The following is a 288,358-nucleotide window of genomic DNA, read 5'->3' on the forward strand; positions in this document are numbered from 1 at the left end:
AGTTCTGAAAAGTTTTCAACCGGTATCAGGGTATTGCACGACAGTATCCTCATGGATGATGGAACTTTTCTGTATCCCTAGTGAACTGGTCTGATCATCAAGGTGTAGTTGCCTTGAAGTGGGTCGAGGGAGAGTTACACTGTCCAACTTGACATGGTTATACCATGCTGAGGATCTCTTGCTAAGGAATGTCCTGGAGTGGATGGAAGCTCTGAGGAATTAGGAAGAGCTGAAAACTCAGAAGGGTTTAACAGAGCAGGATTTCCACGATGACCTTGAATTGGTTGGCCAAAGTCTTTTATGTTCAGAAAACAGGCATCACCAAAATGTATCCCCACTTCTGGCTTGCACAATGGGCAAGACAGATTGGTGATGGGTACTTATATGTAAGGGCAAGGAACAGTAGAGGTTAAGTATATGGAACAAAAGGGAAAAAGGTACCAAAACAATAACGAAAATGACTAATGTATGCAGGTTAAGAAATATATAAAGCATAAAATCGAAGAGGCCTAGGGAAAGTCAACGTATGCACATGAAACAAGGCAAGTAATGTGGATATTAATGTGAGGCCTGGAAATTCTTCACCTGCAAAGACTACCATCCACCAAGGGTTGGGCCCCCAGCTTCAGGAGGCCTGTAGGACTTACGAGTTAGATGATTCAGAAAGAAGGGTAGCTTAGGAAATAGTCATAGTCAAAGCAGAAGACTAATGTGCAGAAATTTAAAACTCATAACTAGTCCAGGTGATGGAAGTATCTTCTGAAATCATGGTCACTGTCTGTTGTAATAGAGAGCTCATACGTAAAGTGCCATGTAGGTTCTGAAAAAGATGAGCCTGCAAAAATATTTAATACAGTAGAATATTTAAGAGCATAACCAAGAAGGTCTAAATTAATGACATCATTTGGACAAAAGAAAATTCTTATTGGAGAAGTTGGCGCTTCTTTTTCTTGCCAGAGGTCAGTTGTAGCAGAAGTACCAAACTGGAATGGAGGCGGTAGATCAGGCATGGGATTAGCAGTCTTCAGTCAACCTACAGGACTTAATAAATAGAGCTGATATACAAGTAATGCCTAGTAGTCAAATCTCAGCACAGGACCATTAGAAAGAAAAGTCAAAGAATGCCTTGTTAGTTCCTTGGGGCACCAGTAGGTGGAGCTTATTTTCAATATATAAAATCACAAGTTACAAGTAGAAAACAATTTTTTCTCTGTAGATAAGATTTTGCTGGCACAGGAAGTCAGCAGAGTCTGAGGAAACATTGTGGTCAGAGACTGCTCCAGGAAAATACAGCTTTTAATATGATATTTAGAGAGATAGAGAAAAGCCAATATCAGAAATGTAAAAACTATATATTTCTATGAGGCTTCCTCACGTGACCTTTACAAGGTTTAAATAGGTCAAATGAGAAGGACGATAACCTATAGTCCTCTGTAATAGTTCAGAGCCAATTTGGAAAATGAAAATTATATTAAATTCTAAACTGATCCGTCTCATGCTCGCATAATTCGGGCCCTGAATTATTGGAGCAATATTAGCATACAGAGGAAAAGCCAAAAATAAGCTTATATATCCCCAGAAATCTAATCATAATTTGGAGTATATTTTAAATATAGAGGAGGAGCCGCTTTATAAGCAGGAGACAAGTAGGAGCATTTCTTAAAACAGTATAGTAAAATTCAAAATTCAAGGATATAATAACAATTTTTATTAATGCAATAAATGCACAAATTGACCAGTAGGATATGTTCATATAGACCAGTATGATAAATGGAACAGCTTGTAAGCCTACATTGTAAATTGAATTCTAAACAAAGAGTAGCAAGGATAACACAGAATCATAGAAAAACCCATATAGTTATTAAAAATCTGAAACACGCAATGAATTCCTGTATCATATACTGAGTTCAAAGCTTTTGTAAAAATGAACTTTAGAGAAAATAAGAACTACAAGGGTTAATCTCTGTCTTTAGTTCCTGAGGAAATTACGAAATAACAGTGCTTCCTGTGCTTAATGTGAGTTTACTGCTCACTGCAAGCATTGGATATTATGGTGATTGAAAATAGGACTATACATCAAAATAAAAACTTAAGTTTAAGTTTTCGTATTAAAACTTCATGCTGGTGGAATTGGTCTTCATAGAATTAATACTTCAGGAGAGGAAAAGAAGGTTATTACTTTATCTGTTTCCAGAGGTACGGTTCGCAATAAAAAGGAAGTTGGCAATTGTAGCTAGTACTGCAGCTTCTGTAATGCAAAAAAAAGTCTTATCTGAACATTGCTCTGAAATAATAGCAACCTGAATTTCTTTAGTTCTGATTTACCAGTTAGTTATGTTATGCAAGGGTTAATCTCTAAACCCTATTGCATAGGTAATAAGGCAGGCACTGTAGTATTATGGAATCCGGAAATGAAATTTAACTGCGCCATTTGGGGTTTGAGAACCAAAAATGCTCGAATTCTATACAATAATATATCTTAAAACTATAAATCTTTAAGAGGCAGGGAAGGAAGTTTGAAAGTAGTAGATAAGACGTGAAAAGGAAAATTAAAACAGTTAATTCATTCTTACTGAGCACATCCCCAATAGAGAACCAGGAAGTGAACATCAGCACTAGTTAGTTTAAACAACGTCAGAAATAAACAGTGTTTTAGATGGCATATAATATAGAACCTTTCATAGTAAATATCTGGAATAATTATGCAATTTTCAAAGAACACATACACGGACGCACACCTATAAAATTAAAACTATACAGGGGCAGACTATGCTAGCAGAACACCGAGTGCAGCAGTGCTGGTGGTTACTGCTGAGAATACCGAAGGAATAGGAGTTGAATCACAGGAGAGCAAGACTGGCTCTGAGAAAGGAGCTCAGGAAGAGGTAACATTGAAATTATTTCCTAAAAAACCGGAGAAAATAACCCTAGAAAAAATTTGGGATGCTTTGGAATGTTTAGAAGATTCTTTAACGCAGAAACTATCTCCAATAGTTAAAGTTACTCAATCAAATTAAGCTAAAATAGCAGACTTGGAAAAACAGTTGGAACAATCTAAAACATTTGAACAAACAATTATACTTGAAACAAATCAAATTAAAGAGAGTCAAATAACTTTAATAAAAGAAAATGTATACTTACAGAGGAAAATAGAAACTTTAGAAAATTTACAAAGGATGAAAACATTGAGATTTATAAATTTTCCTAAAGTTCCAGCAGTGGCTCCTTTAATAACATTCAAAAGATATCTTTCTGAAGTATTAAAAATTACTGAACAATTGTTTCCACCTGTATCAAGGATTTATTATTTGGCTCCCTATGTTAAGAAACCAAGTGAGCGCATAATACCATCTATGGAAACCCCATTTGAGGAGCTAAATTTGAATTTATCACAAACAATTGAAGATGAACTATGTGGAGTACAACCTGCTACATTAATTATAGACTTTGTTCTACAGCCAGATTGGGACTGGATCTTGAAAACTTTCTTTAAACATAGACATGAAGTCTTTCTGAATTGCAAAGTCAAAGTATTTCCTGATATTGCTAGACAAACTCAGAAAAGACGTCAGTCTTTTTTGAAACTTCGTGATCGTGTATTGTCACAGGGGGGAATTTTCTGGCTTAATTTTCCTTGCAAATGTGTTGTTAAATTTCAATCAATTAAATATGTTTTCTTTGAGAGTGATCAGTTAGCAAAATTCCTGGACTCCAGACAAGAACCAGCCGTAAACTCTCTTGTGCTTCCTCCATTAGTATCTACTCCGTGATAAGGATAAGTGGGAACATGTTCTACTCATTTTTTCTTATGTTAACCAATTTTTGAATTGTGCCTTGCCTATAATTGTGGACTTTAGCAGTAATTATCATTTAATAGATTTTCTTTATAAAATATTTTCTTGTATGGTATGGTAATACTCCTTTTCTGTACAAGTGTATCTTGTAAAATTCATTAAAATTACAAATAAATTAAAAAAAAAAATTAAAACTATAAGTGGATCTCTTTAACTAAGAAGTCTGTCATATGATACCTGAATAAGAATGACAAGTATGTCCGGTATATCTGTCTTATCCAGATTTAGAATCCGGATGCGAGTACCGGAGCTAACAAAGATAAATTATCGAAAACCTTTAATCTATTTATAGCTACTAGAACTAAAAAGTGCTTGCATTTCTAGTGAAAGCAATTTACCGGAAGTAAATAACAACAATCTATTTAATATCATGTCACAAATTAAACAAACATTGCTTAAATGAAATAATACACAATCCTGGAAAAAAACACTCCTTTGAGATTTACTACCACTGCAGTTGATAGGCAATCTCGCGGGGTAACCTTAGAGCACTAATTTAAAACTAAAGAAATGATTCCTTAATAACTAGCTGGTTTAATTTATGCCATTTACCACAGGACACACAGGAACATACAGACATAAAATCAAAACAGTAACCTAATCCTGATAAGTAGAAAACTTAAAGCTTAGAAGAGGAAGCGAGATATTTCTAAATGTAGTTCAAAACCAATCATTGGAATTGTGCACGGTTAAGGAATTGTTTAGGGTTTCAAAACAAAAAACATAAAAATAAATATTCCAGTAGCCAATCACAAGTCACAGCACACAGACAGAAAAGGAAAACCACACTCATACACATACACAGTTATTGTCCCACATACAGAGGTGTCCCTGTGTATTGAGGACAAAATCGTAATCCTAAATTTGGTAAAATAAAACATTTAAAATTAGAGCTAATCTAACAGGCCATGAAGTATATAACGCAAGCTTAATAGTAACACAATGCAATAAATGAAAAAATATACTCACGATTCGTGCAATGTACTCTCCAGCGCAGAAAATCAATTGAGAAAGAGGGACAGTTGGCGGGAATGCCACTACGCCCTTCCAACTCTCGGTGGCGGAGGGGGATCAACCGCAAAAATAGAAAGGTCTGTTTCGGAAAGTCCTTAACCAGAGATCTGAATAGATTCAGATCACCAGTATCTGGTGTTGGGTGCGGAGAGGAATATGATATAATGGGGTAGTGAACAACATCACCCAATAGTATAATACGGGACCTAGTGAGCAAGTGTCTAACAAATAGAGCTTCAACCTGTAATCTGCTATAGAAAAATGAACTAGAGTAGTAATATATATATATTGACCAGACCTAGAACCTGGTACAAGGTCAGTGGTTCAAAAGGCAGCTTCAGAGATAACAGGGAGACCTAGAAATGATAATGTGCTAACAGTTTACAAAAACATGCAATGATTATCCTGATAGTAAAACATGCAGAGACATAACACAATCATACTCACGCATCTGCTAATGTGCTCCAACAAAGGGACCCAAAATAAAAATTACCAATTGGCGGAAAGCTCCACGCTTTGACCGCAGGTGACATTAACAGAGAAACAAAAAAGGTACAAAGTATTCAGTGTCAGCTAGTATATGTATCCTACTCTATCAATTCAATAAATACTACTCCGCAGAGTATGCTTCTAAAGACAGGAACGTGCACCTGTTTCTACTGTCTGCCAAGAGCCGTCCCGGTTACTATTGGCCATGGGCCCCAATGGTCCCATGATAGAGCCCCCAAAAAGGGACAGTGCCACTACTCCCAAAAGAACCCAAAAAACCAGCGAATAAGGTCTCATGAGTCGAAGAGCAGCGGCCCAATGGGTTTCCGCTGATTAGGAAGCCGCCTCGCTTACAACTAACCACCCCAATGGGCCTCCAGTGGTTAGGAAGTGTCTCCGCTTACAACAAACCACTCGAAAATTTATGGTTAGGAAGCCGACACGCATTACAACTAACCGTCCTAAAATATTGAAAGGCCCTAGTCAACTAGTCCAAAATGGCAACTTTAAGGCATTAGACGTCTCTGTATATCCCAGCGCGCATCTGTACTAGGTAACTCCTATGTGGGCAATAATCCAGAATAGTGGAAGCAGGCCATTCCGAAAATGGAATGGAATTTCTGCTCAAAATCTAGTAATTGAGATACCGTCATCCATCGAAGGGTCTCTGACCCTCAGATGGGTGTAAGCCCCAGGCATCGATATCAAAGCCAATGGTTATGGTGTGACACTGGTAGAAAAGAAAATAATAAAGGTATAGCATATCCCAGGGAAGAGCCCCTGAAACATACTTCAGAGGCGGTAAAATAAAAGAGGATAAAAAGGAAATAAATATTTTAAGCAAACAAACACATGTAAGCTCAGGGGGGAGGTACAACCATAAGGAGCCATTAGCAGAACAAAAAATGTGAAAAATTCCACGTTCATCATTCACTAGACAATATATTTTCCATTCAACAAACCACGAGAAGGAAACTCAAAAGCATTAGAATGGAACAGCTGACAGTAAGGAAGCTTGCAATGCAAGGGCAAACAACTACAAATAATTCATTCATGCACTTAACCTATAGTAAAAGAAGAAAACTTATGATAAAATAGGGAAGGGAAAAAAAAAAAGTTTGGCAGCTTGGCAAACACATCTAACTTCAAAGTGATTACTGCTATTCTAGCATTGAAGTCTCAAAGAGAAATGACCACTGTAAAAAGAGGAAGTGGGGCGGGATATAAAAGTAGGACAGACAACCATAGCGAACCATGAGTAAGCAGTTGTATAAGGCTAGCTAAACTTACGCTGGCAGATAGCTCAGAGAAATGGATTTAACATACCAATCAATAATAGTGTCCATGAGAGACACAAAAAATTTGAAGCCTATAACAGCATGGTGAGCAAGTCTTATTTAAGCTGGAATTAAGAGATAGCAAGGGAAAAGAAGTGTAAAACCACTAGAGTAAGCAGTTGTGAGACAGAGCAACCATCAAGGGAGGGAGGGGCAGTGCTGGAGGAGAGTAAGTAAGAGAAGAAAGTTTAATATAAGGACGGCTTATCAGGACTTATTTGAAGAGTCATTTTAGCTAGAGGCCCCTAGCGGAAAGAGAGAAGGAGCTTGAGGTAATCTCGTGACTGAAAACACTATAAAATATCCGGGGCGTCAGCCACCTGCTGAAAAAACTGGCTAAAACAGATCCACCAGCTAAGGGTTAAAATGTAGAACCATAAAGATACATACAGCAATGGCAGAGGCTCTACCCACATTGACAAATAGAATGTAAGGGGACGTAGTAGAAGCCCCAGGTAGAAACAAAATTGAAATCTCTAATCTTAAGAACACTTCAAGAGTTCAGGCTGACAGACTGCCAATAGATTCCAGTGAAACAGGAAACAAGTATGGAAACTGTTGCCAAGCAATAATGAGCAATCTTAGAAACAGTTTCTACAGGGAGTGCAACAAAAAAAGTTTAGAAAATTAGTTAGGCAACATAGGGCTGCAGAAAAGCTTCCCATACTAGCAGCAGTGACAGGCTCACTGAAAAGTCATGGAGATGCCTACTATATATGGGGAGGGAACCGCCCAACCACAGAAAAGGGGAGAGTGAAAAAATGTCGCAGCAACCAGCAAGTTTAATATACCCAAATAGTGTTTAGACAAAAAGGAAACATAACTGGCAGTACGGGAAAGTACAATAAATGAATGTTGGAGGCAGCTTTGTAAACAAAAACTTTAAAAGTAAAGTTAGTACTGAAAACAGAGAAACTTACAGTCTTCAACAGGAGGGGAGGGGGTATAGAGAGTGGAGGGAGAGAAAAATTCATATATGTAGCAACAGAGGAAGTGTTCTCAGGAAGTATCTAAAAAAAGGGACTACACAGGGGAAATAGAGATAAGATTTAGTATTGAGACAGTGGCGTAGCCAGAAGTCAATTTTTGGGTGGGCCAACAGGTTGGATGGGTGGGGCACTAGACGTGGGTGTGCTGGTAAATGTTTAAACAACAGGCTTCTCTCCACGGTCCACCTCTGCACCCCCCCGTCCACCTGTGCACCTCCCCTCAAAATTGCAGAGCTGGCTATAGCCGGGAGAAGAGCCTGGGGGGGGTGGGCAATGCATTACTTTCTCCAGGAAAAAAAAATTAATGATCCCAGGTTCCAATTTAATTCAGGTTTATATGGGATAAAATGCCATAATGAGTAAAATAAATAGAACTTTAATGCTGAGCACCTGATTCTCAAAGTGGACATATTCCAAACACTATAATGAAAATAAAAATGATTTTTGTCTACACTTTGTTGTCTGGTGACTGTTTTTATTCTGATCATGCATGGCCCAGTATCCGATTCTGCTGCTATCTGTCCTCTACTTAACTCCAGTTCCAGGGCTTCCTTTCCATTTTTCTTTACTTTCCTCCTTTCTTCTTCATTTCTTGCTCTATATCCATAAGTAAAAACTGGGTCCTCCGCAGACTTGACTGTGCCAGTGGATCCAGCTTCTGCCTATTTTCTTCATGTGCATTTTTCTCCTACTCTGCCTTTTCCCATCATCTCATCTCCTTCCTCCACTCTTCCATCCCTCCATCCATGTCCAGCATTTCTTCTCTCCTCCCTTCCCTCTCTTCCATCCATGTCCAGCAACCCCTCCTCTCCCCCTGTCCTTCCCTCCATCCATGTCCAGCACCCTCCTACTCCCCTGCCCTCCCCTTCAACACCCATGTCCACAACTCTCCTCTCCAGCCAACCATACGTAGCAATTCTTTTCTCTCCCCTGCCCCCCTCTATCTATCCATACCCAGCAATCTCTTCTCTCATCCCCTTGTCCCCATCCATCCATCCATCCCAGCAATCTCGCTCTTCCCTCCCCTGCCCCCCTCACTCATGCCATACCCAGCAATTTCTCCTCTCTGCTCTGCCCATCCAGCCACATAATACCCACCAATTCTGTTCTTGCCCCTGCCTCCCATCTATCCATCTATACCATACCCAGCATTCTCTTTTCCTCCTCTGTCCCCTCCCTCAGCCATCAGCGATTCTCCTCTCGCCCCTCACCGCTTCCCATACCATGTCCTGCGATTCACCTGCCACCCAGACCCTCTTCTCCCCCCCCCCCCCAAAAAGTTACAGTGCAGGCTGAGCTCCGTTCCCGAGCATCTGCCTCCCTCACTCTCACGGCAGCGCTTCCCAAAACGCTGCCCACACACCGCCACGACTCGCAGGATCTACCTCCCTCCGTCTCAGCACTCAGCAGCAGCGGTAGCAAATCATACCGCTGCCAGGCATCCTTCTAACCCGGAAGCGTCTCCTCTGCCGCTTCCGGTTGAAGGAGGCAGCGTGTATGATTCGCTACCAGCTGCTGCTGAAGTGCTGAGACGGAGGGAGGTAAATCCTGCGATCGTGGTGGCGGTGGGGCAGTGTTTGGGAGTGCTGCTTGTGAGAGTGAGGGAGGCAGATGCGGGAACGGAGTTCATCCTGCTCCCATCCGCTCCGCTGCCATCCACTGCTGTGTGGGGCCTGAACCACAACTGGGTGGGCCTGGGCCCACCCAGGCCCACCCGTGGCTACGGCCCCTGTATGAGAACTCTCTATTTAGTGAAAACAAGCAACTTTTAAAACTTATAACCACATTGTGGACACGATAAGATCTACCAGTCTGTCTCTTGCAGCATAAAAAAAAAAATCTGTCTCTGAGGTTAATGAAACCGGGCAACAGATTAGATTGCCAAAATATAGCATCTTAATTCTGAAAGTCCCAGAACAGTTTCAGAAAGAGACTAGAAAGCAAAAATAAAACAGCAGTTTATAAATTCAGCCAAAAATCATGTCAAGTAAGGGCAAACATTCAATGGAGATAAAACAACAACAGAATTTGAGTCAAAGATCTATAATCAACCCCCACTTTGACAAAAATTCTGGTTGCGTGTTTAAATCGAACGCTGGGTCACCATGTTCTAAATTAGGTTCAGAGACCCCCAAAAGGCTGAAGTGACCTTAAATCTGACTCCATCTCTAAATAGCACTAGTACTGGGGATAATCAAGGAGTTATGAAGTTCTAAAAGGAATTGCCACTAAGAGACGACGTTAGGCTAAGGGAAAGATACCAGCCTTATGACAAACCTGGATTTAGATTACAAGTTTATACAATGCAGCGAAAGATAGCCTGATACAGGCAAAAGCATTTATACTTACAGCCTTTCATCATTAAGTGAAGCCCACAGAATCATCATTTGGAATGAGAGTTTATTGCCAAGATACAAGTCAAATCAAGTGATTGACAACAGGCACGTACAATCAATTAGTTATAGGAATATAATAATCCCGCTGCAAACAAGTGTTAATTAGTTCCTAATCTTTTAGTAATTTCTTGTATCATTAAAGGTTTACAAGGGAAAACAATTAGTAATTTGTCAATTCCTGCGTGGACACATTGTTTCGCTTGGAGAGAGAGAGTGGCAACCCTTCTCTCTAACTTAAAACCAGGAAATACCCTGATTTTTATAGGTGCCCTCAGATATGGATAATATGAACAGGTAGATATACCTGATTGGATCTATGCTAATGTCAGGGTTGTCCTAGAATTGGGCTCAATGCTAATGAATGTATCTTCTCATCTTACTAACATGGTTTTGTCTCTAGCTCGCTTGACCACAAATCTTAAGCAAGACCCTGCATCCAGCTACCCTTTCCTTGTCTCACACCATGGTCTGACCACATCCTGCTCACAGGAAAGTCTCCCTTATTAGGCCTCATCCGGCTAGCAAACTAGGCCAGACTTTTCAGTAAGCTCCCAGTTATGTCAGCCATCAGATTTCTGACTCAGCCAAGGTCTGTAATGGCCTGAGCTCTATGACTGGGCCCGCCACCATTCCAGTGGGGGGGTCTCCTGCTGTACCATAATTAGGCAATACATAGACACATCACCACTTTATAACCGTTTTAATCCACATGCATACGGTCCTAGTTCGGTCACCTCTTGCTTTCCACCATTTTCTGCCATGATCCTTCCCTTTAGCCCTCTGAATGGCATCATTATCTTGCTTCCTATGTCAGTGCTCTCACATCCATCTAACTGTTATCCTTAAATATTGCTTTTAGTTCAAAACGTTACTCACAAGAGACTCTATCCTGTACACTTTCAGGCTCATTTTCAAAAGAAAAGGGCACCCAAAAAGCGACACAAAAGGCACATGGGCGTCCCCATGAAAGAAGGTCGCCCAAATCCAATAATCAAAACCTGGTCGTAAGGGTGTCCTCAGCGCGAGGACCATTTGTGGTCGTCCCCATAGGGGGCATGTTAGGGGCGGCATTACGTGATGGGCACCCCCAGCATATAACGGCTTGCGAAATGGTTTCGCATGGGTCGGAACATGGGTTTCCTTAGGTAGACCTGAAATAAAAGTGACCAGAGTAAGGGGGAAATCATCTTTAGACCCATTAGCGATTTTGTGGCAGTTGAGAGTGGCGAGAGCGTTGTTTGGAGAGAAAGCTGAGAGTTTGTTGAGTACCTGTTACCTTTGTCTGTGTGCCGTAGTCGGAAATGTTTCACACCCTCACCTGCCTCATTTGTGTTTTACCTTTTCAGCTTTCACTACCCCTTCTAGCCCCCAAACCCAGACAAACCACTACTTCCTTCCTCTATCTCCCCATTCTCTCTCCCTATCCCTCTCCATTTACTGTCCCCAAGTTCATATTTCATTCCCTTACCTGTTTGTAGTCTCTGTTTGTCTCTTTGTCCTGTGTACTGCTGCAGTACACAGGACAAAATGGGATCTGATAGTGAGTTGTTTGCTTGTATACAGGCTGAAGGGTAACTATATAATACTTTAAGTTTTATTTATAAAAGAATTAGGTGCACCAAACCAGCTTAGGGTTTGGAAAAAGGTACCACACCCTGTCAAAATTCTTTTTGGCATCAATAGATAAGGTTATAAAAGGTTCTGTTTCAGATTTAGCATAATAAAATGTTTGGTGGAAAAGTCTAGCATTATCAGTAATTATTCTATTAGGCACAAATCCTATTTGGTTGGGGTGTATAATGTTAGAAAGAATTTGATTAATCAGTTAGCTAAATCTTTAAGCATAAATTTTGTAATCAAGGTTAAGAGTGAGATGGGGCGATAATTGGTAACCTGAATAGGATTTTTATTGGATTTGGGAAGTATGGTGATGATTGCTTCATTAAATCTATTGGGAAAATTTGTATTAGCTTCTAACTCAATGAATAGAGTTTTTTGCGGTTTTTAAAAAATCTTTTTATTGAAAAATTTTCATAAACTTTACAACTTGCAATTTAACTATATAACAGAACAGAAAAGCATCCATGTATTAAATCATGTTTGAAAATGTGGAAGAAGTCACTGGTGAGTCCATTGGGACCTGGTGCTTTACCAGTAGGTAGTTGTTTAATAGCCGACAAAATTTCCCGGAAACTTAGTGGGGTGGTTACTATACTCCTTCCATCCTATCCATGTGCATTTCCCTCCTTTCCCTTCCATCATATGCAGCCTTTCCCCCTCTCCCTTTCATTCCATTCATGTTCAGGCTTTCCCCCTTCCTTCCCTTCACTTCCATGTGAATTGTCCTTCTTTCTCTTCCATTCATATGTAGCATTTCCCCTGCCCTCCTAAACAAGTGCAGTCTTCCCCCTCCCTTCTCTTCCATCCATGTACATTTCCTCCTCCCTTCCATTCATATGCAGTTCCCCCCCCCCCCCCTTCACTTCCCTCCTATCCAAGTTGTATAATTATAGTACAGCAAGAGGCCCTCACTGGATGCCCACCGGAAGGGTGGAAGGCCAGATTTTAGGACTCAGGCTGTAAAAATACCAGCTAGGTTTAAAAATCTATGACTGGCTGAGCAAGGACTTGCTTTTCCTGCAAGTTAATATGTGTTTCTAGCTTAAGACCTATCCACTGGAATAGTGGTGGGCCAAGCTACATAGCTTTAAACAGCTGAAAAGCACTGACTAGGCCTGATAACAAGATGATGGCCTTATAGCAGAGAGCCTGCAAGAGCAAGGACTGCTTGGTGAGTTCTAATGAAACCTGGTGCAACTTCCAAATTGAGTGTAACACACATGATGTAGAAATTAAAGACAGAAATGATAAGAAGTTTGGTTCATAACACGGAGTCTGTCTTTAATAAGTTGGCACCCAGATCACAAGATGTTATGAAATTGATATATCTATATTTAGATATCTTCATAAGAACAAAGTGTTTACAAAAAGGAAATTACACAATAGCCATGTTTGGATGTTTGGATGTCCGTATCTAGGGAGATGTTGACAAAAAGGGAAATTGCACAATAGCTTGCAATAGCTAAAACGGAAAGATGGGCACCTGACCGGGTATGATTCAGAGAGATTGAGCAAGATTAGGAAAAAAGTCCCTCTCAATAGACTTGTATGGGGACCAGATGGTATATAAGGACTGGTCACCCAAGCATATTTCGGAGGTTCTCCCCAGCGCATCTAGGACGCAGAGCTCCAGTCAGCTGAATCCAGAATTTGTCTGATGAATGTATCTGATTAAAGTCTGATTTGCAAATAAACTCTTCATTCCAAATGATGATTTGTGGGCTTCACTTAATGATGAAAGGCTGTAAGTATAAATGTTTTTGCTACATCAGGCTATCATTCACTGCATTGTATAACCTGTAGCCTAAATCCAGTTTGTCATAAGGCTGGTATCTTTTCCTTAGACCTAACGTCTCCCTTAGAGGCAATAACTCCTTGATTACCCCGGTACTAGTGTTATTTAGAGATGGAGTCAGATTAAGGTCACTCTAGCCTTCTTGGGGGGGCTCGGGACCCCCCAATTCTCAACAAAGTGCAGCAATTCCCCTCTCCATTCCCTTCCATTCACATGCAGCCTTTCCTACTTTCCCTTTCCTCCTATTTAAGTGCAGCCTTTCCCACTCTCCCTTCTTGCACCCAATGCAGCACCTCTCTCCTTTGGGCAGCAGTGATCCCTACTCACTGCTGCCCACACCTGCTCTGAGAATCAAAATGGCAGCTGCAAGCATTCACAGTAGTCTCGTGAGAGTTTGTGGCCACCATTTAGAGCCAGCATGGGGAACAGCAGTTAGGGGATCGCTGCTGCCTGACCAACACCAAAGTCCCCTCCATGAACTAGGGAAAGCCCCAAGTCCCTGGCCCTACTTGAACCATTTGGGTAGGTCTGCAGACTCGGGGCTTTCATGTGCGGCTTTTACTGGGGGTGCAGTAAAGATTTTTAGGGGTTCATTTGCACCCCCATAGCGACACATATGGCAGGAACAAGAAACAAACTGGAACAAGGTTGCAACACACACTAGACAATTCTAGGAGACCTGTTGCAAAGGCACTGGCTGGGAGAAAGGAATTTCCTAAAATACTACCAAACAGGAAATGTAGATATCAGCCAACACCTTCTTGCAGAGTTATAAAGGAAGTGCTGGGTTTCCAGGAAGTAAACAGATATGAAAGTTGCTTACCTTTAATGGTAGTTCTACGTAGACAGAAGATCATCTAGTCACACAAGTTGAAGTGATGTCCGACCGGGTCCCAATGCAAACTTTGAAAATTCTAGAATAGCCTGCTGCACACGTCCCTAACTTCCAGCACTGCTATCCTTACTAGATATAGGCGATGAACACTCTACCTCCTCAGTTCAATTCCAATAGCAGACAACAATGTTGGGAGGAAGGGAGGGTCTGTGTGGCTAGAAAATCTTCTGCACAAAGTAGAGGAACGCTCAATCCCTAAGTACATCAACAAGAGAGAATCCAAGGAGTAGGGTAGATTACTAACTGAAAATAAGGAAAAACAATAAATTTGTTTAGGACTCTTTTTCCTGTATGCTTATGTTTACCACATTATTTAAATGCAAAGTGTGTTCTTTGCTTTTTCCTATTTTCTGTATGTATGTTTCTTGAAAAAAGCTTGTGTTACTGTTATATATGTTTTTGCTCTCTTGTACAAATAGGACCAACTTTATTCGTTTAAGGTTTCATGTGATCTTGGATATATTGCCTACCTTTACACAACGAATACCGCAAGGTCAGAAACAATTTATTGTTTTTCCTTATTTTTAGTTAGTAATTTTTTTATATTATGCAAACACCATTTATTTTTTAAATCATTTTATATTGTTTTGCATATTCTGTTACATTATTTTTGTTGTAATTCTTTCTATTTCTTTTATTCCTTATTGTTTTTGAGTTTTGTATTTATGATTTATATGTTTACTAGTAAAAAAGCCCCGTTTCTGATGCAAATGAAACGGGGGCTAGCAATGTTTTCTTTTGTGTGCATGTGGGAGTGTATGTGTCCCTGCCCTCTGGCCTCTCTCCCCTCCCCCCTCTGAGTCCTTCACTGTTACAGAGCCAGCGATTTGATTTCGTGCTCTGCTGTTTTCCTTCACTGACTGTGTTACAGAGAGGGCGGGGCAGACAATCATAGGGAAACCGGATATCTCGCCCCCTTCACACTTCCGGCTGGAGGCTTCATAGAACGTTGGTGTTGCTTTTTATATAGAGAGATACCAGTATTATATATTTTTATAGACTCCTGAGACAGGCATTTTGATGCTGAAACACAGCAGCTGTGTCGAGTCACTTGAGTTGTTTCAAATAAAGATCACCTTTTTGAATGAGTCTCCCCCTTGGTTTCTTGGAAAAGCCAATCTACCCTACTTCTTAGATTCTCTCTAGAAAATCTTCTGTCCAAGGAGAACTACCATTACAGATAAACAACTTTCATTTCTCCATGAACTAGATCTTGTAGCCATAGAGTTGAAGACTCCCAAGCTATACACAAGAAACAGACCATAAAGAACATTATGTATAAATATATAAAATGTAATAAAAAGAAGTCTGATACCTGTGTCTGGAGGAGGAGGCCAGTTGCCGTCCTATAAACTAGAAGCAAGTACTGCCTATCCAAAACTGGAATCTGCAGCAGAAGCAGCATCTAGAAGTAGTGGTAATTGAAGGTGTGCACTGATGACCATGTTGCCGCTTGACAAATATCCATTTGTGAGGCTTTATGGAGATGGGCTGTAGAGGTGGTCATGGCTCTGAGCTTGTGAGCCGTGACATGTGGAATGTTCTCTATATCTTGAATGTATGGTTCTTGTAGCAAAAATGTATACAGTTTGCAATCCATTGCGATAAGGTACGTTTGGACACTGGTCAAGGCTGTCCAAGTTGAAGAGACAGAAACAACTGTGATGGCCTAGCTGAAGAAGCAGTGCATTGAAGATAAATTCTGATTGCTTGGGCACAATCAAGCGTATGCAGCTGTCTCTGGCTGGCAGTATGATGAGGTGGTAGAAAGAAGACTGGCAAAGTGATTGATTGATTGATTGATTGATTAGTTAAGATAAAAACATAAGAACATAAGCATTGCCATATTGGGACAGACCAAAGGTCCATCAAACCCAGCATCTTGTTTCCAACAGTGGCCAATCCAGGTTACAAGTACCTGGCAAGTTCCTAAAAAAGAAATAAGCAGTGGCTTTTCCCCAAGTCCATCATAATAATGATTTATAGACTTTTCTTTTAGAAAGTTAGCCAAACCTTTTATAAACCCTGCTAAGCTAACTGCAAAATGTAACATCGGTACATGCTAGGGAGGTGAAATTTCTTGATGAAATCAAGGACAGCTTCATGGAACAGCTGTCTTTCAACACCCTTTGCAAATGTCACTTAGCTGTGTTTGAATTGATTTGGTGATTTCTTTCTTGTGTTGGAGCTCAGCCGGAAATCCTGCAGAGGATAATTCACCGATCTCTTCTTCCTAAACCTCACTTATAAAGAAAATAAATGGAGGCAAAACCCTGAACTCCCTGTGCTAGTCCAGGCACTGACTCCTTTCTGGTGACATTTAATCAGTTCTCAATACTGTGGCCCCACTCTCTATTTGAAACAAAATAATTTACAGGAGTACTCACTTCACAGCCTATTTCTCACGGTTAATTCCCTATTCTAAACTGTTGCAGAAGGCTCTTGCACTCCATTCAGGGATCTTACACAGTAACACATTCCCTGTTCAGATAATAATACAACATTACATCCCACAAACCTCACATAAATACATAACTTTACCCTGCATAACTATCAGATCTATTTTGAAAATACAGCACACTCAAAAAGAAGTAGTGCTGTATATTCCTTAACCTGTAGCCTGATTCTAAACCCTGCACTGAACTCAGAACACTCACAAACAACACACCTTTCCCACAGACACGGCCTAAAAGTTTCTTTTTCCAAATATCAAATTCACCTTCAACCTCCCCTCTGTCACACTTAAATCCTTACACCCTTTTTCCTGACACCCTTATAGGCTTTCTCATTTAGTACAATTCCCACCACAAATCACAGCCTCTCTCACCCTAAAATGGTAAATCACTGTTTATCTCTTGAAATTCAGTGCTATTACTGGAACACCATTCACACTCACCTCAGCTCACTTTCAAACTGGCACACGTAAGCTTGGGTCTTAATTGCTTTTCCAATCACTTATTTCACTTTAAACCCATAAAATCTATACTTTTTCTCTTAAATTTCACACACTTTTCTCTCTATCTCCGTGCTCAGCCTGCTCTCTTCTCCAGCTCAGCAGTCTCCTTAGCAACTCACCATATCTGACATCCCTCAACCAATCACCTTGCTTGTCAGCTAAAGACTGTTTTTTCCCCTATTTGGTTTAGAATCTTGGCTGTCCTAACTGAATCTCCAGGTTGCTTCCCCTCCCTGTAGGAGTATTTGCTGTGATCTCACCCACCCGGTGTGCACATGAGAGCACCTTTACAGCCAACATGGACGCTGCAACCTTTCACATATATGTCTGACTACCAACTGTGCAGAAGTCAGCATTTCAGCTTGTAATAGATTTATTGAAGCCTGCACCACCTCCAAGGTCACTCTGTATCGGGGGAGAATGCATGTCCCTGAGAGAGAGAGAGCTTACGAGATAAGACGGACAATGGAAGCTTCATACAGATGCTGGGAGTACATGGTGGGATTATTTCTGATTGGCTCCCAGAAAACTGATGGGTCGGAGAGTTGGCGGGAAGAAGGAGAAGGAAAGAACAGAAGAAAAGAAGAGGAGAGGACTTGCATTTCTGCAAGCACCTGATTTACCTGAGAGACTTACTGATAATACCTGGCAAAGCTTTTCCCCAGGTTACAGCTGTCTACAGGATCTATACTGAGTCTGTATCATCTGTTGCTGAGCAAGACAAGTGCATCACCTAAGCTCGTGGACCTTGCTGAGACATTCAGCTGAGGTATCGGAAGGAACCTGATCTGGTGACCGGAACGGTGAGATCATAGCTTACTTCCTTCAAGCTGGGTTAGATAATTGGTCTGTGCTCGGACCCATCAGATGCGTGACGTCAGGATTTATGATCTCTACTCGCTGTTAGCCTAGTATAAGATTTGTGTGGTAATCATTAGGATCTCGGTATTGTGTTTATCTGTCATTACAGATTAGCCACTAGGATAATCATAGTTATTCTCTATATTTTTGGTATCATTGTGCATGCAATCAGGAATTGCTGATGCTATAAGCTGATAAGGATTTTTCTATATTTTTGTATATAACACTGTATAAATAAACTAATATATTCCATTGGTCTGTCCGTTATTTTCCATGTAGCGAATGTCGGGCGGAGGCCACACCCCCTAGACATAAGCGAGTACGTATGTAGGAATTGGCCTCTTACAAAATCTATATAACCACCTACAAATTGGGGGCGTTCGTCCGGGACGGTTGGTGCAGGAATAGCAGAAGTTAAGCCTTTTTCTGGGTCTTTTCAGAAGGCTGGTTTAATCTTCTGTTTCTCTTTGCACGAACTGCAGTTCCACCCTAGCTGACGGCAGACCTTTGTTTATACAGCTGTGTTTTATTGCTGTAATTGGTTGACAGATTTATTACTCTGAGCTCCAAAAGAGAAATAACGGTTTCTCTAACTCTCTGTCAGGAAGGAAAACAGGGTGTGTTTAGTCTTTAACATGGCGACCGGCACGGTTGGCACATTGCCTGAAATGCTCCTAAGTGAACAGGAGAAGGGCGTGCTGAAAATATTACTGCCACTCTCTCATAGTAAGACGAAACCAGCACCTCCTACAGTAGAGTCTGTACGTGCTTTATTTAGTAGCAGTTCACCAAATAGCTCAGAAGTATATGCTACGGTTTTAAATACAATTATAAAAGAGAAACAGCATTTGTCGCAATGGATGCTTTGTGAACTGGGCGTGTCTCTTTTGGCAGTTAAAGACTCTTTGATGAATGAGATAAGAGAGGTATCTGTACCTCTAACAGATCGCATAGCGGATTTGCAGTTAGATTTGTCCCAGACTAGGGAAACTGTCCAGGAGCGAGACAGCGAGTTAGCTGCATTACGAGTTGATTTAGAGACTGCCAAATCTGCTTTAGCAGGGACCAGTGTAAGCCCCGCCCCACCTCACTCCTCTGAAGAGATGTGTACGGAGTGCCAGACACTGCATGATAAGTGTAAAACTTTGCAGTGTGACCTATCTGATTGTGAAGCACGTAATTACACATTAAAGCAAGAAATTGCCCAGTACCTCGTGTCTTTTGATTCGTTGCAAGAGAATTTTCTCGTTTGACTGGTGCTTTACACAACCAGACTAGGGAAACAGATAAGTTGCAGACATTATATCGGGAGCTAAAACAGGTCTCAGAAGGTGTTCAGAGTGAGTTGCGCAGGGAGCTAGTGACCACTCAAGAAGAATCTGTGTCTGTGTTTCAAGATTGGCACGCGGCCAAGCTAGAGTTGGCGGAGTTAAAAGAGAAGCAGGAGACAGTCTCACTGCAATTACAAGGTACAGTGAAGGACAGAGATTCATTGTCTAAAGCATTAGATGAGTGCACTGTAAAGATTTCCACAATGCAGCAAGAGCTTACGCACATGGCGCAGGAAGAAGTACCGTATACCTTAGAGTTCCCCGACAGTTTTGCTGCGGGTCACCCAAGCCCGGCTCCCGAAATGAACCGTTACGTGAGCCGGGAGGGACCCGAGTTAAACACACCCATTGGGGGCATGGCTTCGGCTCTTTCCCGCCCCTCTGTACAATCCAGCCCCATAGTGGCTGGTGACCGAAGCAGCAGACCCGAGACAGTGACACACCCATTGGGGGCACGGGATCAGGGACGGCCTGCTGAAATCATCAGCTCACTTGGGTCAGGTGCCTAGCTCAGGGTTTCAGCCTTCGGCAGATCCACCCAGTTTTAGCAATACACCTGCCCCGAGGTTCTCTACACCTGGTAGTGATCAGCGGCATGTCAGGCCGGAACCCAAGAAAGGAATGTCTATGGAGAGGCAAGCATATATTATAAAGATGCTACGCACCGTAATAGCGCCTTTTAAAGAGTCTGCCTCGGTATCCATAGAAACCCATCTTAAGGCAGTGCATGAACTCCTGCAGACCATGCACGTCTCTTCTGAGGATGACATCAGAGCCCTCCTCAAATGGACCTTTAGCACCGAGTGCCATGAAGTTCTAGATTTGATCATGTCCGATAACCCCGATTTACGGTCAGTGGAGCAAGCCTTAGCGAAGCGCTACGGTCTCTTTGCCAACTCTCTTGAAGCTAAGCGTGCAGCGTATACTATTAGTTGTAATCCGGAGGACAGTCCGCGGGAGTGGGCCCATCGCTTGAAGCGTGCATTTTACCAAGGGGGGGTGCCGCCTGATTCTAAAGATCTTGAATTTGGTGATTTCAGGGAACTTTTATACAGGGTCTGCCTGATCCGATAAAGATTCCCTTGGCAGGAAAAAACGCAGAACCCTATTCCAGCCTTCTAAAGCAGGCTGAAGGAATTTTTGAAATCTGCCGCGCCAAGCCAATCGCAGAGACTCCGAAACCGGCATCCAAGAGTCGCAACAGGGTGATACCACCCGCCGTTTGTGCGGTCACTTCCACGCTTTCTCTGGAAAACAAAGCGCCGAGACCAACTACGCCGCCGGGCTCTCAGGCCCTGCCGCGGGATGCAGCGCCTCCTATTGCACAGGAGGGACAGCAACAACCTAAAAAGAGCGGTTTAATCAGAAGAAGTGGAATGCAGAGAAGATCCGTGCTATGCAAGCTCAGCTGGACCAATTGATGGTAAGATGTTCAATCGCGGAGTCTAGCAGTGTACCTAAGACACCTTCATCTCATAAAAAGGTCAAATTCCAGAAGCAGAAGGACCAGTCTTCTAGACCGCCGACCCCTCCGGGGCTGAGTGTTAAATCTGTTGAGGTGGAACAGCCATCCTCTTCGGAGGAAGAACAAGCATGACTAGACGTAGCCACAAAACCTGTTACCGCAAGCGTCCCCACTGTCCACGTGGATGCGTTGTCGTCCATCAGTGAGGAGTCTCCCGTGAACCATGCTGCGTCGCAGCCCTCGAACCCGGAAGGGCCTCTTTCAAAAGACTCATCCCAGGAAGTCAGGTATTTTCTAGGTAAGCTTATATCTAAAGGTTACAGATATACCGTGGAGTTGTTAATTCAACAAGTACTTTCCTGTGAAGGTCTCCTGGATACAGCATCAGAGGTGACTTTGGTCACCCAGGGCCTGTTTCAGAAACTCGAGGCATCTCTAGGGGGGGGGGGGTCAGGATGTGCTGCATGTCACACCGAGCGACTTGTCACTGGTGGCCTATGGCAATCAAAGTATTGGAACTGTGGGACAGGTTTGGCTATCTTTACAGCTTGGACAGATGACCGTCAGGCACCCTGCCATCATCACTACCAGTGAGGGTGAAGAATTTCTGATTGGAAATGACCTTTTGAAGAGATTTCGGCCTGTTTTGGATTATGACGAGGAAACGATCTGGTCTAAGGTCACTCGACCCCTTAAATATGTGCGAGGGAGATACTGGCGTACAGTCGGTGATGCCAACTCTGTGGAGCTACAGGACACTCCCCTGCGGACTGATCTCCGGTGTTCCGCGGATCCGCCCATGCGGGAGCCTCTGTTGACAGAGGCACCAGAAGGGGGTCAGAAGCATGAAGAGCCGGTGCAACAAGCGGACCATCTAGAGATTGTGTCACAGGACTCAGCATCACTTGACATCTCATCTCCTATCTCTGGTCCTGATTTTGCTCATCCTTGCAAGGTGACTGTCATCACCCAGAAAGGTGATGAATTCACCATACCAGTTCAGGTGGCTAACACCCAATTGCTTCAAGCTACTTTACTGTTCACTAGTGATCTCTCCTACATCAGTGACTCGTTGTACAGCCAAATTCGTAAGTCTGTACAACTTCCCTTCAGCAGATGTTCCTCTACTTCGGTACAGGTACCGGGACAAGGCTCCAAGCCGCTTGACGGAATATGTGGCCTTCCCTTGACTGTGGGAAAGAAGACATTCACTCACCACTTCTCTATTGTCCGGGGCGTGAGGGAACCCTTATGTTTGGGGTCAGATTGCCTTGCACGACTGGGAGTTTATGTGGACCTGGTGAATCTAGTCCTGTGGAGTAGAATGCAGAACAACCCAGTGGAACTTGAACCTACGGCTGTTTGTTTGAAGTCTGGACAGACCATTCCCCAGGTCTGTGAGGTAGTCTGTGACAAGGATGTAACCATTCCAGGTAGGGTACGGGATTTTTCCCTCAAGCTTCGCCTCGCTCAAGGACAACGTCTGCTGGATGATGTAGTGTTCTTTAACCCACATGCCCACTTTCGAGACCTTGGATTGGCAATTGGTGTTCTGCCATGTTTGGAGGTCACCGGGACCACCTTATACCTGTTGGTCACCAATCCACAGTCTGCTGAAGTTGAGCTATCTGCTGGAGATTCTTTTGGCTTTCTGGTTGGCCAGTCTTTCCATGATGTCGAGGTAAGTTTGCCTATCCTTGGCAGGCTGCCTTCTTCTTGGGACACCTGCCGGGGGGGGAGACGACTGACAGTTGGTTTACCTCTCCCAGGGGCCTCATATCTCTAGAGTTTGTTTGGCCCTATGATGCGACGTGTGCTCAGGTACAGGTGGAAGATGACTTCTTGTTTCTGTCCAGGGAAATGTCTGTACCTCAGAAGCCTCGAAGGGTGAATTCTGTGGAAACCTCAACCTTGCAGGAGGACATTGAAGAACAGGTGGAAATTTCATCCAACCAACCTTTCTCAGAGTTTGATGCTATGGTGAAAGAGCAAGTGGAACAGGCTGATGCTTGTACTACTCACACAGAGAAGAGGAAGTTGACTCAGTTGTTGTACAATTACAAGGACCTTTTTGCTGTAGATTCGTATGACTGTGGACTTACGAACCTACATGTCACCAGAGTGCCTACGGAACCTGGTGGCAAGCCTGTCTTTGTGCGTCAGTATAAGATTCCATTGGCTTCCTATGAGTCTGTACAAGAGATTCTCAACACTTTGGAGACCAGGGGTATCATCAGACAATGCAACAGCACGTACAACTCCCCTCTGTGGCCCATCTTGAAAAAGAATAACAGCTGGAGAATCGCTCTGGATTACCGTCAGTTGAATAAGCGAGTACCCTTGTCCCGGTGGCCTATGGCTCCACTGGATCAGAACCTTGCAACCATCAGGGGGGCTAAGTATTTCACCAGCCTGGATTTGGCATCAGGGTTTTGGACAGTACCAGTCCATCCCCACGATCAGCATAAACTGGCTTTTACGTTTGGGAAGAAGCAGTATACGTGGAACAGGACACCCTTTGGGTTTCTCAATTCACCTGCTGAATTCAACATTTTCCTACACAAAGCCCTACCAGATGCTGAAGCTCGAGGAACAGTGGTCTATGTGGATGACATTCTGATCAAGAGTCCTACCTTTCAGGAACACCTGGAGGAGATGGAGCATGTCTTCACGCAGTTGGCAGATGCTGGAGCTAAACTGACTCTTGCCAAAGGACAATGGTGCAGGAAATCACTGAATTACTTAGGGTATGAAATTTCTGCTGAGGGTCTGCGACCCCAGAAGAAGCGAGTGCAGTCTTTACAACAGTTGAAACAGCCCACCAATATCACTGAACTTCGTTCCTTTCTAGGAATTTGCAACTACTCCAGACAGTTCATAGATGAGTATGCGGAGATCACCCGACCGTTGGTCAAGTTGTTGAAGAAAGATACACCTTGGGTCTGGGGGCCAGAACAGAAATCTGCTATGCAGGAGCTGAAAGACAAGCTTAGCTGCTTCCCATGCCTCGCATACCCCGAGGGAGGTCGTGAGTTCTACGTGGACTTGGGATATTCCCAACACTCTATGAGTGCTGTCCTATATCAGAAGTATGACACGGATAAGAGGGTAGTGGCGTATGCCAGTAAAGGACTAACGGATGTGGAGAGGAAGTATTCCGACTGTGAGAAAGCACTCCTGTCTACCGTTTGGGCTTTGCAACACTTCAGAAGTTACATCCAAGGTGAGAAGCTAATTGTGGAGACTTGCCACCAGCCCATCAGTTTCTTAAGTAGTGACCGAATTAAGACCGGTCGAGTGTCAAACAGCAAAATAGTCTCCTGGACATTGGCTCTTCAAGGCTGGCCTCTGGAGGTAAGGTATGCTCAGAAACATCGTAACGCAGTAGCCCAAGGTATGGCTGACCTACATGATTGTGCAGAACAGGATTCCATTGCAGGTATTCCCGAAGCAGATGTTCCCCCGCTAGAGAAAGAACCTCATCGACACCATCTGTATGATGAACAGACTTGTGCTACCATGCCTAAGGTCTATGTAGATGGTTGTGCTTACCGTCGTGATACAGTCAAGGAATTGGTTGCAGGAGTAGGAGTGGTATGGGATCCAACCAATCTTGAAGAGACCCTGAAACACAGCTTGGGCTCGCGAACTAATCAGTACGCTGAGATTGTGGCAGCTCTGGTGGCGGTACAGTCTGCAATTCAGAAAGGAGTCCGACAGTTGGTCATATGTACGGATTCGGACTAGGTGAGACAGAATTTTGTGTCCCATTTGCCCATCTGGAAGCAGAAAAATATGTTAAATTCCAAAGGAAAACCAGTACATCATGGAAACTTGATCCGGATTTTGGATCAACTGGTAAAGGACCATGACATGACCATCTATTGGAAGAAGGTCAAGGGTCATGCAAAAGTTGACAGTCCCGACAAGCTGGGAAACGACTTGGCCGATCACCTGGCCAAGGAGGGTGCGCTTACAGGAGAATTATGGCGACCCCCAGATGTGGAGACTGCGGCTGTCCATGCGGTCACCCGACGACAGGCGAAGCAGTCCAACGACACGCCGGTGGTCCAGTGGTGCAGGGAAGTCCCATCCTTTGATCTTGTCATGGCACAGAAATCCGACCCGGTGATCGGTAGATTTATGAGTACATATGGAATCCGCAAGACTGTTCCCTGACGGAAGAACACAAGCAAGATGAGGAAATGAGGATACTCTACGCCTCCCGAGAGAAGTTCAAACTTCACAAGGACCTGCTTATTCGGACGAGCAAGCATGGCATTGAGCAATGGGTGGTGCCTAAAGAATATCGAGGCATTATGTTGCAGCATGCCCATGACGAACCATGTGCTGGACATCGAGGGGAGAATATCACCTATGAGACCCTAAAGCAAGTAGCTTATTGGCCTCACATGCGACAGGATGTACAGTTGTACACGCGAGGGTGTTTGACCTGTTGTCGTTTCCAGCCATCTTCACCATCTCACCGAGCACCACTTAGGAAGAAGGGTATCGCCATGCCCTGGTCGGATATCCAGATTGATTGGGTTGGTCCTGTAGTTCGATCCACTCGTGGTAACAAGTACTTGCTCACAGTCACCTGCTTGTTCACCAAGTGGTTGGAGTGTCTGCCTGCACCCAACTGCACGGCAGAAACCACGGCTACCTTACTACTGAATCATGTGTTCAGCCGGTGGGGTTTGCCTATGCGAGTGGATTCAGACCAAGGTTCTCAGTTCACGGCAGAGGTGATTCAACATATGTGGAAGATGCTTGGAGTAAAGAGTAAGTTGCACATAGCTTACCGACCTCAATCTTCGGGACAGGTGGAAAGAGCTAATCGCACCATCGTGACCATTCTGAAGAAGTATGTGTCATCCTCAGGTAAGAATTGGGACCTTGTCTTACCATTGGTCCTTATGGCGATTCGTTCCACACCCCACCGTTCCACCGGAGTGTCTCCTTTTGAGATGATGACAGGTAGGGAAATGACATTACCAATGCATTTGTTGTACAGGACTAATGATGTGAACTTGTCCAGTGCTACCTCCACTCATGAATATGTCACCCATTTGCGTAAGCATTTGCAAAGTGCCTTTGCCTTTGCTCAGAAAAATTTGGAAAGTAGCGCTAGAGGTAGAAAAGCCTATTATGATCAAGGGACTACCTCTAAAGAATACCAAATTGGCGACAAGGTATTCTACTTCAATTTGCCAGAAACAAGGTTAAAGAAAGGAAGTTTCTGCCTAGTTGGCGTGGTCCATTCCCAATAGTGGAAAAAGCTTCACCTGTGGCTTACCAAATTTGCCTCAAGAAAAATACTAAGGGTGAAGACACCCTTAAATGGGTCCACATCAATCAGTTGAGACCACGTCATCCCAGTCATTTGATTCCAGACGTATGTGTTGATGACACGAACTGTACTAACACCCCAACAGCATAGTCTGTTTTCTTTGTACCTTGCAGATGCAGAAAAGAACCCTGATGATCGTGTTCTGGATCTCCGTGCTGCTGGGATCGTGGTCCAAGATGATCGAACCTGGTCCCATGTCTGGAGTTGTTCTGCAAGATACCCCTGGCTTCCTGATTACCCAGTCCCAGATTGTTCCCCAGAAAGTAGTTGTGTCCCTTGACCCAATGCATGTACTACTGAAACATTTCAATATGAGTAACTTAACTCTGTCTGCTGTTACCCATTCCTGGTTTCTCAATTATATGCAAAATGCCCGTGCACAAGTGAAGAACATTTTGCATCAACTGGACAAAGTCATGGTACAACCTATGCAACCTTATAATTCCAGGTCCAGATCTAAGCGTTTTCTTGGTCTGGCCGGTGGTTTGATTTTTTCGGCCATTGGTTCACTTTTTGGTATTTCCATGTCTGTTGCCAACGTAGTTTCTGTCCAAAAGCTGCAGGCCAATATACAAGCCATCCAAGCAGACTTGAAAGCCATCGAGACCAAATTGGTAGTCCAACAGAGCCAACTTGTGGCCCAGGGTAAAACTATTGCTGATACGGTCACTCTTGTGAATTTACATACACATAAAATTAGTGCTCACACAGCTGATTTGTTGACAATTAAAGGTACCATGAATGAAGACCGTGTGTTTATACAACCTGTTAAGGACCTTATCCAGGATTTATTTAGGGAAGTAGATACTAGTGTTAGTAAGCTAATGCAGGGACAGATACCAACGTACCTGATACCATCTGATGTTGTTAAAGATGCCTTTGCCAAAGTTACCCGTTTGTCTATTGAACCTTTTCAAATTCAAATCGCATTTCATTTAGGTACTGCCCTTCCCCTTTATTTGGATATGGAGCGTATGGAAATTGCCTTCATCCTTAATTTGCCATTTATTATGCCTGAGAATGTATACCAGCTTAAACAAGTTGTAAATGTAGGTACGTGGCATGAGAATTTGTACCTTAATGTTGATACACCTAAGTATGTTGCTTACCAACAGGATGCTCCGCAACATTATTTGGTCCCTAACTTAGACCTTTGCCACAAAACTAAAGATGTTAATTGGCTATGCCCTGGTAAACCTTTCCTGAAAGACACAACAGAAGCTCTTTGTGGCTTGTCCACAGAGAATGTCCAAGAGAAGTGTAAGGTTACCGTGTCAAAATATGACGATTTTTCTGATACCACTGTAGCTGTACTGGATACGGTATGGTTAGTTAGCACACCTAGTACGGAACTTACTGTCACCTTCCAGAAGCATGATGTAATCAACCGTTACACTCTTCCTTGCAATGTTTGTGTGATCGCTGTACCCAAGTATGCTGTTGCCCATGTAGGAGGAGTTTCCCTGTTTTATCTTGACACAGACCCGGTTGTTTCTGAGTTGGAAGTGCTTGATGTATTTCGTGGACATCCTATTGACTTTGCTATGGACCTTATACCATTTTTACAGTCCAAAGACTCTCACACTGTTGAATTATCTGTTGACCATGAGACTCTCGAGGTTGCAGATTACAAACGTCGTTCATCTGATGTCACCCAGTTCCACCTGTCCACTCACGTTGTCATCCCACTTTTGACCATCTCGTGGTTCATCATGTTCCTGTGTGCTGTAGTGTTTTGGAGAGACCTTCGTCATTTACGCTATCGCGTAAACACTTTGTCACCTACGGCGATGAGATTGCAAGACTTTATGTAGTTACATCTGACCAGCGTTTTGCCAACAATTTATTCTGTTTTCACTTTTCTGTACTAATATGCTTTGCTTTGCATGATGTGATTATGGTTCATGATTTGTTTGATTAATTTTCATGTGTTAAGACTTTTAACTAACTACACATGCGGGTTCTATTATTCAGTATTTTGCTGTATTAGCATTTTTGATTTCCTTGTGAACATTATTTTGCTTAATAGAACTGTTGGAAGTGTGTTAGTTTGCATTAGTTGAGATTTACTTTGAAACTTTTTGTAGTTGACCATGAAGTTGTACCTGAATCCTGACTGAACTGTCTGGCTTATTTTTGTAGTTAGGTTGGAGAAGGCCTTTACTCCTTTGTAGTAATTTCCATCTCCAAGGGGGGGAATCTGTAGGAGTATTTGCTGTGATCTCACCCACCCGGTGTGCACATGAGAGCACCTTTACAGCCAACATGGACGCTGCAACCTTTCACATATATGTCTGACTACCAACTGTGCAGAAGTCAGCATTTCAGCTTGTAATAGATTTACTGAAGCCTGCACCACCTCCAAGGTCACTCTGTATCGGGGGAGAATGCATGTCCCTGAGAGAGAGAGAGCTTACGAGATAAGACGGACAATGGAAGCTTCATACAGATGCTGGGAGTACATGGTGGGATTATTTCTGATTGGCTCCCAGAAAACTGATGGGTCGGAGAGTTGGCGGGAAGAAGGAGAAGGAAAGAACAGAAGAAAAGAAGAGGAGAGGACTTGCATTTCTGCAAGCACCTGATTTACCTGAGAGACTTACTGATAATACCTGGCAAAGCTTTTCCCCAGGTTACAGCTGTCTACAGGATCTATACTGAGTCTGTATCATCTGTTGCTGAGCAAGACAAGTGCATCACCTAAGCTCGTGGGACCTTGCTGAGACATTCAGCTGAGGTATCGGAAGGAACCTGATCTGGTGACCGGAACGGTGAGATCATAGCTTACTTCCTTCAAGCTGGGTTAGATAATTGGTCTGTGCTCGGACCCATCAGATGCGTGACGTCAGGATTTATGATCTCTACTCGCTGTTAGCCTAGTATAAGATTTGTGTGGTAATCATTAGGATCTCGGTATTATGTTTATCTGTCATTACAGATTAGCCACTAGGATAATCATAGTTATTCTCTATATTTTTGGTATCATTGTGCATGCAATCAGGAATTGCTGATGCTATAAGCTGATAAGGATTTTTCTATATTTTTGTATATAACACTGTATAAATAAACTAATATATTCCATTGGTCTGTCCGTTATTTTCCATGTAGCGAATGTCGGGCGGAGGCCACACCCCCTAGACATAAGCGAGTACGTATGTAGGAATTGGCCTCTTACAAAATCTATATAACCACCTACATCCCCCCCATAGAAGTTAATGCAAAACTTACTATATATAGAATTTTAAAGTTAGGTTTAACCTAACCTGTACCCAAAACAGCAAGAAACATCCTATAGTACAATCCCCACCTAATCATGGGTTATTCTTTTATAACAAAAAAACCATATTTAAGAAACATCTCACACTTTCTTCACCTAACTCCATTAAAAATTCCCAAACTAAATTTAAACCTTTTCCAGCCAGCACCATCCACCAAAACCCTGGAACAGCCCCCCACAGAGCTCCAGGAAAAAAACATTTAATATATCTTACCATATACTGTATTACAGTATTGTGTCCAATGCTGGTCGCCGCATCTCAAAAAAGATATAAAGGAATTAGAAAAGGTGCAGAAAAGGGCGACGAAAATGATAAAGGGAATGGAACGAATTCCCTATGAGGAAAGGCTGAGAAGGTTAGGGCTCTTCAGCTTGGAGAAAAGGCGGCTGAGGGGGTGATATGATAGAAGTCTACAAGATAATGAGCGGACTAGAGCGGACAGATGTGAAGCATTTGTTTACACTTTCAAACAACAACAAAACCAGGGGACACAAGAAGAAGCTAGAATATGGTAGATTTAAAACAAATAGGAGAAAGATTTTCTTTACTGAGCGTGTAGTTAGACTTTGGAACTTGTTGCCGGAGAATGTAGTGACAGCAGCTGGCCTTACGGAATTTAAAGGGGGTTTGGACAGATTCCTGAGGGTAAAGTCCATTGAACATTATAAATTTTTTTTTTTGGGGGGCCTGGATTGGCCGCTGTCAGAGACAGGATGCTGGGCTTGATGGACCCTTGGTCTTTTCCCAGTATGGCGGTACTTATGTACTTATGCTTTTACCATAGTCTCTGGCAACGAATTCAAGAATTTAATTCCCACTTCAGGCACAGGCAGCTGCTTGTGACTCTGGGCAAGTCACTTAACTCTCCATTGCCCCATGTAAGCTGCATTGAGCCTGCCATGAGTGGGAAAGCGCGGGGTACAAATGTAACAAAACACAAACAAAAAAAACATTGAGTGAAGAAATATTTTCTCCAATTCCTTTTAAAACTACTACTTTGTAACTTCATTGTGTACCCCTAGTCCTAGTATTTTTGGAAAGAGCAAGCAATGCATGTCTACAAATTCCACTCCACTCATTATTTTATAGACCTCTATCGTATCCCCTCAGCTGTCTTTTCTCCAAGCTGAAGAGCCTTAGCCGTTTCAGCCTTTCCTCATAGGAACGTCATCTCATCCACGTTATCATTTTCGATGCCCTTCTCTGTTCCTTTTCTAATTCCACTGTATCTTTTTTGAGATGCGGTGACCAGAATTGCACCATGGAGCATTACAAAGGCATTATAAGATCCTCATTTTTGTTTTCCATTCCTTTCCTAATAATACCTAACATTCTATTTGCTTTCTTAGTTGTTGCTACACATTGAGCAGAGGGTTTCAATGTATCATCAACGATAACACCTAGATCCCTTTCATTGTTGGTGACTTCTAATGTGGAACCTTGCATCACAAAGCTATAGTTCGAGTTCCTCTTTCCCACATGCATCACTTTGCACTTACTCATCTGCCATATGGATGCCCAGTCTCTTAGTCTCATAAAATCCTCTTATAATTTTTTGCAATCTTCTTGCTTGTCAAGCCTCTTAAGACTTGTTAACTGTAAAGTCTCAATATCTTGAAGTATAACCTTGGCACATTAGATCTGCCTCACCCGTTTGGGCAGCAGCGGTATGGGCTTTCTACTAACCTGGAAGGGACTGCACATCCCATCTAAATACTTAATCACCCCAACCTGGTATCTGCTCATGACAGTTCTGCACAGACTAAGCTGTAGCTATGTCTGTATTAGAAAGGAACCCAATATGCAATAGATATAATAAGATAGTTTATTACAATCTTACCAATAGCAATACAAGCAAATCAGACAGTCACATGTGGAACAGCATTACATGACACGTCCTCTCTCTCTCTCTCTGGCCTTTTGGAGTCTTCTCTTGTAGCCTTCCTTCTCCCTTCTGATTTAATACCTTTCAGACTGCTGCTTATATACAATTTTGGCCCCATTCATTTCAATGGACCCCAGCTTTGTCATCAGGGCTCTTTATCAGTTGATCAAAATGATTTCACATATTCTCAAGCTCTAACTATAAACAAGATAAGTTCAGAGCGCATCTTGTGAGATGACTTCACAGGTCACTTTGCTCTCTTCAGCTCCCCCTCCCTCTACTTGCATTTAACCCTCTACTATCTTTCATTTTAATCAAAAACATCTTGGCTCATGACTTCTTGCAGGTGCCAGTCTCAGGATTGTGGACAAGAGCAAATGCCCCCTCCCTTGCCAGCTCAGCACTTGCTACAGCGAAATGTAACTGTGTCAAAGGTGATCTCTGATTTCCACAAGCTAGCTCTCTGGGAACTCATTTCAGCTTGTGCTGCATTGAAATATATTTTGTATCAGAGGTGATTTTTGGATTTCAAAAGGCCTAGCTCTTAGCCTGGGCCATTGGCCTGTATTTTACTGAAAGCAAGGGCTAGCATAACTCTTCACACACCAGAACACACCTGAAGTCTCTTTCTTTTCTGAAGTTTCCTTTATTGAATAAATACAGATAATTTACTCACAGTCAGATGTTCAGAAGTGTTGCCCCAGGGCACAGAGACTCCATAATTCTGAAAGCTATATCAGTGGTTGGAGGTAGAAATCTGAGGAGAGGCAGCTTTATTGCAGAGGTGAGCGAATAGTTGAACAGGCAGAAGTAGCTCAGAGCTGGGTGACTGGAGGGTGCAATATCTCATTAGGAAGATATAGTCAAGGTAAAAAACCAAGTTCGTACCAGGGAGTTTTAGCAGGACAAGTGCTGTCTGAAGCAAGATGGAGAAAGCCTCATGGAGAGAGAGAGGGAGGGGCCAAGAAGGGCTTACACAGGCCCAGGGAGGAGGAGGCAAAGACCAATGGGAACAGAGCCTGCCACCAGGTGGCAAGGATGGTCCCAGAGGACAGCCCTCGATTGGATAGAGACCTCTCAGGATAGAGATAGTAAGAATAACCAGGAAATGATAGCAGGTAGACAAAGGAGCCACAAAACCCACTCCCCATAATTGTACAACACTACCATAGCCCTTATGGGTGAAGGGGGGCACCTACATGTGGGTACAGTGGATTTTGGGTGGGTTTTGGAGGGCTCACCACAAGTGTAACAGGTGGGGGGATGGGCCTTGGTCCGCCTGCCTGAAGTGCACTGCAGTATCCACTAAAAACTGCTTCAGGGACCTGCATAGTGCTGTGATGGAGCTGGGTATGACATTTCAGGCTGGCACAAAAATGTTTATAATTTTTTTGGGGGGTGGGAGGGGGTTGGTGACCACTGGGGGAGTAAGGGGAGGTCATCCCCAATTCCCTCCGGTGGTCATCTGCCGAGTTGGGGCACTTTTTTCAGGCTTGGTCCTAAAAATAAATGGACCAAGTAAAGCCAGCCAAGTGCTCGTCAGAGCCGGCCTTCTTTTTTCCATTATCGGCCGAAGCCGGCCATCTGGTAAACACGCCCCCGTCCCGTCTTCGGTACACTGCCGACACCCCCCCTTGAACTTTCGCCGGATCTGCGACGGAAAGCAGTTGAAGCCGGCCAAAATCGGCTTTCGATTATACCAATTTGGCCGGGTTTATGAGATGGAGGCCATCTCCCGATTTGTGTCGGAAGATGGCCAGCCTTCTCGTTCAAAAATAAGCAGGATTATAAACTAGTGCAAGGCTGTCAGAGGACAGAACATTGTGATTTAACAACTTTGAATAACTTTGTGTTGTCAGCAAATTTGATTACCTCACTAGTTACTCCCATCTCTAGATCATTTAATAAATATGTTAAAAAGCAGCACAGACCCCTGTGGAATTCCACCATTTACCCTTCTCCATTAAGAATACTGACCATTTAACCCTACTCTATATTTTCTATCTTTTAACTAGTTTTTAAACCACAATAAAACACAACCTCTTATCCCATGACTCTTCAATTTCCTCTGGAGTCTTCCATGAGGTACTTTGTCATATGTCTTTTGAAAATCCAGATGCACAATATCAACTATTTCACCTTTATCCACATGTTTGTTTATCCCTTCAAATGTAGTAGATTGGTGAGGCAAGATTTCCCTTCACTAAATCCATGTTGGCTTTGTCTCATTAATCCATGTTTTTGAATATGCTCTGTAATTTTGTTCTTTATAACAGTCTCTACCATTTTTTCCAGCACCGATGTCAGGCTCACCGGTCTATAATTTCCCAGAACACCTCTGAAACCTTTATAAAAAAATCGGCATTACATTGGCCACCCTTCAATCTTCTGGAGAGTTCGCAGTCTTTTATTGAATCATATCTCAATGTGATCCTCTATAGTTTTGAGTAGGTATTGTTGGGGGGGGGGGTGGTTTTGGTTGAGGGAGGGAGGGAGGGAAGGACTTAGTTGGGGGTTGGGGGGATTTCAGAGGTTTTGGGAGAAAAAGGGGGGGTTGGGGTGGTACATAATTTAATATGTTTTCGGATGCACAATGTAAGTAGAAATGGTTCTCCCAGATTCTGTTAATTTATAGATCTTGGATTTTTGGTTATGTTTTGAGACATTTGCATTAAACAATGGTTATTTTTGTTTATGGTTTTATGGACTCATATGTCAATTTTTGCCTAAATTTAGTAATTCCCCTTTGTTCCTGTTTGGTGTGTATTGTGTATTTGTTCTACTACAAAAGCTGTATTTTCAATTAATGTTTGTATATGAGAGTGCTATGCTAATTTCTGTATTGTATTTTGAACATTTAATAAAACATTTTACACCTTAAAAAAATCAGCATTACATTGGCCACCCTCCAATCTTCTGGTACCATGCTTGATTTTAAATATAAATTACACAATACTAACAATAGTTCAGCAAATTCATTTTTCAACTCTATCAGTACTCTGATTTATTTATTTATTTATGCATTCTTGTATCCCACTGTTATCCAAAAACATGTTTCAGTTCAAAGTAGTTTACAATTTACATCCTAGTTGAGAGTTACATTAGTATTTAACCGTTATGACACGGGGAGGATATCGATAGTCTGTAGAATTTTTCTGAGGGGCAGTTTTGGATGAGGTAGGACAATAAGTTTTGTAGTTATCTGAGGGTTTTCATGAGGTAGGTTTGTAGAGGTGGGACGTTCATAGAGATAAGACGATAGTCTGGGTGGTTTTCTGAAGAGTTTTGATGAGGTAGATTTGTAGAGGTGGTGCATTGATAGCTTATATATTTAGCTATAGAATTTTTTGAAAAGGTACGTTTTCATTTCTTTTCTTAATTGAAAGTAGTTAGTGATGCTTCTTGAGGATTTTGGTATTGAGTTCCACCATTTGGAACACAGGTAGCTAAAACCTGCTATGTAGATGGTTTTGTAGGTTATGCTTCTGCAGTTAGGTAGGTGAAGGTAGGTAGCCTCTGCTTTCTGGATTTGCATTTCTTGGGGATAGATGAATCATGTATAGCATATATTCAGGTGCCATTCCAAATAGCATTTTGAAAATGAGAGTACTGGTTTTGAAGAGTAGTCTTGCCTTAATCGGTAGCCAGTGCAGTGTTTTGAGCAGTGGAGTTGCTCTTTCGTATTTCGACTTCTTGAATATTAGTCTTGCTGCAGTGTTTTGGATGGTTTGCAGCGATTTTAGTGTGGTTTCCTTGCACCCTACGTAATTCTGTCAGTACTCTCATGAAAAGGGGAGGCAATTTTTCATTGAAACTTGGATGTGAATGTAAAATCACTTTGTTGTGTAATATTTGTGTATATGGGGGATAATATACTAGAACCTGAATTTCCTCAACACGTCTGGCAGACACCGAGGAAGATTTGGGTGGGATAGCGGTGTCGGAAATGGTATTCGAAGCTGACAAATCGGAGAAACTTAATGAATTCTCTGTAAACCTGGAGGATGTAATGGGGCAGTTCTACAAACTGAAGAGTAGCAAATCTCCTGGATCGGATGGTATTTATCCCAGAGTACTGATAGAACTGTAAAATGAGCTTGCGGAGCTATTGTTAGAAATATGTAATTTATCCTTAAAATCGAGCGTGGTACCGTAAGATTGGAGGGTGGCAAATGTAACGCCGATTTTTAAAAAAGATTCCAGAGGAGATCCGGGAAATTATAGACCGATGAGTCTGACGTCGGTGCCGGGCAAAATGGTAGAGACTATTTTAAGAACAAAATTACAGAGCATATTCAAAAGCATGGATTAATGAGACAAAGTCAACATGGATTTAGTGAAGGGAAATCTTGCCTCACCAATCTACTACATTTCTTTGAAGGGGTGAACAAACATGTGGATAAAGGGGAGCCGGTTGATATTGTGTATCTGGATTTTCAGAAGGCGTTTGACAAAGTACAAAAGAGTGAAAAATAAAAAAGGAGGGAATACAAGCCAGGCTATCCAAAGATTGGAACCAAACTGTAGTTAAAATAATCAGTGTTTAATAGTTTTCAACCAAATGATAGTAAAACAATCACACATTAAAAGTGACTCGACACAATGTTGTGTTTCGGCCGAATAGGCCTAAATCAGGAGTCTATAAACGCAAAAACAATAAATAAACAAATTATGCATAAAAATAATATACAACAAATAATATACTAAAAAGAGGAACATATATAGAATATCAAAAAGATCAAAATAATCACCATGTTAATGCAACTAGTAAAATTCTATAAACACGAAACCAATAAATAATTATATAAACAAATTGTACATAAATATAATATACACCAAATAATATGCTAAAAAAAATACTTAAAAAAGGAACATGTATAGGATGTCAAAAAACGAAATAATAAAAAAAATGATAAAATATTCGTTTTATAAACAGTGTTGCCCTATAGCAACAATATATGAGCAAGAAAATGACTAAATCCATAAAAGACTCATGTATGGAGTATAAAGAAACAAAAAAAGGCAGATTTGAATATACATACATGGGTGTTAAGGACATGTAAAAAGGACTAACCTTGTGATCAAGGTGAACAATGAATTAAGAACATCAACTGATGTAATAAGGGAATATGCAAAGAAAAATAATTAAAAGGAATAAGAATAAAAATAAAAATAAAAACGTGTAAAGCAAGATCTCTTATGTCTGGCAGAGTAGAGGGGACTAAGAATTCTTTCAAGTTTCTATTTCTTGAATATGCTATTACTAATTCTTTATTACTGAAGCAGTCAAGACCCTCCAGTATGGACTTTGCAATGTGCTTAGACAAAAATGAATACTTGAGTGTGCACACGATATCTGGATTCTTTTTCTGCCGGTTGGGTTGAAGGAGCTCTTCACGGTTCTGAGCTAAAGCTTTGGTATATCCTGCTTCAATGTGTTTCTGGGGATAACCTCTAGCGGAAAATCTGTTGCCCATGGATGCAGCTTGCAGATTGAATTCCTCAAAATCTGTACATATCCGCCGAAGACAGAGAAATTGACATAGAGGGAGATTACTTTTCAATTTAGGGTTATGATAACTGGAGTAATGCAAAAATGTATTTAGGTCGGTAGGCTTCTTATAGATGGTTCTGTTGAATAAATAGTCATCCTTCTGAATAGTGAGGTCCAAAAAATTAATCTGGTGGTGGTTGTAGTCAGATTTGAATTTGAGGTTAGGGTCCTGAACATTAACCCATTCAAAAAAAGAATGTAGATTATCTTCATTACCCTGCCACAGGATGAAAATGTCGTCTATATATCGATGATAAATCTTGATGTGTTGTTTGAATGGATGTGATGTCAAATATTGATTCTCAAAATCTCCGACATAAAGATTTGCTATGTCAGGAGCCATACTTGAACACATGGCCGTGCCCTTTATTTGTTGGTAATAATTTCTTTCAAAACCAAAATAATTCTGTGTGAGTGCAATAATTGCACATGTCAAAATCAGGTGATTGGGAATCCGTCTATGTGTTGATCTGCCTTGTAATGTATTTTCAATAATCCTGAGAGCTTCCATCTGTGGAATATTAGTTTATAATGATTCTATATCCATTGTAACAAGTATAGTATCCACGAGTGGACCCCCATAGTCTTGCAGGATATTGATATTGTGAGTAGTATCTTGGATGAATGATGGGATTAACGGTACAAATGGTCTCAGGAAGAAATCTACAAATATGGACAAAGGTTCTAAAATTGAGCCGTTACCTGAGATAATTGGTCTCCCTGGAGGGTTAATGAGTGATTTATGTATTTTTGGCAATTCGTAGATGGTTGGAATAGTTGGGTGTGAGACCTGTAAAAAGTCCCTCTCTTTTTGTGTAATAAAACCCATCTTGGATGCAATGTCCACAAGTTCTTTAATGTCCTTCTGTATATCCTCCGTAGGATCCTTATCCAAGGGCACATAGAACTCATGATCATTCAGTTGCCTCTTGATTTTGTTGATGTAATCGGTCCTGTTGGTGACCACAATTCCTCCGCCCTTATCGGTGGACTTAATGACAATATCATGATTGTTTGCTAAGAGGCTTATTTTCGAAAGAGAAAAACGCCCAAATTCCGACCTAAATCGGGAGATGGACGTCTTTCTCTTGTGGGTGCCCAAATCGGTATAATCAAAAGCCGATTTTGGCCGTTTCCAACTGCACTCCGTCGCGGGAACGCATAAAGTTGACGGGGGCGTGTCGGAGGCGTGGTGAAGGCGGGACTGAGGCGTGGTTATCGGCTGAGCAGAGATGTGCGTGCTCGGCCGATAATGGAAAAAAGAAAGGCGTTTTCAGAGAGAATTTAGGTCACTTTTGTTGGACCCGTTTTTTTCACGAACAGGTCCCCAAAAAGTGCCCTAAATGACCAGATGACCACCGGAGGGAACCGGGGATGACCTGCCCTGACTCCCCCAGTGGTCACTAACCCCCTCCCACAAAAAAAAAAACGAATGTTAAACACTTTTTTCCCAACTTGTAAGCCAGCCTCAAATGTCATCCCCAGCTCCATGACAGCAGTATGCAGGTCCCCGAAGTAATTTTAGTTTAGTTAGTGCTGTGCGGGACCCATGCAGAGAGGAAAAATCGGAAGAAAAAAAAAAAAACAAGCAAGTGCAGTCAGGGACGTCTAAATTACCAGGATAGTAAAAGGGGGAATCGAACCAGCAACCTGATTACAAGCTCAGTGCTCTAGCCAGTGCACCACTGATTAGACGTCCTTCCCTTTCCATTAAGTCCCTCCAAGTTTCTGTCAGCCAATCACCGCTGTTTAGCTGACACAGATGTTAGTGGGGTTCCCCAGGGATCTGTGCTGGGACCGCTGCTTTTTAACACATTTATAAATGACCTACAGATGGGAGTAACTAGTGAGGTGATTAAATTTGCTGACGACACAAAGTTATTCAAAGTCGTTAAATCACGGGAGGATTGTGAAAAAATTACAAGAGGACCTTATGAGACTGGGAGACTGGGCGTCTAAATGGCAGATGACGTTTAATGTGAGCAAGTGCAAAGTGATGCATGTGGGAAAGAGGAACACAAATTATAGCTATATCATGCAAGGTTCCACGTTAGGAGTCACGGACCAAGAAAGGGATCTAGATGTCATCGTTGATGATACATTGAAACCTTCTGCTCAGTGTGCTGCTATGGCTAAGAAAGCAAATAGAATGTTAGGTATTATTAGGAAAGGAATGGAAAACAAAAATGAGGATGTTATAATGCCTTTGTATCGCTCCATGGTGCGACCGCACCTCGAATATTGTGTTCAATTCTAGTTGCCGCATCCATAGGTGCCGACTCCGTGGGTGCTGTGGGTGCTCGAGCACCCCCAATATTTCACCCACCGGAAGTTCCCTTCGCCAGCCCAGAATTTTAAAAGTCCCTCCCTCCCTTCGAGTTCCAGGTTCCCCCTCCCTCCGAATTTTAAAAGTCATCTTACCTCGTCGGGGTTACAGCGACAACAGCAGTGCAGGCTCAACACTTCAGCCCTTCCCTTCTCTCTCTCTCAGCTCTGGTCCTGCCCTCATTTCCTGTTTCCGCAAGGGTGGGACCAGAGTTGAGAGAGACAGAGAAGGGAAGGGCTGAAGCGTCAAGCCTGCACGCTGTTCACTGCTGCTGCTGCTGCTGCTGCTACCGTAACCCCGACAAGGTAAGATGACTTTTAAAATTCGGAGGGAGGGGGGACCCTGGAACTCGAAGGAAGGGAAGGAGGGAGAGAGGAGGGGGGCCTGAAATTCGAAGGGAGGGAGGGAGGAGGTACAGCCCTGGAACTCAGAGGGACCCTGGAACTGGGAGGGAGGGGGACCCTGGAACTGGGAGGGAGACCCTGGAACTGGGAGTGAGGGAGGGGGGCCTGGAACTGGGAGGGACTGGAACTGGGTGGGAGGGCCTGGAACTGGGAGGGAGGGTCTGGAACTCGGATGGAGGGCCTGGAACTCGAAGGAAGGGAGGGAGGGAGGGGGGCCTGGAACTGGGAGGGAGGGACTGGAACTTGGAGGGAGGGAGGAGGGGGCCTGGAACTTAGAGGGAGGGGGAGAGGGAGGGAGGATGGGGGAGAGGGAGGGGGGAATGCACCCCCTGTAAAAAAAAAATTTCAGCACCCCCAATCATTTTGAAAAGTTGGCTCCTATGGCCGCATCTCAAAAAAGATATAGTGGAATTAGAAAAGGTGCAGAGAAGGGCGACGAAAATGATAAAGGGGAAGGGACGACTTCCCTATGAGGAAAGGCTAAAGCGGCTACAGCTCTTCAGCTTGGAGAAAAGGTGGCTGAGGGGAGATATGATAGAGGTCTATAAAATAATGAGTGGAGTTGAACGGGTAGATGTGAAGCGTCTGTTTAAGCTTTCCAAAAATACTAGGACTAGGGGGCATGCGATGAAGCTACAATGTAGTAAATTTAAAACGAATCAGAGAAAATGTTTCTTCACTCAACGTGTAATTAAACTGGAATTCATTGCCAGAGAATGTGGTAAAGGCGGTTAGCTTAGCGCAGTTTAAAAAAGGTTTGGAAGGCTTCCTAAAGGAAAAGTCCATAGACCGTTATTAAATGAACTTGGGGAAAATCCACTATTTCTGGGATAAGCAGTATAAAATGTTTTGTACATTTTTGGATGGACCTTTGGTCTTTCCCAGTATGGTAATAGTTATGTACTTATGTAAGAAGAAAAGCAATCTTCTAAGTAGCAAATTTCAAATCTGTAGAGAGCATCAACTCAAAAGGCGGATTAAGGACCATATTGAGATCCCAAATGGTTTGTGGTACTTGCATTGGTGGTTGCAAATGGAATAGACCTTTCACAAATCATTTTGCTATGGGATGTTGAATTAGTGTGGAATCATCCAGAGGATCATGGAAGATGGAAAGAGCAGCTAAGTGTACCTTAACAGAAGAACAGGCCAACCCACTGTTCGAGAGATGCAGAAGACAATTGAGAACCGTTGAAATGGAGCACGAGATGGGATCCATATGCCTTGGCGTACACCAAGCAACAAATCTATGCCACTTATCTGCATAGGTAGAAACTTTCCTAGAGGCAAGTAGCACCTTCAATGAGAAAAATATGAAGGAGTCAGCTCGACAGTTGGAGAAACCAAGCTGCTCGACGGACTATATGAAGATCCAGATGCAACAGAGTGCCTTGATTCTGAGTAAGCCAATCTGGAATCTGTGGTAGAAATTCTTGAGGGAGAATGGCTAGGTTGTGAAGCACCGGGATCCAGGCCTGTTAGGGCCAAGACAGAGCTATGAGAAAAGGTAGCTTTGTCCTGTTATTGCCTTCTGCAATGTTCTTGCAATTAAGACTCATTCACCTTTCCCTTTTTCATTTTACCCTGTTCCTTCTATCCTATCTAATTTGATTGTAATTGCATAACCACTGGTCTGGCGTCAGCCTCATCAATACATTGTAAGCCACTTTGTGCCTGCATAAATGTGGGAAAAAGTGGGTTATAAATGTGCTAAATAAATAAAAATTAATTAATTAATTAATTAATGGAATTGGAGGGAATGCATAAAGAAGTTGTGTTGACCATTGGATTGAAAACACGTCTTCTGCTATTTGCCTCGGACTGGGCCACCTTGAACATAATTTGTGACATTTGCTGTTCTCTGGGGATGCAAATAGGTCTATTTCTGGAGTTCCTCACTTCGCAAACAGGTCTTGTGTAACAGTGATCTTGACAGACCACTTATGTGGATGCAGTTGTTTGCTTAAAGAGCCTGCTAACATATTGTTGGTGCCTGGGAGCTAAGTCACCTGTACGGTAGACTGCCGTGAAAGAACCAGATTCCAAAGTAGGAGAGCCTCGCAACAGAGAGCATGGGAACAAAGCCCTCCCTGATTGTTCACATAATACATTGTGACTTGGTTGTCAGTTTGCACCTGAATGATATGATGTTGGAGAGCTGACTGAAAAATCAAAATGGCTAATCTGATTGCCCGTAGCTCCAAAATATTGATATAACATCTTGGTTGGGATCGGCATGTGAAACAGACCTCCCTGGAGTAGATTGTCCTAATTGGACCACCAGTTAAGCAAATCCTTGATTTGTAGGGTAAGAAATATCTTGGCAGACAGTGGATGAAGAGACAGAATTGGACCACCAGTTAAGCAAATCCTTGATTTGTAGGGTAAGAAATATCTTGGCAGACAGTGGATGAAGAGACAGAATCCAATGCGTACTTAAATACCACTGTAGAGGATGCATATGAAGGTGTGCAAGTAGAATCATATTTACCGATGAGGCCATATAATCCAGAAGCATCAAGAGAGTTCTGGCTGGTATGTGACACACAAGATGAATTATCACTAAGGACTGTGGTAGTAGGAACTTTGCCAAGGGAATTGTGGATATCAGTTCTGCTCCTATGAACTCCATTCGCTATGTTGGGATCAAATGTGATTTCCTGTGGTTCACTAGAAAACCTAACTCTGTGAGAAGTTGAGTTGTGTGATTCAATGCTATGAGATTCTCTTGAGTGGAAGATGCAACAATTAATCAATCATCCAGGTAAGGGAAGAGAACTATGCCCCTCTGATGCAGATGGGCTACAACTAGTCTATTATAAAAAGTAGACCGATACACATATATAAAAACAAAGAAATAATTTATTCAAACCAAGATAAAAGCAGTACCCGATATGGCCACGTTTCGCCCTCAGGCTGTATATATATATATATATATATATATATATATATATATATATATATATATATATATATATATATATATATATATATATATAAATCTTCTCAAATATATAAAAAGTCATAATAGCAAATGATAAAATAAAGTACAATAAATGCATTACACATTCAAAAGTAAAATGGATGAGGAGATAAGACAAGCCACTTTCCAAACATATAAAAGGAATAGGAATTTGAAGGATTGTCTTGCACCATCAGCTCTACCTGTACTCATAAGAGATGACTCAGTGTGGGGACATTTTCCATGTTTGAATTGCTCATTTTGTAATGTTAATTTGAAAACTAAATGGTTTATTCACCCCATGACAGGAGAGAGATATGAATTGAAGCAATACTCCAACTGTAAGACTACACAGGTGGTCTATGCAGTGATTTGTCCATGTGGACTTGTGTATATTGGAAAAAACTATGAGAGCATTTAACAAATGCATTGCTGAGCATAAAAGTGCTATAAAGAGAAATATACAGGAGAAACCACTAGTTGAACATGTATATGGCATGAACCACTCTTTTGAAGAATTAAAGTTCCTTGTATTATTAAAAATTAAAACATTTTGGACAGGTGGAGATACAGACAGGCAACTATTACAAGCAGAGCAAAGAATGATTTTTAAATTCAACACAGTGAAACCCTTTGGACTGAATCAGGAGAATGATTACACAGTATTTTTATAGAATTTTTTTTATTATTTTATATTATTTATGGATCAAGGAAATGGTCCAATTCATCACATTTTTTGGATTAAAAGTGTTTCAGATACCAATTTGATATATAAGCTTTACCATGTTGGAAGCATAGTTTGTGGTCATTAATTGTGCTATTGTGAGAGTGAAGCTAAGCTACCCCAATCTATCCACCCTATCAGATTAACTGTTCACTCGTCCTCTAGATTGTTCACTTGTCCTTAGTTTGTTCTCTTGTCGTTTAGATTGTAAACTCTTTGAGCAGGGACTGTCCTTCTATGTTTGAATTGTACAGCGCTGCGTAACCCTAGTAGCGCTTTAGAAATGATTGTTGTTGTTGTTATTGTTGTTGAGTTAAAGGTGACAACCTATCATTATGATGTCATGATGTTATCAGTTTGGCAGTGATTAAAAGTTTGTTTATTAAGATTATTCTTTTTGTCACTATTTATGCAATAGGTATGTGTAGAGAATTGAATGATGTGAAGGTATTTTTGACATTTTTTTAGTAAGTAATGACCTTTGACTCAGATATGAGGTTTTAAAATAGCAACCCACAGCACAGATGGTAATGCTGTTGCACTTTGATCCAGAGCAGTGTCTACTGACAAGCACAGTAAGTAGCTAGCTTGAATCTATGTGATGTTTGTGAGATGGTAGCATGGAGTAAAGTAGATGTACAAGTATATCTAGTAAGAATGAGTTTGTTTGGTGATTGAGGGAGAAATAGAGTGTTTTCTCTTTTTAAAAAAAATGGGAAGCCACAGCACAGATGGTATTGCTGTTGCATTTTGATCCAGAGCAGTGTCTGCTGACAAGTAGTCAGCTTTAATCTATGTGACGTTATGGGAGACGGCAGCATGGAGTAAAGCAGATGTATAAGTATATTTACTATAGAATGAGTTATGGTCTTTTGAAAGTTAGTTTCATTTATGCAGCCATGTCTTTTGATGATGTTATAGACAAGGCTGATAAAGTTTTAGGATTCAAGGTGGTCTATTTGTAGAAGATTTATAACAGTGAGTAATTGAATGTTTTACACCATGAAATATAGTCAATTGTTGATATGATGAGAATTTTAATTGAGCTGACTGGTGAGATGTAGAGTTTGTGATACATGGGCTGATCAAGATGGGATTAATGTATATCATTTTAATTTTGTTTTAGGCTTTTTTTGAAGGGGGATGTTGATCACCACTGATTTTTAGGTATGTATTGATACATTATTGGATTTGATTAAATCCATTCAATGTTTTATACACTTTTATATGTTTGGAAAGTGGCTTGTCTTATCTCCTCCTCCATTTAACTTTTGAATGTGTAATGCATTTATTGTACTTTATTTTATCATTTGCTGTTATGACTGTTATGATGATGTTATCACTATTTTTATGTTTTTATTTGTAGTTTTACCCCTGACGCAGCCTGAGGGCGAGGTACTGCTTTTATCTTGGTTTGAATAAATTATTTCTTTGTTTTTATATATGTGTATCGGTCTACTTTTTATAATAGACTTTTATGTAGCAAGTAGACTGTTGCTTTTTTTGTTTTTCTTTTTAACTATTTGATGGGCTACAACTGCCATCACACATTTGGTGAATACTCTGGGGGCTCACGTAAGGCCAAATGGAAGGACCTTGTACTGATAATGCTGTGCATTGATCACAAATCGAAGGAAACTTCGAGAAGAAGGATGAATAGGAAGGTGTAAATACACATCCTGGAGCTCTAACAACGTCATCTATACATTTTTCTGGAGAAGAGGGAGGATTGTGGATAGAGTAGTCATTCAGAACTTCTCTTTCCATATTTATTTGTTTAAATGTCGGAGGTCTAAGATCTCTCGGGCACCTCCGTCCTTCTTTTGAATGAGAAAATAAGTGGAATAAAACCTCTTGTTTCTCTGTGAAAATGGGACTGGTTTGATGGCCTATGCCAAGAGCAATCTTTGAACCTCCTGTTGCAGCAGATGTTGTTGGGGCCTAATCTGGGAATGTGGCGGTGGTCTGAGCGGTGGCTGATAGGAAAAATGTGTAGCTTGTAACCCATCTGAATGATTTTTAAAATGGCAATGAAAGCACCATAGAGGAATGCTTAGCTGAGGTACTCTTTTTGCTGGAACTTGTAGTTGATGCTTCTGACAGAGATGTACGTAGATATTCCTTCACTTTCAACACCAGAATTTCTATTCTAAAGTCTTTTGAGATATACTGCAGCAGTCTCCACAAGCCGCTGTATCGTGTTGCACACCTAAGCAGCATAAACAGAGCTGATGCAAGTCCATAACAGAAAGTTTATGGGTGCACTTACAGCAGCATTTAAAACCAGCTTAATAAGTGACAAAAAGAGTAGCTGCCAAATCAAATTCCTGAATTGTGACAAAAGTCGTTATAAATGAAGGAACCGATAAATGTGACTCGGGTCGTTCCGCAACCACAGACAAAAAGAAACTGAGGAGAGGGGGCATGTTCACCTGTATCTAGTAAGGATAGCTGGGCAGGAAGTTAGGGACATGGTGCAGCAGGCTATTCTAGAATGTTCAAATCTTGCAGACATCACTTCAATTGTGTGGCTACAAGATCTTCTAGTCCTTGGAGAACCTTCTTGGTATGGAATGCTGCTGGAGACCACAGAGAACAGGAGGGGTGTGACAGGAATTAAAGAATTTACTACTACTACTATAAATCATTTCTATAGCGCTACCCAGTGGCGTTCCTAGGGGGGGCGGTGGGTGCGGTCCGCCCTGGGTGCACGCCGCTGGGGGGCGCAGAGAAGAAGCATGGAACGAACGGAGGACAGGCGTGCGCGGCACCCCACCAGCGGCATGCACCTGGGGGGTCTTTCGCGGGGGGGTGTCCTTTCGCCGGGGGGGGGGGGGGTGCGCTGCACCCGGGGGGCAGGGCGCATCGGCGATCCACCCCGAGTGTCAGCCCCCCTAGGAACGCCACTGGCGCTACCAGTCGTACACAGCGCTTCACAATTGAACATGAAGAAAAGACAGTCCCTGCTCAAAAGAGCTTACAATCTAAATCCTACTCTCCTCTGCTCTCTTTACTCCTTCTCTTACTCTCAGCCGGTGACATCAATCCCAATCCTGGCCCTCCTCACCAACTATTATCCCAACTCTACAGATCTCACCGCGACCTCTCTAACCTCATCTCTATTCCTCTACTCCCCTCCTCTTCTCTGCCCTTCTCTTGCGCCCTATGGAATGCCCGCTCTATCTGTAACAAACTCCCCTATATCCAGGACCTCTTTATCTCATATCACCTCCATCTGCTCGCCATAACAGAAATCTGGCTCTGCCCTGATGACTCTGCTTCAGTCGCAGCCCTCTGCCATGGCGGTTATCTTTTTTCACATACTCCTCGCCCTGCTGGTCACGGGGGCGGTGTTGGACTACTTCTCTCTCCCTCCTCCAGATTTCAACCCCTTCTTCCACCTCAATCTCACTGTTTTTCCTCCTTTGAAGTCCACTCTATCCGCCTTTTCTCTCCTCTGCCTCTTCGAATAGCGGTCATTTATCATCCCCCTGATAAGTCCTTTTCATCCTTTCTCAGTGACTTTGATGCCTGGCTTGTCTTCTTCCATGATCCTTCCTCCCCCTCTCTCATCCTTGGTGACTTTAATATTCCTGCTAATGATCCTTCCAACTCTTATATTTCCAAGTTACTCGCTTTAACATCCTCCTTTAATCTCCAACTATGCTCCACCTCCCCCACTCATCAAAATGGTCACTGTCTTGATCTCATCTTCTCCTCCAACTGTTCACCCTCTAGTTTCCTTGCCTCTGATCTTCCCCTCTTTGATCACCATCTTATAACTTTCACACTTAAATCTCCTCCCTCCTAGTCCCGTCCTATCTTATCTAATTTATCTAGGAATCTTCACGATATTGACCCTTCATCTCTATCCTCCCATGTTTCAAACCTCCTCTCTACTGTGGCACCATCCACGTCTGTCAACGAGGCTGTTTCTTCTTACAACAATACTCTATCCTCTGCCTTAGACACACACTTTTGATGACCCGCCCTATAAGGCGTACAGAACCCCAACCTTGTCTGACTTCTAATATCCGCTACCTATGTTCCTGTACCCGCTTCGCCGAACGCCTCTGGCGGAAATCTCGGGCCCTTGCTGATTTCTTACACTTTAAGTTCATGCTGACCTCCTTCCAATCTGCTCTTTTACGTGCCAAACAGGATTATTATATCCAACTGACCAACTCTCTTGGCTCTAACCCTCGACTTCTCTTCACCACATTGAACTTTCTCCTCAAGGTGCCCCCTCCCCCAACTCCCCCTTCATTATCTCCTCAGTCCCTTGCTGAATTCTTTCACGACAAGGTTCAAAAGATAAACCTTGAATTCTCTACCTCGCCACCTCTCCCTCCACTAGTCCGTTCCCCTTTCTCTCCTTCCCCCTCATTCCTTTTTCCTCCTTTTCCTGAAGTTACTATAGAGGAAACTACACTTCTCCTTTCTTCCTCAAAATGTACCACCTGTTCCTCTGATCCATTCCCACCCACTTTCTTAATGCCATCTCACCTGCTCTTATTCCTTTTATCTGTCACATTCTCAACCTCTCACTTTCCCACTGCAACTGTCCCTACTGCCTTTAAACATGCTGTGGTCACACCTCTCCTTAAGAAGCCTTCACTCGACCCTACTTGTCCCTCTAATTACCGACCCATCTCCCTCCTCCCTTTTCTCTCCAAATTACTTGAGCGTGCTGTTCACCACCGCTGCCTTGATTTTCTCTCCTCACATGCTATTCTTGACCCACTACAATCTGGTTTTCGCCTCTCCACTCAACTGAAATTGCGCTTACTAAAGTCTCCAGTGACCTATTACTGGCTAAATCCAGAGGTCAATATTCCATCCTCATTCTTCTTGATCTTTCCGCTGCTTTTGACACTGTCGATCACAGCATACTCCTCGATACCCTGTCCTCACTTGGATTCCAGGCTCTGACCTTTCTTGGTTCTCTTCCTACCTCTCCCTCCGCACCTTTAGTGTTCACTCTGGTGGATCCTCTTCTACTTCTATCCCTCTGTCTGTCGGCGTACCTCAGGGTTCTGTTGTTGGTCCCCTCCTCTTATCTATCTACACTTCTTCCCTTGGTTCATTAATCTCATCCCATGGCTTTTCCTACCATCTCTATGCTGATGACTCCCAAATCTACCTTTCTACCCCAAAGTTTCAGCGTGCTTGTCTGACATTGCTGTCTGGATGTCTGGATGTCTCAACGCCACCTGAAATTAAACATGACCAAAACCGAACTTCTCATTTTCCCCCCAAACCCATCTCCCCACTCCCCCCGTTTTCTATTTCTGTTGATGGCTCTCTCATTCTCCCTGTCTCCTCAGCTCGAAACCTTGGGGGTCATCTTTGACTCTTCACACTCCTTCTCTGCTCATATCCAGCAGATCGCCAAGACCTGTCATTTCTTTCTTTACAACATCCGTAAAATCCGCTCCTTTCTTTCCGAGCACTCTACCAAAACCCTCATCCACACCCTTGTCACCTCTCGTTTAGACTGCTGCAATCTGCTTCTTGCTGGCCTCCCACTTAGTCACCTCTCCCCTTTCCAATCGGTTCAAAACTCTGCTGCCCGTCTCGTCTTCCGCCAGGGTCACTTTACTCATACTACCCCTATCCTCAAGTCGCTTCACTGGCTCCCTATCCGTTTTCGCATCCTGTTCAAACTTCTTCTACTAACCTATAGATGTACTCACTCTGCTGCTCCCCAGCATCTCTCCACACTCGTCCTTCCCTACACCCCTTCCCGTGCACTCCGCTCCATGGATAAATCCTTCTTATCTGTTCCCTTCTCCACTACTGCTAACTCCAGACTTCGCTCCTTCTGTCTCGATGCACCCTACGCCTGGCATAAACTTCCTGAGCCCCTAGTCCTTGCCCCATCCTTGGCCCACCTTAAATCTAGACTGAAAGCCCACCTCTTTAACATTGCTTGACTCGTAACCACTTGTAACCACTCGCTCCACCTACCTCCTCTCCTCCTTCCTGTACACATTAATTGATTTGATTTGCTTACTTTATTTTTTTGTCTATTAGATTGTAAGCTCTTTGAGCAGGGACTGTCTTTCTTCTGTGTTTGTGCAATACTGCGTGCGCCTTGTAGCGCTATAGAAATGCTAAATAGTAGTAGTAGTAGTAGTACTAAATCAGGACAGACAGGACCAATAAGGGGTAAGGGTAGGACAGACAGAAGGAGACATAGGGAAAGGGACTATTGAAGAGAGAAAGACAAGATAAAGATTACGAGCAAGTGACAAGTTAGGAGTCAAAAGCAGCATCAAACAGGTAGGTCTTTAGCCCAGATTTGAAGGCGGCCAGGGATGGAGCTAGACATAACAGCTCAGGAAGCCTATTCCAGGCATAAGGTACAGCGAGATAAAAGGAATGGAGTCTGGAGTTAGCGATGGAGGAAAAGGGTGCAATTAGGAGAGATTTGCCTAGTGAACGGAGTTCCTGGGAAGGAGTGTAGGGAGACATGAGGGTGGAGAGGTAGTGAGGGGCTGCAGAGTGAATGCACTTATAGGTCAATAAGAGGAGCTTGAATTTTATATGGAAACGGATAGAGAGCCAGTGAAGTGACTTCAGGAGAGGGCTGATATGGGCATAACGACTTTGGCAAAATATTAGTCGTGCAGCAGAATTTTGAACAGATTGAAGAGGAGAGAGGTGGCTGATTGGACGACCTGTGAGAAGCAAGTTGCAGTAATCTAAGCGAGAGGTGATGAGAGTGTGGATGAGGGTTCTGATAGCGTGTTCAGAAAGGAAAGGGCGAATTTTGGCGATATTATAAAGGAAGAAACGACAGGTTTTAGCAATCTGTTGAATATGTGCAGAGAAGGAGAGGGAGGAGTCGAAGATGACCCCAAGGTTACGAGCAGATGAGACAGGAAGAATGAGCGTGTTGTGGACAGAAATAGAGAATGGGGGAAGGGGAGAGGCTGGTTTAGGTGGGAAGATAAGAAGCTCAGTTTTGGACATATTGAGCTTCAGGTGGCGGTGAGACATCCAGGTAGCAATGTCAAAGAGGCAGGCAGATACCTTGGACTGGATTTCTGCCGAGATTTCTGGTGTGAAGAGGTAGATCTGGAAGTCATCAGCATAAAGGTGATACTGAAAGCTGTGGGATGAGATCAAAGCACCAAGGGAGGAAGTATAGATGGAGAAAAAGAGAGGTCCTAGGACGGATCCTTGAGGTACACCCACTGACAGTGGGATAGAGGAAGAGGAGGATCCACCAGAGTATACACTAAAAGTACGCTGTGAGAGATAAGAAGAAAACCAGGAGAGAGCAGAATTCTGAAATCCAAGTGAGGACAGCGTGTCAAGGATTAGGCTGTGATCAACAGTATCAAAAGCAGCAGAAAGATCGAGAAGGAAGAGGATAGAATAGAGCCCTTTGGATTTAGCCACGAATAGATCATTGGAGATGTTAGTAAGTGCTGTTTCAGTTGAATGAAGGGGACGAAAGCCAGATTGGAGTGGATCAAGAATAGGTTGAGAAGAAAGAAAGTTGAGACAGCGACGATGAATAGCACGTTCTAGTATCTTGGATAAGAAAGGGAGGAGGGAGATGGGGCAATAGTTGGAAGGAGAGGTAGGATCCAAAGAAGGTTTTTTGAGGAGTGGGATGCCTACAGCATGTTTGAAGGCATCAGGGACAGTCGCAGCAATTTGCAATTTGTTTGTTTGCCTATGACATGTAACCTGTTCCGGGGCAGAGGGAGCTGCAGCGAAATTAGCGAAGTCAGCGAACTCAGCTGACAGGCGCGTGCAGCGGCACCCCCCAGCAGCGTGCACCCGGGGCGGACCGCCCCACCACCCCCTTGGTACGCCACTGTTGTTAACATATACCTATGAAAGAGTCTTGTATTGCTTGTAACAAGATTAAATTTGTGTAAAATTAAAATTATGTAAATAAAAAAAATAATTAAAAAAAATTACTTGAAAAATGAGTCTCTGAATATATCTATTTCAGACAAAGAGGAGGACAGTGAGGGGTTCTTATTACACCACACAAGTGAAAGTATCTGATATTTGAGGGTCCAAATAAATAACTCATATTGTGCTCTATACGAGTTAAATTCCATGGCCTATTGGAAGCAATAGCAAAAGACTACTGCGGGGACATAATTATGTCCATCTGAGGCTGAAATTTTTGAGGATTATGCAGTTGATATCCTTCTGTCTTGTGGTATAAAGAAGTCGCCTAGGTTGAGCCCTCCTGGTAGATGCAAAGCAGTGCTTCCAATCTCTGGTTGACCACTGCATTATGTTGATGTTGCTTAGGAGCCCAGCTCTTAAGCATCCATGCTGCTCTGTAGCATTACTTTCTTTGAAACTGCTTTATTTTAAGATTCCGGGAATAAGACTTCAGCAAAATATATGTTGACACATCAGAGCCTGAGGAGTTAATTTGTGGTAAACTTATTCCACTGTTTCCTCAATGTCAAAATGAGCCTGATGCACAGGAAACCTAAGCTGAAAAAGGGAAGCTTCACAGATCTAAGGAGCTAATCTGTCTGAAGCACTCACAGCTCCAGGACTGTTTTGATAACTCAGTGGTAATGCTCTAGTCATTAACAAGCAACAGGGTCAGTAACTGTATTTGGGGCTATGTAGAGGATAGTAAAGGAAAATCATACAAGAGACACTGAGAGAGAGAAAAATAAAATGAAATGGTCTTGGAAGGTTTCTCAGCTTTCAGCCCTGCTGACTTTCTCTATTACACTCCTGTTGGGTAAGTATTTCTGTATCTCTGCTATTATAAACCAATGATTCTAGGCATTTTTCAAACTGATTAATGAACTGTATTTTTAACTAATATCTATTGACTGGGTAGTAGCTTGGAATGCTTTTAAATACAAATGCTGTATCAGGTGCCTTGTCACAAAAGATTTAGGGCCCCCTTACAAAAGGTGTGCTAGCATTTTTAGCACGCACTAAAAATAAGCATGCACTAAATGCTAGAGACACCCATATATTCCTATGGGCGTTTATCGTGCGCTAGAAATGCTAGAGTGCCTTTGTAAAAGACACCCTTAATGAGGACTGGACTGTACATAAATTTTCTAGGAAAGTGAGTATCACTAGGTCTAAGATACAGTTATTGTTTTAGCATGGAGCATAAGGTTACACTTGTTATATCTTAGTTTCCAGAGACCTAGAGATAGTTTCTGGTTTTCCTCTACCTTCTTTATTCCTGGTTCAAATTTAATTTAAATGCTTTATGCGTTCACTGATGATTACAAATTGGGAAGAGAATAAAGGAACATACTTGAATGCTCTGCTCAATCATTTATCAATTTTTATGATTATGGTAAAGTACTTTTGAAAAATAGGTAAAATGTGATTTCTACCCTTTCAAACTTACGTTACAGAAGCAGGGGAAGGCCTCTGTAAAGAATATAGAGATCTGTGGTAATGGTATTAAGATTTACAAATTTTTAGAATATTGTATGAGGTTAATTTTATGAAAGGATGCCTAGAGTCTCAAGGTGCACAGATGCATATGTTGCTTCTATTTAATAAAAGTCAACATATTTATTTTATTTATTATGATTTATTTACTGCCTTTTAGAAAGGAATTCACTCAAGGCGGTGTAAGTCAAACACAGGCAAATAGACAATTACAGCAGTAAACTAACAATACAAGGTATGGCATAGTATGCTACATTATAATATCAATACAAATACAAGAGTTAGAAAATAAAGGCACTAATTTAAAGAAAGTTGCACATGAAGTCAGAAGGTGCTTGAATATTACCTTAGCTAGGGTAGGAGTGCACAAGCATGCCCTGTTACAGTATGTGCAGCCAGTGTCACTCCTTGTGTGTGTGTGACTAGCAGGGTAGTTACTACTTCCATTAAAGGCCTGGGTGAAGAGCCAGAGGTTCACCTGCTTCCTGAAGCATTCAGACTGTGGTGTCTACCATGGAGAAGGCTCATTGGTGGGTATCACATCATGTAATGTTCTTTGGAGAAGGTGTGGTTACGGATACCCTTGGGAGGACCTTAGTGACCTTGGAGATGTGTAGAGGGAGATCCTGTTCTTTAAGTACTCTGGTACAAAAGAGAGGGTTTCAAGTACACGAAGAAACAAGAGCAGAACAGAAAGCACAAGTGGATCTCCAGGAACAGGACAAAGAGAATGCTTTATTGAAAGAACCCAATAAAGCATTCTCTTTGTCCTGTTCCTGGAGGTCCACTTATGCTTCAAGTAGTCTGGGCCATTTCCTTTAAGGTCCCTGAAAATCAGACATAAGAGTTTTAAATTTAGCCCTATATTATACTGATAGCCAGTGAAGTTGCCAATCAGGCTTATTTTCAAAAATGATCACCGGGCAAAAAGTGACATAAACTGCACATGGCCGGTCCCGTGAAAGAAGGCTGGCTAAATCCAATAATCGAAGGCGGGACGTAAGGCCGGCATCACCGCGAAGCCGGCCATCTATGGCCGGGTCCTCAGGGGGTGTGTCAGGGGCGTGTCAGGGGCTGCGTAACAGAATGGCCGGCTCCAACATATAACGGCTAGTGTAATGGTTTCGTATGGCCGGAAACATGGCCGGCATTAATTAGTCCTGAAATAAAAGCGAACAGAGTAAGGAGGAAATTGTCTTTAGACCCGTTAGCGATTTTGTGGAGTTGGAGCGTGGCGAGAGCATTGTTGGGAGAGAAAGCTCAATTGTTATTTGAGAGTTTGTTGAGTACCTGTTACCTTTGTCTGTGTGCTGTGGTCGGAACGTTGTCAGTCTCACCTACCTCATTTGTGTTTAACATTTTCACCTTTTCCTACCTACCCCTTCTAGTCCGCAAACCCCACTACTCCTTCCTCTATCTCCCCCATCCCTCTTCATTCACTGTCCCCAATTTCATATTTCATTCCCTTACCTGTTTGCAGTCTCTGTTTGTCTCTTTGTCCATTGTGTACTGCTGCACCGTGTTTGTGAAGACTGCTTGGAGAGTGATTGGCTACAGGGTGTGGCAGGAGTGCTTGCAGTGTGGCTCTGCTGTGTGTGACTGCATTGTTTGTCGGTGGTGGGAGAGTGAGTGTCAGCTTCTGTTTGTTCCTGCTGTCTTTCACCAAGTTGGTAGGGAGAGGTGACCACTGGTGTATTGCACTTATAGTGTGGGGAAATGGAGGCACTAAATGCACAGGTGGCTTACATGTTGGAAGAAGAGGGGAGGCACCGCAGGAGGTACGCACATCCCAGAGTTTTCAGGTCCCGTAGCACTTTCCTAGATCTCACTGACCTGCAGTGTCTCACTAGGTACCAGTTTGATAGGACTGCCATTCAGCACCTTTGTGACCAATTCCAACCCCTCCTGCAGCCCGGGACCCGTAGGAACAACATCACTGCTTCTCTCTCTTTTCTGGCCACTGGGAGTTTCCAGTCTGTCCTAGCTGTCAACACTAGTTTCACCCAGCCTTCCATTTCTAACTGCCTCACCCAGTTCCTTGATGCCTTCCTTACCCACACCTCTGAGTACATCACCTCCCCCCCCCAGGCCCTGCAGAACAACATGGCTGAGTTCTATGCTGTAGCTCGCTTCCCCTCGGTCATAGGCACCATTGACTGCACACATGTCGCACTCAGACCCCCCCCGGGCACGAGAGACCACTTATAGGAACAGGAAAGCATTCCACTCCATGAATATGCAAGTTGTGTGTGACGCCCAGGGGAGATTCTAGATGTGTGTGTCCGATACCCAGGTTCCACCCATGACGCATATATATTGCAGCACTCAGGAATCTTCCGCAGGTTTGACCGAGGGGAGATCACTGGCGGATGGCTCCTAGGTAAGTGCAGCATGGATCTGCCAAACCTATACCTCCTGCAACAGCCAGCCCTCAGGACTGTCTCCATCCAGTTCACTCCACAACCCACTATTCCCCCCCCCCCCCCACCTCCACAAGGTACCTGCTCCAAACAATACACACTCATCATCTGTCTCATCCTGCTTCTCTCCAAAGGTGACAGATGCTACCCACAGCGGACTTGGCTCATGACCCCCATAGTGCACCCACAAAGCAGGGCAGAGGAGAACTACAACAGTAGACATCGGACCACCCGTGGCATCATAGAGCGCACTTTTGGATTACTGAAGAACAGGTTCCGATGTCTGGACCGTTCTGGAGGGGAGCTCCTGTACAGCCCCCAAAAGGTGTCAAAGATATTTCTGGCCTGCTGCATGCTACATAATTTGGCAAAGCACCATGGACAGGCCCTCCCAGACGAGCCACCACAGCAGCAGGCCCCAGAGGAAGAGGATGAGGAGCCCCCTCCACCTCCCGCCCACAAAGCAGAGCGCTCACTAGCTGGGGGTCAGAGCCAGGCAAAGACTCATCGAGACAAGTTTTCAGTGAAGTAAGTTAACATTTATTTATATCACACTGTATTTACACACCAACACCCCCCCCCCACCACCACCACCACCATCACCCGCTCTGTGCATATTCCCCTCCCTCCCTCCACCCCTCACCCCCCAGCATGTCCCATCACTTTCCCCGCCCCCTCCCCTGGCCCCGTCCCCTCCTACCCCTCCCACCACGTTCCTTTGCAGCTGGTGCAGCTCTTTGAGCAGGGACTCTTTCTTCTATGTTTGTGCAGCGCTGCCTACGCCTTGTAGCGCTATAGAAATGCTAAATAGTAGTAGTAGTAGTAGTAGTAACTCTGTTGAGAGTCCTCTGATGACCTCCCACTTTCCTCCTCTGTGTCCACAAGGCAGCCTGCTGCCTCAGCTGCTCTGTGGAAATCCGGCCACTTTGTGCTCTGTGCCTTGCCCTGCAAGCTGGCCACAGGACCCAGAATGGGAGCTGGTGTGGTGGCTGCTGGACCAGTGGCTGGGGGGCGTGAGGATCTTAAGCTCCACTTCTTAGCAGGTGGTTCAGGTGCAGAGGTGGAAGTGGACGCCAGTTGTTGCTGCTACACAGCTGGATTAGGTGCTCTCAGGTCACTGCGTAGGCCCTCGATGCTGTTCTCCAGCCATTGGAGCTGCTGTATCACATCACGTTGGGCCTGTACTGCTTCCCGGTGTGCCTGGAGCGCTTCCCACTGCACCTGTACTGCTTCCCGTTGGGCCTGCAGCGCCTCCCGCTGCACTTATACTGCTTCCCGTTGGGCCTGGAGCGCTTCCCGGTGCAGCTCCAATTTCTGCTGCTGGTAGTCTCCCATCTGAACATTGTGGCCCAGCAACTGTGTGGCTAGGCGCAGTAGCTGCCTCCTCTGGCTGGATGGCCTCTGGTGAGGAGGTGCCCCCCCCCTTCTGCATGTTCACCTTCTTCATTCCCACCATTAGCAAAGGCTGCAGATGGTGGAGGGATAGCCTGTGCTGCAGGTGGTGTGGAGGGATAGGCTGTGCTGCAGGTGGTAGAGGAACAGCCTGTGCTGCAGGTGGTGGAGGGAGAGCTGGCGCTACTGCTGCTGCTGGGTCCTGTGGTTCCACCCCATGATCCTGTGTGGTTTCTTGTGCAGGCCCACTGGTGTCCTGCTGTGTGTGCTGGGGCTGGTGGCCACTAGGGCCAGCTTTGTCCTCCGACTGGCTGTCATCACCTGCATAGCAAAAGGGGAGGAAGTATGTTGGTCAAAATAATCTGCTTTTGTTTTTCAGCATTCATATACAATAGCCCCACAGGCAAAGACCCAGTAAAGAGATGATGAGGAATGGGATTTGCAGGCAAGCCACAGATGTCATTGTACATGGTACAGAGCTGGAGACAAGGAGCTCAGTGTACTACAGAGACTGATGTGCAAGAGAGCCACACAGGCAGGTGGGTACACATAGAACTGTAGAAGGAGTGCAGAGGACACAGTGGCTACAGCACAGAGGTGTGGGAAGGAGATATGGCAGAGTTTGGTGATGGGGAAGGCCCCCAAAGGTGTGAAACAATGCTAATCTATACACAGTTTAGTTATTTTATTTAGATTATATATTTAAAATATATTATTTACATATATTATATACATTGCTGGAAACCCCAGCTGCTTTGCCGAGATAGCCGCCCTAATTTCGATTATACGTTGGGAACTATGAGCGGTCCCAGCTGCACTGTGTTTTTTGATTGAGGGTCATAATGATAAACATCCGCAGCTGCTCTGCCCATTTGGTAGCTTGTATTCCCTTTTTAAAATGGCTTTCTGTGTGCTTGCACTTTAGAGGTTTTTCTTTGGATTATGGCGTGGTATTTCAAAGCGTTTTAGCTCCAGTTACAGTAAACCTTGTTTTTGCCACTGTATGCTTTTGTACAAGTGTTTGTTTGTGGAGATTTTGGGGGGGGGTTTTGGGGGGGGGGGGGGGGGCATTTTTGCCAATTCTTGAAATATAACTGTTGTATGGGCTTTGTTTCAGCTGGTATCTTAGCATATACTCTGCATTTTCTACATGTGACCAACTCTCCATTTTTTACCCTCCAGGAGCTCCTGGCTGTGTGTGATGTGCTCCCTCACTGCCCCCTATCTCTCTCCTCTCTCCTTTGTTGAAGCAGGCAGCCTCTGGTCCCTTGGAGCCAAGAGTTCTTGTCCACAAGTTCATACCTCTCAGCCACCTCTTCCCTTTTCTGCTATGTAAGGTGGCTAACAAACACTTCTTGCATCTTGCAGGACAGCTGGTCAAGAGGATTGCAAGAGACAGCAGTGGACTGTAATACACTGGATTTGAGAGCCATGATTGTTTCTACCCAATTCATTGTACAGATGTCTTGTTCTCTATGGACACATTCGGTTGGTGGCTGCCTGTGGGGTGTGGGAAGGGAAGAGGCCCTGAGAATGGATGTGTGCATCCCTCATGGTCAAGGGGCTTCCCATTATGTCTCTGTTCTTGCATTCAAATCTTACCTCTATTTTCACCAGGTTCACGGGTATCCACAGCAGGTAGTTTTTCTCCCGCTTTCCACCTCATGTGTCTCCCTGCTAGGTTCCATCCTTCTTATGTGGTGAACCCCAGTCCCCTTTTATGACATGCCTACCCATTCTCAAGGTTGTTGGGGTGGGGAGGGGGGAAGCATATATGCACTGGAATGTCTTTTCCACATTATTCAACACAGTCCCTACAATCTCCATAGTTATGGAACAACAACATTTCTAAAATTTATTTTAGTTACATTTGTACCCCACACTTTCCCACTCATAGCATGCTCAATGCGGCTTACATGGGGCAATGGAGGGTTAAGTGACTTGCCAGAGTCACAAGGAGCTGCCTGTGCCTGAAGTGGGAATTGAACTCAGTTCCTCAGGACCAGAGTCCGCTACCCTAACCACTAGGCCACTCCTCCACTATCCTGCAAACTATTTTCAAGGTAGCCACAAGTGCGTGCCTACCACGGCCTTCAGCCCTTAAGTCATGGTGAGGAGAGATGGTTTTCTGGTTACAGTTCCTAATCCAAATTACCTGGCAGGTGGCGCTTAACCTGGTGGCTGGAGTGGTGTCGTGGTTAGAGCAGCAGTTTTGCAATCCAGAGGTTTGTGGGTCAAATCCCCCTGCTGCTTCTTGTGATCTTTGGCAAGTCACTTAACCCTCAGGTGCAAACTTAGAGCCCTCCTGGGAACCAGAAATATCCAGAGTACCTGAATGTAATTCACCCTGAGCTACTACTGAAAAAGCTGTGAGCAAAATAAATACAAGAACATATATTTATGTGCCCTTCTGTACCTGTTGTATTATATTGCAATTGTGATGAAGTAAACATCTATGTAATGGTTTTACCAGTTTTCCATTTTCTCCTCACCACTATATACCAGTGCTCAATGTGAAAAGATGACCCAGCTGTTTGTAGCTCCTTTGTGGCCCCCACCAATGTGGTTGGTTGTGGTAAGTGTGTCTGGTGATCAGAGAGCAAACATCATCTAGGCGCTACCTATGGTTATCTCCAAGTTTCTACTTGGCAAATCACTAGTGCTAGACAACATACCTATTATTTACACATCTCTGTGCTGTGGGGCTCTATGGTAAGGTGGGGAGAGCCTGGATGGGTATTTGTGTTCCTCAACAGAAAGCACCCATCCAGCCTCTCCCTTGCCATACAGCATGTAGTTTGGATGGAACAGGTGGCCTTCTGTATGGCCACACATCACACATATGTACCAAGTTTCTCTGTCACAGTTCACCTGTCATGCAATCCATATTGCTGCCTCCTCTCACATCAACACCCAGCATTTGATAGTATGTAGTGCAGAAGAAGAGAGACACACACCCTGTGTATAACAACAAATAGGAACTTGTATTACAATAATCCAAAGAAATAAACTATTTACAATGTCCCCCCCTCCCCCCCAATTGTCCTTCAATGCTGGCCACGTTCTCCTCTTGCAATGGCCCGTGTGTAGCAGGCTAATGAGCAGGACCAGGAGCAGCCTCACTGCCCTATGGTGCTGCTCATTATCTTGCCACATTGCCCCATCTCCTGCCTCATTGCTGACACCTCCTGCAGCAATGGTTTTGCCCATAACCAGTTTGCTGTGGGAGGCGCAGTGCTGGGGCAGGGGATGGGGTGGGGTGGGGATGGGGTGGAGAGTGGCGGGGGTGTGGGATGGGGGTGGGGGCGGGGGCGGGGTGGAGAGGGCCAGGGGGTGTGGGCCCCTCATCATCCCCCTCAAGGGGAGGCATGTTTGCCAGGCCTCCTCCTCCTCCTGAGCCTCCTGCTCTTCCTCCTCCTGGGTCTCCTGCTCCTGCTCCTCCTCCTGGGCCGCCGCCTCCTCCTCCTCCTGCTCTTCCTCCTCCCACCGCTGGTGCTCTGTGTATTTAACAGGAATGTCTTTGAGATCAGCACATCCAACATAGCTTACATATAGTGCAGGAGCTGGCTGGCCTGAGGCAGGGGACGGGGTGTGAGATGCATGAGATAACAGGGAACCTTGGATGCTGGTCTGACTCAGAGTACACAGGCAGACCACACTCATGCTCAGCAGCATGTTTGCATTATGATTTGTGACTATGGTTGGTGACTATTTGTTTTTGGGTTTTTTTGTTTTTTTGGAGGGGGGGAGAACATAACTTTAATATGAGGCAATGACATCCACTAACAGTAGGACCTCAGGCAGGAATACCTTGAAACAGTATCCACCCCAGAAAGGGGGATACAGAAGTGAGACATGCCATCTCATTCATCTCAGACGAGGTTAATTGGAAGTTGCAGCCACACCTCAGGCCTTGATCTGGGACAGAGGTGTTATGACTTACTAGTTGCCTATTAGTCACATGGAAACTGATATTGTACAGGACATTTGCATTATGAAATAAATTTACAAATGAGTACAGGTGCCCTGTTTATAATACTTACGTTGATCCCTGAGGCGCCATCTCACTGCCCTTATCATATTGGGCCTCTGGTGCCGTATTCGCTGGTACCTCCGATGGAGGGACTCTAGGTCCCTCCTGATGCCAAATCTTCTGCAAGATATGTTTGTACAGCAGCAGTCAGGAGATGGCCCTTCTTGCCTTCAGCACACAAGAGATTCAGAACACTGATGGGGGGGGGGGGGGGGGGAGGGACGGACGTGAGGACAGAGAGAACCATTTGTGTGCAGTATTGTAGGGATGTGGGAATGTTTTTCTTTTCTAGTACCTAGATTATATTAATGAATGTGCTTGTACACATATCACTGATTACCCTTGAATGCAGACAACAGTTTGTGCTTACACTGCTGAGGGAGCTCTTATATGTGTAGCTACAGGAGGGGGGGCCCTGATAGCCGGGGGGGGGGGGGGGGGGGATGAAACACTTACCTCTCTAACCTGTCCCTGATCTCACCCCAGGTTTGGATGCAGCGGTGGTAGGGGAACAGTATACGCCTGTGCTTCAAGGACAGGTGTACTAACATGAGACTCTCTGCCACCGAGAAGTTGGGCTCTCATCTCATAGACATGTTTATCAGTGAATAACCGCTGGAAAACGTGCATCGCCTTATATGGACGGCCATGCGTGATGGCCATCCTTACATGCAAGGCTCCATATATGGTTCGCCGTTCCATATATGGATAGGTCAGTACGTGCACATCTTGGCATGTATAATGGCTCCACACATGGCCTGCTATGACGCATAGCCGTCATGCGTGCGGGGCCTACGTGCGGAGTTTCCTTATATGGGAGCTTTTCATATATGGATTATTATCAAGTGTGCAAACTTCATACACAATAAAATATATTTCCCATAGCTGCATGTTCCACAAGTACAGTGCATGTTGTTGCGGACATCCAGATACAGGGTAAATATAAGGAACATTGAAAAGTATCAAGTACAGTAACGTGTTTCTGAAAAGTACTGTATTCTTTGTATACTTTAGCCGGGCCTGATTTGGCCACTTTGAACCGCGGATAATGGAATGTTAATGGCGGCCTTTTTCCTATGCTTTTGGCCGGCACTAATTTGGCCGCTTCTGACCACGATAATGGTATGTCTATGGCCGGCCATATTATTTTCGAATATATCTGCCTATTTTGGCTGCCTAGATGAGGCCGGCCAAATTCTGATTTCGCCGACTTTTCGATTATGCCCCTCCACGTGCCATTATAAAATAGCATGCCTGAAATTTCTTGCACAAAATTAACACTTGCTCTAAGACAAGTATATGCTTGTAAGAATCAATACATGTGCGTGTATTTTATGAAATACTTGCATAAGTGACAATACTATTGCTATCCTCCTCCTGACTATTCTCATTCCCCAGCAACATCTATGAATATAACTAGCAGGCACTATGTTTTCTGAGCGCCCAAGTGTGTACTCTACAAATTTGTAAGTATCTACCTGAGCACATAAACACTTTTGTACATGATCAAGTTGCTTATGAAATGTCCTTCATGCATATGGAACGTTTACTAGGTACAGAGAAATTGTAAATTATCCTACAATAAATATGGAGCTTTACCAGATTCTCCTTCTGTACCAATGTTATTGCATATGCTGGTAGACATCATGGTATCAGTCCAGGATTCTGTGAGGAATGTGTTTAGTGTAACAGGTTAAGTTACAGTATGCAGGACTTTCCTGGTGTTGCCATTTCGGTTTGGGTATGATTCTGTGTGGGCTGTTGGTGGGGGGACTCTGAATTTCTTTTACTTATTCTGCGAAATAGTGAAGGAGTAGTCTAGTGGTTAGTGCAGTGGACTTTGATCCTGTGGAACTGAGTTCAATTCCCACTACAGCTCCTTGTGACTCTGGGCAAGTCACTTAACCCTCCATTGCCCATGGTACAAAATAAGTACCTGCATATATGTAAACTGCTTTGAATGTAGTTGCAAAAACCTCAGAAAGGCAGTATATCAAGTCCCATTTCCCTTTCCCTTCCCTTTTCATTCTGAGAGCTGTATGAGAGCAGCTGAGGCTTTACCTGTAAAGGGACTGAGGTGTACATGGTTTGGATACTGATTGAGTGGAGAGCTTGGCATAGGGACAGGGCATGTATGATAGCACAGGGAAACCCATCTCCATGCAATGTATTGTGACAGTATCAAATGCAGCAGGCCTTCCCCAAGATGTGAGGCAATGAAGGGTATATTAATACCTGTCATGTATTTAAGCAAAAGTATCATATCTCCCCTGTCCCTCCTTTCCTGTGGGGTGTATACATATTCAGGTTTTCAAGTTTCTCCTCATATATCTTTTGATGCAAACCCCATACCATTTTTGTCAACTTCCACTTCCTCCAGTAGCATAGCTATGGGTGGGCCCACTCACTTTGGGTTCAGGCCCACCCTGCAATGGCTCACCTCATTGAAAAATTGAATGTGAAGAAGCGCAGTCCTGGGGTAACTGGGTGGACCCATGCATTCCTTTTCCACCCCACCCCTTTCCCACATTAAAATGAATACATTGGCTGGTATAATGGTTTCCTTTTCATTTTGCTTTTATATACTGAATATTGGTCCAGATCTACATAAAGGAATCATTAATGCCTCCCTCAAAATTCAGTCCCCTTCCCCCCCCAAAAAACGATGCCCCCCTCCTGAGAAAATTTGGTCCTTCTGGGCCTATCTTGATAGTCCCTTGTGGTGTAGTGTGGAAAGGGCAAGACTGATCTCAACTCACTCCTGCCCATGGTGGCTCCAAATTCAAAATGGATGCCACAACCTCTAGTGGCAGTCCTGTGGTGTTTATGGGAGAGGGTCATGTGACACACTGCACCGGAGACCTTGGGCACCAGAAACCAAATACTGGGGATCAGATAGGGATACTGTTGAGACATACACAGGAGGCTCTCCTACTCAGTTAAATCGCTTTAAAAATTGACCAGTACATTTTTGGCCACTTATCAACAAAAGGCAGATTCAATATGGGTTGATAATGACATAGTATATAACATAGTAAATGAGGGCAGATAAATACCTAACAAACCATTCAGTCTGCCCAACAAAGTAGCCAAAGCTGCATAACAATATTGCAAACTGACAACATTGTATTTGCTATCAACCAGTGGCGTAACCATGGGTAGGCCTGCCCACAGACTTTCGGCTCAGCCCCACCTAGCAGCAGTGCACCCTTGCTATGGCTGAGCAGAAAGCCCCAGCTGCAGACTTGCAGCATCTCTCTTCCCTTCCCCCTACTACTACTACTTATCATTTCTATAGCGCTACTAGACGTACGCAGCGCTGTACACTTGAACATGAAGAGACAGTCCCTGCTCGACAGAGCTTACAATCTAATTAGGACAGACAAACAGGACAAACAAGAGATAAAGTGAGGATGATAACATAAGGGTTCTGAACAAGTGAACAAAGGTTAGGAGTTAAAAGTAGCATCAAAAAGGTGGGCTTTTAGCTTAGATTTGAAGACGGTCAGAGGTGGGGCTTGACGTACCGGCTCAGGAAGTCTATTTCAGGGATATGGTGCAGCAAGATAAAAGGAACGGAGTCTGGAGTTAGCAGTGCAGGAGAAGGGTGCAGATAAGAGAGATTTACCCAGTGAACGGAGTTCCCGGGGAGGAATGTAGGGAGAGATGAGAGTGGAGAGGTACTGAGGAGCTGCAGGGTGAATACACTTATAGGTCAATAAGAGGAGTTTGAACTGTATGCGGAAACGGATAGGAAGTGACTTGAGGAGAGGGCTAATATGAGCATAATGACCCTGACGGAATATTAGCTGTGCAGCAGAATTTTGAACAGATTGAAGAGGAGAGAGATGGCTAAGTGGGAGACCTGTGAGAAGCAAGTTGCAATAGTCTAAGCGAGAGGTGACAAGAGTGTGTCTGGATTTAGTTTTAGTTTATGGAGATTTAGCCACTCTGCAGTAGTATGTAATTTTTGATTGAGGTTCTCAATTTTGTATAACATAAGATGGGTCCAAAGCTCATAAGAGCAGAATGTCCTCTGCATGTATGAAAGGAGCAATTTCTAATGTCTGTATTAATGTTGCTAAAGGAGATAAGGAAATATTGAATATTGTCAGTGTTAGGAGTGACCTTGTGGAAGTCCACATGTATACTAGATACCGAGTTATTTATGTGCTAAAGTTAACCGGGCACCAATCTGAATATTGGCCAGTGCCTGGTTAACTTCTGGGTGACCACTGCTATCCAGATATTCAATGCTGGCAACCGCGTATGACCTGACATTGAATATCAGGGGTCAGTTCAGCCCATGGCTGTAAGTGGCTCCGACATGTTATACTGCCGCAGGCTGAATATCAGGCCCCAATTTATTATCTATCCAAACTCCTAGATGTTTTACAATTTATTTTTCAGTAATACAAACCCCCTACAATATTGGTTTTACTAACAGATTATAAGATTGTGTGAGAACCACATATACACCCAGATTCTATATACTGCGCTGAAATTTCCATGTGCAAATCAAAGTGTATTTCTTAGCAATGTGCATAACTTAATCAGTTAACAAACCAATCAGCATTGATAATTGCCAATTAACAAGCAATTATTGACACTAATTTGCATTCATTAGAATTTATGTGTGGAACTGTCTAGGCATATTATATAACACTAGTAAAAAAGGCCCGTTTCTGTTAGAAATGAAACGAGCACTAGCAAGGTTTTCCTTGGAGTGTATGTTTCAGAAAGAGCGTGTGTGAGAGATGGAGCGTGTGTGTCAGAGAGAGAAAGAGTGTATGTGTTTGTGCGAGAGAGCGAGAGTGTGTGAGAGACAGTGTTTGTGTTTCTGTGTGACACTGTGTGAGAGAGAGGGACAAAGACAGTGAGTGTGTGAGTGAGAGTGTATATGGCAGACAGAGAATGAGTGACTGCGTGTGTGGTGTGAGGAACCCCCTCACCCCCTCCCTCTCCCCTGCCCCCTTGCAGCCAGGCATGTGCAGCGACCCTCCTCTCCCCGTGCTCCCCCTGCAGCCACCCATGTCCAGCATCCCCCTGCAGCCACCCATGCCCATCAACCCTCCTCTCCCCCTCCTGCGTCCTTCCTGTCTCCCCTGCTCCCCCTGCAGCCACCCATGTGGTCTCAGGCCCCACCCCCTCAGCATCCCTCCTGTCCCCCTGCAGGCACGCATGTGCAGTGTCCCTCCTCTCTCCCCTGTCCCCCCTGCAGCCAACCATGTCCAGCGACCCTTGTCCCCCTGCCCCCCCTGCAGCTACCCATATCCAGCGACCCTCCTCTCCTGTGCAGCCACCCATGTCTGAGGACACTCCTCTCCTTTTTCCCTGTTCCTCCCCTGTGGCCAGCTATGTCCATCGACCCACCTGTCCCCCCTGATGACCACCAACCCTTCTGTCCCACTGCCCGCCCTGCAGTGTCCGTCCTGTATCCCCTGTCCCCCTTGCAGTCACCCATGTGGTGTGTGGAGCCCCATCCCTATCTCCCTGTTCCCTGCCCCCCCCTGCAGCCACCATGTGCAGCGACCCTCCCCTCCCCCAGCTTCCTTCCAGCCACCCATGTCCAGCGAGACCCCCCCTTCCCCCCCAGCCGGCGCAGCACCCAAAGAAAGCCCTTGCTCCCCCTCCTTCGCGCATCACCTGACCCCCCACCGTAGCACATCACCAAGCCCCTCCCCCCTCATCAACCCCCTCGCCACCAGCAACCGCTAATACAAACTGTGTCCGGCGGCTGCTGCTTCTGCTATTCAGCAGCAGCAGCCCGTACATAAAGAAAACCAAAAAAAAAAATCCTTCTAAAACGCACCTCCGTTGAGAAGCATCTCACATTAGCTGAAGTCTCAGCATGCGCTCCTCCTCTCCCCTCTGATATCTCTGCGTTTCTCCGGGGTCTTCCGGCAGGGGCACTGACGTTGAGGGGAGAGGAGGAGCGGCTGCAGAGACGTCAGCCAATGTGAGATGGTTCTCCACGGAGGTGCGTTTTAGGAGGTTGTTTTTTGTTTGTTTGTTTTCTTTATGTACGGGCTGCTGCTGCTGAATAGAAGCAGCAGCAGCCACCGGACAGAGTTTGTATTAGCGGTCGCGGGTGGTGAGGCGGTCGATGTGGGGGGGGAGGGGCTTGGTGAAGCGGCGGGGGAGGGGTTGGGTGATGTGGCAAGGAGGGAAGGGGGGTAGGAGCTTTCTGATGCCCCGTTGCACGGGTTGTTGTAGCGATGCGGCGGAAGGGGGGCACTTAGAGGTGCACCGTCGAGGCTGTTTGTGTGTGTGTGTTTCTGTGTTTGTGTGTGTGTGTTTATGTTTGTGTGTGTTTGTTTGTGTGTGTGTGTTTGTTTGTGTGTATGTTTGTTTATGTGTATGTGTGTTTGTGTGTGTGTGTTTGTTTATGTGTGTGTGTGTTTGTGTGTGTTTCTGTTTCTGTGTGTTTGTTTGTGTTTGTGTTTCTGTGTGTGTTTGTGTGTATTTGTGTGTGTTTGTGTGTATTTGTGTGTGTGTTTGTGTGTTTGTGTTCTATGTGTGTGTGTGTGTTTGTGTGTGTGTGTTTATGTGTGTGTGTGTGTTTGTGTTTGTGTGTGTTTGTGTCTGTTTGTGTGTGTGTTTATGTGTGTGTGTTTGCGTGTGTGTTTATGTGTGTGTGTTTGCGTGTGTTTATGTGTGTGTGTGTGTGTTTATGTGTGTGTATGTGTGTGTGTGTGTGTTTGCGTGTGTGTTTATGTGTGTGTGTGTTTGCGTGTGTGTGTGTTTATGTGTTTGTGTGTGTGTTTATGTGTGTGTGTGTTTGCGTTTGCGTGTGTGTTTATGTGTGTGTGTGTTTGCATGTGTTTGCATGTGTGTGTGTTTGTGTTTGCGTTTGTGTGTGTTTGTGTTTGCGTTTGTGTGTGTTTATGTGTGTGTGTGTTTGCGTGTGTGTTTATGTGTGTGTGTGTGTTTGCGTGTGTGTTTATGTGTGTGTGTGTGTTTTTGCATTTGCGTGTGTGTTTATGTGTGTGTGTGTGTTTGCGTGTGTGTGTGTTTATGTGTGTGTTTGTGTTTGCGTTTGTGTGTGTGTTTATGTGTGTGTGCGTGTTTGCGTTTGTGTGTGTTTATGTGTGTGGTGTTTGTGTGTGTGTTTATGTGTGTGTGCGTTTGTGTGTGTGTTTGCGTGTGTTTATGTGTGTGTGTGTGTGTTTATGTGTGTGTGTGTGTGTTTGTGTGTGTTTATGTGTGTGTGTGTGTTTGCATGTGTGTGTGTTTGTGTGTGTGTTTATGTGTGTGCGTGTGTTTGCGTGTGTGCGTGTGTTTGCGTGTGTGTGTGTTTGTGTGTGTGTTTGCGTGTTTGTGTGTGTTTTTGCGTGTGTGTTTGTGTGTGTATTTGTGTGTGTGTTTGTGTGTGTGTGTGTGTTTTGTTTGTGTGTGTGTGTGTTTTTGTTTGTGTATGTGTGTTTGTTTGTGTGTGTGTTTGTGTGTGTGTGTGTGTGGGGGGGGGTTGCGGGTGGCTTTTGTGGTCGTGTGGTTGGGGAGTTTGCCAGCAGTCTGTAGCGATTCCAAGGCAGGGGAAGGAGTACGGAAATACTCCCCCTGCCTGGGTCGTTGTTTGTTGGAGGGGGTTGCTAGTTGGTAGGGGTGCCTTTATGGATCCCTTTACTCTCTGTGTTCCGCCCTCGAGGGCGGGGCAGAGAGACATGGTGAGTTGGATGGCTTCACCACCATGAACTTACGAACTGTTAACTGTTTAGGGATTTTGCAGATGGCTTCAGCAGGTTGTCTTCAGAATGTTGAGGTAGCGTTTTATGTACAGATGGGGCGTGGCTGAGGGCGGGTCTATGAGTGAGGGTGACTGGTCCTAGCCTATGAAGACTACAGGATTTTTGTGCTTCTCTGCCTTAGAGTGAGCTTCTCTGCCTTGGAGTGAGCTTCAGAACGTTCAAGGTGGGATTTATTAATATAGACTAGTAAAAGAGGCCCGTTTCAGAGCAAATGAAACAGGCGTTAGCAAGGTTTTCGTCGCCAACACCCCCCCCCCCCCCCCTCCCTGGCCAACCCCTTCGTTGTTCTGCCATTGCTCTGCCCCCAACGTCATGACTTTTGACGCGAGGGCGGGGCCCGGAGCGATTTGCCACCCCTCCCGCCTCCTTGCCTCCCTCCCTGCCAACCCCTTTGTTGTTCTGCCATTGCTCCGCCCTCAAGGGCGGGGCCCGGAGCAATTTTGGTGGCTTCACCACCACGAACCTTCGAACCTTTTTGAAGGAAGTCAGGGCTTGGCTTCACTGACGTCAGTGTCCTCAGAACGTTGAGGGTGAGTTTTATTATAGTAGATACTGTGTGTAAATTCTCATAGTTGAAAAGGAGACAGGGTCATGGGGGTGGAATGGGCAGGCCATGGGCATTTCTAAAATCTATGTGCATTGTTATAGAATATACTTGGTCCATGCCTAATTTAGACATTAGCATTCATAGCATGTTTTACTTGGTGTAACTGCCTGTGAATAAATTTAGTCATGTGGATGGGTGCGCAATGTATTTAATAAACCGCATTGAAATTTAGGCAACTTTTATAAAGTATGCCTGCGGGGACGGGGTGGGAACAGAGACAGAAACCACGGGGATGGGGACAAATTTTATCCCCATGCCATTCTCTACATAGTATACACAACCTGTAATTCTGACCAGAAACAATTTAAATTGCAGAACCAAAACAAATAGGATTCTAATAAACTTTGAAAAGTGGTATATGATTTTTGAAGTCTAAGATAGGGTGGCAAGCAGTTCCAAAGTGCTGAAGCCAGAAAGTAAACGGCGCTATATCTTGTGGATTCCCATTCTGCTTGAGAAAGAGGTGGTAGAACAAATCTTTTGTCATTTAAAGATCTCCATGTTAGAGTAGGAGTGTAGGGAGTAATCAATTCATTCAAATACAAGGAACTCCTTAATGCAAAACCTCAAACCGCATTCTATACTCTATAGGCAGCTAATTTAATTGTTTTAGGAGGGGAGTCACATGATCCCCATGTTTTGCTCAGCATAGCAGATGTTTCAGGTTTGATTTTGATAATCCTGTGTAAGCAATAGTACAAAAGTTGTAACTGGTATTCACATATGTGTAGTATAAGGTATGCAGTGAACCAGGGTCTAGATTGTGATGAATTGATCTCAGTTGACGTAAAGTAAAGAAGTCTTGTTTAAGGACAGTAAAGATTTGCAAAGAAAAAGTTAATCCTAAATCTAATATTATCCCTAAGTATTTGAAAGAGGAGATAGTAAGGATTGATCTGTCAAAGAGAAATGGGACAATGTCAGGAGATGATGCTGAACCTGTAAGCCAGCAAGTAACTGTCTTATTTATTTATTTGTTACATTTGTATCCCACATTTTCCCACCTATTTGCAGGCTCAATGTGGCTTACATAGTACCGTAAAGGCGTTCGCCAAGTATGGTAGAGGAACAAATACAAGGTGGTGATGTGGTTGAATAAGGTAGGTATGTTTCAGGCACATTAGGGTCGAAGATCAGGATTTAAGACCAGCTGATTATGATTCAACCAGACTGCCACTTCACAGAGACAGTTTTGTAATAGAGAAAGATCCAAAGAGTCCAAACTGGTGTAATGAATAAGAAATGAAACTGTGTGATTGAGCAAGGAGTTCTTCTAAGGATTATGCAGGTCACCAACTTGGGGCTACTATCGTTCCTCTTGAAGAGAGAGTTAATTTTATAGTCAGAAAATGTTTAAGATATACAACTTATAAGAAGTATAAGGCTAGCAGTAACCACAACTTCGATCATGTCATATTTCAGTGCTAATTAGCTCTTGTAAAATTATAGAATCAGAATTAAGCTATGTCTGTTGATCTGTGATAAGGACAGTGGAGAAGATGAAAATAACAGGGATGTGCTGAAAAATTCTGAGTAACCATCTAGAGTGCCATTTGGTATCAATGTGACAGTTTGAGCATTATCAACTTAAGAACTGTCATGGGGTATCTGTAATATAAGCTTTGAGAGTCCCAGTTCAATACCCTGGTTACTCTTTTTCTGCTCTTGCACCTGCTCCCTTGAGGAGATTACCACTGCAGCTGCACAAATTCTTCTCACAGGGACACAGTTCGTTCAAAAAACACCAAGAAAAACAAAATTCCACAAAACACTGCCTTATCTTCAGCAGCTATTTATTCATGCAGTATTCAGTTCCAAGGTGTCCCCTTTCACTATCCACCCTTTCTCACTTTCTTCATGCCACTTCCTTAGGAGTCTTTTAATGAAAACACTGAAAATCCAATGTCTTTCTTTTATCACTTTTGTTCAAAACCGAAACATTAAAAACACAGGGTTCAACAAAAATATAGCCTTGGCTTTCTAGTTTTTGTGCCAAAGCTGAGCAGCCCTCCTCCCTCCCAGTGTTTGAAATCACACTGGTCCCTCCACCGCTGCTGTTGACCCTTTCAAACTGAAACCTTCCAGTCCGGTTTTCTTTACAACAACAAAAATAGCAAGATAATGTTCACAAACTTAACTTCCTAGTTTTACTGGGATTGAGGACTCCTGCCCCTTCGGTCTCCGTGCAGTTTGTCCCTACCACCTTCATCTCTACTGAGCTTTCATCAGGTTTCAAAGGTGTCTGCTCACAGTCCATAGGTTCAAGATAATACCTTTCCTATTTCCACCCGTCTACTGGGCAGGAGCCCTTCCCTTCCCTTCCCTGTTGCTCAGCTCAGCATACTTTCAGCTGTCTAGGAATGGCCACACCCCACCCTCTTCAGTGAGGAGGCCTCCAATATGGTTTTCCCCCTAGGAGAACTAACCTAGGTCCCTAGGACACCCCCTGACTACCAAGATAGGTACCTTCTTGGTGGGAATCATATTCCTAAGGGCTATTCCACTGGATTACTGCCCTCTAGAGGAAGTCTTTGGAAGGGCAGGCTCCTCTTCTATTAAGGCAGCACCACTCCGGGTTTTGAGCTGGTACTCTCAATGCTTTCTGGGAAATGTAGTAGGCTTTTCCCCCACTCTTGTGACAAGCCCTGGCTATACCTGGTCAACCCCCCCCCCCCCCCCCCCCCCCACACACACACACACTCCTTTAAGTGAAACTATGCTCAATTTCACTGAAAGGAGCGTGCAAGACGTCAGGAGGAAAAGAGAGCAAGACAGGGAATGTGGCAGCGTCAGAGACTGGTGCTGGACAAGGCTTCAGCTGGTTGGGGCTGGGTCTCCTGCCAGCAAAACCAGGGGCCCATATGAAATTTGGGGAGCCCACCTAGCTACGCCACTGCTTCCCAGGGTATCTTTAAAAGGGTTCTATAACTATTGGTCATTAGAAGACTCTTTCTATTAGCTCATCTCCCTAGCTGGGGCTTAATCCTGGGCTCTGGTCTCTCCTAAATACTTCCTTCTGACCTTCCCTAGGCCCCTTCGCTTAATTCCTAATTCTGGCTTCTTAGATCTAAATTCCTTATTTTTATTCCTAACCCTCTTCCTTGCCTTTAAATGTGCTCTTAAAGAGTCCATCATTTTAGGATTCCGTCCTTGTGGCCTTCTCCACCTCTTTTTAGGTCTGCCACTTCAGCTTCTAACTATTCCGGAATTTTTCCGTTTTCTAGCATCCCCAATATAGCATCCTCAATAATCTTTCTATTCCTACTTTGGACCCAAATTGGAGGGTCTTTCCTTGACAATACTTTGCAAAAATGGAAACTATTGTCCCTAACATCTGGCTTGGCCACACTAACACCCACTGATGGAGTGGCTTCATGTCCTTTTTTTCCTCTGAGAGGAAACCACCCCTTTCCATACCTTTCTTAGACAGTGCTAATTCTGAGAGTTTTTGGTCTGTGGATTCCACCCAGTTTCCTTAACCAGCGCCTTTGGGATTTTCTTCCTTTTAAACTGGACCCTAGCTCTAAGACCCCTGGGGTGGGGTTTGTTCATTTTACCTGTAGGTCCTGGCCAGGATCTGATTTACTCCTAGGTCCTCTGGAAGAACCCCATCTGCTTGACGTTTCCACTACCTCTCTGGGGAATTTCGCTTAAAGCTGACCCTCAGCTTTGCTTTCCATCTTAAACAGGTACTTCCACATTCCCTTGAGCTTCATACCCCTTGGCCATCCGAAGCTCTGGGGTATCGGCTAGCTGCTTCCTTATTAGTGCCATATCCTCCTCACCCTGCTAAAGAGCAACCCTTAACTTTATACCCTGCTGCCTCTCTTCCTGCAGCAAGTTTTGGATTTTATGGATCTCAGTTCCTAATTGAACTAATTCCGTCTCCATTTCATCTACTTTACCCTGGAGGTCTTTGTTTCTATCTGCCCATTCAGCGTTCTTATGCTTCTCCTCTTCCAGTCTAGCCTGCAGTTCTGCCTCATCAGCTTCTGCCTGCTCTTACTCTAGCTTAAGGGCACCTAGCTCATGCAAGTTTTCCTCCACTTGTTTGGATAAGGCCACACATCTATCCCCCAGATGCTGGTAACTTCTTTTACAACCTGGGAAAGTTTCTTATATCTAACTTCTAGTTCCTCATTAGACTTCCTAAAACCTTCAGTCTCCTCTTTAGCCTGTTGGATATCCCTAGCGCACTCAGCTATTTCCCTGGCTTTGCTGCAATTCCTCAGTTTGCTTTACTTGCTCCTATTGAGCCCTTGTTAGATCCTTGATCTTTTCTTTGGCTTGCAGTAGCTCCCCATGTAATTTATTTGTTGCATTTGTATCCCACATTTTCCCACCTATTTGCAGGCTCAATGTGGCTTACAATGTTCCGTCATGGCATAAGCCATTCCAGAGTAAAAGATACTATTGGTGTTACATAGAGAGCATGGATGATATAATTGAGTTAAGCAAGCAGATATAGTAAGAGAACATACAGAATATAAGGTGGAGTGGTGATGTGTTACAGTTTCAGTTATTGATCATTGTGGTATGCCTTGTTGAAGAGAGAGGTCGTCAGGGATTTACGAAAGTTAATTCGTTCGTAAATTGTTTTTAAGTTAAGTGGCAGTGCATTCCACAACTGCGTGCTCATGTAGGAAAAGCTGGATGCATGTGTTAGTTTGTATTTTAGTCCTCTACAGTTGGGGAAGTGGAGATTAAGGAATGTGCGCGCTGATCTTTTAGCATTCCTGGGTGGCAGGTCTACTACTACTACTACTATTTAGCATTTCTATAGCGCTACAAGGCGTACGCAGCGCTGCACAAACATAGAAGAAAGACAGTCCCTGCTCAAAGAGCTTACAATCTAATAGACAAAAAATAAATAAAGTAAGCAAATCAAATCAATTAATGTGAACGGGAAGGAAGAGAGGAGGGCAGGTGGAGGCGAGTGGTTACAAGTGGTTACGAGTCAAAAGCAATGTTAAAGAGGTGGGCTTTCAGTCTAGATTTAAAGGTGGCCAAGGATGGGGCAAGACGTAGGGGCTCAGGAAGTTTATTCCAGGCGTAGGGTGCAGCGAGACAGAAGGCGCGAAGTCTGGAGTTGGCAGTAGTGGAGAAGGGAACAGATAAGAAGGATTTATCCATGGAGCGGAGTGCACGGGAAGGGGTGTAGGGAAGGACGAGTGTGGAGAGATATGGGGAGCAGCAGAGTGAGTACATTTATAGGTTAGTACAAGAAGTTTGAACAGGATGCGAAAACGGATAGGGAGCCAGTGAAGGGTCTTGAGGAGAGGGGTAGTATGAGTAAAGCGACCCTGGCGGAAGATGAGACGGGCAGCAGAGTTTTGAACCGACTGGAGAGGGGAGAGGTGACTAAGTGGGAGGCCAGCAAGAAGCAGATTGCAGTAGTCAATAAGGTCAATAAGGTCTGACATATAGGCTGGGGCGTCTCCGTGAATGATTTTATGAACTAGAGTGCAGACCTTGAACATGATGCGTTCTTTGAGAGGCAGCCAGTGTAGTTTTTCTCTTAGGGGTTTTGCACTTTCGTATTTTGTTTTTCCGAATATGAGTCGGGCTGTTTGAAGTTTCTTGATGATTTGCTCTTCACAGCCAGTGTAGAGTGCATTGCAGTAATCTAGATGACTCAGCACCATTGACTGTACCAGGTTGCGGAAAATGCTCCTTGGGAAGAAAGGTTTTACTCTTTTGAGTTTCCACATTGAATGGAACATCTTCTTAGCTGTATTCTTCACATGACTTTCAAGTGTAAGATTTCGATCAATGATAACGCCAAGAATTTTCAGGATGTCTGAGACGGGAAGGGAAAAGTTTGGTGTGGTTAAAGTAGTAAATTGACTTGTGTTATATTGTGAAGTAAATACAAGACATTGTGTTTTTTCTGGATTGAGTTTCAATTGAAATGCATCTGCCCATGAATGCATGATTTGGAAGCTTTGGTTGATGTCATTGGTGATTTCCTTTAGATCATATTTGAACGGGATGTAACTCGTGACGTCATCTGCATATATGTATGGATTGAGATCCTGATTGGATAGTAACTTGGCTAAGGGTGTCATCATTAGGTTGAAGAGGGTTGACGAGAGGGGGGATCCTTGAGGGACTCCACATTCAGGTGTCCATGAAGCTGACGTATTCGAGTTAGATATCACTTGGTAAGATCTTATGGTCAGGAAGCCTCTGAACCAACTAAGAACGTTACCTCTGACTCCGAAGTATTCTATGTTGTGTAGTAATATTCCATGGTTAACCATGTCGAAAGCACTGGACATTATCTCCATAGTCTTTTCCACTTAGTTTTAAAAGCCTTGTACCACAGCATTAACAGATAGAATCTAACAGCCACTGCAGGATCTAATTTAGTATTCCCCCCCACCCCTAGGACAACTCCTCATTTATAGTCAGTTATTGTAATTAGGGTAACAAGCAAGGAGTGCTCTTATAGAGTTTTAAATACATTTCATTACCATCTAAGAAGGAAATACTAAATAAATCATACAATACACTATATAAAGTAAAAGACACTTTTATATTAGGCTAATATCCTTAATACTGTAGCAAGTTTTAAAATATTGGAAAACTCAAAAACACTAAGATGGAGTCAGCAGTCCAGCAGCGAGAGGGGTGCTATCCAGTCTTTTGCATTGAGTGTCACATGTATGATTATCTCCCAGTTGGTGAGGTGTCATATGTTTGCGCCCGATGCAAAGAGCTCCTAGCTCTTAGAGAACATGTCCGTTCTCTTGAGGCTAGAGTAGCAGACTTGGTGGAGCTGAGGGAGACAGAGAGGTACATAGAGGAGACCTACAGGGATGTTGTAGAGAGGTCCCACCTCCAGTCTAGTAGCCCTTGTGCTACCTTGGAGGAGGGAGGTCTCCTAGAAGGAGAGCATCACCCTGGTGAAGTAGGAAGTACTCCTGTAGCCAGGACCTGCCCACCAGGGGATGTACTATCCTCTCGCACTGAGGATATGTCTCCAAGTGCTGCCCGGGAGGGAAAGGTTAGGACAGCTGTTGTAGTTGGTGATTCGATCATTAGGCATATAGATAGCTGGGTGGCTGGTGGACGTGAGGATCGCCTGGTGACTTGCCTGCCTGGTGCGAAGGTGGCGGACCTCACTCGTCACCTAGATAGGATTTTAGATAGTGCTGGGGAGGAGTCTGCTGTCTTGGTACATGTGGGTACCAATGACATAGGAAAATGTGAGAGAGAGGTTCTGGAAGCCAAATTTAGGCTCTTAGGTAGAAAGCTCAAATCCAGATCCTCTAGGGTAGCATTTTCTGAAATGCTACCTGTTCCACGTGCAGGGCCCAAGAGACAGGCAGAGCTCCAGAGTCTCAATGCGTGGATGAGACGATGGTGCAGGGAGGAGGGTTTTAGATTTGTTAGGAACTGGGCAACATTCTGGGGAAGGGGGAGCCTATTCCGAAAGGATGGGCTCCACCTTAACCAGGGTGGGACCAGGCTGCTGGCATCGGCATTTAAAAAGGAGATAGAGCAGCTTTTAAACTAGAAATGGGGGGAAGGCCGACAGTCGCTCAAAAGCGCATGGTTCGGGAAAAGGTATCTTGCAAAGATACTTCACAAACAGGGAAGATACGGTTTCTGGATAGTGAGGTTACACAACAGACCGTGGTAGGCCAGGTGCCCTTAAATACAACTAAAGATCAGACAAAAGATGTCAAATCAATAGTGTCAGGTACTAAGCATCATGCAAATAAGAACAACAAACATACTCTGAAATGTCTATATGCAAATGCTAGGAGTCTAAGAAATAAGATGGGAGAGTTGGAATATATTGCACTAAATGAAAAATTGGATATAATAGGCATTACTGAGACCTGGTGGAAGGAGGATAACCAGTGGGACACTGTCATACCGGGGTACAAAGTATATCGTAATGATAGGGTAGACCGGACTGGTGGAGGGGTAACATTGTATATTAACGAGAGCCTTGACTCAGATAGATTACAAATTCAGCAGGACACAAATCACACCTTTGAATCACTGTGGGTTGAAATTCCATGTATAAAAGGGAAAAAAATGGTGATAGGAGTGTACTACCGTCCGCCTCGCCAGGATGAGCAGGTAGACACAGAAATGATAAAAGAAATCAGAGACGCGAACAAAATGGGCAATGTGATAATAATGGGTGACTTCAATTATCCAAATATAGACTGGGTAAATGTAACATCAGGACACGCTACAGAGATACAATTCCTTGATGAAATCAAGGACAGCTTTATGGAGCAACTGGTGCAGGAGCCGACGAGAGAAGGAAAAATTCTAGACTTGGTCCTTAGTGGAGCGCATGATCTGGTGAGGGACGTTATGGTACTGGGGCCGCTTGATAACAGTGACCATAATATGATCAGTTTTGACATCGACCTTGAAGTAACTGTACACAGAAAGTCAAATACGTTAGCGTTTAACTTTAAAAAAGGAGACTATGATAAAATGAGAAGAACGGTAAAAAAAAACTTAGGGGGGCAACTGAGAGAGTAAAAACTGTACAACAGGCGTGGACGCTGTTCAAAAATACCATCCTGGAGGCCCAGGCCATACATATTCCGCAAATTAGAAAAGAAAGACGGAAGTCCAAAAGACACCCGGCCTGGTTGAAAAGTGAGTTGAAGGAAGCTATTAGGGCTAAAAGAAACGCCTTCAGAAAATGGAAGAAGGAACCGTCTCAAAAAATAACAAGAAACAGCATAAGGAGTGTCAAAGCAAATGCAAGGCGCAGATTAAGAAGGCCAAGAGGGAGTATGAAAAAAAGATAGCATTAGAGGCAAAAAAACATAGTAAAAAATTTTTTTTCGGTATATTAAAAGCAGGAAGCCGGCAAAAGAATCGGTTGGGCCGCTGGATGATCGAGGGGTAAAAGGGGCGATCAAGGAAGACAAAGACGTAGCGGAGAGACTGAATGAATTCTTTGCTTCGGTCTTCACCGAGGAAGATTTGGGTGGGATACCGGTGTCGGAAATGGTATTTCAAGCGGACGAGTTGGAGAAACTTACTGACTTCACGGTAAACCTGGAGGACGTAATGGGGCAGTTCGGCAAACTGAAGACTAGCAAATCTCCTGGACCGGATGGTATTCATCCTAGAGTACTGATAGAACTGAAAAACGAGCTTGCGGAGCTACTGCTAGTGATATGCAACTTATCCTTAAAATCGAGCGTGGTACCGGAAGATTGGAGGGTGGCCAATGTAACGCCCATTTTTAAAAAAAGGCTCCAGGGGAGATCCGGGAAATTATAGACCGGTGAGTCTGACGTCGGTGCCTGGGAAAATGGTAGAGGCTATTATTAAAAACAAAATTACAGAGCACATCCGAGGACATGGATTACTGAGACCAAGTCAGCATGGCTTTTGTGTGGGGAAATCTTGTCTGACCAATTTACTTCAATTCTTTGAAGGAGTGAACAAACATGTGGACAAAGGGGAGTCGGTTGATATTGTGTATCTGGATTTTCAAAAGGCGTTTGATAAGGTACCTCATGAAAGGCTACAGAGGAAATTGGAGGGTCATGGGATAGGAGGAAATGTCCTATTGTGGATTAAAAACTGGTTGAAGGATAGGAAACAGAGAGTGGGGTTAAATGGGCAGTATTCACAATGGAGAAGGGTAGTTAGTGGGGTTCCTCAGGGTCTGTGCTAGGACCGCTGCTTTTTAATATATTTATAAATGATTTAGAGATGGGAGTAACTAGCGAGGTAATTAAATTTGCTGATGACACAAAGTTATTCAAAGTCGTTAAATCACGACAGGATTGTGAAAAATTACAAGAGGACCTTACGAGACTGGGAGACTGGGCGGCTAAATGGCAGATGATGTTTAATGTGAGCAAGTGCAAGGTGATGCATGTGGGGAAAAAGAACCCGAATTATAGCTACGTCATGCAAGGTTCCACGTTAGGAGTTACGGACCAAGAAAGGGATCTGGGTGTCGTCGTCGATAACACACTGAAACCTTCTGCTCAGTGTGCTGCTGCGGCTAAGAAAGCGAATAGAATGTTGGGTATTATTAGGAAAGGTATGGAAAACAGGTGTGAGGATGTTATAATGCCGTTGTATCGCTCCATGGTGCGACCGCACCTTGAGTATTGTGTTCAATTCTGGTCGCCGCATCTCAAGAAAGATATAGTAGAATTGGAAAAGGTGCAGCGAAGGGCGACTAAAATGATAGCGGGGATGGGACGACTTCCCTATGAAGAAAGACTAAGGAGGCTAGGGCTATACAGCTTGGAGAAGAGACGGCTGAGGGGAGACATGATAGAGGTATATAAAATAATGAGTGGAGTGGAACAGGTGGATGTGAAGCTTCTGTTCACGCTTTCCAAAAATACTAGGACTAGGGGGCATGCGATGAAACTACAGTGTAGTAAATTTAAAACAAATCGGAGAAAATTTTTCTTCACCCAACGTGTAATTAAACTCTGGAATTCGTTGCCGGAGAAAGTGGTGAAGGCGGTTAGCTTAGCAGAGTTTAAAAAGGGGTTGGACGGTTTCCTAAAGGACAAGTCCATAAACCGCTACTAAACGGACTTGGAAAAATCCAAAATTCCAGGAATAACATGTATAGAATGTTTGTACGTTTGGGAAGCTTGCCAGGTGCCCTTGGCCTGGATTGGCCGCTGTCGTGGACAGGATGCTGGGCTCGATGGACCCTTGGTCTTTTCCCAGTATGGCATTACTTATGTACTTATGTCAAATTGTAAGAGAAGTATGTTGTTGCCTTTTGCAATTGCTTGTTTAAATTTAGTCAGGAGAGTGACTAGTACTGTTTCGGTGCTGTGGTTAGATCTAAATCCTGAATGAGAGCCATGGAGAATTGAGAATTTATTTAAGTAGTTGGTAAGCCGTTTGGTCACTATGCCTTCCATTAGTTTGGTTATCAGAGGGATAGATGCTACTGGGCGATAGTTGGTTAACGTCACTTGCACTTTTCTTTGGGTCTTTAGGTATAGGGGTACGTAGAATATTTCCTTTATCCTTTGGGAAGAGTCCATTTTGTAGCATATAATTCAAATGCATCGTGAGGTCTGATATGAGTTGTTGAGGGGCGAATTTTATAAGGTTATTAGGGCATATGTCAAGTTTGCAGTGGGACTTGGCGAATCTTTTGAGCACTTGGGTAGGAAAACGTTGGTAATTGGGTTACCAACTAGGTAAGTAGGACTTGCACTTCCATATATTGGGAGTCCTGCTGACCTTTTAACTCCATTATACGAGCCTTTATTTGAGTCAGCTCCAGGCGTAGCCCTTGTACAGCCACTACCTGTCTCTCCCGGACCTTTTTAAGAGGGTCCGCAACCGAAGCACCTCCTGCCCCTTTTGTAGCTTACAGGTCTGTTCTGCTTCAAGCTGAGCACTTAGGACGTCCATAGATTGAGCATGTTCTTCCCTTATCTGTTAGACCTGGGACTCATGCACTTTTCTTTCTTCACCCAGGTCCTCTTCATATTGAGCTTCCTTTATTTCCAAACACTCCTGGAGCTTCCTCACTTGGGCTAATTCCTGGCTCACACGTTTTCCTACCTGATAAGCCTCCTCTAACTGAAGTGCCACTTTTTCCTCTCTCTGGGATATCTCCTCTATCCTATGGGTCAGTTCTTTAACTTGAGACTCCAGCCTCTGTCTTTCTATCTGCGAATGTAGCTGAGACCATTCGGCCTCCTTTTCTGCCATCTGTTGCTCCTTCTCAGACAAACTCTCCTTTAGGGCTTTTATTAACCCTCACTCACTTCTTTACTTTTGTGAGCTTTATCCCATTCAAGCTCTAACTCCCTAGCCAAATTATCCACTACCGCTTGCCACTTCTTTTATGCCGGGACTCTTGGAATGCTGCTCCTAGCAACTGTGCATTGTTCCTGGACTGCTCAAACTGTTCCATAACACCTACTAACATTTGCCCCCAGCCTATATTTGCCTCCAAAACCCGTTGCAGTTTATACTTCAGCGTCCCCTCCTTAGGGTTAACCTTCCTGAAGGCTTTACTTCAGACTCTATCTGGGTAGCTCTCTCCTTTAATATATTCTTCATGTCCACCTAGCCTAGTTCATCCAAGCCTTCCTTTGGGAATGTTCCCATCCCCCTTTCCAGGGCTAAATGTTTGCACCCTTCTAATCCCTGAAATTCCTTGTGCTCTTCACCTAAGGTGGCTGCCATCTGCTCACCTCTAGGAGGCACTAAAATTTCCTCACTGTGGTAGGGGTAGTATACCACTTCAGCCACTATACTGCACTCCCCGCTACAGTGTTCATGAGCTCTATTCACCTTGGGTTTCCCCTGTTCTAGCCCCAAATACTCTTCTGGACCATGACACAGGGTCTACACCACTGGGAATACACTTTCTTTCTCTCTTTTAGAGGCTTTGCCCTTTTTCCTGTTAGTCCTCAGCCACTATACCGCACTCCCCTCTACAGTGTTCATGAGCTGTATTCACCTAGGTTCCCCCTGTTCTTGCCCATGATATAGGGTCTCCACCACTGGGCTCACTCTCTCTTTTTCTCATCTAGAGGCCTTGCCCTTTTTCTTGTTAGCCTTTGGGCTATCTCCCTCTTGAAGTTTTGGGGCTACTCTCAGTTTGGGGTCCCCGTCTCTCTGCATCGAACTACATGGGCTACAAAGTTTCCTACCCTTTGGGCTTTTGGGTGTTCCCATAGCAGCTGGCTCCTCTTGGCCTTCCTGCCTGCTGACATCCCTATCCTCTTGGGTTCTTGGCTTTTCTCCGGTGACCCTCTCCACATGTACATAAGTATTGTCATATTGGGAAAGACCAAAGGTCCATCAAGCCCAGCATCCTGTTTCCAACAGTGGTCAATCCAGGTCACAAATACCTGGCAAGATCCCAAAAAAGTACAAAACATTTTATACTGCTTGTTCCAGAAATAGTGGATTTTCCCCAAGTTCCATTTAATAATGGTCTATGGACTTTCCTTTAGGAAGCTGTCCAAACCTTTTTAAAACTCCGCTAAGTTAACCGCCTTTACCACATTCTCTGGCAACGAATTCCAGAGTTCAATGAAATGTTGAGTGAAGAAATATTTTCTCCAATTCGTTTTAAATTTACTACATTGTAGCTTCATTGCATGCTCCCTAGTCCTAGTATTTTTGGAAAGCATAAACAGACGCTTCACATCTACCTATTCAACTCCACTCATTATTTTATAGACCTCTATCATATCTCCCCTCAGCCGCCTTTTCTCCAAGTTGAAGAGCCCTAGCCGCTTTAGCCTTTCCTCATAGGGAAGTCATCCCATCCCCTTTATCATTTTTGTCGCCCTTCTCTGTACCTTTTCTAATTCCACTATATCTTTTTTGAGATGCGGCGACCAGAATTGAACACAATAGTCGAGGTGCAGTCACACCATGGAGCTATCCTCATTTTTCCTTGTCATCAAGCAGATGAATCCATTACGAGTGGGTTGTGTCCATCAACCAGCAGGGGGAGATAGAGAGCACTGAAAAACCATAGTGCCTCATGGCCATCTAGCTCCATCTGCCTCTTCAGTATTTTCGATCTCCCCAGCAGGGTGGTGCAGCTTGTTCAAGCTCCTTCAGAAAATCTGGCTGGGGTGGCTCCTTTGATTGTGCCAGTTGTAGCAGGGGTGTAGTAGCTGATGGTGCCCACTTTAAAGGCAAATAGGTTAGCCCTTTCCCTGCCTTGCCTGGCCCCCGATGTGGAAGTAGACAAATAGGCAAGCCCTGTCCCTGTCTTTGCCCACGCTGTGGATGCAGGCACATAGGTTCGCCCTTTCCCTGCCTTTCCCACGCTACTGATCCTCCGGAGTTGGAAATTTGCCTCTTTCACTGTTGCTTCAAACTTTCCTCACAGCGTTAAAAAAAAAAAAAAAAGTCGCGTCGCGCTTTGGCGCTGCGATCCCAGAAAAGAGGTTTTCTTCTGATTGTGCAGCGTGACCGGAGCTCGGCGACTCGGTCTGGTGAGGTAAAAGCATTTTGTAGCTCCTCGGGGGAGGGCCCGCGTTCGGGACGATTTTGGCACGAATCCGCCATTTTGAATTTCTGCCATTTTCGGCGATGGCTGCTGAGAAAGTAAAGCGCTGTTCTGTTTGTGGCAAGCGCAAATCTGCAGCGGGGCTCTGTAAGGCATGCTTTTCAGACGGTAAAGCTGGCCCGAGCATGGCGAGCGATTTTCCTTCCCGCTCCGTGGAGCTGGCAGTGGGCGCCATTTTGGAACAGCATGGCGCGACCCCCGCTGAGGCGGAGGGGTTTGAGCCTGGAGGGGCGCCTCGTGTAGAGGCTATTAAAAGAGCTGTTTCCCCCAGACTGGAATCGGGAGGCCAGGGTGAGCCATTTTCCCCTGAATTTGTTTTATTGCTGCATAATGCATACATGTTAAAAAGAGCTCTTCCGCAGGGGTCCTTGGTGGCCCTGCTTCCTGTATCCCCTCCAGTGGAGTCTGGCCTTGGATTACCGTCAGGCGCATTTTCCCCTGACAGATGGCCGCAAGACAAGCGCAGAAGGGTGGATTCCCCTTCAGAGAGTGGCGCACCCCCCCCCCCCCCCCGTGGTCGGGATGTGAGGACTGAGGGGTCTGGCAGGCCTTTGTGGTCTGGAGAGCCAGAAGAAGGTGCAGGATTGCCACCGGATCCAGATGATCCTTCCGCGGTGAGGATTTTCCACCGCGATGAGCTGCCAGCGCTTATTACTGATGCCTTGCAGGTCCTCTCTATAGAAGACCCTGGGAGTACTGAGACCTCCTCCAGTAATCCGAGGGATGGCAAGTACTAAGAAGCCTGCTCGAGCCTTTCCTTTGCATGACTCCATCCAAGAGCTTATCACGGCTCAATGGGCTGACCCTGAGGGGCCTTTGAAAGTTGCCAGGGCTATGGGGCAATTATTCCCTTTAAGTGAGGAGCATTTGGCGCACCTAGCAGTGCCTAAAGTGGATGCCCTAGTCACGGCTGTGACAAAGAAAACTACCCTCCCAGTGGAAGGAGGAGCTGCCCTGAAGGACATGCAGGACCGTCGCCTGGAGGCAGCCATGAAATGGTCCTTTGAAATTTCAGGCCTATCCTTACGGGTGTCTGCATGCAGCTGCTACGCTGCCCGAGCCTGCCTCGCTTGGTTACAACAGGCAGTGGAATAGCCCGGAGATGGAGCGGAGCCCCTTACGGAGGTGGCACCACAGATGGAGTCGGCCTTGTCATTTTTGGCTGACGCCCTTTATGATCTGGTCAGAGCTTCGACTAAACAGATGGCTGTAGCGGTGGCGGCTCACCGTCTTCTGTGGCTACGGCATTGGGCAGCTGACATGGCCTCTAAGCAAAGGTTGAAGTTGCCCTTTCAAGGCCTTCCCCTGTTTGGTGAGGAGTTGGAGAAAATTGTGAAAGGCCTGGGGGATGCCAAACCCCGGCGCTTACCCGAGGATAGGCCGCGGCCTTCTTCCAAGGGTCAGGCGGTTCCCTCCTCTTACAGACCTCGCTTCCGTGAAGCTAGAAGGTACCACCCAGGGCGTTCTGCTGGGTTCACTTCGCGTGCCCGTTTTCATCAGAGGAACTCCTTTCACTCGGACAAACGTTCCGCAGCAGCAGGCTCAAGACCTGGAGTTCAAGGGCGACCCTCTCAATGATGGTGTGCCGGCCCCCTCCTCGATTCCTGTGATAGAAGGACGACTTTCCCTCTTTCTCGAGGAGTGGGCCAAGATTACCTCAGATCAGTGGGTCTTGGACCTGATCAGAAAAGGCTACAGAATAGAATTCAATGCCCCAATAAGAGATGTGTTTGTGGAATCCCGATGCGGTTCTGCTGCCAAACGGGCGGCAGTAGAGGAGACCTTGCAAGGCTTGATTCACATTGGGGCGGTTTCCCCCGTGCCTCCCGCTGAATGCGGCTCTGGTCGTTACTCCATTTACTTTGTGGTGCCACGAAAAGGAGGGTCTTTTCGGCCTATCCTGGACTTAAAACAAGTCAACAAGTCTATGATGTTTCACATGGAAACCCTGCGCTCCGTCATAGCGGCGGTACAGCCAGGAGAGTTTCTCACGTCTCTGGACCTGAAAGAAGCTTTCTTGCACATACCAATTTGGCCCCCGCACCAGAGGTTTCTGCGTTTTGCGGTGATGGGAAAACATTTCCAGTTTCGGGCCTTGCCTTTTGGCCTCGCCACAGCTCCCCGAATCTTTTCCAAAGTAATGGTGGTAGTAGTTGCTTTTCTCAGGCGAGAGGGTATCCGGGTTCACCCGTACCTAGACGACTGGCTCATCAGAGCAGACTCTGCAGAAGAGAGTCATCAGGTTACAGCCAGAGTGGTGTTTGTGCTTTTTGTGCCATGCCTCCAGAGTCTCTAATCACGGCTGGGCACTACTCACACAAATGCAATCCCCTCGACCCCGGTACCTTAAAAGAACCAGACAACTGGTAGCACTATTTAGACTGCAACAAAGACAAAAAGAGACCAAGGAAGCGCTTCCTGGGGTTAACACAGGTTTATTTAATTATCCAGAGATTAGGATAAAAAAATAAGAAAATATTCAAGTATAGTCTAGAATATGACAGAAATGAGAACATTATATAGAAATGGAAATGGCAATGGAAAGTGGGAGCAGGACATTCTTTCAGACTCCCTGGCTTGGGAGCCAAAAGAGATGTACACTGCCCAACCTCCTATCCGGCAGAGAAATATTATATAGGGTTTCTTTTCCCTTACAAGACAAAAAGGGAGCACAAGGGGGAGGGGTTGTCACACCCCCTTAGTTAGCATCTTACAGTCAGTCAGGATCTCTAGTATCAATAAAATACACAGCATCTGTTTATATTTCCTTTTGAAGATGCATTTGGTCTGTTGTCCAAATGTTTTGGACATACATTTCTCAAACCTTTAATTTAATATCTCCCCTATTCTAAAAGAGGAGACAAAAGTTTACTGCTTCCAGTTGCTATAGAGGTGTTAGGTTTCTCTTGTCAATAGAACTATTGCTTTTGACTCCAGGGACCAGGGAGATAGTGTTTGAATTGTTCTAGGCAGAGAAGGAAATAAGGTGTTACCTGATTGTGGTTGTAAAAGGGTAATTCTGTCCTGGATAGTAGCCTTACTTCATGGGGAAGAATTCTGTCTCTTGGCCATATTCAAAGGGAGAGATTCTCCCCCTTCTGCAATAATATTTTCTTATCCAGTCCTTACTACAGGATTTCTATCTCTCTCTCCTCTGTCAACCCTGCCCCCTACACCTGGAACTTCCTTTGATCTGCATCCTAAAAGTCTCTCGAAGGCTAATACACACATTCATGTGAACAGCAAATGGACAACAAATGGCAGGAGCTCATTGTCTTTCACTTGCTTGGTCAGAGGAAGGTGGGGGAAAGAGGTGGGGGTACTTGCTCCACCTGGCCTGCTTAATATCATTGTAATTTACAGAAAAAAGAGAAATTTCCACTTCTCATCGTCTGTACATTAATTCTTAGATATCAGATACTTAGCAGCACTGAAACTGCTTGGTTCAGGCCTTCATAAGTACAATGTACACCTCCACCAACAGTGGTCTCAGTACTGCAATCTCTGGGCTGGGTCGTCAATATAGCCAAAAGTCACCTGACCCCCCTCTCAATCTCTAGAATATTTAGGGGTCCGGTTCGACACAGCCTCGGGGATGGTCTTACTACCCGAGCAAAGGCGGTGCAAGCTTCAGAACCAGGTCCATCTGCTCCTGAGGATGCCTCGCCCGCGAGCTTGGGACATAGTCCAGTTGTTGGGGTCGATGACGGCCACTTTGGAAGTGGCGCCTTGGGTGAGAGCGCACCTGAGACCTCTGCAGTGCTCCCTGCTTCAACGGTGGTCTCCAATATCTCAGGATTATCACGTGGCTCCCTGCGGCCCGGCTCAGTATGGAGTGGTGGCTCTCAGACAGCATGCTGTGGCGAGGAATGCCGCTAGTGCTCCCCGATTGGTGCCTGGTGGTAACAGATGCCAGCCTGAAGGGCCGGGGAAGGCATGCCCAGGAAGGTATGCCCAGGGTCTTTGGACATCCGAGGAGACGGAGTGGTCCATCAATCGCTTAGAGTTGAAAGCGATTTTCCAGGCGCTTCTGGCCTTTCAATTGACCCTGGAAGGATTGGCTGTCAGAGTTCTGTCGGACAACATGACAGCAGTGGCCTACATAAATCGCCAAGGAGGCACTCAGTGCATAGCACTAGCAGCGCAGGCCGCGCAGATTTGCCACTGGGCCGAGCTTCATCTGCAGTTTCTGTCAGCAGCTCATATTACAGGTCAGAGCAACGTGCAAGCCGATTATCTGAGCAGGAATCAAATCAACCCAGTGGAATGGGAACTTGCAGACAAAGTATTCCTGCAGATATGTGCCAAATGGGGAAAGCCCATAATGGATCTTATGGCGTCAAGCACAAATGCCAAAGTCCCGTGCTTCTACAGCAGACGGAGAGATCCTCGCTCGGCAGGGTTGGGTGCCTTGGCTCAACCCTGGCCTCAAGGCCTCCTGTATGTGTTCCCTCTGTGGCCCTTGATAGGGCGAGTACTCCTGCGGATTCGGCTCCACCAAGGAGAGGTGTTTCTCATTGCCCCGGATTGGCCCAGGAGGCCGTGGTATGCAGACCTCTGGTGGATGCTGGTAGAGGATCCCCTGCCGTTACCTCTGGTACTGAACCTGTTGTCACAGGGCCCGGTGACCATGGAGGACGCCTGCCGCTTAGGTCTTACGGCATGGCTATGGAGAGGGCGCAATTGAAAGACAAGGGATATTCCAGTAAAGTCATTTCCACTCTCCTACAGGCCCGCAAGCATTCTACTTCCATGGCTTCTGCCAGGATTTGGCGCCAATTTGAGGCTTGGTGTGCTTCTAAAGTGATCACACCCATGCGGGCTTCTGACTCGCCGATACTTGACTTTTTGCAGGATGGTTTACAAAAAGTCTTGGCCTATAATTCCCTGCGTGTTCAAGTGGCAGCCTTAGCATGTTTTCGAGAGAAGGTCGCTGGCCTCTCTCTGGCTGCTTGCCCGGATGTGACACGGTTTCTTAGAGGGGTGCTTTGGCTTCGTCCTCCTATGCGGGCTCTGTGTCCGGCATGGAACCTGGGGTTAGTTTTAAAGGCCCTTCAGTGTTCGCCCTTTGAGCCACTTAGGTGAGCTTCGGAGAAGGATGTGACCTTAAAGACGGTCTTTTTGGTGGCCGTGACATCGGCGAGACGGGTATCTGAGCTCCAGGCGCTGTCCTGTGGAGACCCATTTCTGCAATTCTCAGAGTCCGGAGTAATGATACGTACGGTGCCTTCCTTCATGCCTAAGGTGGTTTCAGCGTTTCACCTAAAACAGCCTATTTTCCTGCCCTCCTTTTCTAAAGAGGAGTTTCCAGAAGCCTATGGGCAGTTGCACATTCTGGATGTGCGAAGGGCTCTGTTGCAATATCTGCGCATGTCAAATGCCTTCAGGACCTCTGACCATCTTTTTGTTCTTTTGTCAGGTCCGCGCAGAGGGTCTCCAGTGTCTAAGGCCACTATAGCCCGTTGGCTCAAAGAAGCTATCTTTTCAGCATATCTGCTATCTGGCCGGCCTCCGCCTGAAGCCTTTAAGGCACATTCCACAAGAGCGATTTCCTTTTCTTGGGCTGAAACTGGAGCACTCTCTCTTCAAGAGATATATAGTGCAGCTACTTGGGCTTCTAAGCTCTCGTTTGCCCGACGTTACAGGCTGGATGTGGCTGCCAGGAGGGACGCGCATTTTGGAGCACAAGTGCTGGCGCAGGGTGTGGCTTGTTCCCACCCTATCTAGGGATTGTTTTGATACATCCCACTCGTAATGGAAAGGAAGGAAGGGAAAATTAGGTTCTTACCTTGGTAATTTTCTTTCCTTTAGTCCTAGCAGATGAATCCATGAGCCCTCCCTCAGTGGTTCATTATGTGATTTATGTTACTTTTATGTTCAGTTTTTCCTGTAGATATGTTCCCTCATTGGGAGAAGTTGGAAAACAGTCTTCAGGATTTCTGTTCAGTTACAGGAGGATGAGTTCATTCCCTCCAGGAGGATGAATCCATTTCCTCCTTTGACTTATAGCTCCAGTTTTGGGGCGTTCATCCGAAGTGAGGAAAGTTCATGTTATTATGCTTTGCGGTGTAACACTGCTTTGGAAGCTTCAAATACTGAAGAGGCAGATGGAGCTAGCTGGCCATGAGGCACTATGGTTTTTCAGTGCTCTCTATCTCCCCCTGCTGGTTGATTGGCACAACCCACTCGTAATGGATTCATCTGCTATGACTAAAGGAAAGAAAATTACCAAGGTAAGAACCTAATTTTCCCTTGTTTTCTATTCCTTTCCTAATAATACCTAACATTCTATTTGCTTTCTTAGCCACAGCAGCACACTGAGCAGAAGGCTTCAACGTATCATCAACGACGACACCTAGATCCCTTTCTTGGTCTGTGACTCCTAAGGTGGAACCTTGCATGACGTAGCTATAGTTCGGGTTCCTCTTTCCCACATGCATCACTTTGCGCTTGCTCACATTAAACATCATCTGCCATTTAGACGCCCAGTCTCCCAGTCTCCTAAGGTCCTCTTGTAATTTTTCACAATCCTCCCGCGATTTAACAACTTTGAATAATCAGCAAATTTAATTACCTCACTAGTTACTCCCATCTCTAGGTCATTTATAAATATGTTAAAAAGCAGCGGCCCCAGCACAGAGCCCTGGGGAACCCCACTAACTACCCTTCTCCATTGAGAATACTGACCATTTAACCCAGGGGTAGGCAACTCCGGTCCTCGAGAGCCGCAGGCAGGTCAGGTTTTCAGGATATCCACAATGAATATGCAGGAGATAGATTTGCATTCCATGGAGGCAGTGCTTGCAAATCTATCTCCTGCATATTCATTGTAGATATCCTGAAACCTGACCTGCCTGCGGCTCTCGAGGACCGGAGTTGCCTACCCCTGGTTTAACCCTACTCTGTTTTCTATCTTTTAACCAGTTTTTAATCCACAATAGAACACTACCTCCTATCCCATGACTCTCCAATTTCCTCTGGAGTCTTTCATGAGGTACTTTGTCAATGCCTTCTGAAAATCCAGATACACAATATCAACTGGCTCACCTTTATCCACATGTTTGTTCACCCCTTCAAAGAAATGTAGTAGATCAGTGAGGCAAGATTTCCCTTCACTAAATCCACGTTGACTTTCTAGCTTATTTTCGAAAGAGAAGGCCGGCCATCTTCCGACACAAATCGGTTTCCATTGTCGGCGAAAACCGAGGCTGGCCATCTCAAACCCGGCCATCTCTGACATTTGGCCGGCCCCAACTGTATTATCGAAACGAAAGATGGCCGGCCATCTGGTTCGAAAATACGGTTGGCCCCGCCCCTTCGCAGTGCCATCCTCAGAGATGGGCGCCCTTAGAGATGGATGTCCCCGGTCGAAAATGTCCCTCCACGTCTCATTAATCCATGCTTTTGAATATGCTCTATAATTTTGATCTTAATAATAGTCTCTACCATTTTGCCTAGATATGATTGACCCCCAAACTTTGTGGGTAGTGGGCCTTTACCCCACCACTCTTTCCTTTAGATCCCCTCATAGTCCCTACTATTAACAGTTCATCCTTAATAGGTCAGTTACAAACAAAGAGTCCCTCACATTCACAGCAACCACCCCCTCCTCGGTAGTCTTCCCCTGAGGATCTCAAATACCATTCAGTCACATGGCCTACTAACTCACAGTGCACACAAACAGGAACCTGCTCTTTTCTTTCTTCTCAGGTCTTTTCCCTCCTGGAATGCCCTTCATGCATCTGCTCAGTCTCCAAAACCTTGGCCCATATATTCTGGTCCTTCTGACTGCTCCATGTCCATCCGATAGGCACTTGTTCTTGGTTGGGGGTCCACGGGCCTCTGCATTGCTTCTCTTGTTGGCTTGGACGACCTCTGCAGCGTCATGGCTATGTTCTCTTCAGTGCATTTTTTCTAGTAAAAAAGGTGCCAGTACTCAAATGCTAGGCCACTCTTCAGGGGTGGGATGATCACTGAGGGACCCATCCCACAATAGCCAGACCCCCTGCAACCAGTCACAGAATCTGTGACAAGGCAGAATTGGTTTGTAGAGTCTGAGCTCTTTCATTAAAACTCGGGGTCCATGGGTCAATTTTAGCAGACAATGGAAAAGGTGCTGGTACTCAGTACCCCCAATTACCCCCTCAAAAAAAGCCCTGGTTCTCTTCCACCTGACCTGGAGCTGTGGAGATGGCCTACAACACAGAAGAAAGAAAATCCACTTTCACTATTGCCCACACTTGCCTCCTGCTTTCTAGGTACTCCTACCCGATTTAACCACAATAAATGCTTTTTCTTTAAATATTTTGCCATCTACTGCTGCAGTTCACCCAAGCTTTACCAATCCTCCAACGGTCTCTGCCAGGTACTGCCACTAGAAAGCGCCTTTAACGGGGTGTTGCCGGCCCTCGCCACCAGATCCTATGCTCAACATTGGGCTTGTCCTCAAGTCTCTGACAGGTTGACACTCCTTAGGCCTCACCTCACCTCTTACGGTCCTTCTTTAAATGCCCCCATACCAGCCACCATTTATATCTGTAATATAAGCTTTGAAAGTCCCAGTTCAATACCTCAGTTGCTCTTTTTCTCCTCTTGCATCTACTCCCATGAGGAGATCACCACTGCAGTTGTGCAGTTTCTTCCCACAGGGACACAGTTGGTTCAAAAACACAAAGAAAAACAAAACCAAAATTCTGCAAAACACTGCCTTACCTTCAGCACCTATTGATTCATGCAGTTTTCAGTTCCATTATTTCACCACTAGGTGTCCCCTTTCACCATCCACCCTTTCTCACTTTCTTCATGCCACTTCCTTAGGAGTCTTTTAATGGAAACACTGAAAATCCAATATCTTCTTTTATCGCTGTTGTTCAAAACCCAAACATTAAAAGCACAGTGTTCATCAAAAATACAGCCTTGGCTTTCTAGTTTTTGTTGCCACGGGCTGTGCAGCCCTCCTCCTTCTCAGTGTTTGAAATCACACTGCTGGTCCCGGCCCACTGCTACTGTTGACCCTTTCAAACTGAAACCTTCCAGTCCAGTTTTCTTTACAACAATAAAAATAGAAAGATAATGTTCACAAACTTAACTTCCTAGTTTTAGTGGAATTGAGGACTCCTACCCCTTTGGTCTCCATGCAGTTTGTCTCTTCCATTTTCATCAGGTTTCAAAAGATATCTGCTCACAGTCCATGGGATCAAGATCCTCCCCTTTCTATTTCTGCCCCTCTGTTGGGCTGGACTCATAAGTACATAAGTAATGCCACACTGGGAAAAGACCAAGGGTCCATCGAGCCCAGCATCCTGTCCACGACAGTGGCCAATCCAGGCCAAGGACACTGGGCGAGCTTCCCAAACGTACAAACATTCTATACATGTTATTCCTGGAATTGTGGATTTTTCCCAAGTCCATTTAGTAGTGGTTTATGGAATTGTCCTTTAGGAAACCGTCTAACCCCTTTTTAAACTCTGTCAAGCTAACCGCCTTCACCACGTTCTCCGGCAATGAATTCCAGAGTTTAATTATTCGTTGGGTGAAGAAACATTTTCTCCGATTTGTTTTAAATTTACTACACTGTAGTTTCATTGCATGCCCCCTAGTCCTAGTATTTTTGGAAAGCGTGAACAGACGCTTCACATCCACCTGTTCCACTCCACTCATTATTTTATATACCTCTATCATGTCTCCCCTCAGCTGTCTCTTCTCCAAGCTGAATAGCCCTATCCTCCTTAGTCTTTCTTCATAGGAAAGTCATCCCATCCCCGCTATCATTTTAGTCGCCCTTCACTGCACCTTTTCCAATTCTACTATATCTTTCTTGAGATGCGGCGACCAGAATTGAACATAATACTCAAGGTGCGGTCGCACCACGGAGCGATATAACGGCATTATAACATCCTCACACCTGTTTTCCATACCTTTCCTAATAATACCCAACATTCTATTCGCTTTCCTAGCTGCAGCAGCACACTGAGCAGAAGGTTTCAATGTATTATCGACGACACCCAGATCCCTTTCTTGGTGCGTAACTCCTAACGTGGAACCTTGCATGACATAGCTATAATTCGGGTTCTTTTTCCCACATGCATCACCTTGCACTTGCTCATATTAAACATCATCTGCCATTTAGCTGCCCAGTCTCCCAGTCTCGTAAGGTCCTTCTGTAATTTTTCATAATCCTGTCGCGAGTTAATGACTTTGAATAACTTTGTGTCATCAGCAAATTTAATTACCTCGCTAGTTACTCCATCTCTAAATCATTTATAAATATATTAAAAAGCAGCGGTCCTAGCACAGACCCCTGAGGAACCCCACTAACTACCCTTCTCCATTGTGAATACTGCCCATTTAAACCCCACTCTCTGTTTCCTATCCTTCAAACCAGTTTTTAATCCACAATAGGACATTTCCTCCTATCCCATGACCCCCGAATTTCCTCTGTAGCCTTTCATGAGGTACCTGTGTCAAACGCCTTTTGAAAATCCAGATACACAATATCAACCGGCTCCCCTTTGTCCATGTTTGTTTACTCCTTCAAAGAATTGAAGTAAATTGGTCAGGCAAGATTTCCCCACACAAAAGCTGATCCATGTCCTCGGATGTGCTCTGTAATTTTGTTTTTGATAATAGCCTCTACCAATTTTCCACGGCACCGACGTCAGACTCACCGGTCTATAATTTCCCGGATCTTCCCTGGAACCTTTTTTAAAAATCGGCATTACATTGGCCACCCTCCAATCATAGTAACATAGTAGATGACGGCAGAAAAAGACCTGCCCAACAAGATAAACTCATATATGTATACCTTACCTTGATTTGTACCTGTCTTTTTCAGGGCACAGACCGTATAAGTCTGCCCAGCACTATTCCCCGCTCTCCCAACCACCAGTCCCGCCCTCCCACCACTGGCTCTGGTACAGACCGTATAAGTCTGCCCACCACTATCCTCGCCTCCCAACCACCAACCCCTCTTCCCCCCACCGGCTCCACCATTCAATTTTGGCTAAGCTCCTGAGGATCCATTCCTTCTGCACAGGATTCCTTTATGTATATCCCACGCATGTTTGAATTCCGTTACTGTTTTCATCTCCACCACCTCCCGCGGAAGGGCATTCCAAGCATCCACCACTCTCTCTGTGAAAAAAATACTTCTGACATCTTTTTTGAGTCTGCCCCCCTTCAATCTCATTCATGTCCTCTCGTTCTACCGCCTTCCCATCTCTGGAAAAGATTTGTTTGCGGATTAATACCTTTCAAATATTTGAATGTCTGTATCATATCACCCCTGTTCCTCCTTTCCTCCAGGGTATACATGTTCAGGACAGCAAGTCTCTCCTCATACGTCTTGGAACGCAAATCCCATACCAATCTTCCGGTACCACGCTCGATTTTAAGGATAAATTGCATATCACTAACAGTAGCTCCGCAAGCTCATTTTTCAGTTCTATGAGTACTCTAGGATGAATACCATTCGGTCCAGGATATTTGCTACTCTTCAGTTTGCTGAACTGCCCCATTACATCCTCCAGGTTTACCATGAAGTCAGTAAGTTTCTCCGACTCGTCCGCTTGAAATACCATTTCCGACCCCAGTATCCCACCCAAATCTTCCTCTGTGAAGACCAAAGCAAAGAATTCATTCAATCTCTCCGCTACATCTTTATCTTCCTTGATCGCCCTTTTTACCCCTCGGTCATCCAGCAGCCAAACCGATTCTTTTGCCGGCTTCCTGCTTTTAATATACCAAAAAATTTTTTGCTATGTTTTTTTGCCTCTAATGCTATCTTTTCTTCGTAATCCCTCTTGGCCTTCTTTATCTGCGTCTTGCATTTGCTTTGACACTCCTTATGCTGCTTCTTGTTATTTTCAGACAGTTCCTTCTTCCATTTTCTGAAGGTGTTTCTTTTAGCCCTAATAGCTTCCTTCACCTCGCTTTTCAACCATGCCGGCTGTCTTGGACTTCCGTCTTTCTTTTCTAATTCGCAGAATATGTTTGGCCTGGGCCTCCAGGATAGTATTTTTGAACAGCGTCCATGCCTGTTGTACAGTTTTTACCCTCTCAGTTGCCCCACTAAGTTTTTTTTAACTGTTCTTTCTCATTTTATCATAGTCTCCTTTTTTAAAGTTAAACGCTAACGTATTTGACTTCCTGTGCATACTTACTTCAAGGTTGATATCAAAACTGATCATATTATCATCACTGTTATCAAGTGGCCCCAGTACCATAACGTCCCTCACCAGATCATGTGCTCCACTAAAGACCAAGTCTAGAAATTTTCCTTCTCTCGTCGGCTCCTGCACCAGCTGCTCCATAAAGCTGTCCTTGATTTCATCAAGGAATTGTACCTCTCTAGCGTGTCCCGATGTTACATTTACCCAGTCTATATTAGGATAATTGAAGTCACCCATTATTATCACATTGCCCATTTTGTTTACGTCTCTGATTTCTTTTATCATTTCTGCGTCTACCTGCTCATCCTGGCGAGGTGGACGCTAGTACACTCCTATCACCGTTCTTTTCCCTTTTATACATGGAATTTTAATCCACAATGATTCAAAGGTGTGATTTGTGTCCTGCTGAATTTGTAATCTATCTGAGTCAAGGCTCTCGTTAATATACAATGCTACCCCTCCACCAGTCCGGGCCACCCTATCACTACGATATACTTTGTACCCCGGTATGACAGTGTCCCATTGGTTATCCTCCTTCCACCAGGTCTCAGTAATGCCTATTATAACCAATTTTTCATTTAGTGCAATATATCCCAACTCTCCCATTTTATTTCTTAGACTCCTAGCATTTGCATATAGACATTTCAGAGTATGTTTGTTGTTCCTATTTGCATGATGCTTAGTACTTGACACTATTGATTTGCCATCTTTTGTCTGATCTTTAGTTGTATTTAAGGGCACCTGGCCTACCACGGTCTGTTGTGCAACCTCACTATCCAGAAACCCTATCTTCCCTGTTTGTGAGATATCCTTGCAAGATACCTTATCCCGAACCATGCGCTTTTGAGCGACTGTCGGCCTTCCCCCCATTTCTAGTTTAAAAGCTGCTCTATCTCCTTTTTAAAAGCCGATGCCAGCAGCCTGGTCCCACCCTGGTTAAGGTGGAGCCCATCCTTTCGGAATAGGCTCCCCCTTCCCCAGAATGTTGCCCAGTTCCTAACAAATCTAAAACCCTCCTCCCTGCACCATCGTCTCATCCACACATTGAGACTCTGGAACTCTGCCTGTCTCTTTGGCCCTGCGCGTGGAACAGGTAGCATTTCAGAAAATGCTACCCTAGAGGATCTGGATTTGAGCTTTCTACCTAAGAGCCTAAATTTGGCTTCCAGAGCCTCTCTCCCACATTTTCCTATGTCATTGGTACCCACATGTACCAAGATAACCGACTCCTCCCCAGCACTATCTAAAATCCTATCTAGGTGACGAGTGAGGTCCGCCACCTTCGCACCAGGCAGGCAAGTCACTAGGCAAGTCACCAGGTACTTCTTAGCCAGGATCAGGTGACCCTCAGGGGGAGGAATGCTGGCTTCGGCCTAACCCCTGGTAAGCCTTTTCTTGGTTGAGAGGTGCCCAGCTCTCCCACCGGTTGCCTTCTCAGGTGCCGTGGAGGACTTGCAGCTCATCTGCATATCCTCGGAGCCTTCGCCGGAGTGACTCCCAGGTCCGTTCCCATCCACTCGGGGCCTCTGCTCAAGGTGCCGCGCTTTCCTTCTAATAAGTTCTGGAGAAGAGGATATTTCTCTGGTAAGTGAACAAATTTTGCTTGTGCTTTCGGAACTTGAAGATTGGGGTTTAAAGGAGGAACTGTAAGTTAGTGATAGGCTGATATCCTTAATACTTTAGCAAGTTTTAAATTACGGAAAAACTCAAAAAACACTAAGATGGAGTCAGCAGTCCAGCAGCGAGAGGTGTGCTATCCAGTCTTTGCATTGAGTGTCACATGTATGATTATCTCCCAATGGTGAGGTGTCATGTGTGTGTGCCCGATGCAAAGAGCTCCTAGCTCTCAGAGACGGTCCGTTCTCTAGAGGCTAGAGTAGCAGCCTTGATGGAGCTGAGGGAGACAGAGAGGTACATAGAGGAGACCTACAGGGATGTTGTAGAGAAGTCCCACCTCCAGTCAGGTAGCCCCTGTGCTACCTTGGAGGAGGGAGGTCTCCTAGAAGGAGAGCATCACCCTGGTGAAGTAGGAAGTACTCCTGTAGCCAGGACCTGCCCACCAGGGGATGTATTATCCTTTCGCACCGAGGATATATCTCCAAATGTTGCCCGTGAGGGAAAGGTTAGGACAGCTGTTGTACTTGGTGATTCGATCATTAGGCATATAGATAGCTGGGTGGCTGGTGGACGTGAGGATCGCCTGGTGACTTGCCTGCCTGGTGCGAAGGTGGCGGACCTCACGCGTCACCTAGATAGGATTTTATATAGTGCTGGGGAGGAGACGGCTGTCTTGGTACATGTGGGTACTAATGACATAGGAAAATGTGGGAGAGAGGTTCTGGAAGCAAAATTTAGGCTCTTAGGTAGAAAGCTGAAATCCAGATCCTCCAGGGTAGCATTTTCTGAAATGCTACCTGTGCCACGCGCAGGGCCCAAGAGACAGGCAGAGCTCCAGAGTCTCAATGCGTGGATGAGACGATGGTGCAGGGAGGAGGGCTTAGATTTGTTAGGAACTGGGCAACATTCTGGGGAAGGGGGAGCCTATTCCGAAAGGATGGGCTCCATCTTAACCAGAGTGGGACCAGGCTGCTGGCATCGGCGTTTTAAGAAGGAGATAGAGCAGCTTTTAAACTAGAAATGGGGGGAAGGCCGACAGTCGCTCAAAAGAGCATGGTTCGGGATAAGGTATCTTTCAAAGATATCACCATAACAGGGAAGATAGAGTATCCTGATAGTGAGGTTGCAAAAGAGATTGTAGTAGATCGGGTATCTTTAAATAACAATAAAAATCAGACAAAAGATTGCCAATTCATACTGTCAAGTACTAAGCATGATGTACTTAGGAACAACAAACATAGTTTGAAATGTCTATATGCGAATGCCAGGAGCCTAAGAAATAAGATGGGGGAGTTGGAATATATTGCACTAAATGAAAAATTAGATATAATAGGCATCTCTGAGACCTGGTGGAAGGAGGATAACCAGTGGGACACTGTCATACCGGGGTACAAATTATATCGTAGTGATAGGGTGAATCGGATTGGTGGAGGGGTAGCATTGTATATTAACGAGAGCCTTGAATCAAATAGATTGAAAATTCTGCAGGAAACAAAACACTCCTTGGAATCACTGTGGATTGAAATTCCATGTGCAAAGGGGAAAAGGATAGTGATAGGAGTGTACTACCGTCCGCCTGGCCAGGGACGAACAGACGGATGCGGAAATGTTAAAGGAAATCAGGGACGCAAACAAACTGGGCAACACAATAATAATGGGGGATTTCAATTACCCGCATATAGACTGGGTTAATGTAACATCTGTACACGCAAAGGACATAGGATTTCTTGATGAAATCAAGGACAGCTTCATGGAACAGCTAGTTCAGGAGCCGACAAGAGAAGGAAAAATACTAGATTAGTCCTTAGTGTGCTCATGATCTAGTGCAGGGGGTAACGATACGAGGGCCGCTTGATAACAGTGATCATAATATGATCGGTTTTGATATTGGCATTGAAGGAAGTGAAACTAGGAAATCAAGTACGCTAGCGTTTAACTATAGAAAAGGTGATTACGACAAAATGAGAAAAATGGTGGAAAAAAGACTGAAAGGAGCAGCTCGCAGAGTAAAAACTTGCATAAGGGCGTGGATGCTGTTTAAAAACACCATCCTGGAGGTTCAGGACAAATATATTCCACGTATTAGAAAAAAGGGAAAAAAGACTAAACGTCAGCCGGCGTGGCTAAACAGTAAGATAAAGGAAATCATAGAGCCAAAAAACAATCCTTCAGAAAGTGGAGAAGAGAACCAACTGAAAGTAACAGGATAGATCATAAGGAATGCCAAGCCAAATTGCAAGCGGAGGATAAGGAGGGCAAAAAAGGACTTTGAGAAGAAATTAGCGTTGGAAGCAAAATACATAGTAAAATTTTTTTTTAGATACATTAAAAGCAGGAACCGGCCAAAGAGTCGGTTGGGCCGCTGGACGAAAATGGTGTTAAAGGGGCGATCAAGGAGGACAAAGCTGTAGCGGAGAAATTAAATGAATTCTTTGCTTCGGTCTTCCACCGAGGAGGATTGGGGGGACACCGGTGCCGGAAAGAATATTTGAAGCGGGGGGAGTCGGAGAAACTAAACAAATCTCTGTAACCTTGGAGGATGTAATGGGTCAGATCAGCAAGCTGAAGAGTAGTAAATCACCGGGACCTGATGGTATTCATCCCAGAGTATTAATAGAACTAAAAATGAACTTGCGGAGCTACTGTTAGAAATATGCAATCTGTCCCTAAAATCGAGTTGTAGTACCGGAAGACTGGAGGGTAGCCAATGTTACTCCGATTTATAAGAAGGGGTTCCAGAGGAGATCCGGGAACATTATAGACCGGTGAGTCTGACGTCGGGTGCCGGGCAAGATGGTGGAGGCTATTATTAAGAATAAAATTGCAGAGCATATACAAAACATGGACTGATGAGACAAAGTCAGCACGGATTTAGTGAAGGGAAGTCTTGCCTCACCAATCTAATGCATTTTTTTGAGGGGGTAAGCAACATGTGGACAATGGGGAGCCGGTTGATATTGTATATCTGGATTTTCAGAAGGCGTTTGACAAAGTGCCGCACGAAAGGACTCCTGAAGAAATTGCAGAGTCATGGAATCGGAGGTAGGGTATTATTATGGATTAAGAACTGGTTGAAAGATAGGAAGCAGAGAGTAGGATTGCGTGGCCAGTATTCTCAGTGGAGGAGGGTAGTTAGTGGGGCTCCCGCTAGGGGTCTGTGCTGGGTCCGTTGCTTTTTAATGTATTTATAATGACCTAGAGATGGGAATAACTAGTGAGGTAATTAAATTCGCCGATGACACAAAATTATTCAGGGTCGTCAAGTCGCAGGAGGAATGTGAACGATTACAGGAGGACCTTGCGAGACTGGGAGAATGGGCGTGCAAGTGGCAGATGAAGTTCAATGTTGACAAGTGCAAAGTGATGCATGTGGGTAAGAGGAACCCGAATTATAGCTACGTCTTGCAAGGTTCCGCGTTAGGAGTTACGGATCAAGAAAGGGATCTGGGTGTCGTCGTCGATGATACGCTGAAACCTTTCTGCTCAGTGTGCTGCTGCGGCTAGGAAAGCGAATAGAATGTTGGGTGTTATTAGGAAGGGTATGGAGTCCAGGTGTGTGGATGTTATAATGCCGTTGTATCGCTCCATGGTGCGACCGCACCTGGAGTATTGTGTTCAGTACTGGTCTTCGTATCTCAAAAAAGATATAGTAGAATTGGAAAAGGTACAGCGAAGGGCGACGAAAATGATAGTGGGATGGGACAACTTTCCTATGAAGAGAGGCTGAGAAGGCTAGGGCTTTTCAGCTTGGAGAAGAGACGGCTGAGGGGAGATATGATAGAAGTGTATAAAATAATGAGTGGAATGGATCGGGTGGATGTGAAGCGACTGTTCACGCTATCCAAAAATACTAGGACTAGAGGGCATGAGTGAAGCTACAGTGTGGTAAATTTTAAAACGAATCGGAGGAAAATTTTTCTTCACCCACGTGTAATTAGACTCTGGAATTCGTTGCCGAGAACGTGGTACGGGCGGTTAGCTTGACGGAGTTTAAAAGGGTTAGATAGATTCCTAAAGGACAAGTCCATAGACCGCTATTAAATGGACTTGGAAAAATTCCGCATTTTTAGGTATAACTTGTCTGGAATGTTTATACGTTTGGGGAGCGTGCCGGTGCCCTTGACCTGGATTGGCCATCTGTCGGTGACAGGATGCTGGGCTAGATGGACCTTTGGTCTTTCCCAGTATGGCACTACTTATGTACTTATGTAGACGATCCTCACGTCCACCAACCACCCAGCTATCTATATGCCTAATGATCGAATCACCAACTGCAACAGCTGTCCTAACCTTTCCCTCCCGGGCAGCACTTGGAGACATATCCTCGGTGCGAGAGGATAGTACATCCCCTAGTGGGCAGGTCCTGGCTACAGGAGTGCTTCCTACTTCACCAGGGTGATGCTCTCCTTCTAGGAGACCTCCCTCCTCTAAGGTAGCACAAGGGCTACCAGACTGGAGGTGGAACTTCTCTACAACATCCCTGTAGGTCTCCTCTATGTACCTCTCTGTCTCCCTCAACTTCACCAAGTCTGCTACTCTAGCCTCAAGAGAACGGACACGTTCTCTAAGAGCTAGGAGCTCTTTGCATTGGGCACACACATATGACATCTTCCCCATACTTTCAGCTGTCTAGGAATGGCCACACCCCACCCTCTTCAGTGAGGAGGCCTCTAATATGGTTTTCCCCCTAGGAGAAATAGCCTAGGTCCCTAGGACACCCCCTGTCTACCAAGATGGGTATCTTTCCACCCATCTACCTTCTTCTTGGAGTCATATTCCTAAGGGCCATTGCACTGGATCACTGCCCTGTAGAGGAAGTCTTTGGAAGGACAGGCTCCTTTTCCATTAAGGCAACACCACTCCGGGTTTTGAGCTGGTGCTCTCAATGCCTTCTGAGACATATAGTAGGCTTTCCCCCACTCTTGTGACAAGCCCTGGCTACTACCTTGTCACAGAACATAAAAACATAAGAATTGCCATACTGGCTCAAACCACAGGTCCATCAAGCCCAGTCTCCTTTGTCCAGCAGTGATCAATCTGGGTCACAAGTACCTGGCAGAATCCCCTAAAATAACTGTATTTCATGCTATTCATCCCCAGAGATAAGCAGTGGCTTTTGCCAGGTCTATATTCATAAGTCTGTTGACATTTTCTTCAGGAACTTCTCCAGGAAACCATTTTTAAATTCAGCTACATTATCTGCTTTTGCCACATCCTTCAGCAAAGCTTAACTGTGTGTGCCAGGGGAAAAAAAGAATGTCTCCCCCTATTTATTTTAAATACACTACATAGCAACTTCATGCCTTGTCCTCTTCTCTTTCTATTTTTTGAAAGCGTAAATCGATGTGTAAATTACATGTTCCACTCCACTCTACTTGTTTTTCCAAAAGTAGTGCTGCCAACACCTTTGTCTCCTGTTCAGCTTAATCATCATGATTTTGTAAGTCTATAAAAGTTTGTACTCTTGCTAGGTGATGTGGAGGCATATTTTCAAAGTACTTACGGCCTGTTTACTAAGGTGCACTAGCGCACGCTAAAAATTAGCGCATGCTAACACTAGAGGACACCCATATATTCCTATGGGCAGCAATCTGAAATATTGTCCAGGATCAAGAGTTGATGGTAGCTTCAGCTTTGTACATGGACTCAGATGGATTCTTACAGTAACTGACCCACTACCCTACACAGATTTTGGGCCTTCCCTATCTATCCACAAACAGATGCTCTGCACACAGGAAGTCTGCACCCCAGCTTATAATCGAAAGAGAAAAACGCCTATATTTCGACTCAAATCGGGAGATGGGCGTTTTTCTCACAAAGGCGCCCAAATCGGTATAATCGAAAGCCGATTTTGGGCGTTTCCAACTGCACTCCGTCGCGGAAACGAATAAAGTTGACGGGGGCGTGTCGGAGGCGGAACTGGGGCGTGGTTATCAGCCGAGGAGAGATGGGCGTCTGTAGCTGATAATCAAAAAAAAAAGGCGTTTTTACCGCGATTTTGGGTCACTTTTTTTGGACCCTTTTTTTTCACGAACAAGTCACAAAAAAGTGCCCGAACTGCCCAGATGACCTCCCCGGACTCCCCCAGTGGTCACTAACCCCCTCCCACCAAAAAAAAACCCACTTTAAAAAACTTTTTTCCCAGCCTGTATGCCAGCCTCAATGCCGTACCCACCTCCAAGAAAGCAGACTGTTTCGATCCTCTCACAGCTTTTCCCTGGGTCAGATGTGGCTCTCAGGTGCACTACAGGGTCACATCAACATTGCATTGTGGTGGATGTAGGGTATTGGGCTCCGTGATTTCATTAGCTTGTGTTACAGTCTCACGATGTTGGTAGTTGGTAGGCTCTTCTCCCATGGTGCTTTTCCCCCTGTCTACTGGGTCAGAGTGTGCCCTGTTGTGTTTCCTGTTGTAGTCCATGCGGTACTGGCCATTTTTGTAAGCCAGTTTTAGTTCCCTTTCCTGTGTTAGCCACGTTAGACAACTTAGTTCTTACCTTGAATGTGGCTGAAAGAGGGCATTGTACAGCATTCTGCCAGCTCTGACCTACTGCTAATCTCAGACTCGTTGCCAGTGGGGCACAACCTCTGCAGTTAACTGTGTGTAAACGTGCTTATTCCAATAAAGGACGTTTTCGGAGAGATTAGTCTTCAGGTGTCAACTGGTGTGCCAATGTTATACAGCAGCAACAAGTCCTAGAGGCCTGCGTGTATGCAGGTCCCTGGAGCGCTTTTAGTGGGTACCGCAGTGCACTTCAGGCAGGTGGACCCAGGCCCATCCCCCCCCACCTGCAACACTTGTGCTGGTAAATGGGAGGCCTCCAAAACCCACTGTACCCACATGTAGGTGCCCCCTTCACCCCTAAGAGCTATGGTAGTGTTGTACATTTGTGGGTAGTGGGTTTTGGGGGAGGGGGTTGGGAGCTCAGCACCCATGGTAAGGGAGCTATGCATGTGGGAGCTTTTTCTGAAGTCCACTGCACTGACCTAGGGTGCCCAGTTGGTGTCCTGGCATATCAGGGGGGCCAGTGTACTACCAATCCTGGCCCGTCCCACGACCAAATGGCTCGGATTAGGACGTTTTTGAGCTGGGCGTTTTAGTTTCCATTATTGCTAAAAAAAAAACAAACGCCCCAGCTCAAAACGTCCATTTTTCGAAAATTCGGTTCAGCCCGCCCCTTCAAGGACCCGTTCTCGGAGATAAACGCCCATGGAGATAGGCGTTTGCGTTCGATTATGCCCCTCCACGTCTCCTATCTTTGAGGAAAATGCTGCCTGAGTAGGTATGGATCTTGATGGAGGTATAAATGGCTATAATAAATATTCCCTCCTTACTGCAACTGTAGTAATCCTTGGTTATCGTGCATGCCTATATTTCATATGTACCATTTTCTCTCCATGTACATGGACATGATTATGTTAGAGTAGATGCACTGTAGCTATGCTAAATGATGTGAATGTCTGGATCCCTTAAATGCCAATCAGAGATCCTATGACTGATAGCCTTCTACATCTGTACTGCTAACTATATTGTGCATAGGGGTAGGTGTCCATCAGCCATTTGAGTACACTGAAATCTCAAGATATGTCACACGTGCGGTCTCCAAAGGCCTGCCCATTCACAGATGTGTGGGCTTCCACACTAAGGGTTAGGGACTGTTGGGATAGTTGAGAGCCCTGTAATTTATATCAAACTTATAATCGTTCCACATACATCAAATGTAGCTTGTACACACTTTGTTCATTACTTGGGGATCCTATCACATAGCCTATGTCAGGAGAGTGGAGGGCTTGGTATAGAGATGAGGTGGTAGCATGGCATGGGGGATACTATGGGGACAGATTTATTTTTTCAGGTTCTCACTGTTAAGCATGTTCCTAGTATAAAAGATTTGCATCTTTGTACTCAGTTGTGTAATGGTTCATCACTCTTCCTTGGGGAAGCACCGCTGAAGCGGAGAACCATGATGCATTACATGTAAGAGCGCACAGGAAATCTGTAAGAATAACAGCAGGATGATTAATTGAGGACAACAAACTTTTATTCTTCACAAGACCCGACACAGCACTGTGTTTCAGCAAAACAGCCTTTATCAGGGGTCTAAAAACAATAGTAAGCATACAATAAGGGTAAACGGACTAACATCAAATTTTTTAAAAAGCCATATAAGTTATTTAATACATGATAATACAGATAAAACAGTTAAATAATATAAAATCATAAAATATTATAAAAAAATAACTCATAATAACCTCTATGTAGAAATAAAATATAGAGGACAAAATATATCAAGACACAAAATCAATTTCAAAGTACCATAAAAAATTCATCATACAAATTTAAAAATGAAACCCATATATACTTAATAGACCAGAATAATGAGTGAGAGAACATAAAATTACAATGGAACACACCTGTTTGTAAAATGTAAATCACTGAAGAATGTAACCAAGAGTAAACACTTTATGCGTCTCTTTTTATAGACTGTTTTTAAGTGTTTACTCTGTAATATGCACAATTATCTTATTTATTTTTCAAATTCATGTCTTTATGCGTCTCTTTTTATAGACTGTTTTAAGACATGAATTTGAATATAATTAAGATAATTGTGCATATTACAGCATGTATGGATGAGGATGTGGGAAAGGTGACAAAAATGACAAGATTATAAGCTTCTTCTGAAACCCTAAGATATAAGGTACAACAACCATCCAGAACATATGCCTGAATTCCAGATTTGTGTAAACTATCTAGAGGTTGCCAAAAATGGGTTGAAAATATGTGAACGTAAGCTGCAAAGAGTGAAAACTGCTTTAATGGTGATGCTAGGACATTTTGGATGCAGGCAGAAGGCAGGAGAGCTGATGGAAGAAAAGTAAATACCAAAACAGTTTGGAAAAAAGTGAAAAAGGCAATATCAAGAGACACAGGAGTCTATGAAAGACTTGCAAATATAGCAAACCACAATTAAAATGTAAGTCCACAATGCTGATAGAACTGCTCATAAATGAAAGTCACAGGATGTTTATGATGTGAGGCATGTTTGGAGCCAATTGTCCTGCAAAACGAAACAACTGTGGTAGAAAGGTGTATTGCAAATGTAAGCAGGTTGCTGAGGAAAAGCAGGAGGGAGAGGAAAGAGCCAGGAGGAGATGAGCTAAGGTTCTAAGAACAGGAAACTACAAGGACCAGAATTCCCTGGGGGAGAGGCCGCCCTCTAGTGGGTCAAGATCGAATGAGGTACTCTAGACAAGGGGAGAACTACAGAAACCAGCACCACTTGCAGGGGCAGGAGGGAACACAGGAAATGGGACTACACTACCCAGGAGGCCATAGGACCAGGAGAGGATTGGGAAATGGAGGATAATCAAGGGGAGGAGGAACACCTGGAGGAGAGGGTGGGAAATGATTCTATGGAGTGGGAGGAGTGGGCACAAAAGGGAGAAGGAGAGATGGAAGAAGAGGGTGGAGAGCAGATGGAAGTTTCTGTTCTGGACACAGGAGAGGGTTTGCCTGAAAGATCAAGGGGAGTGAATATAGGTGATAAATGCTGGACTTTGGTATCAGGGAAGAGACTGCTATACCAAGACTGTTATTGTTGTCAATACCTCTAAGACAGGTCAGTCTGAACGGCGGGTGGTTGTCAGAGAGTTGTTGGCTGACAAAGAGGGTGGAGATGTTCAACCCGGTCTCTTGATTGAAATTGAAAGAGAGAGGGGTAAAAGACTGAACCTGATATATGTAGGACTAAGGATTATATTGGTTTATGAGGTATTGGGGGTTAGCCTAGGGTGGGTGAAGAACTGTATGCTAAAGCAAGCACTTGGAACTGAAGCGCTAATCAAGGAGCCGAGGGGACAGTGTTTAAACTGAACTATCCCAGGGGCCCAGGCTTCGGGAACTGTGCGGCTGCAAGGCAGCCCGAGGCCCAGGAGGAAGTAATGGATTTCTTTTGTGTTTACCCTTACTGAGGAAGAGAAGTGCAGCCTGAACAGTTGATTTTGGAGTATGTTGTAACAGCTCCCAGGAACTCTGGACTATAAAACGTCAAGACAAGGTTGGCGGTTTTCCCAGGAGGCAGAGACCGGAGGTGATATTGGTGTGACAAGGTCGGTGAACAGCACAGACGAGTGTGGAATTTGGAACAGACAGCATGGATGGCTGTTCATAGTACAGCACAGACAGCTGTTCCAACCGCACAGACAGGTGCGGACCCAGCAGTGTACAGCACAGATGGAAGCGACTGGCGGAGGTGTGCTGACACAAAGTAGTATGAAAGAGAATGAAAAATAAAAAATTACAGTGCAGAAATGTCCAAAATAAGGAAAGTATGGGCAGAGAGCAGGTGAGCTGATGAAGGGAAGGTTAAAAACCACCACAACAGTTTGGAAAATGTGGGGAAATTCTTACCTTGAAAAATGCACAATGCCACAAGAAACAGGAGTCTGTAGAAGACTCGGAAGCACAGCAATCCACAAATAAAATGTGAAATCTGCAATGCTGGTAGAGCCAGAGTATAAAAAGAAGAAAGGGCGCAAAAAATCAAGCCGTTGTCTCACCAGGACACTCACGTTTGCGTACCTAGTGCATGAAGATGAAAAATAAAAAATAAAAAACATCCAAGGAGGAAGAAGAATATGGAAACTGTACATATCAGTGAAAAGGGTGGGGAAATGTCCAAAATGGAATAGATAGATAAAAACAAATGTGAAAGAAGGAATAGAAATGATTATAGAATGTAAGGAGGAAGTCAAATATATAGAAAAGCAAACTTTGCATAATAAAACATATGCCAATAATGCTACATTACATATCATTTTATCAGTTGTACATATATATGTATTGTATAATAAAAAGTATTGTATAATAAAAAATTAAGAATAATTAGAAATATATGAAATAAGGTAAGAAAAGCCAATATATGAAGAGAAAGGCAAACTCTACAGGGTAATACTCAGGGCTTTTTTTGAGGGGGTACTTGGGGGTACTGAGTACCGGCACCTTTTCCACTGTCTGCTAAACTTGACCCATAGTTCTCGTATTTTAATTGAAACAGCTCAGGTTCTACATACAAATTCTGCCTTGTCATAGATTCTATGACTGGTTGCAGGGGGTCCTGGCTATTGTAGGATGGGTCCCTCAATGATCACTCCACCACTGAAGGGTGGCCTGGCATTTGAGTACCGGCACCTTTTTTGCTAGACAAAATGCACTGGTAATACTATAGAATCTCAATCCATATGAAATGTATAAGAAGTCATAATGTAACAGGATTCTCAGCTAGTAAATCAGGAGACAAGAGGCAACAGGTTCCAAAGGCAAGACAGCTTTTATTGCTAGCAATGTACAGCACTGAGTTCAGTCTCAGGATACTGTGTCAGAAATCATCTGACACTCACATTTATACCTCCCCTATGGGCCTGCGCATTAGGCCCCGTATACATCATAGCTGACATGCGCAGTAAAACATTTGTAGTTTTTGTAGTTCTTACAGTACATACACACATCATAATACTGAAATGATACTAGCAAAGGAAACGAAACTTATCGCCCTATTTTAGCACACACACATAATCACACAATGCTTCTTTCACAGAGTTGATAAGGCTCAATGGAGCATAAGGCTCAGAGATGCAGGGTGGGGGTGGCGACACTCCCAGGCTATCTTCTATTCATGTGGCGTCTACATGCAGGCTGGTTCTGTGTGCAAGCCTTGGCTACTAAATGTTGCAAGCTGTTATCTACTGCACCTGCATCCTGTCTCAAACAGTTATTTCAGCAACTTTGGTATCTTGCAAGCAGGAGCCGACAGGTTGTGGTTAAGGCACAGTGCAAGAGAATGTAAAAGTTCTGTAAAAGTTCAGGTCTGGAATGTGGTATAAAGAAGGCAAGTCCTGGGTAAATATGCACAGGGCTTGAGGCCGTCCTGACAGTCCTGATCCAGTGGTGTTGCAGGCCGGATCCGGTGGCTACTCCTACAATTCCCCCCTTTTGATACTTGAACACCCGCTCCGGTGGAGAGTATCACCTTCAAGAGTACTGAAAAAGAAGAGAGAGACAAGGAGAATTAGCATAAGGAGGCAATAAGAGGGCCCTAGGCCCTTGCGCAGCCGTTGATTGCTTCGCCGGGGTCGAGACGGTGGGTCCCTATTGGAGCCCCCCCCCCCCCCCCCTTTGTAGCCGGACTTTTGCTGTCACAAGGGGGTTGGCCCTTAGGCCGCCTCGGAGGAAGAAACTTCAACTTCATCAAGATCGGATTGCGGTATGGGGGAGTACATCTGGAGGGCCATTATCTGAGCTGCTGCACGGCGATCGGCAATGGTTTCGATGATAGAGCGGAGACACCTGAAAATGAAAGGAAGAGACAAGGGAATTAGTAAGCAAGTCAATAGGAACAAGCCCACCATGACGAGGATGCCCTTCAGTCCTCCTGAACTGGGCAGCCAGTCGGTGAGGGAAGAAGTCCAGTCCCAGGCACTGTTCCAGGTCTGTACCGGGACATGGCCAGTTTTACCATGCGATCGGTTTATCTCCTTGATGACCTGACTTTGATCGTCTATCTGCAGGCAACAGTTACTGAGGTTAAACTTCCTCCGCACACCCCCCCCTTCCTGTGCCAGCAGGTAATCAAGGGCTAGGCGGTTCTGGTAAACCGCAGTAATCAGTTTGGTGTTCTGTTTGGCCAAGATGTTGAGTGCCATGGCAGAGTCATTAGTGAGCATTTTGAGCACTGCCTGCAAGCGAATGATGTGGTTCAGCATATAGATGGGGGTTCTGTATCCATAAGTTCCGTCCTCAGCCCAAGTGGCTGGCCCGAAGTAGTGGACTATGCGCTCTGGCGGCCATTCGGCGTCCTTCCAATCGCCTATCTGGACCTTGGGTTCTCGGGTAGACCGCTTCTTTCTACTCCTATACCCCTGTTCGACATAGAGGGGAATACCTAATGTTTCACCCACCCGGAGGGTAGGAGGAAGAAACTGGGTCGTACTGTGCCCAGGAGGCAGGTACCAAACCAGCGGGCAGGGAGCTGTCGTAGGCCCTGCGGCCGCATATATAGTAGTACCCTTCGGGGGCTATCCATCTGATGGAGGCGTTACCCCCGTGTGTCCATGTGTTGTTCAAGGTAGGTTCAGTCCATAAGGGTGTCTGCATAGACTGGTTGTCTGTGTGCCACCAGGTGGTTGAGCTACCGTTGTATAGGATAACTCCCGTGCAGGCTGAGTCACCGACCGGGACGGAGTATCGTTTACCTGGGGCTCGACTGACGCACAGGGTGCCTATAATGTTCGTTCTCAGCGCCCACTCATATGGGCGGGATCGGTGAGGAAAGGTGATATTGGTGGAATTCAGGGCATCCCACATGTGCTGGGTGATCTCCTTGGCTTCCCACGGCCATTGCTCCCCTATATCAGTGCCGCCACAGACAAAACAGTTAGTAACTTCGAGGGAGAGGGCTATGTTCTCGGCCAGGTTCAGGAACATGTTCCGGGCTTCGGGCGAAACAGGGAACTTGGTGGCCACGAGCTCAGCGCGGGCGATCTCATCGTACACCTCCTGGAATCCCACGACAGTGGTTTGGTAATGCGTGGGAGGCTTAGCATCAAGGCTCTGGCGTATGGTGATGTAGGTAAGTTGATCCGTTCCGGACCCATCGATGCCGATGGCCCCAGGTTTCCTCCAGGGAGCCCCGTGTTCTCTGATAGGCCAGTCCAGGAGAAAGGTGTTGCCGGGACCTCTGCGAAATTCACCCAGACCGGTACATCCGGGATATCCTCCTCCCGTGTAGGCGCATACCCTTTCCCATCCCGAGGTCCGCGTGTCTGCTGCACATGGTAGCAAGACCAAGGAGAACCATATCTTCCATCTAAAGTAAGGGGGCAAACATACTCGTGGTTATTTGTATAGTCCTTGCGCCAAGCTTGGCCTTCCGCACTTGTGGGACAAGGGGTGTTTGTCCATTGCAACGCAGACGTCAAGGTGAGGGTGGCTACGGTTTGAGTACCGCCTGCAAGAACGAGGGTAGAGTTTACGTAATACAAGATGCCGTCTCCCTGGACTCCCATAGACATGATGTACTGGGGAAGACCCACACTAAGGGTGACATTGTAATATCTTGGCTTGACCGGGCTGTGGCAAATAGTAAGGTTTTCTGGAGGCACCGGTGAAGTTGCATAGGGGCCATCGGTGTGGTGGTGATAACACAGGGAACGATGGGGTTGCAGCCCTTCTCCGGGGGAAGGGACTGGTGGATGAGTCGTGGTGGTAAGGTTGTATCCTTCAGCCGTTCGGTGACGCACAGTCGCAGACACTCGGAACAGTTCGAGCTAAGGGCAGTCATCTCACCAGGACTGGGCAAGAAGTTGAGGACGAAGAGCAGGGCGAGCATCATGGTTGGGGGAAGAGGTATTCCGAGTTGTTGCAGAGGAAGAGGACGAGGCTTAGGATGATAGCTCCGATAAACAGTGAGCCTAGAGCACAGAATGTCCAGGGGCTGAGCTCTTGGCTGGGCATGGAAGTAGTCACCGCCTCGTCAGGGTTAACCGCAGTGGAGCGTCTGGGTGGCTATGGGCTGTCCCACCTCTGGGTGGGCTGTCGGTTCTTGCAGCTGGCTTCAGCCTGGTCCCATGTATCCAAGCTGGACTTCCTGCAATTTTAACAGCGGTCGGGGTGGTAGGAGGACAAGGACGGGTCCCTTCCATTTGGGCTTCAGGCAATCAGACTCATCCCATTCTTTCACCCACACCTCATCTCCCACTCGAAACTGGTGTGTAGGGCTAGTAAGGACTAAGGACCTACACTCTCGGTGTACTGTTGGATGTCCTGCACTACATCGCGTAAGGCCTTCACTAGGGAATTCTCACCCTGAATCTGTAAGGAGTCGGGAAAGGAAGGCAGAGGTGGTGGCCTGGCGTCCATCATTTCATAAGGGGTGAGACCGGTAGCTTTGGGCGTGCACCTAAGGTGCAGCATGGCTAGTGGGAGCAGGTCGGGCCATCTGGCTTTGGCCTCCTGGCATAGTTTAGCTAGCTGGTTCTTCAGGGATCGGTTGGCTCTCTCCACTGCCCCACTGCTCTGGGGTCTCCAAGCGCAATGCAGCTTCCAATTGAGGCCCAATCTAGTACTGAGTTGCTGGGTCACCTCACTGGCAAAGGCAGGGCCGTTATCGGAGTTTGATCTGTTTGGGGAGGCCGTATCTCGGCAGGATGTGGTGAACAAGTAAGAAAGTGACTTCTTTAGCCATCTCCGTCCTGGTGGGTATGGCTTCAATCCATCCAGTGTACGTACACACTGCCATGAGGATAGCTTTATAGCCCCGGGCTGGGGGCATGTGCGTGAAGTCAATTTGGCAGACTTGGAATGGGCTGGTGCCTCAGAGGATGTTACCGGGAGCAGGACCTGGTCCTGTCCGTGGGTTGTTCCGGGCACAAGTTGTGCACCTACTGGAAGCATTCTTGGTCCAGAGGGATAGTTTGTTGAAGTAGTAGGTCTTCTCGAGCAGGCGTCCCAAGGCGTCTCTGCCCAGGTGGGTGCAGTTGTGGGCTTCCCTGACCACTGTCCAGGCCAGGGTTTCGGGTATCTCTATTCGGCCATCCTGTAGCAGCCTCCACCCATTGCGCGATTCCAGGCCCTCCTGCCGGGCCCATTTGGTTTCTTGTGGGGCATATAAATGGGAGCCTCTGTGGGAGATGGACGAAAAGCACGGGGTCAGAGGAATGAGGGAGTTGACTCGCCTTCTTGGCCGCATCATCCGCCCGCTGATTTCCCCGGGCAATGGGGTCTGTCTGGCCTGTATGAGCCCTGCAGTGCATCACAGCTACCTTCTTTGGCTTCCATACAGCCTCGAGTAGTTGGCAGATTTCAGTGGCGTTTAAGAGTCCCTTTCCCTCGGCTGTCAAAAATCCTCTCTCTTTGTACAAGGCCCCGTGTACCTGGAGGGTGAGGAAGGCATATTTAGAGTCAGTGTAAATGTTCACAATTTTTCCTTCTGCCCACAGGAGGGCCCTGGTGAGAGCGATCAGCTCGGCCTTCTGGGCTGATGTCCCAGGTGGCAGGGCCATTGCCTCAATTACATGATCCTCGGATACAACGGCATAGCCAGCTCTCCGAGTCCCTTCGATCACTTGGCTGCTTCCGTCTGTGAACAAGGTGATACCCCCCTTGCCAGGGTTGGTCTTTAAGGTCGGGTCTGCTAGAATGTACGGTGCCCATTACCTCCTCACAGTCATGGAGTGGTGGTTCAGGAGCAGGGAGAAGGGTAGCAGGGTTCAGGTTGGTGGTGTCCTGGATTTGCACCTCCGGGTTTTCACATAGGAGGGCTTGGTACTTGACTAGTCGGGAGTTAGTCATCCATCGGGCCCCATGGCTCTCGAGCAGGCCACGGATGGAGTGGGGCATTGTCACAAGGAGCGTTTGGCCAAAGGTGAGTTTGTTGGCTTCGTGTATTAACAGACATGCAGCCGCAATGCTTCGGAGACACCCCGGCCAACCTCTTGCCACGTTGTCCATGCCCTTGGAAAGGTATGCTACTGGTCGTTGCCAGGTGCCAACTGTTTGGGTGAGGACCCCAAGTGCCAGACCCTTCTTCTCATCCACTAACAAGTGGAACGGTTTAGTCACATCTGGCAATCCGAGCGCTGGCGGGGCCACGAGGGCCTTCTTGAGGTCCTCAAGAGCCTTCAATTCGTGTTTTTCCCACTGGAGGGGTTGGGCCTCGAGTTCAGGTCCCTTCAGCTTGGTGTATAAGTCTTGGGTCAAAACAGCAAAATTAATGATCCAGATCCGGCAGTATCTGGCTGCCCCCAATAGCGCTCGCAGTTCCTTCTTATTTGTTGGAGTGGGTTGGTTGCAGATAGCTTGGGTACGGGGTGTACCGAGCCTTCGGGTTCCTTCTCGGAGGTGAAATCCCAGGTACTCGACTTCGATCTCGCATATCTGTGCCTTCTTTCGGCTAGCTCGGTACCCTTGGGCTTCCAGGGTTTTCAGGAGGTAGAGGGTAGCTTCTGCACAGTCAGTGTACGTTTCCCGGGCCACTAACAGGTCGTCTACATATTGGACGACAGGCCCGTACTCGTACTGGTATGATTTCAGATCTTGGGCAAGTTGCTATCTGAAGAGAGTGGGTGAGTTCTTGAACCCCTGGGGGAGTCAGGTCCAAGTGAATTGCTGCTTGATCCCAGTTTGCAGGTCTTCCCATGTGAAGGCAAACAACTGTTGACTATCAGCAGCAAGAGGGATGGAGAAGAAGGCGTTCCTTCAGATCAATGACACTGTACCACTTGGTTTGGGCTGGCACTTGGGCTAGGATTGAATATGGGTTAGGCACGAGGGCAACTATGTCGGCCACCTGGTTGTTGACCTTCCTCAGGTCTTGGACGGGTCTGTACTCTGATGTCCCTGGTTTCTTGACTGGCAACAGTGGGGTGTTCCAGGCAGATCTGGCTGGTCTCAGGACCCCTTGTTGTAGGAGTTTTTGTAGGTGCGTTTGCATACTGTGGCGGGCAGCGTAGGGAATGTGGTACTGTCCTTGATTGACGATCTGGGAGTTTGGTTTTAATTCGATCCAGATGGGGACGGCATTGACCGCCAGTCCTCCAGGGTTTGATTCTGCCCACACGCCGGGCACTCCAGCCATGAGGGTTCTCCTCTGCTGTGCAAAGGCGGTATCCTGGGAATAGCGGCAGCCGGCGGTGCTTGCAATCAGAGGGGCGTGTAGTCTCCACTCCTCTTGGACAGGGCAGATGAGCGTTACTGGTCGATCTACAAACTTGGCTTCTACTTCTCCCGTGGGCTTGAACTTTAAGGTGGCTTGGAGCTTGCATAGTAGGTCCCGGCCAATCAGGGGGACTGGACACTCAGGGATATGTATAAATTGGTGAGACACCATCGTCCCTCCAATTTGGACCTGACGTTCCTTCAGGAGCAGGGCTGTGAGGGACTTTCCTGAAGCTCCCACAATCGGTATGGTTTCCTTCGTGGGAGGGGCTATGGCCAGTGGTGATGACGGATCGTTGGGCCCCTGTATCTAATAAGGCCCTCATTAGTTGTGTCCCCACACGGATTTTCCACACAGAGGGTCAGTGGGGACTCTGCCCATCCCGGTCGCTTCATGCTGGGTAGCCTTGGGCTGCATCCAGGGCCATCTGCCACTCCTGTTGTCGATGCGTCCCTGGCCCCGGCCTCGTGGTCCTGGCCTGGGGCCCCTCGGACGGTCATCGTCCGCCACCTCTCGGCTCTGGTCCCGTGGACTCTCCGTGCAGTCTGCCTTCCAATGTCCTTCTTTTCGACAATTGGCGCACTGGTTCCGTCTTAGAGGGGGCCTCGCACCTCTACCTCTTCGGCCTCCTCCCCTGCCGCGTTGGCTCGGTCCCAGGCGATCCTCCAGCACAGCAGCCAGCACATCTGCATTTTCACGCATCCGTCTACTTGCCTCTCTTCGGGCCTCGGATTTCTCTTCCTGGTCGTGGTATCCGAACACGCGATCAGCTATGGCCTTCAATTGTCTTATGCTCATCCCCTCAAATCCTTCGGTCTTTTGGAGCTTTTTCCTAATGTCCGGTACCGACTGGCTGACAAAACTCATAACCACTGTGGGGACATTTCTGGGGTCCTCGGGATTTATGGGGCTGTGTCTCCTATATGCTTCCAGAAGGCGTTCTAGGAAATCCCCTGGGCTCTCATGTTTCTGTTGGACAACGTTGTGGATTTTTCCCATGTTCGTGATTTTCTGTTTCCCCTTTTTCAAGGCCGCTAGGTAGGCCTGCTGATATTGGCGGTTGCGGTTCTGGCCGTCCTCGGTCCGGTAATCCCAGTTGGGACGTGCGGTGGGCACCTCCCTCCTTAAGCGGTCTTCTATCTGCGCATCGTCTGGGTGGGCTCTTCTGACTGCTTCTTCCATATTCTGTTGTAGCAGGCGCCGTTCCTCAGTGGTCAGGACGTGGGCACTCAACTGTCTGAGGTCACCCCAGGTCGGGTTGTAACTGTATATTATGCCCTCCACGAGTTCTATGAGCTGCTCAGTTTTTTGTTCATATGAAGGTCCATGCGCCTTCCAATTATACAGGTCAGAGCTAGAGAAAGGGACGTGAGTATAGACTGTTGACTGTATGGGCAGACCTTCTGGGGTCGGAGTGTAGGTCGTTGACTGTCGGATCGGGAACAGGTCGGCGGCATCTGCTCGTCGGTTGGAAGAAAGAGTACTTATCGGACTCGACTGGGGAAATCGAGTTATTGGTTTAGTGACTGAGTTTCATGGGCTGCGGGTTCGGTTTCAGAAGGTCCTTCGGCGTCCGACCCTGGGGCTGAGACCTCGGCGGTACTATGGCCCTCGGCCAAGTCTGAAAGGTTGGGGTATATCGGGCTGTAAGGGGGTGATGATGGGTCCTCCTCATAGGCCTCTGCCGTACTTAGTATAGGGACCTTCTCCTTTTCAGGGTTCTGGAGGCTCTGGGCCTTATTTCGGATATCCTTCGGGGGTCTTGGGAGGGTACTACTGGGTGTGTTTTCAGTGTTGGGAGTGTTTTCTACGGCCTTCGCGACGGCAAGCATCACCGGGGGTTTAAGGGGTTTGGGCTGGGCCTTCAACTTGGCCTTGCGACCCTTCCGCTGGGCTATTACCATGAGTGCGGCCTTCTCGACCTTATGCTGGGCCCATGGCGGCGGGTCCCGGACTACATTAGCCCACCCTTCCACATACAGAATATCCTCGGGACAGCCAGGATTTCCCCCGACTATAACAACATTCTGAACTGCAGCTACTTTCTCATATTCGAATGAGCCTTCCGGTGGCCAGTCGACAAATCTCCCTAGGCCGGGCCACATAAATTGACATCGCTGTATCATCCCAGCTCTACTGCATTGTTCCTGGTCGAACACTTCACTAAAGTGTTCAGTCATTAAGTCTAACGGAGTAGACCCACCCCCGCCCATCCTAACCTGAGTGCCAAAGGATAGGAGGCAGACAGAGGGGGAAAAGGATGGTGGAGGAGTAAGGGGTCTCGTTCCACCGGACACAAAAGGGTCAACAGTCGGCCTGACTGGAGTGCGGTTGCCCAATCCGGAACTGCAGGCCCACTAACTCAACTTTCACATGCCACAAGAAACCCTCCCGTTCGGTTTCTTCCCGGAGCCTAGTGGGTTTCGGGACCTAGTCCGTACTCGGCACTGGCTAAGGGGGAGATCAAGCCCCTCTTTGACCCTTTACCGGGTCGGTCTACTACCCAGAGTATACTCGCCTGTCCACTGTCTTCGGACGTGGCCTGCCGGCGCGCTCTCCTCCGGAGGTCAGGAAAGGTGTCTTGCCGGAACCTCACAGCCCCACTGCCAGCCAGCTGGTGTTGGTCAGCCCTCCGCCGGGGGTGGACACTGAACTCAGCGGTGGCCACTCACCACCCGTTCGGGGGGGGGGGGGGGGGGGGGGCGATCACCCGGCCCGACCGCGCAGTGAGGGAGGGGAAAGAATATAATCCGTTTCCCCTTTCTCCTGGCTGGCTCGCCAGAAATGTAACAGGATTCTCAGCTAGTAAATCAGGAGACAAGAGGCAACAGGTTCCAAAGGCAAGACAGCTTTTATTGCTAGCAATGTACAGCACTGAGTTCAGTCTCAGGATACTGTGTGTCAGAAATCATCTGACACTCACATTTATACCTCCCCTATGGGCCTGCGCATTAGGCCCCGTATACATCATAGCTGACATGCGCAGTAAACATTTGTAGTTTTTGTAGTTCTTACAGTACATACACACATCATAATACTGAAATGATACTAGCAAAGGAAACGAAACTTATCGCCCTATTTTAGCACACACACATAATCACACAATGCTTCTTTCACAGAGTTGATAAGGCTCAATGGAGCGTAAGGCTCAGAGATGCAGGGTGGGGGTGGCGACACTCCCAGGCTATCTTCTATTCATGTGGCGTCTACGTGCAGGCTGGTTCTGTGTGCAAGCCTTGGCTACTAAATGTTGCAAGCTGTTATCTACTGCACCTGCATCCTGTCTCAAACAGTTATTTCAGCAACTTTGGTATCTTGCAAGCAGGAGCTGACAGGTTGTGGTTAAGGCACAGTGCAAGAGAATGTTAAAGTTCTGTAAAAGTTCAGGCCTGGAATGTGGTATAAAGAAGGCAAAGTCCTTGGGTAAATATGCACAGGGCTTGAGGCCGTCCTGACAGTCCTGTTCCAGTGGTGTTGCAGGCCGGATCCGGTGGCCACTCCTACAATAATATCAAAGATATCTATAAACAATTGTCGGTGTGCATGACATTTGGAAATATAAAGTAATCCTGGATGTGGAATGAATATGGATTTCAATACTAGTTATATTCCACAAAGAAAGTAAAAAGATCATTGAACAAAACTGGAAGTGAATGCAGATGATATTTTGTACCTGAAAAACCTCTTCAAAAAATAAAATGATCTCAAAAGGATGCGTGTGTATCTGGTATGGGGATCTATGGTTTACAGAAAAGGTGTATAGAAAGGTTCAAACCTAAAGGAGATACTATTATGAAAATTGTTCTTCTTCTTGAAGTAATATTCTGTCCAGGTCAGTTCTTCTCCAGTTTATCTTGAATGTCTTAAATACGAAAAACATGAAGTCTTCAACTGTATGTTTGGCTTCCAGCCAATGTGCTACAAGTGGGGCTGATTCATGGTTGCAGTTAATGTTGCTGTGATGTTCTATAATCCTTGTTTTAATCATTCTTTGGGTCTTTCCAATGTATAATATGGCCAGCCAGAGTATTCTAAGGTCACACATTGTCGCTGAAGGTGAGCTGGTGTCCCATCAGCAGGTGCCAATTGATGGAACAGAACTGGGAGCTCCTTAACTAGGAAAGAGGAGACAGACCCAGGAGCCCCTCAACCAGGAAAAGAGAGGAGTCACCCAGAGGAGGCTCAAGGATCCTTCAAACCAGAAAGAAAGGTATCCCTGAAACCAACCCTGAAAGTGAAACAGAGAAGAATACAATAAAGTCCCAGCTGTGAGATGGAAGTAACAAAGTGCAAACTGAAATTTTAGGCCAAATTATTCAGTTAAATAAACCACCTTCTGCTACATTGGCATTGTACAGGGCCACCAAGAAGGGGGGGGGGGGGGGGGGAGGCAGGGAGGACAAAATTCTCCAAGCCCAGCCTCCAAGGAGGGTCTGGTGCTGGGCATAGAAACCTAGATGTCACGATGTGTCTCAGTTGGTCACTTGAAAATTGAGCACAGACCCAAGAAGCATTGGAGACGACTCTGTGGGTGCTTGAGCACCCCCAATATTGAGAAAAATTACTTGTATGTGTTCAGGGAGGGGTCATTTCCATTGGGCTTAGCACCCCCAATAATTTTGAAAAGTTGGCTCCTATGCCAAGAAGTGAGCCCTTATGCTGATCCCAGGGCAGAGAACCAGGCCTGGAGGTAAGGGGTCAGTCCTAGAAAAGGCAGTCGGATAGGCCCAAGGCTTCACCTGCGGTGACTGCAATTCTCCACAGATTCAGCCCCTTCAGGCGGTCAGCAAGATTTCGATGGAAATTGGGCTGGAAGAGACTACCCAGGAAGTACCTGTCTTGTCTGTGAGAAGACAATGGGGATCCTGGTCAATAAGTAGTGAAGGCAGGCTGCAGTCCAGGCAAGGTCGTATTCAGGCAGAGGTCGAGGCAGGCGGGGATCTAGAAGGCGTCAGGTTCAGGCAGAGGTCAAGGCAGGTGGCGATTCAGGAGGCAAAATCAGGTTCAGGCAGAGGTCAAGTCAGGACAAGTCAGCAAGAGGAAATGCACCAGCACAATGCAACAAGGTTGTAGCCGAGGCAGAGAAGCAGTGAAAGATTCCTCATTTTAAAGCTGAAGGCATCTGACGTCAGAGGAGCACGCGCCCGCAGGTACACGCCCAGTCTGTAGGTACTCCGGAATGACGCACCCAATCTGTAGGAGTGCCGGAATGATGCACCCAGTCTATAGACGTGCCGGAATTACACGCCCAGTCTGTAGATGCACTGAAATTTAGGTGTCCAGGAGGGAAGGGATCTATGCGCATAGCGTCTAGGTCAGGAACGTCGTGGGCACGTACGTCTGGCTCCGCACATTACACTCCAGGTTTTTGACAGTAACCCCCCTCCCCTCACGGGCCCCCTTCCGACCCGGGCCTGGCTTGGATGGGTAGCGTAAGTGGAAATCATGTATCAAGTCAGGAGTATGAATATTGAAGGCTGGTTCCCAGGAGTTATCCTCAGAACCCTAATGTTTCCAAGCCAACAAATAATAAAGCCTCCCCACTTGCCATTTGGAATCCAGAATTTCGGCTATTTTGTATGATCTGGAGAGGTCTCAGGACTAGCAGGCTGCTTGTGTTCCAGGTGCCATTTGGAGGCTAAAAAGGGCTTCAGAAAGGATACATGGAAGGAGTTATGTATCTTGAGGTGAGGAGGTAGGCGCAAGTGATATGTCACAGTTCCGACCCGGGAGTGTACTGAAAAGGGTCCAATAAATTTGGGCGCAAACTTAAAGGAGGGCAGGCAGAGTCGTAGATACTTGGTATTAAGCCAGACCTTCTGACCAGTCTGGAAGGTAGGAGCAGCTCTTCTTAGGTCTGTAAAGTGTTTATATCAATCTGTGGCTCATTGGAGGTGTTCCTGGACTTTGTCCCAGATTTCATGTAGCTTCTGAAGGGTGCCGGAGGAGAAGAAGTCACAGGAATAGGTAGAGGCAGTCAGGGGTGTTGTCCATAGACTATAAAGAAGGGTGACATCTGAGAGGACTCATGGAAACTATTATTATAGGCAAATTCCCCCCAAGGGAGTAGAGAGACCCAATTGTCTTGTCAATTATTCACATACATTCGGAGGAATTCTTTGAGGATTTGGTTTACTCGCTCCACTTGACCATTGGTCTAAGGATGGTATGTAGAGGAGAAGTGGGTAGTGACACCTAGAGTGGAGCAGAAGGATCTCCAGAAGCATGAGGTGAATTGTGGTCCTTGGTCAGTAATGATGCGCAGAGGGAGCTGTGAAGGCGAAATACATGCTGCACAAAGGCTGCGCCAGGGTCACTGCTGAAGGAACGGCAGGCATAAGTATGAAGTGCGCCATTCGGGACAAGCAGTTGACTACTACCCAGATTACCATATTGCCTTGAGATGTCTGGAGGTCTGGAGTCCATTGATATCACTTGCCAAGGAGTTTGAGGAATAGGTAAGGGTTGAAGGAGACCCCAAGGCTTGGCTCGGGTTCCCTTGTTTTGGTCACAAGTGGGGCACGTGGCAATGAACTAGCGGACGTCCTGCACCATACGGGGCCACGAGTAATGTTGTGATACCAAATCAAGGGTTTTCCGAAATCACAGGTGTCCAGCCAGGTGAGAGGAATGACCCCACTGCAAGACTGAGCGTCATAATCGGGGTGGCACTGTAGCAGTAGTAAGTGATGGGGAAACACCCGTGGTAGTAACCACATAGGCCGGGTTAAGCATGTGCTGGGGTTCTTCTGGGTCATCAGGAGACTCAAAGGTCCTGGATAAAGTGTCTGCTTGGATGTTCTTCTTTGCTGGTCTGAATGTAAGCCAGAATAAGTGAGAGAAAAATAAAGACCACCGGGCCTGTCGAGGGTTGAGACGCTTGGCTTTTTGCAGGTACAGGAGGTTCTTGTGGTCAGTGATGACTGTAAAAGGATGGGCAGCCCCTTCCAGTAAATGTTGCCATTCTTGCAAGTCAAGTTTGAGGGCCAGTAGTTCTCTATCCCCGATGGTATAGTTTCGATGGAGAAAAAAAAGCAGGGATGGTGTTTCCCTGATTCGGCAGTTTGGGACAGGATGGCTCCAGCTCCTAAAGAGGATGCATCCACCTCTAGAATGAATAGCTTCTCCTGGTCTGGACTCCGCAAGGCAGGGGCGGACAAGGTGCGCTTCAGACGATTAAAGGCTTCCAAGGCTTCAGGGGACCATTTCTTGACATCAGCCTCCTTCCTAGTGATGGCCGTTAATGTGGCCATAATAATGGAATAATGATTAATAAATTGTCTATAGTAGTCTGCAAAGCTGTTGCATCCCTTACCTGTGACGCTCTTCCCGCGGCGATGCCTCGCTCAGGGTCCGCAGGAGGAGGCGCCGGCCGTAAGGATTGGGCCATTGCTGGCCGTTTGCGGCGCTCCAGAGGGGCTCTGCCGGTCGTGGACTACACCGGCTCGCCGCTACTGGTCGGTGGCGGTTGGGGAACGCCGTCCATCTTGGCAGTGCCGGGGAGCACCAAGGACACTCCTCCGACGTCCGGATTGGCCGTTCGCGGCTGAACGCCGCCCCCTTCTGTTGGCCAGCCAATCCAGAGTTCCTTGGACTGGCTGAGGGCTCCACCCCCTGACAGCTGTTTCTTGTCTCTTTGATGGAGGTGGGCTATTTAGGAGCAGCTTCTGGCAGCACTCATTGCTTCGGCTTCTACTCGTGTGGATCCCTGAGTGATGTGATTCTTTTTGGACTGATTCCCATTTTCAGAACCTTTGCCTGGACCTGGACTTTGCTTTTGCTTGCCGCCTGCCTCAGAAACATAGTAACATAGTAGATGACGGCAGAAAAAGACCTTCACGGTCCATCCAGTCTGCCCAACAAGACAAACTCATATGTGCTACAGAACCTTTGCCTGGACCTGGACTTTGCTTTGTTTGCCACCTGCCTCAGAACCTTTGCCTGGACCTGGACTTTGCTTTTGCTTGCTGCCTGCCTCAGAACCTTTGCCTGGACCTGGACTTTGCTTTTGCTTGCCGCCTGCCTCAGAACCTTTGCCTGGACCTGGATTTTGTTTTGCTTGCCGCCTACCTCAGAACCTTTGCTTGGACGTGGACTTTGTTTGGCTTGCTGCCTGCCTTTGTACCCCTGCCTGGACCTGGACTGTGTTTTGCTGGCCGTCTGCCTTTGAACCCTAGCCTGGACCTGGACTGTGTTTACTTGCGGCCTGCCCTAAACCTTGGTCTGGAACTGGACTGTGTCGGGTGCCTGCTGCCTAACCTGAGTTCTATTCGGACCTCCGCTGGGGTTCCAGTCCTGTTTCCTCAGGTAAGACCAGGATTGTTCGGCTGCCAAATGCTGTTTGGCAGGGGCTCACACCTTATTATTGCAGGGCATGACAAAAGCCCAGGAAACGTTACAGGGCTCAAAGCCCCTGAGATTCAGACCAATCTTGGATGGCTCGCAGCTTCTCAGGATCTGCAGTCCCTTGGAGGAGATGACTCTGATGGAAGGCACACTTCTCAAGTTTGGCAAAGAGGTGATTATCTCAGAGATGCAGTAGGACTGTTTGTACATGTTTAGAACGGTCTTGAGGGGAACCGGAAAAAACCAGGATGTTGTCTAAGTAGACAATTAAAGAAGAGTATAAGAGATCTCTGAATATGTAATTCATAAAATCCTGGAAAACCGCAGGGTCATTATATAAGCCGAAGGGCATCACTCGATACTCATAATGTCCTTCAAGGGTGTTGAATGTCGTCTTCCACTCATCTCCCTTCAGAATCCGGATTAAGTTATAAGCTCCCCAAAGATCAAGTTTCGTGGGGATCACTTCCCCTTGTAGGCGATCGAAAAGTTCAGAGATGAGCGGAAGGGGATATCAGTTCTTGATTGTGATATCATTGAGCCCTCGGTAATTAATACACCAACGAAGGGATCCGTCCTTCTTAGAAACAAAAAAGAAACCCGCTCCAGCAGGGGAAGTAGAGGGTCTGATAAATCCTTTCTTAAGGTTCTCTTGAATGTGCTCTCTCATGGCTTGAGATTCTTCATGTGAGAGGGTGTAAGTATGTCCTCTGGGGGCATCTTCCCAGGAATCAGGTCAATGGGATAGTCAAAGCTTCTATGCGGTGGCAGGATATCAGCCTCTTTCTTGTTGAAGACATCCAGAAAATCAGCATATTCTGAGGGCAATGAGGGCATGGGCGAGGTAGTCCCATCATTTGTCATAGTGAAACCTGGTCCAAGCATTTGGAGAAACACCCGGATCCCCGTCTCTCTATGGAGTTCTTACTCCAGTTGATCCAAGGTGAGTGTAGTTGAAGCCACGGGAATCCTAAAACAATAGGATGAATAGATTGTGGAACGACAAGCAACTGAATCTCTTCGTGGTGCAGGATTCCTACCTGCAGCTGAATAGGGATCAAGATTCGTGGACCTTGCCAGGGAGTACCTCTCCTTCAACAGAGGTGACCTATAGGACCGTTCCGATAGGCTGAAGTTCCCAGCAGTTCCAGAGTCTATCAAGGCGATGGTAGTCATAGTGCCATCAGACCAGTGCAGAGTTATGGGCACAGTCAACAGAGAGTTGGGGAAACTGCTGCATATGCCCAGGGTGAGATTCCACACACACCCTGGGCTTAAGTGTTTCCCGCCTTATGAGGACACTGAGCCAGGAAACGTCCAGGTTCTCCGCAGTAGAGGCACAGTTTATTCTTGCACCGATGCACCCTCTCCTTCTCAGACAGAAGGTATCGACCTACCACCATGGGCTCCTCTGACCCTTCAGTGGAGGTAGCGGGCATGTCAGGCTGGGGTGGAGGTCATTGGAATCGCAGAGGAGTACGGAAGACACGCCGCTGATTAGCCCGCTCCTGAGTTCTTTCCTGGAAGCGAATGTCAATCCATGTACACAAGTTTATAATCTCATCCAATGTGAATGGAACATCTCGTCCCGCTAACTCGTCTGATTCTTTCAGCAAGGCCTTGCCAAAAAAATGGCGGTTAAGGTCTCCTGGTTCTACTGCAACTCTGTGACCAGGGTATGGAAACGAATAGCATATGACCCCACAGAGAGGTTTCCTTGGTGGAGTCGGAGAATCTTACTGGCAGCAGAAGAAGGTCATCCCAGCTCATCCAAGATTATTCTGAATAGATGAAAAAATTCAGGGAGATCCAAGAGAACTGGGTCTTGATGTTTCCACAAAGGGGAGACCCAGGCCAATGCTTGACCTGATAGCGAAGAGATAATGTAAATCACCTTGGAGCGTTCAGAAGGAAAAGAAGTCGGTTGCAATTCAAAATTCACCAGACATTGTTTCAGGAATCCATGGCAGGCCATGGCAGACCTGTCAAATGTGGGAGGATCCTGAATCCAGAGGTGATCTGCAAGGAGCTCCTGCCTGTGAAGGAGCTCCAGTCCGCGGTTGTGATTGCAGGGAAGAGAGTTGAGAACACACATCCTGGAGAACCCCGGACAAATGATGAAGCTGGGACTGTTGCTGCTGAACAGCTTGTGCCAGATCCAGGAGCTTGGGCTTATCCAATGAGTTCATGGCCTCGGCTATCTATCATGGTCTGTCTTGGTTAGTCACTTGAAAATCAGGCACAGACCCAAGTAGTAAGCCCTTATGCCGATCCCAGGGCAGAGAACCAGGCCCGGAGGTGAGGGATCGGTCCTAGATCAGGCAGTCGGATAGGCCCAAGGCTTCACCTGTGGTGACCGCCATTCTCCACAGATTGAGCCCCTAGGTTCAGGCGGTCAGCAAGACCGATGGAAATTGGGCTGGAAGAGACTACCCAGGAAGACAAAGGGATCCTGGTCAACAAGTAGTGAAGGCAAGCCACAGTCCAAGCAGTGTCAGATTCAGGCAGAGGTCAAGGCAGGCGGCGATCCAGAAGGCAAGTCAGGTTCAGGCAGAGGTCAAGGCAGGTGGCGATCCAGGAGGCAAAGGCAGGTTCAGGCAGAGGTTAAAACAGGTGGCAATTCAGGAAGCAAATGTAACCAGTTGTAGAAATTGGTTTAAATTTTTTACCTTACTGCTGGGAGAGCAGGGGGGTTGGCTGGAGCTGTTCTGGGTTGTCAGGGAGATATTTAGCTAGGATGAATTCCTGCACATGAGCTATTCATACCAAGGAGACCTGCACTGACACCTGAAATTTTAAAAGTGCTAAAAATAAGTTTTGAAAGTATTTGCATTAAATCTAATTGCAAAATTTAGGTGCTAGGAAATGGGATTGGTATGCTATCTACTCAAATTTGTTTAAATCATATGCAAATTAGTCCGTTTTGGGAGGTTCTCATTTGCATATTCATGGGTAAAAATTGATATAAATGTTTACAGCCTTAATGTTAGGGCATGGCTCTGATCCAAAATGTGAAGTTTGATCCAAAAACGAAGGGTTTATCTAGTGTTTTTGACTAAAAATTCCATTAGAGTGTCTGTATGTTAATCTGCGTTCAAATAGAGCTCTCTGATTGGATGATCAGCACCTGTTAGAAAATCTGCCCTGTAACAGAGAGAAGAGAGCAACTGAAGATTTGGCCAAGACAGGACCTGCATCTGGCAGCTCCGTGTGTAAACGAGTTGAAAGAAAGAATTGTTGTTTGATCTACGTTGACTGAAGTTATAAAAGAGTACCTGATTATGTGGTAAATGAGAAAATATGAGTGAAAACAGATTGGTGGAGATTTACAAGTTTGAGGTTTCTCTACTGAGAAAAGGATCTGAATATTTCAGGATTACTTGAAGCTTATGAAAAATAGAAAAGGGAGAATTTCAGTTTAAGAGTGCTTAAATCCTATAAGCCATATAAAGGCTTAGTAGATTTAAGTGCCTGTAAGCAAGGAAACCTTAAGATTTGATCTGAAATAAATATTTGATATGAGATAAATAGTTGGTCTGAGATAAATGTTTGATCTGAATTATATTCTTTGGTGAAAAGGAGATAAGTTAGACAAAGAATCTTTTGGATAATTACTTACCTTATAAGTAAGCCCTGTAAGAAAGAAGTTTATAAAAATGTTTAAATGAGATACACCTAAGAAACATTCCTATTTTGAGTTGGAAGTCTTTGAAGTGTTATACTTACTTTTAACTTAGCAGGAAACTAAATGTTTGGTTAGTAAAGAAATTAGAGTGTATACTGGATCCAGTAGGGAGTCAGCAGTTCTACTAGTCTAATCCTGTACAGTCTAACTGAAGAGTATTTCTTTCTGTTTACCAGTACAGTCAAATAATTCCATTCCACTTAAATAAATAATTAATTGTTTTATATAAGGGAGTAGTATATGGATTTATTGTAAATCAAATTGATTCCATTCACAGGAATTCATATTCACCTTTATGCATTCATCCGGTATTATCTTTTAAGAATGATGTTTTATTTTATGTTCACTCTGTCTCTTGTGAGCTGAGCACAGTTAGTTCCTCGGCTGACGCGACTACATATCAGAGGCATTTTGATACTGTGTAAAGTCTTACCACAGACAGGGTGACACAAAGTCAGGTTCAGGCAGAGGTCTTCAGGACAAGTAAGTAAGAGGAAACACACCAGCACAATCCAACAAGGTGGTAGCCAAGGCAGAGAAGCAGTGAAATTCCTCATTTTAAAGCTGAAGGTGCCTGACGTCAGAGGAGCGCGTGCCTGCAGGTACGTGTCCAGTCTGTAGGTGCGACAGATTCATGCACCCAGTCTGTAGACACGCCAGAATGTAGGCGCCCAGGAGGGAAGGGATCTATGCACATAGCGTCTGGGTCAGGAACGTTGTGGGCGCATACGTCTGGCTCCGAAGCTGATGAGTCAGAGAAACTGAATGAATTCTCTATAAACCTGTAGGATATAATGGGGCACTTCTACAAATTGAAGAGTAGCAAATCTCCGAACCGGATGGTATTCATTCCAGAGTACCGACAGAACTGAAGAATGAACATGCGGAGCTATTGTTAGTAATATGCAATTTATCCTTAAAATCGAGCGTGGTACCGGAAGATTGGAGGGTGGCTAATGTAACGCCAATTTTTTTAAAAGGTTCTAGAGGAGATCAAGGAAACTATAAACCAGTGAGTCTGATGTTGGTGCTGGCCAAAATGGCAGAGACTATTATAAAGAACAAAATTACAGATCATATTCAAAAGTGTGGATCAATGAGAGAAAGTCAACATGGATTTAGTGAAGGGAAATCTTACTTCACCAATCTATTACATTTCTTTGAAGGGATGAACAAAGATGTGGTTAAAGGTCAGCCGGTTGATAATGTGTTTGTGTATCTGGATTTTCAGAAGGCATTTGACAAAGTACCTCATGAAAGACTACAGTGGAAATTGGAGAGTCATGGGATAGAGGGTAGTGTTCTATTGTGGATTAAAAACTGGTTAAAAGATAGAAAACAGAGAGTAGAGTTAAATGGTCAGTATTCTCATTGGAGAAGGGTAGTTAGTGGGGTTCCCCAGGGGACTGTGCTGAGACTGCTGCTTTTTAACATATTTATAAATGACCTAGAGATGGGAATAACTAGTGAGGTAATTAAATTTGCTGACGACACAAAGTTATTCAACGTTGTTAAATCACGGGAGGATTGTGAAAAATTACAAGAGGACCTTATGAGACTGGGAGACTGGGCATCTAAATGGCAGATGACGTTTAATGTGAGCAAGTGTAAAGTGATGCATGTGGAAAAGAAGAACCTGAATTATAGCTACATAATGCAAGGTTCCACGTTAGGAGTCACGGACCAAGAAAGGGATCTAGGTGTCATCGTTGATGATACGTTGAAACCTTCTGCTCAGTGTGCTGCTGCGGCTAAGAAAGCAAATAGAATGTTAGGTATTATTAGGAAAGGAATGGAAAGCAAAAATGAGGATGTTATAATGCCTTTGTATCGCTCCATGGTGCGACCGCATCTCGAATATTGTGTTCAATTCTGGTCGCCGCATCTCAAAAAAGATGTGGTGGAATTGGAAAAGGTGCAGAGAAGGGCGACAAAAATGATAAAGGGGATGGGACGACTTCCCTATGAGGAAAGGCTAAAGCGGCTTGGGCTCCTCAGCTTGGAGAAAAGGCGGCTGAGGGGAGATATGGTAGAGGTCTATAAAATAATGAGTGGAGTTGAACGGGTAGATGTGAAGCATCTGTTCACGCTTTCCAAAAATTCTAGGACTAGGGGGCATGCGATGAAGCTACAAAGTAGTAAATTTAAAACAAATTAGAGAAAATATTTCTTCACTCAATGTGTAATTAAACTCTTGAATTCATTGCCAGAGAATGTGGTAAAGGCGGTTAGCTTAGCGGAGTTTAAAAAAGGTTTGGATATCTTCCTAAAGGAAAAGTCCATAGACCATTATTAAATTGGACTTGGGGAAAATCCACTATTTCTGGGATAAGCAGTATAAAATGTTTTGTACTTTTTTGGGATCTTGCCAGGTATTTGTGACCTAGATTGACCATTGTTGGAAATAAGATGCTGGGCTTGATGGACCTTTGGTCTGTCCCAGTATGGCAATACTTATGTACTTATGAACACTCCAGATTTGTGATATTAGACATGTCCTCCGCGGTCCAACATTACTGTCGTCCTTCCCTCTTCCCCTTCAGCGGTCCTCCATCATTTCTGCGGGCTGCCGGCAGCATCAATAAGAAGAGAAAGTTGCCTCTGGCTAGTCCCAGAAGCGTTCCCCCTGCTGTGTCCTGCCTCCTCTGTCACAACTTCCTGTGTCTGTGTAGGTGAGGGACAGCAAAGGAAATGCTTCTAGGGCCAGCCAGAGGTAGTTTGCTCTCCTTATTGACACTGCCAGTAGACCGTAGAAAGGATGGGGGACTGCCGAATGGAAGGAAGGAAGGACTACAGTGATACCAGACTTCAGTGGGGGGGGGGGGGGGGGGGGAGGAGGGGGGAGAAGGGCCTTTAAGATTGTTTGCCCCAGGCCTAACTTTGTCTTTCGGCGGCCCTGCTTTGTATTGACAAAAATAAATGTGAGATATCAAGAGGCATTGAAAGGACCACAGAGAATAACTCAGCTATACACAGCATCTTAGTAAGAAGAAAAATTATTACCTGGCACCAGATGGTAACCGGTATCCTTGGGCAATCCAAAATAGTCTAATTCAAAGCTTCCAGATTTCATCCACTAACACTTGTAGAGAGTTGAAATAACCAGATCCCATAGCATTTATTATGTCAGTGCTGAAAGACAGGGATTCAGTAATCAGATTCTCTGTCTGAATTACAAAACATTGTGCTGCACCTTATATCGCATTACAATATTGTGATTTCCATAAGTACAACTCAGGATACATACATGAACAAGCAGGGTTACCTTTGAAAGCTAATCAACAAATGTATTAAGTTAGTCGAATAAAAAAGGTATCATCTTATTTTCTTTTCTATGTTTTGATTCATTTCTATTACTTTTAAAAGTGGACTAACAGGGCTACTATACCACTTTACCGAACAAAAATTAGAAATTTAGAGCCCAGAGGCCGGGATATAGGATTAAACTGACGGGCCTAGGGAAGGTCAGAAAGATGCATCTGAAAGTGAGTGAGAGTCTAATGCCAGAGATTAGGTCCCAGCCTATAACAAGGGCCATTAGAAAGAACCAGCAAAAGCTACTTGTAATGCAACCTTTTTAAGGATACCCTAGAGGATTGGAGGAGTTGAGGAGTGACCACCAGTTCTAATGTCTTATGATGGAGCACTCATAGTTAGCGTAGCAAGCCTCTAAGTGAATATGGAACGCAGGGGATGTCCTCAAAACGAGTTTGAAGATCTTTAAGGTGGAGGTATGTGACAATTAACCGGCCATTGCTTGTCACTGTAGCAGGGAAAGTCAGAAAATACATGTCCCAGAAGTCACTGCGTTCGCCACAGGGAGTAGAGCGGCTTAGGAGCCATACCTTCTTATTGGAAGGGGTTTTAGTAGCCTTATGATAATAAAAGGAAGGGTGAGGGTGTGTCCCTTTAAAGGCTGAGGGAGGAGAGCCTAGGGCAGGGGTAGGCAACTCTGGTCCTCGAGAGCCGCAGGCAGGTCAGGTTTTCAGGATATCCACAATGAATATGTGGGAGATAGATTTGCATAGAAAAGAAACAGGTGGAAAAAACAACTTCAAGAGATCAATCCAAGGCAAGAGGTGAGATGCTCCAGAAAAACTTTATTAAGGACCCAACACGGTCCGTGTTTCGGTTTTTAAAAAAACCTTCATCAGGGGTCTATAACATAACAACAAAAGAACAGAAAAACAAAACACATATATAATAAAATGAGAAATGAATGGAAACAAATTAAATCGAATGTATTACAACAAATTTCAATATAATATAAAGATATAACAAAATATTAAAAATATTAAAAATTATTAGAATATTAAAAATATTTAAAAAAATTAGTTATGCCTAATATAGATTAAATTTTCTGACATATAATCTGATATATTACCAAAAACAATACTATTACTATACCATCAGACAAACAACCAAGTAGGTAAAAGATAAAAGGTAAATAGACTCTATGTAATTTAATTGGCAGTATAGGGATCTATTTCCAGTAAAATCTAATAGAACAATACATAGTTGTGCATGATATGTGGTGAATTACTTTCAATAGGAAAGGTGATAATAGTTACCATGTTTCAAATAGTAACATATTAAACAAATGACAAAACATCAATAGCAGAAAATTTCTTAATCCATACATATAAAATAGTAATAAAAATAGTAATAAAAATGAATATACAAATAAAGGTAAGATTAGACATGAAATAAAATTAAACATACCAATCAGTAGTTGCACAGAGGATATACTGACAAACAATGGAGCTCATAAAATGTGGTCTCTATTAAAATTGTATAAATGAGAAAATTATTAAATATTGAAAAGATAATAAATAATTAATAAACGAATTATATCAAAACGTATAACGACCAATATCATAAGGGTACAAATAGTTATTACTCAAAAAACTTATTAAATATTAAATTTTCAATAACAGCACAGCATAAAATTTAGAAGAGTCATATTTAATAGGAGATGCATGGTTTAAAATAAGTGGTGAATCTTACATCTATACAAAATCGTAAGATAGAAATCAAATGATAGAGAATGTTTTAGAAAATTTTTTAGAAAATTTTTAGAAAATTTTTGTGTATCCAAGTATCTATATAGAAATACATATAAGTAAAAATAAAAATAGATAATTGATTTTAGGCATTACAAAATTTATCAAGAGCCTAGCCATCAGAAAAAACAACAGAACGAAACAAAACAAAAACCGGCCGTCAGATAGGGAAAGGAAAGGGAGTATACATACCATAAAAGATGCTAGAAAAAAGGGGGGAACATGTAAACATGAGTAGTGGTATATCTTATATTCCAAAATGTACGAGCATATAGGGTATAAATGAATGTATGAATATATATATATCTCTATATATATATGCGCATATCCTTAACGATAGGAGCGCCTGAGGTACTAGTAAAAATAAGGTGGTAGCGCGTATAATAGTCAAATTAATCAAAAAATATTGAAAAATGTATATATTGCTAATACTGTGTCATTAAAAACAATGGCGCCGTGTGAAATATAAATAAATATAAATATATATATCTCTGAGTAAAAACGACGTAGGGACTGACAGAAATAAATGACTGAATGAAAACTAACTAGAAATATATCTATAAAACCATATCGGGCAATCGTGATAAGCTAAATAAGATCAGAAAGTGTTGTCTCGTACCGACAAATTCAATATGGAATAATATCAAAAATGGCGTCAAAATACAATCGATCTCAATACCGCTGTGGTGAAACGTGGAATCCATTCATAGGATACATCAAATTTCAAAATAAAGATTGACTTATATACTAACTAGTAGAATGCCAATGACAGTTATATCAGCTGGTAAATGAAGCAGAAGCCAGCCGTCAGAAGGGGAAGGGGGGGGGAAGGGAATATACATACACATACCACAAAAAACGCTAGGGAAAAAGAACGCTAGGGAAAAAGACTGCATTCAAATATAAGTGATAGTATATCTTATGTTCCAAAATATACTGGCGTGTAGGGTATGAATAAATATATGGATGTATGTATATATATATATGTGCACACCTCCTTAACGATAAAAGCGCCTAAGATCCTAACAAAGAGAGGGTGGTGGCGCAAATATTAGTCAAATAAATCAAAAAGAATTGGAAAAATATATATATTGCTAATAATGTGTCAGGCAGTCATAACAGTTTGGTAAAAAAAATTTTAAAAACAATGACGCTGGGATATACCCAATACTAATATGTAAAATGTGAATAAATATAATTATATATATCTCCCTAACAGAAAACGCCGAAGGTACTAACAGAGATAAATAGCTAAATAAAAACAAACTAAAAATGTATCAATAATGCCATATCAGGCATTCGTGATAAGCTAAGACAAATCAAAAAAAGGAAAACTACCTTACCTTGAATGAATTAGGAATGGTTGCCTCGTACTGACAAATTCAATATGAGATAGTGTCGAAAAAAAGCGCCAAAATACAATCGATCTAAATAGCGCTGTGGTGAATCGTGGAATCCATTGATAGGATACATCAAATTACAAAATGAAGATTGACATATATACTAACTAGTAGAATACCGGTGACGGTTATATCAGCTGGTGAGTGAAATAGATCAGATTACTGAGTAATAAAAACATCGCACAATAATTTAAAAGCACCAATTGACTGAAGTTAATATGACTTGGATAAAATTAATAAAAATGAATAAAAATGCTATGTCCTAATTATATCAACCAATTATATAAAAAGACATTGAGTAAAATGCTCACAGGTCATAGAAATTAAGACAACCAATTGGAAAAAATTAATCCGACTTCAAAACACTCACCAAAAAATATATATGTTTCAGAGGTAGCGATAAATCAAATAATTAAAAAATTATTAAAATGATATAACAGCCCAATATTTGATCTAATGTTTAATCAACCGGTACTTCATTTGATAAATTAAATAAAAGTAATATATAAATATCGAAGCTAATGACCGGCAGAAGATAACACCCGTGAGCTGACTGTTTATATGAAATCTTACAAAAGAGTTTTAAATAAATGACTGGTATATAGTGAAAGAGTCGTTGAAAGACATAAAAAACGTTCAGATTGATAAATAGACTAAAACGTATTATATTACATTAAATGTCTTTCTCAATTGGAAAAGTAAATATAAAAGCTATTAAGGACATGTGAAGAAAAAATAAATGAAAAATAAAAATGAAAAAAGTGAAATAAAAATAAAAATAATGATAATGAGGTGATGCTAGGATTGCCATCTCACTCAAAATTAAAAGTATATTTTGAAAAATATTTTAATACCTAAAACTATAATATGATTACATTATAGGATAAAATAATTTAATAGGAAATAATTATTTTTAAAGAAAAAGGTTTATACTCCATATAAGTATTTAGATACGCATAAACAAAAATAACTAGTCCATCCTAATATAAAAATGTTTTAAAAGATATTTGGATACACATAGAACGAAATTGCTGCTATAAAATGATGCTAGTAAAAATGATGTCAATAAAAATAATAGAAAATCGATACTGGTCGTTCCGTAAAGATATGGATAATACTACAAATGTAAAGATGTGTATATATATATACCGTCTCAAGACTAAAAACATTTTTAAAATGGAATAGCAGAGAAATTTCTCAGAGAAAATGTAAATATTCAATTTCTTTATTGAGACCTTTTGGGGCTACACATTCGGCTTGGTATATTGCACGTTGTTCTGCTCTTAGCAATGCCTGATCAATATTTCCCCCACGAGGATTTGGTTTAATGAGTCGTAACACAAAAAATTTTAAATCATCAGTGCTGTGTTCAGCATCAATCCAGTGTTCAACTAATGGAGCTGATTTGATCTGCCTTCTGATGCAGCTACGGTGTTCAATAATGCGAGTTTTTATTTTCCTTTTAGTCTTGCCAATATAAATCAGATTGCAAGGACATAAAATTACATAAATAACATTCTCAGAATTACAGTCGCTATCAAATCTCAGCTCATATTTTTTACCTGTGGTGGGGTGTATAAATGAATCTAACTGAAGAGAGTGGGCACACACTGTGCAAGAATTACACGGTCTGTGTCCACCAAATTTTTGAGTCACGTTATCTCTAATCATTGGAAGAAAGGATGGAACTAAATGATTTCTTAAATTAGGATTTCTTGAGAGAGCGAAAATTGGAACAATCTCTTTAAAACATGGATGTATCTGAACGATATGCCAGTGTCTTAAAATGATTTTCTTAAAAGAATGGCTAAAGGACGAAAATCTAAGAGCACAGACTAAATTTGGAGTGGAGTGAGATTTGACACCAGTATTTAACAGTTCTTCTCTAGTTCTCATACCAGCCTTTTTAAACCCTTCTGTAATACATCTGCTCGGATAACCTCGTTGTCTAAATCTATTCTTTAGATCTCTAGAATGTTTATAGTAGTCATCTACATCAGCACATATTCTCTTCAATCTTAAAAATTGGCAAAATGGTAGATTATCTTTTAGTGCTCTATTGTGATAGCTTGAATAATGTAGATAGCAGTTTTTATCAGTAGGTTTTCTGTATAACGAAGTGGTTAGCCTATGTGTGTCCTTTTTAATTTTGATGTCTAGAAAAGGAATGCTGTCTGTGTCAAACTGCATTTTGAATTTCAAATTAGGATCACATGTATTGATCCATTCATAAAATTGCTGCAATAAACCACTGTCACCCTTCCATAGTATAAAAATATCATCTATGTATCTCTTGTACATTTTAACATGCTGTTTATATGGGTGATCTAATAGGAATAAATCTTCAAATTTGGCCATGTAAAGATTGGCTATGTCGGGGGCCATGGACGCCCCCATAGCTGTGCCTTTGATTTGTAAGTAAAAATTGCCATTAAAGTAAAAATAATTTTTTGTTAAAGCCAGTGTAGCCAAGGCTAGAATAAGCCTGTTAGGAATCCGTATGTCTGTTTGCCTGTCACGTAAGGTTTCTTCAATAACAATTAATGCTTCCAACTGAGGTATGTTAGTGTACAGTGATTCAACATCAAGGGTGACTAATAGTAAATTTTCTAAGTCACCACTATATTCTTCCAACATATTAATGAAGTGGGATGAGTCACGTACATATGATTTAATTTTGGGGATGTATGGTCTAAGAAAATAATCCGTGAATATAGAAAGGGGTTCCAAAACCGAACTATTTGCTGAAATGATAGGCCTACCTGGTGGATCAGTCATAGATTTGTGTATCTTAGGTAGGATATAAATTGTTGGAACAACAGGGTGTTCAGTAATCAAAAATTGTTTTTCTTTTAGTGTTAAAAAGCCCATGTTGTGTGCATAATCAACAATTGCAATTATTTCATTTTTTAGAGTATCTGTAGGGTCATCACCAAGAGGCACATAAAAGGTAGTATCACCTAATTGTCTCATTACTTCTTGTATATAAGATGTTCGATCTAAAATAACAATGCCTCCACCCTTATCAGCTGGTTTTATAACAATATTTGTATTCAATGATAGGGAACGCAATGCTTGATTCTCATCTTTTGTGAGATTATAAAAAGGGCGTCTTTTAGTGCTCTTTTCTAATGTTGAGATGTCCCTAAGAACAACATCATAAAATGTTTTAATAGCAGGGTCACAAAGTCCAGGAGGAACCCATTTGGAATTCTTTTTCACGACTGATGGATCAGTTTGAGTAGATTCAGTGGATGAAAAAAATTTTTTAATCTGTAATTTCCTCTGAAACTTAAAAAGATCTATACGCGTCTGAAATTCGTCATAAGTGGAAGTGGGAGAGAATGAAAGACCTTTTTGTAAAACTGCAATTTCTGTATCTTTAAGAACATAGTTTGATAAATTAAATATAGGTATTTCATCTACCAGGGTCGGTAATTCTGCCTCTCTCCTCTTCCTCTGTTTCTTCCTCTTCCGCGTCCTCTTCCCCGAAATTGATATCCTTGTTGAAATCGATCTACATTCCTGGCAGAATCCAGTCTTTGTGGACGTGGGTTGTTCTGTTGCCAGAGATGTTCTAAAAAATTGGACGTGACTACATTACGTGGTTTGGGGCTGTAAAGAGGAGAGGTAAAAATTTCATCATCCGACATACTTCTTATTCTTTTCCTACCACGTTCTCGATTGGTGGAAGGAAGAGGAAGAAACAGAGGAAGAGGAGAGAGGCAGAATTACCGACCCTGGTAGATGAAATACCTATATTCAATTTATCAAACTATGTTCTTAAAGATACAGAAATTGCAGTTTTACAAAAAGGTCTTTCATTCTCTCCCACTTCCACTTATGACGAATTTCAGACGCGTATAGATCTTTTTAAGTTTCAGAGGAAATTACAGATTAAAAAATTTTTTTCATCCACTGAATCTACTCAAACTGATCCATCAGTCGTGAAAAAGAATTCCAAATGGGTTCCTCCTGGACTTTGTGACCCTGCTATTAAAACATTTTATGATGTTGTTCTTAGGGACATCTCAACATTAGAAAAGAGCACTAAAAGACGCCCTTTTTATAATCTCACAAAAGATGAGAATCAAGCATTGCGTTCCCTATCATTGAATACAAATATTGTTATAAAACCAGCTGATAAGGGTGGAGGCATTGTTATTTTAGATCGAACATCTTATATACAAGAAGTAATGAGACAATTAGGTGATACTACCTTTTATGTGCCTCTTGGTGATGACCCTACAGATACTCTAAAAAATGAAATAATTGCAATTGTTGATTATGCACACAACATGGGCTTTTTAACACTAAAAGAAAAACAATTTTTGATTACTGAACACCCTGTTGTTCCAACAATTTATATCCTACCTAAGATACACAAATCTATGACTGATCCACCAGGTAGGCCTATCATTTCAGCAAATAGTTCGGTTTTGGAACCCCTTTCTATATTCACGGATTATTTTCTTAGACCATACATCCCCAAAATTAAATCATATGTACGTGACTCATCCCACTTCATTAATATGTTGGAAGAATATAGTGGTGACTTAGAAAATTTACTATTAGTCACCCTTGATGTTGAATCACTGTACACTAACATACCTCAGTTGGAAGCATTAATTGTTATTGAAGAAACCTTACGTGACAGGCAAACAGACATACGGATTCCTAACAGGCTTATTCTAGCCTTGGCTACACTGGCTTTAACAAAAAATTATTTTTACTTTAATGGCAATTTTTACTTACAAATCAAAGGCACAGCTATGGGGGCGTCCATGGCCCCCGACATAGCCAATCTTTACATGGCCAAATTTGAAGATTTATTCCTATTAGATCACCCATATAAACAGCATGTTAAAATGTACAAGAGATACATAGATGATATTTTTATACTATGGAAGGGTGACAGTGGTTTATTGCAGCAATTTTATGAATGGATCAATACATGTGATCCTAATTTGAAATTCAAAATGCAGTTTGACACAGACAGCATTCCTTTTCTAGACATCAAAATTAAAAAGGACACACATAGGCTAACCACTTCGTTATACAGAAAACCTACTGATAAAACTGCTATCTACATTATTCAAGCTATCACAATAGAGCACTAAAAGATAATCTACCATTTTGCCAATTTTTAAGATTGAAGAGAATATGTGCTGATGTAGATGACTACTATAAACATTCTAGAGATCTAAAGAATAGATTTAGACAACGAGGTTATCCGAGCAGATGTATTACAGAAGGGTTTAAAAAGGCTGGTATGAGAACTAGAGAAGAACTGTTAAATACTGGTGTCAAATCTCACTCCACTCCAAATTTAGTCTGTGCTCTTAGATTTTCGTCCTTTAGCCATTCTTTTAAGAAAATCATTTTAAGACACTGGCATATCGTTCAGATACATCCATGTTTTAAAGAGATTGTTCCAATTTTCGCTCTCTCAAGAAATCCTAATTTAAGAAATCATTTAGTTCCATCCTTTCTTCCAATGATTAGAGATAACGTGACTCAAAAATTTGGTGGACACAGACCGTGTAATTCTTGCACAGTGTGTGCCCACTCTCTTCAGTTAGATTCATTTATACACCCCACCACAGGTAAAAAATATGAGCTGAGATTTGATAGCGACTGTAATTCTGAGAATGTTATTTATGTAATTTTATGTCCTTGCAATCTGATTTATATTGGCAAGACTAAAAGGAAAATAAAAACTCGCATTATTGAACACCGTAGCTGCATCAGAAGGCAGATCAAATCAGCTCCATTAGTTGAACACTGGATTGATGCTGAACACAGCACTGATGATTTAAAATTTTTTGTGTTACGACTCATTAAACCAAATCCTCGTGGGGGAAATATTGATCAGGCATTGCTAAGAGCAGAACAACGTGCAATATACCAAGCCGAATGTGTAGCCCCAAAAGGTCTCAATAAAGAAATTGAATATTTACATTTTCTCTGAGAAATTTCTCTGCTATTCCATTTTAAAAATGTTTTTAGTCTTGAGACGGTATATATATATACACATCTTTACATTTGTAGTATTATCCATATCTTTACGGAACGACCAGTATCGATTTTCTATTATTTTTATTGACATCATTTTTACTAGCATCATTTTATAGCAGCAATTTCGTTCTATGTGTATCCAAATATCTTTTAAAACATTTTTATATTAGGATGGACTAGTTATTTTTGTTTATGCGTATCTAAATACTTATATGGAGTATAAACCTTTTTCTTTAAAAATAATTATTTCCTATTAAATTATTTTATCCTATAATGTAATCATATTATAGTTTTAGGTATTAAAATATTTTTCAAAATATACTTTTAATTTTGAGTGAGATGGCAATCCTAGCATCACCTCATTATCATTATTTTTATTTTTATTTCACTTTTTTCATTTTTATTTTTCATTTATTTTTTCTTCACATGTCCTTAATAGCTTTTATATTTACTTTTCCAATTGAGAAAGACATTTAATGTAATATAATACGTTTTAGTCTATTTATCAATCTGAACGTTTTTTATGTCTTTCAACGACTCTTTCACTATATACCAGTCATTTATTTAAAACTCTTTTGTAAGATTTCATATAAACAGTCAGCTCACGGGTGTTATCTTCTGCCGGTCATTAGCTTCGATATTTATATATTACTTTTATTTAATTTATCAAATGAAGTACCGGTTGATTAAACATTAGATCAAATATTGGGCTGTTATATCATTTTAATAATTTTTTAATTATTTGATTTATCGCTACCTCTGAAACATATATATTTTTTGGTGAGTGTTTTGAAGTCGGATTAATTTTTTCCAATTGGTTGTCTTAATTTCTATGACCTGTGAGCATTTTACTCAATGTCTTTTTATATAATTGGTTGATATAATTAGGACATAGCATTTTTATTCATTTTTATTAATTTTATCCAAGTCATATTAACTTCAGTCAATTGGTGCTTTTAAATTATTGTGCGATGTTTTTATTACTCAGTAATCTGATCTATTTCACTCACCAGCTGATATAACCGTCACCGGTATTCTACTAGTTAGTATATATGTCAATCTTCATTTTGTAATTTGATGTATCCTATCAATGGATTCCACGATTCACCACAGCGCTATTTAGATCGATTGTATTTTGGCGCTTTTTTTCGACACTATCTCATATTGAATTTGTCAGTACGAGGCAACCATTCCTAATTCATTCAAGGTAAGGTAGTTTTCCTTTTTTTGATTTGTCTTAGCTTATCACGAATGCCTGATATGGCATTATTGATACATTTTTAGTTTGTTTTTATTTAGCTATTTATCTCTGTTAGTACCTTCGGCGTTTTCTGTTAGGGAGATATATATAATTATATTTATTCACATTTTACATATTAGTATTGGGTATATCCCAGCGTCATTGTTTTTAAAAATTTTTTTACCAAACTGTTATGACTGCCTGACACATTATTAGCAATATATATATTTTTCCAATTCTTTTGATTTATTTGACTAATATTTGCGCCACCACCCTCTCTTTGTTAGGATCTTAGGCGCTTTTATCGTTAAGGAGGTGTGCACATATATATATATACATACATCCATATATTTATTCATACCCTACACGCCAGTATATTTTGGAACATAAGATATACTATCACTTATATTTGAATGCAGTCTTTTTCCCTAGCGTTCTTTTTCCCTAGCGTTTTTTGTGGTATGTGTATGTATATTCCCTTCCCCCCCCCCTTCCCCTTCTGACGGCTGGCTTCTGCTTCATTTACCAGCTGATATAACTGTCATTGGCATTCTACTAGTTAGTATATAAGTCAATCTTTATTTTGAAATTTGATGTATCCTATGAATAGATTCCACGTTTCACCACAGCGGTATTGAGATCGATTGTATTTTGACGCCATTTTTGATATTATTCCATATTGAATTTGTCGGTACGAGACAACACTTTCTGATCTTATTTAGCTTATCACGATTGCCCGATATGGTTTTATAGATATATTTCTAGTTAGTTTTCATTCAGTCATTTATTTCTGTCAGTCCCTACGTCGTTTTTACTCAGAGATATATATATTTATATTTATTTATATTTCACACGGCGCCATTGTTTTTAATGACACAGTATTAGCAATATATACATTTTTCAATATTTTTGATTAATTTGACTATTATACGCGCTACCACCTTATTTTTACTAGTACCTCAGGCGCTCCTATCGTTAAGGATATGCGCATATATATATAGAGATATATATATATTCATACATTCATTTATACCCTATATGCTCGTACATTTTGGAATATAAGATATACCACTACTCATGTTTACATGTTCCCCCCTTTTTTCTAGCATCTTTTATGGTATGTATACTCCCTTTCCTTTCCCTATCTGACGGCCGGTTTTTGTTTTGTTTCGTTCTGTTGTTTTTTCTGATGGCTAGGCTCTTGATAAATTTTGTAATGCCTAAAATCAATTATCTATTTTTATTTTTACTTATATGTATTTCTATATAGATACTTGGATACACAAAAATTTTCTAAAAATTTTCTAAAAAATTTTCTAAAACATTCTCTATCATTTGATTTCTATCTTACGATTTTGTATAGATGTAAGATTCACCACTTATTTTAAACCATGCATCTCCTATTAAATATGACTCTTCTAAATTTTATGCTGTGCTGTTATTGAAAATTTAATATTTAATAAGTTTTTTGAGTAATAACTATTTGTACCCTTATGATATTGGTCGTTATACGTTTTGATATAATTTGTTTATTAATTATTTATTATCTTTTCAATATTTAATAATTTTCTCATTTATACAATTTTAATAGAGACCACATTTTATGAGCTCCATTGTTTGTCAGTATATCCTCTGTGCAACTACTGATTGGTATGTTTAATTTTATTTCATGTCTAATCTTACCTTTATTTGTATATTCATTTTTATTACTATTTTTATTACTATTTTATATGTATGGATTAAGAAATTTTCTGCTATTGATGTTTTGTCATTTGTTTAATATGTTACTATTTGAAACATGGTAACTATTATCACCTTTCCTATTGAAAGTAATTCACCACATATCATGCACAACTATGTATTGTTCTATTAGATTTTACTGGAAATAGATCCCTATACTGCCAATTAAATTACATAGAGTCTATTTACCTTTTATCTTTTACCTACTTGGTTGTTTGTCTGATGGTATAGTAATAGTATTGTTTTTGGTAATATATCAGATTATATGTCAGAAAATTTAATCTATATTAGGCATAACTAATTTTTTTAAATATTTTTAATATTCTAATAATTTTTAATATTTTTAATATTTTGTTATATCTTTATATTATATTGAAATTTGTTGTAATACATTCGATTTAATTTGTTTCCATTCATTTCTCATTTTATTATATATGTGTTTTGTTTTTCTGTTCTTTTGTTGTTATGTTATAGACCCCTGATGAAGGTTTTTTTAAAAACCGAAACACGGACCGTGTTGGGTCCTTAATAAAGTTTTTCTGGAGCATCTCACCTCTTGCCTTGGATTGATCTCTTGAAGTTGTTTTTTCCACCTGTTTCTTTTCTGTGTTGGATTTTTGTGGAAATTTTTGGACCTTTTTTGCGGTAGATAGATTTGCATACCATGGAGGCAGTGCTTGCAAATCTATCTCCTGCATATTCATCATGGATATCCTGAAAACCTGACCTGCCTGCGGCTCTCGAGGACATACTCGTGGATATCCTGAAAACCTGACCTGCCTGTGGCTCTCGAGGACCGGAGTTGCCAGGGCCTAGGGGAAGCTGCTGAAAGGAAAGAAGGGGCATGGGCAGAAGCTACTTGAAGAGGCAACTAAAAAGGGCAGTCTGGAGAGAAGCAAGAGGAGACACAACGCTTCTGAGAGAATCATGGTCCAGTCCTTGAAGTTATAGAGATGGGGTTGCCTTAACTGTAATGCAAGAAGAAAATAAGAACTCTGTTGTCATGAATGAGCACTGTAAAAAGAACAGCGGATAAATACTACTATTTTTCTGCATTTAAATGTTTAAAAAATAAACTTATTTTTATTGTTAAAGTCCCTGGTTTGGCATGGAGTATTTTGGGGAAGCATTGTGACATTTTTGTTAACATCATTGTAATACCTTATGCTAAGATTTAATGTTAAGGAGGAAGTGACGTCACCACCTGAAATGGCTGCCTGAGCCACGAGCTCCGATCAGCCCCAAGCAATCAGGAAACCCACTGCATAAAGATCTAGCAAGTGCGACTGAAAAACGCATGAAAACAGCGTTTAAAGCTAGGGGTAAGCGATATATGATGACTTCGAAAGCCCCAGCGGTCGATTTACAAACTTTTGCATATACGGGCCCAGCCGCGAGCTCGACTACACCAGCCCCCGAACATCGCCAGCCCGAATCCCGAGGGGGGAAGTCCCTCGCCGCTCTCCCCGTCGTTGTTCGCTACGGGGGAGGGACGGGTCCCGGAGGACACAAATATGCAAGAAATCCGGGGTTGGTTACAAGAGATAAAAACGGAGATAATTACAGCAGTACGGGCGGACATCGCTGCGATGGGGGCGGAGCTACGCGGAGAAATAGGCGCGCTGGGCCTACGAGTAGCCGAGATAGAAGACCGCCTGGATGAGCAAATGGACTTAATTCAGACACTCGATTCCCAACAACGCGAGGCCCGGCACGACACCCAACAAGTTTGGGATAAAATAGAAGACCTTGAGAATCGGAGCCGCCGATGCAACGTGCGATTTCGTGGTCTCCCAGACACACCACACTACACGGATTGTGAGCAGACGGTTCAAAAAATCGCGAGTGCGCTGCTCCAGAACATTCTAGTTACAAGAGACCCTGCTACAATCCAGCTGGTGCATGCCCACAGAGCTCTAGGAACTATAACATCAAACCGCCCAAAGGATATCATCGCATGTTTCAGCGATTTTAAATTAAAAGAACAGATCATGCAGGCATCGCGCTCCACGCCAGGATTTGAATGGGATTCGTATCATATTGAATGCTACCAAGACCTGGCTGCGGCTACCTTGAAAAGAAGGGCAGAGCTCCAGCCTTTCACGAGATTTGTGGCAGACAAGGGGATTAAATATCGATGGGGCCACCCCTTTGTGTTGCGGTTCTACAAGGAGGGGAAGCAGTGCCAAATACGAGATATTGCAGAGGCAGCGCACATCTTTCCGGAAGCAGGCCCCAGCGGAGACATTAATACTCCCAGGAAACGTGTATCATCAATTGGAGACAGACCAAGATGGCAGCGGGTCACAGCGGGAAAAGGCCGGCTGCAGCGGCAGCACTCTGACACTCAATTAAGAAGGCCTGAAGATAAAGCAAAGAAATGACTAGAGGAACAGACACAATAATGGTTGATCCCAGCCATAAGTTGCAAGAGAATGACTGTAAGATTGAATCTTGTACTGTGATGACCATTTGCTATATATATATTTCTATGCGAAAAAAAGCGCCTTTCAGTTGCGCATCTAGCATTAATTTGCTCTAAGCAGTGGGGCTCAAATTGTTAATAGATAATGTGTTGGGGGGTGGGTCACTTCCCTCTATGACATCCTTATGTTTTTGCTACAGGGATGTCTTAAAAGGGGATGGGAGGGCAAGGGAGTTTCTAGTTGGGGGGTGATTAGCTCAGATTCGATATTACTTGAAGGTTAGGGAGCAGGACTCTCAAGAGGGGATAGATCAGAGGATTGGGAAAGGAAGAGGGATAGAAGAGATTGTCACACAATTGAGATGAGTATTGTAAATTGCATGACCCTTAATGTAAAGGGACTTAATTCCCCAGGAAAGAGGCACCTCATGTTTCAGGAGATAAAACGTCTCCATGCAGATATAACATTTATCCAAGAGACCCATTTACTACAGAAGGCAGAGCGTTTGTGTAGTACTATGAAATCGCAGCAAGTATTTTTTGCATCATGTCTCACAGAAAGAAAAAAGAATGGAGTCCTGATAGTATTATCTCATAAATATCCCTGGCAGGTGCAACGAGTAGTAAGGGACAAAGGGGGTAGATATCTATTGCTGATTGTAAAAGTAGAAGGGGAGGTGCTGACACTCTTAAATATATACGCTCCCAATGATCAACAAGGTGCCTTCTATTCGGACCTATCAGTGCTCCTCTCTAAGCATGTTGAAGGGACCCTTTTAATGGGTGGTGATTATAATCTCATGCTACAACCAACACTAGATAATTCTACACAAGGGGTACGCTACTCGCAAGCAGATCGATCCCAATTGTATAAATTTATGAGACAATGGCAACTATTAGACATTTGGCGACACAGAAACCCCCAAACCAGAAGTTATACATTTTATTCAGCTGTACACAACTCTCATTCCCGCATAGACTTTTGGATGGGGCACCCGACATTAATGACAAATGCTGTTGATATTCAGATATATCCGAGGACGTGGTCAGACCATGCTCCAGTTGTCCTTGAGCTGAAATTGAAGGTAATGAGTCCTGAGACACCACAGTGGCGCTTTAGTGATAAATTATTAGCAGACCCAGTCATAGCTGCCAGGATAGAAACGGATATTAAAGAGTACATTGATATCAATGATAATAATGAAGTATCGGCTGGGATCCTCTGGGAAGGGTGTAAGGCCGTGCTCCGGGGAAAAGTTATATCCTTACAGATCCACCTAGAACGACAGGTAAGAGCAAGGACCCAACAAATACACGCGGAGTTGAGGGACCTCACCGATCAGTCCACTGGGCGACCGGGGGCGGGAGATGTAAACCACCGTATGCATGCACTGCGGACGGAGCTTAGGGAAATTCAAATGGCAGAGATAGCAGAGCACCTCCAACGGGTGAGACAAGCTCATTTCGAATTTGGGAATAAAGCTTCACGATTACTAGCATTTAAGTTGAAAAAACACTATACCCATACACAAGTACCCTCCATCTTCAATAGGGAGGGGAAACTGTGCATAACACGAGAGGATATCAAGACAGCCTTCTCAGACTTTTACACGGCCTTATATAGAACGGAGGGGACTTTAGATGCGCAGGAAGCCCAGAGTTATCTTGCACGAGCGGCGCTCCCCACACTAACAGCAGTGGAGGCAGAGGCGCTCTCTGCCCCTGTCACATTAGATGAGGTGGCGTGGGCCATAAGCGACATGCCTAATGGTAAAGCCCCGGGCCCAGATGGATTCACAAACAAATTCTATAAACGATTTAGCAAGTTTTTAATCCCTTTACTGGTTCGAGCATTCAATGAGCTTGACACCCAAGAGGAGTTATTTTATACTTGGCGATTAACAAATGTAGTAGTTTTGCCTAAACCAGGAAAGAATCCACAGTATTGTAATTCGTACCGTCCGATCTCCTTGTTGGGATCGGATTATAAGCTTTTTACTAAGATACTGGCAAAGAGACTGCAAAGGCTCATGCCGAAGCTGGTACAAGAAGACCAGGCGGGATTCATCATGGGAAGGCAAGCAATAGATAACATTTGCAGGGCACTCCACTTGATTTATGAGGCAACCAACACCCGACAGCCAATGTTGCTTCTTTCTTTAGACGCCGAAAAGGCATTTGATCGGGTCAATTGGGCCTTTATGTTTGCAGTACTAGAACAAATGGGATTTACAGGTCGATTTATAATATGGCTCCAGTTATTGTATACCCGGCCATTGGCAGTATTGAGAATCAATGGATCCAACTCTGACCCGATAACATTAGAACGTGGGACCCGCCAGGGCTGTGCCTTGTCTCCGCTGCTGTTCGCTTTAACAATGGAGCCCTTGGCCCAATGTATACGTCAACACCCGCACATACACGGTCTTCAGGTGGGGCATCTAACACACAAAGTCATGCTATTCGCCGATGATATCCTATTAACAGTGACTAACCCAGGCGAGTCTTTGCCGTATATATTACAGGAACTGAATCAATATGGCAATATGTCTGGGTTCCGGGTAAACATTGATAAATCTGAGGCCTTGGGATTGGGGCTAGCGACAGAGGAGAAAGCCTCACTGCGGCAGCAATTTCGGATCAAATGGGTCCAGCGGTCCCTCCGATATCTAGGTATTCAATTAACACCCAAAATGTCGGACCTCCATCAAGTTAACTTTCCCCAGAAGCTTAAAGAATTTTTTCGAGATCTTGACAGATGGGAGGGGTTAGAATTATCTTGGTTGGGACGGGTGGCAGCCATAAAAATGATGATTTTGCCCTAGCTTTTGTACTTGTTCCTTGCACTACCATTACCAGTACCGAAGGGATTTTTTCGACAGCTTAACAGAAAGGTTTTCGCATATATATGGCAGCATAAGCCGCCACGGGTGCGTGCAGCTGTTATGTACCAATCAAAAAAAAGAGGAGGAATGGGGGTCCCAAATTTTGCTTTATATCACCAAGCAGCACAGTTGCGAGTACTAGCGGAGTGGAGCACTGGTAGTATTAAGTCATGGGTCCAAATGGAACAACACTGGATGGGACTAACAAACTTACGCTCTATATTATGGCTACCAAAGAGCCAACTCCAGTCTTACATTAGAAAAGCCCCACTGGCAGTGCAATACCCCTTGCAGACATGGTGGGCGGTCAGGCAAAGGACTCTCCCCAACAGACTACACTTTCAACAGATGACAATAAAAACTGCCCCGGGAAGCCCGCTGGGGATAGACAATCCGCTTTATGGCCAATGGGAAAGGAGGGGTCTTATCACACTAAGTCAATTGTGGGAAGATGATTAAGTAATACCATTTGAGGAGCTACAGGAGGACTATGGATTACCATCCTCCCATCTGTTTCATTATCAACGTTTTAGAGATTATATAAATAGGAAGGCAAAGACAGAACTGGTTTTGGAGGAGGTAGATATAGAAAAAGCAATGAGGGTGGGCAGTCATAGGGGATGTGTATCTCGTCTATATGGGGCTCTACTTGCTGATCAGGGCCCAATACAACATTATATACAACGATGGGAGCGGGATTTACAAATAACCCTAGATAATACCCAATGGGACAAAGCTTTAGAACAAATGTTACACGCCTCTGTCTCCAGTTCCCTCACTGAAAACAGCTATAAAATACTGTATCAATGGTATTATACCCCAAAGAGATTGGTAAAAATGTATGGGAAGGGGTCTGATCAATGTTGGAGAGGGTGTGCAATGGTGGGGGATATGCCCCATATTTGGTGGTTCTGTCCTAAGATTCAACTATATTGGGCGGAACTGATTGATACGTTTGCCCAAGTTACCGGGGTGCGATATCCAGCTAAACCTGAGATATGCTTACTACATATTCGCCCGCCTGGAGTCCGACTTTCCGACCATCGACTTACGTCCATATAGTTTATAGCTGGGAAAATAGCATTGGCTTACTTTATTTTTTTTGTCTATTAGATTGTAAGCTCTTTGAGCAGGGACTGTCTTTCTTCTATGTTTGTGCAGCGCTGCGTATGCCTTGTAGCGCTATAGAAATGCTAAATAGTAGTAGTAGTAGTAGTAGCGTGGAAAAGTATAATGACACCACCGGTGATTCGGGTGATACATAAGATGGACTATCTTTACCAAATGTCAAAATTGACAGCCTTGAAATCGGGACATATAACAACATTTAACCTGCTATGGGAACGATATCGAACATGGAGAGGGCACAATGGGATAGATCTTGATGCACCCCACTTGATTGTTCCTAGACTCTGAAAGTGGAATGATCGATCTTAGTAATACTAACCTTCATTAATGAGTAAGAGGTTTATGTTAGGGTAGAGGGGTAGGGAGGAAGGAGGGAATCTGTTCATTCTTCTGTTATTTGTTATGTAAGTTTTACATATATGCTATGTGATTGAGACATGACTATTGTTATATATTGTTATTCAAAAACTTTAATAAACATAATTAAAAAAAAAAAGATTTAATGTTAAAAAATGCAGGATCTTGTATCCGGGCTTCAGAAACCCGAGGGAGCAGGACAGTATAGGGAAGTACTTCTGTGTATGAAAGAGAAGCAAGACTTGGGGGTATCTGATGATCTTAAAGTGGCCAAACAGGTAGAAAAGGCAATGACGAAAGCCAGAAGGATTCTTGGGTGCATAGGGAGAGGAGACAGTAGGAGAAAAGAAATAATAGTGCTTTTGTATAAGCATCTGGTAAGACCCCCATTTAGAGTATGGTGGAGGCCACACCTTCGAAAGGATATAAACAGGATGGAATCAGTCTAAAGGGCAGCTACTAAAATATTGCGTGATCTTCATCATAAAGTAAGATCTCAGTATATACTTTGGAAGAAAGGTAGCAGAGAGGAGACATGAGAGAGACATTTAAATATCTCTGTGGTATAAATGCACAGGAGACGAGTGAAGGAATCTGGGGGAATGTGAAAGAGGATAGACTCAGAAGTAATCTAAGGAAGTGGTGGATACATGGAATGGCTTCCTGTTACCAAAACTGTATCCGAATTCAAGAAAGCATGGACAAACACATAGTGAATGATATAAGACCTCTAAAGGAGAAGAAGATATAGTAGATGGTGTAGCTATGGCAGTCTAAATATGCCATGTGGAGGAGTTCATGCACTCAAGGTTTCCCCCATGGGTTAAGGTCCAAGGCTCAAGAAAAACCTAACCTCTTAAGAAAAGGGCTGGTTGGGGAAAGCAGAGAGGGACTTAAGATCCCCCAGGTATTACAACCCTAAAATATTTTTTAGAAAGCCAGAAAAAACACTCTAGCTTCTTCCAGACCACCAGAAGTTGCATGGGAAGCCTGCCACCTGCTGGAAACTGAGAAATATTGATTGGCCAAGGGGTTGCAAAGGGTTCAAAAGTAACGATATCACAGCTCAGTAGTTCTCAGTCTCCACTTGCTGGCAGAATAGCACAAACAGGCCTGATGGGATGAAAACAAATAAACTCACTCTCCAGCATATGGGTTACATTTAGTAAATGTTCTTTCATTCTAGAATCTCAGACTGTGAGTACAACAATGGAGAGACACACACAAGACCTTCAAGAGAATTCAAGAATTCGGAAGCAGAATCTGCAGATTCCAGTAATGGATTTTGCAAAGGGTAATGTAACCTTGTACGGAAAGAGATTGAGTCATCTTAATTTAGTATGTGCAGTGGAAGGGTTCAATATTCAGTGAGACTTAGCCAAGTATGAATAGCTCCTGTCCAAATAAGTCATGCTCACTGAATCCATATCCAGGATTTCAGCAGCATTATCCAGATAACACTGCTGAAAATTCAGATAGCCCACCTCAGCACTATCCAGGTGGTCAGGGGCTGGAGCAGGGAGTTACCTGATTAGTGGCAATAACTGGATAACATGTGGATAAAGTTAGGGCAGCAAAAAGACTTCCTTGAGTTGTAGGACCATGTGCATCCTGTTATTCTGTCTGGCTATGTCAAGAATCATGATGAGAACTGTTTTTCAAACAAGTCTTGCTCTTGACACAATTTGATAAAATCATTTTAAAATAAGGCCTTTGGTGCAGAGTTGTGTAAATAGTATGATAGGATGTCCATCAGCCAGACCTTTGTGGTGCCACCTCCATGTGTTGTGTATTGTCTGAGTTTTCATCAGAGGGGTTTTGGTATAATACTTCCCCTCGCCCACTTTAAAGAAGAAAATCAACTACACAGCTCTGGGTTCTAGGAGCTTGGGTTAGCTCATTTTCTTTGGGGGGGGGGGGGGGGGGAACTAATAGGGATTCTCCTTCATCCATGCATGTCAGAATCTTCCATAAAGTTTCTTTAGGGCTTGCTTAAATTACTGTTCCAAGGTTTGAGGTGCCTAACAAACATTTCAGCTTTCCCCCTTTTAGGTTTTAGTTCTGTTGCTCAATCACTCCCTCATTTTCAACAAAACAAATGTCTTTGTCAAAAGAAACTCACATGGAGGGGCATTTTCGAAAGGGATGTCCACGTTTTGATTTGGACGTCCGTGCAAAACGTCCCGATCCAGGGGCGGGGAAACCTATATTTTCTAAACAAGATGGACGTCCATCTTTTGTTTCAAAAATACTGTCAGGGATGTACAAATCCTTAAATTTGGTCGTCCTTAGAGATGGACATTCCTAAGCATGGACGTTTCTGATTTTCAGCGATTTTCGAAACCAAAGATGTCCATGTCAGAAACGACCAAATTCAAGCCATTTGGTCATGGGAGGAGGCAGAATTTCTAGTACACTGGTCCCCCTGACATTCCAGGACACCAACCGGGCACCCTAGGGGGCACTGCAGTGGACTTCATAAATTGCTCCCAGGTACATAGCTCCCTTACCTTGTGTGCTGAGCCACTCCCCCCCCCCCCCAAAAAAAAACCCACTACCCACAACTGTACACCACTACCATAACCCTTACGGGTGAAGGGGGGCACCTAGATGTGGGTACAGTGGGTTTCTGGTGGGTTTTGGAGGGCTCGCTGTTTCCTCCACAAACGTAACAGGTGGGGGGGGGGGATGGTGCTGGGTCTGCCTGCCTGAAGTGCACTCACCCACTAAAACTGCTCCAGGGACCTGCATACTGCTGTCACGGACCTGAGTATGACATCTGAGACTGGCATGACATATTTTTAAAGATGTTTTTTGAGGGTGAGAGGGGGTTAGTGACCACTGAGGAAGTAACGGGAGGTCATCCCCGATTCTCTTCGGTGATCATCTGGTCAGTTCGGGCATCTTTTTGTGCCTTAGTCGTAATAAAAATAGATCCGGGTGAAAACGTCCAAGTGTTCATCAGGGACGTCCTTGTTTTTTTTGATTATGGATCAAGGACATCCAAGTGTTAGGTATGCCCAAGTCCCGCCTTCGCTATGCCTCCGACATGCCCCCTTGAACTTTGGCTGTCCCTGCGACGGAGTGCAGTTGAGGACGTCCAAAATCAGCTTTCGATTATACCGATTTGGACGTTTCTGAGAGAAGGATTCCGATTGAAACTGAACGCAGATAAAACTCAATGCCTCATACTTACCTCCCAATACAACACGAATAAATTTACTGCTATTAACACACCCAAACTAAATCTACCAATCTCAGAAACTTTGAAAATCCTTGGAGTCACTATAGACCGCCATCTCACACTTGAGACTCATGCGAACAACACTACCAAAAAGATGTTCTACTCCATGTGGAAACTGAAAAGAATAAGACCATTCTTTCCGAGATCTGTCTTCCGCAGCCTAGTGCAATCACTCGAACTCAGTCATCTGGACTACTGCAACTCACTATACGCAGGCTGCAAAGAACAAATACTGAGGAAACTTCAAACAGCCCAGAATACAGCAGCCAGACTCATCTTCGGAAAACCAAAATACGAAAGTGCAAAACCCTTACGTGAGAAACTACACTGGCTCCCACTCAAGGAACGCATCACCTTTAAAGTATGCACATTAGTTCACAAAATCATTCATGGTGAAGCCCCCACATAAATGTCTGACTTAATAGACCTGCCACCTAGAAACGCTAAAAGATCATCCCGAACTTTCCTCAATCTCCACTTCCCCAATTGCAAAGGCATAAAATACAAAGTACTGCATGCATCAACCTTCTCTTATATTAGCACGCAATTCTGGAATACACTACCATGCAACCTGAAAACGATCTACGAATTAACCGACTTCCGCAGACTATTGAAGTCTCATCTCTTTGAGAAGATTTACTGCAAAGACCAAAACACATGAATCCATACACGCTAATAGAAAAGCACCAATACACTCTCTTCTGAATTCTCTTCCCCTTACTTTCACTACACTTAAAACCAGGGGCGTAGCCAGACACCCAATTTTGGATGGGCCTGGGCCCAAGATGGGTGGGCAGAAGAACCCCGCCTCATCCCACAGATGATGTGGTCTCTCCTCTCACCTGCATGCCATATGGTCTCTCAAATATCCTCCCTCTCCCGCATACCTTTTAAACAGCAGATTTTCACCAGCAACGGGCTGCAACTAATACACACTGCTGATGTTGGCTCCATACCCTTCCCTCTGAGGCAACTTCCTGTTTCCGCCTAGGCAAGAATACATCAGAGCGAAGGCTGTGGAGCCGGTGCGAGCAGTATGCATCAGTCACTGCGCACTTCAGGCGAAGATCTGCTATTTACAAGGTATGCAGGAGGGACAGTTGGGCGTTTTCGGCTGGTGGGGCTTGGGGATCCCTGCCAGCCACATTATAGCTATGCTGGTACTGGGTGGGCCTGAGCCCAAAGTGGGTGGGCCTGGGCCCACCCAAGCCCACCCTTGGCTACGCCACTGCTTAAAACTCCACCCACAGATAAAATTGTTATACCCTAATGTTCTCCTGCTATTGTTCTATCGCCCTATCATTTCCCTATTGCTACATTCCATTGTTCTATTCCCAGATGATACTTGACTTTGACTTTGTCTTCCCATAACTCTCCACAACGTACCCCATAATCGTACTGTGACCAACTGTATTTCGATCATTCACAATGTATTGTAAGCCACACTGAGCCCGCAAATAGGTGGGAAAATGTGGGATACAAATGCAATAAATAAATAAGGATGTCCATCTTCCGATTTATGTTGAAAGATGGACACCCTTCTCTTTCAAAAATGAGCCCAAAAGTTTCTTCATAAGCAGGTGCAAAAACATCACAAGATAAATAAACCGCCTGTTTTTTCTCAAGCCCAGCCAAAGCAATGCTAGCAGACCCAGTGTAACTCAGTTCTATAAGTGCAGGGTGGTCAGTTCCCAGGAATCAAAATTAAATGAACCGACCTGTCTCCTTTTGAGCATGCGTCTTGCTGTTTTAGTCTCCAAGTTCCATTTCTTCTGCACAAGAAGTTGCATTATAACCCTCCTCAAAGTTCATTAATTCAGGAGACCTCTGCCTCCTGTTCTGGTGTATCCACTGTTAGAGGGCTCCATCCTTTCTGGGGAAGGTCTATTACAATATTAGCAATCCAGATCTTTCTTCTCCCTTTCTCTGCTGCTAGGCAACCATCTTCCTAGAGTCTGACAACATATTCACTTGCTTGCCAATTGCAATGCCTAGGTTTTTCCTGACATGTCCCTCCTCTCCCCCAGTTTTACAGTAAGCCTTTTCTGTTAAGGAGGGTTCATATTCAGGGATGGGGAAATCTAGTGTAACTCCCTTGTCTGCACACCTAGACAGCTGCCTGGAAGCTGAGTGGAATGTGCACATATTAAATTTGTTGGTTTGTGACCAGGGGTGGGGCCAAGATTTATCCTGAGAGGCTGCAGCAAGTCTTTAGGGGAGATGCACATAGCTTTCTGCGCTTGCAACTTTTGCTTTAGACTGGTTGTAGTCAGTCTAAAGCAAACATTATTAAAAATCTAATGGACAAAGGGGTTCTGCGTCCCTTTTACTGTTCCCCAAAGAAGCTACTGATAACCATATGCAAACAAGCTCATCAGTATTAAAATGAGCATTCCGGCCAATGCACAGACATTTCCGGCCACTTTTAACGTTTAAAACTTAACGGCAGGTCTGGAGCTGTCATTAAGTTTTGTACGATAACCCTGGTGGTCCAGTGGACCCCCTTCCCAACCCAAACCTTAAAACTCCCTGGTGGTCCAATGGACCCTGATCCTAATCCCCCTCAAATCTTTAAAACCTCCTGACTCCAGATGCCCCCTTTGCCCCCCATGCCCTCTAGCTGGAATAAAAAGCCATGGTGATCCAGTGGACCCTCACCCAACCCCTCCTATGCATCCCCAGGCCCCCCCAAAAACCTGGCGGTCCAGTGGACTCCCTCTCGAAACCCCCACTCAAAACAACTCCATAGTGGTCTAGTGACCTGACCTCCCTTCCCCTTCACATACTTTAAAGTTGGAAGTAGGAGCAACGCCTACTCCCTCCTGCCTCTAGGCCTGCCACTCTCAAAATGGCAGCACCCAGCCCCTGCCTGGTGTATCCTGGAATGCACTGGGAGGCTATGCATCATATTTACTTAGCTCCTCCCAGTGCATCCCATGATGCACCGGGCAGAGTAAAATAGTGGAAACAATTATAAAGAATAAAATTACAGAATACATAAAAAAACATGGTTTAATGGGACAGAGTCAGCATGGTTTCCACCAAGGGAAATCTTGCTTCACCAATTTGCTTCATTTCTTTGAAGGCATTAATAAACATGTGGATAAAGGGGAGCCGATTGATGTAGTGTATCTAGATTTTCAGAAAGCTTTTGACAAAGTTCCTTATGAGAGACTCCTGTGAAAATTAGAGTCATGGAATAGGAGGCAATGTTCTGTTGTGGATTAGGAATTGTTTATTGGACAGAAAATGGAGGGTAGGTTTAAATGGCTATTCCTCTCAATGGAAGAGTGCCACATAGATCTGTACTGGGACCAATGCTATTTAACAGATTTTTATAAATGATCTGGAAAGCAGAATGATGAGTGAGGTGATTACATTTGTAGATGACACAAAACTATTCAAGGCTGTTAAAACTCATGCAGACTATAAAAAATTGCAGGCAGACCATAGGAAATTGGAAGACTGGACATTCAAATGGCAGATGAAATTTAATGTGGACAAACGAAAAGTGATGCACATTGGGAAGAATAATCTGAATCATAGTTACCTGATGTTAGGGTCCACCTTGGAGGTCAGCAGCCAAGAAAAAGATCTAGGTTTCGTTGTAGATAATATGCTGAAATCTTCTGCCAGTGGGCAAAGGTGGCCAAAAATTACAGGATGCTAGGAATTATTAGGAAAGGGATGGTAATTAAGACCGAGAATACTATAATGCCTCTGTATTGCTCCATGGTGCAACCTCACCTTGAGTATTGCGTTCAATTCTGGTTGCTGTATCTCAAAAAAGTCATAAGTACATAAGTATTGCCATACTGGGAAAGACCAAAGGTCCATCGAGCCCAGCATCCTGTTTCCAACAGTGGCCAATCCAGGTCACAAATACCTGGCAAGATCCCAAAAATGTACAAAACATTTTATACTGCTTATCCCAGAAATAGTGGATTTTCCCAAAGTCCATTTAATAATGGTCTATGGACTTTTCCTTTAGGAAGCCGTCCAAACCTTTTTTAAACTCTGCTAAGCTAACTGCCTTTACCACATTCTCTGGCAATGAATTCCAGACTTTAATTACACATTAAGTGAAGAAAATGTTCTCCGATTCGTTTTAAATTTACTACATTGTAGCTTCATCGCGTGCCCCCCTAGTCCTAGTATTTTTGGAAAGCGTGAACAGATGCTTCACATCTACCCGTTCAACTCCACTCATTATTTTATAGACCTCTATCATATCTCCCCTCACCCGCCTTTTCTCCAAGCTGAAGAGCCCTAGCTGCTTTAGCCTTTCCTCATAGGGAAGTCGTCCCATCCCTTTTATCATTTTCGTCGCCCTTCTCTGCACCTTTTCTAATTCCACTATATGTTTATTGAGATGCGGTGACCAGAATTGAACACAATATTCGAGGTGCAGTCGCACCATGGAGCGATACAAAGGCATTATAACATCATCATTTTTGTTTTCCATCCCTTTCCTAATAATACCTAACATTCTATTTGCTTTCTTAGCCGCAGCAGCACACTGAGCAGAAGGTTTCAACGTATCATCAACGATGACACCCAGATCCCTTTCTTGGTCCGTGTCTCCTAACGTGGAACCTTGCATGACATAGCTATAATTCGGGTTCCTCTTTCCCACATGCATCACTTTACACTTGCTCACATTAAACGTCATCTGCCATTTAGATGCCCAATCTCCCAGTCTCATAAGGTCCGCTTGTAATTTTTCACAATCCTCCCGTGATTTAACGACTTTGAATAACTTTGTGTCATCAGCATATTTAATTACCTCACTAGTTACTCCCATCTCTAGGTCATCTCTAGACACACGACACACCCTCCCAGTTCGCCGCTTACTTCTTTAAATATGTTAAAAAGCAGCAGTCCCAGCACAGAGCCCTGGGAAACCCCACTAACTACCCTTCTCCATTGGGAATACTGACCATGTAACCCTACTCTCTGTTTTCTATCTTTTAACCAGTTTTTAATCCACAATAGAACACTACCTCCTATCCCCTGACACTCCAATTTCCACTGGAGTCTTTCATGAGGTACTTTGTCAAACGCCTTCTGAAAATCGAGATACACAATATCAACCGACTCACCTTTATCCACATGTTTGTTCACCCCTTCAAAGAAATGTATTAGATTGGTGAGGCAAGATTTCCCTTCACTAAAACCATGTTGACTTTGTCTCATTAATCCATGCTTTTGAATATGCTCTGTAATTTTGTTCTTAATAATAGTCTGTACCATTTTGCCTGGCACCGACATCAGACTCACCGGTCTATAATTTCCCGGATCTCCTCTGGAACCTTTTTTAAAAATCGGCGTTACATTGGCTACCCTCCAATCTTCTGGTACCACGCTCGATTTTAAGGATAAATTACATATTTCTAACAATAGCTCCGCAAGCTCATTTTTCAGTTCTATCAGTACTCTGGGATGAATACCATCCGGTCCAGGAGATTTGCTACTCTTCAGTTTGTAGAACTGCCCCATTACATCCTCCAGGTTTATAGAGAATTCATTAAGTTTCTCCGACTTGTCAGCTTCGAATACCATTTCCGGCACCAGTATCGCACCCAAATCTTCCTCGGTGAAGACCGAAGCAAAGAATTAATTTAATCTCTCCATAGTCTGCTATTGAGACGGTACCGGGGGAAGCCACTGCTTGCCCTGGGATTGATAGCATTGCATGTTCTTAGTATTTGGGTTTCGGCCAGGCACTTGTGACCTGGATTGGCCACTGTTGGAAACAGGATACTGGGCTAGATGGACCATTGGTCTGACCCAGTATGGCTATTCTTATATTCTTCTGCTCTTAAATAGAAAATTTGTATATTCTGGTTTACCCGTCAGCCCAGTATAGATGGAAAGATGTTGTAGCAGAAACACAAAACTGATCTCCTGCGCCTTTCCTTTATCTATAAACCCAAGTTCATAACGCCCAAATAATAACTGAACTAACTCCACACTCAAGGTTTTTGTAAAAATGGATTACTTGTTTATTTACAATAGCAGCAAGAGCAAAATGAAAATGCAGAAGTTATGAAACAGAAATGGTCTTATCATGAAAATGGCACTGAGTGAGTAAATGCACATAGATCCCTAAGGTAGGCTCCTAATTCTGCTAGTTACTCTAAATCTAAAGAGAATCCACAAAAGGTGGAGAACTCAATAGATCCCACGAGGCGTGAAACGAAAAATAAAAAGGTGGGAAAATAAGCCAGGCTATCCAAAGAATGGAACCAAATAATCTTTACTTAAAAAGCAAAATTTAATAATCTTCAAACAAATAATAATATAACAATAACACATTAAAATTGACTCGACACAACATTGTGTTTCGGCCAAATGGCCTACATCAGGAGTCTAAAGGATGCTTAATACCCCCCCCCCCCCCCCATACCTACTCTGCTCCCTCAGTCTATACTTCTCTGCTCTGTAGCCAGACACCCAATTTTGGATGGGTCTGGGCCCAAGATGGGTGGGCAGAAGAACCCCACCCCATCCCACAGGTGATTTGGTCTCTCCTTCTCTCGCCTGCATGCCATATGGTCTCTCAAATATCCCCCCTCTCCTGCACACCTTTTAAATAGCAGATTTTCACCGGCAGTAAGCAGCAACTAATACACAGTACTCATGTTGGTCCCACATCCTTCCCACTGATGCAGCCTCCTGTTTCTGCATAGACGGGAATAAGTCAGAGGGGAAGGCTTTGGGGCTGGTGTGAGCAGTATGCATCAGTCGCTGCTTCCTGCAGGCGAAGATCTGCTATTTATAAGGTATGCAGGAGGGACAGTTGTTGGAAGGTTTCAGCTTGGGAATCTCTGCCAGCCACATCATAGGTGTGCTGCTACTGGTGGGCCTGAGCTCAAAGTGGGTGGGCCAGGGCCCACCCAAGCCACCCTTGGCTACGCCACTGCTCTGTACTTCCTCTTGACCTGACCTTCTTTGCCCCCTACTACAGTAATTCCTCCCCTCATTAGGTTCACTCTGCCTTGGTCAGTACCCCTCCCCTAAAGGCTAGGCTCACTCATGCCTCATACCTCCTAAGCAGATCCATCATACATTTCAAATTTTGTTAACCCTACCCTTCCTGGCAAGGATCATATTCCTACTCCCCCTTACCAGAGCCCCAGACACCGTTCATATCTAGAACTCACAGACTGAAATATAATAGCAGTTCCACATCCAGAAAGGCCCTATGAGCTGATCCACCACCTGCATGCACAAACCATTTAAAATTTTTTTAACCTACCCTTCCTGGCAAGGATCATATTCTTACTCTGCCTTACCAGAGCCTCACACACCTTTCATATCTAGAACTCACAGACTGAAATATAATAGCAGTTCCACATCCAGAAAGGTCCTATGAGCTGCTCCACCACCTGCAGACCTGCCAAGTCTCCCGCATTTAGCGGGAGACTCCCGCTTTTGCAGGTCATCTCCTGCACTCCCGCCAAAGCGGGAAAGTCTCCCACTGAAACACGTGGTGCTAGCTCCCTCTTCCATTTCCAGCCACTGCTGCTTATCCTGTTGAGCAGCAGCTGCCGCAACAAAAAAAAAAAAAAGAGCTAACAAACAAAAACTTTTTTAAAAAGTAAGCACGTCGGGGGAAGAAGTGACGTCACCTCTATAGATGGCTGCCTAGCACTCTAGCTCCCACTCCTCGATAACAAAAAAAAGCAATAAAAAGCAATCACCAGCCTCTTTGGAACTGCCTGCAGTGTTCCTCATTGTTCCTCATCGACAGCAGGATGAGCAAAGCGTCTTCGGTGCGAGCTAAAGATCTAGAGAAGTCAGCTGGCGGCGGGACGAGCAAAACCGTGAAGCGCCACTAGGTAATGGCGCCGGTTTCCCCTTTGGATTCTGACTCTGCGCTGTCGTTGGCGGAATCGCGAAAACCGCCTGCTAAAAAGGAATCTCAGGCGAACTTCGCCAGATACTGTCTGGTATACAAGCAGACATTAAAAAATCAAAGGATGAGATTCTGGACAGGATGGAGACTTTAAGCTCCGACCTCCGCAAGCTGGGGAACAGAGTAGAAGCAGAAACAAAGCTGGAAGAGCACTCTGAATCCCTGCTAACGCACGAGATCCATCTCCAAGCGTTAGACCAAAAGAATATAGACCTTACATATAAACTTGATGACCTTGAAAACAGGGGAAGGAGGAATAACCTCAGATTCCGCGGAGTCCCCGAGGGAGGCGAGACCGAGGATGTCCTGTTGATCGTATAAACACTGTGTACCACCCTGCTGGGGCCCGAGGCTGCAGCGATAAGATTGAGATAGACAGAGCACATAGAACCCTGGGCCAGCGGCAGGAGAATAGAATACGGGACATCATTACCCGGTTTCACCAATATGAAGTAAAGTAACAACTGCTTAACTGTGCCAGGAAAAAGCCCAACTTGGAATATGGCGGGGCCAAAAGAACTGTGTACCAAGATCTCTCGCAGTTCACCTTACAACAGAGACGCCTCATGAAACCGGCTCTGGACATTCTAACTAAGGGGCAGATAACATACAGATGGGGCTTCCCTTTCTCCCTGAACTATACATTACAGGGCTCTAAAATGAGAGTCACATCGCTGACCGAAGCCTGGACATCCCTGCATGGAGGGGGCCTGGCGCAAACGAGCAAACCTCCAGGTGAACTAGCGTCAGCTACGAAGGCCAGGCTTCAAAAATGGCAACGGGTCCCTGCAATACCTAAAAGGAATAACCCGAAAAGAAAAGTGGCCGTGGAAGAAACCTGAACTGATGTGGCAGCCTGGGTGATATACTTTACCCAAGGACTTTTCTAAGGAGCCGGCCAGAGGGACATTGGCTGATATTGACCTCATGATTGGTAATTCTGTAGAGAGTAACCAAAGTTAAGTTCTGTTTCAAGTTTTCCTGTTATCTTTTGTATAAGGGAACTTACGTCTCTTAATTAACAGAGGATATGGTAACAAAAGCAGTGTGGAATACTGTTTATGATGTTGTAAAGTTATAAGCGATGTATGAAGGGGGTAGTTTAAGGGGACGGATGGTGTGGGGGGCCTAGTACGTAGATGAACAAATGTGAAAAGATTAGTAGGGTAATAGCTCCTGGTGGTGTTGCGAGGCAATTCGGGGGGGGGGGGGGGGGGGAGGGCTGGGTTGCCTAGGTGCTGGTGTGTTACTTTCTCACATCCCACTATTGGGACATGTGCCCTCTAGTCGGTGTTAGACAGGGGGGGATGAGGTGGGTAAGGGAGAGGGGGGGGGTTATCGATAGGGGGGAGGGGGGATTGTGTGGGTTGGGGGCACCACCGATATAGGGGAGCACAAGTATGTGAAGTGGATGGACCCTATATATTGGGGGAAAAAGCTGATGTACTGCTCCAGGAATGAGTACAGACTTAAAAATTCTATCATATAACGTGAAGGGGCTGAACATGCCTCAGAAAAGGCAGACGTTGTTCAAGGAGTTACAGCAGCTAAAACCGCATATTGTCCTTCTGCAGGAGACCCATCTCCGCAGAGTACATGAGCGACTCCTCTCCCACCCAGACTACCCTAGTGCCTTTTTTGCCTCCTCTGCCGATGGCTCCAAAAAGCGTGGTGTGGCGGTGCTGTTCCATAAATCTATATCGGCCCAAATATTGAATATCAAACGAGACCCGGGAGGGCGTTTTTTGTTTTTGCAAATTGTCCTAGAACAAGTAGAGCTCACTCTTGCAACCTTATACGCACCAAACGAACACCAGGGGACATTCTACTCCAAAGTGAAGAACATACTAGCTACATTTACCCGGGGTTCCCTGATCTTGGGGGGTGATTTTAATGAAGTTATGGACCATGTGTTAGACAGATCCGGGAGACCCCAGCACCCGATATCTAAGGATTCTTTGGCACTGAGTTCCCTGGTCTACTCACTGGGGACCCTAGATGTCTGGAGGCTAAATCACATGACAACTAGGGACTATACTTTTTTCTCCCCTGTACACAAGTCGTACTCACGCATCAATTATCTTTTTCTTGACGTTACACTAGCTGAGAGAGGCCCGAAAGCAGGAATCGGTAGTGCAACAATCTCCGACCACGCCCCAGTCTGGGTTACTCTGCCGACCATTAGAGCAGAGGTCAAAGATAAAAGATGGATGCTTAACACAGATTTATTACAGGAAAGGGAGGTGGTGGAGGGCTGTAGGAAGGTCCTGAAGGAGTACCTGGAGCTCAATATAGAATCGGGCCACTCCTCAGTGTTGTTTGGGATGCTATGAAGGCAGTCTCGAGAGGTTACTTTATACAGGTAGCTAGTAGGCGTGCGAGAGTTCGTAGGTTCCAGCTGGCGCAGTGCTTGGAAAAGATTCGGATCCTGGAGGCGCAGCACAAATCAGGTGGCTCCCCTGCTGTTTTGGAGGAGCTGCGCGGGCAGAGGCTCCAGCTGGACTCTATCTACTCCGAACAATTAACTTGGTTACAATCCAGAAATATAGTTCGAACATACGAATTAACCAATAAAGCAGGACGCCTCCTGGCTATAAAGTTGCGCAGGCGAAAAGTAGATCGAATGGTCACCCACATTAGGGATACGAGGGGCGACCTGCTGAACACTCGGAAGCCATACGAAGGCACTTTAGCGAATTTTATCAGGAACTATATGCACAGGAGATTAACCCTTCTGAAGACACTATTTTAGAATACTTAGCTGAGAGTGACTTAGCTTCCTTAACTAATCAACAGAGGACCGCTCTTGATGCGCCAGTCACCCCAGTTGAGATACAAAAAGCTATTCAACACTTGCCCTCATGTAAATCACCAGGGTTGGACGGCTTACCTAACGAATTCTATAAGAAATTCGCCCCCGAATTGGCCCCGCTGTTCGCAGATCTGTTTAACCTGATTGGGAAAGGGGAGTCTTTGCCTACCTCCATGTTGGAAGCCTGGATTGCGGTATTGCCTAAACCGAATAAAGACCATACAGAATGTGGGTCTTTCCGTCCAATATCCGTCTTGAATGCCGATGTTAAAATCCTAGCTAAAGTTTTGGCCAACTGTTTGGCACCATTGCTCCCAGCTGTTATCCACCCTGACCAGGTGGGATTTGTCCCATATAGAAAAGCCACAGATAATACTAGGCGAGTGGTCGATTTAATATACTTGGCTAAAAGAATGAAGAGGCCTCTCTGTCTCCTTAGTCTGGACGCCGAAAAGGCCTTCGACCGGATGCACTGGCCATTCATGTATAAAGTGATAGAGGCCTTCGGGATAGGACCGCAGTTTCGTGGGTGGATCCAAGCATTCTATAGCTCTCCTAAAGCATGTATTTGAGTAAATGGGGGTAACTCAGCAATGATCCCTTTACATAGAGGCACTAGTCAGGGCTGCCCCTTGTCCCCCTTGCTATTTGCCATGGTTATGGAGCCCTTTGCAACTAGGCTTAGAACCAATTCAAATATCTCAGGACTCTCTATAGGTGGGAGAGAACATAAACTATCCCTCTTCGCGGATGATGTATTGTTGTTTGTCACTCGTCCCCTGACCACCTTTCCTGGGCTTCTGAAGGAGATAGAGGAATACTCGAATGTGTCTGGATTTAAAGTCAATATGTCCAAATCTGAAGTTCTGAACGTGACCCTTCCGGAGGAGCTCGTGGGATCGCTGAGGTCTTCCTATGCCTTCAGGTGGACCAACAAGAGCATTCGCTACCTGGGGGTTAACCTGACAGCAGACCTCTCGGACCTTTTTTCGATTAATTATAAGGGATTGGCAGGGGTGCTCATCGAGGACTTGGGTAAATGGGGGGATCTTGATCTCTCCTGGTTCGGCCGAATAGCGGCAGTAAAGATGAATGTTCTGCCACGCCTGCTCTACCTCTTTCAGGCCCTCCCAATCAAAATGCCCCGTAAATTCTAATCAACATTACAGGACCATATTATGCGCTTTATCTGGGCGGGAAAATGTCCGCGCCTGGCACGCTCAGTCCTATACCAGGATAGGATGAGAGGAGGGCTGGGAGTACCTAATCTGGCTTGGTACTATAGAGCAGATCAGGCGCGCGCGGCAGTGGAATGGTTTCAGGACTACCCGGATCGGCAATGGGTGCAGCTCGAACAATACACCTTGGGTGAGAGGTCGCTGGGGGCTCTTATGTGGATCCCGGGTTCGCATAGGTCTTTGGAGGCCGGACTCTGTCCCTCTATATATGTCACCCTCTCAAACTGGGACAGTCTGTTTCCACATCGATGTACTACACTATCTCGTCTGTCTCTCATAGCCTACAATCCATTGTTTTATCCCGGAATGATAAAAGGAGTGTTCACAAGATGGCATACCGGAGGCTTACGAATGTGGGGTCAATTGTTTGAAGGGGAGACCTTACTGTCATACTCTGAGGCCCTTGAGAAGTTCCCAATAGTGGGGTCAGACCGGTATGCCTATCTTCAATTAGCCTCCTTTCTTAAGACAAGGGCAGTTCGGGAGGTAGTGGCCAGGGAACAAACAGCACTAGAGACCATCTGTGAAGACCCACCTAAGACAAGTGGGTTGGTATCGCGCCTCTACCACATTATCAACAGGCAGTCCCCGAAATATACACTTCATAGGAAGAGTTGGCAGAGGGAGCTGGGCATGGAGCTGGAGGAGGCAACGTGGGAGAAAATGGAGCGGGCTGTGGTGGGAGTGTCGTCTCATGTGCTCTTTAAGGAGAATGCGGTGAAGGTATTGTACCGTTGGTACCTGACGCCTGAGCGTCTTCAGCGTATCTACCCCGCATTGACGGGGCTGTGCTGGAGGGGCTGTGGGGTGCGAGGCACAGCGGGACACATCTGGTGGACCTGCAGGAAGGTCAAGGCTTATTGGAGAGCGGTTCGCAGCAGGTTGCAGAGGTGGACGGGCAGTCTGATACCATGGAGCCCGACCCTTTTCTTATTCTCTGCTGTAGCTGCGGGTTTCTCTCACACCCAACATACTTTCTTGAGACAGGCCATAAGTGCCGCGAGAGTTACAATTGCTGCTCATTGGAAGCAGCCCACAACTCCACTGATTACTAGGTGGATTCAAAAATTGAGGCATATCTGCGAGATGGAGAGACTTTTAGCGGAACGGCGCAATCAACTGTGTAGATGGCACCTGACCTGGGATCCTTTTCTCCTTCACGTATAACTTGACTGATGTCCTATGTTATGGTGGTGCTCGAAGGGTGGGAGGGGGGTGGGAGGGGCGGGGTGGGTCAGGGTTCCGAGTGATAAGAGTGATATGGAAGCGGGGTTTAATATAAAAAATTTAGAAAAGTTGAAGTTTTGGACTGGTTATTCTGAATAGTTCAATAGGTATCTTAACGCAGTAAGAAGTGTTCTTTCGGTATATCATGAGATTCTTACTACTCTCTGTATTACTTGCTCGCTATACTTCTAGAGACTTGTGTTCTGCACAATTGACATGTAATACGATATGCATGATGTACTATGTTTCAGATTTTGTGTATTACTTATTAATAAAGTCTTCATGAAAATTAAAAAAAAAAGTAAGCACGTCACCGCAGGCAGCCTTCAGGCATTGGCTGTCGGCTCTGCAGCTGCTCCTCTTTCCTCTTTCTGTCCCCGGAGGAGTGCAGCATAGCAGGAAGTCAATCTCAACTTCCTGCTCCAGGGGCAGTGATGTGAGAGGAGAGAGGAGCGGCTGCAGATTCAACAGCCAGTGCCTGAAGGCTGCCTGCGGTGCTGCGCTTGCTTTAAAAAAATTGTTTTTGTTAGCTCATTTTTTTGTCACACCACTGCTGCTCAACAGGAGAAGTAGCAGTGTCCAGGAAACGAAGATCGGGTGGAAGGAGGAGCGAGAGGCAGGAGGTAAAATAAGAGTGGGGAGAGAAGGAGGGGAGATGGAGAAGGGCTGGAGAAAGAGAGAAGCTGCTGGTGATAAGGATGGGGAGAAATGGGGGGGATCCTGGCTGAGATCAGAAAGAGGGAAGATGCTGGAAGGAAGGGTAGGGAGAGAAACAGAAGAGACATTGAAGGATGGGGAGAAAGAGGGGGGAAATAAATGTAAAAGGGTAGAGAGAGAGACACTGGATAGAAAGAAGCCACCTTTTAGAGAGAGTCTGCCTGCAGATTACAGCTCTGTCTCAAAAGCAACAGCTTTTTTCAGAGAAAATACCTTTTAGAGATAGTCTCCCTGCAGAGAACAGCTCTGTCTCTTAGGCTCTTGACCTCCCCTCCCCCACATTTTTCGAACTTAGTGGGTGTGACTAGTTCCTGCTTGTTCCAGTCCAGCTGCCCTAGCGTGTTCCAGTCCGCCTGATCCCAGCTTGGCTTGTTCCGGTCTGACTGATCCCAGATTGTTCCGGTCCGCCTGTCACCAGCTTGCTCCAGTCCGCCTGATCCCAGCTTATTCCAGTCCGCCTGATCCAGCTTCTTCCGGTCCGCCTGATCCCAGCTTGTTCCGGTCCGCCTGAGCCCATCTTGTTCCAGTCCGCCGATCCAGCTTCCCCTTTGCTTATTCCAGTCCATCTGCTCCAGCCTGCTTGTTCCAGTCCAAATGCTCTAGTGTGTTCCAGTTCGCCTGCTCCAGCTCGTTCCAGTCTGCATGATCCCAGCTTGTTCCAGTCCGCCGATCCAGCTTCCCCTGCTTGCTCCAGTGTTCCAGTCCGACTGTTCCAGCTTCTCCCTGCTTGTTCGAGCCCATCTGCTCCAGCCTACTTGCTCCGGTACACCTGCTCCAGCCTACCTACTCCAGTACATCTGCTCCAGTGTGTTCCAGTCCGCCTGAACCAGCTTCTCCCTGCTTGTTCCAGCCCATCTGCTCCAGCCTACTTGCTCCGGTACACCTGCTCCAGCCTACCTACTCCAGTACATCTGCTCCAGCGTGTTCCAGTCCGCCTGATCCAGCTCCTCCCTGCTTGTTCCAGTACACCTGCTCCAGTCTGCCTCAACCAGCTTCTCCCTGCTTACTCCAGTACCTGCTCCAGCCTGCCTGCTCCAGTACATCTGCTCCAGTGTGTTCCAATCCACCTGAACCAGCTTCTCCCTGCTTGTTCCAGCCCATCTGCTCCAGCCTACTTGCTCCGGTACACCTGCTCCAGCCTACCTACTCCAGTACATCTGCTCCAGCGTGTTCCAGTCCGCCTGATCCAGCTCCTCCCTGCTTGTTCAGTACACCTGCTCCAGTCTGCCTCAACCAGCTTCTCCCTGCTTACTCCAGTACCTGCTCCAGCCTGCCTGCTCCAGTACATCTGCTCCAGCGTGTTCCAATCCACCTGAACCAGCTTCTCCCTGCTTGTTTCAGTCCATCTGCTCCAGCCTGCTTGCTCCAGCTTCTCCCTGCTCATTCCTGTTCATCTGCACCAGCTTGTTCCAGCCCACCTGCTAGCTTGTCAGCCATTGACTTACTTGCTTGCCTACTAGCTTACTAGTTTGCTAACTCATCAGCCATTGACTTACCTGCTCTCCAGTTTCTCCCTGCTGGTTCCTGTCCTTCTGCATCAGTATACTCCAGCCCGCCTGCTAGCTTGTCAACCATTGACTTGCTTGCCTGCTAACTTGTCAGCCCTTGACTTACCTGTTCTCCAGCATCTCCCTGCTCGTTCCTGTCCATCAGCCCCATCATGCCCCAACCCGCCTGCTAGCTTGTCACCATTTATTTACCTACCAACCTGCTAACTTGACAGCCATTGACTTACCTGCCCCCCTGCCTCTCCCTGCTCGTTGCTGTCCATCCGCACCAGCTTGCTCCACCCTGCCTGCAAGCTTGGCAGCCACTGCCTCACTTGCCTGCCTGCTAACTTGCCAGCCACTGACTTACCCACTCTCCAGTCCATCAATCCCTCCAATTCCAAGCCTCCGGCTCTTCGCTCTATCTATCTGCTTCTCACCTCAGTCACTACACTTACACCTGTCACACCGCAATCACTACCTATGGCCCCTGTCCACATCCTCTTCCTTGCCCTGTCCCTTCCTAATCTATTTCCCCTCCCCTTACCGCCATCCACCGCTGGAACTCATTGCCCACCTGTGTTCCCTCCCGTCCTGCCCGCTACGGCAATACCCTATTCACCCCCATCCCTCACCACCTCACCATCTCTCTTGTCCCCCTCCTCCTTCCTAGCCCTTAATCTCCAACACCTCCTTCCTACCATTAACCCTTCACCATTCCTCCTAAGTGCACCCCGTCTTCGTCGCCTTCGTCGCCCAACCTCCTCCACCCTCCTCCACACTCTCTTGCTCCTCCTCCTGCTATCCGCGGGAGACATTAATCCTAATCCAGGCCCCCCTCACCTATCCTCCTCCTATCCATGCAAATGATTCCGTGATGTCTCCAACCTCGTCTCTATTCCCCTCCTCCCCCCCTCTTCCCTCCCCTTCTCATGCGCCTTGTGGAATGCCCACTCGATCTGCAACGAACTGCCCTTCAGCCACGATCTCTTCATCTCTCGTTCTCTCCAACTGCTCGCCCTAACTGAAACCTGGCTCTCCCCTGACGACTCTGCCTCAGTCGCGGCCCTTTGTCATGGAGGTTATCTCTTCTCCCACACTCCCCGCCCAGATGGCCGCGGTGGAGGCGTCGGGCTACTTCTTTCGCCCTCCTGTAGTTTCCAACCCCTCCTCCTACCGCAGTCTCACTGCTTCTCATCCTTTGAAGCTCACTCCATCCGGCTATTCTACCCATTACCACTCAGAGTTTCAGTCATCTACCGCCCCCCTGATAAGCCCCTCTCTTCATTCCTTACTGACTTCGACGCCTGGCTCACCGTCTTTCTTGATCCCGTATCTCCATCCCTCATTCTTGGTGATTTTAACATTCACGTTGACAACCCATCCAACTCCTACGCTTCTAAATTCCTCACTCTGATATCCTCCTTTAACCTCCGACTATGCTCTACCACCCCTACTCACCATGATGGCCATTGTCTCGACCTCGTTCTCTTCTCTTCCTGCTCACCTTCCAATTTCTGCACCTCAGTCCTTCCTATTTCAGATCATCACCTAATCACCCTCACTCTTCATCACCCTCCCCCTCAACCTCGCCCAACTATAACCACTGCCTTCAGGAATCTCCAAGCTGTCGACCCCCCTACCCTATCCTCTCACATCTCCACTCTCTTCCCTTCCATCTCGTCTTCTGAATCTGTCGACACGGCTGTCTCTACCTACAATGAAATTCTCTCCACTGCTCTGGATACCCTAGCACCATCTGTTTCTCGCCCCACCAAGCGCATTAATTCTCAGCCCTGGTTAACCCCTTGCATCCGTTACCTTCGCTCCTGCACCCGCTCTGCTGAACGACTCTAGAGGAAATCTCGCACCCTGTCAGACTTCACCCATTTCAAATTCATGCTATCCTCCTTCCAGTCCTCCCTATTCCTTGCCAAACAGGAATATTATTCTCAATTAACCAATTCTCTTGGCTCCAACCCTCGTCGCCTCTTCGCCACCCTCAACTCCCTACTTAAAGTACCCTCCGCTCCCACCCCCCCCCCTCTCTCTCCTCAAACACTAGCTGACTACTTCCGCGATAAAGTGCAGAAGATAAACCTTGAATTCACTTCCAAGCCTTCTCCTCCCTGTGACTTCTTAACCCACTCCCTCAACCAACCTAACCTGGCCTCCTTCTCCTCCTTCCCTGAGATCACTGAAGAGGAAACTGCTCGCCTTCTTTCTTCCTCTAAGTGCACCACCTGTTCCTCTGATCCCATTCCCACCAATCTGCTTACCAACATCTCTCCTACAGTTAACCCCTCAATCTGTCATATCCTCAACCTCTCTCTCTCCACTGCCACTGTCCCCGACACCTTCAAGCACGCTGTAGTCACACCACTTCTCAAAAAACCATCACTTGACCCCACCTGTCCCTCCAACTACCGCCCCATCTCTCTTCTACCCTTCCTCTCCAAATTACTTGAACGTGCTGTCCACAGCCGCTGCCTTGACTTCCTCTCCTCTCAGGCCGTCCTCGACCCGCTTCAATCCGGCTTTCGCCCACTACACTCAACAGAAACAGCACTCTCTAAAGTCTGCAATGACCTGTTCCTTGCCAAATCCAAAGGTCACTATTCCATCCTCATCCTCCTCGCTCGACCTATCTGCCGCCTTTGACAACGTCAATCATAATTTACTTCTTGACACACTGTCCTCATTTGGGTTCCAGGGCTCCGTCCTCTCCTGGTTCTCCTCGGATCTTTCCCAACGCACCTTCAGAGTATTTTCTAATGGCTCTTCTTCCACCCCTGTCCCGCTCTCTGTTGGGGTCCCTCAAGGATCTGTCCTTGGACCGCTTCTTTTCTCGATATACACCTCTTCCCTGGGTTCGTTGATCTCATCACATGGTTTCCAGTACCATCTCTATGCTGATGATACCCAGCTTTACCTCTCCACTCCCGACATCACAGTTGAAACCCAGGTCAAAGTTTCGGCCTGCCTTTCAGACATCGCTGCCTGGATGTCCAACCGGCATCTGAAACTGAACATGGCAAAGACTGAGCTCCTTGTCTTTCCACCCAAACCCTCTTCTCCTCTTCCCCCACTTTCTGTCTCTGTTGACAACGCCCTCATCCTCCCCGTCTCTCAGCCCGCAAATCTCGGAGTCATTTTGACTCCTCCCTCTCCTTCTCTGCCCATATCCAGCAGACAGCTAGATCTGTCGCTTCTTCCTCTATAATATTAGCAAAATTCGCCCATTCCTCTCTGAACAGACCACCCGAACCCTCGTCCACTCGCTCGTTACCTCTCGTCTTGACTATTGCAACCTTCTCCTCGCTGGCCTCCCGCTTAGCCACCTATCCCCCCTTCAATCTGTCCAAAATTCCGCCGCCCGTCTTATCTACCGCGTGAACCGATACTCTCATATCACCCCTCTCCTCAAGTCGCTTCACTGGCTCCCGATCCGCTACCATATACAGTTCAAGCTTCTCCTATTGACCTTCAAGTGCACTCAATCTGCAGCCCCACATTACCTCTCTACCCTCCTCTCCCCATATGTTCCCATCCGTAACCTCCGCTCTCAGGACAAATCACTCCTTTCTGTACCCTTCTCCACCACCGCTAACTCCAGACTCCGCCCCTTCTGCCTCGCATCACCTTATGCCTGGAACAGACTTCCTGAGCCCATACGCCATGCGCCCTCCCTGCCCATTTTCAAGTCCTTACTCAAGGCCCATCTCTTCTCCCTTGCTTTTGGTGCCTAACCACCTTCCCATTCCTGATACCTACACTGACTACATAGTTTTTACCTTTAGATTGTAAGCTCTCTTGAGCAGGGACTGTCCTTCCTCATGTTTAAACTTGTACAGCGCTGCGTAACCCTGGCAGCGCTATAGAAATGCTAAGTAGTAGTAGTAGTAGTAGAAAGAAGGGGATAGAGAGAGAGAGATACACTGGATGGAAGGATCGGGAGAGGGGGTAGATGGATGGAAGGATGGGGAGAGAAAGAGGGAAAACAGATGGAAGGATGGGGAGAGAAAGATGCTGGATGGAAGGATAGGGAGAGAAAGAGGGTAGATGGATGAAAGAATACAGAGAGAAAGGGGAGAGACTGGAAGGATGTGGAGAGAGAAGGGACACTGAAAAGAAAAGGGTAGAGAGATAGAGAGACACTGGATAGAAGGAGGGGGAGAGAGAGACATTAGATAGAAGGATCAGGAGAGAGGGTAGATGGGTGGAAGGATGGGGAGAGAAAGAGGGGAAACGCTGGATGGAAGGGTAGGGAGACAGAGGAGTCCTGGATGGAAGGATGCAGAAACAAAGAGGGGAGACACTGGAAGGATGTGAGAGAAAGAGGAGAGGGCTCGCTGGATGGAAAAGGGGAGTACATGAAAGCCTGGAGAATAAGGAGGAAAGGGCACGGGGGAGAACAGGGTGAGGAAAACATGAAAGGCCAGAGGTAGATGAAGTAAGAAAGAACGGTAATAAAGAATGGTAGTAAGAATGAATTAAATCTGGAGCAGAGAAAGGCAGAAAAATATTGAAAGAAAACAAAGAAAAAAGAAGTAGAAAAATGACAAATGGCCGAGAAGATCCATGGCAAAAGAGTTAAAGAGAAGATGGAATGGAAAGCAGATCAAGAGACGGGGAGGCAACACAATCAGGAAAAGTAAATGGCCATACAACAAAAGGTAAAGAAAATAATTTTATTTTTAATTTAGGATAAAGTAATATGGTAGCTGTGTTAATCAAGTTTAATAAATGCAAATAAAACACAAAATAGAAAATAAGGTGATACCTTCACTGATTTTAAAACATTTTTGATTAGCTTTCAGAGACCAACACTTCCTTCCTCAGGTCAGAAGACCTGAGGCAGGAGGTTTTGGCCTCTGAAAGCTAATTGAAAAGGGTATTAGGCTATTAAATAAAATATTTTCTGAAATGGCAGTGGGTTTGAGGTGTGCCAGGGGGGTGGAGCCATTTAGAGTGGGTGGAGACAATGCAAAGTGGGGTGGGGCTGTGGGTGTGTACTAAAATCTCCCTCTCAAAAATTGGGACCACTTGGCAGCTCTGGACCTGCATGCACAAACTTCGAAAGCTCAGCAATCCGTTGTTCCACAGCCCCTAGGGCCACATTTGTATGTCCTGCTTTCTGCTCTCAGACTGAAAATCCCAAAGATTACATGCTGAGCAGGCATGCTTCCAGTCCAGGTTTCCATCTCCAGCTCTGCCTCTGCTTCCTGCCTTCCAGTCCAACCCAGTGCTCTAGTCTCCTGGCCTGGTTCCTATCTCTGACTCACCTCAGCATTCCTGTTTCAAGCCCAGCCGACCCCATCCCAGGGTGCTGAGCCTAATGGAAATAACCCTCCCTGGACACATACAAGGAATTATCTCAATATTGGGGGTGCGTAAGCACCCACAGGGTCAGCTCCTATGCTTACTACTACTACTACTACTTATCATTTCTATAGCGCTACTAGATGTACGCAGTGCTGTACACTTGAGACTTACTACAAAACTATGTTCTGGTGTATTTAGATGACATCCTAATATTCTTGAAAACACTGGCCCAACACTGGGAACGGGTTCAAGCAGGTCCTGCAACACCTCCATGAGAATCAGCTAAATGCAATTTTAGAGAAGTGTATCTTTGAGCAGAGGGAATTACCTTTCTTGAGTTATATCATATCCAACCAGGGCTTGAAAATGGATCCTGCTAAGCTCTCTGCCATAAGTACATAAGTGTTGCCATACTGGGACAGACCGAAAGTCCATCAAGCCCAATATCTTGTTTCCAAAGGTGGCTAATCCAGGTCACAATACCTGGCAAGATCTCAAAATAGTACAATACATTTTATGCTGCTTATCCTAGAAATAAGTAGTGGATATTCCCAAGTCCATTTTAATAATGGCTTATGGAATTTTCTTTTAGGGAAGCTATCCAAACCTTTTTTACACTCCACTAAGCTAACTGCTTTTATTACAGTCTCTGGCTACAAATTCCAGAATTTAATTACACATCGAGTGAAGAAATATTTTCGCTGATTTGTTTTAAATGTACTACTTTATAGCTTCATTGTGTGCCCCCTAGTCCTAGTATTTTTGGAAAGCATAAACATGCAATTCACATCTAGCAGTTCCACTCCACTCATTATTTTATAGACCTCTATTTTATCTCCCCTTAGCCATCTTTTCTCCAAGCTGAAGAACCCTAGCTATTTCAGCCTTTCCTCATAGGTAAGTCGTCTCATCCCCTTTATTATTTTTGTCACCCTTCTTTATACCTTTTCTAATTCCACTATATCTTTTTTTAGTTACGGTAACAAGAATTGCACACAGTACTGGTCGCACCATGGAACAATACAAAGGCATTATAATATCCTCGTTTTTATTTTCCATTCCTTTCCTAATAATATCTAACATTCTATTTGCTTTCTTTGCCGCAGCAGCACAGAGAGCATAGAGTTTCAAAGTATCATCAAAAATGACTCCTAGATCCCTTTCCTGGTTGGTGACTCCTAACGCGGAACATTGCATCATGTAGCTGTATAGTTTGGGCTCCTCTTTCCCACATGCATCACTTTGCACTTGTTCACATTAAACATCATCTGCCATTTGGATGCCCAGTCTCCCAGCCTTGTAATTTTTCACAATCCTCTTGCGATTTAACAACTTTGAATAACCTTTGTGTCATCTGCAAATTTAATTACCTCACTAGTTAGTCCCATATCTAGATCATTTATACATATGTTAAAAGCAGCGATCCCAACACAGACCTCTGGGGAGCCCTACTATCTACCCTTCTCCATTGAGAATACTGATCATTTAAGCCTATTCTCTGTTTTCTATCATTTAACCAATTTTTAATCCACAATAGAACACTACCTCTTATCCCATGATTTTCCAATTTCCTCTGGAATCTTTCATGAGGTACTTTGTCAAATGTCTTGTGAAAATCCAGATACACAATATCGACTGGCTCACCTTTAGCCACATGTTTGTTCACTCCTTCAAAGAAATATATTAAATTGGTGAGGTAAGATTTTCCTTCACTAAATCCATGTTGGCTTTATCTCATTATTCCATGATTTTGAATATGCTCTGTAATTTTGCTCTTTATAATAGTCTGGCTTCGCCCCTAGGGACTGCGAGCAGTGTAGCAGTTTCTAGGATTCGCTAACTACTACCGCTAATTCATCCAAAACTATTCCTCCCTTGCCACGCCACTTACTGCCCTAACTCGTAAAGGGTTCAACACCCGAGACTGGCCTGAAGATGCTATCCCAGCTTCTGATCTCCTGAAACAGGCCTTCATGATGGCTCCAATCCTTCATTACCCGGATCCCAAGAGACTGTTGTTTGTGGAGGTTGATGCCTCTTCCATTGGGGCTTGAGCCATTCTGTCCCAGTCTGATATCATTGACAAGTTGTTATCCTGCGTCTTCTTTCCTAAGAAGTTCTCACCAGCCAAAATTAATTATACCATTGGAGATCGTGAACTCCTGGCCATTAAAATGGTGCTGGAAGAATGGTGCCACCTCCTCGAGGGAGTTAAAAACCCATTTACCATGACTACAGATCACAACAAACTCAAAGACTTAACCCTTGCAAACCCTGGTGGTCCTTGTTCTTCTCCCGATTCGACTTCCGGGTAGTCTACCGGCTGGCCAAAAAGAATGAACGGGCTTATGTCCTCTCTCACTCTCTGGAGGCCACCAAAGAGAGCCCCACCCTTCAGACCATCCTGGACCTGGATAAGATCCAAACAGCTGTTTCTGTGCTTCTTCTTCCTGGCATGACGGTGGGGACCCAAGCGTTTCTGAGACCCGGTACTGAAATGGGGGCATGGGTCAAGGTTGTGAATCACCCAGGTGTCTGGGGAACATTGGAACTCATTCCTAGAGCAAACTGGTGGCCGCAACTGAAAAGAGAAATTATTGACTATGTAGCATCTTTCCCTGTTTGTGTCCATCACAAGTCATCCTGCTCCCACCACTCCCGGTACCCGAGGCACCATGGGTCCACATAGCTATGGACTTCATCACAGACCTCCCAGAGTCAAACGGATTTACCACCATTTGGGTCAAAGTAGATTGGTTCTCCAAGATGGCTCATTTTATTCCTTTGACAGGCTTACTTTTGCACCCTCACTGGCCCAGCACTTCTTTAAGGAGGTCTTCTGCCTTCATGGTTTGCCAGAGTCTATCATCTCAGATTGAGGAGTCCAATTTACCTCCAGACTTTGGTTGAGGCAAGTCAAGTTGGATTTCTCTTCTGAGTATCATTCACAGACCAATGGACAAACAGAGAGAGTCAATCAGATCCTGAAATCCTTCCTGCATAACTACATCTCGACCAGTGGCATAGCCAGGGGGGTGCCAGGGGAGCGGCCGCTCCCTCAAATGGAGTTCTGCCAGCTCCGGTGCCTATTTTTTTCTCAATGTGTTGCATTGAAAATGTGTGTCAGTGCCAGTGGAAGTGCGCTCTCGCGCCGCTCTCGCTCCCCCCGCGCCGTCAACTTGGCTCTGCTTCTGATCTCAACCCTACACAACGACTGGTCCCAGCTGCTGCCTTGGGCTGAATTTTGCTACAACAACTATGTGAGTGAGTCTTCCGGGACGTCACCATTCAAGATTGTTTTTTGCTGACATTCGAGGGTACCCCTACCCATAACTCTGTTTCCTGTTGTGCCGGCCACTGAGGCCGCCGTTGAATCTCTCTCTAACCTCTGGAAAACCTTGCAAGAACTCCTGATTCAGGCTACCCAGAGGTACAAAAAGCAAGCTGATAGAAAGAGATGCCTGGCTCCTCAATTCTGACCGGGAGATCTGGTCTTGCTGTCCACTCAGAACATGCGCCTAAAAACTCCATCTATCAAATTTGCCTCCTGGTTTATTGGGTCATATCCTGTTGTCCGACAAGTGGGGCCAATGATGTACCAACTAAAATTACCCACTGCTTTGCGAATCCACGTGTTCCTCCTGAAGCTCTTCATGCAGAGGAAAGACAGGGTACCTCCAGCACCTGCCCCTATCGATGCTGACCCTGGCATGGAATTTGAAGTACAGAACATCCTTGACTCCAGTAATGTGCAAGGCAGACTCTAGTACCTTTTTGCATGGAAAGGATATGGACCTGAAGAGAAATTCTGGGAACCGACAAGCCAGGCCCACGCTCCATTGATTATAAGGAGATTCCATCACCTGTTTCCTCATAAGCTTAAACCCGAACAGAGGAGGAGGGGATCTTTGGGGAGAGGGTTCTGTCATGGCTGCGGCCATGCCCCCATGGTCCGAACTACCCCAGGGCTCATTGGGTGGGCCTCCCAGCTGGCTCTGGTCTTTGGCAGTTCCCATCATGGTAGGCCATTCCACCTATCCAATTTTTGGTGCAGCCTTGCAGCGCCAGCAACAGCGACTTCCATAGGCACACGCATGTGACAAAGAAGAGGCCTTAAAGAGCCAGCTTCCGGGGGTAGGGGGCATCTGGAGGTAACATTCAGGGGCTGAGGCTTCTTAAAGAGGCTGCTGACTCTCACTCCTTGCCTTTGCAACTTCTCACCTGGCCATGCTCCCTCAGCATCCTATCTCCAGTCATGCCCAGGATTCCTGTCTTCAGTCCTGGTTCCTTTCTCTAAGCCCCATCTCAGCATTACTGTTTTCAGTCCTGGTTCTTGTTTCCAGCCCAGCATTTCTGAATCCTGTCTCCATGCCCCACCTCAACATCCTTTCTCTAATTGTACCCTTTGTTTCTGCCTTCAGTCCTGGTTCCTGTCTCCAAGCCCTATCTCAGCATTACTGTTTTCAGTCCTGGTTCTTGTTTCCAGCCCAGCATTTCTGAATCCTGTCTCCATGCCCCAACTCAACATCCTTTATCTAATTGTACCCTTTTTTTCTGCCTTCAGTTCTGGTCTCTATCTCCAGCCCAGCCCAGTGTTCCTGCCTTCAATCCTGGTTCCTGTCTCCAAGCCTGTCTTAGTGTCATGTCTCCAGTCCAGCCCTGTGTGCCTGTCTTCAGTCCTGGTTCTAGTCTCCAGCCTAGCTCAGCAGTCCTGCCTTCAGTCCAGGTTTCCATCTCCAGGTCTGCCTCTGCTTCTTGCCCCCAGTCCAGCCCAGTGCTCCATTCTCCTGGCCTAGTTCCTGTCTCCAACCCACCTCAGCATTCCTGTTTCCAGCCCAACCTACCACAGGTCCCGGTTACTCTGGGCCTGTCCCCAAGGACTATTTTCAGAGCTATCGCAGGTTCTGGTTCTACTGGGTCTGCCCTCAGGGGCCTTTTTCAGGGCCACCCACCATCTGAACTCCTCTGGGAGACTCTCCTGCCATGAACCGAGGTTTCCCTGCCATCTGTCAGCCCAAATGCAGCCCAAGGGCTCCCGCATCCAGTGCCATGACATCCCACTAGCTATGCCTCTGCATTCCATCATTCCCTTCTAGTGTCTCTTGATAAAATAATCCCATCTGTACTTTGAATTGTGGGAATCCCCCAGTTTGCTCCACTCTACCTTTTCAAACACAAATTTCAATGTGGGAAATTTTTCTAGAACATCCTCAGGAATCATATACCTTTAGTTTGCTGAACTTCATAGTACTTATTCTTTCTTTTCTTACTCTTCTCCTTTTTGCCTTTTCCGTTCTGGGTATCCCTGGCATTTCAATAACTCCCCCTTTTTCAATAGGGTCTTTCTTTTCTTCATTTAGCCTAGACCTAGCCTGACATTGAATATCCGGGGCTAGCCCATGGTAGTCAGTATTTAAAAAAGCATTGACTTCTGCAGGCTGAATATCAGCCAGACTGTGTCCAGGATTTTTCTCTTCCCCTACATCTCACACTTTTTGGTCTCCAGCGTTTACCCCCTTCCCCTTGGTCTCCAGCATCTGTCACTCCTTCTTTCCCTCCTCACCGTGGGTATAGTTTGGAGGGGTGAAGGAGGGCATTGCTCCTCCAAATGAGCTGCCCCTACCTGGGCAGGGGTAGGGTCATACGCATCCAACCACTGGCTTCTCCTGGCTGCTGCAGTGGTAGCCTGGAGGAACTGTGCGCTTCCGTGTTCTGCCCTCCCTTTCCCTGCCTCTTGCTCACTCTCTCCATCCCCCCCCCCCCCCCCCACATGTCCCGCTGCAGCTGCAAAGCAAAATGAAAACGTGCACAGGGCTGTAGTCCTGCGTGCACCACTTGCAGCTTCCCTCCTCTTCCCTCCCCTGCTTCATGATATAATTTCCTGTTTCTGGAGGGAAGCCGGCAGCGACACGCACAGGACTACGACGAGCCGGTTGTTCAGCACGGCGAGCCGGCTCCGGTAAACGAGGTAAGCATGGCAGGAGGGCGCCACAAGCCATGCTTACCCCGTTTACCTCACCTCCCACCACTGCCTTCATTTGCCTGCGCCGCCCTCATTTGCCTGCACCACTCAGCGATTCTCCTCTTTCCCCTGATTACCTCCATCGAAGCGGCCACATCATCGAAAGCCCTGCCCATCTCTAGCCTTCCCTTTGAGTTCGTTCCCTCAGAGTCCCGCCTTCTGACATCATTTCCGCTTTCCACGAGGGCGGGAGGCACAGAGGTGGACAGGGGGGCGCAGAAGTGAATGGGGGAGAGAGCCTGTTGTTAAACATTTACCTGCACACCACTGGGTACAATAGATGTTTCCTTTTCCTGGAGGACTTGCAGTCTAAGTATGTACTAGGGCAATAGAGTGTTAAGTGACTTGTTCAAGGAATCAAGGAGCAGCAGTGGGATTTGAACCCTGGTTTCCCTGGTTGGCAGCCTGCTGCTCTAACCATTATGTACAGCTAATACAGATGATACTTATTCCAACTATGTTTGGTAACCCAACGGTAAACTTAAGGTTGGCAGATCTGAAGCCTGGTAGCTATTACTAGGCAAATCAGTTTATGGTTGCTGGAAACCACAGGATTTCTGTTACAGTGGTGCTGAGCCTTACTGTTCACATGGCCAACAGGAAGACGCTGGACTGGGGAGCTAGAGCTGATTGCTAGCCAAGTTTTAAAGTACCTGCATATATTACTAGAATACTGCAAATATTATTCTGTTTAATATGTTGCTTCCTTCACTTTGTTGTTGTGCTGTCCTTGCTTCTTCCACTGTAGTCTTCTGTTGTATTATTTTGCTGTACATAATTTGTTTTGGGGTTTTTTGGGGGGCACATAATTCTTTGAAGTGGTGTTCAGTGTGCATATCATCAGTAAGAGAATTGGAAGTGGCAGCTGTTGACTCTGCATCAGAGAGACCTTAAAGGGGTCCTTCTTGCTGTGTTCAAAAATGCCCCTACTGTACCTTTACTGTTGATGTAGGAGTTGCCCCTCCCCCCACCATAAGGATCTTAACATCTGAGCCTCCCCAAACAGTTGAGTCATTGACTGCGTATGATGGATTGGAGGATGAAAGTGGGGGTCAGTATGAGGAGCAAGAAAATGGGGGAACTGTTGTGCAAAATTTTCAAGGAGAAAAGAGGATTTAAAAGGGATATTTTAAGGGAATTCTATAATGGGACACTTTATATTTAGGTACCTGCTAGGAGCCTATTCTGTGAAGAAAAGTAGGTGTCTACCTTCCTTTATAGAATTGGCTCCTATCAGGTGCCTAAATATAGGTGCTGTGTTATAGAACTGCCTTGTATGTGTGTGTGTGGGGGGGGGGGGGGAGTAGAAGTGGTTTGTCCTGTTTGTCTGTCCTAATTAGATTGTAAGCTCTGTCGAGCAGGGACTGTTTCTTCATGTTCAAGTGTACAGCGCTGCGTACGTCTAGTAGCGCTATAGAAATGATAAGTAGTAGTAAGTGGTAGGATCCCCGACCCCTTTCATACTGTTGTGTGGAGTTGGAAGGTTGGGTGGTTGGGTTGCTGAACCTATATTGTGGTATGGTGATGTGTTTTGCTAGGGTATATTTTACGCCTATGGATTTGTAACAGTCCAACTTGTTCTGTTTTCCCAGTAGGAGGTGTATTGATGTTCTAGGGAAGTGTGTGAGGGTAAGGGGAAAGGGATAGTGTGCACTGCCCTTGATAATTCATGGAGATGTGAATGGGGGCACCATGTGACAAACTTCCCTTGGTGCTAGCTCATTTCAGTGAAAAAGTCTTCACTGTCCAATAAACTGGGGTCCTATCCGGTCTATTTTTGAGATAACCATAATAAATATGTATGCGATCTATATATGCAAATGCATAGGATAATGTGTCACAGCCCACATTCCACCCCCCCCCCCCCCATGGAACATGCCTATGCTCCCCAACTTATGAGGTGTTCATGTCTTACCTCCTTTTACCTGAGGAAATGATGGGGCAGCTATAGAAGATTTATCCTAGCCAGTATGGACCCAATCTGTCGGACCTATCAGATTAACTGTACATTTGTCTTTTAGATTGTAAGCTCTTCGAGCAGGGACTGTCCTTTCATTTTAAACTGTACAGCGCTGCGTAACCCTAGTAGCGCTTTAGAAATGTTAAGTAGTAGTAGTAGTATGGAGCCTTGAGCATCTGTGCATGCTCAAGTTGTGCTGGCTCCCATCCTCTAAGAACTTCTTGTTTCATAGGGGGCAGGGACTGGCAGGCCTTGAGCATGACAGATGTTCAAGACCCTGCACCGACCACCATGCATTTTCTATAGCTGCCAACTTCTGCATCACTGCTCCAGAGGGAGGGAGGTAAGGCCTGAACCCTCTAAGGTGAAGGGAGGGAAGGAAGGAATGAGAGGGAACCTGGATACCAAGTGCTAGTGTGATTCTGCGCCCTAAATTGTACCACCATAGGCTGCCACCTAGTTCACCTAGTTGATGGGTCGGCACTGGGTTCATTACATATTGACTGGCAAGCTAGGGGTTCTTCAGACCCTCCTTCTTCTCTCTGCTGCTAGGCAACTATCTTCCTAGAGAAGGACAGCTGACTATAATACCTAGTTTTTTCCTGACTTGCTCCTTCCATAAGTTTTATAGAAAACCTTTTCTGTTACGGAGGGCTCATCTTCAGAAATAGGGAAATCAGGGGGGGGGGGGAGGTTTGTAGTGGGCGCAGTGGCGTAGCCAGACCTGACATTTTGGGTGGGCCCAGAGCTAATGTGGGTGGGCACTATGTATGAGTAGTGTTTCTTGGGATACTATAAAATAATGCCTTAGAGTGCACTTGATGATGGATTTCTAAGTAGTGTGCCCAACAGCTGCCCTGCATCAACATAAACCACATACATACTTAATGGAGAAAATAAAATAAAATACCTATATTTTTAAATATGGTTACATTATGCCATATCAAGCTTGACCAAATATAAGTCTATAATAATGACAAACATGTCAACACACATAACAGGATCCTGCACTATAATTACAAGAATGGCATATAATTTGCTTTATAAGAAATGTAAATGATTAAGGAAAATAGGTAAAATACCTTTGAAGTCCTTTCCCCTTCCTTTGGCACCCAGAGAAAACTGCCTACACTTTTTTTTTATTTTAACCTAGGCACTGCAGAGACCATCCCCACCCAAAAACCCACCAACATGAGAAATAGACAATCTTTTAAAATTAACATGGGCACTATTAAAATTTATTGTTGGTGAATTTCTGGGTGAGGATGGGCTCTTCATTGTCTAGGACAAAGAAATATATTTAATGATTAAATATACCTTTTTTTTGCCATAGACAGTGAAGAGTCCACCCACCCAGAAGCCCACCACCAGAGCCATCATTTTGATTACAAGAGTAATCGAAATGCTGGCTGGTGGTGGGCTTCTGGGTGTGGGTGAGCTCTTCACTGCCTACAGGGCAAAAAAAAAAGGTATATTTAATGATTAAATATACCTTTTTTGCCCTGTAGGCAGTGAAGTGTTTACCCCACCCAGAAGCCCACCACCAGCAGCCAGCATTTTGATTACAATTACACGACATGGTTAAAATTAAAAAATGTATGAATTACCTGCTGTGTGCACTGGCTCCTGTACCTTTAGTGGGGGGCTATGGGGGAGTGCTCCGCTTCTGTGATGATAAAGTCCGATTCTCGAATGATCTCTCCGCAATTCGAAGACCAATTCCCACGTTTCCAGAATCCAGGGAGGGCAGGCCAGGCTGAGGCTCGCACAACCCTGCGTGCATGTGGCCATGCAGCTATTGTTTTTAGCCTGCCCTCCCTCAGACCACGAGCGAGCACACGGAGCAGCCAAGCGGAGCGAGAGCGAGGCTGAGAGCACTCCGCGCACAGCCGCGTCTAAGTTGTACCGCTACGCGCTTCCGCGTAGGAATGGACGTGTGTGGATAACAACCAACCACGACGCACTCTGCCTCTATTAAGCCAGAAGCGAAGGTAGGTGGGCTGAATTGTGAATCTGATGACGATGTCTGAGCCGCGACCGCGACGTACGCTAGGCTGTGTTTGTGCCGGTGGTGGGCGGGCCTGAATCGGAGCCTGGAGAGGAGAAATCAGCTGCCAGAGCGCCGCGAGTGCCGCCGACTCTGCGCTAGGCTGCTGCTGCAGTTGTGTGTGAGTGTGGGCGGGCCTGGACTGAAATTGGGTGGGCCTGGGCCCACCCGTAGCTACGCCCCTGAGTGGGCCTTTGCCTTTCCTTTAAGGGCATATTTGCACTTTCCTTCAAAAAAGATTCTGTTTTCTAGCTAAAGAAATGGCAAAAATGCACAAATGCATTTGTTATTTACCAGTGGAAATAATATTGGTTAGGCTTGTACTAATTTATTGTGACCTTCGAGTGTTAACAACAAAAAAACAAAGGGTAATATATGCATATGCAATATGGTATTGGTGATCTGTTTTCCTTACATGGTTCTGGTTACATCTTTGGAAAAATTCCTTGGTTTTGAAGCTCTCATATTCATTTTCTGTATGTCACTAATGGGCATCTAATATTTTTCTTTATTTCCCACACAGTTGACATAGAGGTTGGTACCAGGATTTTGCTCAGCTGTTTTAACACATCAGTGACTACACTGAATATATTAATTTGGAAGGTGGAATTAAGGAATGGATCTCGATGTTTGTTGTCATTCAGGACTGATAAAAATGACACATTCCGTAACTGCAGTGAAAGGATGACTTGGGTCTCCACTCCTCTCCTTAACTTTTCACTGTACTTAGATTCTGTTGACCTAACTGATGAAGGAAATTACATTTGTGAGACTGTAACTTCAGAGGGAACTTTCACCAGAATCACCACGGTCACTGTACTAGGTAAGAAATGTGATGTGTTACTTTGTGCCAATTCTATAAGTGATCTTATCCAGTGCCAATTAAACTATGACTGATGATGCTTGGTAGGACCAGGACACACTGAAAAATTGCTTATTTATTTTCAGTATTTATTATATCAGCTAGACCTGTTTCAGGTACTTGTACTGTCCCTAATGGACCTATATTATACCTGAGGCAATGGATGGCTAAGTGACTTGCCCAGGGTCACACAGAGCTACAGAGGGAACTGAACCTGATTCTCCAGGATCTCAACCACTGCTGACCATTAGGCAGCAGTGGGAATCAAACAGGATTTTCTGACCCCTAAGGCAGGCGCTTGTGCGCCGAAACACGGCCCGTGTCAGGTCATCACTCAATAAAGGAGGACATTGATTACCCAATCCTGGAAGCCCAGTGTTGCTTTTTTCTGTCTCTGTATTATTTTGTATGCTGTTTTACCCTCTCTTTTGTGACTGCTATCCTTGGAGAACATCTGTAAAACACACACCAATGCCAGCGCCAGCCCCCTTTTGTCACAGCTTGGTAAAAGTGGCCCTTTTTCCTCTGAGGACAAGCAAAACAGAGAAATCCTCAGGTCATGGGATTCCTAATTACAGGCTACCTCTAATAGAACAAAAGGGGAAAAAGAATAACTATTGGCACTGTAACAGGCAGACCCAAACTAATTTTTGATGAGAATAAGCCTTATGTGTATGAGTTTTGCTTTATATATATATATATGTATAGAGAGAGGGAGAGAGAGAGAACTTTTTTGTGCCGGTATGCACCGGTACAGCGTACCGGTACCTTTTTTCCCCCGGCGACTCCTGCACCTTTCCTCTCACTCCCCTACTTACTACTACATACTACTACGGACTCAGCAGTGCGAAGATGCAGGCAGCGATTGAGAGAGGCTGACAGCCTACGTTGTTTCAACTTCCTGTTTCCGCATAGGCGGACTCGCAGAGGGAAGCTCCAACGCAGCCAGCCTCTCTCAATTGCTGCACCGTTCACGCTGCTGAGTCTGACGCTGGCAGCCTTTCTATAGCTTCCCTGGCAGGCAGTAGAGAAGGAGGACGGGCTGGGAGGAGGATGGGCTGGGGGAAGAAGAATCGCTGAATATGGGAGAGGGGAGAGCAGGGGAGAGAGGAGAATTGCTGGACATCGATGGGAGGGCAGGGGAGAGAGGAGAATCGCTGAACATGGATGGCAGGGGAGGACAGGGGGTAGAGAAGAATCGCTGGACATCGCTGAACATGGATGGCAGGGGAGGACGGGGTAGAGAAGAATCGCTGGACATCGCTGAACATGGATGGCAGGGGAGGACAGGGGGTAGAGAAGAATCGCTGGACATGGATGGCAGAGGAGGACAGGGGGCAGAAACGAATCACTGGACATGGATGGGAGTGGAGGGCAGGGGAAGGAGGAGACATACTGGACATGGATGGAAGGGGAGGTCAGGGAAGAGAGATTCGCTGGACATGGATGGAAGGGGAGGGCAGGGGAGAGAGGAGAATCGTTGGACATGGATGAGAGGGGAGGGAAGGGGAGAAAGGAGAATTGCTGGACTTGGATGGCAGGGGAGGACAGGGGACAGAGGAGAATCGCTGGGAGGGCAGGGGAGAAAGGAGACATGCTGGACATGGATGGAGGGGAGGGAAGAGAGGAAGGAGATGCACATGGATGGGAGGGCAGGGAAGAGAGGAGAAATGCTGGAAATGGATGGAGAGGAGAGCAGGAGATAGAGGAGAATTGCTGGACATGGATGGATGGAGGAGTTGGTGGGGAGAGAGGAGAAATGCTGGACTTGGATGGAGGAGAGGGGAGAGAGAATTATTGCTTTATATGGATACAGGGGAGGGAAGAGAGGAGAAATGCTGGACATGGATGGAGGGGAGGAAAGAAAAAAAGAAGAAGATGCACATGGATGGAGATGAGGGAAAGGGAAGAGAGGAGAAAAACTGCACATGGATGGAGAAAATAGGCAAAAGCTTTATCCACGTTATACCTCCTCCAGTCAATTCCATGGAGGAGGACCCAGCTTTTACTTACGGATGTATGGCAAGAAATGAAGAAAAAGGAGGAAAGTAAAGAAATAAATGGAAAGGAAACCCTGGAAATGGAGTTAAGGGAACAGATAAAGAGCAGCAAAATCAGAGACTGAGACCAATATGCATAGAAAAACAAAGTCACCAGACAACAAAGGTAGAAAAAATAATTTTATTTTCATTTTAGCGTTTGAAATATGTCCAATTTGAGAATTTACATCTGCTGTCTTATTTTGCACTGGGTATACTGGAGCTGTAACAGCTTACAGAAATTATTTATAATGAAAAAAATCATGTTATTTTTATCTCCTATACTAGTATAATATTTTCAATGATGTCTGTTTATATGCAGAGAGAGGGAGCGAAGCACAAGCAGAAACCAGAAGAACAAAAAAAAGCACCAAGGGCCTTCAAAAAAAGGGGTTAGAATCTTTAATCATATATGTCGATGAAACATTCGGCGCACAGCGCCTGCGTCAGGGGTCACGATGGATAGCAAAGGAACGTGCAGCAATGTTGTGATACTCAGTGCTGTAATAAAGAGCAGTGTAATGCAATGCCATGTGGTCCCTTTGCACACAGTTAAGCAGAGAGAATCTCTATTGAACAAACGCACTCCTTCAATCACGGAGTAGAACAGGCACATGAGACTAAGTCCCGCTTTAGGCAGCGTGGATATCCAAACAGAGTGATTCATAGAGTTTTTAAAAGAGCTTACATTGTACATCGTCCATGGTTATTTCAAGTTAACCATAAATTGTGTAATTCCAGAGTAACAGGTGCGTTACCTTATGTCCCTTATACAGATACTATTAGACATATTTTAAGTAAACATTGGCCAATGTAAAGAATCCATTCAGAATTACAGGCACTTCCTCATTTTACATGTCATAGAGAACAAAATTTAGGGGAAAATAGATGAAAATTAGATAAAATCAGGTAAAAGTAAAGGGAGGACATTTTAAATGTAATGGATGTAGACACTGCATGCATGCCATAGAAACACAATGGATTTCAATCCCGAATCAGTGTAAACTGTTGGAATGTAATTGTATTTTACATGCATTGCCTGTCACCTATTATTTCTCTGTGATTACTCTGTGACCTCTGATGTGAATTACTTAGAGAGGTCACACAGCTATGCAACTTCCTGTGGGGGACAGACACAGCACATGCAGCACATGGTGCACATGGAGCTCATGATCTCTCCTAACCTGAGAGGATCTATGGTGGTGTGAGCATCCATTACCATCTAAGCACATGGAAGGAGCTGATAATACAAATGTATAGTAATATGTAAATATAAGCCTGTCTGATTATAATCAAACTACAAACTGTGAGTAAACAGATGTTTTGTTACTTCAACTTTAAAGTGACTCAGCAGTGAATTATTCAGGGGTGAATGAGAGAGAGATGAAGAAAGAAATTAACATTTCTAAAGCTGAAGCTGTGTGTACTAAAATCTGCTAATTATTTGCTACAAATAATCCAACAAAAGGGTTATGGGCCCAGGGCCAGGAATTGAAAAAGAAGAGAAATATTACCAGGCAGAAAAAAAGGCCACATTTTTCTCTTAAGTTTTAAAGGAAAGATTCAGTCTGTCTCTCTCTCTCCCCCCACACAGCAGACAGAAGGCTAAGAAAATGGCTGAGGGAAGAAATTCACCATTGTTCTATTCTCTCAAGGTGCCTAGATTAACTGAGTTTAATTATCAGCAGTGGGAATTAAGATTCATATGTTTCCTTCGAGCAAAAAGATTAGATATATGCTTAGACCAAGACAGAACAGCTGAAAATATGGCTGAATGGGACAATGCAAACTATTATGTGAAGTGCATGCTTTTGGAAGCTCTCTCTGAAAAACAAGCCATATTAGTGGAGGGAAAAGATACACCAAAGGACATTTTATATAAACTGAGAACTATGTATGCAACTACATATGCAAAGCAGCAACCAATTTGGTTAGCAGAGTTGAATGAAACCAAATTAAGGGATAAAAGTAAATGTAATGATCACATTATGCATCTTATGTCTTCATTTCAAAAGCTAGAACTTTCTGGAATTCCCATGTGTGATGCATTGAAAAGAGCATTTCTTTTTACCTCACTATCAAAGAAGTTTGATGTTTTTAGGTCTGTAAATGAGGCCATTGAAGGGCAATCTTTTGAACAGACAACATCAAAACTAAGGCAGGAATGCATAATAAATGATTCTGAGGAGATGTGTTCTCAAAGCAAGTCAGAGAGAAATGAAACAAATTTCTTGGCAAAGAACAGAGGAAGGCGGAGCTATGGGAAAACTCCACCCAAGGGCAAGCTGATTTGCTACTCATGTGGAAAGGAGGGACATGTATCTAAATGGTGTAAGGAAACACAAAACACTCCCTCTAGCTCACCTAAGCCAATGGAACTAAAGAATTTTCAAACCAGGAAATGTATGAAGGACAAAGATAAACACAAGGGCTTTCTAATGGCAGAAAAATCTTTGACTATGGTAAATAATAATTCAAATGAAAGTACTTGGATTTTGGATTCGGGGAGCACATGCCATTTAACCAATTGTAAGGATTTCTTTCAGGAAATGTGTCCAGAGGAAGGTATTCTTAAAACTGCAAACGCAGGGACTGCTAAGATCCAAGCAAAAGGTATTGGATTCTTAAAATGCAAAGTGTCTAATGAAGTTAAAGAAATTCCTGTAAGTGATGTCTTGTATATTCCCCAAGCAGTTTGCAATATGCTTAGTGTATCTACATTAGATAAGAAGGGATTTGTGATTCATTTTGAAAATAGTAAGTGCACAATCTCTAAAAATGATGAAGTGTATGCTGAAGCTTTTATGCATAATGATGTTTATAAACTGAGCATTTCAGGTGAAGCCTCACATATGGCGCAAGTAAGGAAGAATGATGGTAAATGTAGTCTGGAAATCTGGCACCGCCGCCTGGGACATCGTGATTTTAAGGTGATCCAGGATCTTTACAGTAAGCAACTGGCCACCGGCATTCAGATAAGTGCAGATGCTGGTAAAATTGAGAAATGCATAGACTGTGTTACACAAAAGGTGTGAGACCCTCATTTCCTGCATACACAGGAAATAGGAGTAATAAAGTGCTGGACTTAATACACAGTGACTTATGTGGACCGTTTAATATCCCATCATTGGGAAATAACAGATTTGTGCTAATATTCTTGGATGATTTCTCTAGATATTGTGTGGCCTATTTGCTGAAAGAGAAAAGTCAAGTCACAGACATGCTGAAGAAATACGTAGCCATGGTGAGCAACAAATTTGAAAGAAAACCAAAGGTTCTTCAGACCGACAATGGTGGTGAGTTCACTTCACAAAGCATGCGCACATTTCTAGAACAAGAAGGCATTCAGCATATCACAACAGTAGCTTACACACCAGAGCAAAATTCTGTTGCAGAGAGAAAATTTAGGTCACTTGTGGAAATGACCAGATGTATGCTGTCAGATAGCAATCTCCCTAAAAGACTATGGGGGGAAGCCATTCTCACAGCAGTGTACCTACAAAACAGAATGCCAACTAAAGGCGCTGAGCGCACACCACATGAGACATGGCATGGTAGGAAGCCAAACCTGTCACACATAAGAACATTTGGAAGTACAGCATATGCTCATATACCAAAGCAAAGAAGGCATAAGCTGGATTCCACAACAGAAAGGGGCATTTTAGTTGGCTATGCTCCAGGACACAAAGGATATAGAATTTTGAATCTGAAAACTGGCATTGTTGGCATAAGACATGTTACATATTTTGATGAAAACAAAAGGGTTGATAAAGGCTGGATTATCCCAGATGAGCCTTATCATCCAGAATATGAAACTAGAACCATAATAGACATGCCAGTGTATATAAATGCCATACCAAGGCAGATGTCTGAAAGCAACTCACCTGTATCTAACGAGGAACAGGCAGAGGAAGCAGACACAGAAAGGATCATTGAAGAAGACAGTACAGTTGGAGAAGGGGAATCAATTGGAGAAGTACTCTCAGATTTAGAGGATGCGGAAAGGTCAGACCAACCTGTTGTCAGACGCTCATCCAGGGAAAACAAAGGTGTTCCACCCCCAAGACTGTCTTACCTAACAAAGTCAGCAGAAGCTCAAGAGCCCTTAACATGGGATGAGATTGAGAAAATGTCAGCAGAAGAAGCTGCTGAATGGCATAAAGCTGCACAAGAAGAAATTGATGCATTGGATAAAAATAATACTTGGATTCTTACAAAATTACCTCCTGGCAAGAAAGCTATAGGATGCAAATGGGTATTCAAGTTAAAAAGGAATGCACAAGGAAAAGTGGAAAGGTATAAAGCCAGATTAGTGGCAAAGGGATATCTTCAAAAATATGGAGAAGATTTTGATGAAGTGTTTGCACCTGTAGTGAAACACACGACAATCAGAACACTTCTGAGCATTGCAGTCTCAAAAGGCATGCAAGTCAACCACATTGATGTGAAAACAGCATTTCTTCACGGAGATATAACTGAAGACTTGTACATGGAACAGCCAACAGGTTTCATAAATACAAAACAAAGACAGCTAGTGTGTAAATTAAACAAAGGTCTTTATGGATTAAAGCAAAGTGCAAAATGTTGGAATGAAAAATTGCATGAAATATTGACAAATTTAGGATTTAAGCAAGGTGAAGCAGATAAATGCTTGTACACTAGGTGCACAAATGGACAATATGCATACATTTTAGCTTTTGTTGATGATCTGCTCATTGCAAGCAAAAGTGAGCAAGAGTACAAGGACATTGTAAAATGTTTAAACCACAATGTTGAGATAAAAGAACTTGGAAATGTGTCATACTATCTTGGTATAGAAATTGAGAAACAAAATGATGGTTCTTATCTTCTAAGCCAGAAGCAGAAAATAAATGAGCTTATTGAAAGTTTAGGTATGCAAGATGCCCAAGTTGTAAGCACTCCCATGATCACTGATTTTCTGAAGGATGAAACAGTAAGAGAACCTTTACCAGATAACATCCAATATAGATCAGCCATAGGTAAGCTTTATATCTAGCTACCACATACAGGGCTGATATAGCAAATGCAGTAGGAATTTTGAGCAGAAGGGTCAGCTCACCTACCAAATCAGATTGGACTGCAGTTAAAAGGATGGTAAGGTATTTAAAGGGTACCATTGATTGTAAATTAAAGATTTCAGCCAATAGTAATCCAAAACTAATATGTTACTGTGATTCAGATTGGGCAGGGGATCATTCTGATTATAAATCCACAAGTGGATATGTGTTTATGTATGGAAATGTACAAATTTCATGGGCCAGTCATAAACAAAGTATTGTGAGTTTGTCTTCTACAGAAGCTGAATATGTGGCCGTATCGGAAGCGTGCAGAGAACTGATGTGGATTGAAAAACTTATGCTGGATTTTGGTATGGCTGAAAAGAGACCAATCCAGATAATGGAAGATAATCAGAGCTGCATCCGACTGTCACAGAATGACAAGGTTCAGTCACGCACCAAGCACATCGCAACGAAATACCACAACGTGCGAGAGTTGGCGAAAGAAGGGGTCATCAGTCTACACTATTGTCACACCAGTGAGATGACAGCTGACATCATGACCAAACCGTTACCCAGAGAACATTTTGTGAATCTGCGTATAAAGCTTGGACTTTGTATGAATAAATAATTGCATGACAGTTATGCATGAGAAGGGGTTTGTTGGAATGTAATTGTATTTTACATGCATTGCCTGTCACCTATTATTTCTCTGTGATTACTCTGTGACCTCTGATGTGAATTACTTAGAGAGGTCACACAGCTATGCAACTTCCTGTGGGGGACAGACACAGCACATGCAGCACATGGTGCACATGGAGCTCATGATCTCTCCTAACCTGAGAGGATCTATGGTGGTGTGAGCATCCATTACCATCTAAGCACATGGAAGGAGCTGATAATACAAATGTATAGTAATATGTAAATATAAGCCTGTCTGATTATAATCAAACTACAAACTGTGAGTAAACAGATGTTTTGTTACTTCAACTTTAAAGTGACTCAGCAGTGAATTATTCAGGGGTGAATGAGAGAGAGATGAAGAAAGAAATTAACATTTCTAAAGCTGAAGCTGTGTGTACTAAAATCTGCTAATTATTTGCTACAAATAATCCAACATAAACCACAAAAGTTTTATTTAATCTTTAGTAATTTATACTATTTTTGCCCATGTGGTTTAATGTTTATAGGACAAATAGTTAAAAAAATTTAACACAGATTAGCACAGCATTTGAGTAATATGAAAATGCAAAAATTGGAAACTCCATTGATGAAGCATTGGATTAAAAAACATCATGTAATGGCAGATTTAAAATTTGTATTTTGCAAAAAATGTTTCAAATGGAACAACAATTTATCTTTAAATGGAAGACTGTGGTTCATTTAGGATTGAATAAGGAAGTAGAATGGGTGGGTTTATGGATATGATGTACTTTACCAGAGTTTAAAATGAGTAGTGTGAGATCTGCGCATGCACGGCATTGGTAGCTGTAGCGGCACCATGATTCCTGATGCCAGTTGGGATCCCGTTCGGGTGGAGCGGCTGAATCATTGAATTAATAGTGCACTTGTATTATTAACATATTTTGCCTAATGTATATCTGACATTACTACTACTACTACTATTTAGCATTTCTATAGCACTACAAGGCGTACGCAGCGCTGCACAAACATAGAAGAAAGACAGTCCCTGCTCAAAGAGCTTACAATCTAATAGACAAAAAATAAATAAAGTAAGCAAATCAAATCAATTAATGTGAACGGGAAGGAAGAGAGGAGAAACAGGGCTCTTTCTATGAGGAGTTATCGGAATTATTGGCAAAATATATTGAAGGGGAACTAGTAATCGGTAGAGATTTTAATCTGACCCCATGCCCCTCTATGGATAACTCAACTAAAGAGATACGCTATGCTCGACATGATAGGGCAAAGTTACATAAATTTATAAGCTACTGGCAGATGATAGATGTATGGCAGCACTATAACCTGCTGTCTCACAGTTACACTTATCATTTGGCGGTCCATGCATCACATTCACGAATAGACATCTGGCTAGGAGGGAAAAATTTGATACAAAGAGTACAATAGGTGCACATACAGAACAGAACTTGGTCTGATCACGCACCAGTTACGCTAACATTAAGAAGCACAATAGCATGGATATCTAAGTCAACATGGCGAATGGATGACAGTTTACTAACAGACCCAAACATATTAAAACAATTAGAAGCCAATATAAAGAACTATATTATGGATAATGATATGGGGGATGTGAGAGACGAAATATTACGGAAGGGCCTTAAATCAGTCCTGAGAGGACAGATTATATCAATACAAACATACAGGATGAGACAAAAAAATACTTAAAACGCAACAGCTACATGTAGAGCTTGACCAACAGCAACACATAGTAGCCAAAGGACCACATATACCAAAAGTGGCTCAGCGCTGCCAACAGGTACAGTTAGAACTCCGTGAACTTCAATTAGCAGAAATGGCGGAAGCACTTCAAAGAACACAACAACAATACTATGAATTTGGCAATAAAACTTCACGATTATTAGCATATAAATTAAAAAAGCAAAAGATGAAAAATCATATACATGTACTCGAAGATGACATAGGGCAGCGGTTGACTGCAACAGATGACATTAAGCAAGCCTTTTACAATTCCTACAAACAGTTATGTATTGATGATATACAGCCAGGGGCCCAGGCTATTCAAGACTATTTAGAAGGGATAGAGATACCCCAAATTACACCAAACCAAAATGCTACTACTACTACTACTACTACTATTTAGCATTTCTATAGCGCTACAAGGCGTACGCAGCGCTGCACAAACATAGAAGAAAGACAGTCCCTGCTCAAAGAGCTTACAATCTAATAGACAAAAAAAATAAAGTAAGCAAATCAAATCAATTAATGTGAACGGGAAGGAAGAGAGGAGGGTAGGTGGAGGCGAGTGGTTACAAGTGGTTACGAGTCAAAAGCAATGTTAAAGAGGTGGGCTTTCAGTCTAGATTTAAAGGTGGCCAAGGATGGGGCAAGACGTAGGGGCTCAGGAAGTTTATTCCAGGCGTAGGGTGCAGCGAGACAGAAGGCGCGAAGTCTGGAGTTGGCAGTAGTGGAGAAGGGAACAGATAAGAAGGATTTATGCACGGGAAGGGGTGTAGGGAAGGATGAGTGTGGAGAGATACTGGGGAGCAGCAGAGTGAGTACATTTATAGGTTAGTAGAAGAAGTTTGAACAGGATGCGAAAACAGATAGGGAGCCAGTGAAGGGTCTTGAGGAGAGGGGTAGTATGAGTAAAGCGACCCTGGCGGAAGACGAGACGGGCAGCAGAGTTTTGAACCGACTGGAGAGGGGAGAGGTGACTAAGTGGGAGGCCAGCAAGAAGCAGATTGCAGTAGTCTAAACGAGAGGTGACAAGGGTGTGGATGAGGGTTTTGGTAAAGTGCTCGGAAAGAAAGGGGCGGATTTTACGGATGTTGTAAAGAAAGAAAAGACAGGTCTTGGCAATCTGCTGGATATGAGCAGAGAAGGAGAGAGAAGAGTCAAAGATGACCCCAAGGTTTCGAGCTGAGGAGACAGGGAGAATGAGAGAGCCATCAACAGAAATAGAAAACGGGGGGAGCGGGGAGGTGGGTTTGGGGGGAAAAATGAGAAGCTCGGTTTTGGTCATATTTAATTTCAGGTGGCGTTGAGACATCCAGACAGCAATGTCAGACAAGCACGCTGAAACTTTGGTTTGGATGCAAGGTGAGATATCAGGGGTAGAAAGGTAGATTTGGGAGTCATCAGCATAGAGATGGTAGGAAAAGCCATGGGATGAGATTAATGAACCAAGGGAAGAAGTGTAGATAGAAAAGAGGAGGGGACCAAGAACAGAACCCTGAGGTACACCGACAGGCAGAGGGATAGAAGTAGAAGAGGATCCACCAGAGTGAACACTAAAGGTGCGGAGGGAGAGGTAGGAAGAGAACCAGGAAAGGACAGAGCCCTGGAATCCAAGTGAGGACAGGGTATCGAGAAGTATGCTGTGATCGACAGTGTCAAAAGCAGCGGAAAGATCAAGAAGAATGAGGATGGAATATTGACCTCTGGATTTAGCCAGTAATAGGTCATTGGAGACTTTAGTAAGCGCAGTTTCGGTTGAGTGGAGAGGGCGAAAACCAGATTGTAGTGGGTCAAGAATAGCATGTGAGGAGAGAAACTCAAGGCAGCGGCGGTGAACAGCACGCTCAAGTAATTTGGAGAGAAAAGGAAGGAGGGAGATGGGTCGGTAATTAGAGGGACAAGTAGGGTCGAGCGAAGGCTTCTTAAGGAGAGGTGTGACCACAGCATGTTTAAAGGCAGCAGGGACAGTCGCAGTGGAAAGTGAGAGGTTGAGAATGTGACAGATAAAAGGAATAAGAGCAGGAGAGATGGCATTAAGAAGGTGGGTGGGAATGGGATCAGAGGAACAGGTGGTACATTTTGAGGAAGAAAGGAGAAGTGTAGTTTCCTCAATAGTAACTTCAGGAAAGGAGGAAAGGGAATGAGGGGAAGGAGAGAGAGGGGAACGGACTAGTGGAGGGAGAGGTGGTGAGGTAGAGAAAGCAAGGTTTATCTATTGAACCTTGTTGTGAAAGAATTCAGCAAGGGTCTGAGGAGATAATGAAGGGGGAGTTGGGGGAGGGGGCACCTTGAGGAGAGAGTTCAATGTGGTGAAGAGAAGTCGAGGATTAGAGCCAAGAGAGTTGGTCAGTTGGATATAATAATCCTGTTTGGCACGTAAAAGAGCAGATTGGAAGGAGGTCAGCATGAACTTAAAGTGTAAGAAATCAGCAAGGGCCCGAGATTTCCACCAGAGGCGTTCAGCGGAACGGGTATAGGAACGTAGGTAGCGGATATTAGAAGTCAGCCAAGGTTGGGGTTTTGTACGCCTTACAGGGTGGGTCATCAAAGGTGCAAGAGTGTTGTAAGAAGAAACAGCCTCGTTGACAGACGTGGATGGTGCCACAGTAGAGAGGAGGTTTGAAACATGGGCGGATAGAGATGAAGGGTCAATATCGTGAAGATTCCTAGATAAATTAGATTAGATAAGATAGGATGGGACTGGGAGGGAGGAGATTTAAGTGTGAAAGTTATAAGATGGTGATCAGAGAGGGGAAGATCAGAGGCAAGGAAACTAGAGGGTGAACAGTTGGAGGAGAAGATGAGATCAAGACAGTGACCATTTTGATGAGTGGGGGAGGTGGAGCATAGTTGGAGATTAAAGGAGGACGTTAAAGCGAGTAACTTGGAAATATAAGAGTTGGAAGGATCATTAGCAGGAATATTAAAGTCACCAAGGATGAGAGAGGGGGAGGAAGGATCATGGAAGAAGGCAAGCCAGGCGTCAAAGTCACTGAGAAAGGATGAAAGGGACTTAGGGGGACGATAAATGACCGCTATTCGAAGAGGCAGAGGAGAGAAAAGGCGGATAGAGTGGACTTCAAAGGAGGAAAAACAGTGAGATTGAGGTGGAAGAAGGGGTTGAAATCTGGAGGAGGGAGAGAGAAGTAGTCCAACACCGCCCCCACAGCCAGCAGGGCGAGGAGTATGTGAAAATAGATAACCGCCATGGCACAGGGCTGCGACTGAAGCAGAGTCATCAGGGCAGAGCCAGGTTTCTGTTATGGCGAGCAGATGGAGGTGACGCGAGATAAAGAGGTCCTGGATATAGGCGAGTTTGTTACAGATAGAGCGGGAATTCCATAGGGCGCAAGAGAAGGGCAGAGAAGAGGAGGGGAGTAGAGAAATAGAGATGAGGTTAGAGAGGTCGCGGTGAGATCTGTAGAGTTGGGATAATAGTTGGTGAGGGGGGCCAGGATTGGGATTGATGTCACCGGCTGAGAGTAAGAGAAGGAGTAAAAGAGAGCGGAGGAGAGTAGGAGAGGTGTGGCCACGAAGGCGTCAAAGGCGAGAGGTATTTAGGTGGAATGGGGAAGGCAAAATGGACGGAAGAAAGAGGCGGAGATTAAAAGCCAAGAGGGAGGAAGAGGGTAGGAGAGAAGGTGAGGTGATGAAGTCGATGGATGAGCAGTGAGTTCCTGTAGCGGAGAGAGGTAGGGGGTGAGGGAAAAGATTAGGAAGGGACAGGGCTAGGAAGAGAATGTGAATGAGGTATTTTAGCAACTGGGAAGAAGATTAGATGTAAAGAGAAAAATGGGGCACCTAGAGCAGAGGCCTTGAGTGGATCGGAGTGGACCTGGGTGTCACCCCGGAGAAGGCTGTAAGGATATGCAGATGAGCTGCAAGTCCTCCACAGCATCTGAAAGGCAGCCGGTGGTAGAGCTGGGCACCTCTCAGCTGAGGAAAGGCTTACCAGGGGTTAGGCCGAAGCCAGCATTCCTCCCCCTGAGGGTCGCCTGATCCTAGCCAAAAAGCACCTGGAAACTCTGTGCACTTGGAGCGAGGGCCCTGGGAAGATCGGGGTGGAACTGGAGTCACCCCGGATACAGCTGTGAGGAAATGCAGAAGGGCTGCAAGTCCTCCACAGCACCTGGTGGGAGCGCTGGGCACCTAGAGCGGAGGCCCTGAGTGGATCGGAGTGGACCTGGGTGTCACCCCGGAGAAGGCTGTAAGGATATGCAGATGAGCTGCAAGTCCTCCACAGCACCTCACCAATTCATGTTTATAGTCAAAACCCCTGATGACGCAATCAGCGAAACACAAATTTGTGTAGGGTTTGATGATGTGCTTAATAGTGAAAAGTTTTGTTTATTGGCAAAGGAATAATACGGTGATTGATTGAATTTGTGCAAGATTTGAATTTGGAACATGGAATAATATGTGGAACTGCAAAGTGCTGAAATCAGGGTTATTTGCAGAAGAATAGAATATATGACCAAGTATTGAAGATCAGTTGAGAGTGGTTGCATCTACGACTTTTGATGGACACATATTGCGAAATAATGAGCAGAGTGTTCATTTAAAGAAGAACCTGTCTTGGAAATGTATTAATGTTTGTCCATAATAGAAATGATGGAAATTTTGAATGTGTTAAAGAGTACAAGATATGAAGAATTGTGAAACAAAGCAAGTAGTTTTTGTGTGCTGAAAGAGGTATGAATGGAGTGTAGATGAGGATACAAGTTGGATTGTAATACGAATATAAAAATTTTTAGCAATATTGTTGTTTTCAATAAAATTATTATTACATATTGATAAAAAGTGGTAGTTATATTCATTATAGATATCCTGAAAATCTGACTGGCTGGAGTGCCTCCAGGACCAGGTTTAGAGCTGTGAACTGATTGGATCCGAACTTCCTGGTGTCTCCCTCCAGTAGTGAGTGGGCGGGACATCCTAGGCTGATGCTGTCCAGTTGGTTTAGCCTCTCTCTGTGGAGGGGGACAGCAGGAAATTCAGATCCAATCAGTTCACAGCTCTAAAGTGATGTCATCAGGGAAGCCCTGCAGGGAGGAGGAGTTGAGACAGCAACCAGCCAATGAGAGTCCATCTCCAGGGAGATGGGCGTTCTAGGATGTCAGTCGACCAATAGAAGGAAGCAGCTGGAACAGCTGGGGGTAGAACCAAGCCCTGATGCTGATTCCTCACAGACAAGAGGTTTTTCCCACTTTTTCCCAGCAGCGGGAGGCAGGGAGCCCCAGCACAGGTATGCCCATCCAAAAAAAACCCCCACTTTTGTCCTTGCAAAAAAAAAAAAAAAGTACTGCTTTCATACACGCAGCTTGTCTGCGTTTATGAGAGCCATCTGTAGCATGCGCAGAGCAGCCACGCATAGCGATTGACTGTTCTGCGCATGCTCAGCTCACCGACTGGCTTCCCCCATATCGAATGCAAATGAGCTGGGTCGCAAAATCAACAAGCAGTTCATTTGCATACGATTCTCTTTGTGAATCCCTCTGTGTTTCTAAATCGGTAGATATTTACTGATTTGGAAATGCAGACGGATTCTTAATGGTACCATTGTGCATCTGGCACTGAGACTGTTTCTCCTTGAGATGGTCGGACAGGCTTTCTACCAGGGTTCATTGGTTGCCAGTGTTTGATAAAATACTTTTAAATTTTTCTTGTTTAATGTATAAAGTTTCTTATGGAATGGCACCTTTCTATTTGATACAATGTTTTGTTTTATCTAGTTCAGTTAGGCCTTCTCAATTAACTAATCTGTTTACCTATTAGTGGAGGAGTGGCCTAGTGGTTAGGGTGGTGACTTTGGTCCTGGGGAACTGAGGAACTGAGTTAAATTCCCACTTCAGGCACAGGCAGCTCCTTGTGACTCTGGGTAAGTCACTTAACTTTCCATTGCCCCAGGTACAAATAAGTACCTGTATACAATATGTAAGCCGCATTGAGCCTGCCATGAGTGGGAAAGCGCGGGGTACAAATGTAACAAAAATAAATAAAATATCCATCTATGAAAGAAACGTATTTATTCTTTATTCTCTTTTCAGGCAGCTAAATTAGGTAAAAAGGTTTCTTCTTTGATTTTACAGGCATCGGGGTATGTAAATTTTAGACTTTTGCTTAAAACATCCTTATTTCAAAAATTTGTTAGGAAATTAATTTTAGCTGATTATGTTTCTTTGTCATTAAATTATATATTCCTGTCTTGTACAGCTTCTTGTTTTGTAATCTGTATTGAACTGCGAGAGGTATTGCAGGCTATAATTATGTTGTGTTAATGGTAACAATGAATCCATTTACCACTCTTTCAAAAATTACAAAGACTAGGAGAAACTCAATGAAATTACAAGGAAATACTTTAAAAACAAATAGGAGGAAATATTTTTTCACTCAAAGAATAGTTGAGCTCTGGAACTCATTGCCAGAGGTTAGGTTTGGACAAGTTCCTAGAGGAAAAGTCCATCGTTTGTTATTGAGATGGGATTGGTAGCATGGAATGTTGCTACTATTTGGATTTCTTCCAGGTATGTGTGACCTGAATTGTCCACTGTTGGAAACAGGATACTAGGTTAGGTGGACCATTGGTCTGACCCAGTATGTTCTTATAACAGCCATTAGCCCCCGGATTCTATACATATCGCACCAGGATTTCTGTGCGGAAATTGAAGCATATTCCATAACAATACGCATACCCTAATTGGTTAGCAAGCTAATTAGCACCAATAATTGGATGTTAACAACCAGTTAGCACTAATTGGCATTAATTAGAATTTATGTGCACTACTTGCTAAGCATATTCTGTAAAGTGGTGAGTGTAAATTCTAATATGTGCTGCCAAAAAGGGGGCATAGCCATGGGTGTGGAATGGGTGGTTTGTGGGCATTCCAAAAATTTACATGCAGGGTTATAGAAACACCTGCTCTGTGTTTAAGTTAGACACCGGCATTTACACCAAGTTTTCCTTGGTGTAAATGGATGCACTTAGGGTTAGTGGCATGGCTGCTAGGCATATTCTATAAACCCACTTATGCGTGTTCTATAAACCACGCCTAAATCTAGGCTTGGTTTATAGACTACGCCTAAGCAGAAATTTTTTCAGTGCTGATTTTTCAAGTGCCATAAATAGAATCTAGTCCTAAGTGGCTCAAATGGAGCTTTCATCAGCTGGGTAAGGACAGCATTGAGGTCCATGATGGCTTGATAGGAGGCAAGCCCCTGCACAGAGATGGCTTTACATTTTACATGTTGATGATGATATGCTCCAATTGTACTAAGGTATACCCTAACAAAGTTGGTCTTGAGAACTGCTTCTGAATTGTAAAAGTTATTAAAGTAATTGTGTGGTATAAGGAAAGAGATTTAGGGCCTTACCATCACACCAGACAGCATACCCAGAGTGCCGCTGAGTGGGGGACACTGCCAGGGCACACCGCGGGATACCGGCACGAACGGTCCGGCGCTGGGGCTTGATCAAAGCTCTAGCCTGCTTCGTAGCCCTAGGCAGACTCGATCCCCACCCGCCTGTGGACAAAAGGCCTCACCTACAAACCCCAAGTGGGCCAACACTAGAGACAACCTCCTCCCAGCCACGATTGGGGAACGGCTTGGACAACGGCGACCTCATCTACCCCGACAGGCTAGAAGATGCGCCCCTCTGCTTATTGGAAAGCGAAGAGCTGGTGATACAGTCCTAAGAGGCTCAGGGCCCTAGGGCATCATGACTTAATAATGACTGTGAGTATATCATACTTATGCACTCAATAAGATCCCTAACTCCGATCACTGACATAACTCCAAGAAATCTCACCAAAACACTGCCTATAGAAACCACAGGGACCCAAAATCAAAATGATTACCTTTAAACTGATCCTAGTAATTTACTCCATAACATTGATTCACACAACTCTAACCACTCCACTCACTGAAAGTAACATGATACCCATATTACATACACACCAAAGATTGATAGGACACAAAACATCTTATCAAACTGACAAGAACTCAAACAACGGAAAAACACCAACGCACGGAGAACCACAACAGAAGGGAAATAAAGGTCCTACTAAAATAAAGGAACGACAACTAATAAAAATCCACGCATCACCAAACACGGACCCATACCAATAAATTCAAGGGATACATAAACGCCAGATCAGCTAAAGGACACGACTGCAGAGCTGGACTTTATTCGTCTGGCTATGGAGTGGTCTTGACTGTACGATCTTGGCTGATGATTGTAGGTTGTTCATAAAATCCCTATACACACAGAGGCTCTCCGTGCCACAGAGAGAGAGATTGTATAGGTGGATACTGAGAACACACATATCTCCATGTAGAGCACTTCGAGCAGGGTTTACAGTAAGCGGGGACTGTCCAAAGTGTAAACACAGATTGGCCTCACTGGGGCATATGTTCTGGAGTTGCAAGTATATAGAACGGTTCTGGCGAAGGGTGGTATGGGGGATAGACCGGCTAAGGCACTGTATGGTTATCTGGGACCCCTTGTTTTTATTTAATATTTTTAAGTACTCGACAGATCCCCCAGAGGGATTTAAAGCATTTGCAAGGATGACTGTATATTTTGGAATTACATCTATCTTACAATTCTGGAGGCTTAGGGAGGAGCCTCCTCTGCAGGTGTGGCGGGCGCAACTGATAAAGCAAATGCGTGTGGACAGGTGTGGAGTCACTGACATGGATAGCATACCGGGTCAACGGTTTAGAGTGCAGTGGGAGCCCTTGTGGGTCACCCTCCCTTCCATGGGGAGAAGCTTCCTGTTAAATTTCTAGCACTTTATGGAAAAGGAATATTTTACCAAAGACAGGTGAGGATTGGTGGGAGGAACTTGGGAACATTAGCAAACTTAAGTTTTGACAAATGTTAGCTTAATTTAACCCCCCCCAGCGGATATACCAAGGGAAAATGGGAGACTGAGGAGGGTACTATCACTCACATGCCTGATTAAATAGAATGTAGGGGTCCATGTTGAAACCAAGGAACACATGGGTGAGGGAGTTAGGAGAGGAGGGAGGGGAGGGGTAAGATAGGGAGGAATGACAAATATTTTCCATTACAATTGACAGTTTAGAACGTCTGAGTGTTGACATATTGATTTTATGATCTTGAGAGACGTTTGTACTGTAACCTGACGCTATCCTTCCAATTAATACATGTAATTTAATGCAGAAGGAATAGGGATTGGGGGAGGGGGAGGGGGATAAAAGGAAAAATCATTGACAACTGTAGGAAGTTCAGAAAATACTTATTGTACCTGCATTGTGTTTATTCTGAGGTTTTCTGTTTGTTTGTATAAGCTTGTTCGTCAATAAAAACGATTTAAACATACCTGGGTAGTCAGTGCTAGTTCTAGATACCAAATAGCACTGGATATCCATGTATAACTTGGATGCCTCTGCTGTCCTAACTTTATCTGGGCAGTTACACGGTTAGCAGTCTGAATATTGCTGTTATCCAGGTAAATGCCAGCTCCACTGAGGTTCCACCCCCAGACCATCTCACACTCCCATTATAGTGTTGAAGTGATCTATCTGGATTTTCAGTGGTATTATTTGGATAATACTGCTGAAAATCTAGGTATGGACCTCTTGAGTGGGACTTATGTTGGTAGGAGCTATTCCTAACTGGATAAGCTCTGCTGAATATTGACCCCATAGTTTATTTTCAGCAGTCTTGGGAAAAGTAGACTAAGGAAAACCTCAGCTCAGGACTGTGCTAAAACAGGTGCTAGAGATGTGCATAGCCAAATACGTTTTGGTTGCTTTCCAATTTTTTATGATTTTTTTCCCAGTTTTCAGGTGTTTTTTTTTTTGTTCATTTCATCAATAAAAAAATGTAGGTGCACAACAAACATATATAAATTGAATGATTGTGCATATATTTGTAAGTATATACTACTACTATTTACTACTACTATTTAGCATTTCTATAGCGCTACAAGGCATACGCAGCGCTGCACAAACATAGAATATGCACATGCAATTTATTTTCTGCACATTGTTTAAGTATTCAAATGAATCAAATAATGTGTGCAAACAAATGCACATCTCTTTTTGCTTAATTTAGTCTGTCTTGAAAAGCCATCTTTGAAATGGTATCCTGCACACAGGAAAAGCCATCATTCTCACGTCACAAGAGTTGCATAAGGCTTGTGTGTTTGGATGGTTTAAGCAGTAAGGTAAAAATTTATTGTTTATGTATAAATATCCAGGTCCACCTTCTCACACTGCTTTGTATGCCAGTATTTATTCCATGGCCTCCATCATGACCATCTGCTTCTCCCTTGGACTTTTTTTGCTCCAGAAGAAAGAGGGCCTCAGGTACTCTTTTGATTCTTTTCAATTTTTGAATAGTAAATGCATGGCAATAAAAAGCTGCCACCCAATATTCAAAGCGATTTAACCAGGCAAGAGAGGCTTCTGCCCAGGTAAATTGCTTGTGACCACCTACATGCTGATATTCAGCGGCATGCACTATCCAGTTAGTGTTGAGATAGTCCATGGGCGAAGCTTTGGTGAAGTGCAGAATAAGCCAGGACCCAACCGGTTAGTGGCCATATTCAGACCACTAACCAATTAGATAAGCAGCTAAAGTTAAGACAGCAAAAAAGGCTGTCCTAACTGTAGCTGCAAAGTTAACTGGTCACTGGTCTAAATATTAGTTCGATTAAGTTCCAGGTTGCAGCATCAGCCTTCTTGATGCCCTCTTCCCTTCCTTTTGACCACAATTTCCCTTCCATCCCACCACCAATGAGCAGAAGGAATGACTAAGCCCCCAGCCCACCCTCACCCTCACAGACCCCCCCCCCCCCCTTAGGCTTGCTATTTTAAATGCCTGGTGGTCCAGAGTGGAGGAGTAGCCTAATGGTTAGTGCAGTGATCCAAGAACCGAGGGAACTGAGTTCAATTCCCAGTGCAGCTCCTTATGACCTTGGGCAAGTCACTTAATCATCCATTACTGCAGGTACAAAAACTTAGATTGTGAGCCCACTAGGAATAAAAAAGTAAACCTCTTTGATTGTACTACAGAAAGGTGGTATATTAAATCCCTTCCCCTTAAGGGCAGGAGAGGAGCAATGTACAGTCTCAGCTGCTAGAGCAAAATTGCTGCCACATTATCTAGTGGAAGCCTCAACATACTAGCTAAGTCAGCCCATCAGGGGTGGGTGGGGGGTCATGGTATCAGGGAAGGGAGGGGGGCAGCCTAAGGAACAGGGAGGCATTTTTAATCCCATGTATTTTATGTCTACCCACAAAATGAAACCAAGTTACATTGCAGCCTGACTGCTTAATTGGTGGCACTTACACTTGTAGATTTGTAAAATAGAGCAGCCTATACCTGGAGGTGTCAGCAATTTTATGTGAAAGCTGTTTATACCATTCATTTTTTCAATGTGTATATTTGTAAAATGGATGTGCCCACTACATATGTATGTGCAGAGCCTTTTATAAAATACCACCAGAACTGAGAATGTCTTGATCTGGACATCTCACTCCTGATCTCTATGATCTATGTAAAATGATGCTTATAATGAATAACGAGTCTTTATACCTCATCTGAAATGCATTTATTTTTCCTGATTTTGCCTTTTGCACAGAAAGTGTTGCAGATCTATGAATCCAGATGTTATTTTTCCTTATGCACAAGAAAATGTTCAGGTAAGGATCTGATTTTGTGAGTAGAGTTTCTACAAGTTCACAAAATAAAATGCTCAGGACAAAGAATACTTCATCAGGTTGTTAATGAAGAAACCTTCATACAGCATCTTTACTCAGGAAGCAATGCCTCACTATACCCAAGACTTACCATATGCAGCTATTTTCTATTTTTTTAATGCCAGTGCTTACCCTGTAGTAATTGGGCAGTGCCACATGTTGCCTGGTTACCACCAGGTTAGCGTGAGAACCCTTACTGCCACCTCAATAGGTGGCGGTAAGTGCTTCCCCCAAAATGGCTGTGCGGTAAGTGGTTCATTACAGCATGGCCATTTCTTTTTGGGATAAAAAGACCACCTTTTAACTTCTGCGGTAAAAGGGGGCCTCAGCGCACATAAAAAACACACACTGATGCTAATGTAGGCCCCTTTTTGCTGCAGCTTAGTGAAAGGACCCCATTAGGTATTAAAGTCTCATAAGAACAAAGAGGTGCCAGAAGTCAAATTTTTGATTCAGAAATATTTTCCAAAAATGTTTACAGTAGCAACATTTTTATAAAAATTATTGATTCAGATTTTAATGGCAACATTTTTCCACCTGACAGCTGAAGGAGGAAAGAATCGCTTTTCAGTTCCATTCAGTTTGAATCTTTCAGTGCCAGCAGGTTCACGGAAGCTATTGTGAGATTTACAGGACACTGGGCAATTTAAACTGTGACTAGAAACTTGAACTAAAGGAGGTATCATTATAAAGCACTGCTCTTCACATGCTGGGAGGAAATTGGAAGGATATGGGAGAGGGGTTTGAATTTGGGATTGGTACAATGAAGAGGGAAAGAGGGCTAGTGTTATACATGGAAACCAATTGAACAAAAAAAGGTTGGACAGCTTCCTGGAGGTAAAGGCCATAGAATGTTATTGAACGGACGCGGGAATAATACACTATTTCTAGGATGGGCGGGACAAATTGCTTGTTCTTTTGGCCGCTGTTGGTGACAGGGTGCTGGACTCGATGGACCCTTGGTCTGTCCCAGCATGGCGATGCTTATGTACTTATGTACTTAATGAAGTCCTGGCCCCTATTAAAGTTAATTTAAACTTCCCTTCATCCCATAACACTTCTCTCACATCCAATCACCCATGTTTACCTTGGCCAACTTCTCCCACAACCCCACTCTTCTACTATTGCCTTTGTCACAGAATGCCTATCACCCACCTGGGGTTATCCCTGCAGCCACTTAGGGGGTCTGCCCTCAGTACTGCTCAGGTCCACCTGCACCTGGGCATGTACTCTACACTAACACCCACCTTCCACCGACTGGGTCCCAACTGCCTCTGGGCAAATCTCCCGCTCTCGAGTTATCCCCGGTGATTTCTAGCTTACTGGGGCCACACTCCCAGTGGTAGAGTAGAAAGCACTCACAGAACCAAGACATAAACCGTGATTTTTAGTTAGTCCAGACAAGCAGAGTCAATAAACTAAAAAGGTTTATTGTCATAAAAATATTGAACAGTATACCATAAAAACAGATGGAACAAAAACAGCACACAATAACATGTAACTGAATATGGATCAATATTAAAACTATCTAGTTTATCACTACCTGGATAGTGCCTGGGAAGTACAGGAAATAGAGTTACTCCCTCTACTTCCAAAACCCAGTATTTCCAGACTGGATTTTAACTCCTGGGCCAATCAGAGCCCAGAACAACATTTTTTAAAAAATAGCTGGCCACATCACTGCAGGTTACTTCCTCTCTGTGTTAAACTAAAGAAGGAACAGTCATTTCTTTGTAACAGCTTTAAACATAAAACATGCACCACCTGCTGGCCAAACTAGTGAAATGCATCATGAAATATTCTTATAATTCATATGCTGGAAACCCCACTATTTCACCACAGCCTTGTTCTCTTGAATCCATTCCTCCTTTCCCCTATCTCAGTTACATTCTCTTGTGTCCATCCCCAAACACACTCGCACCCTACCTTATCCCCCTTTTCTTGTGCCCACCTCCATCTTAGCCCTGTCATGGATGTTCTGTTATAATGAACTGAACATACAGAGAAAATAGACTCAAGCACTGACCATACAGATGCAGAAGAAAGATCAGAGGACTGTCTTACTGTTGCAGAAACAAACTATAAAGTCCATTTGCTGGGGGTAAAATAAATCATTGCTAGAAAATAGAAACACAGATAAATTACATAGAGGGGCATAATCGAATGCGAACGCCCATCTCCATGGGCGTCTATGTCTGGGAATGGGTACATGAAGGGGTGGGTCAGACCGTATTTTCGAAAAAAATGGGCGTCCATCTTTCGTTTCGAAAATACGGTTTGTACGGACCAAAATGCCATGGATTTAGTCGTTTGTAAGCTGGGCGTTTGTTTTTTTTAGCGATAATGGAAAATAAAAACGCCCAGCTCAGAAACATCCTAATCCAAGCCATTTGGTTGTGGGAGGGGCCAGGATTCTTAGTACACTCGCCCCCCTGACATGCCAGGACACCAACTGGACACCCTAGAGGTCAGTGCGGTGGACTTCATAAAACGCTCCCACATGCATAGCTCCCTTACCACGTGTGCTGAGCCCCCAACCCCCTCCCCCAAAACCCACTACCCACAAATGTACAACACTACCATAGCTCTTAGGGGTGAATGGGGCACCTACATGTGGGTACAGTGGGTTTTGGAGGCCTCCCATTTACCAGCACAAGTGTTACAGGTAGGGGGGATGGGCCTGGGTCCACCTGCCTGAAGTGCACTGCAGTACCCACTAAAAGTGCTCCAGGGACCTGCATACATGCAGGCCTCTAGGACTTGTTGCTGCTGTATAACCTTGGCACACCAGTTGACACCTGAAGACTAATCTCTTTGAAAAGTCCTTTATTTGAATAAGCACGTTTACTCACAGTTAACTGCAGATTAGAGGTTGTGCCCCACTGGCAAAGAGTCTTCCTGGTACTGAGATTAGCAGTAGGTCAGAGCTGGCAGAATGCTGTACAATGCCCTCTTTCAGCAACATTCAAGGGAAGAACCAGTGCTTTTTTTGTGCCGGTACGCGCTGGTATGGCGTACCGGCACCTTTTTTCTGGGTCCGGGGGCTCACCTGCCCGCTCCCTGCTGTTTGCACCCGGCCATGGTCCCTGCCTTGTAAAACCTTTCTTTTTACCGAAGTCGCGAACCGGCAGCCTGAAGACTGAAGAAAGCAAACAGCAGGCAGGCTCACCTCCTTGCATTGCGTTACTTCGTTTCCCTGCATTCTCAGCACGTCCTGCCCTCCTCTGATGTCATTTCCTTTCCTCGAGGGCAGGACGCGCTGAGAATGCAGGGAAACAAAGCGACGCGATGCAAGGAGGCGAGCCTGCCTGCTGTTTGCTTTCTTCAGTCTTCAGGTTGCCGGTTCGCGACTTCAGTAAAAAAGAAAAGTTTTGTAAGGCAGGGAACACAGCCAGGAGCAAACGGAAGGGAGCGGGCAGGGGAGGGTGGGCAAGTGGGGCTGGGGGGGGGTGTGGGCAAGTGGGGCTGGGGGGGTGTGGGCAAGTAGGGCTGGGGGTGTGTGTGTGGGCAAGTGGGGCTGGGGGGGCTGGGCAAATGGGGCTGGGGTTTGAATGATCTCGGGGGCAGGTGGAAGCTGGGGCGAGTCACTGAACATGGAAGGGAGGGGGAGGATAGGGGGCAAAAGAGAATTGCTGGACATGGAGGGGAGGGGAGGGAGGAGAATCATTCTGGACATGGATTGGATGGGATGGCAGGGCAAGGGAGGGCAGGGGAGAGAGTAGAATGGAGAATTGATGGGCAGGGGAGAGAGGAGAATGGAGAATTGCTGGACATGGATGGGAGGGGAAGGCAGGGAAGATAGAATTGCTGGACTTGGATAGGAGGGGATAGGAGAGGAGTGGCAGGGAGAGAGGAGAATCGCTGGCAATGGAGGGGAGGGAGAGAGGAGACTCATTTTGGACATGGATTGGATGGGATGGCAGGGCAGGGGAGAGAGGAGAATGGAGAATTGCTGGGCAGGGGAGAGAGGAGAATGGAGAATTGCTGGGCAGAGGAGAGAGAAGAATGGAGAATTGCTGGACATGGATGGAAGGGGAAGGCAGGGAAGAGATAATTGCTGGACTTGGATAGGAGAGGAGGGGAGGGCAGGGGAGAGAGGAGAATCACTGGACATGGGAGGGGAGGGCAGGGGAGAGAGGAGACATGCTGGACATGGATGGAGAGGAGAGCAGAACAGGAGATAGAGGAGAATTGCTGGACATGGATGGATGGAGGGGTTGGCGGGGAGAGAGGAGAAATGCTGGACATGGAAGAAGAAAGGAGGAAAGTAAAGATAAATGGAAGGAAGCCCTGGAAACGGAGTTAAGAGAACAGATAGAGAGCAGCAGAATCAGACACTTGGACCAGTATGGATAGAAAACAGTCACCAGACAACAAAGGTAGAAAAAAAATTCATTTATTTTCATTTTAATGTTTGGAATTTGTCCAATTTGAGAATTACATCTGCTGTCCTATTTGCACTGGGTATACTGGAGATGTAACATCTTACAGAAATGATTTATAATGAAAAAAAATCACAAGTTATTGTTTTTCTCCTATACTAGTATATTTTCAATGATGTCTGTTTATATGCGCCATGGCTGGTATAAGGGGTGTGGCTAATGTGGGTGTGGCTATCATAGGGGTGGAGCCATGTGTGGTGACCCCACCCATAATGAGTACCGGCACCTTTTTTTCTACAAAAAAAAGCACTGGGAAGAACTAAGTTCTGTAACGTGGCTAACACATGAAAGGGATCTAAAACTGTGTTACAAAAATGGCCACTACCTCATGGACTACCGGAAACAAAATAGGGCGCACACTAACCCAGTAAGCAGGGGGAAAAGCACCATGGGAGTAGAGCCTACCAACTACCCAACATCGTGAGCATTTAACACAAGCTACTGGAATCACGGATCCCAATACCCTACACCCACCACAATGCACTGCAGATGTGACTCTGCAGTGCGCATAACAGAAAAGGTGTCACACTCACTCTAGAGCCACATCAGAACCAGGGAAAGGCTGTCACAGGATAGAACACATTCTGCTGTCATGGCGGTGGGGTACGGCATTTGAGGCTGGCATAGAGGTGGAAAAAAAAAGTTTTTAAAGTGGGTTTTTTTGGTGGGAGGGGGTTAGTGACCACTGGGGGAGTCAGGGAAGGTGATCCCCAATTCCCTCCGGTGGTCATCTGGTCAGTTGGGGCACTTTTTTGGACCTGAAAAAAAGGGTCCAAATAAAGCGGACCAAATTCTCGTCCAAAACGCCCTCTTGTTTCGATTATCAGCTAAGAAGACGCCATCTATTACTCGGCTGAAACCACGCCCCAGTCCTGCCTTCGCCACGCCTCCGACATGCCCTCGTCAACTTTGTTTATTCCTGCGACGGAGTGCAGTTGAAGATGACCAAAATCGGCTTTCGATTATACCGATTTGGTCGCACACGGGAGAAAGACGCCCATCTCCCGATTTGGGTCGAAATATGGGCGTCTTTCTCTTTCGAAAATAAGCTGGATAGTTTCTCTGCCCAGAACATGTGATAACAAAATTTATATATTTATTTTTAAAGGTAAAAGTTGTAATTTTTACATCATAAGTCATTCAGTGCATAGGAACCAACATTTAAAAATAATTGGGTTTCCAAACACCCCCATTGGCATTTGCACTCCCCTCCCCCCACCCTGCTTCTATGTCTCGGTGAGGTAGTGAGGGACATAGTGTGGACGTCCTAGAGATATCTCTGTGGGAGTTGTAGTTCAGCCACCTTCACAGCAGGTGGTGTTAACCCTGCTGGTCAGAGGCTGAACTGCAGAATTACTATGGCAGGATTAGTGCATTATGAGAAAGTGAGGCTGCCTGGCTCACTGTAGACATGAAGTTAAAAGTCCTGAGACAGAACAGAACGGGGAGGCCCAGGAGGAGGAAGGTCCCGATACACAAACCCTGGAGAGAGAGATCTTAGGAGAAGGAATTGGTTTTAAGGAACAAGCCAGAGGTCCCGATATAGAGGCCCAAGAGAAGAGCAGGAGCTCAGTGTGTGTCTGGATTGAGAGTATTGGATTGATGAGATCTGGCTGAGGTAAGCCAGGAGTGCATTTTACTGCTGGAATCTGGCTGAGGGAAACCATGAGAAATACGGTGACCAGGCTGAGGTAGGCCATGGTGGTTGGTGAAATAAATTGTACAATTGTGTTGAAGTGTGCAGGAGGCACTGATCCTATTTAAGTGAATTATACAAGAGGGCTGGAAAGTTGTGTAAGTGTGCTGGAAGCATTGATGTTATTGAACTGAGCTGTGCAAGAGGAAGTGTGCTGGAAGTTGGCTGGAGTCAGACCCGACCAGTGAACTGAGAAGCAGTGTTTGGGGTGGGGCAAGCCTACACCCATGGACTATTTGGCCTGCTAGACAGAGGCCTATACAAGTGATGTTAATTAAGAAAAACTGCTTGACTTTACAATCCTGGTTCTGTGAGAGAAGCTGAGGATTAAGCAAAATAAATACTTTATTTTGAGTTTGTACCTCCTCTCTGGCTGTGTAATTTATCCAGTCACGCCTAAACCCGCTCAGGCATCTTACAAGTGGTGGCAATGGTGGGGTTATTGCACCTTTGCTGAAGAGGTGACCCACGGATCTCCAGGTCTGGTGGCCTCAGTACAACTGGCGGGGTTGGGGGGGTTGTGAAAAGGCTAAGCAGAGAAGCTCTGCCTTAGAAAGAGAGGGAAACTCAAACAGGTAGTAAGAGCTGGTAAAGCAGGATTTTTTTCTCTTCTCTCTGTGGATTCTAGAGTGTTGCAGGACTGGGATTGCAGTCTGTAGTGATAAAGAAATCCTGGCCTGGTGGGGTCAGAAGAAGAAGAAAGAAACTTTTGGGAGTGAGAAAGCCATTTCTAAAAACAGGAGGTGCTTAGTGAAAGTGAGAGAAGACGTTAAGAACTGCAGTTGTTGCTGGAGCAGTCTGAAAAGCAGGTCTGGTCTCTGGAGTGGAGTTATGAAGCTGGACTGGGAGCTGCTGTTGCTATTAAAAGTTTAATTGCTGGACTTCAAAAGGGCCACAAGAGCAATAGAAACCTCAAAGTTTGCCAAGAAGTTCAGAACAAGCTTACAATGGGAGCTTGGGAACTAGAATGGCAAGAAGCTAGTCCTGCAACAGCAAACGGGAAAGGCAGAGAACTACAGGCCTTGTGAATGGAGCACTGTTGAAGAGAAGGAAAAGGGGAAGAAAATAAAGCCTAGAAAATTGGCACAAGGAGTGCCCAGTAAGATACTGCCCTCAGCCGGGTGGAAGAGTAGGCACCAGTATGAAAGTGCCTGGATTGCAGAGCAGGATTATTCTTCTGCAGTGGTGGTTCAACCAGAAGGAAGGGAAGGTAACCTTCCAAAGAGAGAGACAGAGCTCCCTGGGATAGAAAGGGATGACTGTGGTGTAGGTAGCAGCTCTATGGAGCCAGACCTAGGTTGTGCCGATGATGAACAGAACAACAACCTAGAAGTTAAAGTATGTTGAGATTGGCTAGAAGAGGGTTCCAACCAATTTAAAAGTCTACATAAAGAGTTGGAGGACACCAGAGACTACATCCAACTCTTGATTCAAGATGCAGGTGAGGCATCCATCTATGCACATAGTTTGCGAGAGGAGAAGAAATCTCTTCACCAGGAACTGGTAGAAGTGCAATACCTGCTTCAAGTTCAGAGCAGTTTACTGGCTACCAAGAATGAGGAATACACCAGGGGAGTATTCTTCCGTACTGCCCTGGAACAGGAGAAGAATGAATTATTAGAAACCCTGAAGCAACAGGCCAAAGAATTAAAGGGGTTGCGAGTTCAAGTAGCCCTGAGGGAATTTTTCCTTCTGTTCCTGTATAAGCGGAGCAAGAGCAATGTAAGGAATTGGAAGAAGCAAAATAATTTATTCAGATAGTTGTGGAGCAATGTGACAAAGCTTTGGCAGAAGTGTCTCAGCTACAGGAGGCCTTTGTCAGGGAAAGGCAGCAGCTGGAGACACAGGTCCAGAATGGACAGCCAGCAAGAAAAGACTCTTGCAGTGGCAAAAGTAGCAGAGGAGCTTGGGAGAGCCACTGGGATAAGTAGAGAATTTAAATCTCGCTAATCTGAGCTTAGACGCTCAAAGCCAAGAATTAACCTAGAGTATAAAGGTTCTTGCCCAAGATAAAAAGTTGCTGGAGCTAGAGTTTAAAAGGATGAATCAGAGGTAGCTCAAGAGCAGAAGCTCCGGGACTGCCTGGAGGAGGAATTAGGTCAGTGTAAAAGACACTGGAGGAGGCCAGAATGATGCATGAAGTCCAGACCCAGGATATGAGAGAGTCACGTACATGGGCTGAGGAGGAATTAAGAGCCCAACTGGCCAAAATGATTGAAGTGGAAGAGGAATTAAAAGAGGACAAATGATCCCTGGAAGAGAAATGCCGGGTAATGACCCTTGAAGAGGAAGAATGTATAACGTGGGCAAAGTGGCAAGAGGAATCCAGCACAGAGCCTAGAAAGAAACTGGAGTATCCAGGAGAAGTAGTACTTAAGGAAGAAATTCCAAGACATCCAGAAAATGTCTGTGATAATACTTCCCAAGGATCTAAGAGGAAGTGTAAGTCAATAAGTGTGAGAGCAATAGCAGGGAGCCCAAGGATATCCCTGAGCACCAGCGGCATTTAGCGGAGAGACCCTTCCAAATTAATAATAGTGATCAAGTGACTTCTAAAGTTCACCAAGATGGAGGGAAAGGAAGAACATACCAAAGAGAATTTATATGTGTTGCACATAAGAAGAATATTAGATTATTTAGCTATAATTGTAATAAGTACTGTCCCTTGTTTCCAGAGTTTCCAAATGCACAAAAGGAATCATAGAAAAAAAGAAACCATTTCTAGGCTAAGGCCTGGGACCCTGTGCAGGAACTGTTCAAATGGAATAGTTAAAGAGGCTCCTGAAGGAGGAGCTAGATGTCCAGAAGGAACTAGAAAAGGCCACACAGACAGCTGACCATAAGCTTGAGTTACTTCAAAAGAGATGTGAACTGGAACCTAGAATCGGTCTCCAGGAAGTCCAGGCTGAAACAGGTAGAGAGACAGGCCTAAGAAACCAGAGGTGCGAGCTTACAACAGATTGGGCCCTGAAGTAGTGGGCCAGGATATAAACAGCCCAGTCGAGCCTGAGGAGGAAGATGATAATAGCAGCAGCGAGGAAAAGGCCAGAAGTAGTCGAAGTGAATGATGGGTGGGCCTGATGTTGCATAGTCCAGAGGAGAACACTACAGGAGATAAAAGATGTGAGAAAGATGAAGTGGGAGAATTAAGAACCTCTGAGCGGAGCCAGGGCACTCACTCTTAAGCCCTGCACTACAAGGGACAGCATGCCATTTGGAAACATGAAGCCAGGGGCCAACATGCAAGACAATGCGAGGTTGGATATGGTTGTACCCTGGAAGTTGGATCAAGAGCACTTACCGGAAGAGGTGACCCTAGAATGGAAAAGAAATGCTTGAGTATGGATGGTGAGAAGGATACCGGTGATCAAGTACTCCAGCTGGTTTGAGGCCTTTTTGAGGGATGGAACCCAGGAATTGCCTTTTGTTGGTAAAAGAAGAGGAAGCGGCCGGTCGATGGTAAAGATTTGTAATGACCATGGGAGGAGGAGATCGCGGTGCAACTGTGGGATAAGATCCCCATCCAGATGGCATCCATTGGACTGAGTATCCCTATGGTGGGGAATTGGTGACCATTGGTGTGATGGGGCCTAATGGTTGCCGTAATGATCTTACCCTGCTCATGTGTGAATACAGAGAGAATGGCATGATTAAGCTGGTAGGATGCTTGAAGTCCTGGGACAGTCTCGAGGACTTCTAGCTGTCATGGGAGCTCCGGGTGTCCCAGGGAGTGTTAACCCTTGACCCCTCACTCAGGTAGTGGCAGGTGCTCAACATGGTATGGTTGAGCTGTGGGGAAGGGTATGTGAGGCAGTGAGGGACATAGTGTAGACGTCCCTAGAGATATTCCCTGTGGGGAGTTGAATTTCAGGCACCTTTACGGCAGGTGATATTAACCCTGCTGGTCTGAGGCTGAACTGCAGAGTTACTATGGCAGGATTAGTGCATTATGGGAAAGTGAGGCTCTGTGGCAGGAAGGAGTGGCTTCACAGTAGACGTGACATTAAAAGCCCTGAGACAGAGCAGAACGGGGAGACCCAGGGGAGGAGGGAGGACCCGAGAGAGAGACCCTAGGAGAAGGAATTGGCTGTAAGGAACAAGTCAGAAGTCCCGATATAGAGGCCCAAGAAAGGAAGAGCAGGAGCTCAATGTGTGACTGGATTGAGAATATTGGATTGATGAGACCTAGCTTTGGTAAGCTGGGAGTGCATTTTACTGCTGGGATCTGGCTGAGGGAAGCCATGAGAAATACTGTGACCGGACTGAGGTAAGCCAATGTGGTTGGCAAAGTAAATTGTTCAATAGGGCTGCTGAGAGACATGGCTGGGACCAGGGCAGAACTGAACAAGCTGCCCTCCCCCCCAGAATTGAACAACAAAACAAGCTGGCCCCCCTCACACTGCACCCCCCCTCCCCCACTTGCACCGCCGCTCCCACACCTTTTTGTCTTTGCCTCCAAGGGGGGCCCGCGCCGGCAAGCCATTCGCATTGCCCTCCCTTGCACTGCCGCTCCCGTACTTTTTGTCTTTGCCTTCAAGGGTGGCCTGCGCCAGCAAACTGCTTCCTCCATACCTGCTCCCACAGTCTGTCCTCTCCTGCTCCTGTCTGTGTTGGGAGTCAGGACCTGGATGATTACATTAATGCGATATCATGCTAATACAATCATCCGGGTCCTGGGTGGCACGCAGGAGCAGGGAAGGACAGAAGCAGGTAGCAAGAACAAGCTTGCCGGCACTGGGCCCCCTCTTGGAGGCCAGGCCCAGGAAATTCCCCCTTCCCCGTCCCCACTTCTCGGTGGTCCTGTTGTACAAGTGTGTTGAAGTGTGCTGGAAGCATTGACCCTATTTAAAACAAAGCGGTTTATAACAAAAGCAATAAAACATAAAATTTAAAAAGACAGAAAGGAACACCATTTGTAGATAGGACAGAACATGCTACCATTATCACTCAGACACTAAAACATAGACAAAAGAACAACCACATTAGATAAGCAAGCATACAGAGGCATCGAAAGAGAGAACAAGTAAATCAGACATAGAGACAAAAACAACACAAACACAAGCACCATCCCTCCTAACTAAACCTAAACCATGACCTCCCGCTGCAGGATCAGAGGCAAAAAATAGGCCACAGCTTTATTGAGTAAGGTAATACAACATTGAATTTTCCCCAAAAATTCATTCCCCTCTTATTGTCCCCAAACATTAACATAGTAATCTCAACAATAATATTCTCATTCACTTAGGCAATTTCCACATAGTCATTAACGAACTAACCAATGTCACTTTAACAAGTACCCTGTGAAAACTCCCTTTGGGCAAGGTCTGGGTAACGCCAAACCTTGCCCTTCCCTGAGAGACCATGACAGTACCGCGCATAGACCCCAACCCCTCCCCCCTCTTGGCCCCCAGTTGAATTTTAATTTTTCTCCTCTAAAAATCCATCCAAAAATGGGATGGCAACACAAAACTCTGCCACCAGCCTAGCTTGTGTCACTATTCTTCTCCCTTCCCCAAACAATTGGGCTGACAGTTATTAGTGCTGTACACATATCTCTAAAAGTAGATTATAATGGATCACAGCTGGAACAAAAGATCAGAGCCTTAGGTCTGAAGAAACAGAGGACCTGACATGGCCTGTGTTTCGGCAAGGTGCCTGCATCAGAAGTCTGAACATACAAAGAAAGAAAAATTCTTATGTACATCACACATACAAAGATTTAAAACATAATAAAACATTTTAAAAAGTCTTAGAAATGTATATGTATTGTGAAGATGAAGCTCCCACCTCAGGATCCCAGGTCCCTCTTTCACTCAGGGTGAGCTGGTTCTCAGTATGCAGATTTTATGCAAATTAGTCTACTACCCCTTTCTGCTCAGGGTGACCTGCTTCTCAAAAGGCAAACATAGTCAGGTCTCACCAACAGGATATTTCTCATACAAATCTTTTATTCCCGCTTCCTGGGGGCACACCTCTTCCAGCTTAAAACACTTTTACAAGCTTAAACAGTTCTTCCAGCTTAAACCTTTCTTCCTAGTCAGTTCAATCTTCCAGCTTAAGCACCTGGACACTCAGTCCTTCCTTGTAACTTTGCACACAGTTCACCACCAGTCCAAAGGGCTCAGCCAAGTACTTCTCATGGGGATCCTCTTGCTTCAGCTACCAGCTCTCTTCTTAGCTGCTAGCTCTCCCCCCTCCCTCACACTCTGGTGGGGTCTTAAGTGGTTAATGGCTAAACAGGACCCAGCCCATAACCTGCTGCACCTGTGTCCTCCTCCAGGACTCTCCTCGGTCCTAGTGACCTCCTGCTATACCTCCCCTTACTGACTCACCCAGCCCTTCTCCCTGGACATTTTTAGGGGAACAGCGCCCTCTAGGGGCCTAACCAGGGTAGGACAGCCTCTTCCTTCTCACAGTATAAAGGTACCATATAGTGGTCTCATGCAGATTACTTCCTATGTTCTACACACTCATTCCAGATCAGAATAGATGTAATACATAACAAAGTCACATAAATAACTGATAAAAAGTAAACTAATTTCATACAGAAAGGTTAAAAGTCAAAAAATCCAAAAAGATGTTAGCAACAGCCTCAAAAAATAAATAAAAGTAGTAACGTTACGTAGCGTTTGTCAAACCTAATTTGCATATTTTTGACAAGCAGCCATGCCAACTTCCAGTCATGTGACCCATGTGACAGCAATCAGAATCAGGATTTGCCCAGGCCACGCCCACCCTCTGGCCAGCCATTTCTATTCTCTGCAGAAGCTACGCCCTTCTCACCCCACCCTGTCCCTTTTGATGACATCTTCAGAATTGATGTCATAACTCCTCCCTAACCCTCCTCTTTTTCAGGATATCACAGGAAGTGGCATCATAACTCCACCTAAGCCTTGTCCCTTTTCCAAGATGGTGGCACCCATGGGTCACAAAATCCAAGATGGTGGTACCCATGACTTCACTTCGTTGTTGCTATTCGCTGCCATCTTATTACTCCAAACTACATTAGTTGCCTGCTGATGAGAGAACTCAGTTTAAATTAGGTATTACCACCTTCAAAATTCCTGACTAAATGCTAATCAATAGAAATAAACCAAAATAAAACATGGAAAGAAAATAAGATGATACCTTTTTATTGGACATAACTTAATACATTTCTTGATTAGCTTTCGAAGGTTGCCCTTCTTCGTCACACCATGTATGATAGAGAGAACGAAGAAGGGCAACTTTCGAAAAGTGAACTAACCTTTAAAAGTGAACTAACACGGCTACCACACCTGACTATATGCTGAATCTAGTATCCTTGTTACTAACTAGGGTTCTCTATTAGATACAATGCTTGTAATCTTTTTCAACTAAGAATTCCAATGTATAAGAATTTAAAATCAATTAAACATCTCACATTGTCTATTCAATATCAGTTAGCTAACTTATAGAACCAGCTTCCATTTTTTTTTTGAGGTCTTGCACTCATTACCTTCAATTTAGAAAACATTTAAAAGCTTATTTATTTTGCACGGTGGGTTTATCCACTGTTTGGTATATGTAATTAGTTTGTTTAACTACTTGTAGTTTCTGGATAGATATATCCATCTCTTGATTATTGCAATCCGTCCATGAACTGAATAGGTATAGGCAAAATACAAGAACTGGCATAACATAACATAACACAGCACTTCCAGTTTTCACTACTCGCTGCTATCTTGGATGAGCAACGTCACAGGAAGTGATGTCCACCACCCTTTACAGCCTCAGAGGAGTATATGTAGTCAAGTTCCTTTTATTTTTCCCCGCCCTTAAGTCATTTCTTTTTTTATTTTCTCAATCATGGGTACGGCATTACCGCTTTATAAATTCTTTGACTGGGTGGCCGGAGAATTGAATCATGGACGTGCTATAGACGTAATCTACTTAAATTTCAGCAAAGCTTTTGACACGGTTCCCCACAGTAGGCTCTTAAATAAACTAGACAGGCTGAAGATAGGACCGGGCGTGGTGAACTGGATTAGGAACTGGTTGACGGACAGACGCCAGAGGGTGGTGGTAAATGGAATTCAATCGGATGAGGGAAAGGTGAGCAGTGGAGTGCCTCATAGATCGGTGCTGGGGCCGATTCTGTTCAATATATTTGTGAGTGACATTGCCGAAGGGTTAGAAGGTAAAGTTTGCCTTTTTGCGGACGATACTAAGATTTGTAAACAGAGTTGACACCCAGGAGGGAGTGGAAAACATGAAAAAGGATCTGCAGAAGCTAGAAGAGAATGGTCTAAGGTTTGGCAATTAAAATTCAATGCAAAGTGATGCACTTAGGGAGTAGAAATCCATGGGAGACATATGTGTTAGGCGGTGAGAGTCTGATATGTACAGATAGGAGAGGGATCTTGGGGTGATAGTATCTGAGGATCTGAAGGCGACCAAAACAGTGTGACAAGGCGGTGGCTGTAGCTAGAAGGTTGCTAGGCTGTATAGAGAGAGGTGTGACCAGCAGAAGAAAGGAGGTGTTGATGCCCCTGTATAAGTCGTTGGTGAGGCCCCACCTGGAGTATTGTGTTCAGTTTGGAGGCCGCATCTTGCTAAGGATATAAAAATAATTGAAGCAGTGCAAAGAAAAGCTACAAGAATGGTATGGGATTGCGTTACAAGAAGTATGAGGAGAGACTTGCTGACCTGAACATGTATACCCTGGAGGAAAGGAGAAACAGGGGTGATATGATACAGACGTTCAATATTTGAAAGGTATTAATCCGCAAACGAACCTTTTCCGGAGATGGGAAGGCAGTAGAACTAGAGGCCATTAAATGAGATTGAAGGGGGGCATACTCAAGAAAAATGTCAGGAAGTATTTTTTCATGGAGAGAGTGGTGGATACTTGGAATGCCCTTCCGCGGGAGGTGGTGGAGATGAAAACGGTAACGGAATTCAAAAATGCGTGGGATAAACATAAAGGAATCCTGCTCAGAAGGAATGGTTCCTCAGAAGCTTAGCGGAGATGGGTGGCAGAGCTGGTGGCAGGAGGCAGGGCTAGTGCTGGGCAGACTTCTACGGTCTGTGCCCTGAAAATGGCAGATACAAATCAAAGTCAGGTGCACACATAAAGTAGCACATATGAGTTTATCTTGTTGGGCAGACTGGATGGACCATACAGGTCTTTCTCTGCTGTCATCTACTATGTTACTATCCAGCTTATTTTCGAAAGAGAAGGCCAGCCATCTTCCGACACAAAGTCAACTGCAGTCCATCGCAGAGCCGGCCAAACTTCAAGGGGGTGTGTCGGCAGGGTACAGAAGGCGGGATGGGGGCGGGATGGGCGCGTGGTACAAGATGGCCGGCTTCGCCCGATAATGGAAAAAAGAAAGTCGGCCCTGACACGCATTTGGCCGAATTTACTTGGTCCCTTTTTTTTAGGTCCAAGTCCCAAAAAAGTGCCCGAACTGACCAGATGACCTCCCCTGACTTCCCCAGTGGTCACTAACCCCCTCCCACTCTCAAAAAAACAACTTTAAACACTTTTTTTGCCAGCCTCTATGCCAGCCTCAAATGTCATACCCAGCTCCCTGACAGCAATATGCAGGTCCTTGGAGCAGTTTTTAGTAGGTGCAGTGCACTTCAGGCACGTGGACCCAGGCCATCCCCCCCCCCCCCCCCACCTGTTACACTTGTGGTGGTAAATGGGAGCCCTCCAACCCCCCCCTCCAAAACCCACTCTACCCACACGTAGGTGCCCCCCTTCACCCATAAGGGCTATGGTAATGGTGTACAGTTGTGGGGAGTGGGTTTTGGGGGGATTTGGGGGGAGCTATGCACCTGGGAGCTATTTTCAGTTTTTTGTTTTTTTAGAAGTGCCCCCTAGGGTGCCCGGTTGGTGTCCTGGCATGTCGGGGGGACCAGTGCATTACAAATGCTGGCTCCTCCCACAACCAAATGCCTTGGATTTGGCCGGGTTTGAGATGGCCGGCCTCGGTTTCCATTTTCGGCAAAAACCGAGGCCGGCCATCTCAAACCCGGCCATCTCTGACATTTGGCCGGCCCCAACCATATTATCGAAACGAAAGATGGCCAGCCATCTCGTTTGAAAATACAGTTGGTCCCGCCCCTTCGCAGCGCCGTCCTCAGAGATGGGCGCCCTTAGAGATGGCCAGCCCCGTTCGAAAATGCCCCTCCACGTTACTATGCCCGATTTGCAAGTCTCTCAATGTCTGTTTTTTTTTTTTTTTAACAGATCCTCTGTTTTTACAATTGTACCATAGGATCGATATTTTTGCAGGTTTATATTTAGCTTGGCTTTTGTTTTTTACAATGCTGACAGATCAACACAGTTCTCTCTATCATACATGGTGTGAATAAACTGTGCAAGTGCTGATTTTTTCTGTATGTGATTGCCTGTCTGCCATATTATCTTGCTTTTCTCTCTGGCTCTCTGATGCTATGTTTTTGCAGCAGGTTTCTCTCAAGCCTGCCTCCCTGAAGGCATACCAGAGATTACATAAGTACATAAGCATCGCCATGCAGGGACAGACCAAGGGTCCATCAAGCCTAGCACCCTGTCTCAGACAGCGGACAAAAGAACAATTTGTCCCGCCCATCCCAGAAATAGTGGATTTTTCCAAGGTCCATTCAATAACATTCTATGGCCTTTTCCTCCAGGAAGCCGTCCAACCCTTTTTTTTTTTTTTTTTTTTTTAAACTCATGTTTATACCATAAAGCTCAGTAACAGGACACAAGCCATGTAAAAAACGTTACAAAAACGAAACTAACCAGTCCTTTCTCATACAAGTACCAATTTTTCAACATTTTCTCCCCCCCCCCCCCCCCCCCATTCCACACCACCCCCCCCCCCCCCCCCCCCCATCTTCAGGAATTCAAGATTCTACTGCAGGCTACTGAAGTCAATGTGTCCCCAAAAAGGTGCCCAGGCTGTACAGAAAAGGTCTCCCTTAGTCCCTGCCAAATCCGTAATCCCACTGCGTTCAAGTGAGCACATGTAAATCATGAGTGAACGCCATTGGGCTAAAGTGGGGGTGTCTGAGGTCATCAAAAGTTGTAAGATTGCTTTTTCCCCATCAGTAGAGTTCTGTGTAAAAAGGTACGCAAGCCTGGCTTAGGCTGCCCTGTATAGAGTAGTCCCCAAATAGTTGAGTGGGAGTATGTCGCCATCTCACTCTCCACATGGATGAAATGTGTGACGCCAAGGTTCTCCAAAATTGTTGAATGCAGGGCAAGACCAGAACATGTGACTCAAATGGGCATTTTCTTTTTCCACACTTGCGACAGCAGTCAGAGTCACACAAAGTGGCCCGGTGTGCTCTCCTGGGTGAGATGTGCAGGCGAAAGAGAAACTTGTACTGTATTTCCCACCAGCTTACATTTGCAGTCAATTTGTAGGTTCCAGCCAAAATGGACTTAATGGCCTCCTGGGTTATTTGTGTAGGACAGTTCCAATGTCCACTGCTGTGCCGCCGTTCAAAATCAGAGGAGTGCAGATGGCTTCTCAAGTGCGCATGAAAATACTTCAAGGGGATCTGAGTTGTGCATCAAGTCCAAGCATCGAGTTAAAACATTCATACACTTCCATAGATAAGTCTTTCTTAGGCAAAGAATGCACATAGTGTTGGAGCTGCAGAAACGCAAATGAATCTTTCCTATGCAAATGAAACTCTCTGCTGATTTCTGGGAGCAATTTAATCTCACCCTGATCTGTCACCACCTGACTCAAAAAGGAAATTCCCTTGGCCTCCCATTCGCGGAATGTTCTAGAGGTGTCTCCCGCTGGGAACTCAGGATTGCCCCGTAATGATAGCAAAGGAGAGGCCGATTTATTTAAGCCAAAAACTTGCATAGCCATCTCCAAGCCTGGCGTAAAGGACAAAGCACAGGGCCCGCCATTCCCAAACCCGGAGATGTTCTCTTACCCTGATGTGGCCAATTAGAAAAATGTAGGGACCCCAGCCAGCTAGTTTCCGCTGCTGTGAGGGAGAAGTGGCTAGTGGACCTAAACCAGTCCGATATGTGGCGCATGCTACTTGCCACGGAGAACAAGCGAAGGTCCAGCAACCCAGACCCCCCCTTGACTCTTGGAGAATGGCTCTATTTATAGTCATGCGCGCCCGTTTCCCTTGCCACAAAAATAGGTTTAATTTTGCCTTCAACCACTTTTCATCCCCAGCGGTCAGGAACATGGGTAGAGTTTGGAAAGCGTATATCCAAACGGGGAATAAAACCATGTTGTAAAGTGCTACTCTACCCATCAATGAAATTGGAAGGGCTTGCCAGCATTGGAGGGACCGGGCCACCCGCCCCTTCAGGTGTACCATATTTCGTGAGTATAATGAGTGCAAATCAATAGGGATTTCACTCCCAAGTAAGTCACCTCTTCCTGAGCCCACTGTAAGGGAAAGGGACCCTCCCAATTCAAACTGAATCTCTGCTTTAGATGGAAGTGCTGTAGATTTCTGTAAGTTCAAACTAAGCCCTGAATATAATCCAAATTCATCAATGGCGGCCAGGACCCTGGGGAGGGAACGTTGAGGCTGAGTTAAAGTTAATAGAATATCATCCGCAAAGATAAGACTTTTACCCGTTGACCCGGGAGAGATACCCCACAGATATCAGGATCCTTTCTCCAAAGTGCGCAATAGTGGCTCTACATATAATAAAAATAATAAAGGAGAGAGGGGGCATCCTTGTCTAGTACCAGCTCTGATCCGCAGTGGAGGGGACTTTGTCTCATTAATTAGGAGTCTGGCTACGGGCTCTCTATACAACACTTTAATTGCTTCTAAAAACCAGCCTCCTATTCCCACATATGATGTACTTGGAACAAATATTCCCACCGCACTCTGTCGAACGCCTTCTCAGCGTCTAGGCTAACCAACAGCAGATCAGCATCCTTAGCGTGACAGTGTGCAATTGCCAAAAGTACTTTGCGGACATTAAGCACTGAGTTCCTATCTCTCATAAATCCCACTTGGTGTTCCCCAATCAGGGTATTCATACAGGGGGCTAACCGATCTGCTAAGACCCGGGCTAGGATTTTAAGGTCCACATTAATAAGAGAAATAGGCCTATACGATCCACTCTATCACTCGGTTTGCCCGGCTTCGGGATCAGGGTAATTAAAGCCTCGTTGCTCCCCAAGGGCAGCTCCCCTCGTTCTAATCACTTCTTCAAAATATTCAATAAGGGGCCTATAAACTGAGGGGGCAGGGTTTTATAGTATTCAGCTGAGAACCCATCTGGGCCTGGAGCAGAACCCAGGGGGAGAGACTTCAGCACTCTCTGAATTTCCTGCGCTTGTCACGGACTCTGGGCTGAGGGGGGGAGGCGGGGAAACCCCGCATCCCACCAGATAGTCCTCCACCGCCATATCTGTAAATTCTCCCTTACCTGAATATAATTTAGAAAAGTAGGCATGGAACACCTGAGCAATCCCCTCTGTTGAATGAATCTTGTCCCCCTGGGGAGTCAATATTGATGCAACCAATTTTCTCTGACTACGTGCTCTCACCATTTGTGCTAACAGTTTTCCGGGTTTATTCCCATATTTACGGTAGTTGAATCCCCTTACAGTTAGTCTCCTTTGAGTTTGTTCGTGAATTAAGGAATTGAGAGCAACTCTAGTGGAGGACAGTAAATCACTTGCCTCCGGGGAGGGGTTCTGCAAGTATTGCGCTTTTGCTAAACGTAAGGTGCGTTCTAGCCGAATTATTCCCGCAGCCAGTCTCTTTACTCTAGCACTCGTGTATGCGATGATGGCCCCCCGCAGAACTGCTTTCGAGGCTTCCCACAGAATTATTGGGGAATTATTGGGGAATCACAGGAATCCTGATTGTTTATGAGATACTGTTCCCACTGAGCCTTTATATAATCATTAAATTTTTGTCTTTATGCAAATAAGCAGGTATCTCCAAAAGTAAGTCTGTTCCCCGGAGCATTAAACTGCAACTCTGTCCAGATCAAGGAATGGTCAGTAATTTCCATAGGGCCTATCTCAGCCTGAGTAATTTGAGAGAACAAGGAATGCTGCACCAGTATATAGTCCAACCTCGACCACGAGTGATGAACCCTAGACTGGTGTGTAAAATCTATTGTTGAAGGGTGAAACAGTCTCCACGGGTCTACCAAATTTAGAGACTGACACAGAGCTGATAGCCCCCTCTCCCCCCGTCTCTCATTGCGCAAAGTTCCTGTGGATCTATCCACCTCTGGGTCCAGTACTTGATTGAAATCTCCCGCCCACACCCAGGGTGCGTCAGAGTATCGCAGACCCAGAGAAATTAAAGATTGAAAGAAAAGGGGGGAATATGAGTTTGGTCCATACACCGCGCACAAGTACAAGTGCTGTCCATACAGGGTCAGGCGGATCAAGACCACTCTACCCTCCCGATCCCTATATATCAGCTTAGGCTGGCATAGGAGACCCCTCCTAATCAAAATCGCTACACCACTTCTTTTTGCCCCAGATGATGAGTAAAAACACTCTCCCACCCATTGCTGTTTTAGTTTCTCATGTTCTTTATCACTCAACTTCGTCTCCTGGAGGCACGCAATTGAGACCTTATGTCGCTTCAGCTGGGCTAATATCTTGGTCCGTTTAATCGGGGAAGAATCCCCGATACATTCCAAGACATCAGTCGCACTGGGACCCTATGGGATCAAGTAAATCAGTGAAGTTTGTTGACGTTTCACCACTATGGAACCCCAGGAGGCCCAGCCCCTCCCCCCGGGGGGTTTTATACTCCAATGGCTATAAATGCTGACTCCAGCCCGCCCTTCTATTCTACCTTGGGTACATCCTGAAGAAAATCCCACCCATCCCTCCCTCCCTCGTTCCCTACCCCCCTCCCTCTTTCCCCCCCTCCCCCCCTTCCCTTTTACCCATCCAAAACCATACTCTCCTGTCTAGCAACTGGATAGAAGTCACTTCCATGCTAGAGGCCCCCCCGTCCCTCCACACCAACAATCGCAATATCTCAGTCCATATAGAGACACAGTTCTCACATTTTACTAATACCTTCTCTTTACTCCCGTTACACACATGGATTAACTTTCAGGTCTCTGTCGCAGCATCCATCCCACTGTCTGATGTAATGTCTAGGTGTTGGACGAAGTTGTGTGCTTCTTCCGCATTATTAAATGCTTTCCACCCATTACCTTGCTTGATTTTCAACACCGCGGGGTAAAGAAGCATGAATTTAATTTTCTGTCCATACAGCCTCTGACAAATAGGGTTAAATTGCTTTCTTCGTTCCTGCAATGCCGTGGAGTAATCTTGAAATATACGGATCAGCTTTCCATCATATTTAGTTGAGTCCCGCTTCTGCCGGTATCCACGGAGAATTTCCTCCTTGTGTAGATAGTTGTGGATTTTAATGAGAACTACTCGCGGGGCCTGGCGGCCATCTGGAGGCGCCCCACACGATGAGCCCGTTCGAGGCACAATGGGCCCATGCTGTCCGAGAGCGCGAACTCTCTCTTCAGCCACTGTTCTAACTCCGTGGCCAAGAATCTGTCTCCAACCGATTCTGGGAGCCCTACTATTCGTAGATTTGCTCGGCGCGATCTATTCTCTAGATCGTCGATTTTCGCCAGCAGTTGCTCGATCGTGCCATTTTGTTTCTTCATCTGTGCCACAGTAGAAGTACACGTGTCCTCTAACTCCGAGACCACGGCGCTCGAGTTCTCCTGTACGATTTGTGGTGTCCGTTTGAGAAGCTGTCAGAGTCGCGATCTGGGACGCCAACTGTTCAAATTTTGGTGCCAGTGCTAGCCCTACCGCTTCCGTAAGTGTTTTAATTGCTTCGGGGTAAAAGTAGTGCTGTCGCACTGGCATGTTCTTCGTCGCCGCTCAGCGCTTTTGATTTTTCTTTTTCCTTTTTTGCGCTTCTAGCGGGTAAGCTTTTAAGTTGCGGTTCCACGAATTTATCCATTAGGTGTTCTTATTGATCCGCTATCAATTCCAGGACTGGAATCCGAAGTTTTAATCAGTTAATTGGTGTAGATGACGGAGGAACCTCAGAGAGCACAGAAACACGTCTTGAGCCCTCTAGCGCATCACGTGACCAGCATCCAACCCTTTTTTAAAGTCTGCTAAGTCGTAACCACTTTTTCCGGCAATGAATTCCAGAGTGTAACTACGTGTTGAGTGAAGAAAGATTTCCTCCGATTCGTTTTAAATTTACTGCACTGCAGCTTATCGCATGCCCCCTTGTCCTAGTATTTTTGGAAAGCGTAAACAGACACTTCACATCGACCCGTTCCATTTCACTCATTATCTTATAGACCTCTATCATATCTCCCCTCAGCCGCCTTTTCTCCAAGCTGAAGAGCCCCAGTCTCTTCAGTCTTTCCTCATAGGGAAGTCATCCATCCCCTGTATCATCTTTGTCGCCCTTCTCTGCACTTTTTCTAATTCCACTATATCTTTTTGAGGTGCGATGACCAGAATTGAACACAATACTCGAGGTGCGGTCGCACCATGGAGCGAGACAACGGCAGAATAATATCCTCATTTTTGTTTTCCATCCCTTTCCTAATAATACCCAACATTCTATTTGCTGTCCTAGCCGCAGCAGCACATTGAGCAGAAGGTTTCAACTTATCATCATTGACCCAGACTCTATCTCCCACCTTACCTTCCTCTCTATCACCTATCTCTACCTACCCATCCATCCTATTACTACCCATCATCAGTGGCGTGCCAAGGGGGCGGGGGGGCGGTCTGCCCCGGGTGCACGCCGCTGGGGGGGTGCCGCGCGCCTGTTGGCCGCTCGTTCCCTCCCTGCTGCTCCCTCTGCGCGGAACAGGTTACTTCCTGTTCCGGGGCAGAGGGAGCAGCAGTGAGGGAACGAGCGGACTCGGTCAACAGACGCGCGGCACCCCCCCAGAAGGTAAAAATGCACCCGGGGGAGGTTGTAATTTCGCTGGGGGGGGGCATCGGCGATCCGCCCCGGGTGTCAGGCAGCCTAGGAACGCCACTGCCCATCATTACTATGTTATACTTAATTTCCTACTTTACATAACAAAATTCTGTGTTACCTATTACTATGTAAGCCGCATTGAGCCTGCTTTTAGTGGGAAAGTGCGGGATACAAATGTAATAAATAAATAAATCATCAACGATGACACCTAGATCCCTTTCTCGGTCAGTGACTCCTAACGCTGAACCCTGCATGACGTAGTTATAGTTTGGGTTCCTCTTTCCCACATGCATCACTTTGCACTTGTTCACATTAAATGTCATCTGCCATTTAGATGCCCAGTCTCCCAGTCTCGTAAGGTCCTCTTGTAATTTTTCACAATCTTCCTGCGATTTGACGACTTTGAATAACTTTGTGTCATCAGCAAATTTAATTACCTCACTAGTTACTCCCATCTCTAGGTCATTTATAAATATGTTAAAGAGCAGCGGTCCCAGCACAGACCCCTGGGGAACCCCACTAACTACCCTTCTCCAATGCGAATATGACCTTTTAACCCTACTCTCTGTTTTCTATCTTTCAACCAGTTTTTAATCCACAGTAAGACACTACCTCCAATCCCATGTCCCTCTAATTTCCTCTGTAGTCTTTCATGAGGGACTTTATCAACGCCTTCTGAAAATCTAGATATACAATATCAACCGACTCACCTTTATCCACATGTTTGTTTACCCCTTCAAAGAAATGCAGCCGATTGGTGAGGCAAGATTCCTTTAAACAGAGACAGAGATACAGGATAAACCTTACAGCCTCCTCTCCCTCCCCCCCTTTTTTTTCAGGCATTCCAGGCTCAGCTTGTGTACATAGAGAGATGCAGGCACCCTGCAGCATTTTTCGAACAACAGGCTTTACAGGGTATAGAAAAAGAGGGTTTTTTAATGAATTTGGGCACATCATACAACAAGTCTTGGTATGTCTGGATTCTGGTAGGAAAAAACTCTGGCATATCTACATGGGCATAAAAGGACATCATGTGACAACCAGATGTAAACTGTTCTGCATTGTTGGCACTTATGCACATGTGACCCAGCTCCTTTTAAAATACCAAGTCCAGAAACCTGTACAAGCTAACATGGATTCCTATGAGACATCTATTTGACAGGAGCCATATAGGAAATCAGCCCTTTTGTTAGGACAAAGGCACATCCCCCCTTCTCTCCCCTCCACTCTCTGGCTACCTCATTCTTAAAAAAACCCTCAGTCATTCATGGCGACCAATGTTAGTTCCTGTGACATCACAAAACCAGGAGGGACACTATGGGCACTGCCATCTTGTGGCATAGACTTGTCATTTTGAAACTGGGCACTGCCTCTTTAGGGTCATCTCTGTAAACACAATAAAATAAAATATCCCCTTTTTACATCCGCTTGCTAGTGTTGGAGTATGCAGCCCCTATGAGGTCATATACAAGAAAAAGCTAAGCAGAATTACTTATAAGTACATAAGTATTGCCATGCTGAGACAGACTGAAGGTCCATCATGGCCCAGTATCCTGTTCTAACAGTGGTTAAACCAGGTTACAAGTGCGTGCAAGATCCCAAAACAGCACAATACATTTTATGCTGCTTATCCTAGAAATAAGCAGTGGATTTCCCCAAGTCCATCTTATTAATGGCTTATGGACTTTTCTTTTAGGAAGCTATCCAAACCTTTTTTAACCCCACTAAGCTAACTGCTTTACCAAATTCTTTGCACGAATTCCAGAGTTTAATTACATGTTGAGTTAAGAATGTTTTCTCTGATTTATTTTAAATTTACTACTTTGTAGCTTCATTGCGTGCTCCTGGTCCTAATATTTTTAGAAATAATAAAAAAGCGATTCACATCTACCTGTTCCACTCCACTCATTATTTTATAGACCTCTCATATCTCCCCTCAGCAGTCTTTTCTCCAAGTTGAAGAGCCCTAGCCTCTTTAACCTTTCCTCATAGGGAAGTTATCCCTTTATCATTTTTGTCGCCCTTCTCTGTACCTTTTCTAATTCCCACTATGGGCCTTATTATCTAAAGTTTATGCTCTAAATTTATGTTTCTAATATTTATGTGCCTAAATCTAGGAGCATTAATTTATGCTCCTAAATTATGAGCGTAGTCTATTTGGAGCATAGATTAGGCTCATAATTTAGGAGCATAAATTTTAGGAGAGTAAATTTTAGGAGCATAAACTTTATAGAATAAGGCCCTATATCTTTTTTGAGATGTGGTGACCAGAATTGCACACAGTATTCAAGGTGCAGTCACACCATGGAGTGATACAAAGGCATTATAACATCCTCATTTTTGTTTTCTATTCTAATTGCTTTCTTAGCCGCCGCTGCATACTGAGCAGAGGGTTTCAATGTATCATCAGCAATGACACCTAGATCCCTTTACTGATCGATGACTCCTAATGTAGAACCTTGCATCACGTAGCTATAGTTTGGGGTCCTCTTTCCCACATAGCATCACTTAGATAACACTTGGTTCTAGACTATAACTGTTTTAATGTTGGTGACTGTACCGCTTTTGATTAGTTTGATGACTGTATTTTAAATGTTTCATATTGTTAACCGCCTTGGACCCTTTTGGGAATTTGGTGGTATAGAAGTCTTAGTTCAATAAGAAATGTCAAAAGGAGAGGAGGCCCTGGAGAGAGCTAAGAAAACAGAGAAATGCAGAAGGACAGACACTAGGACCAAAGCAATGCTCAGATAACAAAGTATTTTTTTTCAGGATTTATCAATTGTAATATGTCAGCTTTGGAAATGTGCATCCTCTCTTCCTCCCCCTTCCTCCACTACCTTGGGAGCAATGGTACCCATCTCAGTTTTTTTATTCCCGGGGCCCATTCAGTCCTAGCCACAACATTCCCCGCAGCAGGAGCTTCAAAACTCCACTGCATGCAAATCTATCTCATGAATATTCATTGTGGATATTCTGAAAACCTGACTGGCTGGGGTGCCTCCAGGACCAGGTTTGGGAACCACTGGTTACAGCATTACTACTTTTATTTACAGGTGGTACAACTCATAAGGTAAACATATATACACATATCCATCTTCTTTTTATTTGTTTGTTCTTTACGGGTTGTCTGTTTGATTATGTGTTATTTTTGTTTCCCTTTTGCTTTGATTATAGTTGGAGATAGATAGATGGATAGATGGATGGATGGATAGATAGATAGATAGATGTGTGTGTGTGTGCGTGTGTGTGTGGTGGTATCTGAAATTGCCCCTGATGTAGTTTACCTGTGATGCCAAAATATATTGGGCTTGTTGAATCAAACATATAAATGGCGAGTGACCGTACTCACCCGCAAATGCGCAGTAGAGACTTCCCTCTCTGTCCCGCCCCCGCGTCAATACGTGATGACGGGGTCGGGACAGAGAGGGAAACTGCGCGAAGGGGAGGGAGGGAACCGCTGACGTCGCTACCCGCTCCTCCCCCAAGGTCGCCGCTACTGCTCCCCCCCACCCGAGTCCGCCGCCGCCGCCATCCCCCTTCCACCCGGCCCGAGCACTCTCTTCGTATTGAACTTACATCGCCGACATGCAGCAGGCAGATTCAGCGGGGGACACAGGCAGAGAAGGAAGGCTGACGGGAGCTCTGCTGATCTGCGTGCTATGTTTCGGCGATGTAAGTTCAATAGCGAAGAGAGGGACCTGGGCTGGGTGGAGGGGGTGGCGGTGGCGGCGGCGGCAGCGGCAATTCTGGGGGGGGAAGACTGGGGGTACTGGTAGTGGTGACCTCGGGGGAGGGCCCTGCAGCGGCTAGGGGAGGGGGGCCTTGGAAAAACCCCATACTAGCCCGTTTTAATGGGTTCAACGGCTAGTGATTATATAAAGTCTTGACATGTATACACCTTGAATCACCTTTTATATTTATTGATTTTAATAAGTTTGTTAGAGCCAACTGGCTAACCTACTGCTCTCGTTATTATCTGCAGTATTTGGAATAACTTCAGTTCAACCGGATAGTAATGAGGCAGTCAAAATTATTTTTAGTGGAATTATCCAGATAATTCTGATTAAAATCTGTGTATGGCCTCGGTGAGTGGCACTTATCTGAATAGGAACTGCTCGTACCCAGTTAAGTACCACTGAGTATTTCATTGTTAATATAATCACGTCATGCTTAGGAAAAGAAATAGGCTTGAATATTTCTTTACCTTTTTTTTGGTCTAGCTTCTCCAATATATTTCTGCTCTCATGATTTTTGTTATTTTTGTTGTAGGATGATGAAGTGGAGCCCTATGCAAGCTACATAGAAAAGGCAAATGTCATCTACAATTCTGTGTAGAGCTCATCAATGGTGATTTCTAAAACAAAAAGTCTTGTGAGCAAGGAAGACATAAGCATTCTCTGGAGAAGGAAGGGGTACAACAAAGCCTGTAGGATACTTTCTTTTTTTCACAGAAAATCAAAAAATACAGATTGGGGAACAAGATGGCGTTCAGAGAGGAAGTTGATCTCTGAGCTCCCGATCTCAGCCTAGGCCTGCGGTGGATTGAACCTTACCCGGTAACACCATGGGAAAAAGGAAGGGAAAGCGTGAAACCTACCTCCTCTGGTCCCGCTAACCTCCACTCCCCGTCAGCAGACGCTGGAGAATTGGGGAATTCAGAGATTGGACCCGCAGACGCCCACGACGGTCAGTCCTGACGTTGTTTTGTCGGACTACAGCATAGAAGGCGTCTCGTTGAGCCCGCCTTCATTCACTGCCCCTCCACGACCCGGAACTATGCTTTCAGTAGGAGTACAGCCCGAAGGGCGGACCGAAGTGCCCAGCTTTCAAGCTGCAAGAGGAGGACCTACTCCAATGCCGACCCCAGAGGTGTTTTCTACCCGGAAAGACGACGTGGGAAACCCCGTCTCTACCAGGGTTCTGAGGGAAGTATCCGGGGAGTTTCGTGGAGTTGTTAAACCAGCAGTTATAACCTTGGAGAACCTATGGGACGCCATACAGAGCATGAACAAGAACCTGATTCAGGTAACTGATATTTTAAAAGAAGATTTATCTTCTGTTAAAGCTTTACAAGCTTTTACAGCCTCCCAAGCTCAAAAAAACGAAGAGAGGATTGAGACTTTAGATGGAGAATTAAAATCTTTACAAAATCTTACAAGCCTAATAATCAAGGATAAAGAGATTCTGGGTAAAAAAGTCGAGTATCTTGATAACCAGACTAGGAAGAATAATTTGAGACTTCTTAACTTTCCCAAAGTACCTTTAATACCACCAACAGACATGCTTAAGAAATATTTGAAGAAATTTTGAAAATTCCTAAAGAGAGCTTCCCTCCGGTAGTCAAGACTCAATATATATTTGGAAAATCTGTTAGACCAGAACCATTACCTGATCTGAATGTAACAGCTTTTTTAGAAAACTCTCTAGAGACTGTTACACAAAGATTGACTTTGTTAGTATCCTTTGCTTTCGAGATTGATAGGAACAATGTATTTCGTTTATACTTTAAACATATGCAAGCCAGTTTTTGGGGGGGAAAAATTCAGATTTACCCCGGATCTTAATAGAGATACGCAAAAGAGAAGGCGAGAGTTTTTGGTTTTAAAAGCCGAGGACTCTCGCCTTAGGAGGGTCATATACTTTGAAGTATCCATGCAGATGCCTGGTAACAATTAATAATGCTAGTTATGTTTTTCTTGACCCCAAAGGTTGGCTGAATTTATTATTTCTAAGGAAAAGGGAAATGTTCAGCCCTGAATGACCCCATAGGATGCTGGTTGTACCTTTTAGTGGGTGTCTAACGCTCACCCCTCTGAGTGATTGCTTGTAAAAGGAGGATTAGACCTCCTTGTTTTTTGTTTTTTTCCTTCTTGTTTATTTTCCTATATCTTGTTCCCAAAATTATGGTGGTCAATATGTATAAGAAATATGTCTTGTTTATTTAATTTAATGAAGAGAGATGTATCTCTGTTGAATATATTTCCAAATCCTGCATTTATAATTATTATGAATGTATTGTTTTTTGAAAAATTACAAATAAATTAAAAAAAAAAAAATCAAAAAATACAAAATGTCAAAAACAACAGTTGAGGAATCGAAAGGAGAGTCTCCTGCCCAGTAAAAATCACTTGTACCAGTCTTTCTGGCTGATATTCAGTGCCACTGAATATCAGTACTAAAAGTCCCTGCACTGTCTGGCTAGTGCAGGAGTGGTGAGTGGGTGGAGTTTGAGCAGAGTCAGACTTAACCTATTCCATGACATTATCAGAGTGCTAACTGGTTAAGAAAGCAAAAAGGAGCAAACCAGTCTGAATATCAGCGAGTGCCCAGTTAAGCCTGAGTAGCAGCTTGAGGAATTCCCTGGTGTTCCCTCCCTTCCTCCCCATCGGTGATCCTCCTTTCCACCCCATAAAATATAACAAGCCCCTGATGAGGCCCCCATCTGGAAACACTGATCATAACATGATCAAGTCTGAGCTTACTATCTGGGATGACCCCACAAAGGAAATTTACTGTAACTGCATTTAATTTTTGAAAGGGTGACTAAATAATGAGTGGAAGTGGAACAGGTTAGATGTGAAGCGTCTGTTTACGCTTTCCAAAATACTAGGACTAGCAGGTATGCGATGAAGCTACAATGTAGTAAATTTAAACGAATCGGAGAAAATATTTCTTCACTCAACGTGTAACTAAACTCTGGAATTCGTTGCCAGAGAATGTGGTAAAGATGGTTAGCTTAGCGGAGTTTAAAAAAGGTTTGGATGGCTTCCTAAAGAAAAAGTCCATAGACCATTATTAAATGGACTTGGGAAAATCCACTATTTTGGGATACGCAGTATAGAATGTTGTTGTACTTTTTTGGGATCTTGCCAGGTATTTGTGACCTGGATCGGCCACTGTTGGAAACAGGATGCTGGGCTTGATGAACCTTTGGTCTTTCCCAGTATGGTAATACTTATGTACTTATATAATAAAATGAGGAAAGTGGTTAAAAAGAAGCTAAAAGGATCAAGCTGCTAAGCTTAGGACACCAACAGGCTTATGTTTGAAAGAGAAGGGTGCCCATCTTTCGACACAAATCGCAAGATGGGCGTCCTTCTCACAGGGTCGCCCAAATCGGCATAATCGAAAGCCGATTTTGGGCATCCTCAACTGCTTTCCGTCGCGGGAGACGACCAAAGTTCATGGGGCGTGTCCGAAGCGTAGCGAAGGCGGGACTGGGGCGTGCCTAACACATGGGCGTCCTCGACCGATAATGGAAAAAAGAAGGGCGTGACCTGACAAATACTTGGACGAGTTTACCTGGTCCTTTTTTCTTACGACCAAGCCACATAATGTGCCGTAAATGACCAGATGACCAGCAGAGGGAATCGGGGATGACCTCCCCTTACTCCCCCCAGTGTCACTAACCCTCTCCCACCCTAAAAAAAAAAATTAAAAAATATTTTTTCCAGCCTCAATATCATACCCAGCTCCATGACAGTATGCAGGTCCCTGGAGCAGTTTTAGTGGTGGCAGCACACTTCAGCCAGGCTGACCCAGGCCCATCCCCCCCACCTGTTACACTTGTGGTGGTAAATGTGAGCCCTTCAAAACCCACCAGAAACCCACTGTACCCACATCTAGGTGCCCCCCTTCACCCATAAGGGCTGTGGTAGTGGTGTACAGTTGTGGGGAGTGGGTTTTGGGGGGCTCAGCACACAAGGTAAGGGAGCTAGTGCACCTGGGAGCAATTTATAAAGTCCACTGCAGTGCCCCCTAGGGTGCCCGGTTGGTGTCTTGGCATGTCAGGGGGACCAGTGCACTACGAATGCTGGCTCCTCCCATGACCAAATGGCTTGGATTTGGTCGTTCTGAGATGGGCGTCCTCGGTTTCCATTATCGCCGAAAATCGGGGACGACCATCTCTAAGGACGACCATCGCTAAGGTCGACCTAAATTTTGTGATTTGGGCGTCCCCGACTGTATTATCGAAACGAAGAGTGACGCCCATCTTGTTTCGATAATACAGGTTTCTCTGCCCCTTTGCCGGGACGTCCTGCGAGGACATCCTCAGGAAAACTTGGGCCCCCTTTCGATTATGCCCCTCCAAATCAGTGTGGACCAGATGCATTCCATGTATTTGCAAAGGTGGTAGAAAGAGAAAACAACAGCCAGCAGGTCATAGGCGCCCCGTATAAGAGGCTTGGGGAGCTATGCCTCCCCAGCCAAGCTGTGACCTTTTCCACTGCCGCACCACCCCCCACTGAGCGAGAAGGGAAAGGCAGGCTGGAGCGGAGGTGAGCGGCCGTCCCTGTAACTTCTAATTGTGCAAGGAAGCGTTTGATGACTAACATGGTTTTCTCGTTATCTGCTTAGAAAAATGTTGTGCAATCTGGGCTTCGGACTTGACAGTGAGGGTGGGGGGTGAAATCTTGCGGGCTGCAGGGAATTCTGCTATAGAAAGGAAGCTTCAGCTCTGGGCAGACCTCCCCCCCCCCACCCCCCCCCCCCTGTGTTTTTCACTTCGGACAGGACAGGGTATAGAAAAGTTCAGTGCACTTCATGCTTTACAGTGAGTTCCTCATTCCTTGCTTCCGAAAAAGTTTCTCAGCTTCACTCAGATTGAAGTTCCTGTTGATTAAATTTATAGAGAAGAGGATGGGATTTATCAGCAAGGAGATCTGATTAATGAGGTTGGTTGGTTTTTTTTTAATTTGGTGCATTCCTTGTCCCCTGAGATAGCTAACTTGTCTTCCTTTGCTTCTAGTTCCCTGCTGGGGTATTATATCAAGATTTCTCTTCCTGCTGATCTGAACTCCCAGGGAACTGTGAGATTCATTTAACCCTTACCTGAGCAGTTGGGACAGCAGTAGATTAAGGGCAGATACTGAAAACTGGAGGAGGATAGGGACAGGGCTACAAGTGGTAGACAGGACGCTTAAGGACACAAGAGGATGGTGGACATGGTGAGTGAAAAAAATATCAAATGGAAAGAAGACTGCATAAAACAGAAGCCACTGGGACCAAAGCGAATAGAATAACTAAATGCTCAGACAACAAAGGTAGAAAAAAGTATTTATTCAGAATTTATTAATTGGAATATGTCAGCTTTTGAAATGTGCATCTATGATATTTTGCATGTAAGTTTCAATTTTCTAGTACTGCTGCATGCTGAGTCTGACTTACTACTACTACTACTACTATTTAGCATTTCTATAGCGCTACAAGGCATACGCAGCGCTGCACAAACATAGTTCTTGAGGTAACTTTCCAGTTCAGTATTTTGCCTTCATATCTGTTGTCATGTGTTTTTCATGTGTGATCAAGATCCAGTATTCTGCTAGTGTATAGTATTTGCAGCCCTTTTTGTTTTGTTTTTTGGTTTCAACTAGGTTGTGTACTGGTGTTTTAGAGCCCGGTGTAATTATAGTGCTGCCTTTCCATGCATAAGGTTGTAGCTCGTCCTGTCCTTGGAATTAGTGCTGTTTATGGTTTGGTAAGGTTATGAGTGTGTTTTTTGCACAAGTTTGTGTATAGTGTTTTGCAGTGGAGAGATTGTGTGTTGGCCTTACTGAGGTGGCACCAAAACATCAGAAAGGGGTGTAGAGCCTAAATCATGACACACTACCTCTTGAAGGATCTACATATGGTTGTTAATAAAAGGAGCTCATTGTGACACTATCCACCCTAAAAGGGTGTTTTGTGGCTCTACATGAGAATTATGATATTATGATCCCTTGTTTCATATTGTTGACGGTCTGCATTTTCTGTATGGGTGGTATATTGGTGTATTAGGTTCTGCCCAGTGTAATATTTATGGTACAGTAAGGTTCTGAGTGTGTTTTTGCACAAAGTTGTGCATAGTGTTTTGCAGTTGAGCGATTGTGGTTAGTATATGCTTTGAGCAACCACTTTATTCTTTGACATATGATACATATCTAATATCTAAATTTAATAAAAGGTATTAATTGTGACTTTTATTTTTACTTATTTTTTTTCTGTGTGGTCAGACCATTATGGAGGTAAGTCCCGCCCCTGGCCCCACCCATAACCCCACCCCCTTTAGCCTCCCCAAACAATTGGGCCACCTATGAGCATGGTTAAACAGCAGGTGAAGTAAAAGAGGCTATCACAGCCAAAAGATTGTCCTTCAAAGAATGGAAAAAGAACTCAAATGAAGAAAATAAGAAGCAACATAAGCACTGGCAAGTCAGACGCAAAGCGTTAATAAGAAGGCTAAAAGAGAATATGAAGAGAAACTTGCCGCAGAGGCTAAAACTCACAGTAACAACTTTTCTCCGAGGAGAAGCAGACTGTAATATACTCACAAGTGGGTCGATGTCTGCGCCAGCCCCAGGAACCAGCATTTTGCCATAGCAAAAACCAAAAAATGTTGCTAGAGCCTTCTGGCGCGTGTGCAGCGCGCACCACGCATGCGCGACTGATTTTCTGCCTGCCGCGCAAGCGCGTACCTCATTTTCTTTTTCTTCCGCGATGAGGTGCAGCAGGTTTCTTCTGTGCTCCTCGTTATGTCCTCAGTTTCTTTTTCCCAGTTTAAGTTTTCTTTCTTTTTCGACCGGTCAGGTTTCTCTCTTTTTTGTGACTTTTTTTTTTTTTTTTTTCTTTATTGAATTTTTCATTTTTACAAGATAGACTTATAAATGGAAATACAGCAGTAAAATTTTCATAGGTTAGTATTACCATGAAACAATTCAACATAATCTCAAACTAATAAGTATTTCAGTATACCTAACAGATATTAACTATGAAACATGGTCTACTTTCTTAGACCACAACAATCAGAAGGACGGAGAGGAGATAAAGCAATTAAGGAGATAAAACAAGATACTCAAAAAGTAAATAGCCTGGTTCATATTCCCCCGTCAAATTTCCATTTCCTTAATATCTTCTACACATTTACTTGGATAGCTTTTTAGCATCTATAAACTTTTTTAGCTGGTCTGGTTCAAAAAAAATATATTTATTCCCTAAAAACTTCATAAAGCATTTGCAGGGATAAGCCAGCAAAAGGTAGCGCCCATAGTTTTAACCTCTTCTCTGTAAGCTAGAAACGCTCTCCTACGATCCTGAATAGTTTTTATCACGTCTGGAAAAATCCAGATTTTTTGACCATGAAAAAGTTTGGTAGCATTCTTGAAGTAAAGTCTTAATAATGCATTTAGATCTTGCTCGAAAACGAATGATATCAATAGAGTCCTTCGACAAGTTATCTCTGAAATACATTCGTCCAGAAATGCTGAAAGTCTTTCAAGTTTATTTCTGGACCTTGATTATTATCACATGGATTCGCTTTGGAGATTTTATCTGGCAAATAGTAAACTCTGTTAATAGGTGGTATTGCTGATTGAGGGTAAGCCAAAACTTCCATTAAGTATTTTTTAAGGAAATCCACTGAAGTAACTCCAATTTGAAAAGGAAATTTCTGTAACCTCAAATTTAGTCTTCTATTATAGTTCTCTAAATGTTCCAATTTTAAAGACGTTTTCATTTTGTCTTTTATCAAAGCATCCATAACAGATTTTAACGATGTTATTTCAGTTTTTTGAGCAAATTGTTCAGTCTTAACAGTTTCTAAGGTTAATGTTAAAGAATCAAGCTTATTTACCAGCAATGTTGTATCTCGAGAAGTTTTTGTGACCGTAGTTGTTAGTTGTTGAATTGCTGCCCAAATAGAGTGTAGAGTCACCGCTGGGGAGCTTGAAGCTCTATGATCGAACCGTCTGTGTCCTGGGGAAGAGTTCTGCCGTCTGAGGCCCTTTGGTTACCGACTTCCGGTCCCATCGAGTCCTCATCGCTCATCCGAAGGGCTGCAGGGCAAAGCGGCGGATTAAGCTCTGGCGGAATAGTGATGTCTCCGACCCTAGTGGAAACGCCGCTCCTTCGGCGGATCCAACAGTGGGTTTCCTCATGCCAGTATCCACAGGGGTGCTCGTGGCAAACTGTAGGAGCGTTCGCTGGCCCGGAGGGAGTGATTGGGCCGATGGTAAGACACCCTTCACTGCACCTTTTCGCTTTGTATGCGGCATATTGGAAAAAGGTAATATTGAACAGAGCTCAGCATTGGCTTCCACAGAGCCTCAAGCCCGAACCGCCATCTTGACTCCTACCCCGCTTTTTGTGACTTTTTTATTGGCACAATCGAGTCCTTTGATTTCACTGGAGCCATTTTCTTCCATGCCATCGAAGACACCCAGTGACTTCAAATGTTGTACTCGGTGCAACCGGATCATCTCAGGTACCAATCCCCATTCTTGGTGTATCCAGTGCCTTGGGCCCGACCACAGCCCATCTACTTATGCTCTGTGTCTTCATATGAAGAAGTGGACCCAAATAGCTTGAGAAGCCCAACGCGAGAAACGTTTTGGGGTTCAGTCCCGGTCCTTCGATGTCGGCATCGACACCTTCGACGTCGGCATCAACATCAGTACAGAGGTCAGCGGTGTCGACATCAAGGGAAGCATCGACTTCAGGAGCAGAGGTAATGGCTGCTGAGAGGCCAAGACATGCTGGGAGTATTGAGGTGTCGAGTGGGTCTTCACGTGTCTCGAGGCCTCCTGCTGTGCAGGCCCCCCCGGGACCAACCATCATCGGACCTGACCCCGAGGAGACGTGAGGATTACATGTCATCCTCGCTGGCACCGAGGAGCCTCGGTGACAGGCATCGAGCGAAGGCGAAGAAGCACCGTCACCATTTTTCTTCGACACACAATGCCAGGAGCTACGTGGCGTCGAAGGACTCGGCACCCGAGAAGCGTCGGCACCAAGATGACCGCACCCCCTCCATACAGGACGTGCTGATGTGTCGGCCTCTTAGCAGCCCAGTACCTGCTCCTGAGCCTCAGCAGATTCTGCCATCGGCCCCTCAGCCTTCTCCAATGGCGGCTCTCAACGAGCGCATCTGGGCCCTGCACCAGTCTGCTTTGGCATCGGGGGGGGGGGGGGCTTGCGCCTTCCATGCAGTCTGCTGCAGCGGCATCTGGCCCTTCACCTGCAGTGAGATCCCCATCTTTGGTGCCACTTGCGGCGCCGGGGTCGGCTGCCACCCAGGTCGACTCCCCTTCGACGTCGGTGGTCTTCAGTCTACACACTCACATCCCACTACCTGCCTTGAGCAGGATACCCGACACGACAGTCGGTTCGGGCATTCAGTGCAGCAGGGTTTAGAATACAACTCCACCCACCTAGGCCCATTTTATTCTGTTACAGGCTGCACTCTCAGCTAGCTGTTTATAGTTTCAGGTTAACCGACGTTATGTCCTCGCCGTTGCGAGGACCAATTGACCAATGTTTATTGTTTTGGGTGAGCCTGGATGCTAGGGATACCCCACTTGTCCTTGGAGAAAGTGAAGATACTTACCTGTAGCAGGTATTCTCCAAAGACAACAGGCTGAATATTCTCACAATCCCACCCACCTCCCTTTGGAGTTGTTGTTTGTTTTTACTTAATTTGTTTATGCTTTAGACTTAACTGAGGTACGTGCGCACACAGTCTGTGCATGAGTGGTGAGTACTGCACGCATACCAGAAGGCTCTAGCAAAGTTTTTGTTTTTTGCTATGGTAAAATGCCGGTTCCCGGGCCGACGCAGACATCGACCCACTTGTGAGAATATTCAGCCTACTGTCCTCGGAGAATACCTGCTACAGGTAAGTATCTTTGCTTTTCAGGTACATCAGAAGCAAAAGCCTGTGAGGGAATCTGTGGGACCAGTAGATCACAAAGGAGCACTCAGAGAGGAAAAGGCCATAGTGGAGAAACTGAATGAATTCTTTGCTTCGGTCTTTATGGAAGAAGATGTAAGAGATCTGCCTGTACCAGAAATGGTTTACATAAGTACTACTACTACTACTTATCATTTCTATAGCGCTACAAGGCATACACAGTGCTGTACACCATAAATAAGTATTGCCACACTGGGACAGACCAAAGATCCATCAAGCCCAGCATCCTGTTTCCAACAGTGGCCAATCTAGTTCACAAATACCTGGCAAGATCCCAAAAAGTATAAAAAAAATTTTATGCTGCTTATCCCAGAAATAGCAGTGAATTTTCCCCAAGTCAATATAATAATGGTGTATGGACTTTTCCTTTAGGAAGCCGTGCAGACCTTTTTTAAACCCCACTTCAACGTATCATCAACAACGACGCCAAGATCCCTTTCTTGGTCTGCGACTCCTAACGTGGAACCTTGTATTACGTAGCTATAGTTCGCGTACCTCTTTCCCACATGCATCACTTTGCACTTGTTCACATTAAATGTCATCTGCAATTTAGACGCTCGGTCTCCCAGTCTCATAAGGTCCTCTTGTAATTTTTCATAATCCTCTCGCTATTTAACTTTTAATAACTTTGTGTCATCAGCAAATTTAATTACTTCACTAGAGACTCCCATCTCTAGATCATTTATAAATATGTTAAAAAGCAGTGGTCCCAGCACAGACCTCTGGGAAACCCCATTTTCTACACTTCTCCATTGAGAATACTGACCAATTAACACTACTGTCTGTTTTCTATCCTTTAACCAGTTTTTAATCCACAACCTTCTATCCCATGTCTCTCCAATTTCCTCCTTTCATGAGGTACTTTGTCAACGCCTTTTGAAAATCCAGATACACAATATCAACTGGCTCACCTTTATCCACATGTTTGTTCACCCTTTCAAAGAAATGTAATAAATTGGTGAGGCAAGATTTCCCTAAATCCATGTTGGCTTTGTGTCATTAATTCATGCTTTTGAATATGCTCTGTAATTTTGTTCTTTATAATAGTCTCTAACATATTGTCCAGCACCGATATCAGACTCACCAGTCTATAATTTCCGGGATCCCCTCTGTAACCTTTTTTAAATATCAGCATTATATGGGCTACCCTCCAATCTTCCGGTATCACGCTCAATTTTAAAGATAAATTACATATTACTAACAATAGTTCCGCCAGTTTATTTTTCAATTCTATCAGTACTCTGGGATGAATACCATCCGGTCCAGGAGATTTGCTGCTCTTCAGTTTGTCAAATTGCCCCATTATTGAGATTTCATTTAGCTTCTCCGACTCGTCAGCTTTGAATACCATTTCTGGCACCGGTATCTTTTCCAAATCTTCCTCGGTGAAAACCGAATCAAAGAATTCATTTAATCTCTCCGCTATGGCTTTTTCTTACCTGATTGCCCCTTTTACCCCTCGGTCATCTAGCGGTCCAATAGATTCTTTTGCTGGGTTCTTGCTTTTAATATACCTAAAATAATTTTTACTATCAGGCTCATTTTGAAAGAGATGGACGTCCATCTTTTGATATAAATTGAAGCATGGACGTCCATCTCCTAGGGATGTCCAAATCAGTATAATCAAAACCCGATTTTGGACGTCTCCAACTGCAGTCCATCAGAAGAATGTCCAAATCTCAAGGGGGCATACCAGGGGTGTGTTCATGGTGGGACTTGGGCATTCCTAAGACATGGACATCTTTCAGTGATAATAGAAGAAAACAAAGACGTCCAAGACTAAAACTTAGATGTTTTGAGCTAGACCTGTTTTTATAACAAGTAGCTGTAGTGGGAATTGAATCCACTTCCCCAGGATCAAGGTCTGCTGCACTGACCACTAGGCTACTCCTCTACTCCACACAAGAGGTGCCCCAAATGACCATATGACCACTGGAGGGACTCGGGGATCACCTCCCCTTACTCCCCCAAATCACAAAACATTTTTCCAAACAGCACTTTCAAAACGATAAGATAGACTTTTTGTAGAAAATGACCTTTCCTGTTCTGATTTTGGATGTTTTACAAAAAACGTCCAAATTCAGACTTAGATGTCATATCCAAAAATGCCCTTTCTGTATTTGACTTGCCCACAGTCTCAAGCAGCAGCATTGGGAATTGAATCCATATTGCCAGGATCAAAGCCTGCTGCACTAACCATTAAGCCACTCCTCCTCTGTTTTGGACATCTTGCATTTGGATGTTTTTTGTTTGAAAATGGACCTAAAACAAGGATGTCCAAATCACAAATATGTCCAAATCACAGGACGTCCTTGGTATTTTCGAAACGAAAGATGGACGTCCAGTTTTTTCAAAAATGATCTTCTCTGAATTTGGACAAATTTGTAAAACGTCTAAATTCCGACTTAGATGTTTCTTTCGAAAATGCCCCTCCAAGTGTTTTTGCCTCCAACGCAATCTTTTTTTCAAAATCCCTCTTTGCCTTCCTTATCAGTACTTTGCATTTGACTTGACATTCCTTATGCTGCTTCTTATTATTTTCAGTCGATTCCTTCTTCCATTTTCTGAAGGATTTTGTTTTAGCTCTAATAGCTTCCTTCACTTCACTTTATAACCAAGTCTTCCTCCCTCCTTGTTTAATACACGGAATATATTTGGCCTGGGCTTCCAGGATGGTATTTTTAAACAGCATCCATGCCTGATGTAAATTTTTGACCCTCCCAGCTGCTCCTCTAAGTTTTATTTTTCACCGTTCTTCTCATTTTATCATAGTCTCCTTTTTGAAAGTTAAACGCTAACGTATTAGATTTCCTGTTTATACTTCAAAGCTAATATCAAATCTGATCATATTATGATCACTGTTATCAAGCAGCCCCATCACCACTACATCCCGCACCAGATCATGCACTCCATTAAAATTTTCCCTTCTCTTGTCGACTCCTGTACCGGCTGCTCCATAAAGCAGTCCTTGATTTCGTTAAGGAATTCTACCTCCCTAGCCAGTTACATTTAGCCAGTCAATATCAGTGTAATTGAAATAACCCATTATTATCGTGTTGCCCAGATTGTTAGCCTCTCTAATTTTCTTTAACATTTCTACATCTGCCTGTTCATCCTGACCAGGCGGACGGTATTTATTTATTTATTTATTTATTTATTTAATTGCATTTGTATCCCACATTTTCCCACCTATTTGCGGGCTCAGTGTGGCTTACAATACATTGTAAATGATGGAAGTACAATTTGTTACATTACGATTATGGTTTACATTGTGAATAGTTAAGGAAGACAGAGTCAGATCAATCACCTTTGGGGCGTAGAAGCTTAAGGATATGACGTTGGGGAATTACTACGCTTATCGAGTAATAGCAAGAGGGCGATGGGGTAGACATTTTTTTATCTGTGGGTAGATTGTTGAATGGGGGAGAGTACGGGGAAGTGGAGTACATGGGGTAATATCTTGAAGCTTTGTTATGGTGTATATGGGATTTATATGTTTTGATCCTTGCGGTATGTTTTGTCAAAGAGATAGGTCTTTAATCGCTTGCGGAAGTCTGTCAACTCATAGACCGCTCTCAGGCCGCGTGGAAGTGCGTTCCAGAGTTGCGTGCTCTTGTAGGAGAAGGTTGATGCATGTAGTACTTTATGCCTTTGCACTCCTTTACACTCCTTTACACTCCTATCACTATCTTTTTCTCCTTTACACATGGAATTTCAATCCATAGGGATTCCAAGATGTGTTTTGTTTCCTGCAGAATTTTCAATCTATTTGATTCAAGGCCCTCCTTAGCATACAATGCTATCCCTCCACCAATTCGATCCACCCTATCACTACGATATAATTTGTACCCCGGTATGACAGTGTCCCACTGGTTATCCTCCTTCCACCAGGTCTCAGAGATGCCTATTATATCTAATTTTTCATTTAGTGTAGTATATTCTAACTCTCCCATCTTATTTCTTAGGATTCTGGCATTCGCATATAGACATTTCAAACTATATTTGTTGTTCGTATTTACATCATGCTCAGCACTTGACAGTATTAATTTGCAATCTTTTGTCTGATTTTTATTTCTATTTAAGGACACTTTGAGGCTTATTTTCAAAGCACTTAGCCTCCCAAAGTTCCATAGAAACCTATGGAACTTAGCCTCCCAAAGTGCTTTGAAAATATGCCTCCTGATCTACTATGATCTCTTTTGCAACCTCACTATCGGGATAGCCTATCTTCCCTGTTTTCGTGATATCTGTAAAAGATACCTTAATCCAAACCATGCGCTTTTGAGTGACTGTTGGCCTTCCCCCAGTCTCTAGTTTAAAAGCTGCTCCAGTGGCGTAGCTAGGGTAGTTGACACCCGGGGCCGGTCATTTTTTAACACTCCCCCCCCCCCCCCCCCCCCCAAATCCAGTACTAGGCATACCGAGAATACAAAACACTCAGGACCTATAGAACAATTCTACCATACCATAAGCAGTAATTTGTACGAGTCACACAAGGAAAAGGAAAGCATCTTAAACACTACAGTGAGCACTAGAACATCAATTCACCTATTGTAAAACGAAAACAGACAGATTAGTACAGATCGTCAATCCTGCACAGTCAATGCCAACCGAAAGCCATGTCTTTTTCACAAACACAGATACATCCTAATCCACTATAGAATAAGTAATCATAAACTTTCTATTTAGACAAAAATTAAACTGAACCCCCGATGCCAGACACTGCATACAATGCAACACCACAGAAACAGAATGTCCTCTAGTACTGTGCAAAATATAAAGACAGCAGATGTAAATTTGAAAAAACTAACAAATACCAATCACCACTTTACAAATTAACAAATAGAAATAAAACAAATATAGAAAATAAAATAATACAATTTTATTGGACTAATATATTTAGCTTCCAGAGGCCAAAATCTCCTTCCTCAGGTCAATACAGTATAGTGCTGTTACAGTATCCTAGCCTGACCTCTGGAAGGGGGTTTTGTTCTCTGAAAGTTAAGTCAAAATGTATTAAAATTAGTCCAATAAAAAGATTACCTTATTTACATGTTCTATTTATAAACATTTATTAACACAGCTACAATACTATATCCTAAAGCAAAAAAATAAAAATATATATTTTATTTACAGTTTGTTGTCTCTGGTTTCTGCTTTCCTCATCTTCTTTTCACTGTCTTCCTTCCAGCCAGCATCTGTCTTCGCTCTCTCTCTCTCTCTCTCCTCTCTCTCTCTCTCTCTCTCTCTCTCTCTCTCTCTCTCTCTCTCTCTCTCTGTCATCCAGTGTCTGCCCTCTCTAATGTCCCTTCCATCCACTGTCTGCCCTCTCTCTCTCTGCCCCTTCCATCCACTGTCTGCCCTCTCTCTTCCTTCCATCCACATCTGCTCTCTATTTCTGCCCCTTCCATCCACCATCTGCCCCAGTCTGCCATCTCTCTCTATCCTCCTTCCATCCACATCTGCCCTCTATCTCTATCTCTGCCCTTTCCATCCACCATTGCCCCAGTCTGCCCTCTTTCTCTCTCCCCCTTCCACCCACTATCTGCCCTTTCTCTCTGCCCCTTCAATCCGTCTGCCCTCCCTCTCCCATCCATCCAAGGTCTGCCCTCACGCTCCACCCTTCCATCCAGGGTCTGTCCCCTCTCTCTCTGCCCCCTCTTTTCAGCCCCCAGTTCCAGTACTAGCCCCCTTATCCCAACTACCCTCCTTTTCAGCCCCCAGTTCCAGCCCCCTTCGTCCACCACATGCCTTGCTTCCCCCCTTTTCAGCCCCAGACCCATTCTCCCACCTGCCGCAGGCATGGACCCATTTTCCCTCCTGCCCCCTTGTCAGACCCCAGTTCCAGCTTCAGACCCCTTCTCCCCTCCCCAATCCCCTTCTCCCCTCTGAGCACCCCTCTGAGCTCCCCCACCCCTCCCCAATCCCCTTCTCCCTTCTGAGCACCCATATGAGCTCCCCCACCCTCCCCAATCCCCTTCTCCCCTCTGAGCTCCCCCACCATCCCCAATCCCCTTCTCCCCTCCCCAATCCCCTTCTCCCCTCTGAGCACCTCTCTGCGCTCCCCCACCCCTCCCCAATCCCCTTCTCCCCTCTGAGCTCCCCCTCTCCCATCTGAGCCCCCCCCCCCGATGAGAGCCAACAGAGCCCTCTTCTCCTGCCACCACCCTGCCCTTTAAAAAATATCCATGCAGCAACGCAGGCAGCGCGTCTCGTCTGCCCTGCGTGTGCTGTGAAAGGGAAAATCGCCTCGCTGGCGTCGGGCCTTCCCTCGCTGTGTCCTGCCCTCGAGGAAATAGGAAGTTACCTCAGAAGAGGGCGGGACACAGCAAGGGAAGACCCGATGCCAGCGAGGCAATTTTCCCTTTCACAGCACACGCAGGGCAGACGCAAGGCGCTGCCTGCGTCGCTGCATGGATTGTTTAAAAAAAGGCAGGGTGGTGGCAGAAGACGAGAGCTGTCGGCTCTCGACGGAGCACCCCCCACCCGCTGGCACCTGGGATGGACCGCCCCGTCCTTGCTACGCCAATGAGCTGCTCTATCTCCTTTTTAAATGCCGATGCCAGCAGCCTGGTCCCACCCTGGTTAAGGTGGAGCCCATCCTTTCGGAATAGACTCCCCTTTCCCCAGAATGTTGCCCAGTTCCTAACAAATCTTAAACCCTCCTCCCTGCACCATCGTCTCATCCACACATTGAGACTCCGGAGCTCTGCCTGTCTCTTGGGCCCTGCGTGTGGAATGGGTAGCACTTCAGAATGCTACTCTAGAGGTTCTGGATTTGAGCTTTCTACCAGAACCTCTCTCCCACATTTTCCTATGTCATTGGTACCCACATGTACTAAGACAGCCGATTCCTCCCCAGCACTATCTAAAATCCTATCTAGGTGACACGTGAGGTCCGCCACCTTCGCACCAGGCAGGCAAGTGACCACGCGATCCTTACGTCCATCAGCCACCTAAATATATACAGTGGGGGAAATAAGTATTTGATCCCTTGCTGATTTTGTAAGTTTGCCCACTGACAAAGACATGAGCAGCCCATAATTGAAGGGTAGGTTATTGGTAACAGTGAGAGATAGCACATCACAAATTAAATCCGGAAAATCACATTGTGGAAAGTATATGAATTTATTTGCATTCTGCAGAGGGAAATAAGTATTTGATCCCCCACCAACCAGTAAGAGATCTGGCCCCTACAGACCAGGTAGATGCTCCAAATCAACTCGTTACCTGCATGACAGACAGCTGTCGGCAATGGTCACCTGTATGAAAGACACCTGTCCACAGACTCAGTGAATCAGTCAGACTCTAACCTCTACAAAATGGCCAAGAGCAAGGAGCTGTCTAAGGATGTCAGGGACAAGATCATACACCTGCACAAGGCTGGAATGGGCTACAAAACCATCAGTAAGACGCTGGGCGAGAAGGAGACAACTGTTGGTGCCATAGTAAGAAAATGGAAGAAGTACAAAATGACTGTCAATCAACAAAGATCTGGGGCTCCACGCAAAATCTCACCTCGTGGGGTATCCTTGATCATGAGGAAGGTTAGAAATCAGCCTACAACTACAAGGGGGGAACTTGTCAATGATCTCAAGGCAGCTGGGACCACTGTCACCACGAAAACCATTGGTAACACATTACGACATAACGGATTGCAATCCTGCAGTGCCCGCAAGGTCCCCCTGCTCCGGAAGGCACATGTGACGGCCCGTCTGAAGTTTGCCAGTGAACACCTGGATGATGCCGAGAGTGATTGGGAGAAGGTGCTGTGGTCAGATGAGACAAAAATTGAGCTCTTTGGCATGAACTCAACTCGCCGTGTTTGGAGGAAGAGAAATGCTGCCTATGACCCAAAGAACACCGTCCCCACTGTCAAGCATGGAGGTGGAAATGTTATGTTTTGGGGGTGTTTCTCTGCTAAGGGCACAGGACTACTTCACCGCATCAATGGGAGAATGGATGGGGCCATGTACCGTACAATTCTGAGTGACAACCTCCTTCCCTCCGCCAGGGCCTTAAAAATGGGTCGTGGCTGGGTCTTCCAGCACGACAATCACCCAAAACATACAGCCAAGGCAACAAAGGAGTGGCTCAGGAAGAAGCACATTAGGGTCATGGAGTGGCCTAGCCAGTCACCAGACCTTAATCCCATTGAAAACTTATGGAGGGAGCTGAAGATGCGAGTTGCCAAGCGACAGCCCAGAACTCTTAATGATTTAGAGATGATCTGCAAAGAGGAGTGGACCAAAATTCCTCCTGACATGTGTGCAAACCTCATCATCAACTACAGAAGACGTCTGACCGCTGTGCTTGCCAACAAGGGTTTTGCCACCAAGTATTAGGTCTTGTTTGCCAGAGGGATTAAATACTTATTTCCCTCTGCAGAATGCAAATAAATTCATATACTTTCCACAATGTGATTTTCCGGATTTAATTTGTGATGTGCTATCTCTCACTGTTACCAATAACCTACCCTTCAATTATGGGCTGCTCATGTCTTTGTCAGTGGGCAAACTTACAAAATCAGCAAGGGATCAAATACTTATTTCCCCCACTGTACATGCCTAATAATCGAATTACAAACTACAACAGCCATCTTAACCCTTCCCACCTGGGCACTAGCCCCTGGAGACACATCCTCAATGCAAGAGGATATTGCATTTCCTGGTGTGCTGGTCCTGTCTACAGGATTACTTCCAGCCTCACCAGGGTGATGCTCTCCTTTTAGAAGGCAGCACAGGGTTCTTCTCTACAATATCCCTATAGGCCTCCTCTATGTACCTCTCTGTCTCCCTCAACTCCTCCGCTACTCTAGCCTCAAGAGAATGGTCACGTTCTCTGAGAGCTAGAAGCTCTTTGCATCGAGCACACACATATGACATCTCACCAACTGGGATATAATCATATATGTGACACAATTCAAAAGACTGGATAGCACCCCTCTCACTGCTGGACTACTGACTGCATCTTAGTATTATAGAGTTGTTTAGTTAAAACTTTTTAAGGTACTAGGGATATCAGATGAATATACTGATCCTTTTGACTGTTGTAATTTGTAATTTAATTAGGGTTTGCTTCTTAGAAACTAATTAAACTGTAATGAAAATTCAAAATTCCCCTCTTGATGTCTTAATTACAGTAATTGACTATAAATGAAAAGTTGAGCTAAGGTGGGAGTTGGGGAGGGTGGGTTGGAATGAGGACTGAACTGGGCCCTTCTGTGCCTTCTAATGCTGTGGTGGAAACTTCAAGTTTTAAAACTATGGGGAAAAGGGTATGGAGACTAATAAAGTTTGCTTGCTCTTTTTATTTTAAAATTATGTGTTTATCAATATCCTACAATTCCTCTTTTAAACCCTAATCTTTAAGTTACCAAGCTCAGAATAAAATAATGTCACTTACCCACAGAGATGTCCTCTTCTCTCAGAACTTCTCAGAAAGAAAGTTGAGTGGGACCTTTCCTCTCTATATTGTTTGGTTTCCAAGGGTGATGATGTGGAGGAACTGAAAGAAATCTCTATGAACCTGGAAGATGTACTGAGCCAAATTGACAAATTTGCTGATCTGCTGTTAGTAATATGTAACCTGTCATTAAAATCGTCCATAGTACCTGGATGGTGGCCAATGTGATGCCGATTTTTAAAAAGAGTTCCAGGGGTGATCCGGGAAATTACAGACTAATAAGCCTGACGTCAGTGCTGGTCAAAATAGTGGAAACTATTATAAAGAATAAAATTACAGAACACATAGACAAACATGGTTTAATGGGACATAATCAGCATGGGTTCAGCCGAGGGAATTCTTGCCGTACCAATTTGCTTCATTTCTTTGAAAGCATGAATAAACATGTGACTAAAGGTGAGCTGGTTGGTGTAGTGTATGTTGATTTTCAGAAAGCTTTTGATAAAGTTCTTCCTGAGAGACTCCTGAGAAAATTAAAGAGTCATGGGATAGGAAGCAAGGCTCTGGTGTGGGTTAGGAATTCGTTATTGGACAGAAAACAGAGGGTAGGGTTAAATGATTATTTCTTTCAATGGAGGAGGGTGAACAGTGGAGTGCCACAGGGATCAGTACTAGACCCGGTGCAATTTAACATATTCATAAATGATATGGAAATTGGAACGACGACACAAAACTGCAGTGACACAAAACTATTCAAGGTTGTTAAAACATGTGTGGAGTGTGAAATATTACATGAAGACCTTATGTTATTGGAAGAAAGAGCATCCAAATGGCAGATGAAATTTAATACGGATAAATGGACATTGGAAAGAATAATCTGAATCATAGTTACCTGATGCTAGGGTCTACCTTGGGGGTCAGCACTCAAGAAAAAGATTTAGGTGTCGTTGTAGATTATATGCTTAAATCTTCTGCTCTGCGTGCGGAGGCGGCCAAAATAGCAAACAAGATGCTAGGAATTATTGGGAAAGGGATGGTGAATAAGACCAAAAATACTATAATGCCTTTATAGTGCAACTGCACCTTGAGTATTGTGTTCAGGTCTGGTCGCCATATCTCAAAAAAGATATAGCGGAATTCGAAAAGGTTTAAAGAAGAGCGACCAAAATAATAAGGGGGATGGAACTCCTGTCCATTGGTAGTCTGGCCTCAAAACGGCTGCTGCAACCTCTTATAGGAGACTCATGGTACTACTAAGTGGCCATTTTGAGGTCAGAACTGCAATGGGCAAAAGCAAGAGTGCATCACTTAGATCATTAGATCTAGAAAATGGAGGCTTAGGGGGGGGCCTTCAGGGGGTACATAACAACATAAAAGTAGCCATACTGGTTCAGACCAATGGTCCATCTACTCCAGTATCTTGTTTCCAACAGTGGCCAAGCCAGGTCACAAGTACCTGGCAGAAACCCAAATCATGGCAACGTTTTCTCTCATATGAGGAAAGGCTCAATAGGTTAGGGCTCTTCATCTTGGAAAAGAGACAGATGAGGGGAGATATGATTGAGGTCTACAAAATCCTGAGTGGTGTCGAATGAGTAGAAGTAAATCGATCTTTTACTCATTCCAAAAGAACAAAGACAAGGGGAAACTCAAGGAAGTTATATGGAAATACTTAAAACAAATAGGAGGAAATATTTTTTCTTTCAATGAATAGTTAAGTTCTGGAACTCTTTGCGATAGGATGTAACAGCAGTTAGGATATCTGGGTTTTAAAATGATTTGGACAAGTTACTGGAGGAAAAGTCCATAGCTTGCTATCAAGACAGACATGGGACAGTAGCTGTTTGCCCTGGGTTTTTATAGCATGGAGTGTTGCCACAATTTGGGTTTCTGCCAGGTACTTTGCGTTTTCAGACAATGGTGAGCCCTTTGGCTGGACCTGCATGGCCAAGTGAGATGCCAGTCTTGGTTACACCTTCTGTAGCAGGCCACATGACTGGAAGTGTTGTGGCTGGAGAAGTGTCGGGAACTGTGGCTGACAACTGCAAGCAGCCCTGAATAAGTGAAGTTTTCCCCAGAAGCCTGTGGATATAACTTTGAATTCTATGTTGGATGCTATGGGGCTCATTTTCAAAAGAGAAAAATGTCTAAAAAGTGGCATAAAGCAGCATTTGGACGTTTTGCTTGCCAAAACATTCAAATTGCTATTTTCGAACCCTATTTCGATTTAACGACTGAATAACTTTGTGTCATCATCAAATTTATAGTTCAACAATTTTTATTGATGAAATCAGCATCAGACCATACAAACTAGATTTAGTTGACTTACCACCCAGAAACAGATCTAATTCCTCCCGATCTTATTTAAACCTACACTATCCGGATTGCTTTGGCCTCAAATACAAATGTACATATGCCTCCAACTTTCCTTTCTTGGGTATTCAACTGTGGAATTAGTTAAATCAACCCAGAACTATCTAAAGTTTAGAAAATTATTAAAGTCTATCCTATTCAAAAAGGTCTAATCTCCAGATGCAACATAATCAGATCAATTTCTTTGGTTTCAAATAATCCAGAAACACTTAAATCTATTTTCTTTACTACTCTGCTGTTTAATATAATGCCAAGCTTTAATTTACTGTTTGTACTGTAGTCCTGATATAGCTTTGTAAGCCACATTGAGCCTACAACCAGTGGGAAAATGTGGGATATAAATGCTTTAAATAAATAAATAAATATTTTGCAGACGTTTATCTATTCATTTCATCTGCAGTGCATCCAAATTACAAAGGGGGCATGTCAGGAGCAGGATTAGGGTGTTCCTAACACTTGAACATTTTTCTGCCACAACGGAACAAAACCAAAATGTCCAGGACTAAAACTAAGATGTTTTGAGCTGGACCTTTTTAATAACAAGCAAGCCACAAAAAAAGTGCCCTAAATGATCACTGGAGGAATAAAGGAATGACTCATCTTACTCCCCCCAGTAGTCACTGATCCCCTCTCACCCCCCAAAGATGTGAAAGAAACATTACATACCAGCCTCTATGACAGCTTCAGAGGCTGGTTTTAGAGCAGCAAGCAAGTCCCTAGAGTAGCCTAATGCTCAATGCAGTGCACTGTGGAGGAGACCCAGGCCCATATTTCATCCTCCCAAAATCTACCAAAAACCTACTATACCCATGTATAGGTGACACCTGCAGCCATAAGGGCTATTGTAGTAGGTTTTTGATGAGTTTTGGAGGGCTCCCCATACAATACAAGGGGGTAATGGTGAAGTGTGTGCCCGGGAGCTTTTATGTGAAGTCCACTTCAGTGCCCTCCCTGCTCTGCTGGGTTGTCTATGTTGTCAGTCTACTAAGAATGCTGGTTCTTCCTACATCCCAATGGCTTGATTTTGTGTATTTTTCATTTGGACGGGGTTTTTTTTTCATAAATGGACCAAAAAGATAAATGCACTGAGCACAAAAACATCTAGCAAGTAGCCATTTTCGGGGAAAAAAAAAGACATTTTGCGGTTTTGAAAATTACTATGGGCCCCTGGTGTCAGTACATCTTTTTCACACACGTCGAGGGTCCCCTTTACCGCAACTTGTAAAAGGGAAGTCTTTCTTTCCTGCAGGAAATGGCTGTGCGGCAATTAAAGCACTTGCCACATGGCCATTTTGGGGGGGAGCCCTTACCGCCATCCATTGAAGTGGCGGTAAGGGTTCCTGCGCTAACCTGATGGTAACAGTGCAGCATGTGACACTGTCCAATTACTACTGTGTACACCCCAATGCTACAAAAATAAATATATTGGTTTTAGTTACATTTGTACCCTGCATTTTCCCACTCATGGCAGGCTCAATGCAGCTTACATGGGCAATGGAGGGTTAAGTGACACAAAGAGCTGCTTGTGCCTGAAGTGGGAATCAAACTCAGTTCCACAGGACCAAAGTCCATTACCCTAACCACTAGGCCATTCCTCGTCGTGCTATAGGTGGGAAATACCGCCAGTCTGCTGTGGTAGCCCGGCATTACTCCCTGTTTAGCAAGTGGTAAGCCAGCACTGGGATTACTGCTGTTTAGTAAAAGTGGCCATTTATTCACTATTCGGATTCTGGAAGTTTTGAGAAAAACGTCAAAAGTCGGTCTTAGACATCATATCGAAAATGCCCCTACACAGCTGGTACAGAGGCATCATTGTCTCAAAATCGTTTAGTGGTTTCTCAGTATTTTTCTAGTGATTCAGCATGGGTTACAACGTTTTAGCACAAGGTTATAGCAGTAAAGAAGTCAATTTCCACTCTGGAAATAAAAATGGATGAACTGCTTTGATGAAGGATAATAAAATTTTACATTACAAAGTTAAAATTGTAGATAATATAAGGCATAAAACATTAAGGTTTATTAATTTTCCTAATGTCTCCACTGAAGCACCTCTAGTTACTTTAAAGAAATATCTTACTGAAATACTTAAGATACCAGAAAATTCTTTCCTCTGTTTTCATGAATTAATTTTGTTCTACTTTTTGTTAAAAAAAAAAAAGGATCAACCAATAGAGGGTGCCACTAATTTGGATGCTTCATTTGATCTTTTGAATTTGACTCAAGTGATAGAAATTGATGTGACAAACACTAACACTTGCAAATTTGACTGTGACTTTTATGTTGGACCCAGATATGATTGAGTTTTAAGATTCTTCTTCCTCCATCACGACTCACTTTTCTTTGGATGTATAGTGAGGGCTTTTCAGATGTGGTTGTTATGGTATAAGCCAATCATCAGAATTAACTGTGTAGCATAAGTACATAAGTAGTGCCATACTGGGAAAGACCAAAGGTCCATCTAGCCCAGCATCCTGTCACCGACAGTGGCCAATCCAGGTCAAGGGCACCTGGCACGCTCCCCAAACGTAAAAACATTCCAGACAAGTTATACCTAAAAATGAGGAATTTTTCCAGTCCATTTAATAGCGGTCTATGGACTTGTCCTTTAGGAATCTATCTAACCCCTTTTTAAACTCCGTCAAGCTAACCGCCCGTACCACGTTCTCCGGCAATGAATTCCAGAGTCTAATTACACGTTGGGTGAAGAAAAATTTTCTCCGATTCGTTTTAAATTTACCACACTGTAGCTTCAACTCATGCCCTCTAGTCCTAGTATTTTTGGATAGCGTGAACAGTCGCTTCACATCCACCCGATCCATTCCACTCATTATTTTATACACTTCTATCATATCTCCCCTCAGCCGTCTCTTCTCCAAGCTGAAAAGCCCTAGCCTTCTCAGCCTCTCTTCATAGGAAAGTCGTCCCATCCCCACTATCATTTTCGTCGCCCTTCGCTGTACCTTTTCCAATTCTACTATATCTTTTTTGAGATACGGAGACCAGTACTGAACACAATACTCCAGGTGCGGTCGCACCATGGAGCGATACAACGGCATTATAACATCCGCACACCTGGACTCCATACCCTTCTTAATAACATGATGTTGTGTTGGATCAGATACATATATATACACCAATATATTTGTGCAGCTTTTAAAAATATATTTTTTGACACTGCAGCAGAGAAAATAGTTTCATTTCAAGCCCCTCTCTCCCTATCCCTTTTTCTGGGAACTTCTGATGGCAGGGATAGTCAATTACAAACACTTAACAAAGACAAAAGAGAGATATATAGCTTCCTCTGCCCTCCCACCTAACAAAAGCTTGACTAAGGTGGGCACCTGAATACCCCATTGAAAACAAAGAACTCAGAGGAAAAGCATAAACAGAACATTTGCCTGTCATCAGAGGTATACCTGCCCCTCCTATCATCTATCAGACAAATGGACGCCAGGACATCTGCAGAAAGAAGGACTTATAATGTGGTCATGTGAACAGACTACATTAACCATAATGCCTTGCAAAATATCCAGGACATGCACACACCATGCTTCTCTGCTAACATTATAAAAGGCCTGGAAACAGCCCAGCTCGCTCTCTTGGAACCTGCCTCCTCCTCTTGGGACCTGCTGCTCTCTTTGGGGTCCACTGATGCCTTGCTCCTGAACATGTGCTCATCAATCAGCTGGATCACAGCATGCTTGTAACAAGGACTTGTAAGTTAACCTACCTGCTACTTTGTTCTATTTTATGCACAAATTCTCTGTTCTAAGATCCTTTTAAAAACCTACCTCTCGTGTGCAATTGTATATTAAATCAATCTTTTTGAAGCTAAAAATACGGTCTCTTTGTGTTCTAGAGTATATGGTATCTTTTATATATACTTAATTTATTTAATTTATTGCAATTATCACCTTTGGTGATTGGTGGAGAAATTAATATCCTAAACTTACAAATACGGCACCTGCTCTTAAATTATAAACAGTAGCGAGTGCTCTAGAGCTCTTTCCCCCAAGATAAATCATTTCTTGTAACATGGTGAGAGTTACTCAGAAGCATCGCCAGCAATTTTTGATCTTGAAACCGTGAGTTCAGCAGTTGGGAGCTCTTTTCTAGCTTAATTATCCATGCAAGTGTGTTGTCAGGCTTAATTCTGTTTAAAATATATCTATTTTGATCAGATCACATGAAATCCTTTTTGGATTCTAAATCATCTGCTATGGTCACTCATCCTTCTATAGCCTTATCCACTTCAACTCCACGAAATAATATATAATGGAACACATCCTTGTCTTTTTCCTGTTAAAACAAATTGCCTTGTATACTACCTTGTCCTCTCTTTAGTACTGTGGACTAGAATGGCAGATTTATTAGGAATAATTTATGGTTTAATTGTATAATTTAACTACTCAACTATATTTTTAATGTATAAATCTGCCTTTTCCTGTTGTAAGACTTGATTATCTTGGAATTCTTTTATATAATCATGTAAATAAAAAGTTTTTTAAAGTTGTTTCATGTTGTCAAAGGTTTCATGATAATCTAAATCAGAGTGAAATTTATTTTATTCCAAACTTTGTATACCGCTTTAACTGTCAAGCATGGCAAACTGGTTTCACATATTAATCTGAGAAGGAGAAAGGAACTACAAAAAAAAACCACACACACACACACTCATACTAAGAATTTATCAACATTTGACATTTGTGTTTCAGAGGCGGTGCTGTCAGACTTTTCAGAATAGGCTTGTTCAAAAATCCAGGCCTTTAATAGTGATTTAAACTTCTTTAAAAACAGGAGGAAACTCTATAAAAATGGGGTTAGAAAAAAGAATGCGCTATGGCAAGTGCTCGCCATTTCAGCTTTATGGAGATCAATAACCAAGCTGGGGAGTAAGGAATAGTCAGTGTTGATAGGCATGATGGAGTACCTTGACGAAAGGCCCGGAAAGCAAGCAAGAGAACCTTAAATCTGACACAGAAGTCAACCGGCAACTAATGATAGTTTTTCAAAGAAGTGAGACACGATCTGATCTGCATAGATGACAGAGAAGGTGAATAGCCGTATTCTGGAGAGTCTGAAGCCTTTTAAATAAGGCTTGAGAGTTTTCAGCATTAAAAACATTGCAGTAATTCAATCTGGTCACAAACAACGCTAAAATCAGTGAACTAAAGGCATCTGTGGTTAAAAAAAAAAAAGTCACACAGTTCAGAGGTGTCTCAAAAGAAAAAAAAACTAGACTTACATAATGAAGAGACCTGTGGTTCAAATGTAAGACATGAGACAAGAAGAACACCTAAATAACAAAATAACAAAAACTGGAAACCAGCTGAATTGGAACACCAGCCAGCTCATTTTCGAAAGAGAAGGGCGCCCATCTTTCGACACAAATTGGGAGATGGGCGCCCTTTCAGGGGCGCCAGAATTGGCATAATCAAAAGCCGATTTTGGGCGTCCCCAACTGCTTTCCGTTGCCGGGACGGCTGAAGTTCCCGGGGGCGTGCAGAAGGGTAGCGAAGGCGGGATGGGGTGTACCTGGGCGTGGTTAAGAGATGGCCGGTTGTGGCCAATAATGGAAAAAAATGGGCGTCCCTGGCGAGAATTTGGTCCGCTTTTTTTGGTCCCTTTTTTTTTTAGGTCCAAGTCACAAAAAAGTGCTCAAACTGCCCAGATGACCACCAGAAGGAATCAGGGATGACCTCCCCTGAGTCCCCCAGTGGTCACTAACCCCCTCCCACCCTCAAAAAAAATAACTTTAAGAACTTTTTTTGCCAGCCTCTATTCCAGCCTCAAATGTCATACTCCGGTCCATGACAGCAGTATGCAGGTCCCTGGAGCAGGTTTAGTGGGTGCAGTATATCTCAGGCAGGCGGACCCAGGCCCATCCCCCCTACCTGTTACACTTGTGGTGGAAAATGGGAGTTCTTCAAAACCCATCAGAAACCCACTGTACCCACATGTCGGTGCCCCCCTTCACCCCTTAGGGCTATGGTAGTGGTGTATATTTATTTATTATTATATTTGTACCCCGCGCTTTCCCACAAACAGCAGGCTCAATGCGGCTTACATAGTTAAAAAAAAGCATTACAAAGAACATGTAAGAGGAATATTATAAACTGTGATAAGCATAGCTGCATACATAGTAAAAAGTATTACAAAGGACATGTAAGAAGAATATTATAAACTGTGATAAACACAGTGGCAACAATGCCCAGGAATATATGAATTGGAATAGGGAAGGTATGCAAGGATAGGATAGGAAAGGTAAAATGGAAGGAGATTGGGAGGGATATGGTAAAAAGGATGGAGAGGAAAAGATTGGAGATTGAGTATAAGGGGATTTGAAAATAAGGTGAGAGGTATAATTGATGTCAGAGTCAGTGTCATCGTCAGAGCAGGAGTATTGTAGGTGGGCTGGTAGAATTACTGTAAGTTGGTCCATTAGGGTAAGCTTGCTTGAAAAAATGTGACTTTAACATTTTCCTGAATGGTAAATAGTTGTTAATTGCTCGGATAGGTCTTGGTAGAGCATTCCAAAGTTGACTACCCAAAAAGGAGAAACTTGATGCATAGTAGGTTTTGTATTTGATACCTTTGCAATTGGGAAGGTGTAAATTGAGATATGTTCGTGATGACATTGATCTGTTTCTGATACGAAGGTCTATCAAGTTGTTCATATAGTTAGGGGATTCTCCTGATATAATCTTATGGATCATTGTATGGACCTGAAGTATGTTCTCTCTTTGATGGGGAGCCAGTGAAGCTTCTCTCGGAGGGGTGATGCGCTTTCAAATCTTGACTTGCCAAAGATAAGTCTGGCTGCTGTGTTCTGGGCAGTCTGAAGACTTTTCAGGACTTGGGTATAGTTGTGGGGAGTGGGTTTTGGGGGGCTCAGCACCCAAAGTAAGGGAGCTATGCACCTGGGACCAATTTGCCAAGTCCACTGTAGTGCCCCCTAGGGTGCTCAGTTGGTGCCCTGGCATGTGAGGGGGACCAGTGCACTACGAATCCTGGCCCCTCCCACGACCAAATGCCTTGGATTGGTTCATTTTTTTACATGGGCGCCATCGGTTTCCATTATGGGGGAAAACCGAGGGCGCCCATCTCGAAATTCAGCGATCTCAGCATTTAAATTGAGATTCGGGCACCCCCAACCGTATTTTTGAAATGAAAGATGGATGCCCATCTCGTTCGAAAATATGGTTGGCCCCGCCCATTCGCTGTGCCATCCTCGGAGATGGGCACCCCCGTTCGAAAATGCCCCTCCAAGTGTTTCAGCAGGAGTGTTAAATAGTCTGTTAACCAACAGACCACAGTTTTTTTCATGGTTTAAGACAAGATGGTGATCTAGTAGCCATATAGCTATTGCATTCAAACAGCTATATGAAATGGACCAGTTTTGTATAACAACTCACTCTACGCTAGCTGCAAAGAGCAAATACTCAAAAAACTCCAAACAGCCCAGAACACAGTAGCCAGACTCATATTTGGAAAACCAAAATACGAAAGTGCAAAACCCCTACGAGAGAAGCTACACTGGTTACCACTCAAAGAACGCATCACGTTCAAAGTATGTACCCTAGTACATAAAATCATCCATGGAGAGGCCCCAGCCTATATGTCAGACCTGATAGACCTACCACCCAGGAATGCTAAAAGATCATCTCACACATTCCTTAATCTTCATTTCCCCAACTGTAAAGGCCTAAAATATAAACTAATGCACTCATCAATCTTCTCCTATATGAGCATGCAACTCTGGAACGCATTGCCACGCAACCTAAAAGCAACCTGTTGTAGGAGGTGGAAGGCCTCCAATTATTTTAATATACAGAATTAATTCCTCATATTTGGACAGGGAGATATGGAGGTTTTTCTCTTTCCAAAAACAGGGGAAAGCTTGCTGGAATAGCAACACTTTCTTGCCAAGTCAGGTGATTAAACCTGATTGCCCACAATCTCTCTCATTGAACAAGGTCAGGCCTCAGGGAATACAGCAGACAGAAGTCTTTCCCCGGTCTTTTGTATAAGGCTATTTCAAAGCAAATGAGATTGACTTTATCTTGTAACAGTGAGGGAAATAACACTTGCAGAAGACATCTTAAACACTTGCAGAAGACTTCTTTCTCTGCCTAGAATGATTAGATCAAACACTATATCTCCCTGACAGACAGATCTCTGGAGCCTATAGCAATAGCTTTATGCCAGGCAGCAATAGTCCTATTATGCATCTCTTTGAACACAAGGAGATCTATGTTATGACATAAACACAGGGTCTGAGCTGACAGAGAGATGTAACACCTCTAAAGGGAAGCAGTTTTTAACTCTTGTCTTTAGAATAAGAATGACCTGGGCAGTCAGAAGGAAAAGTAATTGACTCTTGCCTCCTCTTTTTAGAATTAGAATATCTTGCCTCCTCTTTTTAAAATAAAAATATGAATAGAAGAGATATAATATCCAAAAACATTTAGACAAGAGACCAACTGCATCTTCAAAGGGAATGTAAACAGATGCTATGTATTTTATTGATACTAGAGATCCTGACTGACTGTAAGATGCTAACTAAGGGGGTGAGACAATCCCTCCCCCTTGTACTCCTTTTTTTGTCTTGAAAGGGAAAAGAAACCCTATATAATATTTCTCTGCCAGATAGGAGGTGGTCAGTGTGCAGCGCTCTTGGCCTCATACCAGAGAACTGGGAGACTGCCCTGATCAACTTTCCATTGTAATTTCCATCTCTATATATGTTCTCATTTCTGTCATATTCTAGACTATTTCTATGACTACTTATTATTTATCCTAAATCTCTGGATAAAGAATAAACTTGTGTTTTTCCCCAAAGGAAGCTTCCTTGGTTCTGTTCTTTGTTTTAAAGGCTTAATCCAGTTGTCCGGTTTCTAAGATATAGTTGAGAGGATTGTTTTACGTGAGTAGTGCGGGCTTGGTGGCAGCTCTGGAGTGCCACACGAAAGGCGCTAACAGACCTATGAAGTGACCAGCTTCTGCAAACTATTAAAGACCCATCTCTTCGACAAGATATACCACAAAGATCAAAACATGTGAAATTCCCACATATATCTAGAAATGTTAAGAATGCCTTTTGTTATATCACTATCATGCATTCCATTACCATGTAACCCAAAATCCTTCTGTAACACCAAATGTCAATTCTCTCTCATTTCCACTATCCATGATGTATTGTAAGCCACATTGAGCCTGCAAAGAGGTGGGATAATGTGGGATACAAATGCAATAAATAAATAATAAATAAATAACAATAAAATATCATCAGCATAAATGTGAAAAGGTATATTATGATTCTGAATAGCAATAGAAGGAGAACTAATGAGAGAGAAGGGGCAAGAGAATTGAGATCTGTGTAACTCCACAGGGTAATGACCATACTGAAAGAAAATATCTAAACTAGACTAACATGGTATAAGAAATACCTGGTGACTGTAAAAGGGATAACAATAGTGCATGATGTACCAGGTCAAATGCTGCTAATCTTATTGACTTCTTTGACTGGGTGACCAAAGAACTGGATGAGGGACGTGCGCTAGATGTAATCTACTTGGACAGCCTTTGATATGGTCCCCCACAGAAGACTCGTCAATAAGCTGAAAGGGTTGAACTTAGGACCGAAAGTGGTGAACTGGATAAGAAACTGGTTGACCGACAGGTGGCAGAGGGTGGTGGTAAATGGAATCCGCTCGGAGGAAAGGAAGGTGAGCAGTGGAGTTCCTCAGGAGTCGGTGCTGGGGCTTATTCTGTTTAATATATTTGTGGGAGATATTGCTAAAGGGTTGGAGGGAAAGGTTTGTGGATGACACGAAAATAGCCAATAGAGTGGATACCCTGGAGGGAGTAGAAACGATGAGAAGGGATCTCCTAATGTTAGAAGAATGGTTGAGGGTCTGGCAGTTAAAATTTAATAGTACATTCGTATACAGTACTCCCAGTTTTAAGTAATATCCTTTGTTTTAATTATTACAAATATAAGCACACAAGTTTCTTGAAAACTATAACAGTTTCTGCGGAACTCTCTTCTCTCCACCAAGCATACACATTCACTCAGACAGCAAAATGATTATCATACAGGGATCATGATCGTCTTTATACACAAAATGCCATTAAGTATTGTCTCTTGGCTCACGAGAACCATAAATTGTGTCACACAATTGAGGATAATTTTTCAATGTCCCTTGTCTACTATTCAGAGTGTATCAATCAGCTTTTATCAAGTTTTGGTTTGCAAGCAAGATTTGAGCTCAAAGTTTGTGAGTCCCGTCACAAGTAATGTAGATGCTTGCTTACAAGGAAGCACTGCACGGCGAAGAGAAGGCTACCGGAGAAGCCACAATAAATCTGCTCAACATCTTGGTTTTAGAACATCCAGGCCCTCGATGCGAGACCGCATTTCGTAGTTTCCTTCTTCAGGAGGAACCATGTATCACAGTTTACAATTAATACATAAACCACATGCAAACCTAAGCATATTATACTATGTAACACCTGACTTGTATATACTTTTAACATCCAATGAATAAATTATTGGCTGCTTACCATTGAGACTGTTATCCAAGACTGGTATACGGAGCACCGCTCCCGTGTGTAATAACAGAACCTTATTAGACATAGGGGCCACCGTACTCCACTCGAAGATATAGCGCTGTTCTATAGCAAATAATTGAACACTTACATCTCCTCCCCTCATGGGAGGGGCTACTTGTACCAACATCACACATTTTAAGTCTTCTAAAATATTGTGAGCACAGCTATCAGAGTTAATTATGTAGGCACTCTGTGTGCTCTTTCAATTTCGAAGTCTTTGTTAAATTTTAGATTTAGAATTTCAGGAATGAATTTTTCCAGAAAAGAGGACATATTAGTCCCTTCAATTGTTTCAGGTAGTCCAAGAATATGAATATTGTTGCGTCTTGCTCGGTTATTACCATCTTCCAGCTCTCGTTCCAGCACAGTGATTTTCTTACATTGACGTTGAACAGGGGTGTAGCCACGGGTGGGCCTGGGCCCACCCAATTTGGGGTCAGGCCCGCCCAGCAGCAGACAGCAGTGTTCCTGACAGCAATTCCGGTCGCAGGCTCGGCTGGCAGTTGCAGCGATTCCCACACGCTGCCTGCCGGCTGCTGCTCAAGTTCAACAATCTCCTTGCAGCTACTAAGCGCTAACCCGGAAGTCTCTCCTCTTCCGGGTTAGTGCTTTAGTAGCTGCAACTTGCAAGGAGATTGTTGAACTTGAGCAGCAGCCGGCAGGCAGTGTGTGAGAACACTGCTGCTGGGTGGGCCTGCAAGGAGGGTGAGGGAAGACAGGGGACAGCAGCTGCACAGGAAGATGCAAAGTGTGTACGAAAGAGAGGTGATTGGCAACAAGGCTTGTAAGTAGATCTGAAACAGATCAGAGCTCATGTTTTGTGTCCCTACCTGATCAGGATGTACTGCCTGTTTTGCTACTAAAGCGTTCATGAAAATACAATATCTTAAACAATAGCTGTCACAACACATTCCTCCTGCAGGGCAACACAAGATGCTGAGTTCAGATAATGTTGGAACTCCACAGATCTCTGGAAACTTTTGTAAGCCTAATGATTTTTTGTTGTTGTTTTTAATGGCAAATCTCCTCCTCTCTGCAATTAACTGTGGACAGGAGAGGCTGTTTAGTAATTCTACACCTGCTTGAGAGCCCACCCCATGCCCATTAACCTGCTAAACTGACCAAACCAGTGCTGTGCTAAGCATGGCAGTGTCTGCGCCAGGGGCGTATCTGCGTGGGGCCACAGGGGCCTGGGCCCCCGCAGATTTCGCCCTGGACCCCCCTACCATCGACCCTCTCCACCTCCCCCTCCCTCCCGCACGCCCACCACCAACCCGTCGCCGATCTTTGCTGGCGGGGGACCCCCAAGCCCCCGCCAACCGAAGTCCTCTCTTCCGTGCAGGATGCAAGTTGCAACGCTTCCTGTTCTTCTGAGTCTGACGTCCTGCACGCAGACTCAGAATTTGGAACTCAGTCTGACGTCCTGCGCGTTGTACGTGCAGGACGTCAGACTCAGAAGAACAGGAAGCATTGCAACTTGCAGCCTGCATGGAAGAGAGGACCTCGGCTGGCGGGGGGTTGGGGTCCCCCGCCAGCAAAGGTAAGTGACAGCAGCGGGGGAGGGTTGGCGGCGGGCGGGAGGGGGTGGAGAGTGTCATTGGTGGCGAGGGGGGGGGTCCGGAAATGGCGGGGGGGGGGATCGGTGGCGCCGGGGGGGGGGCTAAAATGTGCCCCCTCCCTCTGGCTCTGGCCCCCCCCTACCGCCAGAGTCCAGATACGCCCCTGGTCTGCGCTCTGGAGGGTTGCTGAGGTCCAGGCAGGGCCCTTTGTTTTTGAAAATGGTTTCCCTTTCGCTTTATATTTTAAATTAAGGTGCCTATTTCATAATGGCCCTCGATGACAGTAGTCTGTATTCCAAGACTAAAAGTAAATTGAAGTCAGGTTGGACTGCTTATAATACATCCAGGAGGAGCAGCCTACCTCCAGAGTTGCTTACAGGGATTGATAGTAAAGCGAGGCTGCACAGAAATATGAAGAACTTGGAGCCCATTTACTTGAGGTATCCTAGGATAAGACCTTCCATTATTCCAGGTACGTCTCGGCACTGTTGCATCTTCTTTCCGGTGATTTCTTGCTATAAACGTGCAGCTGACCTGCACTGGGAAAGCGACTTAATTTATTATGACTTGTTGGGATCCTCCCCCTGGCTCTCCTTCCTGCAACAGAGTGCAATGTGTGTGTGTGTGTGTGAGAAGGCATACAGGATTGGGAGGTGAAGATGAGGAATGGGGAGAGAATATGGGAAAAAGGATAGAGGGATAGGGATACCAAGGGAGCCAGGAGAAGCAAGGGATGAATTACCTCCTTTAACATGCCTGCTCTTTTAGTTTCCTTGTGATTACAGTTCTCTCCTACTGTAATCCCAGTATTTCTCCTCTTTATCACCCCCTTCCCTGTTCCTTTCCTCCCCCTACTTCAGTCTGCTCTTTACCTCTCCCTTTATTGCCCCACTTCTTTCTCTCTCCTCCTAACTCTTGCCCTTATCATTTCTCCCTGTGTTTACCCATCTTCACTCCTCTCTTCTCGCCTCCTTACCTCTCTCCCCGCTACTGAGATCCTCATTGATCATCTGCTTCCATCCCTGAAATCCCTTCTCCTCCCTTATGTACACCTAAGATCCTTCAACCGGAAATCCAGCAATGAACATGCACAGAGGGGAGGGAAGATGGAAAGATGAGGCATGGTGGGAGGGGGAGATGCTGCACAGGGAAGAAGGGAAAGATGAGGCAAAGGGGTGGAGGGGTGAGGAAGGGAGAAGTCTTGGCTGCGTATGAGGTGGAGGGGAGGGAGACATGCTGCATAGAGAGGGGATAGGTGGTGAGAGGGGGGAAATGGTGGGCATAGGGGTGGAAAGGAGGGAGAAATGGTGGGCATAGGGATGGAGGGAAGGGAGAGACATGATGGTAGAGAGGAGGAAGGTAGAGATGTTGTATGGGAAGGGGAGAGAGATGTTGGACCCAGAACACAAAGGAGAGGGAGAGAGAGATGGTGGACAGTGGGAATGAGAGGGGGAGATAGAGATGGGGGTGGATAAGAGGGAGGGAGAGGTACATAGTAGGTGGTGAGGGGGGGAAATGCTGGGCCATGGGGGAGAGGACAGGAATGAAGAGAGAAGGGGCAGGAAAATATAAGGCTACCAGGGTGGGGTGGGGAGGTGATCAGATGTGGGTTAGAAAGGTGGAGGGAGGAAAACGATGGGAATGGTGGAACCCTGGGGGAGAGGCCAAGGTGGGAGGAGGGGGTGACAAGGAAATGAATGAGAGATAGTGATTACACAGGGTAGAACTATGGTAATGGGGAGTAGATTAAAGATAAAAGAGAAAGTAGGGATGGGGAGGAGTAAGATGGGGAATGGGAGAGCTAGTGGGTGAAAGAAGAAGATGGAAATTTGATAGTTGAAAAGTAAAAAGGAGGCGAAGAAGTGTGAGAGAGGCAGAAAAGAGGTAAAAAGGAATGATCAATATGTCAGAGACAGGAATAGTGAGGGAACAGACAGGAGCGAGGAGAAAACACAAATGGACTGCAGCCGCTTGAAGAAGAATTAGCAGACGACAGAGAGGAAAGCAGAAAAGAGAAATTGGAACCAGCAAGATGGAAAAATAAAATGTCCAGACAAGAAAGGTAGAAACAAAGCATTTTATTTTGAATGTTTTAAATGGAATATGTTAGCTTTTGGAAATGTGCATAGCAAATGTGTTTCTATTGGGTTCTGTAGAAAAGGAAATGCATCTCTGTTTTATGTCTCCAGTGTTGCAGTAATGCTATGTTTAACTTCTTAGGGTTCCCTTTCAATTTTTGTCTAAATATTTTTTTTCTAATTTGTGATCCCTTGTTCTGTATTTGGTGAGGGTCTGTTGGTATGATAATAATGGCAGGTGGGAGATTGGAGGGGAGGCAAAGAGGAGAAGGAATCGGGGAGGGGAGCCCTCCTTTATTTTCTGACCTGGGCCAAGTAGGTCTAACACCAGTCCTAACCCCTGGCATTCCCAGGCATCCCCAACTAAGGACCTCCTCCAAAGGTGGCCAGAACTCCCTTCTACCAAGCTCTGCCAACAACATCCTTGAGCCATTGACAGCTAAGCATGTGTGGGGTGCTGGCATCAGTGGCTTAGGGTCATTGCTGCTGCCTGCCAAGCTTGGTAAAAGAGAGTTCTGGCCACCTTCAGAGAAAGGCTTCAGCTGAGTGAGCTTGAGGATCCTCATTAGCTAAAGTATTTATATTTTGAGGTGGAGGTAGGACGGAGCAGAGAAAATTTTGTGCCCACCCACTTTGGGCTCAGGTCCACCCAAAACTGGCTGTCTGGCTACGCCACTGACGTTGAAGCAATTTGATGTTCTCTTCAGTAACCTTAGCTTTGTTTTCCAGAATTTCTATTCTGTTATTAAATCTTAATAGTTCCAATTTAATGGTGGAAACGTCTTCTTTAATTTCTGTGACATCACCTTTAGTTTCGCACATGAGTTCTTTGAGGCAGCTGATTTCTTCTAGTATGGCTACAGCATTTTCATCAGAGTCAATAGTAGTGTTCTTTTGAGGAGATGCAGGCTCTGTTCTATTCCATTTACCTGCTTTATTTAAGGTCATCTTTAATAATCACACTATCAGTGATGATTATTGTACAAGATAGAGAAGAAAAAATAGAGTTCCTCTTTCTTTTTCTTGTTTTATTTTCTTAAGTTATATTAACTTAAGGAGTTTTGATTTGGACGTCCTCGCTTGTCCCGATCCTGAGGGGGGGGGGCACAGGGTGAAGACAACCTTGGAGGGAACTGTTGGGGGAGGCTGTGGTTGTGGTCAGTTCAGGTGGGTGGGAAAGGCAGGGACGTCCTTTTTTTTTCCTTCGGAGAGGTCCTTCCTGGTTGTGGGTGGGAGGGGCGCGTCCAGGGGGGACGCCCATCACGGGGACTGCGGGAGAACTGTTGGTCCACCCCACGCCTGGGTGCGATGTAAATATTGAGCTGGATTCTGGACAGCCTGATATTGGTAGTCGTGGCAACTATCCAGAAACTCAGTACCCAGGAATGAGGTAAGGACAACAAAAACTAACCTCGTCTCCCACCCCTGGAGCGGGAGAGGAAGATAAACTAATTACAAGATTTTCCCCTTGCTGAGGACAAGAAACACCAACTCACCATTTAAGATTGAGGTTAACTAATGATTTAATTTAGACACTCTGAAAATTTAAACGTAACATAGAATAAGGTTTAAAATGCAAATTATGTGGTTAACTTTCTTTCACTTTTCTTTCACAGGATACTCTCCCTCATCTCCCAAATCAGATAAGTATACCCTCCCTTCCTTTTTGTTCTATAACCCTTCAGGATGATAAAACATTACGGAAATTCTTTTCAAGAATTTGTTACATTTAAGAATTTTGATTCTTTGTGTGATTTTTGTGTCTTTCAGAACTCTCTCACCCACATTCCCTGGATCCAGGTAAGTATTATGTCTTTTGTTTTATTTTACTCCCTTCCCTTTTTCCAACGTCCCGGCTTTTAGTGTGATGCAGACACTCTTACATCTCAGTAGAATGGACACTTGACTTTCTTGCGTGGGGGCCCAAGCTCTTCCTCTGATGTCCGGCTTTTTCCTCTTGTCTTCTCCCTAAACCTCTCTTAAATAACCAAAAGGGAGGCAAAACCCTCTCTCCCTCTCAACATTGAATGACCTCCCCTTAGTGACGTTACACTTTTATAATATCAACACTGTGGCCATAATTAACTTAAAACCAAATATGAATAAAATCTCCTAACTTTGTGAGCCTAAACTTTTTTTATAATCCCTAAGCTAGAAAGAAGTGATCCAGTGGCCTGCAGGAACCCACTCAACTCCCAACAGTCACTCCCCCGATCTCTTTTGTCATTCCAGACTATTACTTGCTTTTTCTATAGAGTCCCTTACTCAATGCACATTGGAGACATTACAGTAGCACAGTTAATGTGCTCTTTGTGTATTTTTTCCTTTTAAAAATAAATTGTAAGTCTGTTCTCAGTCCCTATTCAACACACACCTAGCCCTATGTATTTATTCTTCACAGCCAGTATTAACTCATATTTGTCACCAATTCACTTTTTATTCATTTACTCCTGCCAATTCACTCACTTTCCTAAAACTATAACTGTATCACTCACCCTTTAACCCTCAACCATCCTCAGCCACACCAACACACAACCTCACCTCACCAGAGCCCAACTCCTTCTGCCAACCGCCAGCGACGCCGTCTCCTAGGAAACAAAGTTTTTGGCTGGATTCCAAAAACCCTCCAGCCAATCCCCTGCCTCCCTCTAAATTCCAAAATCTCCATTTTTTCCCTATTACTTCCCATAGAATTTAATGGAAAAACTAAAAAATGAAACAAAAACACACTCAAACCTTAACCTAATTACCCCCAAATTTCCAAAATATTAAAACTTCCCGTTCCCTATTAACCTATGTTTTTCAAATTTAAAAATACCTAAATTTACTACCCGCCCCACTAATTCCCCCTCGAAAATCCCTTTAAAAATCCCAGATTTAATTAAAAAGTATCCCAAAAATTCAAACACCTCCCTCTAAACCTATCCCATCGAATAAAAAAAATTAACCCTTTCACAACCACTTTAAAACCAACACCCTTCCAAACCCCCATTAAAAATATTCAAATTTAAAATCCAACCCGACAGAAAAATTCTAAAAAATTCCCCGACCCCAAATCCAAAAACCAAATTTAAAAAACTCAAATTCCTGAATTTTTAAAAATAAAAATTCCAACTTTCGCAAATTAAAATTTAATTAATTAAAATTTCAGGTCAAATGGCACCTTACCTGGAAGCTGATTTTCCTCTTACTCGACGACTTCCATCAGATCTGGTTTTGGATGTCCCGACACGGAAACGGAGCCAAAAATAAAAAATCCCGGAGCTCCGGCCCAAAATTTAGGCCCAGGCTTCGGCCTAAACGGAGCTCCGATCTTACACACCCCCCCAATTCGTGCATGAGGTGCGCCGCCTCATGCACGCGCATGCACGCGATGCCTCCCAACTCCTCGGACCGCCCACATCTCCCAAAGTCGGCTCAAAACGGGCCCGAAGATGAACATGAGGATGCCCAAAATTGGCCCAAAGACCCCAGAGGCCGGCAGCAGCCTACTGCTGCATCCCCCACGAATCCGCAACCCCACCGTCCGGTCCTGAAGAACTTCGGCCCGGGGACCTGCTCGACCGTCCCCGGCCTCCCAAGACCTTTTTGCTGCCTTTGCAGCCTTCCCGACCAGGGGGGAGGGGCAGTGGGGTTGATCCGCCCCGGGTACACGCCTCTGGGGGGGTGCCGCGTGCCGGTCAGCGTCATTCGTTTCCATGCTCCCTCTGCCCCGGAACAGAAAGTAACCCCCCAGCGGCGTGCACCCAGGGGGTTCTTTCGCCGGGGTGGGGGGGTGTCCCTTCACCGGGGGGGGGGGAGTCGCGCTGCACGGGGGGACGCTGCACATGGGGGGCGGGGCACATCGGCGCTTATAGCTTAATCCAACCCGCCGCATGGCGGCTCTTTTTCCTGCACTGCTATATCAGATTTAAAACTTACACTATCATTATTATACCCACAACTTCTCAACAAATTTAACAACATGGCACTTGAGACTTTTCTTTTCCCTGCGCTATTTATAGAATATTGAGTCAAATGTGCAAAATTGTCATTGAGCTGGTTAAATATAAGATCATGCTAATTGGCTATGTCGATAATGCTTAACAACTTCAATGTCTTATTGTTATTTTCATATTACTGTTATTTTCATATTCATCCTCTACATTGCTCCACAGTCTCAGTGAAAGAACTATACTGAGATTAATTCAGACGGATTACAACATAAAAGCAAGCACAAGCTATTACTTAACGATCTCTCCCTGCTCTGCCTCCATTAAATGGAGCTAGAATTGTATACTATTTATATACGTTTGATATCAGCTCATACTCTAAACTACTCTGTTTAAAAGTATGTGATATCAGCTCATACTTAATTGAACAGTATGTAAACTAGAGTTCTTGTTTAACGTTGCTTATGTTTGTTTGTTTGTTTTTTTAGAGTCAAGTTTGCATACAGTCTATTCAAGGTGAAAATACAAAAGTATGTTAACTGTCTTTGTCAATAAGCTCAATACTATTAATATTTATTTATTTATCACATTTGTATCCCACCTTTTCCCACTGATAGCAGGCTCAAAGTGGCTTACAAAAATATTGTAGTAAGTTACAATGCAAGAAGTACAATTTTTCAAATTTAGCAGAATAAGAAAAATAACAGTTAAACAACGATGGGTATTGAAGTAGGATATAAATAACAATTAATCAGTAGTAAATATGAAAGATAAGATGTAATTAGAGTCTATTGGATCTTATAATAGTAAGGGATAATTCTGATTATGTTGAACCTGGGGAATAAGCCTTCTTGAACAATACTGTTTTCAATGATTTCCTAAAGTTTAGGTAGTTCTGGGTAGTTTTTGTTAATTTGGGTAAGGCGTTCCACAGTTGAGTGCCAATGTAGGTGAAGTTTGAGTAGTAAATTGATTTATACTTTAAGCCATTGCAGTCTGGGTAATGTAAGTTCAGATAAGATCGCGATGAACTGGTTCTGTTTCTAGGTGGTAAATCAACCAATTCAAGCATGTATTCTGGTACCTCACCGTAGATTATTCTGTGGATTAATGTACATATTTTAAAGGCTATTCATTCTTTTATAGGGAGCCAATGGAGAATTTCTCTGAGTGGTTTTGCAGTTTCAAATTTAGATTTTCCAAATATCAGTCTTGCCGCAGTATTTTGGGCTGTCTGTAATTTCTTGAGCAGTTGTTCTTTGCATCCCGCATATATAGCGTTGCAGTAATCCATCTGGCTCAAGACCATGGATTTTATCAAATTGTGGAAGACTTTCACGGGGAAAAAAAGGTTTTATTCGCTTGAGTCTCCACATTGAGTAGAACATTTTCTTTGTGGTGTTGGTCACTTGAGACTCTAGTGTTACGTATCGATCTATTGTGATCCCTAGAAGTTTCAAGTGAAAGGTTGGGGGTATTTAAAGTGGTGGGATTATAATTGTTATATTGAGACGATAAAATGAGACAGTGGGTCTTTTCGGCATTTAGTTTCAGATGGAAGGAATTTGCCCATTTTTTGTGGTCAGTCCATAAGTGATTTGATTGGTAATTTCTTCCAAGTTCTTGCTGAAAGGTATATATATTGTTACATTGTCTGCGTAAATAAAAGGATTTAAACCTAGTCTGGATAGGGCATTAGCTAATGGGGGTCATCATTATATTAAATAGTATAGGGGACAGTGGTGATCCTTGAGGGACTCCACAGGTTGCATTCCATGATGATGATAAAGTTGAGTTTACTTTCACACGATAGGATCTAAGTGAGAGGAAGCCCTTGAACCATTCAAGTACAGGTCCACCTATTCCGAAATAGTCCAAAAGATGCACCAAGATGTTATGGTCAATCATGTCAAATGCGCTGGACATATCGAATTACAAAAGGAGTATATTCTTTCCAGCAGCAATTTGTTGTTTAAACTTGAATATAAGGGTAACCAATATCGTTTCAGTACTGTATAGGGAGCAAAAACCAGATTGAGAAACATGTAAGACGGAGAATTTATCCAAGTATTCCACGAGTTGTTTGGCTACCAGGCTCTTCATTAACTTTGTTAACAATGGTATAGAGGTAATTGGGCGATAGTAATGTCACTTGATTGTTTTTTATTATCTTTGGGAATAGGGGTAAGGAGTATGTTTCCATAATTTTTTGGGAAAAAGCCAGATTTAAGCATAAAATTTAAACTTGATGTGATATCTTGAATAAAGCATGGAGGGAAGGATTTAATTAGGTAGTTCGGACATATATCTAATTTGCAGAAGGAGTTTGAAAATTTACTAATTGCTTTGGTGATTTGTTTTATGGAGAGAGGATTGAAATGCAGCCAAGTGCGATCTGCTGGGTGGTCTTCGGAGGTTGAGGACGTCATCAATGTCAGAGTTTTGTAGGGTGAGAGAGTTGCGTAATTTTAGAGTTTTTTCTTTGAAGTTGTTAGCATGAATTTGCTGATGGAGAAGCTGAGTTTGGGGATGTTACTTGGTTTGTATCTAGGAGATTGTTTACAATTTGGTATAATTTCTTTGGGTTTGAGTAATCATATCCAATTTTTGATTTATAATATAACTTTCATGCTTGTTTTGTAGCATATTTGTATTTCCTAAGGGCTAGTTTCCATTCTGTTAATGTGAGTTCATCTTTGGTTTTTTTCCATTTGCGTTCCATTTTCCTGGTTATTGATTTTAGGGACTTTAATTCTTCATTGTACCAAGGGGTAGGATTTCTCCTTATTTTTTAAAGGAGCTATTTCATCTAATATATTTTTGCATCTTTTGCCCCATTCGTCAAGGAAGTGAATGGAGTTTGCATTAGTAGTCCACTTATTGTCATATAGTTTGGACCAGAACTCCTTTGGATCTATTTTACCTCTCGTGGTGATGGATGTGTGTTGTTGTGCGCAGTGATGACCTTTTTTAACCATAACATTGATAGTTTTAATTTAAAGTGATCAGACCATGGGACTTCGGACCAGCATGTGTCTGTTATTTTAAAATTCTGGTCTGTGACTTTTCTGATGGAACAAAAGTCCAGAGTATGACCTTTTATGTGTGTAGGTCTGCAATTGGGCCATGAATAGTCCCATGAGAGGAAAAAATATTTGCATTCTTTTGTTGATGGGGAATTCATATTTTCCAGATATAATATTCATACTATTATGCTTTTTCATACCTGGTGGGAGTCTCACAAGGGTTACATTCTTCCCATCACATTCCTATGTGCTTTTCATCCTATGCTGTTACACTTGTGCCTATGTTATTGTTTTATCTGCACAAGATTAGCATCACTACATGTTTAAGTTACTTTCTCACACAACTATGAAATAAATCTTGCTCTTTTTTCACAAGTCACAGAGTTTACATTAGACCAAGTCTCCAAGAATTTTTCATAAATCAACCACAATGGTTATTAAAATCATTTCTTTCAATGTAAAGGGACTAAAAAATCCTATCAAGAGGAAAAAAATCTTATCCTATGTCACAAAATTAAACCCTGATATAATTATGTTACAAGAAACCCATTTATCAATTTCCGACGCTAATAAGATCTCCATAAAAAAAATTCTTACCCCCTATCTTTTCATCTGCAATAGGGAACAAGACTGGTATGACTTTAATAAAAAAACACAAGGATTTAGTCATACTCTCTCATAAAAATGATAACATGGGCAGATGGGCTAACGGTAATATAAAAATATGTAACAAAATAATATTGTTATTAAACATTTATGCACTAAATATGAACTCACCAGAATTTTTCCTATCTCTAGCAGATATGTTAGCAACTGAAGGTGAGACACCTTCCTGCTTATAATTGAAAGAGAAAAACGCCTATATTGCAACCCAAATCGGGAGATGGGCGTCTTTCTCCCGTGGGGGCCCAAATCGGTATAATCGAAAGCCGATTTTGGGCGTTTCCAACTGCAATCCGTCGCGGAAACGGGTAAAGTTGACGGAGGCGTGTCAGGCGTGGTGTAGGCGGAACTGGGGCGTGGTTATCGGCCGAGGAGAGATGGGCGTCTTTAGCTGATAAAGACGTTTTTACTGTGATTTTGGGTCACTTTTTGTGGACCTTTTTTTTCACGAAGAAGTCCCAAAAAAGTGCCCCAACTGCCCAGATGACCACTGGAGGGAATCGGGATGACCTCCCCAGACTCCCCCAGTGGTCACTAACCCCCTCCCACCAAAAAAAAAAACACTTTAAAAACTTTTTTCCAGCCTCTATGCCAGCCTCAAATGCCGTACCCACCTCCATGACAGCAGAATGTGTTCTATCCTGTGACAGCCTTTCCCTGGTTCTGATGTGGCTCTCGGGTGAGTGTGACACCTTTTCTGTTATGCGCACTGCAGAGTCACATCAGCAATGCATTGTGGTGGGTGTAGGATATTGGGCTCCGTGATTCCACTAGCTTGTGGCAAATGCTCACGATGTTGGTAGTTGGTAGGCTCTACTCCCATGGTGCTTTTCCCTCTGCTTACTGGGTCAGAGTGTGCCCTGTTGTGTTTCCGGTAGTCCATGAGGTAGTGGCCATTTTTGTAAGCCAGTTTTAGATCCCTTTCACGTGTTAGGCACGTTACAGAACTTAGTTCTTACCTTGAATGTGGCTGAAAGAGGGCATTGTACAGCATTCTGCTAGCTCTGACCTACTGCTCATCTCAGTACCAGGGAGACTCGTTGCCAGTGGGGCACAACCTCTGATCTGCAGTTAACTGTGAATAAGCGTGCTTATTCCAATAAAGGACGTTTTCGGAGAGATTAGTCTTCAGGTGTCAACTGGTGTGCCAATGTTATATAGCAGCAACAAGTCCTAGAGGCCTGCGTGTATGCAGGTCCCTGGAGCACTTTTAGTGGGTACCGCAGTGCACTTCAGCCAGGTGGACCCAGGCCCAACCCCCTCTACCTGTAACACTTGTGCTGGTAAATGGGAGGTCTCCAAAACCCACTGTACCCACATGTAGGTGCCCCTTCACCCCTAAGAGCTATGGTAGTGTTGTACATTTGTGGGTAGTGGGTTTTGGGGGAGGGGGTTGGGTGCTCAGCACCCGTGGTAAGGGAGCTATGCATGTGGGAGCTTTTTCTGAAGTCCACCGCACTGACCTCTAGGGTGTCCAGTTTGTGTCCTGGCATATCAGGGGGGCCAGTGTACTACGAATCCTGGCCCCTCCCATGACCAAATGGCTCGGATTAGGACGTTTTTGAGCTGGGCGTTTTTAGTTTCCATTATTGCTAAAAAAAAAAACAAACGCCCAGCTGAAAAACGTCCATTTTTTCGAAAATACGGTCTGTCCCGCCTCTTCACGTACCCTTTTTCGGACATGGACGCCCATGGAGATAAGCGTTCGCGTTCGATTATGCCCCCTTGTATCATAGGTGGTGACTTCAATCTTATAATTAATCCCTCAATTGATAGGAAATCTAAATATGCATATAAACCCCCTTCTTCTCTCAATTCAAACTCTGTGATATATGGAGAACAACACATATGACAGAACATGATTATACTTTTTATTCAAACCCTCATAACTCATATTACAGGATAGATTACTTTTTAATATCAACATAATTGATATCTGATGTCCTTAATACTGACATTGGTAATATATTATTATCTGATCATGCCCATATTACCCTTCAACTCAATATAAGTCAAACATTAATAAATAGTCCTCGTTGGAGATTTAATTCCACACTTCTAACTAATCCTAGTTTCATAGAAAATATCTCTAAAGCGATGCATGAATATCTTACTGAAATCTGATAAAGACTCCAGCTTAGTACAAAATTACAGGCCATTATTTTTCATAAATTTAGATGTCAAAATATTTGCCAAAATTCTCGCAGAGAGAATACAGCATTTCTTACCTACAATCATACACCCAGATCAAACTGGTTTTATGAGTGGGAGATCTTCAGATAACACAAGAATTTTATCTAATATATTAATACATGGTCAAGAAACTTCAGACCCTCTGGTTGCAATCGGTCTAGATGCTGAAAAAGCATTTGATCATGTAGAATGGCCATATTTGTTTAAAGTACTTCAATGGTATGGTTTATCTGAAGACTCAATTAATATGATTAAGGTTTTGTAAACATCTCCAACTACATATAGCCAAATAAATGATGTCATATCTAAACCTTTTACACCAACAAGAGGCACTAGACAGGGTTGCCCCCATCACCATTATTATTTAATCTAGCTCTTGAACCATTATTAATAGCTATTCTCCAACATGCTCTTATTCATGGTATTAAAATCGGTCAAAAAAACATCAAATTAGCTGCATATGCAGACGATGTTCTCCTATTCACCTCTCCTTCCTCAATACCTCACATTTTGAGCTTAATATCTAAATACGCTGAAATATCTGGTTATAAATTAAACACCACAAAAACTGAACTTTTGCCCATAAATTGTGTCCATATGAAACGTTATTCAACAATATAATCTTCAATGGAATGAAAATCAAATTAAATATCTGGGAGTACTTTTTGGCCCCACTATTGAAGATACTATTAAATACAATTCTGATAATATAATTAAAATTACTGAAACATTAACTCAAAAATGGTCCCCTCTGCAGCTTAACTGGTGGGTATAAAAATGATGATTGTGCCAAAAATTAACTACATTCTTAGCATGCTTCTCGTACTACTAAACCCCTCAATTTATAAGAAAGTTGAAGCTAAACTAATACAATTTTTATGGAGTAATAAAACACCTAGAATATCTGTTAAAAAATTGAAAGCCTGCTCATTAAATGGTGGTGTCAACTTCCCCAGTTTCTTTGATTACCTTATATCTTTTCTCTTGAAACAAAATTCAACATTCATGTATGATAAGGAACAACACAGCACCTCATCTTGGTTTCATATTGAAATACTAAGGCAACCAGATACACCTACACATTTCTTCCCTTGGTCTCAGTTGTTAAACATCCCTTAAAACATTCCATGTACATTCCAATTTGGAATAATCCAAATTTTAAAATTAATAAATCTTGTATTAACTGGTCTAATTGGAAAAAGGCTGGCATTTGGTCCTTAAATGACGTTTTAAAAGATCACTCTTGGCTTCCATTCTCTCAATTATGTACCAAATATGGACTCTCAAGTTCTCAATATTATAAATGGATTCAACTCAAACACTGTGTAACTAACACCTTAGACATAAGCAAATTATCTGAGTATCCCAGCTGTTGGCAACTTTGCAAGTCTTTTATATCTTCCAAAAAAGTTGCTTCTAAATGGTACAAAATGCTTCAATTAGCAAAATTTAATTTGCCAACTAACACCATGCAATCATGGGAACATGACTTAAATGTCCAACTAAATGAAAAAGAGTGGGAAAAATTCTGGTTCAAAACTACTCATACCACCAAATCAGCGTCCATGTCCCAATCCATGTATTACTTAGCATATAGAGCTCTACAGACTCCAGCTAAGCTTGCCAAACTGAACACAACAAAAACAAAAAACAATATGAATAAATGTTGGACATGTGAAATGGATCATGGAAATCTTAAACACATTATTTACTCTTGCCCAATCATTCAAGAATACTGGAACTCTGTATGGGACACTGTATCATCTACTTTGAATATCCAGGACACTTTCCGCCTTATTTTCGAAAGTGATAGCCGGCCATCTTCCGACACAAATCGGGAGATGGCCGGCCATCTTCTAAAAGCGACCAAATCGGTATAATCGAAAGCCGATTTTTGGCCGCGTTTAACTGAACTCCGTCGCGGAGCCAGCCAAAATTGACGAGGCCGTGTCGGAGGCGTGGTGAAGGCGGGATGGGCATGGTTATGGGCTGGACAGAAATGGCCGGCTTTCGTCGATAATCGAAAAAAATTAGCCGTGTTTAGCGAACATTTAGGTCACTTTCTTTGGACCTTTTTTTTTCACGACCAAGTCCCAAAAAAGTGCCCTAAATGACCAGATGACCACCGGAGGGAATCGGGGATCACCTGCCCATACTCCCCCTGTGGTCACCAATCCCCTCCCATACTAAAAATCTAAAAACATAAACCTTGTTTGACAACCTGTATGCCAGCCTCAAATGTCATACCCACCTCCATGAGAGCAGAGTGGGCTTTTGGGGGGGGGGTGGGGGGGGGGTCAGCTCCCAAAGTAAAGGAGCTATGCACGTGGGAGCTTTCTGAAGGCCACCGCAGTGACCCCTAGGGTGGCCGGTTGCTGTCCTGGCATGTCAGGGGGGCCATTGCACTGAAAATACTAGCTCCTCCCACGGCCAAATGCCTTGAATTTGGCCGGCTTTGAGATGGCCGACATAACTTTCCATTATCGCTAAAAAAAGAAACCGGCCATCTCAAACCCCGGCCAAATCCAATGCATTTGGCCGGTTAAAACAGTATTATCGAAAACGATGGCCGGCCATCGTTTTCGATAATACAGTTCCGGCCAGCTTTAGTGCTGCGCCTAAAATAGATGGCTGCCAACCCATTTCAATATATAACAAATCAGTATATGTTCTTTCTTATTCCACTGCTTGCATTGTTTTATTATGTCAGTAATACAGTATTCTTGGTTTACCTCATGTAAACCATGGGGCTGGGGATGGGGGTGGGGATGGGGTGGTGACTGCAGGGGGGGGTGGGCCCCTCATCATCCCCCTCAAGGGGAGGCATGTAAGCCACATTGAACCTGCATCCAGTGGGAAAATGTGGGATATAAATGCTACAAATAAATACATTATGTTTGGTACCTCTGCCTTTCCCACTCATGGCAGGTTTGATGCAGCTTACATATTATATACAGGTACTTATTTGTACCTGCCACAATGGAGGATTAAGTGACTTGCCCTATGCCTGCAGTGGGAATTGAATGCAGATCCCCAGGACCAAAGTCCAGCACCCTAGCCTCTAGGCCACTTCTCAGCAATACATATGCCCTGAATGTCTTTTCCACATTATTCAACACAGTCCTACAATCCTCCATAAGTATGGAACAACAACATTTCTACATTCTAGCCTGCAAACTATTTTCAAGGTGGCCACAGGTAGGTGCCTACTGAGCCCTTAAGTCATAGTGAGAGAAAGGGTTTCTTGTTACAGTTCCTACTCCAAATTACCTGCAGGTGGCTACAACCTGGTGGCTGGAGTGGCCTAGTGGTTAGAGCACTGGTTTTATAATCCAGAGATTGTGAGTTCAAATCCCATCTGTTCCTAGTGACCTTAGACAAATCACTTAACCCACCCTTACCTCAGAGGCAAACTGAAAGCCTTCTTGGCACTGAGAAACATGCAGAGTACCTGAATATAACTCACTGTGAGCTACTACTGAAAAAGCTGTCATCAAAATAAAAAATGCATATTTATGTGGCCTTCTGTACCTGTTGTATTTTATTGCAATTGTGATGAAGTAAACATCCATCTAATGCTTTTACCATTGTTTTCCTTTTTCTCCTCAGCACTATATACCATTGCTCAATGTGAAAAGATGACCCAGCTGTTTGTAGCTCCTTCCTTGCCCTCACCAATGAGGATTGGTTGTGGGTAAGGGTGTCTGGCGATCACAGAGCAAACATCGTCTATGTGCTACCTATGGGTATCTGCTAGTTTCTACTTGGCAGATCACTAGTGCTAGACAACATACCTATTATTTACCCAACTCTGTGCTGTGGGGCTTTATGGTAAGGGGGAGGGGGAAGAGTCTGGATGGGCATTTGTGTTCCTCAACAGAAACGCCCACCCAGCCTCCCCCCTTACCATACAGCCATGCAGTTTGGTTGGAACAGGTGGCCTTCTGTATGGCCACACATCACACCTATGTACCAACGTTTATCTGTCACAGGTCACCTGTCATGCAATTCATATTTGCTGCCTCCTCTCACATCAACCCCAGCATTTGAAAATATGTAGTGCACAAAGAGAGACACACACCCTGTTATATCAAAAGTATCAAATGTGTATTCAAATGTAACAATGCAATCAAACTGTACAATATTTCCCCCCCTCCCTCCCCCCCAAATGTCCCTCAATGGTGCCCACGTCGTCCACCCGCAATGGCCATGCACAGCAGGCTAATGAGCAGCACCAGGAGCACTCTCACTGCGCTAAGGTGCTGCTCATTAGCCTGCTGCATTGCCCCCATCTCCTGCCTCATTGCTGACACCTCCTGCAGCAACTGGGTTTGGCCATCATCCAGTTGCTGCAGGAGGTGCAGTACTGGGGCAAGGGATGGGGCTGGGGATGGGGATAGGGATGGGGGTAGGAATGGGGGTGGGGCTGGGGATGGGGGTGGGGATGGGGTGGAGACTGCAGGGGGGGGGGGCCCTCATCATCCCCCTCAAGGGGAGGTATGTCTGCCCAGGCGTCCTCCTCCTGGCCCTCCTCCTCCTGGCCCTCCTCCTGCATCTTCAGGGCCTCCTCCTCCTGGGCCTCCTCCTCCGTCTCTTGGCCCTCCTCCTCCTGGGCCTCCTCCTCCGTCTCCTGGCCCTCCACCTGCTCCTGGCTCTCCTCCTGCTGCCGCCCTGTGTATGTAACAGGATTGTGTTTGAGATCAGCACATCCAACATAGCTTACGTAGCTGGCCTGAGGAGCTGGCTGGCCTGAGGCAGGGGATGGGGTGTGAGATGCATGAGATGAGATGACAGGGAACCCTGGATGCTGGTCTGACTCAGACTACACAGGCAGACCACACTCATTGCTGAGCAGCATGTTTGCATAATGATTTGTGATTCTGCTTGGCTGACCATTTTGGGGTTTCCTTTATTTTTGTTTGGGGGGGGGGGGGGGGAAGCACATCACTTTAATATGAGGCAATGACATCCAGTAAGAGTAGGACCAGAGGCAGCACTACCATGAACGAGTATCCACCCCAGAAAGGGAGATACAGAAGTGAGGCATGTCATCTCATTCATCTCATCTCAGAACAGGTGAGTTGGAAGTTGCAGCCACACTCACGGGAGGGTAGCGGCAACCTCAGGCCTTGATCTGGGACAGAGGTGTTTTGACCTACTAGTTGCCTATTAGCCACTTGGAACGTGATATTGTACAGGACATATGCATTATGAAGTCATTTAGAAATGAGTACAGGTGTCCTGTTTATAATACTTACGCTGATCTCTGATCCGCCGTCTCATGGCCCGGATCATGTCGGGCCTTTGCAGCCAGATGTGGCGGTACCTACGGCGGAGGGACTCCAAGTCCCTCCTGATGCCAAATCTTCTGCAAGATATATGTTTGTAAACCAGGCGTTAGGGGATGGGCCTTCTTGCCTTCAGCACACAAATAATCATTTGTACATCAAATAGAAGACATTCTGAACACTTCTTGGGGGGGAACATAACATTGGTACAGATGATGTCATACAGGTGGACGTGAGGACAGAGAAAGTTTTGTGTGTAGTATTGTAGGGATGTGGGAATGTTGTTTATTTCTACTACCTGGATTCTATTAATGAATGGGCATGTATACATATCAGTGATGACCCTTGAATGCAGACTAGAGTTTGTGGTTACACTGCTGAGGGAGCTCTTAGATGTATAGTTGCAGGAGGGAGGGGGGGACACCTACCTCTCTATCTGGTCTCTGATGTAACCCCAGGTTTGTATGCACTGATTCCTGGGGGGCAGATGGTGGTGCCTGGGGAAAAGAACACGCCTGTGCATTAGGCACAGGGTCACCAATAGCAGGTTTTCTGCCACAGAGAAGTTGGGCTCCCTTCTCATCGCCATATTTTTAATTGAATACAGGAAAACGTGCCTCGCCTTATATGGCCGGCCATGCCGTGATGGCCGGCCTTAGGCTCCATATATGGTTCGCCATTCCATATATGGATAGGTTAGTACGTGCACGTCCACATGGCCGGCTATGACGCATGGCCGGCTGTGACGCATGTCCGTCATGCGTGCGGGGCCTACGTGTGGAGTTTTCCTTATATGGTATTTTCAATTTATGGATCATTATCAAATATGCGAACTTCATCCACAATATATTTCCCGTACCTGCATGTTCTGCAAGCACACTGCATTTAGTTGCGAACATCCAGATAGAGAGAACATTTAAGGAACAGTGAAAACTATCAAGTACAGTAACGTATTATTTGTCAAAACTACCGTATTCTGCATATACTTTGGCCGTCCCTGATTTGGCCAGTTTGAACCGCAGTAATGGAGTGTTTAATGGTGTCCTTTTTGCTATGCTTTAGCCGGATTTAATTTGGCCGGCTTCTACCGCGATAATGGTATATCTATGGCCGCCCTTATGGCCAGCCATCTCGTTCAAAAATACGGTTTGCTCCTCTGTTTCGTGGAGCCAGCCATAGCGATGGCCGGCCATCTATTTGGCCGGCGCCGTTCGATAATGCCCCTCTTTATCATATAATATAGTCATTCTAGGATCTCTAATGATACAATCACCACTAGATAGTTACCAAGCACAACTATTGGATATACTGTTAAACCAAGCCTTAAGAACCCTTTTCTTCTGTTGGAAAGACCTATCCAAAGCAAATGATCTAACATGGTGGAATTCTGTGTGTATATTAGCTAAATATGAATATGCAGCGGCTGAAAAATATAACTCACTTATTAAATACAAAAAAATATGGTCTCCTTTGCTAGATCAACTACATAATAACCACTCTCAGAGCTGAAATTTGTGTATGTATACTCCTGTGACTACTATGATTTGTTATTGCAATAATAATTTTTTTTTATTATTTGTGGCATTTATACCCCGCTCTTTCCCACTCGATAGCAGGTTCAGTGCGGCTTACAAAGTGTGGTACAAAGTATCACAGAGATAATACAGGTATGGAAACAATGTATCACAGAGATGACATAATTATTGTCTAATCTTGACTTAAACATGTATACTGATGCTTTGTCATTGTTATCCTGTTATGTTGGCTAATTGTATTTATTTTAGCCATTTTGTTATCTTCCTAAAACTCAATAAAAATATTGGAACAAAAAAAAAGTCTTCTATAGCATGCATCTGACTAGCCATGCTTCTTTTTTTTTTAAATTCTCAAGTTACTGATGTGTTCAGCTAGCCTATTTTTTAGTTTTCTTTTGGTGTGCCCAATGTAATAGAGTGAACATAGGCACATTATGCAATAAACCACTCTCTCACTATTGCACGTTGTATTGGCCTGCAAGTAAAATCGCTTGCTAGATCCCGGAATGTCAACCCATTTTGTAGCAACTGCATGCTTGCAATAGACACAGCTCCCACAGGGGGAGTGCCGACCATCCAACCTGTCAAAAGTAGATCTCTTTAATAATTCACCCACATTTGCCTTCCGGCAGTACGCTACCTTAGGGTGCTCATTGAATACTGGATGCACCGACAGCACATGCTAATATTTATGTACAACTTGTCCTATTTTAGGAGCGTAGTGGGAGAACGGGAGCACACATGCCAAAGATTTGGCCATAGACTTTTGTTGGAAGAAAATAACCAGGGTCTGTAAGCATATCGTGCTCTTTTGTATGCCTTCCTAAGGACTCTTATCAGATATCCATGTTGTCTGAACTGTTCCATCATGTCAATGGCTTGTGCCTTAAATTCACTGAGAGACGAATACAGCCGTCGCAGCCTTAAGAACTGACCGACAGGAACAACCCTTCTCAATGCTTCATGAAGATACCTACTATAATATAACAGGGTGTTCCTATCGGTCGGCTTTCTAAAAATCGTAGTTAGAAATTCACTGTGCTCAGTCTTAATGATCTTTATATCCAAAAATTCAATCTCCTGTTTCGTAATGCGAGAAGTAAACCTGACATGAGGATCAGCAGCATTAAGAGTATCTATGAAGGCTAGTAGTTTGTTTTCTGATCCCTGCCAAAACATAATAACATCATCAATATACCTCTTCCACAACACAATCTTATTGTTTTGGGAAGAGGCATATACATATTTCTGTTCAAACTGAGTCATGTAGAGGCATGCCAGGGAAGGCGCGACTGTGGCCCCCATAGTGACCCCACGTTTTTGCATGTAAAACTTATTTTGAAATTCAAAGTAATTATTACAAATGACCCAGGTCAATAATTGTCGCAAAACTGCAATTTTCGGTTTAGAAATTGATGAGTGTGCTAAATGATCACACGCCACCTGAATTACTTTGTCCTGGGGCAAATTTGTATATAGGGCGACCACATCTAAACCACCATATAAAAATTTTCGCAGTCAATTCCATGAGAGCTAACTCGATCTAACAACTGTATAAAGTCAGTGGAATCACGGACATATGAAGTGGCCCGACTAACAAATGGTCTAATGCTTATTATCAGTTTAGAGAGAGGCTCTAAAACCAAGTCATGGGTGGAAACAATGGGGCTACCGGGGGGCTCCACTGTGGATTTATGGACTTTTGGCACAAAATAAATATAAGGAGTTTTAGGATTAGGATGACATAAAAACCTTTGTTCTTTAATAGACAAACTACCATCCATAACTGCTCTATCAACATATTCCTTAATATGTTGCTTCAACTCACTGGTTGAATCTTGGTCTATCTGAGCATAATATTCCACTTGTTGGAGCTGCCGCAAACCCTCAGAAATGTATTTATGTGTGTCCATAACCACAGTGGACCCTCCCTTGTCAGCCCTTAAGATGGTCAGTTGTTTATTGTTAGCCAATTGGTGGATACTACGATGTTAGCCAATGGAAAAATTGCTGCCATGAGTATTATTTCCCTGTTCTATTTTGCCTTAGTCCGTTAACACCAACCTCTGAAATGCCATTATAGAGGGATCCGGAGGGCCGGGGAGAAACCATCTAGATTTAAAGCCCATACAGGGAAATATTTGCTCTTCCTCAGAGTTAGTTACTGGTATGCCAAAAAACAGACGTAGTTGAAGTTCTCTAAAAAATCTAAATAGTCCCTGTCGGGTTGCAAATGCATCATATTTAGTTGAAGGCACAAACGAAAGCGCTTTGTTTAAGAGCTCATGTTGATTGTGAGACAAATTAACAGTGGATATATTAATTACATTACTGTTTTCTTTGTTTTCTTTAATTTGCTGGAAGTTTTGCCAGAGTCCGTTTTGGCTCTGGTAGCTACCTCCTGCCCCTGCTCTGGGAGCCATAAAAAAGAAGCCGGCAACATATTGTCTGCCTCCTGTGCTGTATTGTATGTTGTAGATGTTTGTTTTTGGAGTTTATCGTGCCTACTGTCGTCCTCCCCTGAAGACTCACTAGAAGACAGTTTAAAGTTTACTTTTCTACCTCCAGCACGTAATCTCCGTCCCCTATTTCGTTTGTCCATCCAACTATATACGTACCCCTTCGTGCAATCATATTCATCTCTTTTATATTTTGCTATTTTTAATGCTCTTTGTTCAACACGATACTGATCTATTTTAAAGTTATGCTCATTTAGATGTTTTTCAAATATTGACCTGTCGTGCATTTGTTTAATACTTTCAATTTTGGTTTGAAGATCTTCCTTTTGCCCCTTAATTTCTTCCTGTAAAACATCTGTGGTCAGCAGCATAAGATCCAGTGAACACTGCGTGATCACCGAATTCCATTTTGCCACATATTGTTCGTTACCCAGAAACCTGGGTTCTTTGTTCATGCGTAGCCCACGTGGTACGTGTTGCACATGGCAATATTCAATTAATGCCGCTGAGTGTAACTCAGCCCTAATCAATGTCTTGTGTGCTCCTCCCACCCACAAGCTTGTTGCTGCAGTGCATCCGAAAACAACCGAGTCCCTCCTAATAATTCAGAGATACGGTCCTCCGACAACCACGACTTGGATTCCCAATGGGCAGCAGCCATGACCCCTTAACAAAACTTGATAAAAGCTGATTGATACTACTACTACTTATCATTTCTAAAGCGCTACTAGATGTATGCAGCGCTGTACACTTGAACATGAAGAGACAGTCCCTGCTGTCTAATTAGGACAGACAAACAGGACAAACAAGATATAAGGGAATATTAAAGTGAGGATGATAAAATAAGGGTTCTGAACAAGTGATACACTCTGAATAGTAGACATGAGACATTGAAAAAATTATCGTCAATTGTGTGACACGATTTATAGTTCTCGTGAGCCAAGAGACAATACTTAATGGCATTTTGTGTATAAAGATGATCATGATCCCTGTATGATAATCATTTTGATTTGATAACGTGTGAGTGTGCTATCTGAGTGAATGTGGTGGAGAGAAGAAACTGTTATAGTTTTCAAGAAACTTGTGTGCTTATATTTGTAATAATTAAAACAAAGGATATTACTTAAAACTGGGAGTACTGTATTTGAATGTACTATTGTAGAGTTTGTACTCCAATAACACACTTTTCCCCCCTAAGTTGCTAAGTTAAAATTTAATGCCAAAAAGTGTAGAGTGATGCACTTGGGGTGCATAAACCCAAAAGAGAGATACAAGATAGGAAGGAAGAGATTAGTAAGCTCAACTCAGGAGAGAGACCTTGGGGTGTTTGTGTCTGAGGATCTAAAGGTGAAGAAACAATGCGACAAGGCGACGGCCTTGGCCAGAAGGATGCTAGGCTGCAGAAGGAGGTGTTGAGTGCTGGGCAGACTTATACGGTCTGTGCCAGAGCCGGTGGTTGGGAGGCGGTGCTGGTGGTT

The 288,358-nt window shown here is 44.3% G+C and overlaps 1 protein-coding gene and 1 long non-coding RNA gene across 3 annotated transcripts; one reads left to right on the plus strand and one right to left on the minus strand.

Annotated features, from left to right (window-relative positions):
* Positions 1 to 52,081: 52,081 nt before the first annotated feature.
* On the plus strand, positions 52,082 to 232,583 carry LOC115471227 (cell surface glycoprotein CD200 receptor 1-like). The gene is made up of 6 exons (XM_030204931.1): positions 52,082 to 52,225; positions 150,109 to 150,216; positions 183,446 to 183,745; positions 203,471 to 203,579; positions 204,857 to 204,917; positions 232,302 to 232,583. The coding sequence occupies exons 1-6, from the start codon at positions 52,159 to 52,161 to the stop codon at positions 232,365 to 232,367; spliced, it is 711 nt and encodes a 236-aa protein (XP_030060791.1). The 5' UTR covers positions 52,082 to 52,158; the 3' UTR covers positions 232,368 to 232,583.
* On the minus strand, positions 108,818 to 182,971 carry LOC115471228. Of its 2 annotated transcripts, none has more exons than XR_003942300.1 (3): positions 182,483 to 182,971; positions 129,670 to 129,798; positions 108,818 to 108,961 (listed from the first exon to the last, which is right to left on the minus strand). It is a non-coding gene; the product is annotated as an uncharacterized LOC115471228 (long non-coding RNA). The 2 variants fall into 2 exon arrangements; XR_003942301.1 differs by lacking the exon at positions 108,818 to 108,961 and adding an exon at positions 117,737 to 118,135.
* Positions 232,584 to 288,358: the final 55,775 nt, after the last annotated feature.

The sequence above is a fragment of the Microcaecilia unicolor genome, chromosome 5, assembly GCF_901765095.1.
Source record: "Microcaecilia unicolor chromosome 5, aMicUni1.1, whole genome shotgun sequence".
NCBI classification, from domain to species: domain Eukaryota; kingdom Metazoa; phylum Chordata; class Amphibia; order Gymnophiona; family Siphonopidae; genus Microcaecilia; species Microcaecilia unicolor.

What these genes read in the sequence shown, in the direction of transcription:
- LOC115471227 (XM_030204931.1), top strand. Translation starts at nt 52,159, where the DNA reads ATGAAATGGTCTTGGAAGGTTTCTCAGCTTTCAGCCCTGCTGACTTTC. An exon ending in CACCACGGTCACTGTACTAG is followed by an intron (nt 183,746 to 203,470) that starts GTAAGAAATGTG and finishes ATAAATATCCAG; the next exon opens with GTCCACCTTCTCACACTGCT. An exon ending in CAGAAGAAAGAGGGCCTCAG is followed by an intron (nt 203,580 to 204,856) that starts GTACTCTTTTGA and finishes CCTTTTGCACAG; the next exon opens with AAAGTGTTGCAGATCTATGA.